The sequence below is a fragment of the Accipiter gentilis genome, chromosome 9 (genome assembly GCF_929443795.1).
Source record: "Accipiter gentilis chromosome 9, bAccGen1.1, whole genome shotgun sequence".
NCBI lineage: Eukaryota > Metazoa > Chordata > Aves > Accipitriformes > Accipitridae > Astur > Astur gentilis.
Genome location: NC_064888.1, coordinates 22,250,621 through 22,483,764, shown reverse-complemented (window position 1 = coordinate 22,483,764; position 233,144 = coordinate 22,250,621). Strand labels below are relative to the sequence as shown.

At 52.9% G+C, this 233,144-nt stretch overlaps 2 protein-coding genes, 2 long non-coding RNA genes and 1 pseudogene across 6 annotated transcripts; all 5 read left to right on the top strand.

The window, feature by feature from the left end:
• Window positions 1–12,226: 12,226 nt before the first annotated feature.
• On the top strand, window positions 12,227–91,219 carry LOC126043094 (uncharacterized). 2 transcript variants are annotated; one of them, XR_007507337.1, is made up of 3 exons: window positions 12,227–12,529; window positions 88,601–88,701; window positions 90,010–91,219. It is a non-coding gene; the product is annotated as an uncharacterized LOC126043094 (long non-coding RNA). The 2 variants fall into 2 exon arrangements; XR_007507336.1 differs by lacking the exon at window positions 12,227–12,529 and adding an exon at window positions 86,328–86,578.
• Window positions 39,397–57,572, top strand: SCD (stearoyl-CoA desaturase). The gene is made up of 6 exons (XM_049810981.1): window positions 39,397–39,751; window positions 43,565–43,850; window positions 50,677–50,807; window positions 54,238–54,443; window positions 55,755–55,987; window positions 57,228–57,572. The coding sequence occupies exons 1-6, from the start codon at window positions 39,725–39,727 to the stop codon at window positions 57,425–57,427; spliced, it is 1,083 nt and encodes a 360-aa protein (XP_049666938.1). The 5' UTR covers window positions 39,397–39,724; the 3' UTR covers window positions 57,428–57,572.
• A 22,227-nt stretch (window positions 91,220–113,446) lies between the features above and the next one.
• Window positions 113,447–208,118, top strand: LOC126043081 (acyl-CoA desaturase-like). Of its 2 annotated transcripts, none has more exons than XM_049810979.1 (6): window positions 113,447–113,801; window positions 190,666–190,951; window positions 197,777–197,907; window positions 201,344–201,549; window positions 202,861–203,093; window positions 204,334–208,118. In XM_049810979.1, exons 1-6 carry the CDS (start codon window positions 113,775–113,777, stop codon window positions 204,531–204,533), a joined length of 1,083 nt encoding a protein of 360 aa, XP_049666936.1. In that variant the 5' UTR covers window positions 113,447–113,774; the 3' UTR covers window positions 204,534–208,118. The 2 variants fall into 2 exon arrangements, with proteins under 2 accessions (XP_049666936.1, XP_049666935.1); XM_049810978.1 differs by lacking the exon at window positions 113,447–113,801 and adding an exon at window positions 186,522–186,852.
• Window positions 114,859–131,600, top strand: LOC126042509 (acyl-CoA desaturase-like; annotated as a pseudogene).
• LOC126043093 (uncharacterized) lies at window positions 160,069–166,096 on the top strand. The gene is made up of 3 exons (XR_007507335.1): window positions 160,069–160,426; window positions 162,449–162,549; window positions 163,858–166,096. It is a non-coding gene; the product is annotated as an uncharacterized LOC126043093 (long non-coding RNA).
• Window positions 208,119–233,144: the final 25,026 nt, after the last annotated feature.

Sequence of the window (233,144 nt, the reverse complement as noted above, 5' to 3'; positions counted from 1 at the left end):
CTCAACATCTCTGTCCCCGAGCCTGCAGACATCCTAGGAGGCATGATCACAGTTTTGCCATTCTCCCCCACTTTACTGGCATGTGTTCCTGCAAAATTTTTCAACCCAAACACACACTTGACCCATCAAAGTTCCTACCCCAGCATCCCTTCCTCGAAGTACGTCAGCATTTGCTTTTGAAACACACCTCAGTGCCATTCCCTCCCTGAGGTACCTCAGCACTGACAGCTGAAACCTCTCTCAATGCCGTCCTCTCCCCGAGGTACATAAACGTCTCTTGCTGAAGTGCTTTGGTGCCATTCCCTCCCCGAGGTACCTAAACGTGTCCTGCTGAAGCCTCCCTGATGCCGTCCCCTGCCTGAGGTACCTCAGCCTTTCCCGCAGAAGCCTCCTCGATGCTGTCCCCAGCCTGAGGTACCTCAGCCTTTCCAGCTAATGCCGTCCCCTCCATGAGGTACCTCAGCCTTTCCCGCCGAAGCCTCCCTGATGCCGTCCCCCCATGAGGTACCTCAGACTTTACCGCTGATGCTGTCCCCTCCATGAGGTACCCCAGACTTTCCCACTGATGCCGTCCCCTCCATGAGGTACCTCAGCCTTTCCTGCTGAAGCCTCGCAGATGCCGTCCCCTCCATGAGGTACCTCAGCCTTTCCTGCTGAAGCCTCGCAGATGCCGTCCCCTCCATGAGGTATCTCAGCCTTTCCCACTGATGCCCTCCCCTCCATGAGGTACTCAGCCTTTCCTGCTGAAGCCTCGCAGATGCCGTCCCCTCCATGAGGTACCTCAGCCTTTCCCGCCAAAGCCTCGCCGATGCTGTCCCCTCCATGAGGTACCTTAGACTTTCCCGCTGATGCTGTCCCCTGCTGAGATACCTCAGCCTTTCCCAGTGAAGTCTCCCCGATGTCATCCACCCCATGAGGTACCTCCGCCTTTCCCGCTGATGCCGTCCCCTCCATAAGGTAACGCAGCCTTTGCCGCTGAAGCCTCCCCGATGCCGTCCCCTGCCTGAGGTACATCAGCCTTTCCCAGTGTAGCCTCCCCGATGCCGTCCCCTCCATGAGGTACCTCAGCATTACCCGCTGATGCTATGCCCTCCATGAGGTACCTCAACCTTTCCCAACGAAGCCTCCCGGATGCCGTCCCCTCCATGAGGTACCTCAGGCTTTCCTGCTGAAGACGCCCCGATGCCGTCCGCTCCATGAGGTACCTCAGCCTTTCCCGCTGATGCCGACCCCTCCCTGAGGTACGGCAGCCTTTCCTGCTGAAGCCTCTCCGAAACCGTCCCCTTCCTGAGGTACCTAAGCCTTTCCCACTGATGCCGTCCCCTCCATGAGGTACCTCAGACTTTCCCGCCGAAGCCTCCCCGATGCCATCCCCCTGTGAGGTACCTCAGCCTTTCCCGCCGAAGCCTCCCCGATGCCATCCCCCTGTGAGGTACCTCAGCCTTTCCCACTGATCCCGTCCCCTCCATGTGGTACCTCAGACTTTCCTGCTGATGCCGTCCCTTCCATTAGGTACCTCTACCTTTCCTGTTGATGCCATCCCCTCCAGGATGTACTTCAGCCTTTCTCGCTGATAGAGTCCTCTCCATGAGGTACCTCAGCCTTTCCCGCCAAACCCTCCCCGATGCCGTCCCCTCCATGAGGTACCTCAGCCTTTCCCGCTGTTGCCGTGCCCTTCATGAGGTACCTCAGCCTTTCCCGCTGAAGCATACCCGATGCCGTCCCCTGCATGAGGTACCTCAGCCTTTCGCGCTGAAGCATACCCGATGCCGTACCCTGCCTGAGGTACCTCAGCCTTTCCCGCCGAAGCCAACCCGATGCCAGCCCCTCCATGAGGTACCTCAGCCTTTCCCGTTGATCCCGTCTCCTCCATGAGGTACCTCACAATTTCCCGCCGAAGCCTACCCGATGCCGTCCCCTCTATGAGGTACCTCAGCCTTTCCCGCTGATGCCGTCCCATGAATGAGGTACCTCAGACATTTCCGCTGATGCCGTCCCCTCCATGAGGTATCTCAGCCTTTCCCGCTGAAGCCTCCCCGATGCAATCCCCTGACTGAGGTACCTCAGCCTTTCCCAGTGAAGCCTCCTCGATGCCATCCCCTGCCTGAGGTACCTCAGCCTTTCCCTCTGATGCCGTCCCCTCCATGAGGTACCTCAGAATTCCTGGTGACGCCATCCCCTCCATGAGGTACCTCATCCTTTTCCACTGATGCCATGTTCTCCATGAGGTACCACAGCCTTTCACGATGAAGCCTCCCCGTTGCCGTCCCCTGCCAGACATACATCAGCCTTTATCAGTGAAGCCTCTTCGAGGCCGTACCATGCCTAAGGTACCTCTGCCTTTCCCACAGATGCCGTCCCCTCCATGAGGTACCTCAGCTTTTCCCACTGATGCCTCCCCGATGCCGTCCCCTGCCTGAGGTACCTAAGCCATTCCCAGTGAAGCCTCCTCGATGCCATCCCCTGCCTTAGGTACCTCAGCCTTTCCTAATGATGCCGTCCCCTCCATAAGGTACCTCAGCTTTTCCCGCTGATGCCGTCCCCTCCATGAAGTACCTCAGTCTTTCCCGCCTAAACGTCCCCGATGCCATCCCCTCCATGAGGTACCTCAGCCTTTTTCGCTGATGCCGTCCCCTCCATGAGGTACCTCATCCTTTCCCACTGATGCCGACCCCTCCCTGAGGTACCGCAGCCTTTCCTGCTGAAGCCTCTCTGAAACCGTCCCCTTCCTGAGGTACCTCAGCTTTTCTCGCTGATGCCGTCCTCTCCATGAGGTACCTCAGCCTTTCCTGCTGAAGCCTCCCCGAAACAGTTATCGTCGGGTCCGTCCTGGCTCCCGATACTGGGATGCAGCGATCACCCCGGATTTGCCCGATCTACCCCCAAGATCGCTAGCGGCTGCTCTATCGGTCAGCAGATCCCTCCTACAGGGTACCCTCCTCCCATACGTGGACTACGCTGCACACCAGACATCTCTGTGTGATTTACCAGCTGCCCTGGCCTGTACTGCTACAGGCTCCCCTTGTAAAACATACCATTTGGTCCGCGGCTCCGCAGGAGGTTGTTGTCTGCTCCCGCGGTGAGCGGCTGGCAGCAGAGGCTCCTCCGAGGAAAGTGCTTGGGGCGCGCCGAGGGGCGTCCGCTCCGCAGTCGGTCCCGCAGCTGAGCAGAGTCTCCTGCCTGGCTGGCCAAACTGACGTGCGGAAAACAGACTCCACAATCAGTGAGATTGTAAAGTAGGTATGTTCATTCAGCGCTGGGCGGCACGGGGGGTAGTCCCACCAAAGTCGTGTGCGCGCGACTCGGCAGTTCACCTGAAGTTTATACAGTCAGGTATTACATATTTACAATACGCCTATACATATGCATGACCTATCCCCGCTCCATATTAAAATTAGCTCCAAGAGGTCATTTCCATAGTCCCCTCCCAACTGCGCCTGCGCAGGACCTCTTTATGGTGGTCGTCTGGTGGCCGCAGAGATGAAGATAGATGACTCCTCTTCATCACCGCTAGTAACCTTTTTCCTTGCGCAGGCTCAGTGATTTCTTGGTATTCACCCAAGCTGCAAGACCAGTCTTAGCTGGCTCTTGGGGCCTGCTCCTGCTTCTTATGAAGGACTGACTTTACCTCATTGGCTGGTTCTTGGCACCAGCTCTTCTTATCAAGGACTGTCTCTACCTCAGCTAATTTCAACAATGTAAGCACTAAACATCTTCTTTCACGCCCCTTTATTATGTCTACTAAGATTCTTTTGACTCCCCTTGTCTCACCTCCATGAGGTACCTCAGCCTTTCCCGCTGATGCCGTCCCCTCCATGAGGTTCCTCAGCCTTTCCCACTAATGCCGACTCCTCCCTAAGGCACCGCAGTCTTTCTCGCTGAAGCCTTCCCGAAACCATCCCCTTCCTGAGGTACCTCAGCCCTCCCCGCGGAAACCCACTCGGGGCCATCCCTTCCATGAGGTACCTCAGCCTTTTCCGATGATGCCGTCCCCTCCATGAGGTATCTCAGCATTTCCCGCTTATGTCGTCCCCTCCATGAGGTACCTCATCCTTTCCCGACGAAGCCTCCCTGATGCCGTCCCCTCCATGAGGTACCTCAGCCTTTCCTGCTGATGCTGTCCCCTGCCTGAGGTACCTCAGCCTATCCCGCTGATGCTGTCCCCTCCATGAGGTAACTCAGCCTTTCCCGCTGAAGCCTCCCCGTTGCCGTCCCTTTCCTGATGTAACTCAGCCTTTTTCAGTGAAGACTCCTCGATGCCGTCCCCTGCCTGAAATACCTCAGCCTTTCCCACTGATGCTGTCCCCTGCATGACGTACCTCAGCCTTTCCCGCTGATGCCGTCCCCTGTCTGAGGTACCTCAGCCTTTCCCGCTGATGCCGTCCCCTCCATGAGGTGCCTCAGCCTTTGCCGCTGCAGCCGTCCCCAACATGAGGTACCTCAGCCTTTCCCGTCGAAGCCTCCCTGATGCCGTCTCCTCCATGAGGTACCTCAGCCATTCCCGCTGAAGCCTCCCCTATGCCGTCTCCTCCATGAGGTACCTCAGACTTTCCCAGTGAAGCTGCCTCGATGCCGTCCCCTCCATGAGTTACCTCAGCCCTTCCCGCTGATGCCGTCCCCTCCATGAGGTTCCTCAGCCTTTCCCGCTGATGCCGACCCCTCCCTGATGCACCGCAGTCTTTCCCGCTGAAGCCTCTCCGAAACCGTCCCCTTCCTGAGGTACCTCAGCCCTCCCCGTGGAACCCCACTCGGGGCCATCCCTTCCATGAGGTACCTCAGCCTTTCCCGCTGATGCCGTCTCCTGCGTGGGGTACCTCAGCCTTTCCCGCCGAAGCCTCCCCGATGACGTCCCCTCCATGAGGTACCTCAGTCTTTCCCGCCCAAGTCTCCCCGATGCATTACCCTCAATGAGGTACGTCAGTTTTCCCGTTGATGCCGTCCCCTCCATGACGTACCTCAGCATTTCCGGCTGATGCCGTCCCCAACATGAGGTACCTCAGCCTTTCCCGTCGAAGCCTCCCTGATGCCATCCCCACCATGAGGTACCTCAGCCATTCCTGCTGAAGCCTCCCCTATGCCGTCTCCTCCATGAGGTACCTCAGCCTTTCCCAGTGAAGCCGTTCCCGCTGATGCCGTCCCTTCCATGAGTTACCTCAGCCCTTCCCGCTGATGCCGTCCCCTCCATGAGGTTACTCAGCCTTTCCGGATGATGCCGACCCCTCCCTGATGCACCACAGTCCTTCCCGCTGAAGCCTCCCCGAAACCGTCCCCTTCCATGAAGTACCTCAGCCTTTCCCGCTGATGCAGTCCCCTCCAAGAGGTATCTCAGCCTTTCCCCCTTATGCCGTCCACTCCATGAGGTACCTCAGCCTTTCCCGCTGAAGCCTCCCCGATGCCGTCCCCTCCATGAGGTAGCTCAGCCTTTTCCGCTGAGGCCATCCCTTCCATGAGTGGCCTGGTTTCAGCTGGGATAGAGCTCACTGTCTTCCTAGTAGCTGGTACAGTGCTATGTTTTGAGTTCAGCATGCAAAGAATGTTGATAACACTGATGTTTTCAGTTGTTGCTCAGTATTGTTTAGACTATAGTCAAGGATTTTTCAGCTTCTCATGGCCAGCCAGGGCACAAGAAGTTGGCACAGGACACAACCAAGGCACCTGACCCAAACTGGCCAATGGTGTATTCCATACCATGTGACGTCCTATCTAGTTTAGGAACTGGGAAGCGGGGGGGGGGGGGGCAGGGAATCGCTGCTCGGGGACTGGCGGGGTGTCGGTTGGCGGGTGGTGAGCTATTGCCCTGTGCATCATTTGTACATTCCAATCCTTTTATTACTACTGTTGTCATTTTATTAGTGTTATCATTATCATTATTAGTTTCTTCTCTTCTGTTCTATTAAACCGTTCTTATCTCAGCCCAGGAGTTTTACTTTTTTTTCCCGATTTCCTCCCCCATCCCACTGGATGGGGGAAGTGAGTGAGCGGCTGCGTGGTACTTAGTTGCTGGCTGGGGTTAAGCCACGACAATGAGGTACCTCAGCCCTTCCCGCCGAAGCCTCCTCGATGATGTCCCCTTCCTGAGGTACTTCAGCCTTTCCCGTGAAGCCTCCTCGATACTGTCCCCTGCATGAGGTACCTCTGCCTTTCCCGCTGATGCTGTCCCCTTCTTGAGGTACCTCAGCCTTTCCCGCTGATGCCGTGCCCTCCATGAGGTACCACAGCCCTTCCCGGCGAAGCCTCCCCGATGCCGTCCTCTCCATGAGGTAAATCAGCCTTTACCTCTGATGCCATCCCCTCCATAAGGTAGCTCAGACTTTCCCTCTGAGGCTGTCCCGTCCATGAGGTTCCTCAGCCTTTCCCGCTGCTGCTGTCCCCTCCATGAGGTACCTCAGCCTTTCCCGCCGAAGCCTCCCCGATGCCGTCCCCTCAAAGAGGTACCTCAGCCTTTCCCACTGAAGCCTCCCCGATGCCATCCCCTACCTGAGGTACCTCAGCCTTTCCCAGTAAAGGATCCTCTATGTTGTCCCCTGTCTAGGGTACCTCAGCCTTTCCCGCTGATGCTGTCCCCTGCCTGAGGAACCTCAGCGTTTCCCGCCAAAGCCTCCCCGATGCTGTCCCCTCCATGAGGTACCTCAGCCTTTCCGGCTGATGCCGTCCCCTCCATGAGGTAGCTCAGCCTTTACCGCTGATGCTATCCCCTCCATGAGGTACCTCAGCCTTTCCCGCTGATGCCTTCTGCTCCATGAGGTACCTCAGCCTTTACGGCTGATGCCGACCCCTCCCTGAGGTACCTCAGCCTTTGCCGCTGAAGCCTCCCCGAAACCGACCTCTTCCTGAAGTACCTCAGCCTTTTCCGCGGAAACCCACTCGGGTCCATCCCCTCCATGAGGTACCTCAGCCTTTCCCATTGATTCCGTCCCCTCCATGAGGTATCTCAGGCTTTCCCGCCGAAGCCTCCCCGATGCCGTGCCCTCCATGAGGTACCTCAGCCTTTCCCGATGATGCCGTCCACTGCCTGACGTACCTCAGCCTTTCCCGTTGATGCCGTCCCCTCCATGAGGTACCTCAGAATTCCTGGTGACGCCATGCCCTCCATAAGGTACCTCATCCTTTCCCAATGATGCCGTGCTCTCCATGAGGTACCACAGCCTTTCACGATGAAGCCTCCCCGTTGCCGTCCCCTGCCCGACGTACATCAGCCTTTATCAGTGAAGCCTCCTCGATGCCGTACCATGCCTGAGGTACCTCAGCCTTTCCCACAGATGCCGTCCCCTCCATGAGGTACCTCAGCCTTTCCTTCTGAAGCCTCCCCGATGCCGTCCCCACCATGAGGTACCTCAGCTTTTCCCACTGGTGCCTCCCCGATGCCGTCCCCTGCCTGAGTTACCTAAGCCATTCCCAGTGAAGCCTCCTCGATGCCGTACCCTGCCTGAGGTACCTCAGACTTTCCCGCTGATACCGTCCCCTCCATGAGGTACCTCAGCCTTTTCTGCTGATGCCATCCCTTTCATGAGGTACCTCAGCCTTTCCCAATGAAGCCTCCCCGACGCTGTCACCTCCATGAGGTACGTCAGCCTTTCCCGCTGATGCCGTCCCCTCCATGAGGTACCTCAGCCTTTTTCGCTGATGCCGTCCGCTCCATGAGGTACCTCAGCCTTTCCCGCTGATGCCGACCCCTCCCTGAGGTACCGCAGCCTTTCCTGCTGAAGCCTCTCCAAAACCGTACCCTTCCTGAGGTACCTAAGCCTTTCCCACTGATGCCGTCCCCTCCATGAGATACCTCAGCCTTTCCCGCCGAAGCCTCCCCGATGCCATCCCCCCATGAAGTACCTCAGCCTTTCCCACTGATCCTGTCCCCTCCATGTGGTACCTCAGACTTTCCCGCTGATGCCGTCCCTTCCATTAGGTACCTCTACCTTTCCTGCTGATGCCGTCCCCTCCAGGATGTACTTCAGCCTTTCCCGCTGATAGAGTCCTCTCCATGAGGTACCTCAGCCTTTCCCGCTCTTGCCGTCCCCTCCATGAGGTACCTCAGCCTTTCCCGCTGATGCTGTGCCCTCCATTAGGTACCTCAGGCTTTCCCGCCGAAGCCAACCCGATGCCGGCCCCTCCATGAGGTACCTCAGACTTTCCCGTTGACGCCGTCCCCTCCATTAGGTACCTCAGCCTTTCCAGCCGAAGCCAACCCTATGCTCGCCCCTCCATGAGGTACCTCAGCCTTTCCCGTTGATGCCGTCCCCTCCATGAGGTACCTCAGCCTTTCCCGCTGATGCCGTCCCCTCCATGAGGTATCTCAGCCTTTCCCACTTATGTCGTCCCCTCCATGAGGTACCTCATCCTTTCCCGACAAAGCCTCCCTGATGCTGTCCCCTCCATGAGGTACCTCAGCCTTTCCCGTTGATGCCGTCCCCTCCATGAGGTACCTCAGCCTTTCCTGCTGATGCCGTCCCCTGCCTGAGGTACCTCAGCCTATCCCGCTGATGCTGTCCCCTCCATGAGGTAACTCAGCCTTTCCCGCTGAAGCCTCCCCGTTGCCGTCCCTTTCCTGATGTAACTCAGCCTTTTTCAGTGAAGACTCCTCGATGCCGTCCCCTGCCTGAAATACCTCAGCCTTTCCCACTGATGCTGTCCCCTGCATGACGTACCTCAGCCTTTCCCGCTGATGCCGTCCCCTGTCTGAGGTACCTCAGCCTTTCCCGCTGATGCCGTCCCCTCCATGAGGTGCCTCAGCCTTTGCCGCTGCTGCCGTCCCCAACATGAGGTACCTCAGCCTTTCCCGTCGAAGCCTCCCTGATGCCGTCTCCTCCATGAGGTACCTCAGACTTTACCGCTGATGCCATCCCCTCCATGAGGTACCTCAGCCATTCCCGCTGAAGCCTCCCCTATGCCGTCTCCTCCATGAGTTACCTCAGACTTTCCCAGTGAAGCTGCCTCGATGCCGTCCCCTCCATGAGTTACCTCAGCCCTTCCTGCTGATGCCGTCCCCTCCATGAGGTTCCTCAGCCTTTCCCGCTGATGCCAACCCCTCCCTGATGCACCGCAGTCTTTCCCGCTGAAGCCTCTCCGAAACTGTCCCCTTCCTGAGGTACCTCAGCCCTCCCCGTGGAAACCCACTCGGGGCCATCCCTTCCATGAGGTACCTCAGCCTTTCCCGCTGATGTCGTCTCCTGCGTGGGGTACCTCAGCCTTTCCCGCTGAAGCCTCCCCGATGACGTCCCCTCCATGAGGACCTCAGCCTTTTTCGCCAAAGCCTCCCAGATGCCGTCCCCTTCATGAGGTACCTCAGTCTTTTCCGCCCAAGTCTCCCCGATGCGTTACCCTCCATGACGTACGTCAGCCTTTCCCGTTGATGCCGTCCCCTCCATGAGGTTCCTCAGCCTTTCCGGCTGATGCCGTCCCCTCCATGAGGTGCCTCAGCCTTTGCCGCTGCTGCCGTCCCCAACATGAGGTACCTCAGCTTTTCCCGCTGAAGCCTCGCCTATGCCGTCTCCTCCACGAGGTACCTCAGCCTTTCCCAGTGAAGCCGTTCCCGCTGATTCTGTCCCTTCCATGAGTTACCTCAGCTCTTCCCGCTGATGCCAACCCCTCCATGAGGTTCCTCAGCCTTTCCCGCTGATGCCGACCGCTCCCTGACGCACCACAGTCCTTCCCGCTGAAGCCTCCGCGAAACCGTCCCCTTCCTGAGGTACCTCAGCCATTTCGGCGGAAACTCACTCGGAGCCATCCCTTCCATGAAGTACCTCAGTCTTTCCCCCTTATGCCGTCCCCTCCATGACGTACCTCAGCCTTTCCTGCTGATGCCGTCTCCTCCATGAGGTACCTCAGCTTTACCGCTGATGCCATCCCCTCCATGAGGTACCTCAGTCTTTCCTGCTGATGCCTCCCTGATGCCATCCCCTGCCTGAGGTACCTCAGCCTTTCCCAGTAAAGCCTCCTCGATGCCGTCCCCTGCCTGAGGTACCTCAGCCTTTCCCGCTGATGGTGTCCCCTGCTTGAGGTACCTCAGCCTTTCCCGCCGAAGCCTCCACAATGCCGTCCCCTCCATGAGGTACCTCAGCATTTCCTTCTGAAGCCTCTCCGAAACCATCCCATTCCTGAGGTACCTCAGCCTTTCCCGCGGAAACCCACTCTGGGCCATCCCCTCCATGAGGTACCTCAGACTTTCCCGCTGATGCCATCCTCTCCATGAGGTACCTCAGCCTTTCCGGCTGGTGCCGTCCCCTCCATGAGGTACCTCAGCCTTTCCCGACGAAGCCTCCTGATGCCGTCCCCTCCATGAGGTAACTCAGCCTTTCCCGCTGATGCTGTCCCCTCCATGAGGTACCTCAGCCTTTCCCGCTGAAGCGTCCCCGTTGCCATCCCTTTCCTGAGGTACCTCAGCCTTTACCAGTGAAGACTCCTCGATGCCGTCCCCTGCCTGAGGTACCTCAGCCTTTCCCGCTGATGCTGTCCCCTCCATGAGGTTCCTCAGCCTTTCCCGCTGATGCCGTCCACTCCGTGAGGTACCTCAGCGTTTCCCACCAAAGCTTTCCAAATGCGGTCCCATCCACGATATATCTCAGCCTTTCCCGCTGATGCCGTCCCCTCCATGATGTACATCAGCCTTTCCTGCTGAAGCATTCCTGTTGCCGTCCTGTGCCTGAGGTACCTCAGCCTTTCCCCCTGATGCCCTCCACTGCCTAAGGTACCTCAGCCTTTCCCCCTGATGCCGTCCCCTGCATGTGGTACGTCAGCCTTTCCCGCTGATGCTGTCCCCTCCATGAGGTACCTCAGCCTTTCCCACTGACGCCGTCCTCTCCATGAGGTACCTCAGCCTGTCCTGCTGAAGCCTCCCCGATGCCATCCCGTGCCTGACGTACCTCAGCCTTTCACGCTGATGCTGTCCCCTGCTTGAGGTACCTCAGCCTTTCCCGCTGAAGCCTCCACGATGCCGTCGCCTCCATGAGGTACCTCAGCATTTCCCGCTGAAGCCTCCCCGATGCTGTCCCCTCCCTGAGGTATCGCAGCCGTTCCCACTGAAGCCTCTCCGAAACCGTCCCATTCCTGAGGTACCTCAGCTTTCCCCGCGGAAACCCACTCGGGGCCATCCCCTCCATGAGGTACCTCAGCCTTTTTCGCCGAAGCCTCCCCGATGCCGTCCCCTCCATGAGGTACCTCAGTCTTTCCCGCCAAAGTCTCCGTGATGCGTTACCCTCCATGAGGTACCTCAGGCTTTCCCGTTGATGCCGTCCCCTCCATGAGGTACCTCAGCCTTTCCCGCTGCTGCCTTCTCCAACATAAGGTACCTCAGGCTTTCTCGACGAAGCCTCCCCAATGCCGTCACCTCCATGAGTTACCTCAGCCTTTACTGCTGATGCCATCCCCTCCATGAGGTACCTCAGCCTTTCCCGCTGAAGCCTCCCCTATGCCGTCCCCTCCCTGAGGAACCTCAGCATTTCCCAGTGAAGCTTCCTCGATGCCGTCCCCTTCATGAGGTACCTCCACCTTTCCCGCTGATGCCGTCCCCTATATATGGTTCCTCAGCCTTTCCAGGTGATGCCGACCCCTCCCTGAGTCATCGCAGTCTTTCCCGCTGAAGCGTCCCCGAGACCGTCCCCTTCCTGAGGTACCTCAGGCTTTCCGGCGGAAACCCACTCGGGGCCATCCCTTCCATGAGGTACCTCAGCCTTTCCCGCTGATGCCATCCCCTCCATGAGGTATCTCAGCCTGTCCCGCTGATGCTGTCCCCTCCATGAGGTACCTCAGCCTTTCCTGCTGATGCCGTCCTCTCCATGAGGTACCTCAGTCTTTCCCTCTGATGCCGTCCACTCCATGAGTTATCTCAGCCTGTTGGGAATTGGCTTGATGAGAAAGGACATGGGTCTATAGAAAAGTTGTGCGAGCAGAGTTCTGTGTGAAAGAATGTCAGTTTGAGCAGCAAGACTAGGCCTTGGCCGAAAACAGCTGGCTTTACTGATATCGGGAGAAAAACGACAGCTGGTCTCGCTGTTATCAGGAGAAAGACAGGGACGGTGTGACCTTGGCATAACTTCATAAGTAATTTTTGAAGAAGTTCCCATGAGAAAGTTACGGAACACGTATAGCTGCAAATCACCAGTGGGCGTGTTTTAGTAATGAATAAACATTAGCAATGTTCCAATCATATTAGGACTAGTAGGCATAATTATCGCAAACTGTATAAATATGAGCTATCCATGCAAATAAAGTTGAATCACTTCTATCACTCATATTGGGTCGACTTACGTGCATTCCTCCGCCGCTCCAACAAATGGCGTCCGAACAGGGACCAAAGAAAGGGGAATTGGAGCGACGGACACTGAGAAGCACCGGTAGCAGCGACCGGGGGGTCAAAAGATTAACCGAACTCTGATCGTCTTGGTTGGTGTGTTAACTCTCATGCCTGGACCATCCAAAAGGGGTTCGCCATCAGTGAGGGCTACTGGAAAAAGGCTGCAAAGACTTTTTAACCGAGGTGCCTTAATCAAGGTAGCACCCAGGAGTATCAAGAAGCCGGCCGGCAATGGATCAAGAGGTAGCCCTAAAATTATTACAGCGCTTTTTAGAAAACCGGGGATAAATTGCGTTAAGCAAGTTTCAGGATTAGTTGCTTTAGGTCGTGTTAAGGGATGCGTTAAGAATCCGGATTTATTATTTGAGGAGAGTGAATGGCGTAGATTAGGAGACGTATTATGGGATATGGTAATTGACGATGATAAATCAGCTAAAAAACTAATGAAGCAAGGACAGAAACCTTTCAATTAGTGTGGGTACAGCTTTTGAGCTTAGTACCTGGAATGTTATCGGAACCTCCCTATGGGATGAAATTAGTGACGGGTCTAAAGAAGTTAAAGGTCTTGCAACTTTATGGAAATTGATTAAGACAACTCTGTAAGAAATGAAAGCAGATCGTAAAGCGTCTGCGTCTGCTTTTGCTGCTCTCTCTCTCCAACCGCAAGCGAAAGGGAAAAGCGGGGAGAAAAACATAATGCAGCGAGAGAGACTTTTTGGAGCTTGTTCGCCTGCTCCTGTGCCCTTGACTTCTGCTCCACTCCCTGGGACTGCCGATATTAATCAGCCATCTGACAGTTCCCAAGCCTCCCTATCCGTACGATTAAAGGAAACCCTACAGAATCAGGGAGTGAGTAAAAATCTGCCTACGAAAAAACAGTCCCCAGATACCACCGTTCAACGTGAACAAACTATACCTAGCATATACCCTGATTCAAATAATGCAAACAAGGACTTGGCTACTCTAATAATAGAACAAAAAGAGACAATGTTAGAATTGTTAAAGGAAATGCGGAAAAGAGACGGGGAAAACAACCGCACCCGTGATAGATGCGGAGCCGCTTGTAATAGCCGCTGCAGAAGAAAGGCAGAGACATTGGAGGGGTGTAATAAAAGATGCCATTATAGAAGGGACTATGCTCCAAGCATTCCGAGTTATTGCATCAAATGGACAGAAAAAATGGGAGGCGTTTGACTGGAAGGTCATTGAGAAATTAAGGAATGCTGTGAGACAGTACGGAATCAAATCTGCGTTAACTCACCAAATACTGCAATTCATTTTTTCTGCTGATACGCTGATACCTCAAGATATTAAACAGCTAGCACAGTTGGTTTTGACACCCGCCCAAATGTTAGTGTTTTTCCGGCAGTAGGAGAAGTTCTGTGATAGGGAGCAAGCAACATCACGACAACAAACAGATCCCCTATGGGGAGTAACCACGCAGATGCCGATGGGTACTGGACCCTTTGCATCAGGGAACGCTCAGTTACAATGTATCACTGAGGTTCATCATCTATCACAGATCTTGGCGTATCAAGCTTTTCTTACCATACCAGACAATATGTACAGCCATGCTTTCACCCAGGTGAAACAGGAGAATACAATTTATGACCACCCTGACATGAACGAGGGCATGAAAGAAAACATGTTCAAAATACTCGCTTTTGAAAATGCTACTGAAAAGACACGCAAAGCATTGTGTAATTTGCCGAAAAATGCAGACGTCGTTGATATGGTAGAATACACGGATTGATCAGTGGACTCACAGAAAGTAGCCTACGCTGCCACAGCTCTCCAAGGAGCTACAAAGAAACACAAGGCCAGTAAGACACCCTTGGTCAAGTGTTTTAACTGTGGCAAACGTGGACACATTAGGAGCAAATGTACAGTTACTGTTAACAGTAAGTGCTGCAACAAGTGTAAGAAAGATAACCATACCACCAAGAATACAGGAAGAAGGGAAACTTCACACTGACCGCGAAGGCCCCTCGCGCGACAACACGAATGCAAGGGGCTTGAGCTGCCAGCCCTCAGGCAGCCTCGCAACCACCAGATCCGCCACCGCAGAAAGCTCCGGAGTGGATGTGGAAACCGCAGTCAACATAAAGGGACCATTGGGGTTTGGACTTTGTGCATTTTTAATGGGGCAATCTTCAACAGCTCTAGAAGGAATTCTGGTGCTCCCAGGGCTTATTGATGCAGATTATTGTGGGACTGTGAAAATTATGATTTATGTTTTAATCCCTCCTGTTTCTATTCCTAAAGGTACCAGAATAGCACAATTAGTTCCATTCAGGTCGTGTGTTCCGAACCCAGGTGAAGTACAACGTGGAGATGGTGGATTCGGCTCCACAGGGAAACCGCAGGTATACTTTGCCATGGACACAACAAGAGGTCAACCAGAAAAGGTAGTGCAATTGGAAGGGCCCGATGGAGTTGTCATCAAGAAACCGATGACAATCAATACAGAGGCTGATGTTACGATTATTTCACGATGCATTTGGCCTCCATCATGGCCATCGATCAATCCAAATTTTGGTATTGCTGGGATAGGGGGCACACAAGCCACCTTAGTAAGTCAGCTACTGAGTACATTTGTGTTCCCCGATGGTGAACACATTACGACGTGTCCGTATGTCATGACTACCCCAACTGAATTGTTTGGCCTCGTAGGCTGTGATTTATTGAGCCAAATGAAGGCAATGTTAGTGACGCATCCTTTTTAGGAGCGGTCACTGATGGGTAGCCAATTCTGAAAATTAACTGGAAAACAGATGAGCCTGTTTGGATTGATCAGTAGCTGCTAAATTCTGAAAGGCTGCTAAAAATACAAGGGTTAGTTGAGGACCAATTGAGAGCGGGACATGTTGTTCCTTCTACTAGTCCATGGAATACATCAATATTTACCATTCCCAAGAAAAGTGGGAAATGGAGACTGTTACATGATCTCAGAGCTGTGAATGCGGTGATGGACAGTATGGGAGCCCTGCAGCCAGGTTTGCTGTGTCCAGTTATGCTTCCAGAAGAATGGGATTTGTTCATTATAGATCTCAATCATATGCGTTCTTGCACCAACCTGCTAGGATGTTAACAAAGCAATTTGACTTACCACTTACTGATGCCCAAGGTATCTTTAAAGCATGCCCCGATTATCAAAAGGAAGGGCTGGGCTTGGGCCGTGAGGTTAACCGACGAGGTCTTTTGCCATTGCAGTTGTGGCAAATGGACGTCACCCATGTCATGTGGTTCGGTGCAAAGCGTTCTGTGCACGTGTGTATTGATACCTATCCTGCTGCCAATGTGGGCCACGGCACAAACTGAAGAAAAGGCCTTACATATTGAATGACATCTTCACGCTTCTTTTGCAGTACTGGGTGTGCCTAAAGAAATTAAGATGGACAACGGCCCAGCCTATGGTTCTACACGATTTGCTCGATTTTGTAATTTGTGGGGAATTCACCATGGTACCGGTATTCCACATCTTCCCACAGGACAGGCTATTGTCGAATGGGCCAACCAAACCCTAAAAGAACATGCTGCAAAAACAAAAGGGGGGAACCCAGGGCTTACTCCCAGAGGAACGATTGGCCAAAGCCTTATTTGTGCTAAATTATCTTAGATTGACAGGTGATCACAAAGACCCACCAATGGTAGTGCATCATGTTCTTTTACAGGCAGAAAGGACGCGACAAAGTACAGGAATCATGGTAATGTATAAGGACCCAGAATCCGGGAAATGGTGCGGATCAGCAGAAGTAAAACTTACTGGGAGATCCCGGCTAAGTGGGTCAAGCCATGGCTTCGCACTGATGCTGGACCCGGAATTGTCCCAATGGCAACTGGCACGGTACCGGTGGGTGCTGAAGCCACTGATCCGACAGATTCTAACTAATAGAGTATTACTAGCGGACACTGAGTCCTTCAGACAGGTTTTTAGAACAGCGTGCCTTATTGTATATAGAACTTGCTTTAGGTAAAAAGTGTGTTAAGCATAATTTGATTAAACATAGTGTGATTACGGGAAGACAGTGTGGGGTAAATGTAAAAGTTAGTTAAAGCCAAAATTAGGGGTAAGGTCTATTTCCATTAATAACCTGGGAACGAGGTTGATTGTGTTTCCACAGATACAGGCCCACGGCGGACTCCTGTTCGATTTGCACGACCATCATCATCTGGACCATCATAGATGATGTGGCAATATGAATACTACCTCAGCCGAAAACTAATGTATAGGTCACCTTGGCTAACATAACAGGTCAAGATTCTCTGTGCATCGCAACTGTATCGTAAAGCCCAGGAACCAATAGACAAGATGGCTATGACTCGTGCAGCGCGCCTGGCCAGCGAGCACAGGCGTCATAGATTGCAACCAAGGCGGACTTTTGGCACCCGCTGGCCACGTGTGCTAAAACCCGTTCCTCTGCAAATGTATAAATACCGGGATTTTCCGAAGAGCATCGGGCTGGTGTACGGTGAGGCCGTCGTTGCCTCTGTGGGGACGCCCGCGGAAAGCTGGCACCTACCGATTGCTGGGCTGAGTTCGTGGAGCAAGATGGCACAAGAATGTATGGATGGTTCATTTTCCTAATAGTCCTCATGGTCTGGGTCATTAGGGGTAACAGATTGGCTCAAAGAATTATGGGCATTATTGTAGTTACTGTGATTTTAGCTATTGTAATAGTTTTACCTTGTTCAGCTTATTAAGGAAAATGGCATCCCAAGTTATTAAGCAAGCCTGGATTGCTCAAAAACAAAAAGAGGGAGAAAGATTTAAACGGAGACCTACAGTGGATTTGACCTTGTTGTGGTATTACAAATACAGACTTACAGCCGCTGCTGGATTTATTCCGGGGCAGCGATAGCTTAACTTCTACAAGACAACTAAGTGCACTGGGATGGCAAGCCTTGGCAGCAATTGGACAAAAAAAAAATCACATCATCCATGTCTGGCAGATACGTTCCTGATTTACCCATAAATTTGAAACCTTATGCTGAGATTGATATGGAACACACTGACTGTAGTAAGCAGCATGACAGTGACACCAGTGATTGATCCACATCGGTTAATGCCGTGGGACAGTAAGAATATTTGGGTGTCACTAGCTAAAGCTATTAATCAAATCTCTTTTTGTGTGTCATTGGCATTACCTGAACAGTCTTTTATTCTTATGTATTTTATTAGGTATAATGTTGTTTTTACTGTGTTTAATTAATTGTGTTCATAGATCTTTGCAAAGGGCAATAGAGCAGGTGTTAAAATTTTACCTCAAACTATATACAAACAAATAGACTGGCTGAAAAAACATACACAAAAGATCCAGCAAGAAACTAGTTGGTTTGATGGAGTGTTACAGTCAATATTTGGCGGGATAACACCATGGCTAATGTCATTGATTAAAGAAGCCTTACGGTGGTTGGGTATATTGATATTAATCTGTGTAATAGTTAAAATTGCATATGGGTGCATGATGAAAGGAGTCGCAGAGCTGACACACCAAGCTCTACTGGCACAAAAAGAAAAAGGGGGAATTGTTGGGAATTGGCTTGATGAGAAAGGACATGGGTCTATAGAAAAGTTGTGCGAGCAGAGTTCTGTGTGAAAGAATGTCAGTTTGAGCAGCAAGACTAGGCCTTGGCCGAAAACAGCTGGCTTTACTGATATCGGGAGAAAAACAACAGCTGGTCTCGCTGTTATCAGGAGAAAGACAGGGACGGTGTGACCTTGGCATAACTTCATAAGTAACTTTTGAAGAAGTTCCCATGAGAAAGTTACGGAACACGTATAGCTGCAAATCACCAGTGGGTGTGTTTTAGTAATGAATAAACATTAGCAATGTTCCAATCATATTAGGACTAGTAGGCATAATTATCGCAAACTGTATAAATATGAGCTATCCGTGCAAATAAAGTTGAATCCCTTCTATCACACATATTGGGTCGACTTATGTGCATTCCTCGAATGCTCCAACATCAGCCTTTCCTGCTGAAGCCTCTCCGATGCCGTCCCTTCCCTGAGGTACCTCAGCTTTCCCAGTAAAGCCTCCTCGATGCTGTACCCTGCCTGAGGTACCTCAGCCTTCCCCGCAGATGCTGTCCCCTCCATGAGGTACCTCAGTGTTTCCCGCCGATGCCGTCGCCTACATGAGGTACCTCAGCCTTTCCCACAGAAGCCTCCCCGATGCCGTCACCTCCATGAGGTACCTCAGCCTTTCCCGCTTATGCCGTCCACTGAATGAGGTATCACAGCCTTTCCATATGAAGACTCCTCAATGCCATTCCTTGCCTGAGGTACCTCAGCCTTTCCCGATGATGCAGTCCCCTCCATGAGGTACCTCAGCCTTTCCTGCTGATGCCATCCCCTCCATTATGTACCTCAGCCGTTCCCGCTGATGCCGTCCCCTACATGAGGTACCTCAGCATTTCCCGCTGATGCCGTCCCCTCCATGAGGTACCTCAGCCTTTCTCGCTGAAGCCTCCCCAATGCCGTCCCATGCCTCAGGTACCTCAGCCGTTCACATTGAAGCCACCTCGTTGCCGATCCCTTCCTGAAGGTACCTCAGCCTTTCCCGCAGATGCCGTCCCGTCCATGAGGTACCTCAGCCTTTCCCGCCGAAGGCTCCCCGATGCCGTCCCCTCCATGAGGTACCTCAGCCTTTCCCGGTGATGCCGTCCGCTTCCTGAGGTACCGCAGACTTTCCCGCCGAAGCCTTCCTGATTCTGTCCCCACCATGAGGTACCTCAGCCTTTCCCGCTGATGCCGTCCCCTGCCTGAGGTACCTCAGCCTTTCCCGCTGATGCCGTCCCCTCCATGAGGTACCTCAGCCTTTCCCGCCGAAGGCTCCCCGATGCCGTCCCATCCATGAGGTACCTCAGCCTTTCCCGCTGATGCCGTCCCCTCCATGAGGTACCTCAGCCTTCCCTGCAGATGCCGACCCCTCCCTGAGGTACCACTGCATTTCCCGCTGAAGCCTCCCCGAAACCGTCCCCTTCTTGAGGTACCTCAGCCTTTCCCGCGGAAACACACTTGGGGCCATCCCCTCCATGAGGTACCACATCCTTTCCCACTGATGCTGATAGCTACCTGTGGTACCGCAGCCTTTCCCGCTGAAGCCTCCCTGAAGGCGTCCCCTGCCTGAGGTACCTCAGCCTTTTCCGCGGAAACCCACTCGGGGCCATCCCCTCCATGAAGTACCTCGGCCTTTCCCACTGATGCCATCCCCTCCATGAGGTATCTCAGTCTTTCCCGCTGATGCCATCCCCTCCATGAGGTATGTCAGCCTATCCTGCTGATGACGTCCCCTGCCTAGAGGTGCCTCAGCCTTTCCCAGTGAAGCCTCCCTGATGCAGTCCCCTGCAGTACCTCAACCCTTCCCGCTAATGCTGTCCCTCCGATGAGTTACCTCAGCCTTTCCCGCTAAAGCCTCCCTGAAACCATCCCCTTCCTGTGGTACCCAGCTGTTCCCGCGGAAACACACTCGGGGCCATCCCCTCCATGAGGTACCTCAGCCTTTCCCGGTGATGCTGTCCCCTGCCTGACGTACATCAGCCTTTCCCGCTGAAGCCTCCCATAAGCCGTCCCCTGCCTGAGGTACCTCAGCCTTTCCCAGTGAAACCTCCCCGATGCCGACCCCTCCATGAGATACCTCAGCATTTCCCACTGATGCCGTCCCCTCCATGAGGTACCTCAGCCTTTCCATATGAAGCCTCCTCAATGCCATTCCCTGCCTGAGGTACCTCAGCCTTTCCCGATGATGCCGTCCCCTCCATTATGTACCTCAGCATTTCCCGCTGAAGCCTCCCCGATGCCGTCTCCTGCCTCAGGTACCTCAGCCTTTCACATTGAAGCCACCTCGATGCCGACCCCTTCCTGAGGTACCTCAGCCTTTCCCGCTGTTGCCGTCTCCTCCATGAGGTATCTCAGCCTTTCCATCTTATGCCGTCCACTGAATGAGGTACCTCAGCCTTTCCCGATAATGCCAACCCTCCCTGAGGTACCACAGCCTTTCCCGCTGAAGCCTCCCCGAAACCGTCCCCTTCCTGAGGTACCTCAGCTTTTCCCGCGGAAACACACTCGGGGCCATCCCCTCCATCAGGTACCTCAGCCTTTCCCGCTGATTCTGTCCCCTCCATGAGGTACCTCATCCTTTCCCGCTGAAGCCTCCGAGATGCCGTCCCCTGCCTAATGTACCTCAGCCTTGCCCAGTGAAGCCTCCTCGATGCCGTCCCCTGCCTGAGGTACCTCAGCCTTTCCCCCTGATGCCGTCCCCTCCGTGAAGTACCTCAGCCTTTCTCGCTGAAGCCTCTCCGATGCCGTCCCATGCCTGAAGGTATCTCGACCTTTCCCAGTGGAGCATCCGCAATGCCGTCCCCTGCCTGACGTACCACAGCCTTTCCCGCTGATGCTGTCTCCTCTATGAGGTACGTCAGCATTTCCCGCTGAGGCCGTCTCCTCCATGAGGTACCTCAGCCTTTCCCGCCGAAGCCTTCCTGATTCTGTCCCCTCCGTGAGGTACCTCAGCCTTTCCCGCTGATGCCATCCCCTGCCTGAGGTACCTCAGACTTTCCCACTGATGCCGTCCCCTCCATGAGGTGCCACAGCCTTTCCCAACGAAACCTCCCCGATGCAGTCCCCTCCATGAGGTACCTCAGCCATTCCCGCTGATGCCATCCCCTCCATGAGGTACCTCAGCCTGTCCCGCTGAAACCTACCCGAAACCGTCCCATTCCTGAGGTAGCTCAGCCTTTCTCGCGGAAACACACTCAGGGCCATCCTCTCCATGACGTACCTCTGCCTTTCCCGCTGATGCTGTCCCCTGCTTGAGGTACCTCAGCCTTTCCCAGTGAAGCCTCCCTGATGTCATCCACCCCATGAGATACCTCCGCCTTTCCCGCTGATGCCGTCCCCTCCATGACGTACCTCAGCCTTTCCCGCTGAAGCCTCCCCAATGCCCACCCCTCCATGAGATACCTCAGCCTTTCCCGCTGATACCGTCCCGTCCATAACGTACTTCAGCCTTTCCCGCCGAAGCGGTCCCCTCCATGACATACCTCAGCCTTTCCCGCTGATGTCGTCCCCTGCCTGAGGTACCTCATTCTTTCCCACTGAAGACTTCTCGATGCCGTCCCCTCCATGACGTATCTCAGCCTTTCCCACTGATGTCGTGCCCTCCATGAGGTACCTCAGCCTTTCCCGCTGAAGCCTCCCCGATGCCGTCCACTGCCACAGGTACCTCAGCCTTTCCAAGTGAAGCCTCCTCAATGCCATACCCTGCATGTGGTACCTCAGCCTTTACCAATGATGCAGTCCCCTCCATGAGGTACCTCAGCCTTTCCCGCTGGTGCCATCCCCTCGATGAGGTACCTCAGCCTTTCCCGTAGAAGCCTCCCTGTTGCCATCCCCTCCATTAGGTACCTCAGCCTTTCCCACTGATGCCGTCCCCTCCATGAGGTACCTCAGCCTTTCCCGCTGAATCCTTCTCGATGTCGTCCCCTCCATGAGGTACCTCAGCCTTTCCCTATGAAGCCTCCTCGATGCCGACGCCTTCCTGAGTTACCTCAGCCTTTCCCGCTGATGCCGTCCCCTGCATGAGGTACCTCAGCCTTTCCCGATGATGCCATCCACTGAATGAGGTACCCCAGCCTTTCCCGATGATAACAACCTCTCCCTGTGGTACTGCAGCCTTTCCCGCTGAAGCCTCCCCGAAACCGTCCCCTTCCTGAGGTACGTCAGCCTTTCCCGCGGAAACACACTCGGGGCCATCCCCTCCATGAGGTACCTCAGCCTTTCCCGCTGATGCGGTCCCCTGCCTGACGTACCTCAGCCTTTCCCGCTGAAGCCTCCCCGAACCCGTCCCCTGCCTGAGGTACCTCAACCTTTCGCAATGAAACCTCCCCGATGCTGTCCCCTCCATGAGGTACCTCTGCCTTTCACACTGATGTCGTCCGCTTCATGAGGTACCTCAGCCATTCCCGCCGAAGCCTCCTCGATGCCGTCCCATGCCTGAGGTACCTCAGCCTTTCCCAGTAAAGACTCCTCGATGCCGTCCCCTGCCTGAGGTACCTCAGCTTTTCCCGCCGAAGGCTCCCCGATGCCGTCCCCTCCATGAGGTACCTCAGGCTTTCCAGCTGGTGCCATTCCGTCCAGGAGGTACCTCAACCTTTCCTGCTGATGCCGTCCACTGAATGAGGTACCTCAGCCTTTCCTGATGATGCCAACCTCTCCCTGAGGTACCGCATCCTTTCCCGCTGAAGCCTCCCCGAAACCGTCCCCTTCCTGGGGTTCCTCAGCCTTTCCCGCAGAAACACACTCGGGACCATCCCCTCCATGAGGTACCACAGCCTTTCCCGCTGATGCCGTCCCCTCCATGAGGTACCTCAGACTTTCCTGCTGATGCTGTCCCCTGCCTGACGCACCTCAGCCTTTCCCGCTGAAGCCTCCCCGAACCCGTCCCCTGCCTGAGGTACCTCAGCCTTTCCCAGTGAAACCTCCCCGATGCCATCCCCAACATGACGTACCTCCGCCTTTCCCGCTGATGCCGTCCCCTCCATGAGGTACCTCAACCTTTCCCGCCGAAGCCTCCTCGATGCCGTTCCCTGCCTGAGGTACCTCAACCTTTCCTGCCGAAGCCTCCCAGATGCTGTCCCCTGCCTGAGGTACCTCAGCCTTTCCCACTGAAGCCTCCTCGATGCCGACCCCTCCATGAGGTACCTCAGCCTTTCCCACTGAAGCCTCCTCGATGCCGACCCCTCCATGAGGTACCTCAGCCTTTCCCGCTGAAGCCTCCCCGAAGCCGTCCACTGCCTCAGGTACCTCATCCTTTCCAAGTGAAGCCTCCTGAATGCCATTCCCTGCCTGTGGTACCGCAGCCTTTCCCGATGATGCAGTCCCCTCCATGAGGTGCCACAGCCTTTCCCACCGAAAGCGCTTCAGCGCTTGCTTACCTACCTTCCCAGCCCGGCGCTCTTCCCGCACGCTCGCTTTCCTTCCTCTGCCCCGGCGTCATCGTGGCCTTCGCCCTCAGCCCCACCGCCCGTACGCGAGCTCTGCCCAATGTTCAGCCCGGGGCTCCCTTCTCTCAAAGCCACTCTCGCATTTCCCGCCTCGCCCCGCTCCCTCCCCCGTGCGGGGGCGTGGAGTTGCGGCTGGCGAGGCACCTCGGTATCTCGCCTGCGGGCTCGCTGCCCCTCGCCTCCCTCCTCAGCCGGCATCAGGGCGGCCCCGCCAAGTCACCTCGGTGTTCGCCTGCCAACCCCTCGCTCACCCGCTGCACCCACCACCCGCCGCTGCACCTGGCAGCACGCGCTGCCGAGCCCGCGCAGCCCGCGCCTGGGGAGCGTGTCCCCGCCCGTCCCGCGTCCCAGCCAACCTCGTCCGAAGCCGGCACCGGGCCCCGCCTCCCGCCCCTGTCCCGCCTGGTGCGCGTCCCCGCTCCCCCCGGCTGGACACCGGCAGAAAGTCAGGACGGCCTCGCGCTGCCGCCTGCTCGGGCACTGCCTGAGCTCCGAGGCTCCACCAGCTGCATCACTGTGGGAGGAAAGGGGTCGCAGGACAACACGAGACGGCAGGTTTTGCGTCATTCCCACCTCCCGGTTTGGAGGACTGCGCCCTTTCTGCCGGTTTAGCTCATATCATGGAAAAAATCCCATTTACGGCTTGCGGTGCCAAGCACACGTACCTTGAGACAACGTCCCACCCTTAAATCCCCAGTGTAAGGAGAAGAGAGCACCAAAGGGTTCATAAATCCCCCCCAAACAGCAGTATTGAACACTGAGTTAGAACTACAAAGCATTTAGGTGTCATGGTTAGAAAAAAGTTCAGTCAGTTAATAAAGAGCAGGCGCTTGTTGCGATTTCACTGAAGTGAAATCTGCTTGCCAGACTCAGGAGGACAGCCTCTCCAGGAGCTCACCAGCCACTGCTGAAGCACCCCTGGGGGGAACTTACTTCATCAGCCAGAGACGATGCTGGGACACCAGTTCCAGACTAACTCTCTGCGCTGAGCAGGACTGGAAGCTCAGCTCCGAAGGTCCTCAGTTCCCCACCCCTACCCCCTTGCTGGAGGACCCGGACTGAAGTGTCCAGCTCAATAACACAACCAGTTTCTATCTGGATTTTGAACAGTCCTTTCAGTTTTCTTCCAGGAGCTTAATAATCATCACAGGGGTTTAAGGTTCCCCAGAGGTCTCATTCTTGAGAAACCTTGTACAAGAAAGCTATAGCACTACACCGTATACTGTAGTCACTCTCTGCTGCAACTAAAACAAACAAGCAAAGGCACAGCCGTGGATAAATAATTCTACACTCAAGTTCCCGTGTTATTTATGGTACTATGTCCATTCTCTTGGCAGTAATCCGTTTTCAGCAGGTTCCCCTGCAACTCACACACGAGCACTTGGTTCCCACTTCCAGGCAACGTGAGCTGAGCTAGAGCTGGTGGTTATCCCTGGGGACTCTGTCAGGGTGAGAGGATGGGAAAGTGGTGGTGGCAGTACTAATCGACTGTTAAACATCAGAAGGGGAAAAGTAGAATTCCAAGCAGAGTCCCTCGGTGCCGAGTAAGCTGCTTATGCTGCACTTTGAAAATTTCCCCGGCACAGTTTATTAACATAAATGTGTTTTCATTACTTTTCATTTGAACCAAGCCTCCTCTGGCTATCTCCATTTTTGCATCAAACAAGCGGATTTTCTCTGCATTTGACTTCCTTGATACCATTCCTGTTCTAAGAATGTGCAGAGGTTAAGGTATCCAACCGTCTCACGAGAGACTCGTTGAGGAGCAAACGCGAAAGATGAAAGCTGCTGTCTGCGGACCAAGACGCAGGAACTGCATCAGTAGGCACCCCTACGTGTCTCCAATCCATCAGGAGAAATCTATCCGAGGGGGAGGAGAAGGTGGAGAGGGAGTGAAGTGCATCTTGGACAAGCACAGCTTGAAACTGAGCTATAGAAACTTGTTGCTGTGTTGTACAACCTGGCAGTAAGTTTCCACAAACATCTGTATATGTATAAATATATATTTACTAACACATACTTCCTAACACAATGGAGAGAGCTCTTGCATTCATGTACCTGTGCAATGGCCCTCAGTGGGGATTTCACTGGCTGGCTGCAAACTCACGGGGAATGGCACGTGCAACTCCGGCTGAGCAGAAGGAAGCGGGTGTAGGAAGAAGTTACAAGGTCCTTTACAAGAAAATGGTCATTCTTCCTCCTTTCAGAATTTCGTAACTGAATATTCTTGGTCTGTTAGTATGATATTGATGATGAATAACCTTTACTATCACCCTGCAGGGTGCCGTTTTCTTAAACCTCCGTTGCAATACATGCGGATGCGCATATGGGCCTGTGTGCATTGTTACCACACACACCTGCTACAGAATTTTCTGTTGAGTTGCACATCAGCTAAAAAGCATTAAAGCCTGCACTTCCAATCACCATGTCCTCTCTGCACTTGAGGCCTTGCGGACATCCTTCCCGCTGGTTTTACCCAGGACGTTCAGCATGGCAGTCTCAGTTTGCGAATGGGGTCTAGGATGGGACTCTCCATGCCCCATGGCTCCCACTGGCTGCTCAGGGCCTTGAGCTCTCCTGCGCCAGTGACTCTCCAGCAGCCGCACAGCTCCTGTAGCCCCAATTCCAGTAGGGCCGGTCCAGCCTTGATGAGCCCTGATGTGACACGATGGCCGTGAAAGAACACCCAGAAGCTGGCTAACAGCTCCGATGCTGCATCTCCGCAGCAAGCATGCTTTGCGCTCCGAGGAGCTGCCCGAGCCAACCTTGTACTGGCGCTACCGAGAGGAAAGTCTGTCTTTGAAGCACTGTGGCCAGGGACGAACACCCAGGTGGGCATCGCACCTAAAGAAGCGCAAGTGCCCTAAGGGGCCTGGCTTGAACGCAAAACGTACTTCCTCCTGTTCAATGCAACTGGCTCTGGGGTGGCAACCAACGAGCACTTCACTCCCAGAGGTGACCCACGCTTAGAGAGTCAAGCAGCTTCCTTCAGGGTGCTCAAAGAGCCGCTTCCCGTAGGCTGGGCTGCTGCCAGTGCCAGTGGCAGGGCGTTTGGTTACGGGGTGTTCCTCTGACCCCGATTTAGCCCAGCCAGCAAGGAGGGACACCCACAGCCTGTGTCCCGTGGCGTATGACAAGTAAACACCTGTCAGTGTCCCTGCAAAGGCAAAGCAGGGCTCGGATCAAAGATTTCTTCCCCAGCCCAGCCACCTGCCAAGTGCAGGCGAGTCCCTGCATCATACCCCTGAGAATACAGCAGGTTGCAGGCTCGTGTTGAATAAGCGTGATGAGGTGAGAGGAAGGGATGCTGATCACTCTTCCTTGGTTTCTCCTGAAAGGGCATGGGCTGGTTTTTAAACACCTGTTTGGAAGGCCTGTTCCTCTGAACTCTTCACCCTAGCCACTGACTATTCAGACAGACCGCTTGCTGCTTTCCCTCGACATCTCTGTGCACAAAGTGAAGAACCAGCCAGCAAGCGGTGTGTCATACAACTAGAGAAAAGCGTTCTACCATAAAGGCCTTTCCAGTAGTCAGGAATCCTTAGCCCCTGCATAGCCTGTTCCCTTAGAGGACTCGCAGGTTACACGGATAGGAAAGAAAATAAAAGCAGGCGCAGCGGTGAGAAAACTGGCTGGATCTTCTATGGCAGGCAAAGAGAGCTGAGCAAGGAAGACCTTCAGACTCCCATCCCACCAGGTTCCTGGCAGACGCAGCCTGCCTTTCTGTAGCTCAACCCCAGCAAGAAGAGGTCCACACCCAAGAACTCACTACCTTGTCTGTTTTGTCCCAAAGAGGCCTTCTCTAACAGCGCTCAGTATGCTTCCATGATAAGGTAGTAAATCTATGGTTTAAATCTACAGAAGTAGGAAGGGCTAGCTGAAGAAGAGAAGCAGCTTACGAGACAGTACCGGCCTAAACTGGTGAACGTTATGCTCACGCGTAGGCTAGCGGATAGGAAAAAAATAACAGGAAACATCAGAAGTGAGAGGTGAGGTGGGAGTTTGCATCAGCTTTGTTAACAGAAGCAAGCACGATGGAAAACAGCATCACTACACCCAGCTTCCTGATGGAATACCATAATTCATATAATGGGAGACTTAGTCAAAGAAGGTCTCTGTTGTGGCATTGTTCCCCTCCTCCTCAACTTGTGTTCCTGCTGGTCTTCCCACCTTTAGATGCACCAGCACTTTTTTAAGCATTTAGTCTCTGAAGCGTAGGTAAGGCCTATGCTCTTTCCAGTTCATCCACAGTAAATCTTGCATTGAAATGTTGAGTGGTTTCGTTGGCTATTATTTGTACTTCAGTGCTTTTCATCTACTCACCGATTACACGCTTAAGAGTTTAGTAAAGCTCTTAAACTCACTACTGTGACCACCTAGTTTTGCTGGGCAGCTCCCAGGAACGTTATAGCACGTGGCTCTTGGCTACAAACTGGCACAGGGCTGCCCCGTTGGGGAAAGCTCACCGGAAGCATCACTGACCTTTTCTGACTTTCTGGATGCATCCCACGAGGAGGGCGTTCAAACCCCTCAGCAATCTGGGTCCGGCCTACCTCCGGCACTTGTCCCCCTGCCAGGGGTGCAATTCGGCAGCTGAGATCCGTGGGATGCTTCGAGGGCTGCAATCCTACACTTGCAGGTTTTGCCGGACTGCGGCAACCCTGCAGGAGTCAACGGGCCAGATCCATCTCCCGATTTCTTCCCTTTCCCCTGCAAACAGCCAAAGCGTGAAGCTCTCTACAAGCGGGTGAGCTGCGAGCCGCGCGGCAGCGCAGGACCGCACTGAACAGAAAAGCGGCAGCTTGATGGGAAGGAGAAGGGCAGACCACCAGCGGAGACCCACGCGAGGCGGCAGCGGGACCTGGCCCCCTCCCATCCCCGCTCCCCTGCCTGTGACCCCGCTCTGAAGGCGGGTGGGCTCCCACCTGCCCCGGGCTCCCCGTCCCGCTCCCGGCGAGGGCGAGGTGCCGCCCGGCCCCGGCCACCGCGTGGCAGCAGCGCTCCGTCCTCCCGCCGCCGCCGCCGCGGCCGCCCACGGCGGGCGGCAGAGCCCCGGCCCCGGCCCCGAGAGGCCTGGCTGGCGAGCAGTGCTGACACGCAGAATCCGCTTGCGAAACGCCGGTCAAGGGGCCAGCGTGTGCTCTTCGCCCCGGCCGGGTAACACTGTTCTCCCACCGCAGCCAGCTCTTCAGGTGGTCCCTCCATAGGAGCAGAGGCGGCCCAGAGCTCCCACGCACGCGCAGCAAAGCCCATGCAGGAGGACAAACCTGTGCTGCCATCCCAGCAGCCACCCAGTAACGTGGCTTTGGGGCAGCTGCCTTTTCCATGAGGGTCCCCCCTGTCCCAGGGAGGTTGTGGGTGGAGGGAGAGATGGCTCTTCTCGGTGACAGCAAGCCATCGCAGCTGCCGACTTCCTCAGACGCCTGCCTGTGTCGGGCCAGAGGACAGCACGGGGGGAGGCGCGGGCTGGACCACTGTCCCAGCAGGCTGAGCAAGATTTGGGAGCCAGAGTTAGGCCTGGTAACAATCTCATTTACTGCAAGGTAACCCCGTTCCCTCGCGTTCAGTGCGGAGAGGAAACGGATCGTTGTCTCCTTCCAGCCTTGTCCTTGCCTCCCTTTGTTTCTCCTGTAGCCGCCACCACCAAGCTCCTTCAGACTGAGCACACACCTCGCATTCTTTCCTATTTTCCTCACTCCCTCCTGAATTGTGCCCAAATTTGCTCCCTCCCTGAGGGCACGGTGCCCACTGCCGAGCACATTTCTCCAGCTGGTGCCTTCCCGGTGTCGGGATGGCTTCACACAGTGACCTCTGCTACTCCTGCTGCCACAGCCCAAGCTTTGTGAGCTCGTTTAGCAACCCTCTGGCACTGCCGACTCGGGCTCGGCTGTGGCTCCACAAGGCCTCCTGGGCCAGGCGGCGCACGACAGCCGCCTGGGCACTCGATGCCTTGTCCCCCTCGTGCAGCTGGTCCCACCTGCACGGCCCCTTTCTCAGCTGGCTCCTACTGCCTGGGACCACATCCCGCAGCAGCCACGAGCGCTGAGAATCCCAGTCCCACTAGCACTTACCTCCTACACCACATTGGCGTCCCCTGCCAAACCCAGTCGATTACTGCCTACTGTCACCCTGGTTAATAAAGACAATAAGGGCAAGAGCCAGCACAGCCCCAACAAGACCCATCCTGCCACTGCCAGGACAGAGCTACAGAGACACCCACCAACCAGGTGAGAGGCAGCCAGCCTTCAAGAGCAAGGCAGAGCACTCAGCTATCGATCCTGCCTGAGGACCAGTGCAGGTGTTTGGGATGAAGGGAGTGCAATTTATTCCACCTGTGAAAGCTTTTTCTGGCAGGTTGCTGCTCCCTGCACATCATCCACATGCTGCAGCATAAGGGGCAGACACGTGCCATGGAGGGCAGTACCACAGTCCCCACCAGCAGCCACCTGCTGAAAGTTGCCAGGCTCTTTGCAGTTAAATCATTGTATGTTGAGAGGGGCTGGGCGAGAGACCGAGGGAGCGCTCCCACCTTTCAGGGCCTTCCCGCAGGGGCAGACAATGCAGATAGCCCATGCAGATAATTTAGGGAAAGTCCGAGGGGTGGGGCCAGAGGGATAAAACTGGGTTAGCCGTTCAAACTTACATCCTCAGCACTGCTTACCTGTCATGTAACTCGTATATGGCCGTGAGAACTCACCCTGCCTGTTCCCAGCATGCCTGGAGCAAACTTTAGAGAGGAGATGCGATGAGATCAGGGACCTCCAGAGCAAAACCTCAAGCATCTCTGACACTTGCTGCAGGAATATTCCTCTCCTTCTCCCTCAGGTGTCAACTGCTGGCATTTTGGCGCTGGTTTTCCCCCTAGTCCCTGGCTGAGACTCACATTAGCACCCACATGCAGAAGAGGAGAGACCCTGTCCCCAAGGGTGACAGATCCCAAGGGTGTCTGTGATGGATCCAGCAGCACCAGGGCAAGAGCTGGGTCCCTGCACCTGAGGGCCTGGCACCTCCTGAGATCCAGTCGTGAGCCCCAGGGAGGACACGCAGAACGAGGAGTCCTGACACCTTTGGAAACCAAGGCAGGCACCCTCTGGGCACCAAAGAGCTGCCCTAGTCCTACCCCAACATGCCCTGGGCTCACTCCACTGATTTTCGGGGGGATGGTGCTGGCCAAGTCCTGGCTAGAGACCAGAGAGGCAGATTCCTCAGGAGCTGAAAATGATTCCCCACCTTTCCGCCTTTGTCCACCAGTTTTCTCTAACCAAACCATTGTTTAGATGAAAATCATTTGTCCACAGTGCAATATCAACTCAACCTGCCCAGTCCTATGCTGCACAGTACTTGTTTTCCTCTACTCATTCCTGGCCGTGTCATTCCAAATAATCCATGAAGGTCCCATTTTATAGGTAGGAAAACAAGATAAGAAGGGCTCAGGTGGCCATTTGAAAAGCCAGAGGCTGGCATCAGTTTGGGGATTAGACGCTACGTGTGCTCGATATTCAGGGATGAGCCAATCACCTGGTTGAGCCAGCTCTTTAAGGATAAACTTGACTGATTGAGAAAGAGGAGGAGTTGGGGCCCTACCAGTCGCCGGCAACATTGCGTGTTTGCACACCAGCTAGCTGTTACCTGCTTTCCAGCACTTTCCAGACTCCTACCCCAGCATTCAGGCATGTTAGCTGGGGTCCCCGTGGGGTGCTCCCAGCATATTACAGAAGCTGTGATCAGGTGGGGACATCCTTGGGGGGGTGACATGGCAGCCCTTTGCGAGTGGTTTGAGAGGTGCCGTCCTGACGGGCATCCATCCCCCAGAGCTGCGCAGCCCAGTGTCAACATGGAAGAGAAGCTTTGCTGGTGCAGAACAGGGTAAGTTTGCCTGGATTCTCCCTGTGTGTTACTTCTTCTGTTCAGGGAGGCTCTTCAAGTTTTAGGATTGCTAATCTTTATACCTAATTCCTTTTGCAGCGTTGTTATTCCCAAGGCACAACACAGAGCCAGCAGACTATTTAAAAAGCAGAATGGCACAATGGGCAAACCAAGCAAAACCTCAGTGCTGAGGTGTCCCCAGTGCCAAGCAGAACCAGACGGTTACTCCATGTGTCTTCCCTATGCTACTCTTTCTTCATCTACAGTTCTCTCTGCTCACAGTAGCACAACATTGTGAGCACATGCTCCACTCTTGCCCCCAGACCCTTATCTGCAGAACTGCCATCTCACCAAGTTACTCTCCCAGCATAGGTTTGGACGGTTGACTCTTCCCCGCCAGCTAGAACTTCGTACTTGCCTAGTGAATTGCATCCTATTTATTTCAGTCCGGGTATCCCATTTGCCAAGATCTTACCGGAAATCTAAGCAGGGTGACCTCCAACATATTTTCCACTCTTCCTAGTCTAGTACAGTCTGCAGAAGTAGGAAGCTTGATCTGTCTTCCATCACATATATCAGCAGGGACATTCAGAGTAGCTGCACTACAGGTATGGATCCCAGAGCCGTTCCAGCAACCCTCTGAAAGTGGGTGCCCTTAGCCCAGTTTCCCAAAACCTCCACAAGCATCCTCATCTAGGTAAAATTAGGAGGGTAAGAACACTCGTGGTAATGTCCTGTAACTCTACACCAAAAGCCATACAATTCTGCTACTTCGCCCTTACCTTACTTGCTTTTCGCAAAGACTCAGGGATAAAAATCGCCTGGCATTATCAACTAGAGAAGGTCCAGCGTGGGTTGGTCTCGAAGCTTATACCTGAATTCTCTGCAAACATGACCCCCTCAAACACAGCTCGGAGGAAGCAAAACGCATACCTTCCAGAACACACCGAATGCCTGCTGTGTGAATGAGTGAATGCGTGAATGCATGTGGTGGTCGATCCTCTGCTGCAGCTCTCCATGAGGACCAGACTTTGCAAGCGGCCTTTGCAGGTTGACTTTTTGAATGAGACTTCTGTGTTAGCACTGCCACAAGACTTCAGAGACAAAACAAGGACACTTTAAAAAGGTAACCAGAAATAGCTAAGAGGAGACATTGGACTGCAGGGTCCCTTCCGTGTTACCTGCCCAGGATTTCTTTGACGCTTGCAACAGATCTCTCCCCCTATTAACACTCCAAACGCAAACACGAGGTTAGCACGGGGCATTTTACCCACCCAAACTGACATGAACCCAGAGGTCTGCAGCCCTTTTCTTTAAGTGAGGGAGTAGATGTGGAAAGGGAAGAGTGTGTTTCCAGCTTCATTCTCTAAAGGAGACAGGGTAGACAGGTTCTTTAAAGACCTGGAAAGGCAGCTAAACCAGGCAGGCGGGTAAGGGCTTCATTCCCAGCAAGGAGACCTAAAAATGTTCCTGGCTAGAAACGTAACAGCTTGTAGCACCTCTCTCCTTCAGGACTCCAAATGTCCTTTCCTCGGCCAGCCATGCACACTGCCGCAGCCCATCACACATCACGGTGGGGAGGCACTCTGCTCGGGTGGGAATCCTGAAGGATTTTCAGTTGTGAATGGACTTGGACAAAGGACACAAGTACCACCTCCTCTTTACAGACGACAAAAATGCCGCTCGCAAGATACAGCTCTTCACTGGGATAAGCAAAGAGGGAAATGAGGAAAAGCAAGGCTGGCTTCTGGAGGAATACAAAGACAGCTCTCTGCTCTAGTCCCATTGCCCAAGAGGAGAGAAAGTGTTCACTTTAAAGGAGACTGAGGTATGGATGTAGGCAAAGTTGGGGGTGGCAGGAAGGGAGAGGCGCACCCCACCTTTGAGGTTTTCCTTTGTGTGCCACTGCTAAGCCTAGAGTAGGGAAGGTTGGGACGAGGGTCCGGCAAGTTTTCCCTTTGTCCTTCCTGCTTCTCATGCCAGCAGCATGTATGCGTTCTCGGGGCAGCCCCACCAGTTTCTCCCTGCCAGGGTATGCCTGCTTTCCCTAACAGGAGTCTATCAGAAACCTCTCCAGAAGGAGAAGAAATATCTGGGATTCAGCTGGCAGCTTGGAGGGGAGATGTCTTCCTGACCTCTAGATCCCAGGTTATTTTTAACTTTGGGGAACCGTTTTTGTTCTCTTAAGCATTGGGCAGCCCCCGAACGCCCAGGCCGCTATTGCGGCAAGGAGATAGGGTAGAAGGCAATGGTGGAAAGAGGATACGTAGCGGCATGGGACGCCGCGCTCTGCCCAACAGGAGCAGCAGCAAACTGACCTTGGATGTGCCCTCATCCTTTCCTGGTGCTGCAATTTGCCCCTGTGCTGACTATGTGGCAACCCGTCCCCAGGGCTCACGCTCACAGCCCCCCAGCATCACCTCTCTCCCCACACGGATCCACCCTCAGGTGCGGCTGGCATCTTAGGTGTGTTAGCTGCGTCTAAACCTGGGTGACACCACGGAGCAGGGGACGGTGCGGCACTGCCCACGCCACCGACGCTGCGTCGGAAGAGCTGCCACTAGGAGGTGGCATTTCCCCAGGTCCCTGCGTGGCACTTCCACGATGCTGGCAGCAGAGGATGCTTGGGCGGATGGTCTCAGCCTGAAGGGAAGAGGCAGGAGGTGTGTGGGCTGCAGGTGTGGGAAGGAAGGCACAGAAGGCCTGGAGGAGGAGAAAGGACAGCCGAGATGACCGGAGCAAATTGCAACCCGAAGGAGGGAGGCTGCAGAACCGCGGAGGGTGTCACTGCCCAGCGAACGCAGGCAGGCCGGGGAGGGTGAGCTCAGCATGCTGGCTCCTTGGCACCTGGCCTGCCGTGTCTGATGTGGGTAGAAAGACACCAGAGAGCACCAGTGCTGAAGAGAGGGTGGCAACACAAAGACGGCTGTGTTCCTCTGCTCCCCATCCCTTTCTCCCCCTCCTCTCCCAATTTATTTACCCGAGTTCAAAAGACAGCCTCACAGTCCCGAGGGGCTGGCTGAAGTGGCCAAGGGGTGGGCTGTGAGGTCATCTTTAATGAGGGCAAAAATCCAGTGTCAACAATGCTGCCCATTGTATGGCCCTGTTTAGACAATACCGGCTGGGTTCTTGCTGCTGGCAGCCCGAGGACTGGGAGCAAAGCCTGTTTGGGGTAACAGGAGGGGAGGAGGATGGGCAGGGGGTCTGGTACTGAGTCAGGCAGCAAGGGATGGGGCAAAGGGCAGAGGTAAGCACCTCATCCCAGTCATCAGCGTGTTATCAGCCTAATGCTCGCTGCTGATAAGATTACTGCACCAATGGCAGGGAATTTAGCCATCCTGGTCACAGTCGGGCGGCATGGCCTGTCACCCCAGTCATATCTGCTTTCCCTTCTGACCCTGGCAATGACACGCCAGTGGTTTCTGCTACTTTACCGCCTCTCTCTAAAGCCACATGTCCCACGCAGCAGCAACGAGGTGGCAAAGTGAGCACCAGCTTCTTCTTTCAGCCCTGGCCCTTCCCCAGGCAGTTGTGGGAAGGCAGCTGGGGGGTTGCCTGCTGCTGCTCTTTTGGGAGCTCCCAATAGCAGCTGTTAACTGAAGAGCCCAGGTAACCCACACTGAATTTAGCCATGCTTTAAGGGTGAGGATGGAGCAGGGGATCTTCAGGAGTTTGGGGGATCCACTGAATTTATGCAGCAAGAGGTGATGTTTTAAGGAGGGGAGGAAACACGTCTGAAAGTGAGCAAGCGAGCAAGATGATGCCATTTTTTGTAAACATAAACCTCACTTTTGGTAGATGCCATGATATCCGACTCCTCGAGCCGCAGGTTCTGGAGCCAGGTGACTACACAAGAGTCTTAGCTTTCCATTCCAAAAAGGAAAGCCATTTGCTACCTTTCCTGGCAGAGGAAGGGCGTGTGAAAATACAACACAGGGTTACCAGATTCCAAAAGAAAGTCCAGGGGAGAAAGCAATATTAAACAAGGGTGGCAACCCCACGAGCTGGCATCTGATCCCCTGGCATCTGAACTCCTGTGACTGACAATCCTGAAGGACCTGCAGTTGCCATCACCTTTCAGGCAGGCATTAACTCTGAGTTCCTGTAGTGTGAGCCAGGTCTCGTCCCAACTCATTCTGTAGCCGTGGACCCCCACCTCATTTCTCTGCAACACATAACTGTGCCCAGAAGTCAACCTGTCAAAACCAGGGGGACCATTAAGCTCTGAAACTGCTGCCAGCAGTGGTGAACCATGCTGGTGTTCATCTGCTCTGCAGAGAGGGCTCGATGCCTTTGAAGAGCAGATTCTTTATGAGGGGAAGGAGGAGAAAGAAAGGAGGATTGGTGAAATGACAGAAAACCACCCCTGCACCTCTCCTTGGATGAAAGGCCCATGGCATGATTCTCCTATCACTAGAAAAAGCTCTAAAGCTGAAATTGCTTCACACTTCTTCAGGAAAACAACGCAAGAGATGCAGAAAAATAATCCTAGGAGAATTTTTGCAAACCTTTATTTCTGGCAGAGGGGAAGTGGCAGGGGTCAGCTCTTTCCCCAGTTTTCAGCTTATTCCCTCTTTTATTTGAGTCCCCTCTTCTTTTTTTTCAACTTCCAGTTGTGAAATAGAAGAAAAAGAAAAAGGGGTAGACAGGGAAGGCTGGCAAAGAAGATAAACAAACAACATGAAGCAAACCTTGCAAAGCCCTTGCAGCAAGCTTTTTTGTGTATGTGGCTTTTTCAACATTTTTGGAGGGAGTAACTGAGGAAATTCACTAAAATTTCCAATATGTCGACACCAGATGAAATCTCCTTGCAAAACTTACTGCTAGATGGAAAAGCAATACCTTTGGGGGGGTTTGTTTGGTGGGGTTTTATTGAGGGGAGAGTAGGAAGGAAAATGTTTTGGTGAAATATCCTTAGCTTAGCCTTGATGCTTTTTCCCTGCATCCTGGCACTGTGGTAGCAAAACCAGGCTGGTTAGTGCATCCCAGGAGAGGAATGCAGCCGTTCTTTCTCCTAGGGACTCTGCTCACAGATAGCTTCTTGTGATGACCCCCATTGCTGGTTTGTGCCTCTTTTTTCCCCAACCTTGATAAAAAACTGAGAGACCCTCTGACAAAAAGTACTCTCCAAGAGCTTTTCACTAGCACAGTGCCTCAGCTGGGTCATGAATCTGTGGGGAGGACTTCTCGGGAAGGTGGAAACAGCCTTACGTTGGACCACGCGTTCCTAAAGAGACCCCGTGCTGAAGTTCATGGCCTGTGCTGCCTGTGGCGTGGCTCTGCTCATCGCTGCCCTGCACCATGGCCCTAGCATTGCATCAGCTCATTTACGAAAGACCACGACCTCAGGCAGCAGTCACCAGATGCAGAAGAATTGAATCAGCTTCCTGGGGGCGATGGCTGAAGCTGAATCTTTGCTAAGCAGCGTCGGTGAACTCCATCAGCAACGTACTTCTGCTGAAGGCTCAGCTGGGCAGCTCTCCCTGGCAGGAGGGAAAAGCCCATCTGGAGAGATACCAGCTAGATCAGGAGAAGTCCAGTTTAAATGGTACCGCTGTGCCTATACTAGACATTGCTGGTTTCCCACCTGGGCTGCCCAGCGATCCCCCCTCTCGTCTCAAGCCTTGAGCAGCAGAACTGAGACAGGAGTCTGCAGCAGAGACACAGATGGGCAGGGCCCCGTGGTGGAGGCCAGGGCTGCGCAGGGTGCTGCTGGCCATCGCCCAGCCGGCAGCTCTCCATGGAGGGAGGCTGGCTGGCATGGCACAGCCAAGCCGCCAGCCCGCAAATGGCCAAAATGCCTTTTGACAGGCAAGGCTGGAGCTGCCGCAATTTACACACTGGGAAAGCAAACTACCCTGCGCACCTCGCCAAGATGTCAATGCCTGAACCTCGTGGCCGCCTTCAGGAGCGTTAACCTGTTCCAGAAGTGATCAAAATGCCAGCTGGAGAAGCTGACTGTGCTGTGAAGGGCCTTCCTCAGGGCTGTCCTTAGCACGTAGGTCCGAAACCTGCCAGGTGAGCACAGCCCCAACGATGGTCAAGATCCGTCTCTCCGTCCGTACAAGAAAAAATGCGATGTTCACCTCCCAGGATAACTTGGCAGGGGAATGTTCAGAAAACTTACTCCTGGCGCGTGGGAGCAGCCAGACGTGGTGTTAATTTTAGAGGACGGCAAAGTCGAGCTGCCCTGTAAGTTCCCTCTTAGCCATGCTCCCTGTCTGAGGAAAGAAACCGGTGGGAAAGGAAAGGGCTCTGGTGGGTCTGAGTATCCGTAAAATGGCAAACCTTGAATGCCCCAAAGCCTCCTTGTCACCCACCGGTAGCATTTCCAGTTCTCCCCCTGGTTTGTGGCATTGAGATTACTTTCTCCGTGTGGCATGAGCTGCTGATTATTTTTTTTAATCAACAAGTGCTACCATTTATTTATTTATTTATTTATTCCGTTCTGTTTTTCTTTTGGAGATAGCAGGAGTCTGATTTCCTTAGGGCAGTTTTTAGCGGTTTATAGTTCTTCCAATACTCACATACAAAGTAGGCAGTATCTTTAATTGAAGCATCATTTCTCCCCAGCATTCAGTAACCCTCAGTGTTGTTAACCAAACATTTAACGGAGAGTCTTAAAAGGGACGGTTAAAAGTCCCTCTCTGACTCATGTCAGCTTTCACCGTCTAGGAACACCTTCTGATGTGGGCTCTCTGTTGTAACACTGTGCCTCAGAAAGCAGGCAAGGCTCGAGTTCCTAATGCAAAACTAAAACACAGACCGCTCGCAGGCCTCTTCATCCATCACAGTGAAATGAAAAAGGAGCGACATATTTTTCCCCCCTTTGCTGGACACCTCTAAATCCAGGGAACAACTGGGCTACTGTTGTTTTTCATCGTCACTTCTCCCTCCCAGCGATTACAATGCTGCTCACTTTTGACAGCTGCCACTGAATCAGCCCCACTATGCCTGAGCAGGATCAGCCCGGGGATGGACTCTGCAAGATCTTGGTTGTCCGTCTGCACCTCACGTGGCCAGCTCCATCGCTGCAGGATAGCCGTCCGGAGAGGATACGTGCGAGGGGATAGGGGCACACTTCAGAATGGCTTCTGACCATCCTTGTTCCACTCCCAGGACGTCTCGAGTGTCAGCGGGGAGCGGGGATTGAACACGGGAAACACCGTGAGTGGGGGAAGGTGCGGAAACAGGTCCTGGCCGGGGTGATGGCGCTGGGGCACCCCAACCTTGGTGCGAAACGGCTGAGAGTGCCTGGCACGGCGGCCACACGGTGGGGTTAGGAGAGCTGCCTCCGGGCTCTGCCACCAGCAAGGTTTTATTTGTAAGGGCACTCTTTTCCACTTTTAACGGCGAAGGCCTCCTCGGGATCGAGCCTGGATTTTCCTATTGCTGGCATTACTGGCTAGCGAGGAGGCTGTTACGGAAAATAGCCGATAGCAAACCGAGCTGCTCCTTTTTCCTGCCGCCCTCCGCCAAAAGGGACTGTTTCCTGGGGGAAAACGGCCGGGACTCTCTTTAAAGCGTTACAGCCGACATTTTCCAGACTGGTTTTGCCTATCGAGGTAAACACCTACACAGATCTACACGCCTATCCGGATACACAGTTGCGGGTGTGCTTTTCTGTACAGAGGTGTATGATTTACATATACATATATACACGTCTCTCTCGCGCTCCCCATCCAGAGCCCCCATCCAGAGCAGGCGTTTTACACTGACGCCCCTTCCTCCCCCGCCGCACTCCGCACCCAGCTGGGGAAGGGGCGCGGGGTTCCACCGCCGCTCCCCGACGCCCCCCGGGCGCCCCTTATTTCACGAGGGGCAGCCCCCATCCAGCCCCCCGTCGTTGGAAAGGGGGGGTGCGGAGGGCCGGCAGCACCCCCTCGCGCAGGCCGCCGGCCGCTCCGCGCTCCCCGCGCCCCGCGCGGAGCCCAGCGGGCGCGCAGGCAGCAGCGGGCGCGCAGGCAGCAGCGGGCGCGCAGGCAGCAGCGGGCGCGCAGGGTGCGCGCCGCGGGGAGCGAACAGCAGATTGCGGGCAGCCAATGAGCGAAGGCAGGCCGAGGTGGCACCAAATTTCCCGCAGCCAATCGGCTGGCGAGGGGGAGGGGGAAAAAAAAGAGGAAAGGAAAAAAAAAAAGAAAGAAAGAGAGGAAAAAAAAAAGGCAGCCAGGCATCATGCGAGAGCCTGGCCCTCCTCACCCTCCTCTTCCTCAGCATCCTTCCTCCCGCCCCCCCGGCCCGCCCCGCCCCGCCCCGCCTCCCCTCGCGGGCACGCCGAGAGCCGGGCCCCCGCCGCGACTCGCCGCCCGCCGCGCTGACCCCGCGCATCTCACCCGCGGGCAGGGGGTCACCGGGAGGCCGGGGCGCGGAGAGCCCAGCCCCGCCAGCCGCCGAGCAAGCAGCCCCGCTTAAATACCTCCGCGCCCGCCTCCCCGAGCCGCACAGCTCGCACGGCGAGGGGCCGACAAGAGCCAGCCGCCTCCTCCCTCCGCCGCCGCCCGCCGCCGCCGCCGGCCTGCGCGCCCGCGTACCGCCGCCGAGGAGCAGAGACAGGGCCGCCCCATGCCTGCGCACTTGCTGCAGGAGGAGGTAAGCGGGGGGCTGCCGGCAGGCCCGGGGCTGCGGGTGCTTTGGCTTCCCCTCGCCCCTTCGTCCTTCATCTCCGCAGCTCCGGCAGTGAGTGGTGCGCTGCTGCTGTCCTGGCGGGGGGGGGGTGGGGGGGTGGGCATCCACGCGTGTCCGTGCACGCGCACACACACGTGTGCACACATGTGTGTGTGCCACTTCTCCGTCGTGAGGCAAAGTCATGCGGTGCTAGCTTAAGACCTCACCCAAGCCTCGTGGGGAGCCCGTGAACGAAGCGGGGACCACCGCCGCTGGCATTATCTCCCCGTGGAGCCTGTGCCCTCCGATAGACTGAGCATTTATCTTAAAACCATCCACCCAAGCGTGCTGGTGGGGGCTGTTCAGGAAGGTCCTTTGTGCCAAGAGGCCGTGGGGTTTTTGGTAGTGCTCAGGCTGTGATTTTTTTATTTTCTTAATTTTTTAATTTTTTTTTTGTAAGAAAGGGCTTTGACTTTCAGGCAAATTTTTAAGGCAAATGTTGCAGCAGGTAGCGTCTCTAGGACAGACACGAGGTGAAAGTGGCCAGCTGCCCGGATGAAATGAATGACTGTGTCTGCATTGCCTGAGCCAAGCAAACATTCAGTGGGGAGACTGCCCATTTTTGGCATAAGAAGGTCTGAATAACAGCCCGGCACCAAGAAGATACATAGAGCTGTTGGATCTTTAGAGATTTCATTTTTTGTTTTCGCCCCTCCTGGCAGCCACCCTTTGCCTGAGGGGAAGCAGGGGCCGAGTCTAGTGTTCCTGCTCTCGCCTTCTCATCCTTCCCCCTCCTGCCTATGCTGGGGAGTGGAGGTAAACCACAGCCCCGCTGTCTTGCCTGGTGCCAGCACGCGGGGTCTCCCCCAGTCCTTTCGTGCCAGTGCTGTGACCTTCCGGGGATGCTGCGATGTAAAGAACTTTATTCCTCTCCCCACCCGCAACGGATGCCAAGGGCAGCGCGCGGAGACCGTGTTTCATGGTCTCGGCGTGTATTTTGGGGCATATCCTGGAGGCTGGGAAGAATCCTGTCCCTGGGTCATGTTGGGCATATTCAAATATACTGGACCGGAGATTCAGTGCCCTGGGGCCCCTCGGCTGAACCAGCACGGGAGCCTTCGAGCTGCAGTTGGTTGTATAAGCTGGCTGGGTGCCAGGATCACCTATGGCGTGTTCAGTGCTGGTAGGGTGTGTGGTGGGGGTTGGAGATGGGGGAACACATCTGTTGTGCAGATGCGAGCTGCAAAGTCATTCAGAAATGAGGGGAGAGCTCATGAAAGTGTTTTAGCTGGCCTCCTCCCCCTCTCAGTTCTAGACCCCACATCAATCCCCATCCCATTTTCCTCAGTAGGAGCCGCAGGAGCCAGCCACTGTGGCCATAAGGGGGTAAAAATCCTCTTTCTTTCCTCCTCGTTTCTCCGGTCTCCAGCTACATAGCTGCCCGCTCTCCCTCCCTCTCCCCCCCCCCCCCCCCGCTCCCCCCCAGCAAGCCTGTAACGGTGGAGCTGTGTTTCACGGCTGCTTTATAGCCCTTTTGATTTAAGGTTAGTTTACACGTGAGAAATGACCGGTTCGATTACCTCAGTATAATTCCAGCAGCATAGGTATGCTGGTAAAATTCCTTGTGTGTGGCTACTACGACTCTGGAAGAAAAGGTTTTTCTCTCTCTGCTGTCTTCTCTGCCCTCTCCCTCCTCCTCGTCTGCCCCCGTGTAACGCTGACAGTGGCATAAGCTGTCGCGGAGGAGAAAAATGCAACTGCAACCCCACGTTCTTACTCTGGAAGCAGCATGTCCATATGGGGAGCGTTACCCGTCTAATTATACCACCAGATCTCTGTTGGGAATTTTTCTTGCATAGACAAGTCTTGGGTCTTTTTGGTAGATTGTCTTCCAGCCAAGGAGGAAAATTGTGCCTTCCTGCCAAAATGCCAGATGAGAATATCTGACGCTTTGAAACGGGCAGGACTCTTCCTTGCCTAATCTCTGGATTAGAAGACGTTTCTCGCAGCGTTTTTTTGAGGGGCATTGCCTCTAAATTCTCCAGCAGCTCAGCGTATCATACCCTCAAAACTTTAGTTAGGAAGGTTAGGCAGTGACAGCCCATAGCCGGGATGCAGAAGGAGCCGGTCCCGAGCTCAGCAGCTGCCTGGGTTCAGAGAAAGCAGCAGGATACTTCACGTCCAGTTTTTTTCCTCTCTAACCTTTGATTGATTACAGAAGGAAAAACTTGGAGGGCTCCCACTGTAGATGTCATTTTGCTTCCCAAACTTGGGGCATCTGTCAGCTTTGTCAGCTCCTCCCCGTAGGAAGGTATGTCTGTAACCCTCTAGTTTCTACCCCTGGGAAAGGGAGGAGTTGGGGTGGCCACGTAAGCTGCCTGGCCTGATTTTAATGCCTCCCTCGGAAAACTAGGCCATGGCAGGACGGTGGTCTCTGACGAATCCCCGGCGCCTGGGTGGCAATCTGCTGTTAATTCGGGAGAGATTTCTATTGGGAAAGGAGCTCTCCCGGCTCGGCCTCTCTCCCTCCCGCGGTCCCAGCTCTCCCGTTCCTGCTGGCTGACCTTTAGTGTCCCGTCGCGCGTGGAGGCAGCGGTGCGGACAGCGGAGGGACGTGCCCTTCGGGCAGGTTCCCTGGAGGTGAGGGGATGAGGGCGGCATGCCCTCCCACCGCTGGCATCCCAGATGCTTGGCAGCCCTGGGGTCGAGCCCCGTTGGGCGCTTGGGCTCGGGCCTGACAAAGGGCTGCGAGCACCAGCAAGCACGCGGCTGTCATGATGGAGATGGAAATCGGTGATTCAGGGTTCAATGACCTGTCTCATTAGGGTCAGTCCTGCCTGCTCCTTTCGTCATGCATGCCTGATCGGGCAGGCTGTCACTCAGCCAGGGCAAACAAGCGTGTGCAGAGGGAACGTTGCCTCACGTTTGCGGGAGGGAGCCGGGAGCCAGGCTGAGCCAACTTGCTGCTTAAAACTTCCTCTCTGTGTGCTGGTGGCCTCGGCTCAGAGGTTTGTCTTCCCGTGCCTCGGTTTGCCTGCGAGTGGAAAGCGGGAGAGGGATGAAAGCCTTAGCAGCAGGCATGGGGTAGGAGCCGTAGGTCCAGCTGGAAGCACATCGCTTGACTGCTTCTGTCCGCTGATCCCCAGGCGTGTCGGTCTTGCCACGTCCCAGCCTGGAAGGTGAGGCAGGAGGAGATAAGGAGGCACCCCAGAGGAATCCCCCTGTGGATGGATCTTCCTGACGTTCTCCCGGTGATCCCTGGTGGGGTGACACAAAGAGGCAGGGTGTCACGAGCAGCCCGACGATTTAAAATAAAACCGTGTTTCAGAGCGTATTTCTCTCCCACCTCTTTGTTCATTCACGAGATTTCCTTTACTGTTGTCTGCTTATGCGCAAGCCCAGACCACAAGCCCACCTAAAAACGCCCACTAATAAAACTGAAGGAAAACGAAAATCCTTGCAGCCTGCGAATGACCTCACCAAAGCCACTAGTGGAAAAAAGACTGGCTTTCAAGTCTTTTTCTTTACTTTCTGCACCCTGCCCGCCATTCACCTCCTCTCCCCAGGAAGATCAGGCCCCCGCCCTCTCAGGCCATGGCTGTGGGGCCAGAGCAGGCTCTTCTTGGTGCCAAGGGCTCAGCCGAAAGAACAGAGCCTTCCAGGGAAACTGCAGGCTGGGAGTCTTGGTACGGCCAGCCTAGCTGCTTGTGTTTCTATGCCCTGCGTTGGTAACCGCCAACTTCTTGTTTTGTTTTCCCTTTTTCCTTTCTTGAAAACGTCCGTTGCTGCCTCTCCAAGGAGTTCTCCTCCTCTCCCAGCACCACCACTGTCGGCACCATCACCTCCCGGGTGACCAGGAATGGGAATGCTGTCATGGAGAAGAACTTACTCGATCACGAGGACTTGGCAGGAGACCGGGGCATGGTGGATGATCTCTTTGATGAGACCTACCGGGAGAAAGAGGGCCCCAAGCCCCCCTTGCGATACGTCTGGAGGAATATCATCCTCATGAGCCTGCTGCATCTAGGGGCCGTATTCGGGCTGATGCTGATACCTTCTGCAAAGATCCAGACGTTGGCATGGGGTAAGCGCGTTCCTCCATTTGTTTCTTGGCATCTGCAAACCCCGAATCTGTTGGGTAGTATTTTTCTTTCCTCCAGGCCCACAGACTCGGGGAGGAGAAAGAAGGAAGTGGAGGTCTTCTGTTAGAAGCAGCTGCTCGGCCAGCTTTGGAGCAAGCTGTGGGAGAGCTTGCTAGTATCTCTTGTAAGGTCATGCAGGAGAGGGCAGGATTTGGCAGGGAACTGCTTGGTTGCTTAAAGAATGAACTCAATTCACAGGAATTAGGCTTGGAAGTGGCCCACACCTGAATGTGCAGCCGCTTCTGGGGTGAAGCACAGAAAATGTGTGATGGAATACTGTGACAGTCCCAGAAGCTTAGGAAGAAAGATGCTAGCAAGAGCACTTGAAGGGGTGGCTGGGGAGGCAAGGTACAGGGCATGATTTGGCATGAGGCTGCTGCCCAAAGGCAAGAACCGTTCCCGTCTTTACCGAGGGAGGGTAAATCCCACAGAGCCTCCACGTGCGTGTGAGGGGAAAGAGACAAAATACAGTTGAGCTGAAGATAAAAGTCAAGAGTTAAGTCTGAAGCTCAGGTCTTTTATCATTCTTACAAAAGCACAGATTAGGCCCCATCATCCCGGAACTAAGCCTGACAACTTTCAAAAAATAAATAAGTGGCTCTCCAGGCAGCAAATTCCAGTGGAGAGCACAACCCAGCAGAAGGTAGCTAGGCGAAGCTCCCCTTTCTCAGAGACCTTGCCCTGGGTAGGAACCAAACTTCTCCTTTGACTGCTTGAAAGGCAGCTGGGCCCGGGCCCCAAGCTGCAGGGGAGCCTCGCTTTCCACGAGCCTTTGTGTGGACCCCTGGAGAAGTCAAGAAGCCAAACGGCTCCCGGTGGGGAGGCTGAGAGACTGCATCCAGCCCCTGCCTTCCTGTGAAACAGAGCATCCTGAAACGAAAAGCGACAGTCTAATTTGAGACCTGCTGGCATGGCTTTTGGTTTCAGCGGTGCTCCTGCAAAGTGCTCAGCCGGGAGCAGCAACCTGGCCAGCCCAGCTGCGGACAGGCCCTGGAGCGATCCACCTGGTCCGTCACGCTCTCAAAGTCTGTCCTCCCGATGGCTGTGAGCAACAAGCATCGCAGCTGGACCGGGAAAGAGATGGCTCCCTGGATGGCCAGACTGACTCTTTTCCTCCTGGACCATCTCTGCCTCTCACAGGCAGAGGCCTGGGGGGTGGGCATCACTGGAGGCCACAGGGCTCGGTCAGAGGCTGGCTACAGCATCTGCAGAAGCAGAGGCACCGGCACGTTCCCTGTGCAGCTAGCATGGCCTTTCGGGGTGGGGGGGCGGGGCGGGGGGGTATGATGAAAGAAGACATTGCTGGGCCTTTCCCTTGTGAAAACCTGACAGGCTGCGCTTTTTCCCGGGGTGGCAGGGTTGGGCAGAACACACGGCCTCAGCACGACCTTGGAGGAACGTTTCAGGGCTCTTGGTCCTGCTCTGTCTGTCCCATCCCCAGGTTCTCAGCTGGAGGCTAGGCAGGGGCTGCTGGCTTCTCTCACTGAGCTGAGAGCCTGGGTCCTCCAACCCCAGCCAAATATCCTCAGAGCACTGCTGGGGGGAGGAGGGAAAAGGTGAGTTGGGTTTACTGGTTTCATTTCAAGCTGCTGAGATGCGCTGCGGTTTCCACATCCATCCAACCCTTCTCCCTTGAGCGCCCCCGAGATACTTAAGTGGGCTCGAGCGTCTTGATCCGGAAGGTTCATGCTGCTTTGCAGTCTGCTAAGCCCCACCTTACCCCCAAATGGCCTCTGAGGCAGTGTCTTTGCAACCGCGTGCCTGTTCGGGATGTCTGTGTGGCATCCCATGGCATGTTGTGGGAATCTGCCTTGCTTTTTGCCTGATGCCAGTCCCTCCTGCTCTCCTCGCTCGGTCGACTCTGATGTGAAGTGCCAGCTGCTCTCCTGCCACTGTGAGGCACTGCAAGATTCCTCGGTGGCTTCTGGAGTGACAGATGCTCTGGGAATGGGAGAAGGACTTGGAGTTTGGGGGAACTGCGCTGTTCTGGACTGGCTGAAAATCCATCCTGCCTTACCAAAGCTGGAGTAGCTCCACAGAGCTCCCTGCCCTGCATCCCTGGCACTTGTTCTGGGAAAGGACCACCCTTCCCTGCACCCAGCAGCCAAGCCAGAGCTTTCCCCTGTAGTCTGTTCTCCGCCAGTACTGACCGGAGCCGGGATACTTTGATCGTCCACAGGTCTGGCTTCTCAGCAAGGCTCCTTGCTCCTTCTTGCATTGCCCTTTTCTCAGTTCGTACCCTTCTTTAGCACATACAAGCATCTGTGGCTGTCATCTCAGTGACTTGCTGTTATTTTCCCAGCACGCCCTGGTAGCAAGGAGAGGACTATGGTTCCCATTTTACACACAAGGACAGAGCAGCAGAGACTTAACGTTGCTCCTGGCAATACACCGTGGGCTCAGGGCAGAGCCGCTTTCCCAGTGGTAGTTCTGGAGCTGCTGGGGTTTTTGCTTCTTTCTTGGTTTGCTTTTTCAGATCATTCCTTCCTTAGGCTGTGTACGTGTAATATAAAACTAACATGGCCCCAGATGTTCTGTGCGGTGGTGCTCCAGGCAGCTGTGGTGCCTGGTGGCCGATCTACCTACCTTCTGTATTGTATTACAAGGAGCAATCCCCTGCTTACAGCCTCTTCATCCAGGCCACCGTCTCCTTGAAGTTCCTGTCCCTCTGAAACCAGTTATGTTGGTGACTGTGTCCTCTTGTTGTCATTTCTCTGTGTGCTAATTCCTCTTTGTCTCTCAAGCTCTCCAGCCCTGCCTTCGTCACTGTTTGCTGTTCCGCGTTGCTGTGTGCATTGTATCCCTTGATCTCTTTCTGGTGCAGAGCTTCCCAGAACAAGCTGGGGTTGTTGATCAGGTGAGAGCTCACCATAATGAGGGCTCTCTGAGCCCTTCCAGCACTGGCTTTCTAGGCAGCTCCCCTTCTATTTACTGTCTTCCCCACTGCACTTGACGAAGTCTCGCGCAGTCTTTTCAGGGGTCGCGGGCAGATCTCGCGTCATTCGCCAAACGGTACAGAGACTGAGTCTGGAAGGTCAGGATGCAAAGGTGATTGACAGTTTCTTCTCTAGCTGTTCTGAGCCTCCCTGGAAACATGATTTGCAGGTTGTCTTCCTGGCCCTCTGGTACAGCAGACTGACAGCGTTTGTGTTCACCCCCTCTTGGCCTGGCCAATAATGCCTATAAAACAGTGACAGTTTGTCTCGACATGGTGCTCTGACAACACCTCAGTTCCCTGCGCTTCCAGTGGTGCCAGAAACATGGGCTGATATTGCTGCTGCATCGTCTTTGGACCAAGGAGAATCTTGCTGGGTAATTTAGGCAATTCTGACAGCCTGGAAATCTCAGCCAGTACTAGCCGCAAGGATGTGTTCAGCAAAACGTTTACATACATTTTTTGTTACTTTCCCATCAAGGCTACTGCTGGCAACTCCTCTCCTCTTAGTGTCCTCTCCAGGCTTAACTAGGAGGGGGTGCGCTTTTCCTCCGAGCGTGGAGGGGAAGTTCTGATTTTGCCAGATGGGCAAGTTAGGTTTTAGCAACAGTAGCTCCTCTTGCTCCTCCTAAACGCTGTTCCCCTTCGGCAGCCTGCACGTGTATCCTTGCTCTTGGTATCTTTCTTCTGAGACTAGCAGAACTCACCTGCCTAGCAGGGACTGGGAGGCAAGGAGGGAACAGTCTAAAGCTGTAGTTTTCCCGTGCACTGAGCAGAAGCCCAAGGACACCTGCTGGAGCAGGGACACCTCTTCACGTAAACATCCGTGGTGTTGACTGCAGGTGACAATGCCTTTAGCACATTCCTGGCTTCCCATCATAACTTGAGGTCTGAATCTGGGCCCTGAAGAGGTAAAGGCTAGTGAGTCATATAGACGTGACTGAATCTGGAATGTTTTCGAGCACTGAGTACGTATTACTGCCAGTGGTCATAATTCTTTGTATTCCAGTTGAACGGGTCATTGGGAACATCACCTATGAGTTGACAATCTTTTGGATCTCAGATACTTCAAAGCACGGTGGAAGATGACTTTGAAACGTCAGCTGATGGAGTCCCTCAGTCCTTCAGTTTGGGGCAGCATCGCAGGCAGCCGTGCAAGTCTGTGCTACTTTATTTCACCTTCTCCGCTCTCTTTCCAATTTCATTCCTAGTGGATGATCTTGGAGGAGCTTTTCTTCTTCCGAGATGCTGATGCCCTGACTATGCAATGATCATCATTGTACCTGTTTGCAGGGATGAACCCGCTGGATTCTGTTGCTTATCATGGACTCCCTGTCCAGTGTTTTTCATGGAGTCTGTATAGGTTGGCAGTTAAATCCAGACTCCTGGATGCTGCTCTCAGCTCTGCCATAAGCTGTTTGTCACCCTCGGAAATCTACCTCAGCTACTGAGGCGTGCACCGTAGTTATAAAGTTGCCCAGAGGTTTTATGAAACGTGGTTTGCAGGGTACAGCAGCTTACATTCAAGGGAGAATAGTGGTGAGTCACACTTCTGCCGCTAGTAGGAAATGTCTGAACCATCCAGGAGCTGGTTTCTTTGTTTTTGCGGTGTCTGAGGCCAGAGAGGTTCTGTGAATCCGTTAGGTGCTTTTTCAAGGTTTGCTCTTGTGTATGAATCTGTGGGGATAGTGACTGATTTAAAATGCGTCTTAAAATCTAAACCCAACGGGGAACCAACCGCTCATGAGCTGCTTCGTAACTTTCAAGTCAGCGTTGTAGGGCTGGGTGAGACCTTCAAGGTGTCCAGCATAAGTACTTTCCTGTCAGTAAGGCCAAAGGGAGACCTGAACGAAAAGCCCTGCTCCAGCATCCCTCCCCTCTCCCTTTCCAGGCTTGGCCAGCTTTACGAGCTTTGCTTAGCTCCATTGTCTCTTGCAAAGGCCGGATCCTGCTGCATTTGCATGCATGTTCATTCCTCTTGGTGCCCTATAAATCGGCTATGACCAGTGACTGCTTGGCTCCTCCGAGAGACCGCAGAGGTGCTGGGCGACACGAGGCGGAGGTGTGCTGGTCTGAGGCTTGCACTGCATTCGGCAGCAGGCAGAGAAGCCAAGGGAGAAGATGAAGATGGGAAGTCACGGTCAGATCAGCGGACAGGGATGGTCGCTGTTATACAGCGGTATGGGAGTGAGAAGGGTTCGTGCAAGTTTAAGGGGCCAGAAGAGGGTGTTAAATCAGCCGCGACCAGCTTTTAGCGGATAAGAGATTAGGTTTGGAATGTAGAAAAACAAAAAGGAGGTGACAGAAGGAAGAGAGAGCAAGAGACGATAGGAAATAAAGCCTGGATTATTCTGAATGAAAGAACAGGGCCGTGGTGCCTTGCGCATGTCTCGGATCTCTGATTCCAGACAAGTTTCTGGCAGAGTGTCTATTTTCTGGGTTCAGGATAAGCTTGATTAGAGCCATTTGGCTGGACTGAATGGTATCGTCAAGCATACCAGTGATTCCTATCCAGGGGTTTACGTGTAAGAATAAGGAGCTGTTTTCATGATTGATCCAATTGGCTGAAATCTGCAAATTTATAACAAAGCAAGAGTTTCCCCTGGGGGACTGGTAAGAAGGCATCCCTTCCCCGAGGGGGCTGAAGGTGGATCAGTTGACCTATGCGCAGATGTGCGCCCTTCCCTCTCGGTGTCTGAACTTGCAGGGCAAACCAGCTGTTGAGTGCGCTCCGTCTTGGTGCCAAACTTCCTGACCCTTCCTTCCTAGAGAAAGAGTTGATTTTCAGATGCAATTTTCTTCTTCTCCCCAGCTTCCTAGTGTAATGCTGCTACGACCCTATGGGGGTCTTTTCTCCACTTGAGTTCTAAGACCAGATGCTGGAACCCAGGCTAAATTCCAGAGGTCCCAGGAAGACGTGTGGGAACACACAGACCAGGGCAGACATAAACACGCGATCCAGAGGGAGAGGGATGTGGGTTTTTACTAGCTGCCAGAGGGGCAAGGAATTCCTTCTGACCTGCGTGGAGAGGGACCGCATGAAGCAGCCTCGAAACTCAGCTGGGCCCAGCAACGCCTGCCTCTGCCCCGGGCACGACTTGCAGTGAGTTGTTGGCCTGGGAATTCCCTTCCGTAAATGGTGCAGGAGCTGAGCAGAGCGGGGATCAAAAAGTCCCTGGGAACAGGAGCCTCTGGGCACATTTTAAGTCGGTGGTGGAGTTGAAGGTGAAGCCCAGGCTTCAGTGGGATGGTAGGTTAGATCTTCTTCTAGCCAGCTTCTGCTTAGAAAGGGAGCAGAAGAGAAGCTTAACCCTGGGCTTGAGCTGTCCCCCTGAAGAAATATAAGACCATCTACCACTTCTAGGTGAAAAGAATGCAAAAGAGATTTAGTGAGCAGTGGTGAGATAGGAAAGCAAGACCCTTGATTTTTTGGGGTGGGAGGAAAAAGGAGAGCTGTTCCCTGGTGGACTGCAGAGCTGTTACCACAGGGCTATATGGAAGCGGTCGCTTCATACAATTTTGATAACCCTGCACCATGACAGATGGCACTATTATGCTGAAGCACCAACCCTTGTGACAACTCTTGTAAGGGGGAGCCTCCTCCCTTGTCAGAGATGAAGAGCTGAAGTGATTTGCCCCATGTTGCTTCGGAAGCCTGTGGTAGCTGGGGCACTCTCACATTGATTTTTATTGCCGCAGTCTGTGCTTTCCATGGGTTCCTCTCTTGCTTCTAGAGCTTTGGGGGAAGGCCTGCCTGCGTGTTGCTCTGCCTGAGACTTTGCTGCAGGCTGACTTGCTCTAACTGCTCCAACACTTTTGGTTTTCCTGTCCAGCCGTTCTGTGTTTCGTGGTGAGCGCTCTGGGGATCACAGCTGGATCTCACCGCCTCTGGAGCCATCGGTCCTACAAAGCCACGCTGCCCCTGCGGATCTTCTTGACTATTGCAAACTCTGTGGCCTTCCAGGTAAGCACCTCCTCAGTGTGCTGCTGGTCTCAGAAGGAAGTGCTCCCCTGAAACCCTGTCTCAGATATGGGACAGGCTGGCGGAGAGGTTCCTTTCTCCTACTACCTCTTGTTAGGAAACAACCTGCCCTTACCATGTGACACTGCGGTGCTGGAGTCCATCTCATTGTCTTCACCTTGTCCCATCAGAGGGTGACGCTGAGACAAACCGGGTGGGGAGAGGACTGTTGGCCAAGACCAGGGGCAGGAAAGCTCTCCAGAGCAGGAACGTACCCTTCCCTCGAGGTGTGGTCACCCTGTGCTTGCTCCAGGTCCTGTGAAAGAGGTGTGGAAGTACTAAGTGCTCTCCTGGTGTTGCCTCACCCTCCTCTTGCTGCATGGCCGGTAAGAGGGGAGATATCTGCACAGCCCAGGGAGCCAGGCTGTGGAATTTGCTGCTGCAGAAGGACCAAGAACTTGTTGAGATTATGCAGTTAGGGCGATGCTTCTCTGTTTCAGAAGAGTGATACTTAGGAATAACCCTGTTACAAATCACACCACTGGCTTCCAGAGAGTCATCACAGGTCAGTGATGTTTCAAGGAGAGAAGGGTTGGGCCCATTCAGAGTGGCGCAAGTGGCTGCAGGCAGCCGATGAGCACCCCATGATATTGCCTAAACGCTCAGGAGAGCACTTCACAGTCCACAAAGGAAACAAACTGGGAAGTCCTTAGGGACTGTAGAAAGTAGCAGAGATGGCCCTTTAGAAGAAGTCAGAGTGAAACCCCAGATTGGCATGGCAGAGAAAAATCCTGGGGGTCTCTTGGGTTTGCTGCTGTGAGGCAGCTCTCACGGGACTCTGTCCTCCAACTGTACTTGAAGGGGCTTCATGCAGGCTTGCTCGTGTGTAGAAGGTACTTGGGAGGGTGGCAGGGTGCAGCGCTTTCTGCTGCAAGAAGGTGAACAGAAAAGTATCAGTGCTGTGCCGCTAAGTAATTCTCTAGCTGAGGTATGGGGGAAGGGTAAAGCCCAAGTGGACCAGGTATTTCAGAGACGTCATCTTCCTTTCTCCCCTGTGTAGCCATAGAGGATAGCACTTCCTTGACATTTAATCAGAACAGGGTGGGGATGGGTTGTTTCAGCCTTGAAAAACTTTCTAAAACACCACTGACTTTCCTATTCTCTCTCAATACCAAACCACCAGAGTCTCTCGTGAGGAAGAGGAAGGACCAAGCTGCTGATTCCTGGTCCAGCACTCAGCAAGGGAATGGGATGGGTTGCTGTGTATTGGCTAGTCCCGTACAAAGACCATCTTTCACAGGGTTATAGGGCAGAGGGGGAAAGAATTTGCTGAGCTATTGCTGTAGGGGATAGGAATAGACAAAGATGAGAGACAGACAGATATTTCGGCTTCAATAGGAACTAATCCAAAGTTTTACTGAAAATTCAGTACCATTCCCCATGGATTTTCTTTTTTTAAATAGTTACTTTCAATGAGATCAAGAGAAGGTTTATTTTCAATCTATCTCATTCCTCTTAGTAGCAGCAGGTCTAAGATGAGACCGGTGACTTTGAAGGCCAGAGAAGACTATAGATTGTCTTATCTGAGGTCCTCCAGAAAAGGCCTGTTGGCTGCTCAGAGACCTGTGGCTTGTGATTTCAGAAAAGTTGGGAATTCTGCCCCTAGTCGGCTCCTCCACCTGCAAGACCAGGCAGCTGCAGCACAGCAGAAGCTCTCCTGGTTATAGCCTGTAGCTGGAAACTCCCAAGGAAGGAGGCGTTCTCCTAGGCTTTGCTTGCTGGTCTCAGAAAGCCATGATTTTCAGACGGAGTTGCAGTTAGAGGTGGTCCCAAAAGAAGATCTGTGGAAAAGAGAACGTGCTGAAGTTTGGGTCAAGTTACTGACTTTTCAGCTTTGAGACCCTTGATTTGTGTTTGTGCACAGGGTGTGGTGGATGAGGTGGTACCACGCTCCAGCTGCGGTACCTGGTCTCTTGCCAAATTTGTGCCTTCTGCCTCTAGCAGAAGGATTTCCAGGAGATGGGGAAAGCCTCCCCAGATGGGGAAGGCCAAGCTGTCTGACGGCTTTCAGGCTGGGCCTTCTCATGTTACGTGATGCTGTGTAGGGTCTGGAATGTGAAAGAGGCTTTGGGTCACAGGTGAAACATTTCCAGCATGGGTACTGGTTGTGTTTCTCTGCTTACTGGATAGGGAAGGCTGCTGGGCCACCCTCTTCTGGGGGAACTCTGAGTGACCGAGCTCTGGCTAACAACAGTGAGGGCTGGTGATACTTGGAGGTGCTCAGGATTTGGCTGGAAGGCAGGCAGCAGTTCCCAGTGTTTGGAAGCAAGTGAGAGTTGAATCCTGGCCCGTGTCTATCATTGCCTTATTGCGTGGCCTGCAGGTAAATCATTTTATCTCAATTGGAGGAGGAGTGGTTACAGCCCTTGAGATGGACTTGAGGAGTTGTGTCTCTGCTACAGGCTCCCTGCGCGGCTAAGTCACTTGGTCTTTCCAGGCAAGGAACAGGGATGATTATGCCACTTCCCTACCTTCAAAGTGTTTTGAGGAAAAGTCCTGTGTACTTAGGAGATTAAGGAGCCTCTTGCGTAATACGGGCAATAGAGGCGTGCTTGGATCTCCGTTTCATGTTTTCTAGGATGGTGTAATAAATGGCTTTTAAGCACACCGAAATCGTGGTGTAAAGGAATGAGCACAGGCTCATTAAAATCTATTCTTAAAACTGGCCAAATGTAAGCTTTGACGTTTCCCAAACTATTGATTTTGCAGCTTAAATGGAACAGCTATGGGGCTGAAGGGGCGTATTTTTTTGATGATGGAAGCGGTGCGTTTATTCTATTTCTGAAGAGGGGCCTCAATTTTAAAACTGGTTTCCAATGGGAAAAACAGAAGTTAAAAAAACCCTCGCCCCTCAAGTCAAACAGGTCTGATTTGGCAATCCCAGGAAAAGCAAGGCAGGTTGACCCACGGAAAACGTCAGGCCGAAGGGAAGGGGCAGGTTGATCGATCCCCGCTGGCACCATGTAGGGATGGGGACAAGTGACCGACAAGAGCGGAGCGCGTGAGGGAGGAGGCACTGACTGGCCAATGGGGGCTGGCTGTTGCAGGGGTGGGAGAACCGGCTGAGCAGTCAGAGCCTGTGATGCTGTAGAGGATGTGCCAACCAAAGCCTGAAGTTAGCCAATTAAAAACAAAAGAGGAAGGGCAGCCCACCAAAGAAGCAGATTTCAAAGAAAATTGGAAGTGGTTGAGCAAAGACGACCCTAACCTTTGTTTTAAAAGCCAAAAACCCCAAGCCCTAATGAAAGACAAAATGACTGATAGGAGTTCACGTCAGTGGTATTTAGATGTCTAAATGTTTTAGACCCTTTTGTTGATTTGAAGGGAATGTCTCCAGCGCTGGCCCTAAGTCTCCACTCCTGTTGCCTTGCAGAATGACATCTACGAGTGGGTCCGGGACCACCGCGTCCATCACAAGTTCTCCGAGACAGACGCGGACCCACACAATGCCATGCGGGGCTTCTTCTTCTCCCACATCGGCTGGCTACTGGTGCGCAAGCACCCCGATGTCATAGAGAAGGGCCAGAAGCTGGACCTGAGCGACATAAAGGCTGACAAAGTGGTGATGTTCCAGCGGAGGTGAGTGGTGGGGTCAGCCCCAGCACGGAGCCACGTGGGATAGAGCAGGGACTCTGCAAATGGGCTAGGGACCCCAAGCGCCTTCGATGGAGCATGAGGGGATTGAGGGCGTCATTTGAGAATGAGAGTCTTGGGTCTGCCCGAGGCTTTGCTGTGGGATGAACTGTGAGAAATGAGCTGTGCCTCTCCTATAGGAAGTGTTTAGGAGCTCTATAGGAAGTATTTAGGAGCTAGTGCTACCTCCAGCCCTCCCACACACCTTTCTTGCCTGCCTACCCTGTAGCATCTTGCCAGCCAGCAGCAGGCTGAGCTTCCCACCGCAAAGCACTTCCACGCCTGCCTGCCCACAGCCCAGCTGCTGCTTTAGCTGGCCCAGAGCCCACCCACAGGTGCCTCCGGGCCATCCTTGGCGATGTTGTGTTATACTTTGAGGCCATGCCTCTACCCCTCTCCCAAGAGCCTCCTGGGAACAGTGTGGTGAAAGAGGAGTTGAAAATGGGGATGTCGGGGAGACAGTAACTGGGAAGGACAGTCTTGATTCACTGCTGCCTCTTGCATGGGCTATCTCTCAGCTGTCTGGGGCTACACTGGGACTGATCCCCAGAGAAGGCGAGCCTGTCACCAGGGTTGCAGGGATGGGGGACTGACCCCATATAGCAACCACCCTCACTCAGGAGGTCCCTAGTTCTGTCCCACACAAACCAAGCAAGATTTATGGCTTCCCTCCTTTTTGTGCCTGGGATTTTTCTTGTGGCTCGTCAGAGTGGTTCGGCTTCCTCTACTCCCTTCGCTCTAGTGTGAGAGACCCCACATGCTCGTCTGTTTGATGGCGCAAGTGTCCCTCGCTTGCACTTGTTGATGGGGTGTATTGGTAGGCAGGGCCAAGTCTGCAAGGAAGAGTTGCAGCGCTGGGCCAGAGCCGGAGAAGGGACCTTCTGTGGGACTCTGCAAGCACGGGCTTGCCTTTATGGGAACCAGCATAGCTGAGAAGCAAATGGCAGATGAGGCTAAAAGCAGCAGCTGGTGTCTGGACTCATGGTGATGGCGACATTGCTTTGTGCACATGTGAGATTGAGACGGGGAGAGCAGGACTTCAGTTTGAGTCTCCTGCCCGGTGATAAGACTCTGGAGTCTCCAGGCATGGCTTCTGCACACCCAGGGAAAAAGATGCAGGGCTCAGGGGTGAGGTATTTCTGCACTTGATTTTTCCCTGTATAGCTGAGCGTGAATCCTCCAAAGGGAGGACTGAACCACCCAGTCCTGTCCTGCCTCTGCCACTGAGCACTTTCCTTCTGGTCCCTTCTTTTCCAGATACTACAAGCCCTCAGTGGTGTTGCTGTGCTTCACCCTGCCCACTCTAGTGCCCTGGTACTTCTGGGACGAATCCATCATCATCAGCTTCTTCATTCCAGCCATCCTGCGCTACGCCGTAGCGCTCAATGCCGCTTGGCTAGTGAACAGTGCTGCTCACATGTTTGGCAACCGGCCATACGATCAGCACATCAACCCACGGGAGAACCCCCTGGTCAGCCTGGGGGCCCTAGGTACGTTCAGCGTCCGTGTCTTTTGCTGCGGGTAGACTGTAGAGCGGGGACTGCCCCTTGGGGCTGCAGCTGCTTCTAGGAATTTCTGTGAATCCGGGTGTCCCTGTTTGCCCCTGCACTCTTCCCCTCCAGCCTTTGCACCTAGGGGTGTTTCCCAGGCTGGTCAGTGAGTACATAAGGGCAGTGGGCTTATCAGCTCCCACCAGCCTCTCTCCAGGCTGGAAAGGACTCTGCTATACTTAGCACCTCCTTATCTCAACAGCAGTATTTTATTTACCCTGCTCGAAGGTCTCTCTGCCCCGTTCACCAGACTGAAAAACGTGTGCTGTAGGCTCTGCTTCTCTGTCTTAGATTTGTCAACTTGAAAACCAGCAGATGCGCATTTGGACATGTTGTCAGGGCAGCTGGTGATTTTGGGGGTACTTGAGGATGAGACAAGCCAGATCATCTCATGTGCTTTCCTGAAATTTTGGGGACCTAGGAGAGTACATCCCAGGGTCAGCATTTGCCCTGATCTGTTGTCCCAAGCCCAAATCCTCAGCTGGTTTGCATCACTGTACATCACTGGGGCTGCACTGATTTCCACCATGGAAGGATCTGCTCCTGGATTTTTAGTAGGGAGGGATGTGAACTGCAAAGGCTCGGGGAGGGGGGGGGCGGGTAGGAGCAGGAGTCCAGGCGATGTCACTGAAGGGGTGAGCACTGAAGCCAGCATTGACAGTGTCCAGAGCAGAGGGTGGCTGGCTGACTGGGGTAGATTGCTTAGTAGAAGTCTGTCTGCATTATTCCCACATGGAAATGCCTGTTGGATTTGGCATTAGGACTGCCAGTGGTGTAGGAGTATTGATTGGCCTGGCTTGCTGGGAACTTGCTGCAGGTCTAGCTGGTAGCTCAACCAATACTAGAAGGTTTCTCGTGGTGGCAGAGGAAAAGCCGTTAGGATTCCGCCGGTGTTTCGGTGCAGTCGGTGAGCCCGGGCCTTTCTCGGTTCCTTGCCACACGCTCATTTTCCTCTAAAGCACCATAGGTCCGCTGTGACTGTCGTTGCCTCATTTGGGCCAGCCTGGGCGTGCTGGACCTGCCCAAATGAGGTGGGGTAGATTGCAGAGAGGTGAAATTGGGCTGAGAGGAGAGAGAAGCCTGGACTCAATCCAGAGCCTGTTTCAGGAATGTGGTGCTTTGGGCCAAGGTGAAGGGCCCATCACCTGGAGCTCTGCCTCACCCCAGTCGTGTTTTTCAGGAGAAGGCTTCCACAACTACCACCACACCTTCCCCTACGACTACTCCACCAGTGAGTTTGGCTGGCGCTTCAACTTAACCACAGCCTTCATCGACCTCATGTGCTTCCTGGGGCTGGCCAGCGATCGCAAGAAAGTCTCAAAGGAGGTCATCCTGGCTCGGAAAATGCGGACTGGAGATGGGAGTCACAAGAGTGGCTGAGTTCCTGCTCCCCTTCGCACACACATCCACACCTCTCCTTCCTCCTTTTTTCTCCCTTTCTCCTTTCCTCACCCCTCTGAACACGCTGGACAAAGGTTTAATGTTCTGTTTACTAACTACTGAATAATGCTACCAGTTTGCTTAAGGTAATGATAATGAGTTTTAACCCCCCTCCCACACTGTATTTTACGTGATGTATTTAAGATCTAGGACTCTGCCTTTATAACGCAAGGCCACCCCTTTCCCTCCTCTCCTTCTCCTTTCCATTCACTCTCTCCAGCCCCTCTACCACGCCTCCCACTTCACATCGTCCCGGTCTCTCCCTGGCAGAGGAGCTGGTAGGAAGCAGCCCGGGGCGGCTCATCGCAGCCGGCTACGTACCATGGGGTTAAGGGAAGCCTGTACCAGCCAGCTGAAGAGCTGAGCCAAAGTCAGTGACTCTCTCCCCGCCACCTTCCCCCCCCAGATTCCTTCCTCTGTCCCTCTTCCTTTCTCAAGGGCTGCCGACAGACGTGGCATGGCTAAACTGCTCTCCCTGCAGGGGAAAAGCAGCCCCGTTCCCTTCCCTTGCCACCGGAAAGAGTTGTCTCTTTCCAAGATGTCTCTTGGGAAGTGTTCTCCCAAGCTGGGGCAGGGGGGTGGGGGTCTGGTGGCAGCAGCGGGCACTGGAGGGGGAGCCTAGGTGACCTTATTACCTCCTCCGTCTGGTGTCACAGCCTCCCTCTCTGCACTGCCCGCTGTGCCCCACACCACCAGGGACTGAAGGCAGAGCCTGGCTCTGGGCTCCGTGGCCCCTTTGGAGAGCCACAGTGAGAAGGGGGACAGACAGAGGGGTGTGCCACTGGCTGCCGTGCGGTGGCGGTGGCACCAGCCTGGGGTGGTTTTGTTCGCTGCCGCCACTGAGATTTTTGCCGGGAAACAGGCCTTTGCCAAAATGGAGAGGGGGAGAAGGATGTAAACCAAAGCTCCATCGCTGAGCTCAGCTGCTTTGTGTGCTGGAGGAACGGGGTCCCCGCTGGGTGGCAGGCAGATGTCCTGGTGTCCGTGCCCGCCCTGCGGATCCGCATCCTGTGCTGAGCGCAGGGGTGGGGCTACAGGCATAGGGAGGGGTGAGGGTGTCCGCGGGAGCAGGTCTCTCCATCCCTGGGGGCTCCGCTCAGTCGATTAACAAGTGCCTGAGAAACACCGACGCGGGGCCAGGCGGCATGGGGGGACTCGAGGGAGCCAAGACCTCCGAGGTGAGACACTGCCACCAGTGCGAGCCACCTCTGGGCTTTCCTGCCCAGGGTCCCCCAGGGTGGTTTGTCATTCCCGGCTCCTCTGAGGGGGCGGGAAGGGGGAGGCGAAAGCAGCTCCTCGTTAGTCCCTTAGCTTGCCTCCCAGCCCCCTTGGCGAGCCATCTCGCCACCTTGCTCCTTCGCTGGCGAGGCAGGCAGCGAGGGCGGCTGAGCCTGCGGAAAGGTCAGTTATATCACCGAGCTGACGTGGGCACGCAGCTGGAGGGTGTGCTGGGGAAAAAAGTCCTTGTGGGTGTTGTTTCCTGCAAGTTGCAGAGACCGCAGCTTGAGTTCAGGTGGTGGGCTAGGTTCTGGGCATCATGGCCCTGAGCCCCTCACTGGGCTGAATGTGCTCTTTTCCCCCCTTAACTCTCCCCATTGTTATTAATTTTTAGTAGTAGTAGTAGTTGTAGCAATAGTCTTGTTTTTGTTGCTTAAATGCACCAAACGGAGCCGGAGGAACGCACAAGAGGTGGCCAGAACGAGGTGATACTGGAGCGGGGTTTGCAGCATCTGCCTTATTCAGGCAGGGCAGGGAGGGCAGAGAGAGTGGATGCCAACTTCCTCGCCTCAGCTTTGCCAGATAGCAGCCGGGCAAGCTTCACGGGAGCAAGTCTCTGCAGCTTTGCTTTTTCCTGCTGCTGTGAAACTCGCCAGGAGCCAGGACAGCTCTGTGATGTTCTCCTCAACAAGAGCACGCTCGTTACTCAGAAAAGAAGTCCTTCTCCTCTCCTTTCCCCTGCCCGCCACCACCACCGTGGCCCTGTTATTGCTCAGCAATGGGACCCTTCCAGGTTTTGAGCCACTGGGAGCGAGGTGGTCTCCAGCCGAGAGGTACAACAGGGAGGAATGGCGCAGGGAGCCCTTCAGCTCCCAGCGTCAGGAGGCGGCATCCTTGGTGCTCTGAGGCTCGTGGCTGGCTGGGGCAAAGGGAGTTGTGGCTAGAATTGTATCCTACCACTTGAAAACAGAAGAAGCCCTCCAAAAAAAAGAGAAAGGCTGTTGGCTCTGTAATTGGGGGCTGACTTTGCTCTAGTCTGAACCTCTCTGAATTCACAGAAGTCTCCAGGGAGGATGAATTTGTTCCATCCAGTAATTTGAAAGGGGTGTGGGGAGGGGAGAAGATGAGGAGAATGATTTCCTTGCTCCTGGTGCCCTTAAGGGGTCACGGGACACACCCTACCGGAGAGAAGCGTGCTGTGACATGCTGCCCTATTTCGCATCCTCTCAGCAGAGAAGCAGGATTTGACATTAAGGGTTCCTTTCACATGTCAAGTGCTGATTCGGGTCCAGAATCTGGAATTAGCGTGGGAGCTGAGGAGCAGTAACCAAACAGTCCTGGTGTTTGCCCAGTCACTTTAAAGGTAGATTGGCAAATATCTCTGGGTGCCTTAAATCTTTCTTTAATATACATAGGAGTATTGACAGCTATTTGCCGTATTTTTTTCTTTTCTTTTTTTTTTTTTTTTTTTTTCTGAATTGTGAACATTCGAGGGGTTTCTTAATTATTTAATTGCCTACATGGAACTGTGGGTGCAGGTGATTTTGAATGTACTGGAGTTAGCATTTTGGTTAGATTAAGGAACAGATGCAACAACAGCTCAAGTAGAATTTTGTGATATAGGTAGAGATATAGAGCTATAACATACACACACACACCTCTAAATATATATATATTTTTGGTGGCATGTTTGTATCCTGGGCGCGTCATCCGTATGTTCAGCTTAAACGAGCCTGTGAGAGGTGGAAGCAGAGAAGGCAGCAGCGGGACCTCGTGGCTAGAGCAGCCATTCTCCTGGGACGTGTTCCCACCGCCGCTGCTCGCGCACTGCGTCATTTGGGACAAAGTCAGTCACTTGAAAACTCTCCGTGCCTCGGTTCCCGGTCTGTGCCAGGGGGTTACGCCGTGCCTCCCTGGGGTGCGCTGAGGCTCGCTGCCGACCGGCCGAGCGCGGAGGAGGAAGGCGTACGTCCCGCACGCGCGCTGCTGCTGGCAGAAGCGCGGCCTGGTTGGTTTTCCAAAGCCGTTCCCAGCCCCGCTGGTACTGTGAGGAGCAGCTGCCCACGTGTTGGGTGTTCAGGAAGGACTGGAAAGTTGAATCTGCACAGCGTCTAAGCTCTGTCGCTGTTGAAATGTGAGTAGGATACAATTTTTCCCAGCTTAGGGGTTTCTGCATAGTAGCGTCTCCGTTTTGTGTACCGGAAAGGGAGAAGAAAAACCTTTTTGGAGTAATTTCTACTAATACGGCCGCGGTCGTGCTGATCTGAAGTTTTATTTGTTCATAATAAAAACGTTACGTGAAAACTGGCTGGGCTGGTGACGACGCCCGCGCTGCCCCGCCGGGAGGGAGAAGGCCGTGCGCCGCCGCTCCCACAGCCGCCTCTCCCGCGGCAGACCCGGGGAACGAAAGGGCCGCGGCTCGGGACGCGCCGTGAGGGAGCGGCCCGCGGCGGCTCTCGCCCCCCGCCCCGCGCAGCCCGGGCCGGCGCGCCCCGCCGAGGCTGCCTGTGCGCCGCGGGGTTACTGCAGGTTACCTCCCGCCGGGGCCCCTCGCCAGAGCCTTGCGGCCGCCGGGCACACACGCCGCGCAACACGTAATACCGGCAGCCCGGCCCCCCGGCCGCCGCCGCCTCAGGCGGGTTCGTTCACCCCGGCGAGGGGGAACTTTCCTCCCGCGGGAGCGAGCGTCCCTGCTCTCCCCACGCCGTTGGCGGCGGCTGGAGGGGAGCGAACGGAGAAGGGGGAAATCCCCGGCCCGGCTCCGACTTTAACTGATGTCCCCCACCCAGCCGCCTTTTGAACATCCGATCGTAGCGGCCAAAAAGGCCACCTCTGCGCAGCGCCAGCTCGCTCCGTGCGGGAGCGGGCAGAGGGGACTCCCGGCCTTGTTCAGCACCCGGGGACCCCCGAGGCAGCCCGTGTTTGCCGGCCCTTGCAGCCGGCGTGCTGAATGCCTCGGCAAAACTGGCCCACGCTTCGGTTCCCAGCTGTGGCCGCTGCCGCCGGAAAGCCCTTCGGGTGGCACGGCCAGAGCCGGCGTGCTGCAAACCGGAGCGCGGGGGAGAGAGAGCGCGGGAGGGGGAGAAGAGGGTTATTCGGAAATAATAAGGCCTGCGCTTTCCCAGCAGCACCATTTTCCCGCCTGGAGGTGTGTGACCAGTCATTTGGGGAAATAATAATGAATATGTATTACTTAAGCATATAAATGTGGGAATTTTTAAGACAAGGGTGTGCTGTCTTGAGACAGGCACCTATTCATACGCATCAATGAAATTAATTTGAAAATACCTTGACTCTGTGTGTTACTGGCTTGCACACTGAGTAAATGAACCCCATCTGAGGGACAACACTTATACCTGAATATTGGAGCGTGATATAAATATGTTTTATATTCGCTTCCTGTGTAACTTATACTATCACAAGTAAGCTGTGCAAGGCACAAGAGAAGCTAATCTCTAATCATAGTACTTTCTGCTTTCTTAGGAATTTACAAACTTATCTGTTGCATGTTCCAGGATTTAAAGTGTCAGACTGACAGACTTTATAAGAGTTTAGAAGCCAGAGAAGACCATTGGATGGTGCAACTGAACATCTTGGGTAACAACTTTTGTCATCAGACAAAATTTCTGAGGGAAATTTTCTTTCTCAAAACAAAGTCCGTGATCTGTATTTTGAAGTTCTGATGTGAAGCCACGAAGGTATAGAGACCACCCTATTTTCCCAAGTGGAAAGCTCCAGGTAAGTTCTCATCTACCAAGAAAACCTCAAACAGGAGCAAGCTCTAACTTCCATGAACATGTTGCTTCAACTCTCCAGTGCTCCTTCCTGCAGAAAAACACCCATCATGGTGATCACTGAGATCACCAAGGTGCCCTCTTGAAAGGGCACCATGAAAATAAAGCAGCTGACATTCAAGACCCCCCCACTTCTGGATGAGTCAGTGTGTGACCACACGTACGTCTGCGTGTGTATCTTGGTTCTTTAGGAAGAGTGACTGAAGCACTGTCTCCCTGGGCCAGTGTGATAGTAACTCAGGTTGGTATTGTCTGTCTGTCTATGCTGCCATAGGGTCCATGAAATATAATCCTCGTCACTGTCCCATGCCAGGGGTGCTCATTTGTGATAATGAATGAACCTTTGCAAAAACCAAAGAGGCCATTGTTCTACCCACACAAAGTCCATTAGCATTCAGTACAGGGAGGCACTAAATCCACCCAAGAACAACAGTGTGAGCTGCCACCTGCTTTATCACCTCAGCCACGCCTCCACTCTCAGAGGGGAAAATGTCTCTGAAACCTGTGTCTTTGATCCCAGGAAGCTTCTAGAACTGCTTTCTGGGTCTTGAACATTTGCTGTGAAACTACAAAAAGACCCTGGGCAGATTCTCCCAGGACTGTGGAGTCAATGGCTAGGACTGATAACGTGGATCAGAAAACACTGCTTAAACCTAACCAATACCAATTAGGTCTAGAGCAATAGCCAGTTTTTTTACTTCTGCGTGCAGCAGCTGTTCTGTAGGTTAATGGCACAACTGGTTGCTGCAGTGAGTGCATGTACAATAAATTCAACACCTACAACAGAGTGAGGAAGTCTAATAATAAAATCTCACATTATTCCCCTCATGCTGCACACAGAAAAAACACCTATGAGATATGACAGCTACTTACGTAGGCAGATGTCCACCAAGAACACAATATAGATTAGCAGCTCTCGCAGTGTGGTCTTCACGTAAAGCTCTCTGTTTTCAGCTGTGTTCTCGGTCAACGTAGTGCCCCACAGACCTGTTGGGTGTAAAGAAGAAATTGGAGAGTTTTGATGGCCATTCTCAAAGGCTATGTGAGGAGCTGAAGTCCCATTTCCAAAGAACACTGCTGGCAGTTGGATTTTTGTCACTTTAAGGCAAAACCACTTTTCATTTCAAAATTTGACTAAGAGCTGTAAAAATGTGTTAAATAACCCCTAAAAAGAACCATTCCAGCAGGAAGAAAAGATTTGGGGCTGACAGAACTGAAATATATTGGCTTGCTTACTTTGCTAAATCACTCTCCAGTTTTCCGTTTGAGTTCATTATGGACTGATCTTTTCCTGCCTGTTTTTCAACTTACTCTTTGCAGAAACTCAGTCTTTGTCACAAGTACTCTTGAAACCATAAAATTTCTTCTCAGTTGTCCACGTGCCAACAGCTGACCTTTTGATAGAACTTCTATACCAGACACTGCATCTGACGTTAGCTTTACAACTATTGGTCCTTTTAGTGTATATTGAACCCTCAGCCCCCAAACGTTCGTCCCTTGCTTACCTAAAAGCTCTTGCAGATTTCTTGTACGTCATAAGACTCAATCAAATTACCCTGCCTAATATTTTCAGCATAAAATTTAGAGCCAAATTATCTTCAGGATGTCTATCAATGGAGCTCTGCTGACTTCAATACAGTTACGCCAATTGCACCAGCTAGTGATCCAATTTCTTCACACAGTGAAAGCAACTCATTAAATGTCACCAGGGTTGATCAAAAAGGGAGAAACGCTTCCTTTAGAAGGAGCCTTGATATTTTGGGTTTGATGAACCGCCTGATACCATTAGTGTATTTTTTTGTTCTTTTTGTAATGGCTTTCTGTTGTGATTTCTGAAATGCTCCTGAAGTTGAAAGGCATAAGAACTTCCACTTGAAAGCCTAGTGATGGAAGCCATGTCAATAACACCCACAGTCTTGCTGCTTTCTGCAGCTCCTAGAGAGCTGAGCCCTGGTGCCTATCCCCAGTAGTATGCAACAATCATCTTCCTGCAAGCCAGGATCAAAGGCCACATATTTGAAGTCATCTCTGGCAGAGGACAAAGCGCTTTTTTCTTTGGAGCAAGCAAAACCGATATAGTGGTCTGTGAACATTTACTCCTCTCCTTCCGATAGCTCTTTGGCATCTCAACAGATTGAGAGAGCTTTTTGCACCATCAGCTACCATAGTGACTGTTGCAGTGTTCACCTTCACTCCTGGACAGACAAACCAGTAGCCTATTCTGGTCATATCTGACCAGCAACAGAAATGAGAGCCTGGAGAAGATCTGGATTAACTCATGCAGGAGAGATTATCATGTGGTCTACAGGAATCTCCACAACAGAGAAATCCAAGGAGAAACAACACACCCATGTGTTCAGGTCACTTTTAATTGACCCCCTTCATCTCTAGCTGTGACTACATCACAATCTTTTAACAGGTTTATCTGTTTTTCCATGAGGCAGGGAACACCTACTGTCCACACGTTGGGAGCAGAGGCACAGACTTGCTTTGCTTTGGGAACAGAAATATACTCAGGAACACCTAAATTCAGGGAGATTAAAATATCCTTGAAAACTCAGTTCAGAGACTTGCCCAAAATTATACCTGGAGGACCATGAGGCTGGTCCAGTACCCGTTCAGATTGCATCCAGTAATTGTAAAACTGCATCAGCTGAGGTTTGGTTTCAGCTGTTTCTCTAGGAAACACGCCATGGAAATATACCACCTCATACAGGAAGCACATCCCCATCTGTGTCTCCTTTGGCACTACCTACCCCCTTGGGGGTGCATCTGTTTTGGACATGATATTTGGAATAGAAGGATACTCAAGACTAGAAGACATCCAGGCTACCTTATGGCATCTTACATCGACTGTCCAGCACTCACAAGGCAGAGCAAAGAAAAAAACCCAGAACCTAGAAAACAGGCAATCAATGCAATTTGTTTGTAATTCTTGCCTTCCTGCTAGTAACAAGTTACTGGTAAGAATTAATGGCAACACCTACATTATCTTCCGAGGCTGCTTTTAGACCAGACTTGTGACCCAGGTGACTGACTAGCTCACGGTCTTGGATACAGCCAGAGAACCTCTTCCAAAAGCAGTTGGAAGCTGGGTGTCCCTCATTGGTCCCTGTGCCACCCAGATACCCAGCAAATTCTGCCACAAAATAGCCAAGGTGGCAGGAGGCAGGCAGGAACCAGAGGACTCAGAGTTGCTTGGACACAGTTTAGAGACAAACAGTCCTGAGCAGTGACACTAGGAGCAGCAGCTACTCACTGGTAGTCCAGCCCAGTAGATGGTGGGGACAAGAAAAGAACTCAATAAGCCAGCTATGACTAGTACCCCCGAAAAGCTATGGACACACAATCCCAAGGAATAGGTTTTAAGCACCACCACCCCCCCCCCCACCCCCCCCACCCCCCCCAAACTGTCCTTGTCTAAAAGACTTATCTTTACTAACTCCATTTTCCATGTGAGACACTAAGGTGATTAAATGAAGGGGAAGGGGAGAACAAGCAGTATTTGGAGAGGCAGTGAAAAACAATGAGCACCTAGGAAAGATGCAAAGGAAAGATGCAAATTTTTCAGGGAAAATGTCTCCATCTCTGTGAGGCTGATGGTGGCCTTTCTTCCAGCTGCACTGGCCTTTGGATCTCATCCTCCCAGCTCTGGTCTGTCCTACAACCCTATTTACCACCCTTGCTGGCAGGACACACTGCTGCAACAGTCATAGAAGAAGGAAATGCTCTAGTGTCCTGCTGGGTATTTTCATTTGCATGCTCCAGTTTCAAGCCTGGCATCTCACAAATGGAATTTTGATGTTAAAGTATGGATTTGGTTTTCCATTTTAAGTGTCAAACAATGACCAGAAGAAAGGATATCAGAATAAAACAGGTAAATGATACACTACCTCTGAGCAATCTGTAATTACCCACCAAGCCCACCCAGCACTGCTCCTGGGCCGGGAGAAACCTCTAAAGCTTCAGCTCTGGCTCCCATGTGAATTAATAGTGTTAGACTGTAACCGCAATGACAAGTAAGAAAGAATTGATCATAGAGGGGCCGTGCAATTCAGGACCAGGCTATACCGTTATTGACTCGCATGTACTGTTAGAGGGTACAGCCCTGAGAAAGAGTCTTGCCTTCCAAGTCAGGAAGAAAATACACATTGACAAGAAACTAGTACTCTCCGCAAGAAATACAGTTTCTTGCTTTGTCTTCCCTGTTTTTGCAGTATTAGGACTTTATGCCTTCTATAAGAAACCGTTCAGCAAATGCTCTTGCCTGCGGCTGTATCCTTACAGGAGACCTAACTTGTTCCCAGGTTTTTTGATTGCCTCTGAATAAGCCTACATAATATTTAATCCACCTTTATCTTTTAAACTGAAAACTAGCACCTCTTTCTTTAAGCTGTCTTCAAGCAAAGCCTTGCTTGATATATTCCTGTTATCCTCTGCATTTCAGTCCTGGCAATGCTAGATTTTTCTCTGGTGGGTATTTATATCAGTTCTTAAGTTACTGTAACACAGGGGTCAGTACCCCTCCATCTAGAAAATGCACACACAGACAGGAATAGTCTCATCACCAGAGAGATGGCTGCTGTGGATTCAGGACACCTAAGCTCTGTCCAAAGCTCTGCCAACAGATTCACTGCATGACCCTGAGCACACACACCACTGAGTCTGTCTGTGCCTCCTGCCTTACAGGAAAGGTAACAGAACAGACCCTGGAGCTACAGCAAGGCACACAGAATGAGGAAGCTCCTTCCAGGTCAGCCAAAGATTATCTCCGGGGTAATGCTGGTCTATGTTGAGCAGGTTCCTGGGCTACACGGACACTATGGGGTTTCTACCTTCTGCATCCCCACACTCCCCCCACCACCACCCCGTCTCCCGCCCTTACCATTGCTCTTCCCAAGGGCTAGTACAACCTTTCTAGTCATATGTCAGAGCTTTACCTCGGATGCCTCTGAAGACGTAGAAGCAGCACTTGAGAAAAGGACTTGTCTTCCCATCCACAGCTTTGCTCTGCTCTTCCTGGTAGGGCAGTGGATCCCCCACCTCTTCAAAATTCTCATAGGGATTCTCCGGGATGGACTTGGGGTTGTAGATGGCCTGAATCTTCAAGGAGGTAGAGGGAGAGCCATCGTAAACGGGATTGTCCCAAGCTTTCTTCCCCACTGCCTCCAGCTCATGCTCCTCTGAGGCTCTAAAGCGGCTCTCGGCTCTGTTGCTTAGGTGAGATGAGCTCATGGCTAGTCACTGCCAGCCGAAGTACTTTGTAACTGGAATTGTGAAGATTGCCTGCCCAGGCTGCAGTGGTAAGCTAGCAGAGTGAGAATCGATCAATCAATGCCAAACAGCTTGTGTGCCTCAGCAACCAGGAGAGGGCACACCAAAAGCTTCCCGCAGATCGCACACATCCTCTCTCTCTTTTATACCAGCTCGACCGGTGACACCTATCAGAGGGGTGGCAGTGCCCCTCATCGTCAGCCCTAGAATCTCAGAAGTCCTGGGAACACCGACGCTTCCAGGAGACCTTCTGTGCTTCCCAACGGACATAACAGACCTAGATGCTGTCGTGGGAAGAGGAGGCTGCTAGGAGACGGCCCCTGAGTTGGGGGCTGGGACGGGAGGAATGGGAGGAGGCGGATGGGATTTAATCGGACCCCTCAGGCTGCCTGCAGCCCAGATCACTCCAGGCGGAGCTCCGGCGGGGCGCAGCGAGGGCTGGGAGCCGTGGTGGGGCCCTGTGCAAGCACCCCTGGGGAGAGGGGCCGGACGGGGAGCCTTTGCTCCGGCGATGGGGCAAGTTCCGAATTTTCAGGGAAGCAGCCAAGAGCAGAAACGCTCTCCGGGAGCGGCGGCACCAGGTGGCGCCGGCAGCTCGCCGCGAGCAGCTGCCTGCACTCGGCTGCGAGGCTTGGCGAGTCGTGCGCCAAGCCGTGCGGGCATTTCAGGAAGAACCTGGGTTTGGCCTAGAACGTCACCCTGAGCAGCGTTTCCACAGCATCCTCTTTGCTATCCCGTTGTTAAAAGCGGGAGTGAAAAACGCGAGTAAACTTCTAGGGTTCGTTGTGGAAACCAGAGCTGGGCTTTTCTGCTTTTGCAGAATTTCCGTGAGCCCTGCAGTGCCTGTTGGCCCTGAGGCAAGCCTGAGAAAAAAACAGGCAAAACTGGAAATAATAATAATAGGTAGGTGTTGCCAACATTCACCCACCGGCCAGCAGCAAGAAGTAGTCCCAGGCCCCGCTGGTGCTGGAGGCCTGTGGCTGTACCCCCGGAGGGGAGGTCCTTAACCCTGGGATGACAGGCTTCTGTCTTGGTGACGAGGTGATATATGAATTTATAGCCTGAGCCTGGTCCTTCCTTATTGGAAGAGGTGCTTCTCCACGGGTACTGATTGTAGCTATTCTTCTGACATTACCCAGGGATGCTTCCCATGACTCTTGCACCTGTAGAATCACAGGGCTCAAAGGTACAAGCAAGGGTGTTTTCTCTGGACTACAGCGTTCACACAGGTGATGTTGCTAGGCCAGCTGGGATGTGCAAGAGACATCCCCTCCATGTCACCTACCTGATGATGGCACTGAGCAGCTGCTTGAACAACAGTGAGGCAAGACCTAATTTGTCACAGGGCACTAAGAGAGCAGCAGCTGGCTGGAAGGTCACTGGAGGTCTGGGCTGGATCCTTGGACTGAATCTGGTATTACTAGGGTCTGTTGTGTTTTACTACTCCCTAGCAAAATGAGAGTGGTGGAATGGAGTCAATGGGGTGAATGGATGGAAAGCATTTGCAGAGCTCTCCGGCAGCTGGAATGATGAGGGATGAGACCCCAGTGAAAGGCCACATGCCAGGGCCAGGCATCCAGTCACACCCCCAGGACCATACAGCAGATATCCCTGCCCATGCACAAGCAGCATGGCTTATGGTGTGGAGCTGCTGCTGCTTTGGGGAAGCACACAGGTTTTTTCACAGTGCATGTCTCGCTGCCTGTGGCAACCACACCACATCACATCACATCACATCCATCCTTCAGGGCCCAGGTATGCTGCAGGTCTGCCTTCTTGCTGGCTAGGGCACAGAGCAGGTGGTGAGAGGGTGGACCTTGACCTTCTGTGTTGAAAGACTGGGTCACCCACCTAGCCCAGAGGACAGGTCGTGTCTGCATCAGCTGATTTTGAACAGCCTAACACAAGGCAGAACAAAGAACACCCTATAATTAAGGAAGCACATACAGCACTTTGCAGGCAGGCTGGGGTGAGTCATTCGTTTATGCAGGTCTGTAAAGGTCCTTTTCAGCTGGTAAACTTGAATTGTACTGTTAGTGCATGCTTCAGTTTTGGAGGGGCATCTAGGTGGGGCTTGAGATGTCTATCTGGCTTGCAAAATGGTACAAGCACTTCCTTGCTAGGAGGCAGGATACAGCATTTGCATAGGAAGCTGCCTCGTTTTACACTAGGTAGCACAGGGAGGTGTGCCAGCTCAGGGAGAACATGACCCAAACTTTAGGACCTCATAAGTCACCATGGTATGTGTTGATGTCTGTGGTGTTTGATGTAAAACCCTGTGGAGCACCAGTATTTACTGGCTAAGGAGCGACACGTGTCTGATAGCACCTTTCAGCACTTACCTCACGTCTTTATTCCTTCCAGTGCCTTGGGCCTTATTCACCAACCTTTCATTCTTGTGAAAACCAGCCAACAGAATTTCTCTTCTCCCTTCTTTTTTTTCCCCTCTTTGTTGAGGGGTCCGTTTTTCATCAGGCCTAGAAGGAACCTTTCAGAGGTACCCAGGGAGGACTGTTCCTAAACCCAGAAACAACTATCGCAGTGGGATTCATCATGTTAGGATAAGACAAAGGAGCACAGCCCGGAAGTATTCCTGACAATAAATTCCTTAAAATACGATGTGGGTCAGAGTATTTCCTGGACTGACCACTCATTCACTGCACAGAGAGGTTCCCTAAGCAGAAGGACTGTCAGCAGAACTGCTCACACCTAGCTAGAGGCGAACAAAAAAAAAATCATATGTACTAACTGCATTTGTGGTAGAGGAACTCCAGGTTTACTGCTCCTTTTTTCACTGGCTTGTTTCTAAAAGGCAGTTCTGATACTCTGAGGGGAGCCTAGAAATTTGTCCTGGGGCAGAAGCAGGGACCAGGAAAAAACACAGTAAGTGTTCTGCAGTATAAAAAGCCTCTGTGAAGAAGACATCATTTGTTCATTGTGACTGCAGGGGTGGAGATTTAATTTAGACACCAAGGGAAGCCATTGAGCAGGTGACAGGAAGAAAGCCCTGGAAGAGTTCACCTAGGGAGGGGATACATTCCCTGCTAGTGGAGAACGTTGTTATGAATAGGTTAGGTGAAGGTCTCTTAGAGGTGGTAAGGAGAGAGAGGAGGGGGCTAGGCTATATGATCTCTAAAGGCCCTTTCCATCATGGAATTATGTGATGCTAGGATTAGGCCTCCGATCCCTGTCAACAGGCCAGCAGCTTCGTTAGGTAACCTGTGAGCTATTCATCCTGAGCACCTCAAGTCTTACAGCAGGCTACAACAGCACGCTGCTGGAACACTGTCCTGTCAGCTGGCTTGCATTCACCCGTGAATGAAACAGTACTTCCATGCTGGAGGGAATAGTGACTTTTTAAAATTAATTAAAACATGTCATCTATTGGAAATCATGTGAGAAGAGGAGAAAAGAATAAGAGTTACATTAAAAAAATCCAACAAATCATCTTAATCATGGTATATAGTTTGCACGACGTTGTCAGTGCTGACTCCATTTAAATTGCCGATTCAAATGGCTAATTGAAACAAAATGCTTAACAAAAAAAAAATAATCAAGTTATGTTGAGGTACACACACAAAGACCCCCACTACAATTTTCTGTCAAGATCCCCAGCAACTAAAAGCTGGATAAAGGAATATCTTTTATTAGACTGCCGTAGTTAGGAAACAAAAGACCTGCTTCTGAGTGCACAAACCCTCCTTCACATTCCTGCAAATCTTCTCACTAAACAAAATATACAAGGCTTGCATTTCTAAAAATATGTTTTCCTAATGATGTCTCCTGGCCTAATAAAATATACTGCCTTTCCCCATGCCCCTTGTATTGTCTATAGCAATAAGTTGGCTCTTCAGCAGCTATTAACAACTCTGCTACTGCAAGGTTAGATTCTACAGCACTTACCCATAGCTCAGCAGCAGCTGGGCAGGCATCGCAACTCTGGAGGCTTTGCATCCTTCAGAAATTGTTTGCAAGTAATCCTGTGCAACGATCTCCAGAAACAGGACAAAACGTGATGGTGGGAAAAAGGAGTATACGTGCCAGATATATGTCCAGTGCTCATGACTGTTTTAGCAATTGCACACGTAGTAGTTACAAATTTACATAGCGTTACGTGAGCCTGTAATCAGTTTCATGGCCTGATCCAAACCTGCCCTTTTTCACCAGCTTGTCACAGGGTTGTGAGCTAATCTGGCTGGGGTAATACAGAATTTCTCCCTCAGTGGCATCATACAGTTTGGCTTACTTGTGTTTGTAATTATGGGGATAGCCGCTCAAAGGCTCTCAAGAAGACTGACATCACAGCACTTAAAGGGTGAGCATGCAGGAGCCTTTGCAGTTTTTGTGTGGTTTTGTGTGGGTTTGTGTGTTGTTTTTAACTGTTTCTCTATACAGCTACTCTATGGTGCTTACATGGTATGAATAACTCTACCCTACTTCTTCACAGGAGCTGAAAATTTTGCTCTACAACAAGTGATTGAATCTGCTATAAAAAAGTTCAACCACCTTCTGTATAGCAAAGAATAAAAGAAATTACAGATTTTTGTTGCATCTAAAAAATCCAAATAACAACTTAAAAAAATATATTAGCAGTAGGTTCCTTCAAATATTCACTGTGCATTTAGTTCCTGTCATGATCATTATCTTGTTATATTTGTAACTGGTTTAGAGGAGAAACACAAGGCACAGCTAATTTTGCCATCAATGTGTAGCGCAATGACCATATGATACATGAGTGTGGTGAACTCGGGCAGAAGGCCCTTGTAAAGGAATATCAGGCTGCCTACACAGAGCCAAAATAAAAATCCTTTCCAAACAATCCCAATTAAAAAAAGCTACAAAAACTATCAAGCAGAGAAAAGAGGAGTGAATGTGTATAATGACACAATTAGATGGTTCTTCAGTCTCATGATCTGTTCTTTTCCAAAAAAAAAAAAAAAAAAAAAAAAAAGACCGATGAAGTACCTATCCTAGATAGCAAACAAGTTATGCAGCAAGTACGGTTCCTGTTATTTAAGTGTCAACATTAGATCCATCCCCTGTAATGCTAGATGTCAGGCCTTACTATACACAGTACATTGGGAGGGAACTAATCACAGTAAACCGCTCAGAGATAATCAGATGGCAGATTTGATTTAATTTTCATGTAAAAGTACACATGCCTGATGCTTCTCTTCCAGTTTAGCTAGGACAAGCTTGAATATCTCTATTAATTCTAATTACAATAACGTGGTAAGAATTAAGTAGGGAAAAAAGGCTTTCTTTTGACAATGTGCAATACAGTCCAAAATGTAATTTGGGAAATAGACAAAGTGGCATGTTTAACCCAATCTTCCTGGAGAGAGGAGAATTCACCATTCAGGTATGAGACATCATCACTCAAGACCAGATTTTTCCACCTTGGTACGCTTTCTCCGGAATGTGCGGAGGTTCAAGCTTGCCGTCCGCCACTCCAGCGGGGTCTGGTAACACTGCAGCCATGCACGGCACTCCTCAGCCCAGCCAGACAGCGGGAAAATGTCTGTAGCTGCCATCTGGATCTTGAGTTTTTGGGTCACTTGCAGAAGGCCACTTCTCATTTAGCTGTCCACACCAATCCAACTGCACCACACAGGCAAAGTCAACTTTGCCCTCTACGCTACACCTAACCTGTACCTCTCCAACTCTTCAACTGACAACTGTCCAAAACCTACCAACAAACTGTCCAAATCTCAACCTTTCACTGTAAACTGCTCTCTACCGCATCTCATAGACAAGCCTTCACAAAGCCACTCACCCTGCAATAGTACTCCAACATCAAACACCTGCATGAAAACTTCCACAGCAACACTCCAACATCAACGAGCTCCTGCATGAAAATTTTCACTTTCTCCTTAAGAGTCCACCCTACACTAACTGCTGACGAACACACACTGTCCTCACCAAAGCCAAACACTGCAACAACTAGTGCCAAGTTCAAATCGCATGTGCACTGCAATATTACAGGTGTGAGTTAATGCAGAGGTGGGCTTGGAAGTTGCAGACTGTACACCCTATGGTTTAATATGGCATTTTACTGGGGAATGAGTCTTCTCCCTGGCAGAAGCGTATGAGAGGAGGCTGTTTACAGGCAAGGCGGGAATGGTTCTCCAGGTCTCTGAGGCTGAGAGTAATAAATTTTATCTGTGTTGTGGCGCAGGATTTTCTTGTTCATTTGCTTCTCGATCCAGTCAGGTGCTGCAGAGGATTGTGAGACAGACAGAGAGAGAATGAAATACTTAGAACAGGATTAACAACCTCAACATCTCTGTCCCCGAGCCTGCAGACATCCTAGGAGGCATGATCACAGTTTTGCCATTCTCCCCCACTTTACTGGCATGTGTTCCTGCAAAATTTTTCAACCCAAACACACACTTGACCCATCAAAGTTCCTACCCCAGCATCCCTTCCTCGAAGTACGTCAGCATTTGCTTTTGAAACACACCTCAGTGCCATTCCCTCCCTGAGGTACCTCAGCACTGACAGCTGAAACCTCTCTCAATGCCGTCCTCTCCCCGAGGTACATAAACGTCTCTTGCTGAAGTGCTTTGGTGCCATTCCCTCCCCGAGGTACCTAAACGTGTCCTGCTGAAGCCTCCCTGATGCCGTCCCCTGCCTGAGGTACCTCAGCCTTTCCCGCAGAAGCCTCCTCGATGCTGTCCCCAGCCTGAGGTACCTCAGCCTTTCCAGCTAATGCCGTCCCCTCCATGAGGTACCTCAGCCTTTCCCGCCGAAGCCTCCCTGATGCCGTCCCCCCATGAGGTACCTCAGACTTTACCGCTGATGCTGTCCCCTCCATGAGGTACCCCAGACTTTCCCACTGATGCCGTCCCCTCCATGAGGTACCTCAGCCTTTCCTGCTGAAGCCTCGCAGATGCCGTCCCCTCCATGAGGTACCTCAGCCTTTCCTGCTGAAGCCTCGCAGATGCCGTCCCCTCCATGAGGTATCTCAGCCTTTCCCACTGATGCCCTCCCCTCCATGAGGTACTCAGCCTTTCCTGCTGAAGCCTCGCAGATGCCGTCCCCTCCATGAGGTACCTCAGCCTTTCCCGCCAAAGCCTCGCCGATGCTGTCCCCTCCATGAGGTACCTTAGACTTTCCCGCTGATGCTGTCCCCTGCTGAGATACCTCAGCCTTTCCCAGTGAAGTCTCCCCGATGTCATCCACCCCATGAGGTACCTCCGCCTTTCCCGCTGATGCCGTCCCCTCCATAAGGTAACGCAGCCTTTGCCGCTGAAGCCTCCCCGATGCCGTCCCCTGCCTGAGGTACATCAGCCTTTCCCAGTGTAGCCTCCCCGATGCCGTCCCCTCCATGAGGTACCTCAGCACTACCCGCTGATGCTATGCCCTCCATGAGGTACCTCAACCTTTCCCAACGAAGCCTCCCGGATGCCGTCCCCTCCATGAGGTACCTCAGGCTTTCCTGCTGAAGACGCCCCGATGCCGTCCGCTCCATGAGGTACCTCAGCCTTTCCCGCTGATGCCGACCCCTCCCTGAGGTACGGCAGCCTTTCCTGCTGAAGCCTCTCCGAAACCGTCCCCTTCCTGAGGTACCTAAGCCTTTCCCACTGATGCCGTCCCCTCCATGAGGTACCTCAGACTTTCCCGCCGAAGCCTCCCCGATGCCATCCCCCTGTGAGGTACCTCAGCCTTTCCCGCCGAAGCCTCCCCGATGCCATCCCCCTGTGAGGTACCTCAGCCTTTCCCACTGATCCCGTCCCCTCCATGTGGTACCTCAGACTTTCCTGCTGATGCCGTCCCTTCCATTAGGTACCTCTACCTTTCCTGTTGATGCCATCCCCTCCAGGATGTACTTCAGCCTTTCTCGCTGATAGAGTCCTCTCCATGAGGTACCTCAGCCTTTCCCGCCAAACCCTCCCCGATGCCGTCCCCTCCATGAGGTACCTCAGCCTTTCCCGCTGTTGCCGTGCCCTTCATGAGGTACCTCAGCCTTTCCCGCTGAAGCATACCCGATGCCGTCCCCTGCATGAGGTACCTCAGCCTTTCGCGCTGAAGCATACCCGATGCCGTACCCTGCCTGAGGTACCTCAGCCTTTCCCGCCGAAGCCAACCCGATGCCAGCCCCTCCATGAGGTACCTCAGCCTTTCCCGTTGATCCCGTCTCCTCCATGAGGTACCTCACAATTTCCCGCCGAAGCCTACCCGATGCCGTCCCCTCTATGAGGTACCTCAGCCTTTCCCGCTGATGCCGTCCCATGAATGAGGTACCTCAGACATTTCCGCTGATGCCGTCCCCTCCATGAGGTATCTCAGCCTTTCCCGCTGAAGCCTCCCCGATGCAATCCCCTGACTGAGGTACCTCAGCCTTTCCCAGTGAAGCCTCCTCGATGCCATCCCCTGCCTGAGGTACCTCAGCCTTTCCCTCTGATGCCGTCCCCTCCATGAGGTACCTCAGAATTCCTGGTGACGCCATCCCCTCCATGAGGTACCTCATCCTTTTCCACTGATGCCATGTTCTCCATGAGGTACCACAGCCTTTCACGATGAAGCCTCCCCGTTGCCGTCCCCTGCCAGACATACATCAGCCTTTATCAGTGAAGCCTCTTCGAGGCCGTACCATGCCTAAGGTACCTCTGCCTTTCCCACAGATGCCGTCCCCTCCATGAGGTACCTCAGCTTTTCCCACTGATGCCTCCCCGATGCCGTCCCCTGCCTGAGGTACCTAAGCCATTCCCAGTGAAGCCTCCTCGATGCCATCCCCTGCCTTAGGTACCTCAGCCTTTCCTAATGATGCCGTCCCCTCCATAAGGTACCTCAGCTTTTCCCGCTGATGCCGTCCCCTCCATGAAGTACCTCAGTCTTTCCCGCCTAAACGTCCCCGATGCCATCCCCTCCATGAGGTACCTCAGCCTTTTTCGCTGATGCCGTCCCCTCCATGAGGTACCTCATCCTTTCCCACTGATGCCGACCCCTCCCTGAGGTACCGCAGCCTTTCCTGCTGAAGCCTCTCTGAAACCGTCCCCTTCCTGAGGTACCTCAGCTTTTCTCGCTGATGCCGTCCTCTCCATGAGGTACCTCAGCCTTTCCTGCTGAAGCCTCCCCGAAACAGTTATCGTCGGGTCCGTCCTGGCTCCCGATACTGGGATGCAGCGATCACCCCGGATTTGCCCGATCTACCCCCAAGATCGCTAGCGGCTGCTCTATCGGTCAGCAGATCCCTCCTACAGGGTACCCTCCTCCCATACGTGGACTACGCTGCACACCAGACATCTCTGTGTGATTTACCAGCTGCCCTGGCCTGTACTGCTACAGGCTCCCCTTGTAAAACATACCATTTGGTCCGCGGCTCCGCAGGAGGTTGTTGTCTGCTCCCGCGGTGAGCGGCTGGCAGCAGAGGCTCCTCCGAGGAAAGTGCTTGGGGCGCGCCGAGGGGCGTCCGCTCCGCAGTCGGTCCCGCAGCTGAGCAGAGTCTCCTGCCTGGCTGGCCAAACTGACGTGCGGAAAACAGACTCCACAATCAGTGAGATTGTAAAGTAGGTATGTTCATTCAGCGCTGGGCGGCACGGGGGGTAGTCCCACCAAAGTCGTGTGCGCGCGACTCGGCAGTTCACCTGAAGTTTATACAGTCAGGTATTACATATTTACAATACGCCTATACATATGCATGACCTATCCCCGCTCCATATTAAAATTAGCTCCAAGAGGTCATTTCCATAGTCCCCTCCCAACTGCGCCTGCGCAGGACCTCTTTATGGTGGTCGTCTGGTGGCCGCAGAGATGAAGATAGATGACTCCTCTTCATCACCGCTAGTAACCTTTTTCCTTGCGCAGGCTCAGTGATTTCTTGGTATTCACCCAAGCTGCAAGACCAGTCTTAGCTGGCTCTTGGGGCCTGCTCCTGCTTCTTATGAAGGACTGACTTTACCTCATTGGCTGGTTCTTGGCACCAGCTCTTCTTATCAAGGACTGTCTCTACCTCAGCTAATTTCAACAATGTAAGCACTAAACATCTTCTTTCACGCCCCTTTATTATGTCTACTAAGATTCTTTTGACTCCCCTTGTCTCACCTCCATGAGGTACCTCAGCCTTTCCCGCTGATGCCGTCCCCTCCATGAGGTTCCTCAGCCTTTCCCACTAATGCCGACTCCTCCCTAAGGCACCGCAGTCTTTCTCGCTGAAGCCTTCCCGAAACCATCCCCTTCCTGAGGTACCTCAGCCCTCCCCGCGGAAACCCACTCGGGGCCATCCCTTCCATGAGGTACCTCAGCCTTTTCCGATGATGCCGTCCCCTCCATGAGGTATCTCAGCATTTCCCGCTTATGTCGTCCCCTCCATGAGGTACCTCATCCTTTCCCGACGAAGCCTCCCTGATGCCGTCCCCTCCATGAGGTACCTCAGCCTTTCCTGCTGATGCTGTCCCCTGCCTGAGGTACCTCAGCCTATCCCGCTGATGCTGTCCCCTCCATGAGGTAACTCAGCCTTTCCCGCTGAAGCCTCCCCGTTGCCGTCCCTTTCCTGATGTAACTCAGCCTTTTTCAGTGAAGACTCCTCGATGCCGTCCCCTGCCTGAAATACCTCAGCCTTTCCCACTGATGCTGTCCCCTGCATGACGTACCTCAGCCTTTCCCGCTGATGCCGTCCCCTGTCTGAGGTACCTCAGCCTTTCCCGCTGATGCCGTCCCCTCCATGAGGTGCCTCAGCCTTTGCCGCTGCAGCCGTCCCCAACATGAGGTACCTCAGCCTTTCCCGTCGAAGCCTCCCTGATGCCGTCTCCTCCATGAGGTACCTCAGCCATTCCCGCTGAAGCCTCCCCTATGCCGTCTCCTCCATGAGGTACCTCAGACTTTCCCAGTGAAGCTGCCTCGATGCCGTCCCCTCCATGAGTTACCTCAGCCCTTCCCGCTGATGCCGTCCCCTCCATGAGGTTCCTCAGCCTTTCCCGCTGATGCCGACCCCTCCCTGATGCACCGCAGTCTTTCCCGCTGAAGCCTCTCCGAAACCGTCCCCTTCCTGAGGTACCTCAGCCCTCCCCGTGGAACCCCACTCGGGGCCATCCCTTCCATGAGGTACCTCAGCCTTTCCCGCTGATGCCGTCTCCTGCGTGGGGTACCTCAGCCTTTCCCGCCGAAGCCTCCCCGATGACGTCCCCTCCATGAGGTACCTCAGTCTTTCCCGCCCAAGTCTCCCCGATGCATTACCCTCAATGAGGTACGTCAGTTTTCCCGTTGATGCCGTCCCCTCCATGACGTACCTCAGCATTTCCGGCTGATGCCGTCCCCAACATGAGGTACCTCAGCCTTTCCCGTCGAAGCCTCCCTGATGCCATCCCCACCATGAGGTACCTCAGCCATTCCTGCTGAAGCCTCCCCTATGCCGTCTCCTCCATGAGGTACCTCAGCCTTTCCCAGTGAAGCCGTTCCCGCTGATGCCGTCCCTTCCATGAGTTACCTCAGCCCTTCCCGCTGATGCCGTCCCCTCCATGAGGTTACTCAGCCTTTCCGGATGATGCCGACCCCTCCCTGATGCACCACAGTCCTTCCCGCTGAAGCCTCCCCGAAACCGTCCCCTTCCATGAAGTACCTCAGCCTTTCCCGCTGATGCAGTCCCCTCCAAGAGGTATCTCAGCCTTTCCCCCTTATGCCGTCCACTCCATGAGGTACCTCAGCCTTTCCCGCTGAAGCCTCCCCGATGCCGTCCCCTCCATGAGGTAGCTCAGCCTTTTCCGCTGAGGCCATCCCTTCCATGAGTGGCCTGGTTTCAGCTGGGATAGAGCTCACTGTCTTCCTAGTAGCTGGTACAGTGCTATGTTTTGAGTTCAGCATGCAAAGAATGTTGATAACACTGATGTTTTCAGTTGTTGCTCAGTATTGTTTAGACTATAGTCAAGGATTTTTCAGCTTCTCATGGCCAGCCAGGGCACAAGAAGTTGGCACAGGACACAACCAAGGCACCTGACCCAAACTGGCCAATGGTGTATTCCATACCATGTGACGTCCTATCTAGTTTAGGAACTGGGAAGCGGGGGGGGGGGGGGCAGGGAATCGCTGCTCGGGGACTGGCGGGGTGTCGGTTGGCGGGTGGTGAGCTATTGCCCTGTGCATCATTTGTACATTCCAATCCTTTTATTACTACTGTTGTCATTTTATTAGTGTTATCATTATCATTATTAGTTTCTTCTCTTCTGTTCTATTAAACCGTTCTTATCTCAGCCCAGGAGTTTTACTTTTTTTTCCCGATTTCCTCCCCCATCCCACTGGATGGGGGAAGTGAGTGAGCGGCTGCGTGGTACTTAGTTGCTGGCTGGGGTTAAGCCACGACAATGAGGTACCTCAGCCCTTCCCGCCGAAGCCTCCTCGATGATGTCCCCTTCCTGAGGTACTTCAGCCTTTCCCGTGAAGCCTCCTCGATACTGTCCCCTGCATGAGGTACCTCTGCCTTTCCCGCTGATGCTGTCCCCTTCTTGAGGTACCTCAGCCTTTCCCGCTGATGCCGTGCCCTCCATGAGGTACCACAGCCCTTCCCGGCGAAGCCTCCCCGATGCCGTCCTCTCCATGAGGTAAATCAGCCTTTACCTCTGATGCCATCCCCTCCATAAGGTAGCTCAGACTTTCCCTCTGAGGCTGTCCCGTCCATGAGGTTCCTCAGCCTTTCCCGCTGCTGCTGTCCCCTCCATGAGGTACCTCAGCCTTTCCCGCCGAAGCCTCCCCGATGCCGTCCCCTCAAAGAGGTACCTCAGCCTTTCCCACTGAAGCCTCCCCGATGCCATCCCCTACCTGAGGTACCTCAGCCTTTCCCAGTAAAGGATCCTCTATGTTGTCCCCTGTCTAGGGTACCTCAGCCTTTCCCGCTGATGCTGTCCCCTGCCTGAGGAACCTCAGCGTTTCCCGCCAAAGCCTCCCCGATGCTGTCCCCTCCATGAGGTACCTCAGCCTTTCCGGCTGATGCCGTCCCCTCCATGAGGTAGCTCAGCCTTTACCGCTGATGCTATCCCCTCCATGAGGTACCTCAGCCTTTCCCGCTGATGCCTTCTGCTCCATGAGGTACCTCAGCCTTTACGGCTGATGCCGACCCCTCCCTGAGGTACCTCAGCCTTTGCCGCTGAAGCCTCCCCGAAACCGACCTCTTCCTGAAGTACCTCAGCCTTTTCCGCGGAAACCCACTCGGGTCCATCCCCTCCATGAGGTACCTCAGCCTTTCCCATTGATTCCGTCCCCTCCATGAGGTATCTCAGGCTTTCCCGCCGAAGCCTCCCCGATGCCGTGCCCTCCATGAGGTACCTCAGCCTTTCCCGATGATGCCGTCCACTGCCTGACGTACCTCAGCCTTTCCCGTTGATGCCGTCCCCTCCATGAGGTACCTCAGAATTCCTGGTGACGCCATGCCCTCCATAAGGTACCTCATCCTTTCCCAATGATGCCGTGCTCTCCATGAGGTACCACAGCCTTTCACGATGAAGCCTCCCCGTTGCCGTCCCCTGCCCGACGTACATCAGCCTTTATCAGTGAAGCCTCCTCGATGCCGTACCATGCCTGAGGTACCTCAGCCTTTCCCACAGATGCCGTCCCCTCCATGAGGTACCTCAGCCTTTCCTTCTGAAGCCTCCCCGATGCCGTCCCCACCATGAGGTACCTCAGCTTTTCCCACTGGTGCCTCCCCGATGCCGTCCCCTGCCTGAGTTACCTAAGCCATTCCCAGTGAAGCCTCCTCGATGCCGTACCCTGCCTGAGGTACCTCAGACTTTCCCGCTGATACCGTCCCCTCCATGAGGTACCTCAGCCTTTTCTGCTGATGCCATCCCTTTCATGAGGTACCTCAGCCTTTCCCAATGAAGCCTCCCCGACGCTGTCACCTCCATGAGGTACGTCAGCCTTTCCCGCTGATGCCGTCCCCTCCATGAGGTACCTCAGCCTTTTTCGCTGATGCCGTCCGCTCCATGAGGTACCTCAGCCTTTCCCGCTGATGCCGACCCCTCCCTGAGGTACCGCAGCCTTTCCTGCTGAAGCCTCTCCAAAACCGTACCCTTCCTGAGGTACCTAAGCCTTTCCCACTGATGCCGTCCCCTCCATGAGATACCTCAGCCTTTCCCGCCGAAGCCTCCCCGATGCCATCCCCCCATGAAGTACCTCAGCCTTTCCCACTGATCCTGTCCCCTCCATGTGGTACCTCAGACTTTCCCGCTGATGCCGTCCCTTCCATTAGGTACCTCTACCTTTCCTGCTGATGCCGTCCCCTCCAGGATGTACTTCAGCCTTTCCCGCTGATAGAGTCCTCTCCATGAGGTACCTCAGCCTTTCCCGCTCTTGCCGTCCCCTCCATGAGGTACCTCAGCCTTTCCCGCTGATGCTGTGCCCTCCATTAGGTACCTCAGGCTTTCCCGCCGAAGCCAACCCGATGCCGGCCCCTCCATGAGGTACCTCAGACTTTCCCGTTGACGCCGTCCCCTCCATTAGGTACCTCAGCCTTTCCAGCCGAAGCCAACCCTATGCTCGCCCCTCCATGAGGTACCTCAGCCTTTCCCGTTGATGCCGTCCCCTCCATGAGGTACCTCAGCCTTTCCCGCTGATGCCGTCCCCTCCATGAGGTATCTCAGCCTTTCCCACTTATGTCGTCCCCTCCATGAGGTACCTCATCCTTTCCCGACAAAGCCTCCCTGATGCTGTCCCCTCCATGAGGTACCTCAGCCTTTCCCGTTGATGCCGTCCCCTCCATGAGGTACCTCAGCCTTTCCTGCTGATGCCGTCCCCTGCCTGAGGTACCTCAGCCTATCCCGCTGATGCTGTCCCCTCCATGAGGTAACTCAGCCTTTCCCGCTGAAGCCTCCCCGTTGCCGTCCCTTTCCTGATGTAACTCAGCCTTTTTCAGTGAAGACTCCTCGATGCCGTCCCCTGCCTGAAATACCTCAGCCTTTCCCACTGATGCTGTCCCCTGCATGACGTACCTCAGCCTTTCCCGCTGATGCCGTCCCCTGTCTGAGGTACCTCAGCCTTTCCCGCTGATGCCGTCCCCTCCATGAGGTGCCTCAGCCTTTGCCGCTGCTGCCGTCCCCAACATGAGGTACCTCAGCCTTTCCCGTCGAAGCCTCCCTGATGCCGTCTCCTCCATGAGGTACCTCAGACTTTACCGCTGATGCCATCCCCTCCATGAGGTACCTCAGCCATTCCCGCTGAAGCCTCCCCTATGCCGTCTCCTCCATGAGTTACCTCAGACTTTCCCAGTGAAGCTGCCTCGATGCCGTCCCCTCCATGAGTTACCTCAGCCCTTCCTGCTGATGCCGTCCCCTCCATGAGGTTCCTCAGCCTTTCCCGCTGATGCCAACCCCTCCCTGATGCACCGCAGTCTTTCCCGCTGAAGCCTCTCCGAAACTGTCCCCTTCCTGAGGTACCTCAGCCCTCCCCGTGGAAACCCACTCGGGGCCATCCCTTCCATGAGGTACCTCAGCCTTTCCCGCTGATGTCGTCTCCTGCGTGGGGTACCTCAGCCTTTCCCGCTGAAGCCTCCCCGATGACGTCCCCTCCATGAGGACCTCAGCCTTTTTCGCCAAAGCCTCCCAGATGCCGTCCCCTTCATGAGGTACCTCAGTCTTTTCCGCCCAAGTCTCCCCGATGCGTTACCCTCCATGACGTACGTCAGCCTTTCCCGTTGATGCCGTCCCCTCCATGAGGTTCCTCAGCCTTTCCGGCTGATGCCGTCCCCTCCATGAGGTGCCTCAGCCTTTGCCGCTGCTGCCGTCCCCAACATGAGGTACCTCAGCTTTTCCCGCTGAAGCCTCGCCTATGCCGTCTCCTCCACGAGGTACCTCAGCCTTTCCCAGTGAAGCCGTTCCCGCTGATTCTGTCCCTTCCATGAGTTACCTCAGCTCTTCCCGCTGATGCCAACCCCTCCATGAGGTTCCTCAGCCTTTCCCGCTGATGCCGACCGCTCCCTGACGCACCACAGTCCTTCCCGCTGAAGCCTCCGCGAAACCGTCCCCTTCCTGAGGTACCTCAGCCATTTCGGCGGAAACTCACTCGGAGCCATCCCTTCCATGAAGTACCTCAGTCTTTCCCCCTTATGCCGTCCCCTCCATGACGTACCTCAGCCTTTCCTGCTGATGCCGTCTCCTCCATGAGGTACCTCAGCTTTACCGCTGATGCCATCCCCTCCATGAGGTACCTCAGTCTTTCCTGCTGATGCCTCCCTGATGCCATCCCCTGCCTGAGGTACCTCAGCCTTTCCCAGTAAAGCCTCCTCGATGCCGTCCCCTGCCTGAGGTACCTCAGCCTTTCCCGCTGATGGTGTCCCCTGCTTGAGGTACCTCAGCCTTTCCCGCCGAAGCCTCCACAATGCCGTCCCCTCCATGAGGTACCTCAGCATTTCCTTCTGAAGCCTCTCCGAAACCATCCCATTCCTGAGGTACCTCAGCCTTTCCCGCGGAAACCCACTCTGGGCCATCCCCTCCATGAGGTACCTCAGACTTTCCCGCTGATGCCATCCTCTCCATGAGGTACCTCAGCCTTTCCGGCTGGTGCCGTCCCCTCCATGAGGTACCTCAGCCTTTCCCGACGAAGCCTCCTGATGCCGTCCCCTCCATGAGGTAACTCAGCCTTTCCCGCTGATGCTGTCCCCTCCATGAGGTACCTCAGCCTTTCCCGCTGAAGCGTCCCCGTTGCCATCCCTTTCCTGAGGTACCTCAGCCTTTACCAGTGAAGACTCCTCGATGCCGTCCCCTGCCTGAGGTACCTCAGCCTTTCCCGCTGATGCTGTCCCCTCCATGAGGTTCCTCAGCCTTTCCCGCTGATGCCGTCCACTCCGTGAGGTACCTCAGCGTTTCCCACCAAAGCTTTCCAAATGCGGTCCCATCCACGATATATCTCAGCCTTTCCCGCTGATGCCGTCCCCTCCATGATGTACATCAGCCTTTCCTGCTGAAGCATTCCTGTTGCCGTCCTGTGCCTGAGGTACCTCAGCCTTTCCCCCTGATGCCCTCCACTGCCTAAGGTACCTCAGCCTTTCCCCCTGATGCCGTCCCCTGCATGTGGTACGTCAGCCTTTCCCGCTGATGCTGTCCCCTCCATGAGGTACCTCAGCCTTTCCCACTGACGCCGTCCTCTCCATGAGGTACCTCAGCCTGTCCTGCTGAAGCCTCCCCGATGCCATCCCGTGCCTGACGTACCTCAGCCTTTCACGCTGATGCTGTCCCCTGCTTGAGGTACCTCAGCCTTTCCCGCTGAAGCCTCCACGATGCCGTCGCCTCCATGAGGTACCTCAGCATTTCCCGCTGAAGCCTCCCCGATGCTGTCCCCTCCCTGAGGTATCGCAGCCGTTCCCACTGAAGCCTCTCCGAAACCGTCCCATTCCTGAGGTACCTCAGCTTTCCCCGCGGAAACCCACTCGGGGCCATCCCCTCCATGAGGTACCTCAGCCTTTTTCGCCGAAGCCTCCCCGATGCCGTCCCCTCCATGAGGTACCTCAGTCTTTCCCGCCAAAGTCTCCGTGATGCGTTACCCTCCATGAGGTACCTCAGGCTTTCCCGTTGATGCCGTCCCCTCCATGAGGTACCTCAGCCTTTCCCGCTGCTGCCTTCTCCAACATAAGGTACCTCAGGCTTTCTCGACGAAGCCTCCCCAATGCCGTCACCTCCATGAGTTACCTCAGCCTTTACTGCTGATGCCATCCCCTCCATGAGGTACCTCAGCCTTTCCCGCTGAAGCCTCCCCTATGCCGTCCCCTCCCTGAGGAACCTCAGCATTTCCCAGTGAAGCTTCCTCGATGCCGTCCCCTTCATGAGGTACCTCCACCTTTCCCGCTGATGCCGTCCCCTATATATGGTTCCTCAGCCTTTCCAGGTGATGCCGACCCCTCCCTGAGTCATCGCAGTCTTTCCCGCTGAAGCGTCCCCGAGACCGTCCCCTTCCTGAGGTACCTCAGGCTTTCCGGCGGAAACCCACTCGGGGCCATCCCTTCCATGAGGTACCTCAGCCTTTCCCGCTGATGCCATCCCCTCCATGAGGTATCTCAGCCTGTCCCGCTGATGCTGTCCCCTCCATGAGGTACCTCAGCCTTTCCTGCTGATGCCGTCCTCTCCATGAGGTACCTCAGTCTTTCCCTCTGATGCCGTCCACTCCATGAGTTATCTCAGCCTGTTGGGAATTGGCTTGATGAGAAAGGACATGGGTCTATAGAAAAGTTGTGCGAGCAGAGTTCTGTGTGAAAGAATGTCAGTTTGAGCAGCAAGACTAGGCCTTGGCCGAAAACAGCTGGCTTTACTGATATCGGGAGAAAAACGACAGCTGGTCTCGCTGTTATCAGGAGAAAGACAGGGACGGTGTGACCTTGGCATAACTTCATAAGTAATTTTTGAAGAAGTTCCCATGAGAAAGTTACGGAACACGTATAGCTGCAAATCACCAGTGGGCGTGTTTTAGTAATGAATAAACATTAGCAATGTTCCAATCATATTAGGACTAGCAGGCATAATTATCGCAAACTGTATAAATATGAGCTATCCATGCAAATAAAGTTGAATCACTTCTATCACTCATATTGGGTCGACTTACGTGCATTTCTCCGCCGCTCCAACAAATGGCGTCCGAACAGGGACCAAAGAAAGGGGAATTGGAGCGACGGACACTGAGAAGCACCGGTAGCAGCGACCGGGGGGTCAAAAGATTAACCGAACTCTGATCGTCTTGGTTGGTGTGTTAACTCTCATGCCTGGACCATCCAAAAGGGGTTCGCCATCAGTGAGGGCTACTGGAAAAAGGCTGCAAAGACTTTTTAACCGAGGTGCCTTAATCAAGGTAGCACCCAGGAGTATCAAGAAGCCGGCCGGCAATGGATCAAGAGGTAGCCCTAAAATTATTACAGCGCTTTTTAGAAAACCGGGGATAAATTGCGTTAAGCAAGTTTCAGGATTAGTTGCTTTAGGTCGTGTTAAGGGATGCGTTAAGAATCCGGATTTATTATTTGAGGAGAGTGAATGGCGTAGATTAGGAGACGTATTATGGGATATGGTAATTGACGATGATAAATCAGCTAAAAAACTAATGAAGCAAGGACAGAAACCTTTCAATTAGTGTGGGTACAGCTTTTGAGCTTAGTACCTGGAATGTTATCGGAACCTCCCTATGGGATGAAATTAGTGACGGGTCTAAAGAAGTTAAAGGTCTTGCAACTTTATGGAAATTGATTAAGACAACTCTGTAAGAAATGAAAGCAGATCGTAAAGCGTCTGCGTCTGCTTTTGCTGCTCTCTCTCTCCAACCGCAAGCGAAAGGGAAAAGCGGGGAGAAAAACATAATGCAGCGAGAGAGACTTTTTGGAGCTTGTTCGCCTGCTCCTGTGCCCTTGACTTCTGCTCCACTCCCTGGGACTGCCGATATTAATCAGCCATCTGACAGTTCCCAAGCCTCCCTATCCGTACGATTAAAGGAAACCCTACAGAATCAGGGAGTGAGTAAAAATCTGCCTACGAAAAAACAGTCCCCAGATACCACCGTTCAACGTGAACAAACTATACCTAGCATATACCCTGATTCAAATAATGCAAACAAGGACTTGGCTACTCTAATAATAGAACAAAAAGAGACAATGTTAGAATTGTTAAAGGAAATGCGGAAAAGAGACGGGGAAAACAACCGCACCCGTGATAGATGCGGAGCCGCTTGTAATAGCCGCTGCAGAAGAAAGGCAGAGACATTGGAGGGGTGTAATAAAAGATGCCATTATAGAAGGGACTATGCTCCAAGCATTCCGAGTTATTGCATCAAATGGACAGAAAAAATGGGAGGCGTTTGACTGGAAGGTCATTGAGAAATTAAGGAATGCTGTGAGACAGTACGGAATCAAATCTGCGTTAACTCACCAAATACTGCAATTCATTTTTTCTGCTGATACGCTGATACCTCAAGATATTAAACAGCTAGCACAGTTGGTTTTGACACCCGCCCAAATGTTAGTGTTTTTCCGGCAGTAGGAGAAGTTCTGTGATAGGGAGCAAGCAACATCACGACAACAAACAGATCCCCTATGGGGAGTAACCACGCAGATGCCGATGGGTACTGGACCCTTTGCATCAGGGAACGCTCAGTTACAATGTATCACTGAGGTTCATCATCTATCACAGATCTTGGCGTATCAAGCTTTTCTTACCATACCAGACAATATGTACAGCCATGCTTTCACCCAGGTGAAACAGGAGAATACAATTTATGACCACCCTGACATGAACGAGGGCATGAAAGAAAACATGTTCAAAATACTCGCTTTTGAAAATGCTACTGAAAAGACACGCAAAGCATTGTGTAATTTGCCGAAAAATGCAGACGTCGTTGATATGGTAGAATACACGGATTGATCAGTGGACTCACAGAAAGTAGCCTACGCTGCCACAGCTCTCCAAGGAGCTACAAAGAAACACAAGGCCAGTAAGACACCCTTGGTCAAGTGTTTTAACTGTGGCAAACGTGGACACATTAGGAGCAAATGTACAGTTACTGTTAACAGTAAGTGCTGCAACAAGTGTAAGAAAGATAACCATACCACCAAGAATACAGGAAGAAGGGAAACTTCACACTGACCGCGAAGGCCCCTCGCGCGACAACACGAATGCAAGGGGCTTGAGCTGCCAGCCCTCAGGCAGCCTCGCAACCACCAGATCCGCCACCGCAGAAAGCTCCGGAGTGGATGTGGAAACCGCAGTCAACATAAAGGGACCATTGGGGTTTGGACTTTGTGCATTTTTAATGGGGCAATCTTCAACAGCTCTAGAAGGAATTCTGGTGCTCCCAGGGCTTATTGATGCAGATTATTGTGGGACTGTGAAAATTATGATTTATGTTTTAATCCCTCCTGTTTCTATTCCTAAAGGTACCAGAATAGCACAATTAGTTCCATTCAGGTCGTGTGTTCCGAACCCAGGTGAAGTACAACGTGGAGATGGTGGATTCGGCTCCACAGGGAAACCGCAGGTATACTTTGCCATGGACACAACAAGAGGTCAACCAGAAAAGGTAGTGCAATTGGAAGGGCCCGATGGAGTTGTCATCAAGAAACCGATGACAATCAATACAGAGGCTGATGTTACGATTATTTCACGATGCATTTGGCCTCCATCATGGCCATCGATCAATCCAAATTTTGGTATTGCTGGGATAGGGGGCACACAAGCCACCTTAGTAAGTCAGCTACTGAGTACATTTGTGTTCCCCGATGGTGAACACATTACGACGTGTCCGTATGTCATGACTACCCCAACTGAATTGTTTGGCCTCGTAGGCTGTGATTTATTGAGCCAAATGAAGGCAATGTTAGTGACGCATCCTTTTTAGGAGCGGTCACTGATGGGTAGCCAATTCTGAAAATTAACTGGAAAACAGATGAGCCTGTTTGGATTGATCAGTAGCTGCTAAATTCTGAAAGGCTGCTAAAAATACAAGGGTTAGTTGAGGACCAATTGAGAGCGGGACATGTTGTTCCTTCTACTAGTCCATGGAATACATCAATATTTACCATTCCCAAGAAAAGTGGGAAATGGAGACTGTTACATGATCTCAGAGCTGTGAATGCGGTGATGGACAGTATGGGAGCCCTGCAGCCAGGTTTGCTGTGTCCAGTTATGCTTCCAGAAGAATGGGATTTGTTCATTATAGATCTCAATCATATGCGTTCTTGCACCAACCTGCTAGGATGTTAACAAAGCAATTTGACTTACCACTTACTGATGCCCAAGGTATCTTTAAAGCATGCCCCGATTATCAAAAGGAAGGGCTGGGCTTGGGCCGTGAGGTTAACCGACGAGGTCTTTTGCCATTGCAGTTGTGGCAAATGGACGTCACCCATGTCATGTGGTTCGGTGCAAAGCGTTCTGTGCACGTGTGTATTGATACCTATCCTGCTGCCAATGTGGGCCACGGCACAAACTGAAGAAAAGGCCTTACATATTGAATGACATCTTCACGCTTCTTTTGCAGTACTGGGTGTGCCTAAAGAAATTAAGATGGACAACGGCCCAGCCTATGGTTCTACACGATTTGCTCGATTTTGTAATTTGTGGGGAATTCACCATGGTACCGGTATTCCACATCTTCCCACAGGACAGGCTATTGTCGAATGGGCCAACCAAACCCTAAAAGAACATGCTGCAAAAACAAAAGGGGGGAACCCAGGGCTTACTCCCAGAGGAACGATTGGCCAAAGCCTTATTTGTGCTAAATTATCTTAGATTGACAGGTGATCACAAAGACCCACCAATGGTAGTGCATCATGTTCTTTTACAGGCAGAAAGGACGCGACAAAGTACAGGAATCATGGTAATGTATAAGGACCCAGAATCCGGGAAATGGTGCGGATCAGCAGAAGTAAAACTTACTGGGAGATCCCGGCTAAGTGGGTCAAGCCATGGCTTCGCACTGATGCTGGACCCGGAATTGTCCCAATGGCAACTGGCACGGTACCGGTGGGTGCTGAAGCCACTGATCCGACAGATTCTAACTAATAGAGTATTACTAGCGGACACTGAGTCCTTCAGACAGGTTTTTAGAACAGCGTGCCTTATTGTATATAGAACTTGCTTTAGGTAAAAAGTGTGTTAAGCATAATTTGATTAAACATAGTGTGATTACGGGAAGACAGTGTGGGGTAAATGTAAAAGTTAGTTAAAGCCAAAATTAGGGGTAAGGTCTATTTCCATTAATAACCTGGGAACGAGGTTGATTGTGTTTCCACAGATACAGGCCCACGGCGGACTCCTGTTCGATTTGCACGACCATCATCATCTGGACCATCATAGATGATGTGGCAATATGAATACTACCTCAGCCGAAAACTAATGTATAGGTCACCTTGGCTAACATAACAGGTCAAGATTCTCTGTGCATCGCAACTGTATCGTAAAGCCCAGGAACCAATAGACAAGATGGCTATGACTCGTGCAGCGCGCCTGGCCAGCGAGCACAGGCGTCATAGATTGCAACCAAGGCGGACTTTTGGCACCCGCTGGCCACGTGTGCTAAAACCCGTTCCTCTGCAAATGTATAAATACCGGGATTTTCCGAAGAGCATCGGGCTGGTGTACGGTGAGGCCGTCGTTGCCTCTGTGGGGACGCCCGCGGAAAGCTGGCACCTACCGATTGCTGGGCTGAGTTCGTGGAGCAAGATGGCACAAGAATGTATGGATGGTTCATTTTCCTAATAGTCCTCATGGTCTGGGTCATTAGGGGTAACAGGTTGGCTCAAAGAATTATGGGCATTATTGTAGTTACTGTGATTTTAGCTATTGTAATAGTTTTACCTTGTTCAGCTTATTAAGGAAAATGGCATCCCAAGTTATTAAGCAAGCCTGGATTGCTCAAAAACAAAAAGAGGGAGAAAGATTTAAACGGAGACCTACAGTGGATTTGACCTTGTTGTGGTATTACAAATACAGACTTACAGCCGCTGCTGGATTTATTCCGGGGCAGCGATAGCTTAACTTCTACAAGACAACTAAGTGCACTGGGATGGCAAGCCTTGGCAGCAATTGGACAAAAAAAAAATCACATCATCCATGTCTGGCAGATACGTTCCTGATTTACCCATAAATTTGAAACCTTATGCTGAGATTGATATGGAACACACTGACTGTAGTAAGCAGCATGACAGTGACACCAGTGATTGATCCACATCGGTTAATGCCGTGGGACAGTAAGAATATTTGGGTGTCACTAGCTAAAGCTATTAATCAAATCTCTTTTTGTGTGTCATTGGCATTACCTGAACAGTCTTTTATTCTTATGTATTTTATTAGGTATAATGTTGTTTTTACTGTGTTTAATTAATTGTGTTCATAGATCTTTGCAAAGGGCAATAGAGCAGGTGTTAAAATTTTACCTCAAACTATATACAAACAAATAGACTGGCTGAAAAAACATACACAAAAGATCCAGCAAGAAACTAGTTGGTTTGATGGAGTGTTACAGTCAATATTTGGCGGGATAACACCATGGCTAATGTCATTGATTAAAGAAGCCTTACGGTGGTTGGGTATATTGATATTAATCTGTGTAATAGTTAAAATTGCATATGGGTGCATGATGAAAGGAGTCGCAGAGCTGACACACCAAGCTCTACTGGCACAAAAAGAAAAAGGGGGAATTGTTGGGAATTGGCTTGATGAGAAAGGACATGGGTCTATAGAAAAGTTGTGCGAGCAGAGTTCTGTGTGAAAGAATGTCAGTTTGAGCAGCAAGACTAGGCCTTGGCCGAAAACAGCTGGCTTTACTGATATCGGGAGAAAAACAACAGCTGGTCTCGCTGTTATCAGGAGAAAGACAGGGACGGTGTGACCTTGGCATAACTTCATAAGTAACTTTTGAAGAAGTTCCCATGAGAAAGTTACGGAACACGTATAGCTGCAAATCACCAGTGGGTGTGTTTTAGTAATGAATAAACATTAGCAATGTTCCAATCATATTAGGACTAGTAGGCATAATTATCGCAAACTGTATAAATATGAGCTATCCGTGCAAATAAAGTTGAATCCCTTCTATCACACATATTGGGTCGACTTATGTGCATTCCTCGAATGCTCCAACATCAGCCTTTCCTGCTGAAGCCTCTCCGATGCCGTCCCTTCCCTGAGGTACCTCAGCTTTCCCAGTAAAGCCTCCTCGATGCTGTACCCTGCCTGAGGTACCTCAGCCTTCCCCGCAGATGCTGTCCCCTCCATGAGGTACCTCAGTGTTTCCCGCCGATGCCGTCGCCTACATGAGGTACCTCAGCCTTTCCCACAGAAGCCTCCCCGATGCCGTCACCTCCATGAGGTACCTCAGCCTTTCCCGCTTATGCCGTCCACTGAATGAGGTATCACAGCCTTTCCATATGAAGACTCCTCAATGCCATTCCTTGCCTGAGGTACCTCAGCCTTTCCCGATGATGCAGTCCCCTCCATGAGGTACCTCAGCCTTTCCTGCTGATGCCATCCCCTCCATTATGTACCTCAGCCGTTCCCGCTGATGCCGTCCCCTACATGAGGTACCTCAGCATTTCCCGCTGATGCCGTCCCCTCCATGAGGTACCTCAGCCTTTCTCGCTGAAGCCTCCCCAATGCCGTCCCATGCCTCAGGTACCTCAGCCGTTCACATTGAAGCCACCTCGTTGCCGATCCCTTCCTGAAGGTACCTCAGCCTTTCCCGCAGATGCCGTCCCGTCCATGAGGTACCTCAGCCTTTCCCGCCGAAGGCTCCCCGATGCCGTCCCCTCCATGAGGTACCTCAGCCTTTCCCGGTGATGCCGTCCGCTTCCTGAGGTACCGCAGACTTTCCCGCCGAAGCCTTCCTGATTCTGTCCCCACCATGAGGTACCTCAGCCTTTCCCGCTGATGCCGTCCCCTGCCTGAGGTACCTCAGCCTTTCCCGCTGATGCCGTCCCCTCCATGAGGTACCTCAGCCTTTCCCGCCGAAGGCTCCCCGATGCCGTCCCATCCATGAGGTACCTCAGCCTTTCCCGCTGATGCCGTCCCCTCCATGAGGTACCTCAGCCTTCCCTGCAGATGCCGACCCCTCCCTGAGGTACCACTGCATTTCCCGCTGAAGCCTCCCCGAAACCGTCCCCTTCTTGAGGTACCTCAGCCTTTCCCGCGGAAACACACTTGGGGCCATCCCCTCCATGAGGTACCACATCCTTTCCCACTGATGCTGATAGCTACCTGTGGTACCGCAGCCTTTCCCGCTGAAGCCTCCCTGAAGGCGTCCCCTGCCTGAGGTACCTCAGCCTTTTCCGCGGAAACCCACTCGGGGCCATCCCCTCCATGAAGTACCTCGGCCTTTCCCACTGATGCCATCCCCTCCATGAGGTATCTCAGTCTTTCCCGCTGATGCCATCCCCTCCATGAGGTATGTCAGCCTATCCTGCTGATGACGTCCCCTGCCTAGAGGTGCCTCAGCCTTTCCCAGTGAAGCCTCCCTGATGCAGTCCCCTGCAGTACCTCAACCCTTCCCGCTAATGCTGTCCCTCCGATGAGTTACCTCAGCCTTTCCCGCTAAAGCCTCCCTGAAACCATCCCCTTCCTGTGGTACCCAGCTGTTCCCGCGGAAACACACTCGGGGCCATCCCCTCCATGAGGTACCTCAGCCTTTCCCGGTGATGCTGTCCCCTGCCTGACGTACATCAGCCTTTCCCGCTGAAGCCTCCCATAAGCCGTCCCCTGCCGGAGGTACCTCAGCCTTTCCCAGTGAAACCTCCCCGATGCCGTCCCCTCCATGAGATACCTCAGCATTTCCCACTGATGCCGTCCCCTCCATGAGGTACCTCAGCCTTTCCATATGAAGCCTCCTCAATGCCATTCCCTGCCTGAGGTACCTCAGCCTTTCCCGATGATGCCGTCCCCTCCATTATGTACCTCAGCATTTCCCGCTGAAGCCTCCCCGATGCCGTCTCCTGCCTCAGGTACCTCAGCCTTTCACATTGAAGCCACCTCGATGCCGACCCCTTCCTGAGGTACCTCAGCCTTTCCCGCTGTTGCCGTCTCCTCCATGAGGTATCTCAGCCTTTCCATCTTATGCCGTCCACTGAATGAGGTACCTCAGCCTTTCCCGATAATGCCAACCCTCCCTGAGGTACCACAGCCTTTCCCGCTGAAGCCTCCCCGAAACCGTCCCCTTCCTGAGGTACCTCAGCTTTTCCCGCGGAAACACACTCGGGGCCATCCCCTCCATCAGGTACCTCAGCCTTTCCCGCTGATTCTGTCCCCTCCATGAGGTACCTCATCCTTTCCCGCTGAAGCCTCCGAGATGCCGTCCCCTGCCTAATGTACCTCAGCCTTGCCCAGTGAAGCCTCCTCGATGCCGTCCCCTGCCTGAGGTACCTCAGCCTTTCCCCCTGATGCCGTCCCCTCCGTGAAGTACCTCAGCCTTTCTCGCTGAAGCCTCTCCGATGCCGTCCCATGCCTGAAGGTATCTCGACCTTTCCCAGTGGAGCATCCGCAATGCCGTCCCCTGCCTGACGTACCACAGCCTTTCCCGCTGATGCTGTCTCCTCTATGAGGTACGTCAGCATTTCCCGCTGAGGCCGTCTCCTCCATGAGGTACCTCAGCCTTTCCCGCCGAAGCCTTCCTGATTCTGTCCCCTCCGTGAGGTACCTCAGCCTTTCCCGCTGATGCCATCCCCTGCCTGAGGTACCTCAGACTTTCCCACTGATGCCGTCCCCTCCATGAGGTGCCACAGCCTTTCCCAACGAAACCTCCCCGATGCAGTCCCCTCCATGAGGTACCTCAGCCATTCCCGCTGATGCCATCCCCTCCATGAGGTACCTCAGCCTGTCCCGCTGAAACCTACCCGAAACCGTCCCATTCCTGAGGTAGCTCAGCCTTTCTCGCGGAAACACACTCAGGGCCATCCTCTCCATGACGTACCTCTGCCTTTCCCGCTGATGCTGTCCCCTGCTTGAGGTACCTCAGCCTTTCCCAGTGAAGCCTCCCTGATGTCATCCACCCCATGAGATACCTCCGCCTTTCCCGCTGATGCCGTCCCCTCCATGACGTACCTCAGCCTTTCCCGCTGAAGCCTCCCCAATGCCCACCCCTCCATGAGATACCTCAGCCTTTCCCGCTGATACCGTCCCGTCCATAACGTACTTCAGCCTTTCCCGCCGAAGCGGTCCCCTCCATGACATACCTCAGCCTTTCCCGCTGATGTCGTCCCCTGCCTGAGGTACCTCATTCTTTCCCACTGAAGACTTCTCGATGCCGTCCCCTCCATGACGTATCTCAGCCTTTCCCACTGATGTCGTGCCCTCCATGAGGTACCTCAGCCTTTCCCGCTGAAGCCTCCCCGATGCCGTCCACTGCCACAGGTACCTCAGCCTTTCCAAGTGAAGCCTCCTCAATGCCATACCCTGCATGTGGTACCTCAGCCTTTACCAATGATGCAGTCCCCTCCATGAGGTACCTCAGCCTTTCCCGCTGGTGCCATCCCCTCGATGAGGTACCTCAGCCTTTCCCGTAGAAGCCTCCCTGTTGCCATCCCCTCCATTAGGTACCTCAGCCTTTCCCACTGATGCCGTCCCCTCCATGAGGTACCTCAGCCTTTCCCGCTGAATCCTTCTCGATGTCGTCCCCTCCATGAGGTACCTCAGCCTTTCCCTATGAAGCCTCCTCGATGCCGACGCCTTCCTGAGTTACCTCAGCCTTTCCCGCTGATGCCGTCCCCTGCATGAGGTACCTCAGCCTTTCCCGATGATGCCATCCACTGAATGAGGTACCCCAGCCTTTCCCGATGATAACAACCTCTCCCTGTGGTACTGCAGCCTTTCCCGCTGAAGCCTCCCCGAAACCGTCCCCTTCCTGAGGTACGTCAGCCTTTCCCGCGGAAACACACTCGGGGCCATCCCCTCCATGAGGTACCTCAGCCTTTCCCGCTGATGCGGTCCCCTGCCTGACGTACCTCAGCCTTTCCCGCTGAAGCCTCCCCGAACCCGTCCCCTGCCTGAGGTACCTCAACCTTTCGCAATGAAACCTCCCCGATGCTGTCCCCTCCATGAGGTACCTCTGCCTTTCACACTGATGTCGTCCGCTTCATGAGGTACCTCAGCCATTCCCGCCGAAGCCTCCTCGATGCCGTCCCATGCCTGAGGTACCTCAGCCTTTCCCAGTAAAGACTCCTCGATGCCGTCCCCTGCCTGAGGTACCTCAGCTTTTCCCGCCGAAGGCTCCCCGATGCCGTCCCCTCCATGAGGTACCTCAGGCTTTCCAGCTGGTGCCATTCCGTCCAGGAGGTACCTCAACCTTTCCTGCTGATGCCGTCCACTGAATGAGGTACCTCAGCCTTTCCTGATGATGCCAACCTCTCCCTGAGGTACCGCATCCTTTCCCGCTGAAGCCTCCCCGAAACCGTCCCCTTCCTGGGGTTCCTCAGCCTTTCCCGCAGAAACACACTCGGGACCATCCCCTCCATGAGGTACCACAGCCTTTCCCGCTGATGCCGTCCCCTCCATGAGGTACCTCAGACTTTCCTGCTGATGCTGTCCCCTGCCTGACGCACCTCAGCCTTTCCCGCTGAAGCCTCCCCGAACCCGTCCCCTGCCTGAGGTACCTCAGCCTTTCCCAGTGAAACCTCCCCGATGCCATCCCCAACATGACGTACCTCCGCCTTTCCCGCTGATGCCGTCCCCTCCATGAGGTACCTCAACCTTTCCCGCCGAAGCCTCCTCGATGCCGTTCCCTGCCTGAGGTACCTCAACCTTTCCTGCCGAAGCCTCCCAGATGCTGTCCCCTGCCTGAGGTACCTCAGCCTTTCCCACTGAAGCCTCCTCGATGCCGACCCCTCCATGAGGTACCTCAGCCTTTCCCACTGAAGCCTCCTCGATGCCGACCCCTCCATGAGGTACCTCAGCCTTTCCCGCTGAAGCCTCCCCGAAGCCGTCCACTGCCTCAGGTACCTCATCCTTTCCAAGTGAAGCCTCCTGAATGCCATTCCCTGCCTGTGGTACCGCAGCCTTTCCCGATGATGCAGTCCCCTCCATGAGGTGCCACAGCCTTTCCCACCGAAAGCGCTTCAGCGCTTGCTTACCTACCTTCCCAGCCCGGCGCTCTTCCCGCACGCTCGCTTTCCTTCCTCTGCCCCGGCGTCATCGTGGCCTTCGCCCTCAGCCCCACCGCCCGTACGCGAGCTCTGCCCAATGTTCAGCCCGGGGCTCCCTTCTCTCAAAGCCACTCTCGCGTTTCCCGCCTCGCCCCGCTCCCTCCCCCGTGCGGGGGCGTGGAGTTGCGGCTGGCGAGGCACCTCGGTATCTCGCCTGCGGGCTCGCTGCCCCTCGCCTCCCTCCTCAGCCGGCATCAGGGCGGCCCCGCCAAGTCACCTCGGTGTTCGCCTGCCAACCCCTCGCTCACCCGCTGCACCCACCACCCGCCGCTGCACCTGGCAGCACGCGCTGCCGAGCCCGCGCAGCCCGCGCCTGGGGAGCGTGTCCCCGCCCGTCCCGCGTCCCAGCCAACCTCGTCCGAAGCCGGCACCGGGCCCCGCCTCCCGCCCCTGTCCCGCCTGGTGCGCGTCCCCGCTCCCCCCGGCTGGACACCGGCAGAAAGTCAGGACGGCCTCGCGCTGCCGCCTGCTCGGGCACTGCCTGAGCTCCGAGGCTCCACCAGCTGCATCACTGTGGGAGGAAAGGGGTCGCAGGACAACACGAGACGGCAGGTTTTGCGTCATTCCCACCTCCCGGTTTGGAGGACTGCGCCCTTTCTGCCGGTTTAGCTCATATCATGGAAAAAATCCCATTTACGGCTTGCGGTGCCAAGCACACGTACCTTGAGACAACGTCCCACCCTTAAATCCCCAGTGTAAGGAGAAGAGAGCACCAAAGGGTTCATAAATCCCCCCCAAACAGCAGTATTGAACACTGAGTTAGAACTACAAAGCATTTAGGTGTCATGGTTAGAAAAAAGTTCAGTCAGTTAATAAAGAGCAGGCGCTTGTTGCGATTTCACTGAAGTGAAATCTGCTTGCCAGACTCAGGAGGACAGCCTCTCCAGGAGCTCACCAGCCACTGCTGAAGCACCCCTGGGGGGAACTTACTTCATCAGCCAGAGACGATGCTGGGACACCAGTTCCAGACTAACTCTCTGCGCTGAGCAGGACTGGAAGCTCAGCTCCGAAGGTCCTCAGTTCCCCACCCCTACCCCCTTGCTGGAGGACCCGGACTGAAGTGTCCAGCTCAATAACACAACCAGTTTCTATCTGGATTTTGAACAGTCCTTTCAGTTTTCTTCCAGGAGCTTAATAATCATCACAGGGGTTTAAGGTTCCCCAGAGGTCTCATTCTTGAGAAACCTTGTACAAGAAAGCTATAGCACTACACCGTATACTGTAGTCACTCTCTGCTGCAACTAAAACAAACAAGCAAAGGCACAGCCGTGGATAAATAATTCTACACTCAAGTTCCCGTGTTATTTATGGTACTATGTCCATTCTCTTGGCAGTAATCCGTTTTCAGCAGGTTCCCCTGCAACTCACACACGAGCACTTGGTTCCCACTTCCAGGCAACGTGAGCTGAGCTAGAGCTGGTGGTTATCCCTGGGGACTCTGTCAGGGTGAGAGGATGGGAAAGTGGTGGTGGCAGTACTAATCGACTGTTAAACATCAGAAGGGGAAAAGTAGAATTCCAAGCAGAGTCCCTCGGTGCCGAGTAAGCTGCTTATGCTGCACTTTGAAAATTTCCCCGGCACAGTTTATTAACATAAATGTGTTTTCATTACTTTTCATTTGAACCAAGCCTCCTCTGGCTATCTCCATTTTTGCATCAAACAAGCGGATTTTCTCTGCATTTGACTTCCTTGATACCATTCCTGTTCTAAGAATGTGCAGAGGTTAAGGTATCCAACCGTCTCACGAGAGACTCGTTGAGGAGCAAACGCGAAAGATGAAAGCTGCTGTCTGCGGACCAAGACGCAGGAACTGCATCAGTAGGCACCCCTACGTGTCTCCAATCCATCAGGAGAAATCTATCCGAGGGGGAGGAGAAGGTGGAGAGGGAGTGAAGTGCATCTTGGACAAGCACAGCTTGAAACTGAGCTATAGAAACTTGTTGCTGTGTTGTACAACCTGGCAGTAAGTTTCCACAAACATCTGTATATGTATAAATATATATTTACTAACACATACTTCCTAACACAATGGAGAGAGCTCTTGCATTCATGTACCTGTGCAATGGCCCTCAGTGGGGATTTCACTGGCTGGCTGCAAACTCACGGGGAATGGCACGTGCAACTCCGGCTGAGCAGAAGGAAGCGGGTGTAGGAAGAAGTTACAAGGTCCTTTACAAGAAAATGGTCATTCTTCCTCCTTTCAGAATTTCGTAACTGAATATTCTTGGTCTGTTAGTATGATATTGATGATGAATAACCTTTACTATCACCCTGCAGGGTGCCGTTTTCTTAAACCTCCGTTGCAATACATGCGGATGCGCATATGGGCCTGTGTGCATTGTTACCACACACACCTGCTACAGAATTTTCTGTTGAGTTGCACATCAGCTAAAAAGCATTAAAGCCTGCACTTCCAATCACCATGTCCTCTCTGCACTTGAGGCCTTGCGGACATCCTTCCCGCTGGTTTTACCCAGGACGTTCAGCATGGCAGTCTCAGTTTGCGAATGGGGTCTAGGATGGGACTCTCCATGCCCCATGGCTCCCACTGGCTGCTCAGGGCCTTGAGCTCTCCTGCGCCAGTGACTCTCCAGCAGCCGCACAGCTCCTGTAGCCCCAATTCCAGTAGGGCCGGTCCAGCCTTGATGAGCCCTGATGTGACACGATGGCCGTGAAAGAACACCCAGAAGCTGGCTAACAGCTCCGATGCTGCATCTCCGCAGCAAGCATGCTTTGCGCTCCGAGGAGCTGCCCGAGCCAACCTTGTACTGGCGCTACCGAGAGGAAAGTCTGTCTTTGAAGCACTGTGGCCAGGGACGAACACCCAGGTGGGCATCGCACCTAAAGAAGCGCAAGTGCCCTAAGGGGCCTGGCTTGAACGCAAAACGTACTTCCTCCTGTTCAATGCAACTGGCTCTGGGGTGGCAACCAACGAGCACTTCACTCCCAGAGGTGACCCACGCTTAGAGAGTCAAGCAGCTTCCTTCAGGGTGCTCAAAGAGCCGCTTCCCGTAGGCTGGGCTGCTGCCAGTGCCAGTGGCAGGGCGTTTGGTTACGGGGTGTTCCTCTGACCCCGATTTAGCCCAGCCAGCAAGGAGGGACACCCACAGCCTGTGTCCCGTGGCGTATCACAAGTAAACACCTGTCAGTGTCCCTGCAAAGGCAAAGCAGGGCTCGGATCAAAGATTTCTTCCCCAGCCCAGCCACCTGCCAAGTGCAGGCGAGTCCCTGCATCATACCCCTGAGAATACAGCAGGTTGCAGGCTCGTGTTGAATAAGCGTGATGAGGTGAGAGGAAGGGATGCTGATCACTCTTCCTTGGTTTCTCCTGAAAGGGCATGGGCTGGTTTTTAAACACCTGTTTGGAAGGCCTGTTCCTCTGAACTCTTCACCCTAGCCACTGACTATTCAGACAGACCGCTTGCTGCTTTCCCTCGACATCTCTGTGCACAAAGTGAAGAACCAGCCAGCAAGCGGTGTGTCATACAACTAGAGAAAAGCGTTCTACCATAAAGGCCTTTCCAGTAGTCAGGAATCCTTAGCCCCTGCATAGCCTGTTCCCTTAGAGGACTCGCAGGTTACACGGATAGGAAAGAAAATAAAAGCAGGCGCAGCGGTGAGAAAACTGGCTGGATCTTCTATGGCAGGCAAAGAGAGCTGAGCAAGGAAGACCTTCAGACTCCCATCCCACCAGGTTCCTGGCAGACGCAGCCTGCCTTTCTGTAGCTCAACCCCAGCAAGAAGAGGTCCACACCCAAGAACTCACTACCTTGTCTGTTTTGTCCCAAAGAGGCCTTCTCTAACAGCGCTCAGTATGCTTCCATGATAAGGTAGTAAATCTATGGTTTAAATCTACAGAAGTAGGAAGGGCTAGCTGAAGAAGAGAAGCAGCTTACGAGACAGTACCGGCCTAAACTGGTGAACGTTATGCTCACGCGTAGGCTAGCGGATAGGAAAAAAATAACAGGAAACATCAGAAGTGAGAGGTGAGGTGGGAGTTTGCATCAGCTTTGTTAACAGAAGCAAGCACGATGGAAAACAGCATCACTACACCCAGCTTCCTGATGGAATACCATAATTCATATAATGGGAGACTTAGTCAAAGAAGGTCTCTGTTGTGGCATTGTTCCCCTCCTCCTCAACTTGTGTTCCTGCTGGTCTTCCCACCTTTAGATGCACCAGCACTTTTTTAAGCATTTAGTCTCTGAAGCGTAGGTAAGGCCTATGCTCTTTCCAGTTCATCCACAGTAAATCTTGCATTGAAATGTTGAGTGGTTTCGTTGGCTATTATTTGTACTTCAGTGCTTTTCATCTACTCACCGATTACACGCTTAAGAGTTTAGTAAAGCTCTTAAACTCACTACTGTGACCACCTAGTTTTGCTGGGCAGCTCCCAGGAACGTTATAGCACGTGGCTCTTGGCTACAAACTGGCACAGGGCTGCCCCGTTGGGGAAAGCTCACCGGAAGCATCACTGACCTTTTCTGACTTTCTGGATGCATCCCACGAGGAGGGCGTTCAAACCCCTCAGCAATCTGGGTCCGGCCTACCTCCGGCACTTGTCCCCCTGCCAGGGGTGCAATTCAGCAGCTGAGATCCGTGGGATGCTTCGAGGGCTGCAATCCTACACTTGCAGGTTTTGCCGGACTGCGGCAACCCTGCAGGAGTCAACGGGCCAGATCCATCTCCCGATTTCTTCCCTTTCCCCTGCAAACAGCCAAAGCGTGAAGCTCTCTACAAGCGGGTGAGCTGCGAGCCGCGCGGCAGCGCAGGACCGCACTGAACAGAAAAGCGGCAGCTTGATGGGAAGGAGAAGGGCAGACCACCAGCGGAGACCCACGCGAGGTGGCAGCGGGACCTGGCCCCCTCCCATCCCCGCTCCCCTGCCTGTGACCCCGCTCTGAAGGCGGGTGGGCTCCCACCTGCCCCGGGCTCCCCGTCCCGCTCCCGGCGAGGGCGAGGTGCCGCCCGGCCCCGGCCACCGCGTGGCAGCAGCGCTCCGTCCTCCCGCCGCCGCCGCCGCGGCCGCCCACGGCGGGCGGCAGAGCCCCGGCCCCGGCCCCGAGAGGCCTGGCTGGCGAGCAGTGCTGACACGCAGAATCCGCTTGCGAAACGCCGGTCAAGGGGCCAGCGTGTGCTCTTCGCCCCGGCCGGGTAACACTGTTCTCCCACCGCAGCCAGCTCTTCAGGTGGTCCCTCCATAGGAGCAGAGGCGGCCCAGAGCTCCCACGCACGCGCAGCAAAGCCCATGCAGGAGGACAAACCTGTGCTGCCATCCCAGCAGCCACCCAGTAACGTGGCTTTGGGGCAGCTGCCTTTTCCATGAGGGTCCCCCCTGTCCCAGGGAGGTTGTGGGTGGAGGGAGAGATGGCTCTTCTCGGTGACAGCAAGCCATCGCAGCTGCCGACTTCCTCAGACGCCTGCCTGTGTCGGGCCAGAGGACAGCACGGGGGGAGGCGCGGGCTGGACCACTGTCCCAGCAGGCTGAGCAAGATTTGGGAGCCAGAGTTAGGCCTGGTAACAATCTCATTTACTGCAAGGTAACCCCGTTCCCTCGCGTTCAGTGCGGAGAGGAAACGGATCGTTGTCTCCTTCCAGCCTTGTCCTTGCCTCCCTTTGTTTCTCCTGTAGCCGCCACCACCAAGCTCCTTCAGACTGAGCACACACCTCGCATTCTTTCCTATTTTCCTCACTCCCTCCTGAATTGTGCCCAAATTTGCTCCCTCCCTGAGGGCACGGTGCCCACTGCCGAGCACATTTCTCCAGCTGGTGCCTTCCCGGTGTCGGGATGGCTTCACACAGTGACCTCTGCTACTCCTGCTGCCACAGCCCAAGCTTTGTGAGCTCGTTTAGCAACCCTCTGGCACTGCCGACTCGGGCTCGGCTGTGGCTCCACAAGGCCTCCTGGGCCAGGCGGCGCACGACAGCCGCCTGGGCACTCGATGCCTTGTCCCCCTCGTGCAGCTGGTCCCACCTGCACGGCCCCTTTCTCAGCTGGCTCCTACTGCCTGGGACCACATCCCGCAGCAGCCACGAGCGCTGAGAATCCCAGTCCCACTAGCACTTACCTCCTACACCACATTGGCGTCCCCTGCCAAACCCAGTCGATTACTGCCTACTGTCACCCTGGTTAATAAAGACAATAAGGGCAAGAGCCAGCACAGCCCCAACAAGACCCATCCTGCCACTGCCAGGACAGAGCTACAGAGACACCCACCAACCAGGTGAGAGGCAGCCAGCCTTCAAGAGCAAGGCAGAGCACTCAGCTATCGATCCTGCCTGAGGACCAGTGCAGGTGTTTGGGATGAAGGGAGTGCAATTTATTCCACCTGTGAAAGCTTTTTCTGGCAGGTTGCTGCTCCCTGCACATCATCCACATGCTGCAGCATAAGGGGCAGACACGTGCCATGGAGGGCAGTACCACAGTCCCCACCAGCAGCCACCTGCTGAAAGTTGCCAGGCTCTTTGCAGTTAAATCATTGTATGTTGAGAGGGGCTGGGCGAGAGACCGAGGGAGCGCTCCCACCTTTCAGGGCCTTCCCGCAGGGGCAGACAATGCAGATAGCCCATGCAGATAATTTAGGGAAAGTCCGAGGGGTGGGGCCAGAGGGATAAAACTGGGTTAGCCGTTCAAACTTACATCCTCAGCACTGCTTACCTGTCATGTAACTCGTATATGGCCGTGAGAACTCACCCTGCCTGTTCCCAGCATGCCTGGAGCAAACTTTAGAGAGGAGATGCGATGAGATCAGGGACCTCCAGAGCAAAACCTCAAGCATCTCTGACACTTGCTGCAGGAATATTCCTCTCCTTCTCCCTCAGGTGTCAACTGCTGGCATTTTGGCGCTGGTTTTCCCCCTAGTCCCTGGCTGAGACTCACATTAGCACCCACATGCAGAAGAGGAGAGACCCTGTCCCCAAGGGTGACAGATCCCAAGGGTGTCTGTGATGGATCCAGCAGCACCAGGGCAAGAGCTGGGTCCCTGCACCTGAGGGCCTGGCACCTCCTGAGATCCAGTCGTGAGCCCCAGGGAGGACACGCAGAACGAGGAGTCCTGACACCTTTGGAAACCAAGGCAGGCACCCTCTGGGCACCAAAGAGCTGCCCTAGTCCTACCCCAACATGCCCTGGGCTCACTCCACTGATTTTCGGGGGGATGGTGCTGGCCAAGTCCTGGCTAGAGACCAGAGAGGCAGATTCCTCAGGAGCTGAAAATGATTCCCCACCTTTCCGCCTTTGTCCACCAGTTTTCTCTAACCAAACCATTGTTTAGATGAAAATCATTTGTCCACAGTGCAATATCAACTCAACCTGCCCAGTCCTATGCTGCACAGTACTTGTTTTCCTCTACTCATTCCTGGCCGTGTCATTCCAAATAATCCATGAAGGTCCCATTTTATAGGTAGGAAAACAAGATAAGAAGGGCTCAGGTGGCCATTTGAAAAGCCAGAGGCTGGCATCAGTTTGGGGATTAGACGCTACGTGTGCTCGATATTCAGGGATGAGCCAATCACCTGGTTGAGCCAGCTCTTTAAGGATAAACTTGACTGATTGAGAAAGAGGAGGAGTTGGGGCCCTACCAGTCGCCGGCAACATTGCGTGTTTGCACACCAGCTAGCTGTTACCTGCTTTCCAGCACTTTCCAGACTCCTACCCCAGCATTCAGGCATGTTAGCTGGGGTCCCCGTGGGGTGCTCCCAGCATATTACAGAAGCTGTGATCAGGTGGGGACATCCTTGGGGGGGGTGACATGGCAGCCCTTTGCGAGTGGTTTGAGAGGTGCCGTCCTGACGGGCATCCATCCCCCAGAGCTGCGCAGCCCAGTGTCAACATGGAAGAGAAGCTTTGCTGGTGCAGAACAGGGTAAGTTTGCCTGGATTCTCCCTGTGTGTTACTTCTTCTGTTCAGGGAGGCTCTTCAAGTTTTAGGATTGCTAATCTTTATACCTAATTCCTTTTGCAGCGTTGTTATTCCCAAGGCACAACACAGAGCCAGCAGACTATTTAAAAAGCAGAATGGCACAATGGGCAAACCAAGCAAAACCTCAGTGCTGAGGTGTCCCCAGTGCCAAGCAGAACCAGACGGTTACTCCATGTGTCTTCCCTATGCTACTCTTTCTTCATCTACAGTTCTCTCTGCTCACAGTAGCACAACATTGTGAGCACATGCTCCACTCTTGCCCCCAGACCCTTATCTGCAGAACTGCCATCTCACCAAGTTACTCTCCCAGCATAGGTTTGGACGGTTGACTCTTCCCCGCCAGCTAGAACTTCGTACTTGCCTAGTGAATTGCATCCTATTTATTTCAGTCCGGGTATCCCATTTGCCAAGATCTTACCGGAAATCTAAGCAGGGTGACCTCCAACATATTTTCCACTCTTCCTAGTCTAGTACAGTCTGCAGAAGTAGGAAGCTTGATCTGTCTTCCATCACATATATCAGCAGGGACATTCAGAGTAGCTGCACTACAGGTATGGATCCCAGAGCCGTTCCAGCAACCCTCTGAAAGTGGGTGCCCTTAGCCCAGTTTCCCAAAACCTCCACAAGCATCCTCATCTAGGTAAAATTAGGAGGGTAAGAACACTCGTGGTAATGTCCTGTAACTCTACACCAAAAGCCATACAATTCTGCTACTTCGCCCTTACCTTACTTGCTTTTCGCAAAGACTCAGGGATAAAAATCGCCTGGCATTATCAACTAGAGAAGGTCCAGCGTGGGTTGGTCTCGAAGCTTATACCTGAATTCTCTGCAAACATGACCCCCTCAAACACAGCTCGGAGGAAGCAAAACGCATACCTTCCAGAACACACCGAATGCCTGCTGTGTGAATGAGTGAATGCGTGAATGCATGTGGTGGTCGATCCTCTGCTGCAGCTCTCCATGAGGACCAGACTTTGCAAGCGGCCTTTGCAGGTTGACTTTTTGAATGAGACTTCTGTGTTAGCACTGCCACAAGACTTCAGAGACAAAACAAGGACACTTTAAAAAGGTAACCAGAAATAGCTAAGAGGAGACATTGGACTGCAGGGTCCCTTCCGTGTTACCTGCCCAGGATTTCTTTGACGCTTGCAACAGATCTCTCCCCCTATTAACACTCCAAACGCAAACACGAGGTTAGCACGGGGCATTTTACCCACCCAAACTGACATGAACCCAGAGGTCTGCAGCCCTTTTCTTTAAGTGAGGGAGTAGATGTGGAAAGGGAAGAGTGTGTTTCCAGCTTCATTCTCTAAAGGAGACAGGGTAGACAGGTTCTTTAAAGACCTGGAAAGGCAGCTAAACCAGGCAGGCGGGTAAGGGCTTCATTCCCAGCAAGGAGACCTAAAAATGTTCCTGGCTAGAAACGTAACAGCTTGTAGCACCTCTCTCCTTCAGGACTCCAAATGTCCTTTCCTCGGCCAGCCATGCACACTGCCGCAGCCCATCACACATCACGGTGGGGAGGCACTCTGCTCGGGTGGGAATCCTGAAGGATTTTCAGTTGTGAATGGACTTGGACAAAGGACACAAGTACCACCTCCTCTTTACAGACGACAAAAATGCCGCTCGCAAGATACAGCTCTTCACTGGGATAAGCAAAGAGGGAAATGAGGAAAAGCAAGGCTGGCTTCTGGAGGAATACAAAGACAGCTCTCTGCTCTAGTCCCATTGCCCAAGAGGAGAGAAAGTGTTCACTTTAAAGGAGACTGAGGTATGGATGTAGGCAAAGTTGGGGGTGGCAGGAAGGGAGAGGCGCACCCCACCTTTGAGGTTTTCCTTTGTGTGCCACTGCTAAGCCTAGAGTAGGGAAGGTTGGGACGAGGGTCCGGCAAGTTTTCCCTTTGTCCTTCCTGCTTCTCATGCCAGCAGCATGTATGCGTTCTCGGGGCAGCCCCACCAGTTTCTCCCTGCCAGGGTATGCCTGCTTTCCCTAACAGGAGTCTATCAGAAACCTCTCCAGAAGGAGAAGAAATATCTGGGATTCAGCTGGCAGCTTGGAGGGGAGATGTCTTCCTGACCTCTAGATCCCAGGTTATTTTTAACTTTGGGGAACCGTTTTTGTTCTCTTAAGCATTGGGCAGCCCCCGAACGCCCAGGCCGCTATTGCGGCAAGGAGATAGGGTAGAAGGCAATGGTGGAAAGAGGATACGTAGCGGCATGGGACGCCGCGCTCTGCCCAACAGGAGCAGCAGCAAACTGACCTTGGATGTGCCCTCATCCTTTCCTGGTGCTGCAATTTGCCCCTGTGCTGACTATGTGGCAACCCGTCCCCAGGGCTCACGCTCACAGCCCCCCAGCATCACCTCTCTCCCCACACGGATCCACCCTCAGGTGCGGCTGGCATCTTAGGTGTGTTAGCTGCGTCTAAACCTGGGTGACACCACGGAGCAGGGGACGGTGCGGCACTGCCCACGCCACCGACGCTGCGTCGGAAGAGCTGCCACTAGGAGGTGGCATTTCCCCAGGTCCCTGCGTGGCACTTCCACGATGCTGGCAGCAGAGGATGCTTGGGCGGATGGTCTCAGCCTGAAGGGAAGAGGCAGGAGGTGTGTGGGCTGCAGGTGTGGGAAGGAAGGCACAGAAGGCCTGGAGGAGGAGAAAGGACAGCCGAGATGACCGGAGCAAATTGCAACCCGAAGGAGGGAGGCTGCAGAACCGCGGAGGGTGTCACTGCCCAGCGAACGCAGGCAGGCCGGGGAGGGTGAGCTCAGCATGCTGGCTCCTTGGCACCTGGCCTGCCGTGTCTGATGTGGGTAGAAAGACACCAGAGAGCACCAGTGCTGAAGAGAGGGTGGCAACACAAAGACGGCTGTGTTCCTCTGCTCCCCATCCCTTTCTCCCCCTCCTCTCCCAATTTATTTACCCGAGTTCAAAAGACAGCCTCACAGTCCCGAGGGGCTGGCTGAAGTGGCCAAGGGGTGGGCTGTGAGGTCATCTTTAATGAGGGCAAAAATCCAGTGTCAACAATGCTGCCCATTGTATGGCCCTGTTTAGACAATACCGGCTGGGTTCTTGCTGCTGGCAGCCCGAGGACTGGGAGCAAAGCCTGTTTGGGGTAACAGGAGGGGAGGAGGATGGGCAGGGGGTCTGGTACTGAGTCAGGCAGCAAGGGATGGGGCAAAGGGCAGAGGTAAGCACCTCATCCCAGTCATCAGCGTGTTATCAGCCTAATGCTCGCTGCTGATAAGATTACTGCACCAATGGCAGGGAATTTAGCCATCCTGGTCACAGTCGGGCGGCATGGCCTGTCACCCCAGTCATATCTGCTTTCCCTTCTGACCCTGGCAATGACACGCCAGTGGTTTCTGCTACTTTACCGCCTCTCTCTAAAGCCACATGTCCCACGCAGCAGCAACGAGGTGGCAAAGTGAGCACCAGCTTCTTCTTTCAGCCCTGGCCCTTCCCCAGGCAGTTGTGGGAAGGCAGCTGGGGGGTTGCCTGCTGCTGCTCTTTTGGGAGCTCCCAATAGCAGCTGTTAACTGAAGAGCCCAGGTAACCCACACTGAATTTAGCCATGCTTTAAGGGTGAGGATGGAGCAGGGGATCTTCAGGAGTTTGGGGGATCCACTGAATTTATGCAGCAAGAGGTGATGTTTTAAGGAGGGGAGGAAACACGTCTGAAAGTGAGCAAGCGAGCAAGATGATGCCATTTTTTGTAAACATAAACCTCACTTTTGGTAGATGCCATGATATCCGACTCCTCGAGCCGCAGGTTCTGGAGCCAGGTGACTACACAAGAGTCTTAGCTTTCCATTCCAAAAAGGAAAGCCATTTGCTACCTTTCCTGGCAGAGGAAGGGCGTGTGAAAATACAACACAGGGTTACCAGATTCCAAAAGAAAGTCCAGGGGAGAAAGCAATATTAAACAAGGGTGGCAACCCCACGAGCTGGCATCTGATCCCCTGGCATCTGAACTCCTGTGACTGACAATCCTGAAGGACCTGCAGTTGCCATCACCTTTCAGGCAGGCATTAACTCTGAGTTCCTGTAGTGTGAGCCAGGTCTCGTCCCAACTCATTCTGTAGCCGTGGACCCCCACCTCATTTCTCTGCAACACATAACTGTGCCCAGAAGTCAACCTGTCAAAACCAGGGGGACCATTAAGCTCTGAAACTGCTGCCAGCAGTGGTGAACCATGCTGGTGTTCATCTGCTCTGCAGAGAGGGCTCGATGCCTTTGAAGAGCAGATTCTTTATGAGGGGAAGGAGGAGAAAGAAAGGAGGATTGGTGAAATGACAGAAAACCACCCCTGCACCTCTCCTTGGATGAAAGGCCCATGGCATGATTCTCCTATCACTAGAAAAAGCTCTAAAGCTGAAATTGCTTCACACTTCTTCAGGAAAACAACGCAAGAGATGCAGAAAAATAATCCTAGGAGAATTTTTGCAAACCTTTATTTCTGGCAGAGGGGAAGTGGCAGGGGTCAGCTCTTTCCCCAGTTTTCAGCTTATTCCCTCTTTTATTTGAGTCCCCTCTTCTTTTTTTTCAACTTCCAGTTGTGAAATAGAAGAAAAAGAAAAAGGGGTAGACAGGGAAGGCTGGCAAAGAAGATAAACAAACAACATGAAGCAAACCTTGCAAAGCCCTTGCAGCAAGCTTTTTTGTGTATGTGGCTTTTTCAACATTTTTGGAGGGAGTAACTGAGGAAATTCACTAAAATTTCCAATATGTCGACACCAGATGAAATCTCCTTGCAAAACTTACTGCTAGATGGAAAAGCAATACCTTTGGGGGGGTTTGTTTGGTGGGGTTTTATTGAGGGGAGAGTAGGAAGGAAAATGTTTTGGTGAAATATCCTTAGCTTAGCCTTGATGCTTTTTCCCTGCATCCTGGCACTGTGGTAGCAAAACCAGGCTGGTTAGTGCATCCCAGGAGAGGAATGCAGCCGTTCTTTCTCCTAGGGACTCTGCTCACAGATAGCTTCTTGTGATGACCCCCATTGCTGGTTTGTGCCTCTTTTTTCCCCAACCTTGATAAAAAACTGAGAGACCCTCTGACAAAAAGTACTCTCCAAGAGCTTTTCACTAGCACAGTGCCTCAGCTGGGTCATGAATCTGTGGGGAGGACTTCTCGGGAAGGTGGAAACAGCCTTACGTTGGACCACGCGTTCCTAAAGAGACCCCGTGCTGAAGTTCATGGCCTGTGCTGCCTGTGGCGTGGCTCTGCTCATCGCTGCCCTGCACCATGGCCCTAGCATTGCATCAGCTCATTTACGAAAGACCACGACCTCAGGCAGCAGTCACCAGATGCAGAAGAATTGAATCAGCTTCCTGGGGGCGATGGCTGAAGCTGAATCTTTGCTAAGCAGCGTCGGTGAACTCCATCAGCAACGTACTTCTGCTGAAGGCTCAGCTGGGCAGCTCTCCCTGGCAGGAGGGAAAAGCCCATCTGGAGAGATACCAGCTAGATCAGGAGAAGTCCAGTTTAAATGGTACCGCTGTGCCTATACTAGACATTGCTGGTTTCCCACCTGGGCTGCCCAGCGATCCCCCCTCTCGTCTCAAGCCTTGAGCAGCAGAACTGAGACAGGAGTCTGCAGCAGAGACACAGATGGGCAGGGCCCCGTGGTGGAGGCCAGGGCTGCGCAGGGTGCTGCTGGCCATCGCCCAGCCGGCAGCTCTCCATGGAGGGAGGCTGGCTGGCATGGCACAGCCAAGCCGCCAGCCCGCAAATGGCCAAAATGCCTTTTGACAGGCAAGGCTGGAGCTGCCGCAATTTACACACTGGGAAAGCAAACTACCCTGCGCACCTCGCCAAGATGTCAATGCCTGAACCTCGTGGCCGCCTTCAGGAGCGTTAACCTGTTCCAGAAGTGATCAAAATGCCAGCTGGAGAAGCTGACTGTGCTGTGAAGGGCCTTCCTCAGGGCTGTCCTTAGCACGTAGGTCCGAAACCTGCCAGGTGAGCACAGCCCCAACGATGGTCAAGATCCGTCTCTCCGTCCGTACAAGAAAAAATGCGATGTTCACCTCCCAGGATAACTTGGCAGGGGAATGTTCAGAAAACTTACTCCTGGCGCGTGGGAGCAGCCAGACGTGGTGTTAATTTTAGAGGACGGCAAAGTCGAGCTGCCCTGTAAGTTCCCTCTTAGCCATGCTCCCTGTCTGAGGAAAGAAACCGGTGGGAAAGGAAAGGGCTCTGGTGGGTCTGAGTATCCGTAAAATGGCAAACCTTGAATGCCCCAAAGCCTCCTTGTCACCCACCGGTAGCATTTCCAGTTCTCCCCCTGGTTTGTGGCATTGAGATTACTTTCTCCGTGTGGCATGAGCTGCTGATTATTTTTTTTAATCAACAAGTGCTACCATTTATTTATTTATTTATTTATTCCGTTCTGTTTTTCTTTTGGAGATAGCAGGAGTCTGATTTCCTTAGGGCAGTTTTTAGCGGTTTATAGTTCTTCCAATACTCACATACAAAGTAGGCAGTATCTTTAATTGAAGCATCATTTCTCCCCAGCGTTCAGTAACCCTCAGTGTTGTTAACCAAACATTTAACGGAGAGTCTTAAAAGGGATGGTTAAAAGTCCCTCTCTGACTCATGTCAGCTTTCACCGTCTAGGAACACCTTCTGATGTGGGCTCTCTGTTGTAACACTGTGCCTCAGAAAGCAGGCAAGGCTCGAGTTCCTAATGCAAAACTAAAACACAGACCGCTCGCAGGCCTCTTCATCCATCACAGTGAAATGAAAAAGGAGCGACATATTTTTCCCCCCTTTGCTGGACACCTCTAAATCCAGGGAACAACTGGGCTACTGTTGTTTTTCATCGTCACTTCTCCCTCCCAGCGATTACAATGCTGCTCACTTTTGACAGCTGCCACTGAATCAGCCCCACTATGCCTGAGCAGGATCAGCCCGGGGATGGACTCTGCAAGATCTTGGTTGTCCGTCTGCACCTCACGTGGCCAGCTCCATCGCTGCAGGATAGCCGTCCGGAGAGGATACGTGCGAGGGGATAGGGGCACACTTCAGAATGGCTTCTGACCATCCTTGTTCCACTCCCAGGACGTCTCGAGTGTCAGCGGGGAGCGGGGATTGAACACGGGAAACACCGTGAGTGGGGGAAGGTGCGGAAACAGGTCCTGGCCGGGGTGATGGCGCTGGGGCACCCCAACCTTGGTGCGAAACGGCTGAGAGCGCCTGGCACGGCGGCCACACGGTGGGGTTAGGAGAGCTGCCTCCGGGCTCTGCCACCAGCAAGGTTTTATTTGTAAGGGCACTCTTTTCCACTTTTAACGGCGAAGGCCTCCTCGGGATCGAGCCTGGATTTTCCTATTGCTGGCATTACTGGCTAGCGAGGAGGCTGTTACGGAAAATAGCCGATAGCAAACCGAGCTGCTCCTTTTTCCTGCCGCCCTCCGCCAAAAGGGACTGTTTCCTGGGGGAAAACGGCCGGGACTCTCTTTAAAGCGTTACAGCCGACATTTTCCAGACTGGTTTTGCCTATCGAGGTAAACACCTACACAGATCTACACGCCTATCCGGATACACAGTTGCGGGTGTGCTTTTCTGTACAGAGGTGTATGATTTACATATACATATATACACGTCTCTCTCGCGCTCCCCATCCAGAGCCCCCATCCAGAGCAGGCGTTTTACACTGACGCCCCTTCCTCCCCCGCCGCACTCCGCACCCAGCTGGGGAAGGGGCGCGGGGTTCCACCGCCGCTCCCCGACGCCCCCCGGGCGCCCCTTATTTCACGAGGGGCAGCCCCCATCCAGCCCCCCGTCGTTGGAAAGGGGGGGTGCGGAGGGCCGGCAGCACCCCCTCGCGCAGGCCGCCGGCCGCTCCGCGCTCCCCGCGCCCCGCGCGGAGCCCAGCGGGCGCGCAGGCAGCAGCGGGCGCGCAGGCAGCAGCGGGCGCGCAGGCAGCAGCGGGCGCGCAGGGTGCGCGCCGCGGGGAGCGAACAGCAGATTGCGGGCAGCCAATGAGCGAAGGCAGGCCGAGGTGGCACCAAATTTCCCGCAGCCAATCGGCTGGCGAGGGGGAGGGGGAAAAAAAAGAGGAAAGGAAAAAAAAAAAGAAAGAAAGAGAGGAAAAAAAAAAGGCAGCCAGGCATCATGCGAGAGCCTGGCCCTCCTCACCCTCCTCTTCCTCAGCATCCTTCCTCCCGCCCCCCCGGCCCGCCCCGCCCCGCCCCGCCTCCCCTCGCGGGCACGCCGAGAGCCGGGCCCCCGCCGCGACTCGCCGCCCGCCGCGCTGACCCCGCGCATCTCACCCGCGGGCAGGGGGTCACCGGGAGGCCGGGGCGCGGAGAGCCCAGCCCCGCCAGCCGCCGAGCAAGCAGCCCCGCTTAAATACCTCCGCGCCCGCCTCCCCGAGCCGCACAGCTCGCACGGCGAGGGGCCGACAAGAGCCAGCCGCCTCCTCCCTCCGCCGCCGCCCGCCGCCGCCGCCGGCCTGCGCGCCCGCGTACCGCCGCCGAGGAGCAGAGACAGGGCCGCCCCATGCCTGCGCACTTGCTGCAGGAGGAGGTAAGCGGGGGGCTGCCGGCAGGCCCGGGGCTGCGGGTGCTTTGGCTTCCCCTCGCCCCTTCGTCCTTCATCTCCGCAGCTCCGGCAGTGAGTGGTGCGCTGCTGCTGTCCTGGCGGGGGGGGGGGTGGGGGGGTGGGCATCCACGCGTGTCCGTGCACGCGCACACACACGTGTGCACACATGTGTGTGTGCCACTTCTCCGTCGTGAGGCAAAGTCATGCGGTGCTAGCTTAAGACCTCACCCAAGCCTCGTGGGGAGCCCGTGAACGAAGCGGGGACCACCGCCGCTGGCATTATCTCCCCGTGGAGCCTGTGCCCTCCGATAGACTGAGCATTTATCTTAAAACCATCCACCCAAGCGTGCTGGTGGGGGCTGTTCAGGAAGGTCCTTTGTGCCAAGAGGCCGTGGGGTTTTTGGTAGTGCTCAGGCTGTGATTTTTTTATTTTCTTAATTTTTTAATTTTTTTTTTGTAAGAAAGGGCTTTGACTTTCAGGCAAATTTTTAAGGCAAATGTTGCAGCAGGTAGCGTCTCTAGGACAGACACGAGGTGAAAGCGGCCAGCTGCCCGGATGAAATGAATGACTGTGTCTGCATTGCCTGAGCCAAGCAAACATTCAGTGGGGAGACTGCCCATTTTTGGCATAAGAAGGTCTGAATAACAGCCCGGCACCAAGAAGATACATAGAGCTGTTGGATCTTTAGAGATTTCATTTTTTGTTTTCGCCCCTCCTGGCAGCCACCCTTTGCCTGAGGGGAAGCAGGGGCCGAGTCTAGTGTTCCTGCTCTCGCCTTCTCATCCTTCCCCCTCCTGCCTATGCTGGGGAGTGGAGGTAAACCACAGCCCCGCTGTCTTGCCTGGTGCCAGCACGCGGGGTCTCCCCCAGTCCTTTCGTGCCAGTGCTGTGACCTTCCGGGGATGCTGCGATGTAAAGAACTTTATTCCTCTCCCCACCCGCAACGGATGCCAAGGGCAGCGCGCGGAGACCGTGTTTCATGGTCTCGGCGTGTATTTTGGGGCATATCCTGGAGGCTGGGAAGAATCCTGTCCCTGGGTCATGTTGGGCATATTCAAATATACTGGACCGGAGATTCAGTGCCCTGGGGCCCCTCGGCTGAACCAGCACGGGAGCCTTCGAGCTGCAGTTGGTTGTATAAGCTGGCTGGGTGCCAGGATCACCTATGGCGTGTTCAGTGCTGGTAGGGTGTGTGGTGGGGGTTGGAGATGGGGGAACACATCTGTTGTGCAGATGCGAGCTGCAAAGTCATTCAGAAATGAGGGGAGAGCTCATGAAAGTGTTTTAGCTGGCCTCCTCCCCCTCTCAGTTCTAGACCCCACATCAATCCCCATCCCATTTTCCTCAGTAGGAGCCGCAGGAGCCAGCCACTGTGGCCATAAGGGGGTAAAAATCCTCTTTCTTTCCTCCTCGTTTCTCCGGTCTCCAGCTACATAGCTGCCCGCTCTCCCTCCCTCTCCCCCCCCCCCCCCCCGCTCCCCCCCAGCAAGCCTGTAACGGTGGAGCTGTGTTTCACGGCTGCTTTATAGCCCTTTTGATTTAAGGTTAGTTTACACGTGAGAAATGACCGGTTCGATTACCTCAGTATAATTCCAGCAGCATAGGTATGCTGGTAAAATTCCTTGTGTGTGGCTACTACGACTCTGGAAGAAAAGGTTTTTCTCTCTCTGCTGTCTTCTCTGCCCTCTCCCTCCTCCTCGTCTGCCCCCGTGTAACGCTGACAGTGGCATAAGCTGTCGCGGAGGAGAAAAATGCAACTGCAACCCCACGTTCTTACTCTGGAAGCAGCATGTCCATATGGGGAGCGTTACCCGTCTAATTATACCACCAGATCTCTGTTGGGAATTTTTCTTGCATAGACAAGTCTTGGGTCTTTTTGGTAGATTGTCTTCCAGCCAAGGAGGAAAATTGTGCCTTCCTGCCAAAATGCCAGATGAGAATATCTGACGCTTTGAAACGGGCAGGACTCTTCCTTGCCTAATCTCTGGATTAGAAGACGTTTCTCGCAGCGTTTTTTTGAGGGGCATTGCCTCTAAATTCTCCAGCAGCTCAGCGTATCATACCCTCAAAACTTTAGTTAGGAAGGTTAGGCAGTGACAGCCCATAGCCGGGATGCAGAAGGAGCCGGTCCCGAGCTCAGCAGCTGCCTGGGTTCAGAGAAAGCAGCAGGATACTTCACGTCCAGTTTTTTTCCTCTCTAACCTTTGATTGATTACAGAAGGAAAAACTTGGAGGGCTCCCACTGTAGATGTCATTTTGCTTCCCAAACTTGGGGCATCTGTCAGCTTTGTCAGCTCCTCCCCGTAGGAAGGTATGTCTGTAACCCTCTAGTTTCTACCCCTGGGAAAGGGAGGAGTTGGGGTGGCCACGTAAGCTGCCTGGCCTGATTTTAATGCCTCCCTCGGAAAACTAGGCCATGGCAGGACGGTGGTCTCTGACGAATCCCCGGCGCCTGGGTGGCAATCTGCTGTTAATTCGGGAGAGATTTCTATTGGGAAAGGAGCTCTCCCGGCTCGGCCTCTCTCCCTCCCGCGGTCCCAGCTCTCCCGTTCCTGCTGGCTGACCTTTAGTGTCCCGTCGCGCGTGGAGGCAGCGGTGCGGACAGCGGAGGGACGTGCCCTTCGGGCAGGTTCCCTGGAGGTGAGGGGATGAGGGCGGCATGCCCTCCCACCGCTGGCATCCCAGATGCTTGGCAGCCCTGGGGTCGAGCCCCGTTGGGCGCTTGGGCTCGGGCCTGACAAAGGGCTGCGAGCACCAGCAAGCACGCGGCTGTCATGATGGAGATGGAAATCGGTGATTCAGGGTTCAATGACCTGTCTCATTAGGGTCAGTCCTGCCTGCTCCTTTCGTCATGCATGCCTGATCGGGCAGGCTGTCACTCAGCCAGGGCAAACAAGCGTGTGCAGAGGGAACGTTGCCTCACGTTTGCGGGAGGGAGCCGGGAGCCAGGCTGAGCCAACTTGCTGCTTAAAACTTCCTCTCTGTGTGCTGGTGGCCTCGGCTCAGAGGTTTGTCTTCCCGTGCCTCGGTTTGCCTGCGAGTGGAAAGCGGGAGAGGGATGAAAGCCTTAGCAGCAGGCATGGGGTAGGAGCCGTAGGTCCAGCTGGAAGCACATCGCTTGACTGCTTCTGTCCGCTGATCCCCAGGCGTGTCGGTCTTGCCACGTCCCAGCCTGGAAGGTGAGGCAGGAGGAGATAAGGAGGCACCCCAGAGGAATCCCCCTGTGGATGGATCTTCCTGACGTTCTCCCGGTGATCCCTGGTGGGGTGACACAAAGAGGCAGGGTGTCACGAGCAGCCCGACGATTTAAAATAAAACCGTGTTTCAGAGCGTATTTCTCTCCCACCTCTTTGTTCATTCACGAGATTTCCTTTACTGTTGTCTGCTTATGCGCAAGCCCAGACCACAAGCCCACCTAAAAACGCCCACTAATAAAACTGAAGGAAAACGAAAATCCTTGCAGCCTGCGAATGACCTCACCAAAGCCACTAGTGGAAAAAAGACTGGCTTTCAAGTCTTTTTCTTTACTTTCTGCACCCTGCCCGCCATTCACCTCCTCTCCCCAGGAAGATCAGGCCCCCGCCCTCTCAGGCCATGGCTGTGGGGCCAGAGCAGGCTCTTCTTGGTGCCAAGGGCTCAGCCGAAAGAACAGAGCCTTCCAGGGAAACTGCAGGCTGGGAGTCTTGGTACGGCCAGCCTAGCTGCTTGTGTTTCTATGCCCTGCGTTGGTAACCGCCAACTTCTTGTTTTGTTTTCCCTTTTTCCTTTCTTGAAAACGTCCGTTGCTGCCTCTCCAAGGAGTTCTCCTCCTCTCCCAGCACCACCACTGTCGGCACCATCACCTCCCGGGTGACCAGGAATGGGAATGCTGTCATGGAGAAGAACTTACTCGATCACGAGGACTTGGCAGGAGACCGGGGCATGGTGGATGATCTCTTTGATGAGACCTACCGGGAGAAAGAGGGCCCCAAGCCCCCCTTGCGATACGTCTGGAGGAATATTATCCTCATGAGCCTGCTGCATCTAGGGGCCGTATTCGGGCTGATGCTGATACCTTCTGCAAAGATCCAGACGTTGGCATGGGGTAAGCGCGTTCCTCCATTTGTTTCTTGGCATCTGCAAACCCCGAATCTGTTGGGTAGTATTTTTCTTTCCTCCAGGCCCACAGACTCGGGGAGGAGAAAGAAGGAAGTGGAGGTCTTCTGTTAGAAGCAGCTGCTCGGCCAGCTTTGGAGCAAGCTGTGGGAGAGCTTGCTAGTATCTCTTGTAAGGTCATGCAGGAGAGGGCAGGATTTGGCAGGGAACTGCTTGGTTGCTTAAAGAATGAACTCAATTCACAGGAATTAGGCTTGGAAGTGGCCCACACCTGAATGTGCAGCCGCTTCTGGGGTGAAGCACAGAAAATGTGTGATGGAATACTGTGACAGTCCCAGAAGCTTAGGAAGAAAGATGCTAGCAAGAGCACTTGAAGGGGTGGCTGGGGAGGCAAGGTACAGGGCATGATTTGGCATGAGGCTGCTGCCCAAAGGCAAGAACCGTTCCCGTCTTTACCGAGGGAGGGTAAATCCCACAGAGCCTCCACGTGCGTGTGAGGGGAAAGAGACAAAATACAGTTGAGCTGAAGATAAAAGTCAAGAGTTAAGTCTGAAGCTCAGGTCTTTTATCATTCTTACAAAAGCACAGATTAGGCCCCATCATCCCGGAACTAAGCCTGACAACTTTCAAAAAATAAATAAGTGGCTCTCCAGGCAGCAAATTCCAGTGGAGAGCACAACCCAGCAGAAGGTAGCTAGGCGAAGCTCCCCTTTCTCAGAGACCTTGCCCTGGGTAGGAACCAAACTTCTCCTTTGACTGCTTGAAAGGCAGCTGGGCCCGGGCCCCAAGCTGCAGGGGAGCCTCGCTTTCCACGAGCCTTTGTGTGGACCCCTGGAGAAGTCAAGAAGCCAAACGGCTCCCGGTGGGGAGGCTGAGAGACTGCATCCAGCCCCTGCCTTCCTGTGAAACAGAGCATCCTGAAACGAAAAGCGACAGTCTAATTTGAGACCTGCTGGCATGGCTTTTGGTTTCAGCGGTGCTCCTGCAAAGTGCTCAGCCGGGAGCAGCAACCTGGCCAGCCCAGCTGCGGACAGGCCCTGGAGCGATCCACCTGGTCCGTCACGCTCTCAAAGTCTGTCCTCCCGATGGCTGTGAGCAACAAGCATCGCAGCTGGACCGGGAAAGAGATGGCTCCCTGGATGGCCAGACTGACTCTTTTCCTCCTGGACCATCTCTGCCTCTCACAGGCAGAGGCCTGGGGGGTGGGCATCACTGGAGGCCACAGGGCTCGGTCAGAGGCTGGCTACAGCATCTGCAGAAGCAGAGGCACCGGCACGTTCCCTGTGCAGCTAGCATGGCCTTTCGGGGTGGGGGGCGGGGCGGGGGGGTATGATGAAAGAAGACATTGCTGGGCCTTTCCCTTGTGAAAACCTGACAGGCTGCGCTTTTTCCCGGGGTGGCAGGGTTGGGCAGAACACACGGCCTCAGCACGACCTTGGAGGAACGTTTCAGGGCTCTTGGTCCTGCTCTGTCTGTCCCATCCCCAGGTTCTCAGCTGGAGGCTAGGCAGGGGCTGCTGGCTTCTCTCACTGAGCTGAGAGCCTGGGTCCTCCAACCCCAGCCAAATATCCTCAGAGCACTGCTGGGGGGAGGAGGGAAAAGGTGAGTTGGGTTTACTGGTTTCATTTCAAGCTGCTGAGATGCGCTGCGGTTTCCACATCCATCCAACCCTTCTCCCTTGAGCGCCCCCGAGATACTTAAGTGGGCTCGAGCGTCTTGATCCGGAAGGTTCATGCTGCTTTGCAGTCTGCTAAGCCCCACCTTACCCCCAAATGGCCTCTGAGGCAGTGTCTTTGCAACCGCGTGCCTGTTCGGGATGTCTGTGTGGCATCCCATGGCATGTTGTGGGAATCTGCCTTGCTTTTTGCCTGATGCCAGTCCCTCCTGCTCTCCTCGCTCGGTCGACTCTGATGTGAAGTGCCAGCTGCTCTCCTGCCACTGTGAGGCACTGCAAGATTCCTCGGTGGCTTCTGGAGTGACAGATGCTCTGGGAATGGGAGAAGGACTTGGAGTTTGGGGGAACTGCGCTGTTCTGGACTGGCTGAAAATCCATCCTGCCTTACCAAAGCTGGAGTAGCTCCACAGAGCTCCCTGCCCTGCATCCCTGGCACTTGTTCTGGGAAAGGACCACCCTTCCCTGCACCCAGCAGCCAAGCCAGAGCTTTCCCCTGTAGTCTGTTCTCCGCCAGTACTGACCGGAGCCGGGATACTTTGATCGTCCACAGGTCTGGCTTCTCAGCAAGGCTCCTTGCTCCTTCTTGCATTGCCCTTTTCTCAGTTCGTACCCTTCTTTAGCACATACAAGCATCTGTGGCTGTCATCTCAGTGACTTGCTGTTATTTTCCCAGCACGCCCTGGTAGCAAGGAGAGGACTATGGTTCCCATTTTACACACAAGGACAGAGCAGCAGAGACTTAACGTTGCTCCTGGCAATACACCGTGGGCTCAGGGCAGAGCCGCTTTCCCAGTGGTAGTTCTGGAGCTGCTGGGGTTTTTGCTTCTTTCTTGGTTTGCTTTTTCAGATCATTCCTTCCTTAGGCTGTGTACGTGTAATATAAAACTAACATGGCCCCAGATGTTCTGTGCGGTGGTGCTCCAGGCAGCTGTGGTGCCTGGTGGCCGATCTACCTACCTTCTGTATTGTATTACAAGGAGCAATCCCCTGCTTACAGCCTCTTCATCCAGGCCACCGTCTCCTTGAAGTTCCTGTCCCTCTGAAACCAGTTATGTTGGTGACTGTGTCCTCTTGTTGTCATTTCTCTGTGTGCTAATTCCTCTTTGTCTCTCAAGCTCTCCAGCCCTGCCTTCGTCACTGTTTGCTGTTCCGCGTTGCTGTGTGCATTGTATCCCTTGATCTCTTTCTGGTGCAGAGCTTCCCAGAACAAGCTGGGGTTGTTGATCAGGTGAGAGCTCACCATAATGAGGGCTCTCTGAGCCCTTCCAGCACTGGCTTTCTAGGCAGCTCCCCTTCTATTTACTGTCTTCCCCACTGCACTTGACGAAGTCTCGCGCAGTCTTTTCAGGGGTCGCGGGCAGATCTCGCGTCATTCGCCAAACGGTACAGAGACTGAGTCTGGAAGGTCAGGATGCAAAGGTGATTGACAGTTTCTTCTCTAGCTGTTCTGAGCCTCCCTGGAAACATGATTTGCAGGTTGTCTTCCTGGCCCTCTGGTACAGCAGACTGACAGCGTTTGTGTTCACCCCCTCTTGGCCTGGCCAATAATGCCTATAAAACAGTGACAGTTTGTCTCGACATGGTGCTCTGACAACACCTCAGTTCCCTGCGCTTCCAGTGGTGCCAGAAACATGGGCTGATATTGCTGCTGCATCGTCTTTGGACCAAGGAGAATCTTGCTGGGTAATTTAGGCAATTCTGACAGCCTGGAAATCTCAGCCAGTACTAGCCGCAAGGATGTGTTCAGCAAAACGTTTACATACATTTTTTGTTACTTTCCCATCAAGGCTACTGCTGGCAACTCCTCTCCTCTTAGTGTCCTCTCCAGGCTTAACTAGGAGGGGGTGCGCTTTTCCTCCGAGCGTGGAGGGGAAGTTCTGATTTTGCCAGATGGGCAAGTTAGGTTTTAGCAACAGTAGCTCCTCTTGCTCCTCCTAAACGCTGTTCCCCTTCGGCAGCCTGCACGTGTATCCTTGCTCTTGGTATCTTTCTTCTGAGACTAGCAGAACTCACCTGCCTAGCAGGGACTGGGAGGCAAGGAGGGAACAGTCTAAAGCTGTAGTTTTCCCGTGCACTGAGCAGAAGCCCAAGGACACCTGCTGGAGCAGGGACACCTCTTCACGTAAACATCCGTGGTGTTGACTGCAGGTGACAATGCCTTTAGCACATTCCTGGCTTCCCATCATAACTTGAGGTCTGAATCTGGGCCCTGAAGAGGTAAAGGCTAGTGAGTCATATAGACGTGACTGAATCTGGAATGTTTTCGAGCACTGAGTACGTATTACTGCCAGTGGTCATAATTCTTTGTATTCCAGTTGAACGGGTCATTGGGAACATCACCTATGAGTTGACAATCTTTTGGATCTCAGATACTTCAAAGCACGGTGGAAGATGACTTTGAAACGTCAGCTGATGGAGTCCCTCAGTCCTTCAGTTTGGGGCAGCATCGCAGGCAGCCGTGCAAGTCTGTGCTACTTTATTTCACCTTCTCCGCTCTCTTTCCAATTTCATTCCTAGTGGATGATCTTGGAGGAGCTTTTCTTCTTCCGAGATGCTGATGCCCTGACTATGCAATGATCATCATTGTACCTGTTTGCAGGGATGAACCCGCTGGATTCTGTTGCTTATCATGGACTCCCTGTCCAGTGTTTTTCATGGAGTCTGTATAGGTTGGCAGTTAAATCCAGACTCCTGGATGCTGCTCTCAGCTCTGCCATAAGCTGTTTGTCACCCTCGGAAATCTACCTCAGCTACTGAGGCGTGCACCGTAGTTATAAAGTTGCCCAGAGGTTTTATGAAACGTGGTTTGCAGGGTACAGCAGCTTACATTCAAGGGAGAATAGTGGTGAGTCACACTTCTGCCGCTAGTAGGAAATGTCTGAACCATCCAGGAGCTGGTTTCTTTGTTTTTGCGGTGTCTGAGGCCAGAGAGGTTCTGTGAATCCGTTAGGTGCTTTTTCAAGGTTTGCTCTTGTGTATGAATCTGTGGGGATAGTGACTGATTTAAAATGCGTCTTAAAATCTAAACCCAACGGGGAACCAACCGCTCATGAGCTGCTTCGTAACTTTCAAGTCAGCGTTGTAGGGCTGGGTGAGACCTTCAAGGTGTCCAGCATAAGTACTTTCCTGTCAGTAAGGCCAAAGGGAGACCTGAACGAAAAGCCCTGCTCCAGCATCCCTCCCCTCTCCCTTTCCAGGCTTGGCCAGCTTTACGAGCTTTGCTTAGCTCCATTGTCTCTTGCAAAGGCCGGATCCTGCTGCATTTGCATGCATGTTCATTCCTCTTGGTGCCCTATAAATCGGCTATGACCAGTGACTGCTTGGCTCCTCCGAGAGACCGCAGAGGTGCTGGGCGACACGAGGCGGAGGTGTGCTGGTCTGAGGCTTGCACTGCATTCGGCAGCAGGCAGAGAAGCCAAGGGAGAAGATGAAGATGGGAAGTCACGGTCAGATCAGCGGACAGGGATGGTCGCTGTTATACAGCGGTATGGGAGTGAGAAGGGTTCGTGCAAGTTTAAGGGGCCAGAAGAGGGTGTTAAATCAGCCGCGACCAGCTTTTAGCGGATAAGAGATTAGGTTTGGAATGTAGAAAAACAAAAAGGAGGTGACAGAAGGAAGAGAGAGCAAGAGACGATAGGAAATAAAGCCTGGATTATTCTGAATGAAAGAACAGGGCCGTGGTGCCTTGCGCATGTCTCGGATCTCTGATTCCAGACAAGTTTCTGGCAGAGTGTCTATTTTCTGGGTTCAGGATAAGCTTGATTAGAGCCATTTGGCTGGACTGAATGGTATCGTCAAGCATACCAGTGATTCCTATCCAGGGGTTTACGTGTAAGAATAAGGAGCTGTTTTCATGATTGATCCAATTGGCTGAAATCTGCAAATTTATAACAAAGCAAGAGTTTCCCCTGGGGGACTGGTAAGAAGGCATCCCTTCCCCGAGGGGGCTGAAGGTGGATCAGTTGACCTATGCGCAGATGTGCGCCCTTCCCTCTCGGTGTCTGAACTTGCAGGGCAAACCAGCTGTTGAGTGCGCTCCGTCTTGGTGCCAAACTTCCTGACCCTTCCTTCCTAGAGAAAGAGTTGATTTTCAGATGCAATTTTCTTCTTCTCCCCAGCTTCCTAGTGTAATGCTGCTACGACCCTATGGGGGTCTTTTCTCCACTTGAGTTCTAAGACCAGATGCTGGAACCCAGGCTAAATTCCAGAGGTCCCAGGAAGACGTGTGGGAACACACAGACCAGGGCAGACATAAACACGCGATCCAGAGGGAGAGGGATGTGGGTTTTTACTAGCTGCCAGAGGGGCAAGGAATTCCTTCTGACCTGCGTGGAGAGGGACCGCATGAAGCAGCCTCGAAACTCAGCTGGGCCCAGCAACGCCTGCCTCTGCCCCGGGCACGACTTGCAGTGAGTTGTTGGCCTGGGAATTCCCTTCCGTAAATGGTGCAGGAGCTGAGCAGAGCGGGGATCAAAAAGTCCCTGGGAACAGGAGCCTCTGGGCACATTTTAAGTCGGTGGTGGAGTTGAAGGTGAAGCCCAGGCTTCAGTGGGATGGTAGGTTAGATCTTCTTCTAGCCAGCTTCTGCTTAGAAAGGGAGCAGAAGAGAAGCTTAACCCTGGGCTTGAGCTGTCCCCCTGAAGAAATATAAGACCATCTACCACTTCTAGGTGAAAAGAATGCAAAAGAGATTTAGTGAGCAGTGGTGAGATAGGAAAGCAAGACCCTTGATTTTTTGGGGTGGGAGGAAAAAGGAGAGCTGTTCCCTGGTGGACTGCAGAGCTGTTACCACAGGGCTATATGGAAGCGGTCGCTTCATACAATTTTGATAACCCTGCACCATGACAGATGGCACTATTATGCTGAAGCACCAACCCTTGTGACAACTCTTGTAAGGGGGAGCCTCCTCCCTTGTCAGAGATGAAGAGCTGAAGTGATTTGCCCCATGTTGCTTCGGAAGCCTGTGGTAGCTGGGGCACTCTCACATTGATTTTTATTGCCGCAGTCTGTGCTTTCCATGGGTTCCTCTCTTGCTTCTAGAGCTTTGGGGGAAGGCCTGCCTGCGTGTTGCTCTGCCTGAGACTTTGCTGCAGGCTGACTTGCTCTAACTGCTCCAACACTTTTGGTTTTCCTGTCCAGCCGTTCTGTGTTTCGTGGTGAGCGCTCTGGGGATCACAGCTGGATCTCACCGCCTCTGGAGCCATCGGTCCTACAAAGCCACGCTGCCCCTGCGGATCTTCTTGACTATTGCAAACTCTGTGGCCTTCCAGGTAAGCACCTCCTCAGTGTGCTGCTGGTCTCAGAAGGAAGTGCTCCCCTGAAACCCTGTCTCAGATATGGGACAGGCTGGCGGAGAGGTTCCTTTCTCCTACTACCTCTTGTTAGGAAACAACCTGCCCTTACCATGTGACACTGCGGTGCTGGAGTCCATCTCATTGTCTTCACCTTGTCCCATCAGAGGGTGACGCTGAGACAAACCGGGTGGGGAGAGGACTGTTGGCCAAGACCAGGGGCAGGAAAGCTCTCCAGAGCAGGAACGTACCCTTCCCTCGAGGTGTGGTCACCCTGTGCTTGCTCCAGGTCCTGTGAAAGAGGTGTGGAAGTACTAAGTGCTCTCCTGGTGTTGCCTCACCCTCCTCTTGCTGCATGGCCGGTAAGAGGGGAGATATCTGCACAGCCCAGGGAGCCAGGCTGTGGAATTTGCTGCTGCAGAAGGACCAAGAACTTGTTGAGATTATGCAGTTAGGGCGATGCTTCTCTGTTTCAGAAGAGTGATACTTAGGAATAACCCTGTTACAAATCACACCACTGGCTTCCAGAGAGTCATCACAGGTCAGTGATGTTTCAAGGAGAGAAGGGTTGGGCCCATTCAGAGTGGCGCAAGTGGCTGCAGGCAGCCGATGAGCACCCCATGATATTGCCTAAACGCTCAGGAGAGCACTTCACAGTCCACAAAGGAAACAAACTGGGAAGTCCTTAGGGACTGTAGAAAGTAGCAGAGATGGCCCTTTAGAAGAAGTCAGAGTGAAACCCCAGATTGGCATGGCAGAGAAAAATCCTGGGGGTCTCTTGGGTTTGCTGCTGTGAGGCAGCTCTCACGGGACTCTGTCCTCCAACTGTACTTGAAGGGGCTTCATGCAGGCTTGCTCGTGTGTAGAAGGTACTTGGGAGGGTGGCAGGGTGCAGCGCTTTCTGCTGCAAGAAGGTGAACAGAAAAGTATCAGTGCTGTGCCGCTAAGTAATTCTCTAGCTGAGGTATGGGGGAAGGGTAAAGCCCAAGTGGACCAGGTATTTCAGAGACGTCATCTTCCTTTCTCCCCTGTGTAGCCATAGAGGATAGCACTTCCTTGACATTTAATCAGAACAGGGTGGGGATGGGTTGTTTCAGCCTTGAAAAACTTTCTAAAACACCACTGACTTTCCTATTCTCTCTCAATACCAAACCACCAGAGTCTCTCGTGAGGAAGAGGAAGGACCAAGCTGCTGATTCCTGGTCCAGCACTCAGCAAGGGAATGGGATGGGTTGCTGTGTATTGGCTAGTCCCGTACAAAGACCATCTTTCACAGGGTTATAGGGCAGAGGGGGAAAGAATTTGCTGAGCTATTGCTGTAAGGGATAGGAATAGACAAAGATGAGAGACAGACAGATATTTCGGCTTCAATAGGAACTAATCCAAAGTTTTACTGAAAATTCAGTACCATTCCCCATGGATTTTCTTTTTTTAAATAGTTACTTTCAATGAGATCAAGAGAAGGTTTATTTTCAATCTATCTCATTCCTCTTAGTAGCAGCAGGTCTAAGATGAGACCGGTGACTTTGAAGGCCAGAGAAGACTATAGATTGTCTTATCTGAGGTCCTCCAGAAAAGGCCTGTTGGCTGCTCAGAGACCTGTGGCTTGTGATTTCAGAAAAGTTGGGAATTCTGCCCCTAGTCGGCTCCTCCACCTGCAAGACCAGGCAGCTGCAGCACAGCAGAAGCTCTCCTGGTTATAGCCTGTAGCTGGAAACTCCCAAGGAAGGAGGCGTTCTCCTAGGCTTTGCTTGCTGGTCTCAGAAAGCCATGATTTTCAGACGGAGTTGCAGTTAGAGGTGGTCCCAAAAGAAGATCTGTGGAAAAGAGAACGTGCTGAAGTTTGGGTCAAGTTACTGACTTTTCAGCTTTGAGACCCTTGATTTGTGTTTGTGCACAGGGTGTGGTGGATGAGGTGGTACCACGCTCCAGCTGCGGTACCTGGTCTCTTGCCAAATTTGTGCCTTCTGCCTCTAGCAGAAGGATTTCCAGGAGATGGGGAAAGCCTCCCCAGATGGGGAAGGCCAAGCTGTCTGACGGCTTTCAGGCTGGGCCTTCTCATGTTACGTGATGCTGTGTAGGGTCTGGAATGTGAAAGAGGCTTTGGGTCACAGGTGAAACATTTCCAGCATGGGTACTGGTTGTGTTTCTCTGCTTACTGGATAGGGAAGGCTGCTGGGCCACCCTCTTCTGGGGGAACTCTGAGTGACCGAGCTCTGGCTAACAACAGTGAGGGCTGGTGATACTTGGAGGTGCTCAGGATTTGGCTGGAAGGCAGGCAGCAGTTCCCAGTGTTTGGAAGCAAGTGAGAGTTGAATCCTGGCCCGTGTCTATCATTGCCTTATTGCGTGGCCTGCAGGTAAATCATTTTATCTCAATTGGAGGAGGAGTGGTTACAGCCCTTGAGATGGACTTGAGGAGTTGTGTCTCTGCTACAGGCTCCCTGCGCGGCTAAGTCACTTGGTCTTTCCAGGCAAGGAACAGGGATGATTATGCCACTTCCCTACCTTCAAAGTGTTTTGAGGAAAAGTCCTGTGTACTTAGGAGATTAAGGAGCCTCTTGCGTAATACGGGCAATAGAGGCGTGCTTGGATCTCCGTTTCATGTTTTCTAGGATGGTGTAATAAATGGCTTTTAAGCACACCGAAATCGTGGTGTAAAGGAATGAGCACAGGCTCATTAAAATCTATTCTTAAAACTGGCCAAATGTAAGCTTTGACGTTTCCCAAACTATTGATTTTGCAGCTTAAATGGAACAGCTATGGGGCTGAAGGGGCGTATTTTTTTGATGATGGAAGCGGTGCGTTTATTCTATTTCTGAAGAGGGGCCTCAATTTTAAAACTGGTTTCCAATGGGAAAAACAGAAGTTAAAAAAACCCTCGCCCCTCAAGTCAAACAGGTCTGATTTGGCAATCCCAGGAAAAGCAAGGCAGGTTGACCCACGGAAAACGTCAGGCCGAAGGGAAGGGGCAGGTTGATCGATCCCCGCTGGCACCATGTAGGGATGGGGACAAGTGACCGACAAGAGCGGAGCGCGTGAGGGAGGAGGCACTGACTGGCCAATGGGGGCTGGCTGTTGCAGGGGTGGGAGAACCGGCTGAGCAGTCAGAGCCTGTGATGCTGTAGAGGATGTGCCAACCAAAGCCTGAAGTTAGCCAATTAAAAACAAAAGAGGAAGGGCAGCCCACCAAAGAAGCAGATTTCAAAGAAAATTGGAAGTGGTTGAGCAAAGACGACCCTAACCTTTGTTTTAAAAGCCAAAAACCCCAAGCCCTAATGAAAGACAAAATGACTGATAGGAGTTCACGTCAGTGGTATTTAGGTGTCTAAATGTTTTAGACCCTTTTGTTGATTTGAAGGGAATGTCTCCAGCGCTGGCCCTAAGTCTCCACTCCTGTTGCCTTGCAGAATGACATCTACGAGTGGGTCCGGGACCACCGCGTCCATCACAAGTTCTCCGAGACAGACGCGGACCCACACAATGCCATGCGGGGCTTCTTCTTCTCCCACATCGGCTGGCTACTGGTGCGCAAGCACCCCGATGTCATAGAGAAGGGCCAGAAGCTGGACCTGAGCGACATAAAGGCTGACAAAGTGGTGATGTTCCAGCGGAGGTGAGTGGTGGGGTCAGCCCCAGCACGGAGCCACGTGGGATAGAGCAGGGACTCTGCAAATGGGCTAGGGACCCCAAGCGCCTTCGATGGAGCATGAGGGGATTGAGGGCGTCATTTGAGAATGAGAGTCTTGGGTCTGCCCGAGGCTTTGCTGTGGGATGAACTGTGAGAAATGAGCTGTGCCTCTCCTATAGGAAGTGTTTAGGAGCTCTATAGGAAGTATTTAGGAGCTAGTGCTACCTCCAGCCCTCCCACACACCTTTCTTGCCTGCCTACCCTGTAGCATCTTGCCAGCCAGCAGCAGGCTGAGCTTCCCACCGCAAAGCACTTCCACGCCTGCTTTAGCTGGCCCAGAGCCCACCCACAGGTGCCTCCGGGCCATCCTTGGCGATGTTGTGTTATACTTTGAGGCCATGCCTCTACCCCTCTCCCAAGAGCCTCCTGGGAACAGTGTGGTGAAAGAGGAGTTGAAAATGGGGATGTCGGGGAGACAGTAACTGGGAAGGACAGTCTTGATTCACTGCTGCCTCTTGCATGGGCTATCTCTCAGCTGTCTGGGGCTACACTGGGACTGATCCCCAGAGAAGGCGAGCCTGTCACCAGGGTTGCAGGGATGGGGGACTGACCCCATATAGCAACCACCCTCACTCAGGAGGTCCCTAGTTCTGTCCCACACAAACCAAGCAAGATTTATGGCTTCCCTCCTTTTTGTGCCTGGGATTTTTCTTGTGGCTCGTCAGAGTGGTTCGGCTTCCTCTACTCCCTTCGCTCTAGTGTGAGAGACCCCACATGCTCGTCTGTTTGATGGCGCAAGTGTCCCTCGCTTGCACTTGTTGATGGGGTGTATTGGTAGGCAGGGCCAAGTCTGCAAGGAAGAGTTGCAGCGCTGGGCCAGAGCCGGAGAAGGGACCTTCTGTGGGACTCTGCAAGCACGGGCTTGCCTTTATGGGAACCAGCATAGCTGAGAAGCAAATGGCAGATGAGGCTAAAAGCAGCAGCTGGTGTCTGGACTCATGGTGATGGCGACATTGCTTTGTGCACATGTGAGATTGAGACGGGGAGAGCAGGACTTCAGTTTGAGTCTCCTGCCCGGTGATAAGACTCTGGAGTCTCCAGGCATGGCTTCTGCACACCCAGGGAAAAAGATGCAGGGCTCAGGGGTGAGGTATTTCTGCACTTGATTTTTCCCTGTATAGCTGAGCGTGAATCCTCCAAAGGGAGGACTGAACCACCCAGTCCTGTCCTGCCTCTGCCACTGAGCACTTTCCTTCTGGTCCCTTCTTTTCCAGATACTACAAGCCCTCAGTGGTGTTGCTGTGCTTCACCCTGCCCACTCTAGTGCCCTGGTACTTCTGGGACGAATCCATCATCATCAGCTTCTTCATTCCAGCCATCCTGCGCTACGCCGTAGCGCTCAATGCCGCTTGGCTAGTGAACAGTGCTGCTCACATGTTTGGCAACCGGCCATACGATCAGCACATCAACCCACGGGAGAACCCCCTGGTCAGCCTGGGGGCCCTAGGTACGTTCAGCGTCCGTGTCTTTTGCTGTGGGTAGACTGTAGAGCGGGGACTGCCCCTTGGAGCTGCAGCTGCTTCTAGGAATTTCTGTGAATCCGGGTGTCCCTGTTTGCCCCTGCACTCTTCCCCTCCAGCCTTTGCACCTAGGGGTGTTTCCCAGGCTGGTCAGTGAGTACATAAGGGCAGTGGGCTTATCAGCTCCCACCAGCCTCTCTCCAGGCTGGAAAGGACTCTGCTATACTTAGCACCTCCTTATCTCAACAGCAGTATTTTATTTACCCTGCTCGAAGGTCTCTCTGCCCCGTTCACCAGACTGAAAAACGTGTGCTGTAGGCTCTGCTTCTCTGTCTTAGATTTGTCAACTTGAAAACCAGCAGATGCGCATTTGGACATGTTGTCAGGGCAGCTGGTGATTTTGGGGGTACTTGAGGATGAGACAAGCCAGATCATCTCATGTGCTTTCCTGAAATTTTGGGGACCTAGGAGAGTACATCCCAGGGTCAGCATTTGCCCTGATCTGTTGTCCCAAGCCCAAATCCTCAGCTGGTTTGCATCACTGTACATCACTGGGGCTGCACTGATTTCCACCACGGAAGGATCTGCTCCTGGATTTTTAGTAGGGAGGGATGTGAACTGCAAAGGCTCGGGGAGGGGGGGGGCGGGTAGGAGCAGGAGTCCAGGCGATGTCACTGAAGGGGTGAGCACTGAAGCCAGCATTGACAGTGTCCAGAGCAGAGGGTGGCTGGCTGACTGGGGTAGATTGCTTAGTAGAAGTCTGTCTGCATTATTCCCACATGGAAATGCCTGTTGGATTTGGCATTAGGACTGCCAGTGGTGTAGGAGTATTGATTGGCCTGGCTTGCTGGGAACTTGCTGCAGGTCTAGCTGGTAGCTCAACCAATACTAGAAGGTTTCTCGTGGTGGCAGAGGAAAAGCCGTTAGGATTCCGCCGGTGTTTCGGTGCAGTCGGTGAGCCCGGGCCTTTCTCGGTTCCTTGCCACACGCTCATTTTCCTCTAAAGCACCATAGGTCCGCTGTGACTGTCGTTGCCTCATTTGGGCCAGCCTGGGCGTGCTGGACCTGCCCAAATGAGGTGGGGTAGATTGCAGAGAGGTGAAATTGGGCTGAGAGGAGAGAGAAGCCTGGACTCAATCCAGAGCCTGTTTCAGGAATGTGGTGCTTTGGGCCAAGGTGAAGGGCCCATCACCTGGAGCTCTGCCTCACCCCAGTCGTGTTTTTCAGGAGAAGGCTTCCACAACTACCACCACACCTTCCCCTACGACTACTCCACCAGTGAGTTTGGCTGGCGCTTCAACTTAACCACAGCCTTCATCGACCTCATGTGCTTCCTGGGGCTGGCCAGCGATCGCAAGAAAGTCTCAAAGGAGGTCATCCTGGCTCGGAAAATGCGGACTGGAGATGGGAGTCACAAGAGTGGCTGAGTTCCTGCTCCCCTTCGCACACACATCCACACCTCTCCTTCCTCCTTTTTTCTCCCTTTCTCCTTTCCTCACCCCTCTGAACACGCTGGACAAAGGTTTAATGTTCTGTTTACTAACTACTGAATAATGCTACCAGTTTGCTTAAGGTAATGATAATGAGTTTTAACCCCCCTCCCACACTGTATTTTACGTGATGTATTTAAGATCTAGGACTCTGCCTTTATAACGCAAGGCCACCCCTTTCCCTCCTCTCCTTCTCCTTTCCATTCACTCTCTCCAGCCCCTCTACCACGCCTCCCACTTCACATCGTCCCGGTCTCTCCCTGGCAGAGGAGCTGGTAGGAAGCAGCCCGGGGCGGCTCATCGCAGCCGGCTACGTACCATGGGGTTAAGGGAAGCCTGTACCAGCCAGCTGAAGAGCTGAGCCAAAGTCAGTGACTCTCTCCCCGCCACCTTCCCCCCCCAGATTCCTTCCTCTGTCCCTCTTCCTTTCTCAAGGGCTGCCGACAGACGTGGCATGGCTAAACTGCTCTCCCTGCAGGGGAAAAGCAGCCCCGTTCCCTTCCCTTGCCACCGGAAAGAGTTGTCTCTTTCCAAGATGTCTCTTGGTATGTGTTCTCCCAAGCTGGGGCAGGGGGGTGGGGGTCTGGTGGCAGCAGCGGGCACTGGAGGGGGAGCCTAGGTGACCTTATTACCTCCTCCGTCTGGTGTCACAGCCTCCCTCTCTGCACTGCCCGCTGTGCCCCACACCACCAGGGACTGAAGGCAGAGCCTGGCTCTGGGCTCCGTGGCCCCTTTGGAGAGCCACAGTGAGAAGGGGGACAGACAGAGGGGTGTGCCACTGGCTGCCGTGCGGTGGCGGTGGCACCAGCCTGGGGTGGTTTTGTTCGCTGCCGCCACTGAGATTTTTGCCGGGAAACAGGCCTTTGCCAAAATGGAGAGGGGGAGAGGATGTAAACCAAAGCTCCATCGCTGAGCTCAGCTGCTTTGTGTGCTGGAGGAACGGGGTCCCCGCTGGGTGGCAGGCAGATGTCCTGGTGTCCGTGCCCGCCCTGCGGATCCGCATCCTGTGCTGAGCGCAGGGGTGGGGCTACAGGCATAGGGAGGGGTGAGGGTGTCCGCGGGAGCAGGTCTCTCCATCCCTGGGGGCTCCGCTCAGTCGATTAACAAGTGCCTGAGAAACACCGACGCGGGGCCAGGCGGCATGGGGGGACTCGAGGGAGCCAAGACCTCCGAGGTGAGACACTGCCACCAGTGCGAGCCACCTCTGGGCTTTCCTGCCCAGGGTCCCCCAGGGTGGTTTGTCATTCCCGGCTCCTCTGAGGGGGCGGGAAGGGGGAGGCGAAAGCAGCTCCTCGTTAGTCCCTTAGCTTGCCTCCCAGCCCCCTTGGCGAGCCATCTCGCCACCTTGCTCCTTCGCTGGCGAGGCAGGCAGCGAGGGCGGCTGAGCCTGCGGAAAGGTCAGTTATATCACCGAGCTGACGTGGGCACGCAGCTGGAGGGTGTGCTGGGGAAAAAAGTCCTTGTGGGTGTTGTTTCCTGCAAGTTGCAGAGACCGCAGCTTGAGTTCAGGTGGTGGGCTAGGTTCTGGGCATCATGGCCCTGAGCCCCTCACTGGGCTGAATGTGCTCTTTTCCCCCCTTAACTCTCCCCATTATTATTAATTTTTAGTAGTAGTAGTAGTTGTAGCAATAGTCTTGTTTTTGTTGCTTAAATGCACCAAACGGAGCCGGAGGAACGCACAAGAGGTGGCCGGAACGAGGTGATACTGGAGCGGGGTTTGCAGCATCTGCCTTATTCAGGCAGGGCAGGGAGGGCAGAGAGAGTGGATGCCAACTTCCTCGCCTCAGCTTTGCCAGATAGCAGCCGGGCAAGCTTCACGGGAGCAAGTCTCTGCAGCTTTGCTTTTTCCTGCTGCTGTGAAACTCGCCAGGAGCCAGGACAGCTCTGTGATGTTCTCCTCAACAAGAGCACGCTCGTTACTCAGAAAAGAAGTCCTTCTCCTCTCCTTTCCCCTGCCCGCCACCACCACCGTGGCCCTGTTATTGCTCAGCAATGGGACCCTTCCAGGTTTTGAGCCACTGGGAGCGAGGTGGTCTCCAGCCGAGAGGTACAACAGGGAGGAATGGCGCAGGGAGCCCTTCAGCTCCCAGCGTCAGGAGGCGGCATCCTTGGTGCTCTGAGGCTCGTGGCTGGCTGGGGCAAAGGGAGTTGTGGCTAGAATTGTATCCTACCACTTGAAAACAGAAGAAGCTCTCCAAAAAAAAGAGAAAGGCTGTTGGCTCTGTAATTGGGGGCTGACTTTGCTCTAGTCTGAACCTCTCTGAATTCACAGAAGTCTCCAGGGAGGATGAATTTGTTCCATCCAGTAATTTGAAAGGGGTGTGGGGAGGGGAGAAGATGAGGAGAATGATTTCCTTGCTCCTGGTGCCCTTAAGGGGTCACGGGACACACCCTACCGGAGAGAAGCGTGCTGTGACATGCTGCCCTATTTCGCATCCTCTCAGCAGAGAAGCAGGATTTGACATTAAGGGTTCCTTTCACATGTCAAGTGCTGATTCGGGTCCAGAATCTGGAATTAGCGTGGGAGCTGAGGAGCAGTAACCAAACAGTCCTGGTGTTTGCCCAGTCACTTTAAAGGTAGATTGGCAAATATCTCTGGGTGCCTTAAATCTTTCTTTAATATACATAGGAGTATTGACAGCTATTTGCCGTATTTTTTTCTTTTCTTTTTTTTTTTTTTTTTTTTTTTTCTGAATTGTGAACATTCGAGGGGTTTCTTAATTATTTAATTGCCTACATGGAACTGTGGGTGCAGGTGATTTTGAATGTACTGGAGTTAGCATTTTGGTTAGATTAAGGAACAGATGCAACAACAGCTCAAGTAGAATTTTGTGATATAGGTAGAGATATAGAGCTATAACATACACACACACACCTCTAAATATATATATATTTTTGGTGGCATGTTTGTATCCTGGGCGCGTCATCCGTATGTTCAGCTTAAACGAGCCTGTGAGAGGTGGAAGCAGAGAAGGCAGCAGCGGGACCTCGTGGCTAGAGCAGCCATTCTCCTGGGACGTGTTCCCACCGCCGCTGCTCGCGCACTGCGTCATTTGGGACAAAGTCAGTCACTTGAAAACTCTCCGTGCCTCGGTTCCCGGTCTGTGCCAGGGGGTTACGCCGTGCCTCCCTGGGGTGCGCTGAGGCTCGCTGCCGACCGGCCGAGCGCGGAGGAGGAAGGCGTACGTCCCGCACGCGCGCTGCTGCTGGCAGAAGCGCGGCCTGGTTGGTTTTCCAAAGCCGTTCCCAGCCCCGCTGGTACTGTGAGGAGCAGCTGCCCACGTGTTGGGTGTTCAGGAAGGACTGGAAAGTTGAATCTGCACAGCGTCTAAGCTCTGTCGCTGTTGAAATGTGAGTAGGATACAATTTTTCCCAGCTTAGGGGTTTCTGCATAGTAGCGTCTCCGTTTTGTGTACCGGAAAGGGAGAAGAAAAACCTTTTTGGAGTAATTTCTACTAATACGGCCGCGGTCGTGCTGATCTGAAGTTTTATTTGTTCATAATAAAAACGTTACGTGAAAACTGGCTGGGCTGGTGACGACGCCCGCGCTGCCCCGCCGGGAGGGAGAAGGCCGTGCGCCGCCGCTCCCACAGCCGCCTCTCCCGCGGCAGACCCGGGGAACGAAAGGGCCGCGGCTCGGGACGCGCCGTGAGGGAGCGGCCCGCGGCGGCTCTCGCCCCCCGCCCCGCGCAGCCCGGGCCGGCGCGCCCCGCCGAGGCTGCCTGTGCGCCGCGGGGTTACTGCAGGTTACCTCCCGCCGGGGCCCCTCGCCAGAGCCTTGCGGCCGCCGGGCACACACGCCGCGCAACACGTAATACCGGCAGCCCGGCCCCCCGGCCGCCGCCGCCTCAGGCGGGTTCGTTCACCCCGGCGAGGGGGAACTTTCCTCCCGCGGGAGCGAGCGTCCCTGCTCTCCCCACGCCGTTGGCGGCGGCTGGAGGGGAGCGAACGGAGAAGGGGGAAATCCCCGGCCCGGCTCCGACTTTAACTGATGTCCCCCACCCAGCCGCCTTTTGAACATCCGATCGTAGCGGCCAAAAAGGCCACCTCTGCGCAGCGCCAGCTCGCTCCGTGCGGGAGCGGGCAGAGGGGACCCCCGAGGCAGCCCGTGTTTGCCGGCCCTTGCAGCCGGCGTGCTGAATGCCTCGGCAAAACTGGCCCACGCTTCGGTTCCCAGCTGTGGCCGCTGCCGCCGGAAAGCCCTTCGGGTGGCACGGCCAGAGCCGGCGTGCTGCAAACCGGAGCGCGGGGGAGAGAGAGCGCGGGAGGGGGAGAAGAGGGTTATTCGGAAATAATAAGGCCTGCGCTTTCCCAGCAGCACCATTTTCCCGCCTGGAGGTGTGTGACCAGTCATTTGGGGAAATAATAATGAATATGTATTACTTAAGCATATAAATGTGGGAATTTTTAAGACAAGGGTGTGCTGTCTTGAGACAGGCACCTATTCATACGCATCAATGAAATTAATTTGAAAATACCTTGACTCTGTGTGTTACTGGCTTGCACACTGAGTAAATGAACCCCATCTGAGGGACAACACTTATACCTGAATATTGGAGCGTGATATAAATATGTTTTATATTCGCTTCCTGTGTAACTTATACTATCACAAGTAAGCTGTGCAAGGCACAAGAGAAGCTAATCTCTAATCATAGTACTTTCTGCTTTCTTAGGAATTTACAAACTTATCTGTTGCATGTTCCAGGATTTAAAGTGTCAGACTGACAGACTTTATAAGAGTTTAGAAGCCAGAGAAGACCATTGGATGGTGCAACTGAACATCTTGGGTAACAACTTTTGTCATCAGACAAAATTTCTGAGGGAAATTTTCTTTCTCAAAACAAAGTCCGTGATCTGTATTTTGAAGTTCTGATGTGAAGCCACGAAGGTATAGAGACCACCCTATTTTCCCAAGTGGAAAGCTCCAGGTAAGTTCTCATCTACCAAGAAAACCTCAAACAGGAGCAAGCTCTAACTTCCATGAACATGTTGCTTCAACTCTCCAGTGCTCCTTCCTGCAGAAAAACACCCATCATGGTGATCACTGAGATCACCAAGGTGCCCTCTTGAAAGGGCACCATGAAAATAAAGCAGCTGACATTCAAGACCCCCCCACTTCTGGATGAGTCAGTGTGTGACCACACGTACGTCTGCGTGTGTATCTTGGTTCTTTAGGAAGAGTGACTGAAGCACTGTCTCCCTGGGCCAGTGTGATAGTAACTCAGGTTGGTATTGTCTGTCTGTCTATGCTGCCATAGGGTCCATGAAATATAATCCTCGTCACTGTCCCATGCCAGGGGTGCTCATTTGTGATAATGAATGAACCTTTGCAAAAACCAAAGAGGCCATTGTTCTACCCACACAAAGTCCATTAGCATTCAGTACAGGGAGGCACTAAATCCACCCAAGAACAACAGTGTGAGCTGCCACCTGCTTTATCACCTCAGCCACGCCTCCACTCTCAGAGGGGAAAATGTCTCTGAAACCTGTGTCTTTGATCCCAGGAAGCTTCTAGAACTGCTTTCTGGGTCTTGAACATTTGCTGTGAAACTACAAAAAGACCCTGGGCAGATTCTCCCAGGACTGTGGAGTCAATGGCTAGGACTGATAACGTGGATCAGAAAACACTGCTTAAACCTAACCAATACCAATTAGGTCTAGAGCAATAGCCAGTTTTTTTACTTCTGCGTGCAGCAGCTGTTCTGTAGGTTAATGGCACAACTGGTTGCTGCAGTGAGTGCATGTACAATAAATTCAACACCTACAACAGAGTGAGGAAGTCTAATAATAAAATCTCACATTATTCCCCTCATGCTGCACACAGAAAAAACACCTATGAGATATGACAGCTACTTACGTAGGCAGATGTCCACCAAGAACACAATATAGATTAGCAGCTCTCGCAGTGTGGTCTTCACGTAAAGCTCTCTGTTTTCAGCTGTGTTCTCGGTCAACGTAGTGCCCCACAGACCTGTTGGGTGTAAAGAAGAAATTGGAGAGTTTTGATGGCCATTCTCAAAGGCTATGTGAGGAGCTGAAGTCCCATTTCCAAAGAACACTGCTGGCAGTTGGATTTTTGTCACTTTAAGGCAAAACCACTTTTCATTTCAAAATTTGACTAAGAGCTGTAAAAATGTGTTAAATAACCCCTAAAAAGAACCATTCCAGCAGGAAGAAAAGATTTGGGGCTGACAGAACTGAAATATATTGGCTTGCTTACTTTGCTAAATCACTCTCCAGTTTTCCGTTTGAGTTCATTATGGACTGATCTTTTCCTGCCTGTTTTTCAACTTACTCTTTGCAGAAACTCAGTCTTTGTCACAAGTACTCTTGAAACCATAAAATTTCTTCTCAGTTGTCCACGTGCCAACAGCTGACCTTTTGATAGAACTTCTATACCAGACACTGCATCTGACGTTAGCTTTACAACTATTGGTCCTTTTAGTGTATATTGAACCCTCAGCCCCCAAACGTTCGTCCCTTGCTTACCTAAAAGCTCTTGCAGATTTCTTGTACGTCATAAGACTCAATCAAATTACCCTGCCTAATATTTTCAGCATAAAATTTAGAGCCAAATTATCTTCAGGATGTCTATCAATGGAGCTCTGCTGACTTCAATACAGTTACGCCAATTGCACCAGCTAGTGATCCAATTTCTTCACACAGTGAAAGCAACTCATTAAATGTCACCAGGGTTGATCAAAAAGGGAGAAACGCTTCCTTTAGAAGGAGCCTTGATATTTTGGGTTTGATGAACCGCCTGATACCATTAGTGTATTTTTTTGTTCTTTTTGTAATGGCTTTCTGTTGTGATTTCTGAAATGCTCCTGAAGTTGAAAGGCATAAGAACTTCCACTTGAAAGCCTAGTGATGGAAGCCATGTCAATAACACCCACAGTCTTGCTGCTTTCTGCAGCTCCTAGAGAGCTGAGCCCTGGTGCCTATCCCCAGTAGTATGCAACAATCATCTTCCTGCAAGCCAGGATCAAAGGCCACATATTTGAAGTCATCTCTGGCAGAGGACAAAGCGCTTTTTTCTTTGGAGCAAGCAAAACCGATATAGTGGTCTGTGAACATTTACTCCTCTCCTTCCGATAGCTCTTTGGCATCTCAACAGATTGAGAGAGCTTTTTGCACCATCAGCTACCATAGTGACTGTTGCAGTGTTCACCTTCACTCCTGGACAGACAAACCAGTAGCCTATTCTGGTCATATCTGACCAGCAACAGAAATGAGAGCCTGGAGAAGATCTGGATTAACTCATGCAGGAGAGATTATCATGTGGTCTACAGGAATCTCCACAACAGAGAAATCCAAGGAGAAACAACACACCCATGTGTTCAGGTCACTTTTAATTGACCCCCTTCATCTCTAGCTGTGACTACATCACAATCTTTTAACAGGTTTATCTGTTTTTCCATGAGGCAGGGAACACCTACTGTCCACACGTTGGGAGCAGAGGCACAGACTTGCTTTGCTTTGGGAACAGAAATATACTCAGGAACACCTAAATTCAGGGAGATTAAAATATCCTTGAAAACTCAGTTCAGAGACTTGCCCAAAATTATACCTGGAGGACCATGAGGCTGGTCCAGTACCCGTTCAGATTGCATCCAGTAATTGTAAAACTGCATCAGCTGAGGTTTGGTTTCAGCTGTTTCTCTAGGAAACACGCCATGGAAATATACCACCTCATACAGGAAGCACATCCCCATCTGTGTCTCCTTTGGCACTACCTACCCCCTTGGGGGTGCATCTGTTTTGGACATGATATTTGGAATAGAAGGATACTCAAGACTAGAAGACATCCAGGCTACCTTATGGCATCTTACATCGACTGTCCAGCACTCACAAGGCAGAGCAAAGAAAAAAACCCAGAACCTAGAAAACAGGCAATCAATGCAATTTGTTTGTAATTCTTGCCTTCCTGCTAGTAACAAGTTACTGGTAAGAATTAATGGCAACACCTACATTATCTTCCGAGGCTGCTTTTAGACCAGACTTGTGACCCAGGTGACTGACTAGCTCACGGTCTTGGATACAGCCAGAGAACCTCTTCCAAAAGCAGTTGGAAGCTGGGTGTCCCTCATTGGTCCCTGTGCCACCCAGATACCCAGCAAATTCTGCCACAAAATAGCCAAGGTGGCAGGAGGCAGGCAGGAACCAGAGGACTCAGAGTTGCTTGGACACAGTTTAGAGACAAACAGTCCTGAGCAGTGACACTAGGAGCAGCAGCTACTCACTGGTAGTCCAGCCCAGTAGATGGTGGGGACAAGAAAAGAACTCAATAAGCCAGCTATGACTAGTACCCCCGAAAAGCTATGGACACACAATCCCAAGGAATAGGTTTTAAGCACCACCACCCCCCCCCACCCCCCCACCCCCCCCAAACTGTCCTTGTCTAAAAGACTTATCTTTACTAACTCCATTTTCCATGTGAGACACTAAGGTGATTAAATGAAGGGGAAGGGGAGAACAAGCAGTATTTGGAGAGGCAGTGAAAAACAATGAGCACCTAGGAAAGATGCAAAGGAAAGATGCAAATTTTTCAGGGAAAATGTCTCCATCTCTGTGAGGCTGATGGTGGCCTTTCTTCCAGCTGCACTGGCCTTTGGATCTCATCCTCCCAGCTCTGGTCTGTCCTACAACCCTATTTACCACCCTTGCTGGCAGGACACACTGCTGCAACAGTCATAGAAGAAGGAAATGCTCTAGTGTCCTGCTGGGTATTTTCATTTGCATGCTCCAGTTTCAAGCCTGGCATCTCACAAATGGAATTTTGATGTTAAAGTATGGATTTGGTTTTCCATTTTAAGTGTCAAACAATGACCAGAAGAAAGGATATCAGAATAAAACAGGTAAATGATACACTACCTCTGAGCAATCTGTAATTACCCACCAAGCCCACCCAGCACTGCTCCTGGGCCGGGAGAAACCTCTAAAGCTTCAGCTCTGGCTCCCATGTGAATTAATAGTGTTAGACTGTAACCGCAATGACAAGTAAGAAAGAATTGATCATAGAGGGGCCGTGCAATTCAGGACCAGGCTATACCGTTATTGACTCGCATGTACTGTTAGAGGGTACAGCCCTGAGAAAGAGTCTTGCCTTCCAAGTCAGGAAGAAAATACACATTGACAAGAAACTAGTACTCTCCGCAAGAAATACAGTTTCTTGCTTTGTCTTCCCTGTTTTTGCAGTATTAGGACTTTATGCCTTCTATAAGAAACCGTTCAGCAAATGCTCTTGCCTGCGGCTGTATCCTTACAGGAGACCTAACTTGTTCCCAGGTTTTTTGATTGCCTCTGAATAAGCCTACATAATATTTAATCCACCTTTATCTTTTAAACTGAAAACTAGCACCTCTTTCTTTAAGCTGTCTTCAAGCAAAGCCTTGCTTGATATATTCCTGTTATCCTCTGCATTTCAGTCCTGGCAATGCTAGATTTTTCTCTGGTGGGTATTTATATCAGTTCTTAAGTTACTGTAACACAGGGGTCAGTACCCCTCCATCTAGAAAATGCACACACAGACAGGAATAGTCTCATCACCAGAGAGATGGCTGCTGTGGATTCAGGACACCTAAGCTCTGTCCAAAGCTCTGCCAACAGATTCACTGCATGACCCTGAGCACACACACCACTGAGTCTGTCTGTGCCTCCTGCCTTACAGGAAAGGTAACAGAACAGACCCTGGAGCTACAGCAAGGCACACAGAATGAGGAAGCTCCTTCCAGGTCAGCCAAAGATTATCTCTGGGGTAATGCTGGTCTATGTTGAGCAGGTTCCTGGGCTACACGGACACTATGGGGTTTCTACCTTCTGCATCCCCACACTCCCCCCACCACCACCCCGTCTCCCGCCCTTACCATTGCTCTTCCCAAGGGCTAGTACAACCTTTCTAGTCATATGTCAGAGCTTTACCTCGGATGCCTCTGAAGACGTAGAAGCAGCACTTGAGAAAAGGACTTGTCTTCCCATCCACAGCTTTGCTCTGCTCTTCCTGGTAGGGCAGTGGATCCCCCACCTCTTCAAAATTCTCATAGGGATTCTCCGGGATGGACTTGGGGTTGTAGATGGCCTGAATCTTCAAGGAGGTAGAGGGAGAGCCATCGTAAACGGGATTGTCCCAAGCTTTCTTCCCCACTGCCTCCAGCTCATGCTCCTCTGAGGCTCTAAAGCGGCTCTCGGCTCTGTTGCTTAGGTGAGATGAGCTCATGGCTAGTCACTGCCAGCCGAAGTACTTTGTAACTGGAATTGTGAAGATTGCCTGCCCAGGCTGCAGTGGTAAGCTAGCAGAGTGAGAATCGATCAATCAATGCCAAACAGCTTGTGTGCCTCAGCAACCAGGAGAGGGCACACCAAAAGCTTCCCGCAGATCGCACACATCCTCTCTCTCTTTTATACCAGCTCGACCGGTGACACCTATCAGAGGGGTGGCAGTGCCCCTCATCGTCAGCCCTAGAATCTCAGAAGTCCTGGGAACACCGACGCTTCCAGGAGACCTTCTGTGCTTCCCAACGGACATAACAGACCTAGATGCTGTCGTGGGAAGAGGAGGCTGCTAGGAGACGGCCCCTGAGTTGGGGGCTGGGACGGGAGGAATGGGAGGAGGCGGATGGGATTTAATCGGACCCCTCAGGCTGCCTGCAGCCCAGATCACTCCAGGCGGAGCTCCGGCGGGGCGCAGCGAGGGCTGGGAGCCGTGGTGGGGCCCTGTGCAAGCACCCCTGGGGAGAGGGGCCGGACGGGGAGCCTTTGCTCCGGCGATGGGGCAAGTTCCGAATTTTCAGGGAAGCAGCCAAGAGCAGAAACGCTCTCCGGGAGCGGCGGCACCAGGTGGCGCCGGCAGCTCGCCGCGAGCAGCTGCCTGCACTCGGCTGCGAGGCTTGGCGAGTCGTGCGCCAAGCCGTGCGGGCATTTCAGGAAGAACCTGGGTTTGGCCTAGAACGTCACCCTGAGCAGCGTTTCCACAGCATCCTCTTTGCTATCCCGTTGTTAAAAGCGGGAGTGAAAAACGCGAGTAAACTTCTAGGGTTCGTTGTGGAAACCAGAGCTGGGCTTTTCTGCTTTTGCAGAATTTCCGTGAGCCCTGCAGTGCCTGTTGGCCCTGAGGCAAGCCTGAGAAAAAAACAGGCAAAACTGGAAATAATAATAATAGGTAGGTGTTGCCAACATTCACCCACCGGCCAGCAGCAAGAAGTAGTCCCAGGCCCCGCTGGTGCTGGAGGCCTGTGGCTGTACCCCCGGAGGGGAGGTCCTTAACCCTGGGATGACAGGCTTCTGTCTTGGTGACGAGGTGATATATGAATTTATAGCCTGAGCCTGGTCCTTCCTTATTGGAAGAGGTGCTTCTCCACGGGTACTGATTGTAGCTATTCTTCTGACATTACCCAGGGATGCTTCCCATGACTCTTGCACCTGTAGAATCACAGGGCTCAAAGGTACAAGCAAGGGTGTTTTCTCTGGACTACAGCGTTCACACAGGTGATGTTGCTAGGCCAGCTGGGATGTGCAAGAGACATCCCCTCCATGTCACCTACCTGATGATGGCACTGAGCAGCTGCTTGAACAACAGTGAGGCAAGACCTAATTTGTCACAGGGCACTAAGAGAGCAGCAGCTGGCTGGAAGGTCACTGGAGGTCTGGGCTGGATCCTTGGACTGAATCTGGTATTACTAGGGTCTGTTGTGTTTTACTACTCCCTAGCAAAATGAGAGTGGTGGAATGGAGTCAATGGGGTGAATGGATGGAAAGCATTTGCAGAGCTCTCCGGCAGCTGGAATGATGAGGGATGAGACCCCAGTGAAAGGCCACATGCCAGGGCCAGGCATCCAGTCACACCCCCAGGACCATACAGCAGATATCCCTGCCCATGCACAAGCAGCATGGCTTATGGTGTGGAGCTGCTGCTGCTTTGGGGAAGCACACAGGTTTTTTCACAGTGCATGTCTCGCTGCCTGTGGCAACCACACCACATCACATCACATCACATCCATCCTTCAGGGCCCAGGTATGCTGCAGGTCTGCCTTCTTGCTGGCTAGGGCACAGAGCAGGTGGTGAGAGGGTGGACCTTGACCTTCTGTGTTGAAAGACTGGGTCACCCACCTAGCCCAGAGGACAGGTCGTGTCTGCATCAGCTGATTTTGAACAGCCTAACACAAGGCAGAACAAAGAACACCCTATAATTAAGGAAGCACATACAGCACTTTGCAGGCAGGCTGGGGTGAGTCATTCGTTTATGCAGGTCTGTAAAGGTCCTTTTCAGCTGGTAAACTTGAATTGTACTGTTAGTGCATGCTTCAGTTTTGGAGGGGCATCTAGGTGGGGCTTGAGATGTCTATCTGGCTTGCAAAATGGTACAAGCACTTCCTTGCTAGGAGGCAGGATACAGCATTTGCATAGGAAGCTGCCTCGTTTTACACTAGGTAGCACAGGGAGGTGTGCCAGCTCAGGGAGAACATGACCCAAACTTTAGGACCTCATAAGTCACCATGGTATGTGTTGATGTCTGTGGTGTTTGATGTAAAACCCTGTGGAGCACCAGTATTTACTGGCTAAGGAGCGACACGTGTCTGATAGCACCTTTCAGCACTTACCTCACGTCTTTATTCCTTCCAGTGCCTTGGGCCTTATTCACCAACCTTTCATTCTTGTGAAAACCAGCCAACAGAATTTCTCTTCTCCCTTCTTTTTTTTCCCCTCTTTGTTGAGGGGTCCGTTTTTCATCAGGCCTAGAAGGAACCTTTCAGAGGTACCCAGGGAGGACTGTTCCTAAACCCAGAAACAACTATCGCAGTGGGATTCATCATGTTAGGATAAGACAAAGGAGCACAGCCCGGAAGTATTCCTGACAATAAATTCCTTAAAATACGATGTGGGTCAGAGTATTTCCTGGACTGACCACTCATTCACTGCACAGAGAGGTTCCCTAAGCAGAAGGACTGTCAGCAGAACTGCTCACACCTAGCTAGAGGCGAACAAAAAAAAAATCATATGTACTAACTGCATTTGTGGTAGAGGAACTCCAGGTTTACTGCTCCTTTTTTCACTGGCTTGTTTCTAAAAGGCAGTTCTGATACTCTGAGGGGAGCCTAGAAATTTGTCCTGGGGCAGAAGCAGGGACCAGGAAAAAACACAGTAAGTGTTCTGCAGTATAAAAAGCCTCTGTGAAGAAGACATCATTTGTTCATTGTGACTGCAGGGGTGGAGATTTAATTTAGACACCAAGGGAAGCCATTGAGCAGGTGACAGGAAGAAAGCCCTGGAAGAGTTCACCTAGGGAGGGGATACATTCCCTGCTAGTGGAGAACGTTGTTATGAATAGGTTAGGTGAAGGTCTCTTAGAGGTGGTAAGGAGAGAGAGGAGGGGGCTAGGCTATATGATCTCTAAAGGCCCTTTCCATCATGGAATTATGTGATGCTAGGATTAGGCCTCCGATCCCTGTCAACAGGCCAGCAGCTTCGTTAGGTAACCTGTGAGCTATTCATCCTGAGCACCTCAAGTCTTACAGCAGGCTACAACAGCACGCTGCTGGAACACTGTCCTGTCAGCTGGCTTGCATTCACCCGTGAATGAAACAGTACTTCCATGCTGGAGGGAATAGTGACTTTTTAAAATTAATTAAAACATGTCATCTATTGGAAATCATGTGAGAAGAGGAGAAAAGAATAAGAGTTACATTAAAAAAATCCAACAAATCATCTTAATCATGGTATATAGTTTGCACGACGTTGTCAGTGCTGACTCCATTTAAATTGCCGATTCAAATGGCTAATTGAAACAAAATGCTTAACAAAAAAAAAATAATCAAGTTATGTTGAGGTACACACACAAAGACCCCCACTACAATTTTCTGTCAAGATCCCCAGCAACTAAAAGCTGGATAAAGGAATATCTTTTATTAGACTGCCGTAGTTAGGAAACAAAAGACCTGCTTCTGAGTGCACAAACCCTCCTTCACATTCCTGCAAATCTTCTCACTAAACAAAATATACAAGGCTTGCATTTCTAAAAATATGTTTTCCTAATGATGTCTCCTGGCCTAATAAAATATACTGCCTTTCCCCATGCCCCTTGTATTGTCTATAGCAATAAGTTGGCTCTTCAGCAGCTATTAACAACTCTGCTACTGCAAGGTTAGATTCTACAGCACTTACCCATAGCTCAGCAGCAGCTGGGCAGGCATCGCAACTCTGGAGGCTTTGCATCCTTCAGAAATTGTTTGCAAGTAATCCTGTGCAACGATCTCCAGAAACAGGACAAAACGTGATGGTGGGAAAAAGGAGTATACGTGCCAGATATATGTCCAGTGCTCATGACTGTTTTAGCAATTGCACACGTAGTAGTTACAAATTTACATAGCGTTACGTGAGCCTGTAATCAGTTTCATGGCCTGATCCAAACCTGCCCTTTTTCACCAGCTTGTCACAGGGTTGTGAGCTAATCTGGCTGGGGTAATACAGAATTTCTCCCTCAGTGGCATCATACAGTTTGGCTTACTTGTGTTTGTAATTATGGGGATAGCCGCTCAAAGGCTCTCAAGAAGACTGACATCACAGCACTTAAAGGGTGAGCATGCAGGAGCCTTTGCAGTTTTTGTGTGGTTTTGTGTGGGTTTGTGTGTTGTTTTTAACTGTTTCTCTATACAGCTACTCTATGGTGCTTACATGGTATGAATAACTCTACCCTACTTCTTCACAGGAGCTGAAAATTTTGCTCTACAACAAGTGATTGAATCTGCTATAAAAAAGTTCAACCACCTTCTGTATAGCAAAGAATAAAAGAAATTACAGATTTTTGTTGCATCTAAAAAATCCAAATAACAACTTAAAAAAATATATTAGCAGTAGGTTCCTTCAAATATTCACTGTGCATTTAGTTCCTGTCATGATCATTATCTTGTTATATTTGTAACTGGTTTAGAGGAGAAACACAAGGCACAGCTAATTTTGCCATCAATGTGTAGCGCAATGACCATATGATACATGAGTGTGGTGAACTCGGGCAGAAGGCCCTTGTAAAGGAATATCAGGCTGCCTACACAGAGCCAAAATAAAAATCCTTTCCAAACAATCCCAATTAAAAAAAGCTACAAAAACTATCAAGCAGAGAAAAGAGGAGTGAATGTGTATAATGACACAATTAGATGGTTCTTCAGTCTCATGATCTGTTCTTTTCCAAAAAAAAAAAAAAAAAAAAAAAAAGACCGATGAAGTACCTATCCTAGATAGCAAACAAGTTATGCAGCAAGTACGGTTCCTGTTATTTAAGTGTCAACATTAGATCCATCCCCTGTAATGCTAGATGTCAGGCCTTACTATACACAGTACATTGGGAGGGAACTAATCACAGTAAACCGCTCAGAGATAATCAGATGGCAGATTTGATTTAATTTTCATGTAAAAGTACACATGCCTGATGCTTCTCTTCCAGTTTAGCTAGGACAAGCTTGAATATCTCTATTAATTCTAATTACAATAACGTGGTAAGAATTAAGTAGGGAAAAAAGGCTTTCTTTTGACAATGTGCAATACAGTCCAAAATGTAATTTGGGAAATAGACAAAGTGGCATGTTTAACCCAATCTTCCTGGAGAGAGGAGAATTCACCATTCAGGTATGAGACATCATCACTCAAGACCAGATTTTTCCACCTTGGTACGCTTTCTCCGGAATGTGCGGAGGTTCAAGCTTGCCGTCCGCCACTCCAGCGGGGTCTGGTAACACTGCAGCCATGCACGGCACTCCTCAGCCCAGCCAGACAGCGGGAAAATGTCTGTAGCTGCCATCTGGATCTTGAGTTTTTGGGTCACTTGCAGAAGGCCACTTCTCATTTAGCTGTCCACACCAATCCAACTGCACCACACAGGCAAAGTCAACTTTGCCCTCTACGCTACACCTAACCTGTACCTCTCCAACTCTTCAACTGACAACTGTCCAAAACCTACCAACAAACTGTCCAAATCTCAACCTTTCACTGTAAACTGCTCTCTACCGCATCTCATAGACAAGCCTTCACAAAGCCACTCACCCTGCAATAGTACTCCAACATCAAACACCTGCATGAAAACTTCCACAGCAACACTCCAACATCAACGAGCTCCTGCATGAAAATTTTCACTTTCTCCTTAAGAGTCCACCCTACACTAACTGCTGACGAACACACACTGTCCTCACCAAAGCCAAACACTGCAACAACTAGTGCCAAGTTCAAATCGCATGTGCACTGCAATATTACAGGTGTGAGTTAATGCAGAGGTGGGCTTGGAAGTTGCAGACTGTACACCCTATGGTTTAATATGGCATTTTACTGGGGAATGAGTCTTCTCCCTGGCAGAAGCGTATGAGAGGAGGCTGTTTACAGGCAAGGCGGGAATGGTTCTCCAGGTCTCTGAGGCTGAGAGTAATAAATTTTATCTGTGTTGTGGCGCAGGATTTTCTTGTTCATTTGCTTCTCTATCCAGTCAGGTGCTGCAGAGGATTGTGAGACAGACAGAGAGAGAATGAAATACTTAGAACAGGATTAACAACCTCAACATCTCTGTCCCCGAGCCTGCAGACATCCTAGGAGGCATGATCACAGTTTTGCCATTCTCCCCCACTTTACTGGCATGTGTTCCTGCAAAATTTTTCAACCCAAACACACACTTGACCCATCAAAGTTCCTACCCCAGCATCCCTTCCTCGAAGTACGTCAGCATTTGCTTTTGAAACACACCTCAGTGCCATTCCCTCCCTGAGGTACCTCAGCACTGACAGCTGAAACCTCTCTCAATGCCGTCCTCTCCCCGAGGTACATAAACGTCTCTTGCTGAAGTGCTTTGGTGCCATTCCCTCCCCGAGGTACCTAAACGTGTCCTGCTGAAGCCTCCCTGATGCCGTCCCCTGCCTGAGGTACCTCAGCCTTTCCCGCAGAAGCCTCCTCGATGCTGTCCCCAGCCTGAGGTACCTCAGCCTTTCCAGCTAATGCCGTCCCCTCCATGAGGTACCTCAGCCTTTCCCGCCGAAGCCTCCCTGATGCCGTCCCCCCATGAGGTACCTCAGACTTTACCGCTGATGCTGTCCCCTCCATGAGGTACCCCAGACTTTCCCACTGATGCCGTCCCCTCCATGAGGTACCTCAGCCTTTCCTGCTGAAGCCTCGCAGATGCCGTCCCCTCCATGAGGTATCTCAGCCTTTCCCACTGATGCCCTCCCCTCCATGAGGTACTCAGCCTTTCCTGCTGAAGCCTCGCAGATGCCGTCCCCTCCATGAGGTACCTCAGCCTTTCCCGCCAAAGCCTCGCCGATGCTGTCCCCTCCATGAGGTACCTTAGACTTTCCCGCTGATGCTGTCCCCTGCTGAGATACCTCAGCCTTTCCCAGTGAAGTCTCCCCGATGTCATCCACCCCATGAGGTACCTCCGCCTTTCCCGCTGATGCCGTCCCCTCCATAAGGTAACGCAGCCTTTGCCGCTGAAGCCTCCCCGATGCCGTCCCCTGCCTGAGGTACATCAGCCTTTCCCAGTGTAGCCTCCCCGATGCCGTCCCCTCCATGAGGTACCTCAGCATTACCCGCTGATGCTATGCCCTCCATGAGGTACCTCAACCTTTCCCAACGAAGCCTCCCGGATGCCGTCCCCTCCATGAGGTACCTCAGCCTTTCCCAATGAAGCCTCCCCCATGCCGTCCCCTCCATGAGGTACCTCAGGCTTTCCTGCTGAAGACGCCCCGATGCCGTCCGCTCCATGAGGTACCTCAGCCTTTCCCGCTGATGCCGACCCCTCCCTGAGGTACGGCAGCCTTTCCTGCTGAAGCCTCTCCGAAACCGTCCCCTTCCTGAGGTACCTAAGCCTTTCCCACTGATGCCGTCCCCTCCATGAGGTACCTCAGACTTTCCCGCCGAAGCCTCCCCGATGCCATCCCCCTGTGAGGTACCTCAGCCTTTCCCGCCGAAGCCTCCCCGATGCCATCCCCCTGTGAGGTACCTCAGCCTTTCCCACTGATCCCGTCCCCTCCATGTGGTACCTCAGACTTTCCTGCTGATGCCGTCCCTTCCATTAGGTACCTCTACCTTTCCTGTTGATGCCATCCCCTCCAGGATGTACTTCAGCCTTTCCCGCTGATAGAGTCCTCTCCATGAGGTACCTCAGCCTTTCCCGCCAAACCCTCCCCGATGCCGTCCCCTCCATGAGGTACCTCAGCCTTTCCCGCTGTTGCCGTGCCCTTCATGAGGTACCTCAGCCTTTCCCGCTGAAGCATACCCGATGCCGTCCCCTGCATGAGGTACCTCAGCCTTTCGCGCTGAAGCATACCCGATGCCGTACCCTGCCTGAGGTACCTCAGCCTTTCCCGCCGAAGCCAACCCGATGCCGGCCCCTCCATGAGGTACCTCAGCCTTTCCCGTTGATGCCGTCCCCTCCATGAGGTACCTCACAATTTCCCGCCGAAGCCTACCCGATGCCGTCCCCTCTATGAGGTACCTCAGCCTTTCCCGCTGATGCCGTCCCATGAATGAGGTACCTCAGACATTTCCGCTGATGCCGTCCCCTCCATGAGGTATCTCAGCCTTTCCCGCTGAAGCCTCCCCGATGCAATCCCCTGACTGAGGTACCTCAGCCTTTCCCAGTGAAGCCTCCTCGATGCCATCCCCTGCCTGAGGTACCTCAGCCTTTCCCTCTGATGCCGTCCCCTCCATGAGGTACCTCAGAATTCCTGGTGACGCCATCCCCTCCATGAGGTACCTCATCCTTTTCCACTGATGCCATGTTCTCCATGAGGTACCACAGCCTTTCACGATGAAGCCTCCCCGTTGCCGTCCCCTGCCAGACATACATCAGCCTTTATCAGTGAAGCCTCTTCGAGGCCGTACCATGCCTAAGGTACCTCTGCCTTTCCCACAGATGCCGTCCCCTCCATGAGGTACCTCAGCTTTTCCCACTGATGCCTCCCCGATGCCGTCCCCTGCCTGAGGTACCTAAGCCATTCCCAGTGAAGCCTCCTCGATGCCATCCCCTGCCTTAGGTACCTCAGCCTTTCCTAATGATGCCGTCCCCTCCATAAGGTACCTCAGCTTTTCCCGCTGATGCCGTCCCCTCCATGAAGTACCTCAGTCTTTCCCGCCTAAACGTCCCCGATGCCATCCCCTCCATGAGGTACCTCAGCCTTTTTCGCTGATGCCGTCCCCTCCATGAGGTACCTCATCCTTTCCCACTGATGCCGACCCCTCCCTGAGGTACCGCAGCCTTTCCTGCTGAAGCCTCTCTGAAACCGTCCCCTTCCTGAGGTACCTCAGCTTTTCTCGCTGATGCCGTCCTCTCCATGAGGTACCTCAGCCTTTCCTGCTGAAGCCTCCCCGAAACAGTTATCGTCGGGTCCGTCCTGGCTCCCGATACTGGGATGCAGCGATCACCCCGGATTTGCCCGATCTACCCCCAAGATCGCTAGCGGCTGCTCTATCGGTCAGCAGATCCCTCCTACAGGGTACCCTCCTCCCATACGTGGACTACGCTGCACACCAGACATCTCTGTGTGATTTACCAGCTGCCCTGGCCTGTACTGCTACAGGCTCCCCTTGTAAAACATACCATTTGGTCCGCGGCTCCGCAGGAGGTTGTTGTCTGCTCCCGCGGTGAGCGGCTGGCAGCAGAGGCTCCTCCGAGGAAAGTGCTTGGGGCGCGCCGAGGGGCGTCCGCTCCGCAGTCGGTCCCGCAGCTGAGCAGAGTCTCCTGCCTGGCTGGCCAAACTGACGTGCGGAAAACAGACTCCACAATCAGTGAGATTGTAAAGTAGGTATGTTCATTCAGCGCTGGGCGGCACGGGGGGTAGTCCCACCAAAGTCGTGTGCGCGCGACTCGGCAGTTCACCTGAAGTTTATACAGTCAGGTATTACATATTTACAATACGCCTATACATATGCATGACCTATCCCCGCTCCATATTAAAATTAGCTCCAAGAGGTCATTTCCATAGTCCCCTCCCAACTGCGCCTGCGCAGGACCTCTTTATGGTGGTCGTCTGGTGGCCGCAGAGATGAAGATAGATGACTCCTCTTCATCACCGCTAGTAACCTTTTTCCTTGCGCAGGCTCAGTGATTTCTTGGTATTCACCCAAGCTGCAAGACCAGTCTTAGCTGGCTCTTGGGGCCTGCTCCTGCTTCTTATGAAGGACTGACTTTACCTCATTGGCTGGTTCTTGGCACCAGCTCTTCTTATCAAGGACTGTCTCTACCTCAGCTAATTTCAACAATGTAAGCACTAAACATCTTCTTTCACGCCCCTTTATTATGTCTACTAAGATTCTTTTGACTCCCCTTGTCTCACCTCCATGAGGTACCTCAGCCTTTCCCGCTGATGCCGTCCCCTCCATGAGGTTCCTCAGCCTTTCCCACTAATGCCGACTCCTCCCTAAGGCACCGCAGTCTTTCTCGCTGAAGCCTTCCCGAAACCATCCCCTTCCTGAGGTACCTCAGCCCTCCCCGCGGAAACCCACTCGGGGCCATCCCTTCCATGAGGTACCTCAGCCTTTTCCGATGATGCCGTCCCCTCCATGAGGTATCTCAGCATTTCCCGCTTATGTCGTCCCCTCCATGAGGTACCTCATCCTTTCCCGACGAAGCCTCCCTGATGCCGTCCCCTCCATGAGGTACCTCAGCCTTTCCTGCTGATGCTGTCCCCTGCCTGAGGTACCTCAGCCTATCCCGCTGATGCTGTCCCCTCCATGAGGTAACTCAGCCTTTCCCGCTGAAGCCTCCCCGTTGCCGTCCCTTTCCTGATGTAACTCAGCCTTTTTCAGTGAAGACTCCTCGATGCCGTCCCCTGCCTGAAATACCTCAGCCTTTCCCACTGATGCTGTCCCCTGCATGACGTACCTCAGCCTTTCCCGCTGATGCCGTCCCCTGTCTGAGGTACCTCAGCCTTTCCCGCTGATGCCGTCCCCTCCATGAGGTGCCTCAGCCTTTGCCGCTGCAGCCGTCCCCAACATGAGGTACCTCAGCCTTTCCCGTCGAAGCCTCCCTGATGCCGTCTCCTCCATGAGGTACCTCAGCCATTCCCGCTGAAGCCTCCCCTATGCCGTCTCCTCCATGAGGTACCTCAGACTTTCCCAGTGAAGCTGCCTCGATGCCGTCCCCTCCATGAGTTACCTCAGCCCTTCCCGCTGATGCCGTCCCCTCCATGAGGTTTCTCAGCCTTTCCCGCTGATGCCGACCCCTCCCTGATGCACCGCAGTCTTTCCCGCTGAAGCCTCTCCGAAACCGTCCCCTTCCTGAGGTACCTCAGCCCTCCCCGTGGAACCCCACTCGGGGCCATCCCTTCCATGAGGTACCTCAGCCTTTCCCGCTGATGCCGTCTCCTGCGTGGGGTACCTCAGCCTTTCCCGCCGAAGCCTCCCCGATGACGTCCCCTCCATGAGGTACCTCAGTCTTTCCCGCCCAAGTCTCCCCGATGCATTACCCTCAATGAGGTACGTCAGTTTTCCCGTTGATGCCGTCCCCTCCATGACGTACCTCAGCATTTCCGGCTGATGCCGTCCCCAACATGAGGTACCTCAGCCTTTCCCGTCGAAGCCTCCCTGATGCCATCCCCACCATGAGGTACCTCAGCCATTCCTGCTGAAGCCTCCCCTATGCCGTCTCCTCCATGAGGTACCTCAGCCTTTCCCAGTGAAGCCGTTCCCGCTGATGCCGTCCCTTCCATGAGTTACCTCAGCCCTTCCCGCTGATGCCGTCCCCTCCATGAGGTTACTCAGCCTTTCCGGATGATGCCGACCCCTCCCTGATGCACCACAGTCCTTCCCGCTGAAGCTTCCCCGAAACCGTCCCCTTCCTGAGGTACCTCAGCCTTTTCGGCGGAAACTCACTCGGAGCCATCCCTTCCATGAAGTACCTCAGCCTTTCCCGCTGATGCAGTCCCCTCCAAGAGGTATCTCAGCCTTTCCCCCTTATGCCGTCCACTCCATGAGGTACCTCAGCCTTTCCCGCTGAAGCCTCCCCGATGCCGTCCCCTCCATGAGGTAGCTCAGCCTTTTCCGCTGATGCCATCCCTTCCATGAGTGGCCTGGTTTCAGCTGGGATAGAGCTCACTGTCTTCCTAGTAGCTGGTACAGTGCTATGTTTTGAGTTCAGCATGCAAAGAATGTTGATAACACTGATGTTTTCAGTTGTTGCTCAGTATTGTTTAGACTATAGTCAAGGATTTTTCAGCTTCTCATGGCCAGCCAGGGCACAAGAAGTTGGCACAGGACACAACCAAGGCACCTGACCCAAACTGGCCAATGGTGTATTCCATACCATGTGACGTCCTATCTAGTTTAGGAACTGGGAAGCGGGGGGGGGGGGGCAGGGAATCGCTGCTCGGGGACTGGCGGGGTGTCGGTTGGCGGGTGGTGAGCTATTGCCCTGTGCATCATTTGTACATTCCAATCCTTTTATTACTACTGTTGTCATTTTATTAGTGTTATCATTATCATTATTAGTTTCTTCTCTTCTGTTCTATTAAACCGTTCTTATCTCAGCCCAGGAGTTTTACTTTTTTTTCCCGATTTCCTCCCCCATCCCACTGGATGGGGGAAGTGAGTGAGCAGCTGCGTGGTACTTAGTTGCTGGCTGGGGTTAAGCCACGACAATGAGGTACCTCAGCCCTTCCCGCCGAAGCCTCCTCGATGATGTCCCCTTCCTGAGGTACTTCAGCCTTTCCCGTGAAGCCTCCTCGATACTGTCCCCTGCATGAGGTACCTCTGCCTTTCCCGCTGATGCCGTCCCCTTCTTGAGGTACCTCAGCCTTTCCCGCTGATGCCGTGCCCTCCATGAGGTACCACAGCCCTTCCCGGCGAAGCCTCCCCGATGCCGTCCTCTCCATGAGGTAAATCAGCCTTTACCTCTGATGCCATCCCCTCCATAAGGTAGCTCAGACTTTCCCTCTGAGGCTCTCCCGTCCATGAGGTTCCTCAGCCTTTCCCGCTGCTGCCGTCCGCTCCATGAGGTACCTCAGCCTTTCCCGCCGAAGCCTCCCCGATGCCGTCCCCTCAAAGAGGTACCTCAGCCTTTCCCACTGAAGCCTCCCCGATGCCATCCCCTACCTGAGGTACCTCAGCCTTTCCCAGTAAAGGATCCTCTATGTTGTTCCCTGTCTAGGGTACCTCAGCCTTTCCCGCTGATGCTGTCCCCTGCCTGAGGAACCTCAGCGTTTCCCGCCAAAGCCTCCCCGATGCTGTCCCCTCCATGAGGTACCTCAGCCTTTCCGGCTGATGCCGTCCCCTCCATGAGGTAGCTCAGCCTTTACCGCTGATGCTATCCCCTCCATGAGGTACCTCAGCCTTTCCCGCTGATGCCTTCTGCTCCATGAGGTACCTCAGCCTTTACGGCTGATGCCGACCCCTCCCTGAGGTACCTCAGCCTTTGCCGCTGAAGCCTCCCCGAAACCGACCTCTTCCTGAAGTACCTCAGCCTTTTCCGCGGAAACCCACTCGGGTCCATCCCCTCCATGAGGTACCTCAGCCTTTCCCATTGATTCCGCCCCCTCCATGAGGTATCTCAGGCTTTCCCGCCGAAGCCTCCCCGATGCCGTGCCCTCCATGAGGTACCTCAGCCTTTCCCGATGATGCCGTGCTCTCCATGAGGTACCACAGCCTTTCACGATGAAGCCTCCCCGTTGCCGTCCCCTGCCCGACGTACATCAGCCTTTATCAGTGAAGCCTCCTCGATGCCGTACCATGCCTGAGGTACCTCAGCCTTTCCCACAGATGCCGTCCCCTCCATGAGGTACCTCAGCCTTTCCTTCTGAAGCCTCCCCGATGCCGTCCCCACCATGAGGTACCTCAGCTTTTCCCACTGGTGCCTCCCCGATGCCGTCCCCTGCCTGAGTTACCTAAGCCATTCCCAGTGAAGCCTCCTCGATGCCGTACCCTGCCTGAGGTACCTCAGACTTTCCCGCTGATACCGTCCCCTCCATGAGGTACCTCAGCCTTTTCTGCTGATGCCATCCCTTTCATGAGGTACCTCAGCCTTTCCCAATGAAGCCTCCCCGACGCTGTCACCTCCATGAGGTACGTCAGCCTTTCCCGCTGATGCCGTCCCCTCCATGAGGTACCTCAGCCTTTTTCGCTGATGCCGTCCGCTCCATGAGGTACCTCAGCCTTTCCCGCTGATGCCGACCCCTCCCTGAGGTACCGCAGCCTTTCCTGCTGAAGCCTCTCCAAAACCGTACCCTTCCTGAGGTACCTAAGCCTTTCCCACTGATGCCGTCCCCTCCATGAGATACCTCAGCCTTTCCCGCCGAAGCCTCCCCGATGCCATCCCCCCATGAAGTACCTCAGCCTTTCCCACTGATCCTGTCCCCTCCATGTGGTACCTCAGACTTTCCCGCTGATGCCGTCCCTTCCATTAGGTACCTCTACCTTTCCTGATGATGCCGTCCCCTCCAGGATGTACTTCAGCCTTTCCCGCTGATAGAGTCCTCTCCATGAGGTACCTCAGCCTTTCCCGCTCTTGCCGTCCCCTCCATGAGGTACCTCAGCCTTTCCCGCTGATGCTGTGCCCTCCATTAGGTACCTCAGGCTTTCCCGCCGAAGCCAACCCGATGCCGGCCCCTCCATGAGGTACCTCAGACTTTCCCGTTGATGCCGTCCCCTCCATTAGGTACCTCAGCCTTTCCAGCCGAAGCCAACCCTATGCTCGCCCCTCCATGAGGTACCTCAGCCTTTCCCGTTGATGCCGTCCCCTCCATGAGGTACCTCAGCCTTTCCCGCTGATGCCGTCCCCTCCATGAGGTATCTCAGCCTTTCCCACTTATGTCGTCCCCTCCATGAGGTACCTCATCCTTTCCCGACAAAGCCTCCCTGATGCTGTCCCCTCCATGAGGTACCTCAGCCTTTCCCGTTGATGCCGTCCCCTCCATGAGGTACCTCAGCCTTTCCTGCTGATGCCGTCCCCTGCCTGAGGTACCTCAGCCTATCCCGCTGATGCTGTCCCCTCCATGAGGTAACTCAGCCTTTCCCGCTGAAGCCTCCCCGTTGCCGTCCCTTTCCTGATGTAACTCAGCCTTTTTCAGTGAAGACTCCTCGATGCCGTCCCCTGCCTGAAATACCTCAGCCTTTCCCACTGATGCTGTCCCCTCCATGAGGTGCCTCAGCCTTTGCCGCTGCTGCCGTCCCCAACATGAGGTACCTCAGCCTTTCCCGTCGAAGCCTCCCTGATGCCGTCTCCTCCATGAGGTACCTCAGACTTTACCGCTGATGCCATCCCCTCCATGAGGTACCTCAGCCATTCCCGCTGAAGCCTCCCCTATGCCGTCTCCTCCATGAGTTACCTCAGACTTTCCCAGTGAAGCTGCCTCGATGCCGTCCCCTCCATGAGTTACCTCAGCCCTTCCTGCTGATGCCGTCCCCTCCATGAGGTTCCTCAGCCTTTCCCGCTGATGCCAACCCCTCCCTGATGCACCGCAGTCTTTCCCGCTGAAGCCTCTCCGAAACTGTCCCCTTCCTGAGGTACCTCAGCCCTCCCCGTGGAAACCCACTCGGGGCCATCCCTTCCATGAGGTACCTCAGCCTTTCCCGCTGATGTCGTCTCCTGCGTGGGGTACCTCAGCCTTTCCCGCTGAAGCCTCCCCGATGACGTCCCCTCCATGAGGACCTCAGCCTTTTTCGCCAAAGCCTCCCAGATGCCGTCCCCTTCATGAGGTACCTCAGTCTTTTCCGCCCAAGTCTCCCCGATGCGTTACCCTCCATGAGGTACGTCAGCCTTTCCCGTTGATGCCGTCCCCTCCATGAGGTTCCTCAGCCTTTCCGGCTGATGCCGTCCCCTCCATGAGGTGCCTCAGCCTTTGCCGCTGCTGCCGTCCCCAACATGAGGTACCTCAGCTTTTCCCGCTGAAGCCTCGCCTATGCCGTCTCCTCCACGAGGTACCTCAGCCTTTCCCAGTGAAGCCGTTCCCGCTGATTCTGTCCCTTCCATGAGTTACCTCAGCTCTTCCCGCTGATGCCAACCCCTCCATGAGGTTCCTCAGCCTTTCCCGCTGATGCCGACCGCTCCCTGACGCACCACAGTCCTTCCCGCTGAAGCCTCCGCGAAACCGTCCCCTTCCTGAGGTACCTCAGCCATTTCGGCGGAAACTCACTCGGAGCCATCCCTTCCATGAAGTACTTCAGTCTTTCCCCCTTATGCCGTCCCCTCCATGACGTACCTCAGCCTTTCCTGCTGATGCCGTCTCCTCCATGAGGTACCTCAGCTTTACCGCTGATGCCATCCCCTCCATGAGGTACCTCAGTCTTTCCTGCTGATGCCTCCCTGATGCCATCCCCTGCCTGAGGTACCTCAGCCTTTCCCAGTAAAGCCTCCTCGATGCCGTCCCCTGCCTGAGGTACCTCAGCCTTTCCCGCTGATGGTGTCCCCTGCTTGAGGTACCTCAGCCTTTCCCGCCGAAGCCTCCACAATGCCGTCCCCTCCATGAGGTACCTCAGCATTTCCTTCTGAAGCCTCTCCGAAACCATCCCATTCCTGAGGTACCTCAGCCTTTCCCGCGGAAACCCACTCTGGGCCATCCCCTCCATGAGGTACCTCAGACTTTCCCGCTGATGCCATCCTCTCCATGAGGTACCTCAGCCTTTCCGGCTGGTGCCGTCCCCTCCATGAGGTACCTCAGCCTTTCCCGACGAAGCCTCCTGATGCCGTCCCCTCCATGAGGTAACTCAGCCTTTCCCGCTGATGCTGTCCCCTCCATGAGGTACCTCAGCCTTTCCCGCTGAAGCGTCCCCGTTGCCATCCCTTTCCTGAGGTACCTCAGCCTTTACCAGTGAAGACTCCTCGATGCCGTCCCCTGCCTGAGGTACCTCAGCCTTTCCCGCTGATGCTGTCCCCTCCATGAGGTTCCTCAGCCTTTCCCGCTGATGCCGTCCACTCCGTGAGGTACCTCAGCGTTTCCCGCCAAAGCTTTCCAAATGCCGTCCCATCCACGATATATCTCAGCCTTTCCCGCTGATGCCGTCCCCTCCATGATGTACATCAGCCTTTCCTGCTGAAGCATTCCTGTTGCCGTCCTGTGCCTGAGGTACCTCAGCCTTTCCCGCTGATGCCCTCCACTGCCTAAGGTACCTCAGCCTTTCCCCCTGATGCCGTCCCCTGCATGTGGTACGTCAGCCTTTCCCGCTGATGCTGTCCCCTCCATGAGGTACCTCAGCCTTTCCCACTGACGCCGTCCTCTCCATGAGGTACCTCAGCCTGTCCTGCTGAAGCCTCCCCGATGCCATCCCGTGCCTGACGTACCTCAGCCTTTCACGCTGATGCTGTCCCCTGCTTGAGGTACCTCAGCCTTTCCCGCTGAAGCCTCCACGATGCCGTCGCCTCCATGAGGTACCTCAGCATTTCCCGCTGAAGCCTCCCCGATGCTGTCCCCTCCCTGAGGTATCGCAGCCGTTCCCACTGAAGCCTCTCCGAAACCGTCCCATTCCTGAGGTACCTCAGCTTTCCCCGCGGAAACCCACTCGGGGCCATCCCCTCCATGAGATACCTCAGCCTTTTTCGCCGAAGCCTCCCCGATGCCGTCCCCTCCATGAGGTACCTCAGTCTTTCCCGCCAAAGTCTCCGTGATGCGTTACCCTCCATGAGGTACCTCAGGCTTTCCCGTTGATGCCGTCCCCTCCATGAGGTACCTCAGCCTTTCCCGCTGCTGCCTTCTCCAACATAAGGTACCTCAGGCTTTCTCGACGAAGCCTCCCCAATGCCGTCACCTCCATGAGTTACCTCAGCCTTTACTGCTGATGCCATCCCCTCCATGAGGTACCTCAGCCTTTCCCGCTGAAGCCTCCCCTATGCCGTCCCCTCCCTGAGGAACCTCAGCATTTCCCAGTGAAGCTTCCTCGATGCCGTCCCCTTCATGAGGTACCTCCACCTTTCCCGCTGATGCCGTCCCCTATATATGGTTCCTCAGCCTTTCCAGGTGATGCCGACCCCTCCCTGAGTCATCGCAGTCTTTCCCGCTGAAGCGTCCCCGAGACCGTCCCCTTCCTGAGGTACCTCAGGCTTTCCGGCGGAAACCCACTCGGGGCCATCCCTTCCATGAGGTACCTCAGCCTTTCCCGCTGATGCCATCCCCTCCATGAGGTATCTCAGCCTGTCCCGCTGATGCTGTCCCCTCCATGAGGTACCTCAGCCTTTCCTGCTGATGCCGTCCTCTCCATGAGGTACCTCAGCTTTACCGCTGATGCCGTCCCCTCCATGAGTTATCTCAGCCTGTTGGGAATTGGCTTGATGAGAAAGGACATGGGTCTATAGAAAAGTTGTGCGAGCAGAGTTCTGTGTGAAAGAATGTCAGTTTGAGCAGCAAGACTAGGCCTTGGCCGAAAACAGCTGGCTTTACTGATATCGGGAGAAAAACGACAGCTGGTCTCGCTGTTATCAGGAGAAAGACAGGGACGGTGTGACCTTGGCATAACTTCATAAGTAATTTTTGAAGAAGTTCCCATGAGAAAGTTACGGAACACGTATAGCTGCAAATCACCAGTGGGCGTGTTTTAGTAATGAATAAACATTAGCAATGTTCCAATCATATTAGGACTAGTAGGCATAATTATCGCAAACTGTATAAATATGAGCTATCCATGCAAATAAAGTTGAATCACTTCTATCACTCATATTGGGTCGACTTACGTGCATTCCTCCGCCGCTCCAACAAATGGCGTCCGAACAGGGACCAAAGAAAGGGGAATTGGAGCGACGGACACTGAGAAGCACCGGTAGCAGCGACCGGGGGGTCAAAAGATTAACCGAACTCTGATCGTCTTGGTTGGTGTGTTAACTCTCATGCCTGGACCATCCAAAAGGGGTTCGCCATCAGTGAGGGCTACTGGAAAAAGGCTGCAAAGACTTTTTAACCGAGGTGCCTTAATCAAGGTAGCACCCAGGAGTATCAAGAAGCCGGCCGGCAATGGATCAAGAGGTAGCCCTAAAATTATTACAGCGCTTTTTAGAAAACCGGGGATAAATTGCGTTAAGCAAGTTTCAGGATTAGTTGCTTTAGGTCGTGTTAAGGGATGCGTTAAGAATCCGGATTTATTATTTGAGGAGAGTGAATGGCGTAGATTAGGAGACGTATTATGGGATATGGTAATTGACGATGATAAATCAGCTAAAAAACTAATGAAGCAAGGACAGAAACCTTTCAATTAGTGTGGGTACAGCTTTTGAGCTTAGTACCTGGAATGTTATCGGAACCTCCCTATGGGATGAAATTAGTGACGGGTCTAAAGAAGTTAAAGGTCTTGCAACTTTATGGAAATTGATTAAGACAACTCTGTAAGAAATGAAAGCAGATCGTAAAGCGTCTGCGTCTGCTTTTGCTGCTCTCTCTCTCCAACCGCAAGCGAAAGGGAAAAGCGGGGAGAAAAACATAATGCAGCGAGAGAGACTTTTTGGAGCTTGTTCGCCTGCTCCTGTGCCCTTGACTTCTGCTCCACTCCCTGGGACTGCCGATATTAATCAGCCATCTGACAGTTCCCAAGCCTCCCTATCCGTACGATTAAAGGAAACCCTACAGAATCAGGGAGTGAGTAAAAATCTGCCTACGAAAAAACAGTCCCCAGATACCACCGTTCAACGTGAACAAACTATACCTAGCATATACCCTGATTCAAATAATGCAAACAAGGACTTGGCTACTCTAATAATAGAACAAAAAGAGACAATGTTAGAATTGTTAAAGGAAATGCGGAAAAGAGACGGGGAAAACAACCGCACCCGTGATAGATGCGGAGCCGCTTGTAATAGCCGCTGCAGAAGAAAGGCAGAGACATTGGAGGGGTGTAATAAAAGATGCCATTATAGAAGGGACTATGCTCCAAGCATTCCGAGTTATTGCATCAAATGGACAGAAAAAATGGGAGGCGTTTGACTGGAAGGTCATTGAGAAATTAAGGAATGCTGTGAGTCAGTACGGAATCAAATCTGCGTTAACTCACCAAATACTGCAATTCATTTTTTCTGCTGATACGCTGATACCTCAAGATATTAAACAGCTAGCACAGTTGGTTTTGACACCCGCCCAAATGTTAGTGTTTTTCCGGCAGTAGGAGAAGTTCTGTGATAGGGAGCAAGCAACATCACGACAACAAACAGATCCCCTATGGGGAGTAACCACGCAGATGCCGATGGGTACTGGACCCTTTGCATCAGGGAACGCTCAGTTACAATGTATCACTGAGGTTCATCATCTATCACAGATCTTGGCGTATCAAGCTTTTCTTACCATACCAGACAATATGTACAGCCATGCTTTCACCCAGGTGAAACAGGAGAATACAATTTATGACCACCCTGACATGAACGAGGGCATGAAAGAAAACATGTTCAAAATACTCGCTTTTGAAAATGCTACTGAAAAGACACGCAAAGCATTGTGTAATTTGCCGAAAAATGCAGACGTCGTTGATATGGTAGAATACACGGATTGATCAGTGGACTCACAGAAAGTAGCCTACGCTGCCACAGCTCTCCAAGGAGCTACAAAGAAACACAAGGCCAGTAAGACACCCTTGGTCAAGTGTTTTAACTGTGGCAAACGTGGACACATTAGGAGCAAATGTACAGTTACTGTTAACAGTAAGTGCTGCAACAAGTGTAAGAAAGATAACCATACCACCAAGAATACAGGAAGAAGGGAAACTTCACACTGACCGCGAAGGCCCCTCGCGCGACAACACGAATGCAAGGGGCTTGAGCTGCCAGCCCTCAGGCAGCCTCGCAACCACCAGATCCGCCACCGCAGAAAGCTCCGGAGTGGATGTGGAAACCGCAGTCAACATAAAGGGACCATTGGGGTTTGGACTTTGTGCATTTTTAATGGGGCAATCTTCAACAGCTCTAGAAGGAATTCTGGTGCTCCCAGGGCTTATTGATGCAGATTATTGTGGGACTGTGAAAATTATGATTTATGTTTTAATCCCTCCTGTTTCTATTCCTAAAGGTACCAGAATAGCACAATTAGTTCCATTCAGGTCGTGTGTTCCGAACCCAGGTGAAGTACAACGTGGAGATGGTGGATTCGGCTCCACAGGGAAACCGCAGGTATACTTTGCCATGGACACAACAAGAGGTCAACCAGAAAAGGTAGTGCAATTGGAAGGGCCCGATGGAGTTGTCATCAAGAAACCGATGACAATCAATACAGAGGCTGATGTTACGATTATTTCACGATGCATTTGGCCTCCATCATGGCCATCGATCAATCCAAATTTTGGTATTGCTGGGATAGGGGGCACACAAGCCACCTTAGTAAGTCAGCTACTGAGTACATTTGTGTTCCCCGATGGTGAACACATTACGACGTGTCCGTATGTCATGACTACCCCAACTGAATTGTTTGGCCTCGTAGGCTGTGATTTATTGAGCCAAATGAAGGCAATGTTAGTGACGCATCCTTTTTAGGAGCGGTCACTGATGGGTAGCCAATTCTGAAAATTAACTGGAAAACAGATGAGCCTGTTTGGATTGATCAGTAGCTGCTAAATTCTGAAAGGCTGCTAAAAATACAAGGGTTAGTTGAGGACCAATTGAGAGCGGGACATGTTGTTCCTTCTACTAGTCCATGGAATACATCAATATTTACCATTCCCAAGAAAAGTGGGAAATGGAGACTGTTACATGATCTCAGAGCTGTGAATGCGGTGATGGACAGTATGGGAGCCCTGCAGCCAGGTTTGCTGTGTCCAGTTATGCTTCCAGAAGAATGGGATTTGTTCATTATAGATCTCAATCATATGCGTTCTTGCACCAACCTGCTAGGATGTTAACAAAGCAATTTGACTTACCACTTACTGATGCCCAAGGTATCTTTAAAGCATGCCCCGATTATCAAAAGGAAGGGCTGGGCTTGGGCCGTGAGGTTAACCGACGAGGTCTTTTGCCATTGCAGTTGTGGCAAATGGACGTCACCCATGTCATGTGGTTCGGTGCAAAGCGTTCTGTGCACGTGTGTATTGATACCTATCCTGCTGCCAATGTGGGCCACGGCACAAACTGAAGAAAAGGCCTTACATATTGAATGACATCTTCACGCTTCTTTTGCAGTACTGGGTGTGCCTAAAGAAATTAAGATGGACAACGGCCCAGCCTATGGTTCTACACGATTTGCTCGATTTTGTAATTTGTGGGGAATTCACCATGGTACCGGTATTCCACATCTTCCCACAGGACAGGCTATTGTCGAATGGGCCAACCAAACCCTAAAAGAACATGCTGCAAAAACAAAAGGGGGGAACCCAGGGCTTACTCCCAGAGGAACGATTGGCCAAAGCCTTATTTGTGCTAAATTATCTTAGATTGACAGGTGATCACAAAGACCCACCAATGGTAGTGCATCATGTTCTTTTACAGGCAGAAAGGACGCGACAAAGTACAGGAATCATGGTAATGTATAAGGACCCAGAATCCGGGAAATGGTGCGGATCAGCAGAAGTAAAACTTACTGGGAGATCCCGGCTAAGTGGGTCAAGCCATGGCTTCGCACTGATGCTGGACCCGGAATTGTCCCAATGGCAACTGGCACGGTACCGGTGGGTGCTGAAGCCACTGATCCGACAGATTCTAACTAATAGAGTATTACTAGCGGACACTGAGTCCTTCAGACAGGTTTTTAGAACAGCGTGCCTTATTGTATATAGAACTTGCTTTAGGTAAAAAGTGTGTTAAGCATAATTTGATTAAACATAGTGTGATTACGGGAAGACAGTGTGGGGTAAATGTAAAAGTTAGTTAAAGCCAAAATTAGGGGTAAGGTCTATTTCCATTAATAACCTGGGAACGAGGTTGATTGTGTTTCCACAGATACAGGCCCACGGCGGACTCCTGTTCGATTTGCACGACCATCATCATCTGGACCATCATAGATGATGTGGCAATATGAATACTACCTCAGCCGAAAACTAATGTATAGGTCACCTTGGCTAACATAACAGGTCAAGATTCTCTGTGCATCGCAACTGTATCGTAAAGCCCAGGAACCAATAGACAAGATGGCTATGACTCGTGCAGCGCGCCTGGCCAGCGAGCACAGGCGTCATAGATTGCAACCAAGGCGGACTTTTGGCACCCGCTGGCCACGTGTGCTAAAACCCGTTCCTCTGCAAATGTATTAATACCGGGATTTTCCGAAGAGCACCGGGCTGGTGTACGGTGAGGCCGTCGTTGCCTCTGTGGGGACGCCCGCGGAAAGCTGGCACCTACCGATTGCTGGGCTGAGTTCGTGGAGCAAGATGGCACAAGAATGTATGGATGGTTCATTTTCCTAATAGTCCTCATGGTCTGGGTCATTAGGGGTAACAGGTTGGCTCAAAGAATTATGGGCATTATTGTAGTTACTGTGATTTTAGCTATTGTAATAGTTTTACCTTGTTCAGCTTATTAAGGAAAATGGCATCCCAAGTTATTAAGCAAGCCTGGATTGCTCAAAAACAAAAAGAGGGAGAAAGATTTAAACGGAGACCTACAGTGGATTTGACCTTGTTGTGGTATTACAAATACAGACTTACAGCCGCTGCTGGATTTATTCCGGGGCAGCGATAGCTTAACTTCTACAAGACAACTAAGTGCACCGGGATGGCAAGCCTTGGCAGCAATTGGACAAAAAAAAAATCACATCATCCATGTCTGGCAGATACGTTCCTGATTTACCCATAAATTTGAAACCTTATGCTGAGATTGATATGGAACACACTGACTGTAGTAAGCAGCATGACAGTGACACCAGTGATTGATCCACATCGGTTAATGCCGTGGGACAGTAAGAATATTTGGGTGTCACTAGCTAAAGCTATTAATCAAATCTCTTTTTGTGTGTCATTGGCATTACCTGAACAGTCTTTTATTCTTATGTATTTTATTAGGTATAATGTTGTTTTTACTGTGTTTAATTAATTGTGTTCATAGATCTTTGCAAAGGGCAATAGAGCAGGTGTTAAAATTTTACCTCAAACTATATACAAACAAATAGACTGGCTGAAAAAACATACACAAAAGATCCAGCAAGAAACTAGTTGGTTTGATGGAGTGTTACAGTCAATATTTGGCGGGATAACACCATGGCTAATGTCATTGATTAAAGAAGCCTTACGGTGGTTGGGTATATTGATATTAATCTGTGTAATAGTTAAAATTGCATATGGGTGCATGATGAAAGGAGTCGCAGAGCTGACACACCAAGCTCTACTGGCAAAAAAGAAAAAGGGGGAATTGTTGGGAATTGGCTTGATGAGAAAGGACATGGGTCTATAGAAAAGTTGTGCGAGCAGAGTTCTGTGTGAAAGAATGTCAGTTTGAGCAGCAAGACTAGGCCTTGGCCGAAAACAGCTGGCTTTACTGATATCGGGAGAAAAACAACAGCTGGTCTCGCTGTTATCAGGAGAAAGACAGGGACGGTGTGACCTTGGCATAACTTCATAAGTAACTTTTGAAGAAGTTCCCATGAGAAAGTTACGGAACACGTATAGCTGCAAATCACCAGTGGGTGTGTTTTAGTAATGAATAAACATTAGCAATGTTCCAATCATATTAGGACTAGTAGGCATAATTATCGCAAACTGTATAAATATGAGCTATCCGTGCAAATAAAGTTGAATCCCTTCTATCACACATATTGGGTCGACTTATGTGCATTCCTCGAATGCTCCAACATCAGCCTTTCCTGCTGAAGCCTCTCTGATGCCGTCCCTTCCCTGAGGTACCTCAGCTTTCCCAGTAAAGCCTCCTCGATGCTGTACCCTGCCTGAGGTACCTCAGCCTTCCCCGCAGATGCTGTCCCCTCCATGAGGTACCTCAGTGTTTCCCGCCGATGCCGTCGCCTACATGAGGTACCTCAGCCTTTCCCACTTATGCCGTCCACTGAATGAGGTATCACAGCCTTTCCATATGAAGACTCCTCAATGCCATTCCTTGCCTGAGGTACCTCAGACTTTCCCGATGATGCAGTCCCCTCCATGAGGTACCTCAGCCTTTCCTGCTGATGCCATCCCCTCCATTATGTACCTCAGCCGTTCCCGCTGATGCCGTCCCCTACATGAGGTACCTCAGCATTTCCCGCTGATGCCGTCCCCTCCATGAGGTACCTCAGCCTTTCTCGCTGAAGCCTCCCCAATGCCGTCCCATGCCTCAGGTACCTCAGCCGTTCACATTGAAGCCACCTCGTTGCCAATCCCTTCCTGAAGGTACCTCAGCCTTTCCCGCAGATGCCGTCCCGTCCATGAGGTACCTCAGCCTTTCCCGCCGAAGGCTCCCCGATGCCGTCCCCTCCATGAGGTACCTCAGCCTTTCCCGGTGATGCCGTCCGCTTCCTGAGGTACCGCAGACTTTCCCGCCGAAGCCTTCCTGATTCTGTCCCCACCATGAGGTACCTCAGCCTTTCCCGCTGATGCCGTCCCCTGCCTGAGGTACCTCAGCCTTTCCCGCTGATGCCGTCCCCTCCATGAGGTACCTCAGCCTTTCCCGCCGAAGGCTCCCCGATGCCGTCCCATCCATGAGGTACCTCAGCCTTTCCCGCTGATGCCGTCCCCTCCATGAGGTACCTCAGCCTTCCCTGCAGATGCCGACCCCTCCCTGAGGTACCACTGCATTTCCCGCTGAAGCCTCCCCGAAACCGTCCCCTTCTTGAGGTACCTCAGCCTTTCCCGCGGAAACACACTTGGGGCCATCCCCTCCATGAGGTACCACATCCTTTCCCACTGATGCTGATAGCTACCTGTGGTACCGCAGCCTTTCCCGCTGAAGCCTCCCTGAAGGCGTCCCCTGCCTGAGGTACCTCAGCCTTTTCCGCGGAAACCCACTCGGGGCCATCCCCTCCATGAAGTACCTCGGCCTTTCCCACTGATGCCATCCCCTCCATGAGGTATCTCAGTCTTTCCCGCTGATGCCATCCCCTCCATGAGGTATGTCAGCCTATCCTGCTGATGACGTCCCCTGCCTAGAGGTGCCTCAGCCTTTCCCAGTGAAGCCTCCCTGATGCAGTCCCCTGCAGTACCTCAACCCTTCCCGCTAATGCTGTCCCTCCGATGAGTTACCTCAGCCTTTCCCGCTAAAGCCTCCCTGAAACCATCCCCTTCCTGTGGTACCCAGCTGTTCCCGCGGAAACACACTCGGGGCCATCCCCTCCATGAGGTACCTCAGCCTTTCCCGGTGATGCTGTCCCCTGCCTGACGTACATCAGCCTTTCCCGCTGAAGCCTCCCATAAGCCGTCCCCTGCCGGAGGTACCTCAGCCTTTCCCAGTGAAACCTCCCCGATGCCGTCCCCTCCATGAGATACCTCAGCATTTCCCACTGATGCCGTCCCCTCCATGAGGTACCTCAGCCTTTCCATATGAAGCCTCCTCAATGCCATTCCCTGCCTGAGGTACCTCAGCCTTTCCCGATGATGCCGTCCCCTCCATTATGTACCTCAGCATTTCCCGCTGAAGCCTCCCCGATGCCGTCTCCTGCCTCAGGTACCTCAGCCTTTCACATTGAAGCCACCTCGATGCCGACCCCTTCCTGAGGTACCTCAGCCTTTCCCGCTGTTGCCGTCTCCTCCATGAGGTATCTCAGCCTTTCCATCTTATGCCGTCCACTGAATGAGGTACCTCAGCCTTTCCCGATAATGCCAACCCTCCCTGAGGTACCACAGCCTTTCCCGCTGAAGCCTCCCCGAAACCGTCCCCTTCCTGAGGTACCTCAGCTTTTCCCGCGGAAACACACTCGGGGCCATCCCCTCCATCAGGTACCTCAGCCTTTCCCGCTGATTCTGTCCCCTCCATGAGGTACCTCATCCTTTCCCGCTGAAGCCTCCGAGATGCCGTCCCCTGCCTAATGTACCTCAGCCTTGCCCAGTGAAGCCTCCTCGATGCCGTCCCCTGCCTGAGGTACCTCAGCCTTTCCCACTGATGCCGTCCCCTTCATGAGGTACCTCAGCCTTTCCCCCTGATGCCGTCCCCTCCGTGAAGTACCTCAGCCTTTCTCGCTGAAGCCTCTCCGATGCCGTCCCATGCCTGAAGGTATCTCGACCTTTCCCAGTGGAGCATCCGCAATGCCGTCCCCTGCCTGACGTACCACAGCCTTTCCCGCTGATGCTGTCTCCTCTATGAGGTACGTCAGCATTTCCCGCTGAGGCCGTCTCCTCCATGAGGTACCTCAGCCTTTCCCGCCGAAGCCTTCCTGATTCTGTCCCCTCCGTGAGGTACCTCAGCCTTTCCCGCTGATGCCATCCCCTGCCTGAGGTACCTCAGACTTTCCCACTGATGCCGTCCCCTCCATGAGGTGCCACAGCCTTTCCCAACGAAACCTCCCCGATGCAGTCCCCTCCATGAGGTACCTCAGCCATTCCCGCTGATGCCATCCCCTCCATGAGGTACCTCAGCCTGTCCCGCTGAAACCTACCCGAAACCGTCCCATTCCTGAGGTAGCTCAGCCTTTCTCGCGGAAACACACTCAGGGCCATCCTCTCCATGACGTACCTCTGCCTTTCCCGCTGATGCTGTCCCCTGCATGAGGTACCTCAGCCTTTCCCAGTGAAGCCTCCCTGATGTCATCCACCCCATGAGATACCTCCGCCTTTCCCGCTGATGCCGTCCCCTCCATGACGTACCTCAGCCTTTCCCGCTGAAGCCTCCCCAATGCCCACCCCTCCATGAGATACCTCAGCCTTTCCCGCTGATACCGTCCCGTCCATAACGTACTTCAGCCTTTCCCGCCGAAGCGGTCCCCTCCATGACATACCTCAGCCTTTCCCGCTGATGTCGTCCCCTGCCTGAGGTACCTCATTCTTTCCCACTGAAGACTTCTCGATGCCGTCCCCTCCATGACGTATCTCAGCCTTTCCCACTGATGTCGTGCCCTCCATGAGGTACCTCAGCCTTTCCCGCTGAAGCCTCCCCGATGCCGTCCACTGCCACAGGTACCTCAGCCTTTCCAAGTGAAGCCTCCTCAATGCCATACCCTGCATGTGGTACCTCAGCCTTTACCAATGATGCAGTCCCCTCCATGAGGTACCTCAGCCTTTCCCGCTGGTGCCATCCCCTCGATGAGGTACCTCAGCCTTTCCCGTAGAAGCCTCCCTGTTGCCATCCCCTCCATTAGGTACCTCAGCCTTTCCCACTGATGCCGTCCCCTCCATGAGGTACCTCAGCCTTTCCCGCTGAATCCTCCTCGATGTCGTCCCCTCCATGAGGTACCTCAGCCTTTCCCTATGAAGCTTCCTCGATGCCGACGCCTTCCTGAGTTACCTCAGCCTTTCCCGCTGATGCCGTCCCCTCCATGAGGTACCTCAGACTTTCCTGCTGATGCTGTCCCCTGCCTGACGCACCTCAGCCTTTCCCGCTGAAGCCTCCCCGAACCCGTCCCCTGCCTGAGGTACCTCAGCCTTTCCCAGTGAAACCTCCCCGATGCCATCCCCAACATGACGTACCTCCGCCTTTCCCGCTGATGCCGTCCCCTCCATGAGGTACCTCAACCTTTCCCGCCGAAGCCTCCTCGATGCCGTTCCCTGCCTGAGGTACCTCAACCTTTCCTGCCGAAGCCTCCCAGATGCTGTCCCCTGCCTGAGGTACCTCAGCCTTTCCCACTGAAGCCTCCTCGATGCCGACCCCTCCATGAGGTACCTCAGCCTTTCCCACTGAAGCCTCCTCGATGCCGACCCCTCCATGAGGTACCTCAGCCTTTCCCGCTGAAGCCTCCCCGAAGCCGTCCACTGCCTCAGGTACCTCAGCCTTTCCAAGTGAAGCCTCCTGAATGCCATTCCCTGCCTGTGGTACCGCAGCCTTTCCCGATGATGCAGTCCCCTCCATGAGGTGCCACAGCCTTTCCCACCGAAAGCGCTTCAGCGCTTGCTTACCTACCTTCCCAGCCCGGCGCTCTTCCCGCACGCTCGCTTTCCTTCCTCTGCCCCGGCGTCATCGTGGCCTTCGCCCTCAGCCCCACCGCCCGTACGCGAGCTCTGCCCAATGTTCAGCCCGGGGCTCCCTTCTCTCAAAGCCACTCTCGCGTTTCCCGCCTCGCCCCGCTCCCTCCCCCGTGCGGGGGCGTGGAGTTGCGGCTGGCGAGGCACCTCGGTATCTCGCCTGCGGGCTCGCTGCCCCTCGCCTCCCTCCTCAGCCGGCATCAGGGCGGCCCCGCCAAGTCACCTCGGTGTTCGCCTGCCAACCCCTCGCTCACCCGCTGCACCCACCACCCGCCGCTGCACCTGGCAGCACGCGCTGCCGAGCCCACGCAGCCCGCGCCTGGGGAGCGTGTCCCCGCCCGTCCCGCGTCCCAGCCAACCTCGTCCGAAGCCGGCACCGGGCCCCGCCTCCCGCCCCTGTCCCGCCTGGTGCGCGTCCCCGCTCCCCCCGGCTGGACACCGGCAGAAAGTCAGGACGGCCTCGCGCTGCCGCCTGCTCGGGCACTGCCTGAGCTCCGAGGCTCCACCAGCTGCATCACTGTGGGAGGAAAGGGGTCGCAGGACAACACGAGACGGCAGGTTTTGCGTCATTCCCACCTCCCGGTTTGGAGGACTGCGCCCTTTCTGCCGGTTTAGCTCATATCATGGAAAAAATCCCATTTACGGCTTGCGGTGCCAAGCACACGTACCTTGAGACAACGTCCCACCCTTAAATCCCCAGTGTAAGGAGAAGAGAGCACCAAAGGGTTCATAAATCCCCCCCAAACAGCAGTATCGAACACTGAGTTAGAACTACAAAGCATTTAGGTGTCATGGTTAGAAAAAAGTTCAGTCAGTTAATAAAGAGCAGGCGCTTGTTGCGATTTCACTGAAGTGAAATCTGCTTGCCAGACTCAGGAGGACAGCCTCTCCAGGAGCTCACCAGCCACTGCTGAAGCACCCCTGGGGGGAACTTACTTCATCAGCCAGAGACGATGCTGGGACACCAGTTCCAGACTAACTCTCTGCGCTGAGCAGGACTGGAAGCTCAGCTCCGAAGGTCCTCAGTTCCCCACCCCTACCCCCTTGCTGGAGGACCCGGACTGAAGTGTCCAGCTCAATAACACAACCAGTTTCTATCTGGATTTTGAACAGTCCTTTCAGTTTTCTTCCAGGAGCTTAATAATCATCACAGGGGTTTAAGGTTCCCCAGAGGTCTCATTCTTGAGAAACCTTGTACAAGAAAGCTATAGCACTACACCGTATACTGTAGTCACTCTCTGCTGCAACTAAAACAAACAAGCAAAGGCACAGCCGTGGATAAATAATTCTACACTCAAGTTCCCGTGTTATTTATGGTACTATGTCCATTCTCTTGGCAGTAATCCGTTTTCAGCAGGTTCCCCTGCAACTCACACACGAGCACTTGGTTCCCACTTCCAGGCAACGTGAGCTGAGCTAGAGCTGGTGGTTATCCCTGGGGACTCTGTCAGGGTGAGAGGATGGGAAAGTGGTGGTGGCAGTACTAATCGACTGTTAAACATCAGAAGGGGAAAAGTAGAATTCCAAGCAGAGTCCCTCGGTGCCGAGTAAGCTGCTTATGCTGCACTTTGAAAATTTCCCCGGCACAGTTTATTAACATAAATGTGTTTTCATTACTTTTCATTTGAACCAAGCCTCCTCTGGCTATCTCCATTTTTGCATCAAACAAGCGGATTTTCTCTGCATTTGACTTCCTTGATACCATTCCTGTTCTAAGAATGTGCAGAGGTTAAGGTATCCAACCGTCTCACGAGAGACTCGTTGAGGAGCAAACGCGAAAGATGAAAGCTGCTGTCTGCGGACCAAGACGCAGGAACTGCATCAGTAGGCACCCCTACGTGTCTCCAATCCATCAGGAGAAATCTATCCGAGGGGGAGGAGAAGGTGGAGAGGGAGTGAAGCGCATCTTGGACAAGCACAGCTTGAAACTGAGCTATAGAAACTTGTTGCTGTGTTGTACAACCTGGCAGTAAGTTTCCACAAACATCTGTATATGTATAAATATATATTTACTAACACATACTTCCTAACACAATGGAGAGAGCTCTTGCATTCATGTACCTGTGCAATGGCCCTCAGTGGGGATTTCACTGGCTGGCTGCAAACTCACGGGGAATGGCACGTGCAACTCCGGCTGAGCAGAAGGAAGCGGGTGTAGGAAGAAGTTACAAGGTCCTTTACAAGAAAATGGTCATTCTTCCTCCTTTCAGAATTTCGTAACTGAATATTCTTGGTCTGTTAGTATGATATTGATGATGAATAACCTTTACTATCACCCTGCAGGGTGCCGTTTTCTTAAACCTCCGTTGCAATACATGCGGATGCGCATATGGGCCTGTGTGCATTGTTACCACACACACCTGCTACAGAATTTTCTGTTGAGTTGCACATCAGCTAAAAAGCATTAAAGCCTGCACTTCCAATCACCATGTCCTCTCTGCACTTGAGGCCTTGCGGACATCCTTCCCGCTGGTTTTACCCAGGACGTTCAGCATGGCAGTCTCAGTTTGCGAATGGGGTCTAGGATGGGACTCTCCATGCCCCATGGCTCCCACTGGCTGCTCAGGGCCTTGAGCTCTCCTGCGCCAGTGACTCTCCAGCAGCCGCACAGCTCCTGTAGCCCCAATTCCAGTAGGGCCGGTCCAGCCTTGATGAGCCCTGATGTGACACGATGGCCGTGAAAGAACACCCAGAAGCTGGCTAACAGCTCCGATGCTGCATCTCCGCAGCAAGCATGCTTTGCGCTCCGAGGAGCTGCCCGAGCCAACCTTGTACTGGCGCTACCGAGAGGAAAGTCTGTCTTTGAAGCACTGTGGCCAGGGACGAACACCCAGGTGGGCATCGCACCTAAAGAAGCGCAAGTGCCCTAAGGGGCCTGGCTTGAACGCAAAACGTACTTCCTCCTGTTCAATGCAACTGGCTCTGGGGTGGCAACCAACGAGCACTTCACTCCCAGAGGTGACCCACGCTTAGAGAGTCAAGCAGCTTCCTTCAGGGTGCTCAAAGAGCCGCTTCCCGTAGGCTGGGCTGCTGCCAGTGCCAGTGGCAGGGCGTTTGGTTACGGGGTGTTCCTCTGACCCCGATTTAGCCCAGCCAGCAAGGAGGGACACCCACAGCCTGTGTCCCGTGGCGTATGACAAGTAAACACCTGTCAGTGTCCCTGCAAAGGCAAAGCAGGGCTCGGATCAAAGATTTCTTCCCCAGCCCAGCCACCTGCCAAGTGCAGGCGAGTCCCTGCATCATACCCCTGAGAATACAGCAGGTTGCAGGCTCGTGTTGAATAAGCGTGATGAGGTGAGAGGAAGGGATGCTGATCACTCTTCCTTGGTTTCTCCTGAAAGGGCATGGGCTGGTTTTTAAACACCTGTTTGGAAGGCCTGTTCCTCTGAACTCTTCACCCTAGCCACTGACTATTCAGACAGACCGCTTGCTGCTTTCCCTCGACATCTCTGTGCACAAAGTGAAGAACCAGCCAGCAAGCGGTGTGTCATACAACTAGAGAAAAGCGTTCTACCATAAAGGCCTTTCCAGTAGTCAGGAATCCTTAGCCCCTGCATAGCCTGTTCCCTTAGAGGACTCGCAGGTTACACGGATAGGAAAGAAAATAAAAGCAGGCGCAGCGGTGAGAAAACTGGCTGGATCTTCTATGGCAGGCAAAGAGAGCTGAGCAAGGAAGACCTTCAGACTCCCATCCCACCAGGTTCCTGGCAGACGCAGCCTGCCTTTCTGTAGCTCAACCCCAGCAAGAAGAGGTCCACACCCAAGAACTCACTACCTTGTCTGTTTTGTCCCAAAGAGGCCTTCTCTAACAGCGCTCAGTATGCTTCCATGATAAGGTAGTAAATCTATGGTTTAAATCTACAGAAGTAGGAAGGGCTAGCTGAAGAAGAGAAGCAGCTTACGAGACAGTACCGGCCTAAACTGGTGAACGTTATGCTCACGCGTAGGCTAGCGGATAGGAAAAAAATAACAGGAAACATCAGAAGTGAGAGGTGAGGTGGGAGTTTGCATCAGCTTTGTTAACAGAAGCAAGCACGATGGAAAACAGCATCACTACACCCAGCTTCCTGATGGAATACCATAATTCATATAATGGGAGACTTAGTCAAAGAAGGTCTCTGTTGTGGCATTGTTCCCCTCCTCCTCAACTTGTGTTCCTGCTGGTCTTCCCACCTTTAGATGCACCAGCACTTTTTTAAGCATTTAGTCTCTGAAGCGTAGGTAAGGCCTATGCTCTTTCCAGTTCATCCACAGTAAATCTTGCATTGAAATGTTGAGTGGTTTCGTTGGCTATTATTTGTACTTCAGTGCTTTTCATCTACTCACCGATTACACGCTTAAGAGTTTAGTAAAGCTCTTAAACTCACTACTGTGACCACCTAGTTTTGCTGGGCAGCTCCCAGGAACGTTATAGCACGTGGCTCTTGGCTACAAACTGGCACAGGGCTGCCCCGTTGGGGAAAGCTCACCGGAAGCATCACTGACCTTTTCTGACTTTCTGGATGCATCCCACGAGGAGGGCGTTCAAACCCCTCAGCAATCTGGGTCCGGCCTACCTCCGGCACTTGTCCCCCTGCCAGGGGTGCAATTCGGCAGCTGAGATCCGTGGGATGCTTCGAGGGCTGCAATCCTACACTTGCAGGTTTTGCCGGACTGCGGCAACCCTGCAGGAGTCAACGGGCCAGATCCATCTCCCGATTTCTTCCCTTTCCCCTGCAAACAGCCAAAGCGTGAAGCTCTCTACAAGCGGGTGAGCTGCGAGCCGCGCGGCAGCGCAGGACCGCACTGAACAGAAAAGCGGCAGCTTGATGGGAAGGAGAAGGGCAGACCACCAGCGGAGACCCACGCGAGGCGGCAGCGGGACCTGGCCCCCTCCCATCCCCGCTCCCCTGCCTGTGACCCCGCTCTGAAGGCGGGTGGGCTCCCACCTGCCCCGGGCTCCCCGTCCCGCTCCCGGCGAGGGCGAGGTGCCGCCCGGCCCCGGCCACCGCGTGGCAGCAGCGCTCCGTCCTCCCGCCGCCGCCGCCGCGGCCGCCCACGGCGGGCGGCAGAGCCCCGGCCCCGGCCCCGAGAGGCCTGGCTGGCGAGCAGTGCTGACACGCAGAATCCGCTTGCGAAACGCCGGTCAAGGGGCCAGCGTGTGCTCTTCGCCCCGGCCGGGTAACACTGTTCTCCCACCGCAGCCAGCTCTTCAGGTGGTCCCTCCATAGGAGCAGAGGCGGCCCAGAGCTCCCACGCACGCGCAGCAAAGCCCATGCAGGAGGACAAACCTGTGCTGCCATCCCAGCAGCCACCCAGTAACGTGGCTTTGGGGCAGCTGCCTTTTCCATGAGGGTCCCCCCTGTCCCAGGGAGGTTGTGGGTGGAGGGAGAGATGGCTCTTCTCGGTGACAGCAAGCCATCGCAGCTGCCGACTTCCTCAGACGCCTGCCTGTGTCGGGCCAGAGGACAGCACGGGGGGAGGCGCGGGCTGGACCACTGTCCCAGCAGGCTGAGCAAGATTTGGGAGCCAGAGTTAGGCCTGGTAACAATCTCATTTACTGCAAGGTAACCCCGTTCCCTCGCGTTCAGTGCGGAGAGGAAACGGATCGTTGTCTCCTTCCAGCCTTGTCCTTGCCTCCCTTTGTTTCTCCTGTAGCCGCCACCACCAAGCTCCTTCAGACTGAGCACACACCTCGCATTCTTTCCTATTTTCCTCACTCCCTCCTGAATTGTGCCCAAATTTGCTCCCTCCCTGAGGGCACGGTGCCCACTGCCGAGCACATTTCTCCAGCTGGTGCCTTCCCGGTGTCGGGATGGCTTCACACAGTGACCTCTGCTACTCCTGCTGCCACAGCCCAAGCTTTGTGAGCTCGTTTAGCAACCCTCTGGCACTGCCGACTCGGGCTCGGCTGTGGCTCCACAAGGCCTCCTGGGCCAGGCGGCGCACGACAGCCGCCTGGGCACTCGATGCCTTGTCCCCCTCGTGCAGCTGGTCCCACCTGCACGGCCCCTTTCTCAGCTGGCTCCTACTGCCTGGGACCACATCCCGCAGCAGCCACGAGCGCTGAGAATCCCAGTCCCACTAGCACTTACCTCCTACACCACATTGGCGTCCCCTGCCAAACCCAGTCGATTACTGCCTACTGTCACCCTGGTTAATAAAGACAATAAGGGCAAGAGCCAGCACAGCCCCAACAAGACCCATCCTGCCACTGCCAGGACAGAGCTACAGAGACACCCACCAACCAGGTGAGAGGCAGCCAGCCTTCAAGAGCAAGGCAGAGCACTCAGCTATCGATCCTGCCTGAGGACCAGTGCAGGTGTTTGGGATGAAGGGAGTGCAATTTATTCCACCTGTGAAAGCTTTTTCTGGCAGGTTGCTGCTCCCTGCACATCATCCACATGCTGCAGCATAAGGGGCAGACACGTGCCATGGAGGGCAGTACCACAGTCCCCACCAGCAGCCACCTGCTGAAAGTTGCCAGGCTCTTTGCAGTTAAATCATTGTATGTTGAGAGGGGCTGGGCGAGAGACCGAGGGAGCGCTCCCACCTTTCAGGGCCTTCCCGCAGGGGCAGACAATGCAGATAGCCCATGCAGATAATTTAGGGAAAGTCCGAGGGGTGGGGCCAGAGGGATAAAACTGGGTTAGCCGTTCAAACTTACATCCTCAGCACTGCTTACCTGTCATGTAACTCGTATATGGCCGTGAGAACTCACCCTGCCTGTTCCCAGCATGCCTGGAGCAAACTTTAGAGAGGAGATGCGATGAGATCAGGGACCTCCAGAGCAAAACCTCAAGCATCTCTGACACTTGCTGCAGGAATATTCCTCTCCTTCTCCCTCAGGTGTCAACTGCTGGCATTTTGGCGCTGGTTTTCCCCCTAGTCCCTGGCTGAGACTCACATTAGCACCCACATGCAGAAGAGGAGAGACCCTGTCCCCAAGGGTGACAGATCCCAAGGGTGTCTGTGATGGATCCAGCAGCACCAGGGCAAGAGCTGGGTCCCTGCACCTGAGGGCCTGGCACCTCCTGAGATCCAGTCGTGAGCCCCAGGGAGGACACGCAGAACGAGGAGTCCTGACACCTTTGGAAACCAAGGCAGGCACCCTCTGGGCACCAAAGAGCTGCCCTAGTCCTACCCCAACATGCCCTGGGCTCACTCCACTGATTTTCGGGGGGATGGTGCTGGCCAAGTCCTGGCTAGAGACCAGAGAGGCAGATTCCTCAGGAGCTGAAAATGATTCCCCACCTTTCCGCCTTTGTCCACCAGTTTTCTCTAACCAAACCATTGTTTAGATGAAAATCATTTGTCCACAGTGCAATATCAACTCAACCTGCCCAGTCCTATGCTGCACAGTACTTGTTTTCCTCTACTCATTCCTGGCCGTGTCATTCCAAATAATCCATGAAGGTCCCATTTTATAGGTAGGAAAACAAGATAAGAAGGGCTCAGGTGGCCATTTGAAAAGCCAGAGGCTGGCATCAGTTTGGGGATTAGACGCTACGTGTGCTCGATATTCAGGGATGAGCCAATCACCTGGTTGAGCCAGCTCTTTAAGGATAAACTTGACTGATTGAGAAAGAGGAGGAGTTGGGGCCCTACCAGTCGCCGGCAACATTGCGTGTTTGCACACCAGCTAGCTGTTACCTGCTTTCCAGCACTTTCCAGACTCCTACCCCAGCATTCAGGCATGTTAGCTGGGGTCCCCGTGGGGTGCTCCCAGCATATTACAGAAGCTGTGATCAGGTGGGGACATCCTTGGGGGGGTGACATGGCAGCCCTTTGCGAGTGGTTTGAGAGGTGCCGTCCTGACGGGCATCCATCCCCCAGAGCTGCGCAGCCCAGTGTCAACATGGAAGAGAAGCTTTGCTGGTGCAGAACAGGGTAAGTTTGCCTGGATTCTCCCTGTGTGTTACTTCTTCTGTTCAGGGAGGCTCTTCAAGTTTTAGGATTGCTAATCTTTATACCTAATTCCTTTTGCAGCGTTGTTATTCCCAAGGCACAACACAGAGCCAGCAGACTATTTAAAAAGCAGAATGGCACAATGGGCAAACCAAGCAAAACCTCAGTGCTGAGGTGTCCCCAGTGCCAAGCAGAACCAGACGGTTACTCCATGTGTCTTCCCTATGCTACTCTTTCTTCATCTACAGTTCTCTCTGCTCACAGTAGCACAACATTGTGAGCACATGCTCCACTCTTGCCCCCAGACCCTTATCTGCAGAACTGCCATCTCACCAAGTTACTCTCCCAGCATAGGTTTGGACGGTTGACTCTTCCCCGCCAGCTAGAACTTCGTACTTGCCTAGTGAATTGCATCCTATTTATTTCAGTCCGGGTATCCCATTTGCCAAGATCTTACCGGAAATCTAAGCAGGGTGACCTCCAACATATTTTCCACTCTTCCTAGTCTAGTACAGTCTGCAGAAGTAGGAAGCTTGATCTGTCTTCCATCACATATATCAGCAGGGACATTCAGAGTAGCTGCACTACAGGTATGGATCCCAGAGCCGTTCCAGCAACCCTCTGAAAGTGGGTGCCCTTAGCCCAGTTTCCCAAAACCTCCACAAGCATCCTCATCTAGGTAAAATTAGGAGGGTAAGAACACTCGTGGTAATGTCCTGTAACTCTACACCAAAAGCCATACAATTCTGCTACTTCGCCCTTACCTTACTTGCTTTTCGCAAAGACTCAGGGATAAAAATCGCCTGGCATTATCAACTAGAGAAGGTCCAGCGTGGGTTGGTCTCGAAGCTTATACCTGAATTCTCTGCAAACATGACCCCCTCAAACACAGCTCGGAGGAAGCAAAACGCATACCTTCCAGAACACACCGAATGCCTGCTGTGTGAATGAGTGAATGCGTGAATGCATGTGGTGGTCGATCCTCTGCTGCAGCTCTCCATGAGGACCAGACTTTGCAAGCGGCCTTTGCAGGTTGACTTTTTGAATGAGACTTCTGTGTTAGCACTGCCACAAGACTTCAGAGACAAAACAAGGACACTTTAAAAAGGTAACCAGAAATAGCTAAGAGGAGACATTGGACTGCAGGGTCCCTTCCGTGTTACCTGCCCAGGATTTCTTTGACGCTTGCAACAGATCTCTCCCCCTATTAACACTCCAAACGCAAACACGAGGTTAGCACGGGGCATTTTACCCACCCAAACTGACATGAACCCAGAGGTCTGCAGCCCTTTTCTTTAAGTGAGGGAGTAGATGTGGAAAGGGAAGAGTGTGTTTCCAGCTTCATTCTCTAAAGGAGACAGGGTAGACAGGTTCTTTAAAGACCTGGAAAGGCAGCTAAACCAGGCAGGCGGGTAAGGGCTTCATTCCCAGCAAGGAGACCTAAAAATGTTCCTGGCTAGAAACGTAACAGCTTGTAGCACCTCTCTCCTTCAGGACTCCAAATGTCCTTTCCTCGGCCAGCCATGCACACTGCCGCAGCCCATCACACATCACGGTGGGGAGGCACTCTGCTCGGGTGGGAATCCTGAAGGATTTTCAGTTGTGAATGGACTTGGACAAAGGACACAAGTACCACCTCCTCTTTACAGACGACAAAAATGCCGCTCGCAAGATACAGCTCTTCACTGGGATAAGCAAAGAGGGAAATGAGGAAAAGCAAGGCTGGCTTCTGGAGGAATACAAAGACAGCTCTCTGCTCTAGTCCCATTGCCCAAGAGGAGAGAAAGCGTTCACTTTAAAGGAGACTGAGGTATGGATGTAGGCAAAGTTGGGGGTGGCAGGAAGGGAGAGGCGCACCCCACCTTTGAGGTTTTCCTTTGTGTGCCACTGCTAAGCCTAGAGTAGGGAAGGTTGGGACGAGGGTCCGGCAAGTTTTCCCTTTGTCCTTCCTGCTTCTCATGCCAGCAGCATGTATGCGTTCTCGGGGCAGCCCCACCAGTTTCTCCCTGCCAGGGTATGCCTGCTTTCCCTAACAGGAGTCTATCAGAAACCTCTCCAGAAGGAGAAGAAATATCTGGGATTCAGCTGGCAGCTTGGAGGGGAGATGTCTTCCTGACCTCTAGATCCCAGGTTATTTTTAACTTTGGGGAACCGTTTTTGTTCTCTTAAGCATTGGGCAGCCCCCGAACGCCCAGGCCGCTATTGCGGCAAGGAGATAGGGTAGAAGGCAATGGTGGAAAGAGGATACGTAGCGGCATGGGACGCCGCGCTCTGCCCAACAGGAGCAGCAGCAAACTGACCTTGGATGTGCCCTCATCCTTTCCTGGTGCTGCAATTTGCCCCTGTGCTGACTATGTGGCAACCCGTCCCCAGGGCTCACGCTCACAGCCCCCCAGCATCACCTCTCTCCCCACACGGATCCACCCTCAGGTGCGGCTGGCATCTTAGGTGTGTTAGCTGCGTCTAAACCTGGGTGACACCACGGAGCAGGGGACGGTGCGGCACTGCCCACGCCACCGACGCTGCGTCGGAAGAGCTGCCACTAGGAGGTGGCATTTCCCCAGGTCCCTGCGTGGCACTTCCACGATGCTGGCAGCAGAGGATGCTTGGGCGGATGGTCTCAGCCTGAAGGGAAGAGGCAGGAGGTGTGTGGGCTGCAGGTGTGGGAAGGAAGGCACAGAAGGCCTGGAGGAGGAGAAAGGACAGCCGAGATGACCGGAGCAAATTGCAACCCGAAGGAGGGAGGCTGCAGAACCGCGGAGGGTGTCACTGCCCAGCGAACGCAGGCAGGCCGGGGAGGGTGAGCTCAGCATGCTGGCTCCTTGGCACCTGGCCTGCCGTGTCTGATGTGGGTAGAAAGACACCAGAGAGCACCAGTGCTGAAGAGAGGGTGGCAACACAAAGACGGCTGTGTTCCTCTGCTCCCCATCCCTTTCTCCCCCTCCTCTCCCAATTTATTTACCCGAGTTCAAAAGACAGCCTCACAGTCCCGAGGGGCTGGCTGAAGTGGCCAAGGGGTGGGCTGTGAGGTCATCTTTAATGAGGGCAAAAATCCAGTGTCAACAATGCTGCCCATTGTATGGCCCTGTTTAGACAATACCGGCTGGGTTCTTGCTGCTGGCAGCCCGAGGACTGGGAGCAAAGCCTGTTTGGGGTAACAGGAGGGGAGGAGGATGGGCAGGGGGTCTGGTACTGAGTCAGGCAGCAAGGGATGGGGCAAAGGGCAGAGGTAAGCACCTCATCCCAGTCATCAGCGTGTTATCAGCCTAATGCTCGCTGCTGATAAGATTACTGCACCAATGGCAGGGAATTTAGCCATCCTGGTCACAGTCGGGCGGCATGGCCTGTCACCCCAGTCATATCTGCTTTCCCTTCTGACCCTGGCAATGACACGCCAGTGGTTTCTGCTACTTTACCGCCTCTCTCTAAAGCCACATGTCCCACGCAGCAGCAACGAGGTGGCAAAGTGAGCACCAGCTTCTTCTTTCAGCCCTGGCCCTTCCCCAGGCAGTTGTGGGAAGGCAGCTGGGGGGTTGCCTGCTGCTGCTCTTTTGGGAGCTCCCAATAGCAGCTGTTAACTGAAGAGCCCAGGTAACCCACACTGAATTTAGCCATGCTTTAAGGGTGAGGATGGAGCAGGGGATCTTCAGGAGTTTGGGGGATCCACTGAATTTATGCAGCAAGAGGTGATGTTTTAAGGAGGGGAGGAAACACGTCTGAAAGTGAGCAAGCGAGCAAGATGATGCCATTTTTTGTAAACATAAACCTCACTTTTGGTAGATGCCATGATATCCGACTCCTCGAGCCGCAGGTTCTGGAGCCAGGTGACTACACAAGAGTCTTAGCTTTCCATTCCAAAAAGGAAAGCCATTTGCTACCTTTCCTGGCAGAGGAAGGGCGTGTGAAAATACAACACAGGGTTACCAGATTCCAAAAGAAAGTCCAGGGGAGAAAGCAATATTAAACAAGGGTGGCAACCCCACGAGCTGGCATCTGATCCCCTGGCATCTGAACTCCTGTGACTGACAATCCTGAAGGACCTGCAGTTGCCATCACCTTTCAGGCAGGCATTAACTCTGAGTTCCTGTAGTGTGAGCCAGGTCTCGTCCCAACTCATTCTGTAGCCGTGGACCCCCACCTCATTTCTCTGCAACACATAACTGTGCCCAGAAGTCAACCTGTCAAAACCAGGGGGACCATTAAGCTCTGAAACTGCTGCCAGCAGTGGTGAACCATGCTGGTGTTCATCTGCTCTGCAGAGAGGGCTCGATGCCTTTGAAGAGCAGATTCTTTATGAGGGGAAGGAGGAGAAAGAAAGGAGGATTGGTGAAATGACAGAAAACCACCCCTGCACCTCTCCTTGGATGAAAGGCCCATGGCATGATTCTCCTATCACTAGAAAAAGCTCTAAAGCTGAAATTGCTTCACACTTCTTCAGGAAAACAACGCAAGAGATGCAGAAAAATAATCCTAGGAGAATTTTTGCAAACCTTTATTTCTGGCAGAGGGGAAGTGGCAGGGGTCAGCTCTTTCCCCAGTTTTCAGCTTATTCCCTCTTTTATTTGAGTCCCCTCTTCTTTTTTTTCAACTTCCAGTTGTGAAATAGAAGAAAAAGAAAAAGGGGTAGACAGGGAAGGCTGGCAAAGAAGATAAACAAACAACATGAAGCAAACCTTGCAAAGCCCTTGCAGCAAGCTTTTTTGTGTATGTGGCTTTTTCAACATTTTTGGAGGGAGTAACTGAGGAAATTCACTAAAATTTCCAATATGTCGACACCAGATGAAATCTCCTTGCAAAACTTACTGCTAGATGGAAAAGCAATACCTTTGGGGGGGTTTGTTTGGTGGGGTTTTATTGAGGGGAGAGTAGGAAGGAAAATGTTTTGGTGAAATATCCTTAGCTTAGCCTTGATGCTTTTTCCCTGCATCCTGGCACTGTGGTAGCAAAACCAGGCTGGTTAGTGCATCCCAGGAGAGGAATGCAGCCGTTCTTTCTCCTAGGGACTCTGCTCACAGATAGCTTCTTGTGATGACCCCCATTGCTGGTTTGTGCCTCTTTTTTCCCCAACCTTGATAAAAAACTGAGAGACCCTCTGACAAAAAGTACTCTCCAAGAGCTTTTCACTAGCACAGTGCCTCAGCTGGGTCATGAATCTGTGGGGAGGACTTCTCGGGAAGGTGGAAACAGCCTTACGTTGGACCACGCGTTCCTAAAGAGACCCCGTGCTGAAGTTCATGGCCTGTGCTGCCTGTGGCGTGGCTCTGCTCATCGCTGCCCTGCACCATGGCCCTAGCATTGCATCAGCTCATTTACGAAAGACCACGACCTCAGGCAGCAGTCACCAGATGCAGAAGAATTGAATCAGCTTCCTGGGGGCGATGGCTGAAGCTGAATCTTTGCTAAGCAGCGTCGGTGAACTCCATCAGCAACGTACTTCTGCTGAAGGCTCAGCTGGGCAGCTCTCCCTGGCAGGAGGGAAAAGCCCATCTGGAGAGATACCAGCTAGATCAGGAGAAGTCCAGTTTAAATGGTACCGCTGTGCCTATACTAGACATTGCTGGTTTCCCACCTGGGCTGCCCAGCGATCCCCCCTCTCGTCTCAAGCCTTGAGCAGCAGAACTGAGACAGGAGTCTGCAGCAGAGACACAGATGGGCAGGGCCCCGTGGTGGAGGCCAGGGCTGCGCAGGGTGCTGCTGGCCATCGCCCAGCCGGCAGCTCTCCATGGAGGGAGGCTGGCTGGCATGGCACAGCCAAGCCGCCAGCCCGCAAATGGCCAAAATGCCTTTTGACAGGCAAGGCTGGAGCTGCCGCAATTTACACACTGGGAAAGCAAACTACCCTGCGCACCTCGCCAAGATGTCAATGCCTGAACCTCGTGGCCGCCTTCAGGAGCGTTAACCTGTTCCAGAAGTGATCAAAATGCCAGCTGGAGAAGCTGACTGTGCTGTGAAGGGCCTTCCTCAGGGCTGTCCTTAGCACGTAGGTCCGAAACCTGCCAGGTGAGCACAGCCCCAACGATGGTCAAGATCCGTCTCTCCGTCCGTACAAGAAAAAATGCGATGTTCACCTCCCAGGATAACTTGGCAGGGGAATGTTCAGAAAACTTACTCCTGGCGCGTGGGAGCAGCCAGACGTGGTGTTAATTTTAGAGGACGGCAAAGTCGAGCTGCCCTGTAAGTTCCCTCTTAGCCATGCTCCCTGTCTGAGGAAAGAAACCGGTGGGAAAGGAAAGGGCTCTGGTGGGTCTGAGTATCCGTAAAATGGCAAACCTTGAATGCCCCAAAGCCTCCTTGTCACCCACCGGTAGCATTTCCAGTTCTCCCCCTGGTTTGTGGCATTGAGATTACTTTCTCCGTGTGGCATGAGCTGCTGATTATTTTTTTTAATCAACAAGTGCTACCATTTATTTATTTATTTATTTATTCCGTTCTGTTTTTCTTTTGGAGATAGCAGGAGTCTGATTTCCTTAGGGCTGTTTTTAGCGGTTTATAGTTCTTCCAATACTCACATACAAAGTAGGCAGTATCTTTAATTGAAGCATCATTTCTCCCCAGCGTTCAGTAACCCTCAGTGTTGTTAACCAAACATTTAACGGAGAGTCTTAAAAGGGATGGTTAAAAGTCCCTCTCTGACTCATGTCAGCTTTCACCGTCTAGGAACACCTTCTGATGTGGGCTCTCTGTTGTAACACTGTGCCTCAGAAAGCAGGCAAGGCTCGAGTTCCTAATGCAAAACTAAAACACAGACCGCTCGCAGGCCTCTTCATCCATCACAGTGAAATGAAAAAGGAGCGACATATTTTTCCCCCCTTTGCTGGACACCTCTAAATCCAGGGAACAACTGGGCTACTGTTGTTTTTCATCGTCACTTCTCCCTCCCAGCGATTACAATGCTGCTCACTTTTGACAGCTGCCACTGAATCAGCCCCACTATGCCTGAGCAGGATCAGCCCGGGGATGGACTCTGCAAGATCTTGGTTGTCCGTCTGCACCTCACGTGGCCAGCTCCATCGCTGCAGGATAGCCGTCCGGAGAGGATACGTGCGAGGGGATAGGGGCACACTTCAGAATGGCTTCTGACCATCCTTGTTCCACTCCCAGGACGTCTCGAGTGTCAGCGGGGAGCGGGGATTGAACACGGGAAACACCGTGAGTGGGGGAAGGTGCGGAAACAGGTCCTGGCCGGGGTGATGGCGCTGGGGCACCCCAACCTTGGTGCGAAACGGCTGAGAGTGCCTGGCACGGCGGCCACACGGTGGGGTTAGGAGAGCTGCCTCCGGGCTCTGCCACCAGCAAGGTTTTATTTGTAAGGGCACTCTTTTCCACTTTTAACGGCGAAGGCCTCCTCGGGATCGAGCCTGGATTTTCCTATTGCTGGCATTACTGGCTAGCGAGGAGGCTGTTACGGAAAATAGCCGATAGCAAACCGAGCTGCTCCTTTTTCCTGCCGCCCTCCGCCAAAAGGGACTGTTTCCTGGGGGAAAACGGCCGGGACTCTCTTTAAAGCGTTACAGCCGACATTTTCCAGACTGGTTTTGCCTATCGAGGTAAACACCTACACAGATCTACACGCCTATCCGGATACACAGTTGCGGGTGTGCTTTTCTGTACAGAGGTGTATGATTTACATATACATATATACACGTCTCTCTCGCGCTCCCCATCCAGAGCCCCCATCCAGAGCAGGCGTTTTACACTGACGCCCCTTCCTCCCCCGCCGCACTCCGCACCCAGCTGGGGAAGGGGCGCGGGGTTCCACCGCCGCTCCCCGACGCCCCCCGGGCGCCCCTTATTTCACGAGGGGCAGCCCCCATCCAGCCCCCCGTCGTTGGAAAGGGGGGGTGCGGAGGGCCGGCAGCACCCCCTCGCGCAGGCCGCCGGCCGCTCCGCGCTCCCCGCGCCCCGCGCGGAGCCCAGCGGGCGCGCAGGCAGCAGCGGGCGCGCAGGCAGCAGCGGGCGCGCAGGCAGCAGCGGGCGCGCAGGGTGCGCGCCGCGGGGAGCGAACAGCAGATTGCGGGCAGCCAATGAGCGAAGGCAGGCCGAGGTGGCACCAAATTTCCCGCAGCCAATCGGCTGGCGAGGGGGAGGGGGAAAAAAAAGAGGAAAGGAAAAAAAAAAAGAAAGAAAGAGAGGAAAAAAAAAAGGCAGCCAGGCATCATGCGAGAGCCTGGCCCTCCTCACCCTCCTCTTCCTCAGCATCCTTCCTCCCGCCCCCCCGGCCCGCCCCGCCCCGCCTCCCCTCGCGGGCACGCCGAGAGCCGGGCCCCCGCCGCGACTCGCCGCCCGCCGCGCTGACCCCGCGCATCTCACCCGCGGGCAGGGGGTCACCGGGAGGCCGGGGCGCGGAGAGCCCAGCCCCGCCAGCCGCCGAGCAAGCAGCCCCGCTTAAATACCTCCGCGCCCGCCTCCCCGAGCCGCACAGCTCGCACGGCGAGGGGCCGACAAGAGCCAGCCGCCTCCTCCCTCCGCCGCCGCCCGCCGCCGCCGCCGGCCTGCGCGCCCGCGTACCGCCGCCGAGGAGCAGAGACAGGGCCGCCCCATGCCTGCGCACTTGCTGCAGGAGGAGGTAAGCGGGGGGCTGCCGGCAGGCCCGGGGCTGCGGGTGCTTTGGCTTCCCCTCGCCCCTTCGTCCTTCATCTCCGCAGCTCCGGCAGTGAGTGGTGCGCTGCTGCTGTCCTGGCGGGGGGGGGGGTGGGGGGGTGGGCATCCACGCGTGTCCGTGCACGCGCACACACACGTGTGCACACATGTGTGTGTGCCACTTCTCCGTCGTGAGGCAAAGTCATGCGGTGCTAGCTTAAGACCTCACCCAAGCCTCGTGGGGAGCCCGTGAACGAAGCGGGGACCACCGCCGCTGGCATTATCTCCCCGTGGAGCCTGTGCCCTCCGATAGACTGAGCATTTATCTTAAAACCATCCACCCAAGCGTGCTGGTGGGGGCTGTTCAGGAAGGTCCTTTGTGCCAAGAGGCCGTGGGGTTTTTGGTAGTGCTCAGGCTGTGATTTTTTTATTTTCTTAATTTTTTAATTTTTTTTTTGTAAGAAAGGGCTTTGACTTTCAGGCAAATTTTTAAGGCAAATGTTGCAGCAGGTAGCGTCTCTAGGACAGACACGAGGTGAAAGCGGCCAGCTGCCCGGATGAAATGAATGACTGTGTCTGCATTGCCTGAGCCAAGCAAACATTCAGTGGGGAGACTGCCCATTTTTGGCATAAGAAGGTCTGAATAACAGCCCGGCACCAAGAAGATACATAGAGCTGTTGGATCTTTAGAGATTTCATTTTTTGTTTTCGCCCCTCCTGGCAGCCACCCTTTGCCTGAGGGGAAGCAGGGGCCGAGTCTAGTGTTCCTGCTCTCGCCTTCTCATCCTTCCCCCTCCTGCCTATGCTGGGGAGTGGAGGTAAACCACAGCCCCGCTGTCTTGCCTGGTGCCAGCACGCGGGGTCTCCCCCAGTCCTTTCGTGCCAGTGCTGTGACCTTCCGGGGATGCTGCGATGTAAAGAACTTTATTCCTCTCCCCACCCGCAACGGATGCCAAGGGCAGCGCGCGGAGACCGTGTTTCATGGTCTCGGCGTGTATTTTGGGGCATATCCTGGAGGCTGGGAAGAATCCTGTCCCTGGGTCATGTTGGGCATATTCAAATATACTGGACCGGAGATTCAGTGCCCTGGGGCCCCTCGGCTGAACCAGCACGGGAGCCTTCGAGCTGCAGTTGGTTGTATAAGCTGGCTGGGTGCCAGGATCACCTATGGCGTGTTCAGTGCTGGTAGGGTGTGTGGTGGGGGTTGGAGATGGGGGAACACATCTGTTGTGCAGATGCGAGCTGCAAAGTCATTCAGAAATGAGGGGAGAGCTCATGAAAGTGTTTTAGCTGGCCTCCTCCCCCTCTCAGTTCTAGACCCCACATCAATCCCCATCCCATTTTCCTCAGTAGGAGCCGCAGGAGCCAGCCACTGTGGCCATAAGGGGGTAAAAATCCTCTTTCTTTCCTCCTCGTTTCTCCGGTCTCCAGCTACATAGCTGCCCGCTCTCCCTCCCACTCCCCCCCCCCCCCCCGCTCCCCCCCAGCAAGCCTGTAACGGTGGAGCTGTGTTTCACGGCTGCTTTATAGCCCTTTTGATTTAAGGTTAGTTTACACGTGAGAAATGACCGGTTCGATTACCTCAGTATAATTCCAGCAGCATAGGTATGCTGGTAAAATTCCTTGTGTGTGGCTACTACGACTCTGGAAGAAAAGGTTTTTCTCTCTCTGCTGTCTTCTCTGCCCTCTCCCTCCTCCTCGTCTGCCCCCGTGTAACGCTGACAGTGGCATAAGCTGTCGCGGAGGAGAAAAATGCAACTGCAACCCCACGTTCTTACTCTGGAAGCAGCATGTCCATATGGGGAGCGTTACCCGTCTAATTATACCACCAGATCTCTGTTGGGAATTTTTCTTGCATAGACAAGTCTTGGGTCTTTTTGGTAGATTGTCTTCCAGCCAAGGAGGAAAATTGTGCCTTCCTGCCAAAATGCCAGATGAGAATATCTGACGCTTTGAAACGGGCAGGACTCTTCCTTGCCTAATCTCTGGATTAGAAGACGTTTCTCGCAGCGTTTTTTTGAGGGGCATTGCCTCTAAATTCTCCAGCAGCTCAGCGTATCATACCCTCAAAACTTTAGTTAGGAAGGTTAGGCAGTGACAGCCCATAGCCGGGATGCAGAAGGAGCCAGTCCCGAGCTCAGCAGCTGCCTGGGTTCAGAGAAAGCAGCAGGATACTTCACGTCCAGTTTTTTTCCTCTCTAACCTTTGATTGATTACAGAAGGAAAAACTTGGAGGGCTCCCACTGTAGATGTCATTTTGCTTCCCAAACTTGGGGCATCTGTCAGCTTTGTCAGCTCCTCCCCGTAGGAAGGTATGTCTGTAACCCTCTAGTTTCTACCCCTGGGAAAGGGAGGAGTTGGGGTGGCCACGTAAGCTGCCTGGCCTGATTTTAATGCCTCCCTCGGAAAACTAGGCCATGGCAGGACGGTGGTCTCTGACGAATCCCCGGCGCCTGGGTGGCAATCTGCTGTTAATTCGGGAGAGATTTCTATTGGGAAAGGAGCTCTCCCGGCTCGGCCTCTCTCCCTCCCGCGGTCCCAGCTCTCCCGTTCCTGCTGGCTGACCTTTAGTGTCCCGTCGCGCGTGGAGGCAGCGGTGCGGACAGCGGAGGGACGTGCCCTTCGGGCAGGTTCCCTGGAGGTGAGGGGATGAGGGCGGCATGCCCTCCCACCGCTGGCATCCCAGATGCTTGGCAGCCCTGGGGTCGAGCCCCGTTGGGCGCTTGGGCTCGGGCCTGACAAAGGGCTGCGAGCACCAGCAAGCACGCGGCTGTCATGATGGAGATGGAAATCGGTGATTCAGGGTTCAATGACCTGTCTCATTAGGGTCAGTCCTGCCTGCTCCTTTCGTCATGCATGCCTGATCGGGCAGGCTGTCACTCAGCCAGGGCAAACAAGCGTGTGCAGAGGGAACGTTGCCTCACGTTTGCGGGAGGGAGCCGGGAGCCAGGCTGAGCCAACTTGCTGCTTAAAACTTCCTCTCTGTGTGCTGGTGGCCTCGGCTCAGAGGTTTGTCTTCCCGTGCCTCGGTTTGCCTGCGAGTGGAAAGCGGGAGAGGGATGAAAGCCTTAGCAGCAGGCATGGGGTAGGAGCCGTAGGTCCAGCTGGAAGCACATCGCTTGACTGCTTCTGTCCGCTGATCCCCAGGCGTGTCGGTCTTGCCACGTCCCAGCCTGGAAGGTGAGGCAGGAGGAGATAAGGAGGCACCCCAGAGGAATCCCCCTGTGGATGGATCTTCCTGACGTTCTCCCGGTGATCCCTGGTGGGGTGACACAAAGAGGCAGGGTGTCACGAGCAGCCCGACGATTTAAAATAAAACCGTGTTTCAGAGCGCATTTCTCTCCCACCTCTTTGTTCATTCACGAGATTTCCTTTACTGTTGTCTGCTTATGCGCAAGCCCAGACCACAAGCCCACCTAAAAACGCCCACTAATAAAACTGAAGGAAAACGAAAATCCTTGCAGCCTGCGAATGACCTCACCAAAGCCACTAGTGGAAAAAAGACTGGCTTTCAAGTCTTTTTCTTTACTTTCTGCACCCTGCCCGCCATTCACCTCCTCTCCCCAGGAAGATCAGGCCCCCGCCCTCTCAGGCCATGGCTGTGGGGCCAGAGCAGGCTCTTCTTGGTGCCAAGGGCTCAGCCGAAAGAACAGAGCCTTCCAGGGAAACTGCAGGCTGGGAGTCTTGGTACGGCCAGCCTAGCTGCTTGTGTTTCTATGCCCTGCGTTGGTAACCGCCAACTTCTTGTTTTGTTTTCCCTTTTTCCTTTCTTGAAAACGTCCGTTGCTGCCTCTCCAAGGAGTTCTCCTCCTCTCCCAGCACCACCACTGTCGGCACCATCACCTCCCGGGTGACCAGGAATGGGAATGCTGTCATGGAGAAGAACTTACTCGATCACGAGGACTTGGCAGGAGACCGGGGCATGGTGGATGATCTCTTTGATGAGACCTACCGGGAGAAAGAGGGCCCCAAGCCCCCCTTGCGATACGTCTGGAGGAATATCATCCTCATGAGCCTGCTGCATCTAGGGGCCGTATTCGGGCTGATGCTGATACCTTCTGCAAAGATCCAGACGTTGGCATGGGGTAAGCGCGTTCCTCCATTTGTTTCTTGGCATCTGCAAACCCCGAATCTGTTGGGTAGTATTTTTCTTTCCTCCAGGCCCACAGACTCGGGGAGGAGAAAGAAGGAAGTGGAGGTCTTCTGTTAGAAGCAGCTGCTCGGCCAGCTTTGGAGCAAGCTGTGGGAGAGCTTGCTAGTATCTCTTGTAAGGTCATGCAGGAGAGGGCAGGATTTGGCAGGGAACTGCTTGGTTGCTTAAAGAATGAACTCAATTCACAGGAATTAGGCTTGGAAGTGGCCCACACCTGAATGTGCAGCCGCTTCTGGGGTGAAGCACAGAAAATGTGTGATGGAATACTGTGACAGTCCCAGAAGCTTAGGAAGAAAGATGCTAGCAAGAGCACTTGAAGGGGTGGCTGGGGAGGCAAGGTACAGGGCATGATTTGGCATGAGGCTGCTGCCCAAAGGCAAGAACCGTTCCCGTCTTTACCGAGGGAGGGTAAATCCCACAGAGCCTCCACGTGCGTGTGAGGGGAAAGAGACAAAATACAGTTGAGCTGAAGATAAAAGTCAAGAGTTAAGTCTGAAGCTCAGGTCTTTTATCATTCTTACAAAAGCACAGATTAGCCCCCATCATCCCGGAACTAAGCCTGACAACTTTCAAAAAATAAATAAGTGGCTCTCCAGGCAGCAAATTCCAGTGGAGAGCACAACCCAGCAGAAGGTAGCTAGGCGAAGCTCCCCTTTCTCAGAGACCTTGCCCTGGGTAGGAACCAAACTTCTCCTTTGACTGCTTGAAAGGCAGCTGGGCCCGGGCCCCAAGCTGCAGGGGAGCCTCGCTTTCCACGAGCCTTTGTGTGGACCCCTGGAGAAGTCAAGAAGCCAAACGGCTCCCGGTGGGGAGGCTGAGAGACTGCATCCAGCCCCTGCCTTCCTGTGAAACAGAGCATCCTGAAACGAAAAGCGACAGTCTAATTTGAGACCTGCTGGCATGGCTTTTGGTTTCAGCGGTGCTCCTGCAAAGTGCTCAGCCGGGAGCAGCAACCTGGCCAGCCCAGCTGCGGACAGGCCCTGGAGCGATCCACCTGGTCCGTCACGCTCTCAAAGTCTGTCCTCCCGATGGCTGTGAGCAACAAGCATCACAGCTGGACCGGGAAAGAGATGGCTCCCTGGATGGCCAGACTGACTCTTTTCCTCCTGGACCATCTCTGCCTCTCACAGGCAGAGGCCTGGGGGGTGGGCATCACTGGAGGCCACAGGGCTCGGTCAGAGGCTGGCTACAGCATCTGCAGAAGCAGAGGCACCGGCACGTTCCCTGTGCAGCTAGCATGGCCTTTCGGGGTGGGGGGCGGGGCGGGGGGGCATGATGAAAGAAGACATTGCTGGGCCTTTCCCTTGTGAAAACCTGACAGGCTGCGCTTTTTCCCGGGGTGGCAGGGTTGGGCAGAACACGCGGCCTCAGCACGACCTTGGAGGAACGTTTCAGGGCTCTTGGTCCTGCTCTGTCTGTCCCATCCCCAGGTTCTCAGCTGGAGGCTAGGCAGGGGCTGCTGGCTTCTCTCACTGAGCTGAGAGCCTGGGTCCTCCAACCCCAGCCAAATATCCTCAGAGCACTGCTGGGGGGAGGAGGGAAAAGGTGAGTTGGGTTTACTGGTTTCATTTCAAGCTGCTGAGATGCGCTGCGGTTTCCACATCCATCCAACCCTTCTCCCTTGAGCGCCCCCGAGATACTTAAGTGGGCTCGAGCGTCTTGATCCGGAAGGTTCATGCTGCTTTGCAGTCTGCTAAGCCCCACCTTACCCCCAAATGGCCTCTGAGGCAGTGTCTTTGCAACCGCGTGCCTGTTTGGGATGTCTGTGTGGCATCCCATGGCACGTTGTGGGAATCTGCCTTGCTTTTTGCCTGATGCCAGTCCCTCCTGCTCTCCTCGCTCGGTCGACTCTGATGTGAAGTGCCAGCTGCTCTCCTGCCACTGTGAGGCACTGCAAGATTCCTCGGTGGCTTCTGGAGTGACAGATGCTCTGGGAATGGGAGAAGGACTTGGAGTTTGGGGGAACTGCGCTGTTCTGGACTGGCTGAAAATCCATCCTGCCTTACCAAAGCTGGAGTAGCTCCACAGAGCTCCCTGCCCTGCATCCCTGGCACTTGTTCTGGGAAAGGACCACCCTTCCCTGCACCCAGCAGCCAAGCCAGAGCTTTCCCCTGTAGTCTGTTCTCCGCCAGTACTGACCGGAGCCGGGATACTTTGATCGTCCACAGGTCTGGCTTCTCAGCAAGGCTCCTTGCTCCTTCTTGCATTGCCCTTTTCTCAGTTCGTACCCTTCTTTAGCACATACAAGCATCTGTGGCTGTCATCTCAGTGACTTGCTGTTATTTTCCCAGCACGCCCTGGTAGCAAGGAGAGGACTATGGTTCCCATTTTACACACAAGGACAGAGCAGCAGAGACTTAACGTTGCTCCTGGCAATACACCGTGGGCTCAGGGCAGAGCCGCTTTCCCAGTGGTAGTTCTGGAGCTGCTGGGGTTTTTGCTTCTTTCTTGGTTTGCTTTTTCAGATCATTCCTTCCTTAGGCTGTGTACGTGTAATATAAAACTAACATGGCCCCAGATGTTCTGTGCGGTGGTGCTCCAGGCAGCTGTGGTGCCTGGTGGCCGATCTACCTACCTTCTGTATTGTATTACAAGGAGCAATCCCCTGCTTACAGCCTCTTCATCCAGGCCACCGTCTCCTTGAAGTTCCTGTCCCTCTGAAACCAGTTATGTTGGTGACTGTGTCCTCTTGTTGTCATTTCTCTGTGTGCTAATTCCTCTTTGTCTCTCAAGCTCTCCAGCCCTGCCTTCGTCACTGTTTGCTGTTCCGCGTTGCTGTGTGCATTGTATCCCTTGATCTCTTTCTGGTGCAGAGCTTCCCAGAACAAGCTGGGGTTGTTGATCAGGTGAGAGCTCACCATAATGAGGGCTCTCTGAGCCCTTCCAGCACTGGCTTTCTAGGCAGCTCCCCTTCTATTTACTGTCTTCCCCACTGCACTTGACGAAGTCTCGCGCAGTCTTTTCAGGGGTCGCGGGCAGATCTCGCGTCATTCGCCAAACGGTACAGAGACTGAGTCTGGAAGGTCAGGATGCAAAGGTGATTGACAGTTTCTTCTCTAGCTGTTCTGAGCCTCCCTGGAAACATGATTTGCAGGTTGTCTTCCTGGCCCTCTGGTACAGCAGACTGACAGCGTTTGTGTTCACCCCCTCTTGGCCTGGCCAATAATGCCTATAAAACAGTGACAGTTTGTCTCGACATGGTGCTCTGACAACACCTCAGTTCCCTGCGCTTCCAGTGGTGCCAGAAACATGGGCTGATATTGCTGCTGCATCGTCTTTGGACCAAGGAGAATCTTGCTGGGTAATTTAGGCAATTCTGACAGCCTGGAAATCTCAGCCAGTACTAGCCGCAAGGATGTGTTCAGCAAAACGTTTACATACATTTTTTGTTACTTTCCCATCAAGGCTACTGCTGGCAACTCCTCTCCTCTTAGTGTCCTCTCCAGGCTTAACTAGGAGGGGGTGCGCTTTTCCTCCGAGCGTGGAGGGGAAGTTCTGATTTTGCCAGATGGGCAAGTTAGGTTTTAGCAACAGTAGCTCCTCTTGCTCCTCCTAAACGCTGTTCCCCTTCGGCAGCCTGCACGTGTATCCTTGCTCTTGGTATCTTTCTTCTGAGACTAGCAGAACTCACCTGCCTAGCAGGGACTGGGAGGCAAGGAGGGAACAGTCTAAAGCTGTAGTTTTCCCGTGCACTGAGCAGAAGCCCAAGGACACCTGCTGGAGCAGGGACACCTCTTCACGTAAACATCCGTGGTGTTGACTGCAGGTGACAATGCCTTTAGCACATTCCTGGCTTCCCATCATAACTTGAGGTCTGAATCTGGGCCCTGAAGAGGTAAAGGCTAGTGAGTCATATAGACGTGACTGAATCTGGAATGTTTTCGAGCACTGAGTACGTATTACTGCCAGTGGTCATAATTCTTTGTATTCCAGTTGAACGGGTCATTGGGAACATCACCTATGAGTTGACAATCTTTTGGATCTCAGATACTTCAAAGCACGGTGGAAGATGACTTTGAAACGTCAGCTGATGGAGTCCCTCAGTCCTTCAGTTTGGGGCAGCATCGCAGGCAGCCGTGCAAGTCTGTGCTACTTTATTTCACCTTCTCCGCTCTCTTTCCAATTTCATTCCTAGTGGATGATCTTGGAGGAGCTTTTCTTCTTCCGAGATGCTGATGCCCTGACTATGCAATGATCATCATTGTACCTGTTTGCAGGGATGAACCCGCTGGATTCTGTTGCTTATCATGGACTCCCTGTCCAGTGTTTTTCATGGAGTCTGTATAGGTTGGCAGTTAAATCCAGACTCCTGGATGCTGCTCTCAGCTCTGCCATAAGCTGTTTGTCACCCTCGGAAATCTACCTCAGCTACTGAGGCGTGCACCGTAGTTATAAAGTTGCCCAGAGGTTTTATGAAACGTGGTTTGCAGGGTACAGCAGCTTACATTCAAGGGAGAATAGTGGTGAGTCACACTTCTGCCGCTAGTAGGAAATGTCTGAACCATCCAGGAGCTGGTTTCTTTGTTTTTGCGGTGTCTGAGGCCAGAGAGGTTCTGTGAATCCGTTAGGTGCTTTTTCAAGGTTTGCTCTTGTGTATGAATCTGTGGGGATAGTGACTGATTTAAAATGCGTCTTAAAATCTAAACCCAACGGGGAACCAACCGCTCATGAGCTGCTTCGTAACTTTCAAGTCAGCGTTGTAGGGCTGGGTGAGACCTTCAAGGTGTCCAGCATAAGTACTTTCCTGTCAGTAAGGCCAAAGGGAGACCTGAACGAAAAGCCCTGCTCCAGCATCCCTCCCCTCTCCCTTTCCAGGCTTGGCCAGCTTTACGAGCTTTGCTTAGCTCCATTGTCTCTTGCAAAGGCCGGATCCTGCTGCATTTGCATGCATGTTCATTCCTCTTGGTGCCCTATAAATCGGCTATGACCAGTGACTGCTTGGCTCCTCCGAGAGACCGCAGAGGTGCTGGGCGACACGAGGCGGAGGTGTGCTGGTCTGAGGCTTGCACTGCATTCGGCAGCAGGCAGAGAAGCCAAGGGAGAAGATGAAGATGGGAAGTCACGGTCAGATCAGCGGACAGGGATGGTCGCTGTTATACAGCGGTATGGGAGTGAGAAGGGTTCGTGCAAGTTTAAGGGGCCAGAAGAGGGTGTTAAATCAGCCGCAACCAGCTTTTAGCGGATAAGAGATTAGGTTTGGAATGTAGAAAAACAAAAAGGAGGTGACAGAAGGAAGAGAGAGCAAGAGACGATAGGAAATAAAGCCTGGATTATTCTGAATGAAAGAACAGGGCCGTGGTGCCTTGCGCATGTCTCGGATCTCTGATTCCAGACAAGTTTCTGGCAGAGTGTCTATTTTCTGGGTTCAGGATAAGCTTGATTAGAGCCATTTGGCTGGACTGAATGGTATCGTCAAGCATACCAGTGATTCCTATCCAGGGGTTTACGTGTAAGAATAAGGAGCTGTTTTCATGATTGATCCAATTGGCTGAAATCTGCAAATTTATAACAAAGCAAGAGTTTCCCCTGGGGGACTGGTAAGAAGGCATCCCTTCCCCGAGGGGGCTGAAGGTGGATCAGTTGACCTATGCGCAGATGTGCGCCCTTCCCTCTCGGTGTCTGAACTTGCAGGGCAAACCAGCTGTTGAGTGCGCTCCGTCTTGGTGCCAAACTTCCTGACCCTTCCTTCCTAGAGAAAGAGTTGATTTTCAGATGCAATTTTCTTCTTCTCCCCAGCTTCCTAGTGTAATGCTGCTACGACCCTATGGGGGTCTTTTCTCCACTTGAGTTCTAAGACCAGATGCTGGAACCCAGGCTAAATTCCAGAGGTCCCAGGAAGACGTGTGGGAACACACAGACCAGGGCAGACATAAACACGCGATCCAGAGGGAGAGGGATGTGGGTTTTTACTAGCTGCCAGAGGGGCAAGGAATTCCTTCTGACCTGCGTGGAGAGGGACCGCATGAAGCAGCCTCGAAACTCAGCTGGGCCCAGCAACGCCTGCCTCTGCCCCGGGCACGACTTGCAGTGAGTTGTTGGCCTGGGAATTCCCTTCCGTAAATGGTGCAGGAGCTGAGCAGAGCGGGGATCAAAAAGCCCCTGGGAACAGGAGCCTCTGGGCACATTTTAAGTCGGTGGTGGAGTTGAAGGTGAAGCCCAGGCTTCAGTGGGATGGTAGGTTAGATCTTCTTCTAGCCAGCTTCTGCTTAGAAAGGGAGCAGAAGAGAAGCTTAACCCTGGGCTTGAGCTGTCCCCCTGAAGAAATATAAGACCATCTACCACTTCTAGGTGAAAAGAATGCAAAAGAGATTTAGTGAGCAGTGGTGAGATAGGAAAGCAAGACCCTTGATTTTTTGGGGTGGGAGGAAAAAGGAGAGCTGTTCCCTGGTGGACTGCAGAGCTGTTACCACAGGGCTATATGGAAGCGGTCGCTTCATACAATTTTGATAACCCTGCACCATGACAGATGGCACTATTATGCTGAAGCACCAACCCTTGTGACAACTCTTGTAAGGGGGAGCCTCCTCCCTTGTCAGAGATGAAGAGCTGAAGTGATTTGCCCCATGTTGCTTCGGAAGCCTGTGGTAGCTGGGGCACTCTCACATTGATTTTTATTGCCGCAGTCTGTGCTTTCCATGGGTTCCTCTCTTGCTTCTAGAGCTTTGGGGGAAGGCCTGCCTGCGTGTTGCTCTGCCTGAGACTTTGCTGCAGGCTGACTTGCTCTAACTGCTCCAACACTTTTGGTTTTCCTGTCCAGCCGTTCTGTGTTTCGTGGTGAGCGCTCTGGGGATCACAGCTGGATCTCACCGCCTCTGGAGCCATCGGTCCTACAAAGCCACGCTGCCCCTGCGGATCTTCTTGACTATTGCAAACTCTGTGGCCTTCCAGGTAAGCACCTCCTCAGTGTGCTGCTGGTCTCAGAAGGAAGTGCTCCCCTGAAACCCTGTCTCAGATATGGGACAGGCTGGCGGAGAGGTTCCTTTCTCCTACTACCTCTTGTTAGGAAACAACCTGCCCTTACCATGTGACACTGCGGTGCTGGAGTCCATCTCATTGTCTTCACCTTGTCCCATCAGAGGGTGACGCTGAGACAAACCGGGTGGGGAGAGGACTGTTGGCCAAGACCAGGGGCAGGAAAGCTCTCCAGAGCAGGAACGTACCCTTCCCTCGAGGTGTGGTCACCCTGTGCTTGCTCCAGGTCCTGTGAAAGAGGTGTGGAAGTACTAAGTGCTCTCCTGGTGTTGCCTCACCCTCCTCTTGCTGCATGGCCGGTAAGAGGGGAGATATCTGCACAGCCCAGGGAGCCAGGCTGTGGAATTTGCTGCTGCAGAAGGACCAAGAACTTGTTGAGATTATGCAGTTAGGGCGATGCTTCTCTGTTTCAGAAGAGTGATACTTAGGAATAACCCTGTTACAAATCACACCACTGGCTTCCAGAGAGTCATCACAGGTCAGTGATGTTTCAAGGAGAGAAGGGTTGGGCCCATTCAGAGTGGCGCAAGTGGCTGCAGGCAGCCGATGAGCACCCCATGATATTGCCTAAACGCTCAGGAGAGCACTTCACAGTCCACAAAGGAAACAAACTGGGAAGTCCTTAGGGACTGTAGAAAGTAGCAGAGATGGCCCTTTAGAAGAAGTCAGAGTGAAACCCCAGATTGGCATGGCAGAGAAAAATCCTGGGGGTCTCTTGGGTTTGCTGCTGTGAGGCAGCTCTCACGGGACTCTGTCCTCCAACTGTACTTGAAGGGGCTTCATGCAGGCTTGCTCGTGTGTAGAAGGTACTTGGGAGGGTGGCAGGGTGCAGCGCTTTCTGCTGCAAGAAGGTGAACAGAAAAGTATCAGTGCTGTGCCGCTAAGTAATTCTCTAGCTGAGGTATGGGGGAAGGGTAAAGCCCAAGTGGACCAGGTATTTCAGAGACGTCATCTTCCTTTCTCCCCTGTGTAGCCATAGAGGATAGCACTTCCTTGACATTTAATCAGAACAGGGTGGGGATGGGTTGTTTCAGCCTTGAAAAACTTTCTAAAACACCACTGACTTTCCTATTCTCTCTCAATACCAAACCACCAGAGTCTCTCGTGAGGAAGAGGAAGGACCAAGCTGCTGATTCCTGGTCCAGCACTCAGCAAGGGAATGGGATGGGTTGCTGTGTATTGGCTAGTCCCGTACAAAGACCATCTTTCACAGGGTTATAGGGCAGAGGGGGAAAGAATTTGCTGAGCTATTGCTGTAGGGGATAGGAATAGACAAAGATGAGAGACAGACAGATATTTCGGCTTCAATAGGAACTAATCCAAAGTTTTACTGAAAATTCAGTACCATTTCCCATGGATTTTCTTTTTTTAAATAGTTACTTTCAATGAGATCAAGAGAAGGTTTATTTTCAATCTATCTCATTCCTCTTAGTAGCAGCAGGTCTAAGATGAGACCGGTGACTTTGAAGGCCAGAGAAGACTATAGATTGTCTTATCTGAGGTCCTCCAGAAAAGGCCTGTTGGCTGCTCAGAGACCTGTGGCTTGTGATTTCAGAAAAGTTGGGAATTCTGCCCCTAGTCGGCTCCTCCACCTGCAAGACCAGGCAGCTGCAGCACAGCAGAAGCTCTCCTGGTTATAGCCTGTAGCTGGAAACTCCCAAGGAAGGAGGCGTTCTCCTAGGCTTTGCTTGCTGGTCTCAGAAAGCCATGATTTTCAGACGGAGTTGCAGTTAGAGGTGGTCCCAAAAGAAGATCTGTGGAAAAGAGAACGTGCTGAAGTTTGGGTCAAGTTACTGACTTTTCAGCTTTGAGACCCTTGATTTGTGTTTGTGCACAGGGTGTGGTGGATGAGGTGGTACCACGCTCCAGCTGCGGTACCTGGTCTCTTGCCAAATTTGTGCCTTCTGCCTCTAGCAGAAGGATTTCCAGGAGATGGGGAAAGCCTCCCCAGATGGGGAAGGCCAAGCTGTCTGACGGCTTTCAGGCTGGGCCTTCTCATGTTACGTGATGCTGTGTAGGGTCTGGAATGTGAAAGAGGCTTTGGGTCACAGGTGAAACATTTCCAGCATGGGTACTGGTTGTGTTTCTCTGCTTACTGGATAGGGAAGGCTGCTGGGCCACCCTCTTCTGGGGGAACTCTGAGTGACCGAGCTCTGGCTAACAACAGTGAGGGCTGGTGATACTTGGAGGTGCTCAGGATTTGGCTGGAAGGCAGGCAGCAGTTCCCAGTGTTTGGAAGCAAGTGAGAGTTGAATCCTGGCCCGTGTCTATCATTGCCTTATTGCGTGGCCTGCAGGTAAATCATTTTATCTCAATTGGAGGAGGAGTGGTTACAGCCCTTGAGATGGACTTGAGGAGTTGTGTCTCTGCTACAGGCTCCCTGCGCGGCTAAGTCACTTGGTCTTTCCAGGCAAGGAACAGGGATGATTATGCCACTTCCCTACCTTCAAAGTGTTTTGAGGAAAAGTCCTGTGTACTTAGGAGATTAAGGAGCCTCTTGCGTAATACGGGCAATAGAGGCGTGCTTGGATCTCCGTTTCATGTTTTCTAGGATGGTGTAATAAATGGCTTTTAAGCACACCGAAATCGTGGTGTAAAGGAATGAGCACAGGCTCATTAAAATCTATTCTTAAAACTGGCCAAATGTAAGCTTTGACGTTTCCCAAACTATTGATTTTGCAGCTTAAATGGAACAGCTATGGGGCTGAAGGGGCGTATTTTTTTGATAACTGTCATGGAAGCGGTGCGTTTATTCTATTTCTGAAGAGGGGCCTCAATTTTAAAACTGGTTTCCAATGGGAAAAACAGAAGTTAAAAAAACCCTCGCCCCTCAAGTCAAACAGGTCTGATTTGGCAATCCCAGGAAAAGCAAGGCAGGTTGACCCACGGAAAACGTCAGGCCGAAGGGAAGGGGCAGGTTGATCGATCCCCGCTGGCACCATGTAGGGATGGGGACAAGTGACCGACAAGAGCGGAGCGCGTGAGGGAGGAGGCACTGACTGGCCAATGGGGGCTGGCTGTTGCAGGGGTGGGAGAACCGGCTGAGCAGTCAGAGCCTGTGATGCTGTAGAGGATGTGCCAACCAAAGCCTGAAGTTAGCCAATTAAAAACAAAAGAGGAAGGGCAGCCCACCAAAGAAGCAGATTTCAAAGAAAATTGGAAGTGGTTGAGCAAAGACGACCCTAACCTTTGTTTTAAAAGCCAAAAACCCCAAGCCCTAATGAAAGACAAAATGACTGATAGGAGTTCACGTCAGTGGTATTTAGGTGTCTAAATGTTTTAGACCCTTTTGTTGATTTGAAGGGAATGTCTCCAGCGCTGGCCCTAAGTCTCCACTCCTGTTGCCTTGCAGAATGACATCTACGAGTGGGTCCGGGACCACCGCGTCCATCACAAGTTCTCCGAGACAGACGCGGACCCACACAATGCCATGCGGGGCTTCTTCTTCTCCCACATCGGCTGGCTACTGGTGCGCAAGCACCCCGATGTCATAGAGAAGGGCCAGAAGCTGGACCTGAGCGACATAAAGGCTGACAAAGTGGTGATGTTCCAGCGGAGGTGAGTGGTGGGGTCAGCCCCAGCACGGAGCCACGTGGGATAGAGCAGGGACTCTGCAAATGGGCTAGGGACCCCAAGCGCCTTCGATGGAGCATGAGGGGATTGAGGGCGTCATTTGAGAATGAGAGTCTTGGGTCTGCCCGAGGCTTTGCTGTGGGATGAACTGTGAGAAATGAGCTGTGCCTCTCCTATAGGAAGTGTTTAGGAGCTCTATAGGAAGTATTTAGGAGCTAGTGCTACCTCCAGCCCTCCCACACACCTTTCTTGCCTGCCTACCCTGTAGCATCTTGCCAGCCAGCAGCAGGCTGAGCTTCCCACCGCAAAGCACTTCCACGCCTGCCTGCCCACAGCCCAGCTGCTGCTTTAGCTGGCCCAGAGCCCACCCACAGGTGCCTCCGGGCCATCCTTGGCGATGTTGTGTTATACTTTGAGGCCATGCCTCTACCCCTCTCCCAAGAGCCTCCTGGGAACAGTGTGGTGAAAGAGGAGTTGAAAATGGGGATGTCGGGGAGACAGTAACTGGGAAGGACAGTCTTGATTCACTGCTGCCTCTTGCATGGGCTATCTCTCAGCTGTCTGGGGCTACACTGGGACTGATCCCCAGAGAAGGCGAGCCTGTCACCAGGGTTGCAGGGATGGGGGACTGACCCCATATAGCAACCACCCTCACTCAGGAGGTCCCTAGTTCTGTCCCACACAAACCAAGCAAGATTTATGGCTTCCCTCCTTTTTGTGCCTGGGATTTTTCTTGTGGCTCGTCAGAGTGGTTCGGCTTCCTCTACTCCCTTCGCTCTAGTGTGAGAGACCCCACATGCTCGTCTGTTTGATGGCGCAAGTGTCCCTCGCTTGCACTTGTTGATGGGGTGTATTGGTAGGCAGGGCCAAGTCTGCAAGGAAGAGTTGCAGCGCTGGGCCAGAGCCGGAGAAGGGACCTTCTGTGGGACTCTGCAAGCACGGGCTTGCCTTTATGGGAACCAGCATAGCTGAGAAGCAAATGGCAGATGAGGCTAAAAGCAGCAGCTGGTGTCTGGACTCATGGTGATGGCGACATTGCTTTGTGCACATGTGAGATTGAGACGGGGAGAGCAGGACTTCAGTTTGAGTCTCCTGCCCGGTGATAAGACTCTGGAGTCTCCAGGCATGGCTTCTGCACACCCAGGGAAAAAGATGCAGGGCTCAGGGGTGAGGTATTTCTGCACTTGATTTTTCCCTGTATAGCTGAGCGTGAATCCTCCAAAGGGAGGACTGAACCACCCAGTCCTGTCCTGCCTCTGCCACTGAGCACTTTCCTTCTGGTCCCTTCTTTTCCAGATACTACAAGCCCTCAGTGGTGTTGCTGTGCTTCACCCTGCCCACTCTAGTGCCCTGGTACTTCTGGGACGAATCCATCATCATCAGCTTCTTCATTCCAGCCATCCTGCGCTACGCCGTAGCGCTCAATGCCGCTTGGCTAGTGAACAGTGCTGCTCACATGTTTGGCAACCGGCCATACGATCAGCACATCAACCCACGGGAGAACCCCCTGGTCAGCCTGGGGGCCCTAGGTACGTTCAGCGTCCGTGTCTTTTGCTGCGGGTAGACTGTAGAGCGGGGACTGCCCCTTGGGGCTGCAGCTGCTTCTAGGAATTTCTGTGAATCCGGGTGTCCCTGTTTGCCCCTGCACTCTTCCCCTCCAGCCTTTGCACCTAGGGGTGTTTCCCAGGCTGGTCAGTGAGTACATAAGGGCAGTGGGCTTATCAGCTCCCACCAGCCTCTCTCCAGGCTGGAAAGGACTCTGCTATACTTAGCACCTCCTTATCTCAACAGCAGTATTTTATTTACCCTGCTCGAAGGTCTCTCTGCCCCGTTCACCAGACTGAAAAACGTGTGCTGTAGGCTCTGCTTCTCTGTCTTAGATTTGTCAACTTGAAAACCAGCAGATGCGCATTTGGACATGTTGTCAGGGCAGCTGGTGATTTTGGGGGTACTTGAGGATGAGACAAGCCAGATCATCTCATGTGCTTTCCTGAAATTTTGGGGACCTAGGAGAGTACATCCCAGGGTCAGCATTTGCCCTGATCTGTTGTCCCAAGCCCAAATCCTCAGCTGGTTTGCATCACTGTACATCACTGGGGCTGCACTGATTTCCACCACGGAAGGATCTGCTCCTGGATTTTTAGTAGGGAGGGATGTGAACTGCAAAGGCTCGGGGAGGGGGGGGGCGGGTAGGAGCAGGAGTCCAGGCGATGTCACTGAAGGGGTGAGCACTGAAGCCAGCATTGACAGTGTCCAGAGCAGAGGGTGGCTGGCTGACTGGGGTAGATTGCTTAGTAGAAGTCTGTCTGCATTATTCCCACATGGAAATGCCTGTTGGATTTGGCATTAGGACTGCCAGTGGTGTAGGAGTATTGATTGGCCTGGCTTGCTGGGAACTTGCTGCAGGTCTAGCTGGTAGCTCAACCAATACTAGAAGGTTTCTCGTGGTGGCAGAGGAAAAGCCGTTAGGATTCCGCCGGTGTTTCGGTGCAGTCGGTGAGCCCGGGCCTTTCTCGGTTCCTTGCCACACGCTCATTTTCCTCTAAAGCACCATAGGTCCGCTGTGACTGTCGTTGCCTCATTTGGGCCAGCCTGGGCGTGCTGGACCTGCCCAAATGAGGTGGGGTAGATTGCAGAGAGGTGAAATTGGGCTGAGAGGAGAGAGAAGCCTGGACTCAATCCAGAGCCTGTTTCAGGAATGTGGTGCTTTGGGCCAAGGTGAAGGGCCCATCACCTGGAGCTCTGCCTCACCCCAGTCGTGTTTTTCAGGAGAAGGCTTCCACAACTACCACCACACCTTCCCCTACGACTACTCCACCAGTGAGTTTGGCTGGCGCTTCAACTTAACCACAGCCTTCATCGACCTCATGTGCTTCCTGGGGCTGGCCAGCGATCGCAAGAAAGTCTCAAAGGAGGTCATCCTGGCTCGGAAAATGCGGACTGGAGATGGGAGTCACAAGAGTGGCTGAGTTCCTGCTCCCCTTCGCACACACATCCACACCTCTCCTTCCTCCTTTTTTCTCCCTTTCTCCTTTCCTCACCCCTCTGAACACGCTGGACAAAGGTTTAATGTTCTGTTTACTAACTACTGAATAATGCTACCAGTTTGCTTAAGGTAAGGATAATGAGTTTTAACCCCCCTCCCACACTGTATTTTACGTGATGTATTTAAGATCTAGGACTCTGCCTTTATAACGCAAGGCCACCCCTTTCCCTCCTCTCCTTCTCCTTTCCATTCACTCTCTCCAGCCCCTCTACCACGCCTCCCACTTCACATCGTCCCGGTCTCTCCCTGGCAGAGGAGCTGGTAGGAAGCAGCCCGGGGCGGCTCATCGCAGCCGGCTACGTACCATGGGGTTAAGGGAAGCCTGTACCAGCCAGCTGAAGAGCTGAGCCAAAGTCAGTGACTCTCTCCCCGCCACCTTCCCCCCCCAGATTCCTTCCTCTGTCCCTCTTCCTTTCTCAAGGGCTGCCGACAGACGTGGCATGGCTAAACTGCTCTCCCTGCAGGGGAAAAGCAGCCCCGTTCCCTTCCCTTGCCACCGGAAAGAGTTGTCTCTTTCCAAGATGTCTCTTGGGAAGTGTTCTCCCAAGCTGGGGCAGGGGGGTGGGGGTCTGGTGGCAGCAGCGGGCACTGGAGGGGGAGCCTAGGTGACCTTATTACCTCCTCCGTCTGGTGTCACAGCCTCCCTCTCTGCACTGCCCGCTGTGCCCCACACCACCAGGGACTGAAGGCAGAGCCTGGCTCTGGGCTCCGTGGCCCCTTTGGAGAGCCACAGTGAGAAGGGGGACAGACAGAGGGGTGTGCCACTGGCTGCCGTGCGGTGGCGGTGGCACCAGCCTGGGGTGGTTTTGTTCGCTGCCGCCACTGAGATTTTTGCCGGGAAACAGGCCTTTGCCAAAATGGAGAGGGGGAGAAGGATGTAAACCAAAGCTCCATCGCTGAGCTCAGCTGCTTTGTGTGCTGGAGGAACGGGGTCCCCGCTGGGTGGCAGGCAGATGTCCTGGTGTCCGTGCCCGCCCTGCGGATCCGCATCCTGTGCTGAGCGCAGGGGTGGGGCTACAGGCATAGGGAGGGGTGAGGGTGTCCGCGGGAGCAGGTCTCTCCATCCCTGGGGGCTCCGCTCAGTCGATTAACAAGTGCCTGAGAAACACCGACGCGGGGCCAGGCGGCATGGGGGGACTCGAGGGAGCCAAGACCTCCGAGGTGAGACACTGCCACCAGTGCGAGCCACCTCTGGGCTTTCCTGCCCAGGGTCCCCCAGGGTGGTTTGTCATTCCCGGCTCCTCTGAGGGGGCGGGAAGGGGGAGGCGAAAGCAGCTCCTCGTTAGTCCCTTAGCTTGCCTCCCAGCCCCCTTGGCGAGCCATCTCGCCACCTTGCTCCTTCGCTGGCGAGGCAGGCAGCGAGGGCGGCTGAGCCTGCGGAAAGGTCAGTTATATCACCGAGCTGACGTGGGCACGCAGCTGGAGGGTGTGCTGGGGAAAAAAGTCCTTGTGGGTGTTGTTTCCTGCAAGTTGCAGAGACCGCAGCTTGAGTTCAGGTGGTGGGCTAGGTTCTGGGCATCATGGCCCTGAGCCCCTCACTGGGCTGAATGTGCTCTTTTCCCCCCTTAACTCTCCCCATTGTTATTAATTTTTAGTAGTAGTAGTAGTTGTAGCAATAGTCTTGTTTTTGTTGCTTAAATGCACCAAACGGAGCCGGAGGAACGCACAAGAGGTGGCCGGAACGAGGTGATACTGGAGCGGGGTTTGCAGCATCTGCCTTATTCAGGCAGGGCAGGGAGGGCAGAGAGAGTGGATGCCAACTTCCTCGCCTCAGCTTTGCCAGATAGCAGCCGGGCAAGCTTCACGGGAGCAAGTCTCTGCAGCTTTGCTTTTTCCTGCTGCTGTGAAACTCGCCAGGAGCCAGGACAGCTCTGTGATGTTCTCCTCAACAAGAGCACGCTCGTTACTCAGAAAAGAAGTCCTTCTCCTCTCCTTTCCCCTGCCCGCCACCACCACCGTGGCCCTGTTATTGCTCAGCAATGGGACCCTTCCAGGTTTTGAGCCACTGGGAGCGAGGTGGTCTCCAGCCGAGAGGTACAACAGGGAGGAATGGCGCAGGGAGCCCTTCAGCTCCCAGCGTCAGGAGGCGGCATCCTTGGTGCTCTGAGGCTCGTGGCTGGCTGGGGCAAAGGGAGTTGTGGCTAGAATTGTATCCTACCACTTGAAAACAGAAGAAGCCCTCCAAAAAAAAGAGAAAGGCTGTTGGCTCTGTAATTGGGGGCTGACTTTGCTCTAGTCTGAACCTCTCTGAATTCACAGAAGTCTCCAGGGAGGATGAATTTGTTCCATCCAGTAATTTGAAAGGGGTGTGGGGAGGGGAGAAGATGAGGAGAATGATTTCCTTGCTCCTGGTGCCCTTAAGGGGTCACGGGACACACCCTACCGGAGAGAAGCGTGCTGTGACATGCTGCCCTATTTCGCATCCTCTCAGCAGAGAAGCAGGATTTGACATTAAGGGTTCCTTTCACATGTCAAGTGCTGATTCGGGTCCAGAATCTGGAATTAGCGTGGGAGCTGAGGAGCAGTAACCAAACAGTCCTGGTGTTTGCCCAGTCACTTTAAAGGTAGATTGGCAAATATCTCTGGGTGCCTTAAATCTTTCTTTAATATACATAGGAGTATTGACAGCTATTTGCCGTATTTTTTTCTTTTCTTTTTTTTTTTTTTTTTTTTTTTTCTGAATTGTGAACATTCGAGGGGTTTCTTAATTATTTAATTGCCTACATGGAACTGTGGGTGCAGGTGATTTTGAATGTACTGGAGTTAGCATTTTGGTTAGATTAAGGAACAGATGCAACAACAGCTCAAGTAGAATTTTGTGATATAGGTAGAGATATAGAGCTATAACATACACACACACACCTCTAAATATATATATATTTTTGGTGGCATGTTTGTATCCTGGGCGCGTCATCCGTATGTTCAGCTTAAACGAGCCTGTGAGAGGTGGAAGCAGAGAAGGCAGCAGCGGGACCTCGTGGCTAGAGCAGCCATTCTCCTGGGACGTGTTCCCACCGCCGCTGCTCGCGCACTGCGTCATTTGGGACAAAGTCAGTCACTTGAAAACTCTCCGTGCCTCGGTTCCCGGTCTGTGCCAGGGGGTTACGCCGTGCCTCCCTGGGGTGCGCTGAGGCTCGCTGCCGACCGGCCGAGCGCGGAGGAGGAAGGCGTACGTCCCGCACGCGCGCTGCTGCTGGCAGAAGCGCGGCCTGGTTGGTTTTCCAAAGCCGTTCCCAGCCCCGCTGGTACTGTGAGGAGCAGCTGCCCACGTGTTGGGTGTTCAGGAAGGACTGGAAAGTTGAATCTGCACAGCGTCTAAGCTCTGTCGCTGTTGAAATGTGAGTAGGATACAATTTTTCCCAGCTTAGGGGTTTCTGCATAGTAGCGTCTCCGTTTTGTGTACCGGAAAGGGAGAAGAAAAACCTTTTTGGAGTAATTTCTACTAATACGGCCGCGGTCGTGCTGATCTGAAGTTTTATTTGTTCATAATAAAAACGTTACGTGAAAACTGGCTGGGCTGGTGACGACGCCCGCGCTGCCCCGCCGGGAGGGAGAAGGCCGTGCGCCGCCGCTCCCACAGCCGCCTCTCCCGCGGCAGACCCGGGGAACGAAAGGGCCGCGGCTCGGGACGCGCCGTGAGGGAGCGGCCCGCGGCGGCTCTCGCCCCCCGCCCCGCGCAGCCCGGGCCGGCGCGCCCCGCCGAGGCTGCCTGTGCGCCGCGGGGTTACTGCAGGTTACCTCCCGCCGGGGCCCCTCGCCAGAGCCTTGCGGCCGCCGGGCACACACGCCGCGCAACACGTAATACCGGCAGCCCGGCCCCCCGGCCGCCGCCGCCTCAGGCGGGTTCGTTCACCCCGGCGAGGGGGAACTTTCCTCCCGCGGGAGCGAGCGTCCCTGCTCTCCCCACGCCGTTGGCGGCGGCTGGAGGGGAGCGAACGGAGAAGGGGGAAATCCCCGGCCCGGCTCCGACTTTAACTGATGTCCCCCACCCAGCCGCCTTTTGAACATCCGATCGTAGCGGCCAAAAAGGCCACCTCTGCGCAGCGCCAGCTCGCTCCGTGCGGGAGCGGGCAGAGGGGACTCCCGGCCTTGTTCAGCACCCGGGGACCCCCGAGGCAGCCCGTGTTTGCCGGCCCTTGCAGCCGGCGTGCTGAATGCCTCGGCAAAACTGGCCCACGCTTCGGTTCCCAGCTGTGGCCGCTGCCGCCGGAAAGCCCTTCGGGTGGCACGGCCAGAGCCGGCGTGCTGCAAACCGGAGCGCGGGGGAGAGAGAGCGCGGGAGGGGGAGAAGAGGGTTATTCGGAAATAATAAGGCCTGCGCTTTCCCAGCAGCACCATTTTCCCGCCTGGAGGTGTGTGACCAGCCCAGGCACTGGGATGTGTGGCTGCCCCGAGCTGTGGAAAAGAGCAAATTAAATGTTCCAGCTCATCAGCTGGTCACAGAAGTACGTCCCTGGAGTGACGGAGAGGTCCTGCTTCTGATGATCTGGCGCGCTTTTGATCCCAGCACAGCCCCTCCTAAAACAAGTGAAACGGGCAAGGCAAATCTTCAAACCTCCCGATTATTCAGCCAAGCCTAAAAATAAAGTTAATGATCCCTCTAGTCTGGATTTCGTGAGAGTGGAACTCACATCTTGGCCTCTCCCTCTTTGTTAAAGGCTGTTATTAAAACCCCTGCCCAAAATATGTTTTCCTATACTATGAAGCCCTTCAGCGGCGCCAGCTCAGCATTTTGAGCTGTTGCCTGGAAGGGTTTCACGCATGAGTAGTATTCCTACTTTTCCTATGTGATCCATGAATTTGGGCTGCAATTCCAGTGCACCCTGACTTTGCTTCTCGAAAGATCTCCCACCCGCCAGGGAAGGAGAGGGAAGCGAAGGGTTAACGCGCCAGCCAGCTCTGCTGGGTGGGCGCGGACAGGCAAACAAGTGCCTGCTTGTTCAGACCCGGCCGAGGGAGTGCGGGGAGGGCTGCGGGCTGGCGCTGGTGGCTGCCAGCAGCCAAGGTGGAGGCTGTGCTGTATCTTCTCGCTGTGGGCACAACGCGCAGGAGGTGCTACTATGGTCGGGGGGGGGGGGGGGGGGGGCAGGTTCCAGCTGCGACCCCCTCCCCAGAGCTGGGATGCAGTGACCGCAGCTGTGAGGAGCCCAGTGTACCCAGCCCCGGACCCTGGGAGCAGGACCAGGGCGGCTGCCCTAGGGAGGGCAGCGGTCCCAGCAGCAGGGCTGGGTGCCAGCTCTGCACCGAGCCCCGGGCTCCCACCACAGCGAGAAACCCGCAGCTGCTGCTTACCCTCCAAGAAAGGGAGCAGGGCCGGGGGTGGGCACCTCCTGGGGAGCAGGGCCCGGGGGGGGGAGTGAACGAAGTCCCAGGGGAGCAGGTGGAGGAGATGGCACCACAGCAGCCCTGCGCGCCATATGGACGGAGTGGGCGGCATTTGCTTAATGCCCAGCCAAATAGCCTCGGCCCTGCCCCAGAGGCACCTCTTCTCCTGGGGAGCCCGGCAGCCACCCTGCCCCGATGGGCAGCGCTCCGGCACGTGGCCGCCACGGCCAGCAGCAGGACCGTGGGTGCCGGCACGCACCCCGGGAGAGCGGGGCGCCCGCAGGCCGCACCCCACGCTAGCGACGGCCGACCCGCCGCAAACTCCCACCTCCCGCGGTGCCGGCTTACATAAGGGAGCTGAGCCCCATCTGCTCGGGCTCGAAAGAGCCGCTGGCACAAAAGCGGCTTTGGCCCGAGAGGCCGCGTCTTGCGGTGCCCCTGGCTGGGCCGCCGAGGGCGAGCAGGGACCTGCCACGCACAGCCCCCCCGGGCCATTGGCTGGGCCGCCCGCCACGGCAGAGCCGCAGCCGGCTGACGGTGCACAAAAAGGAAAGGGGAGGGGAAAAAAAAAAAAAAAAAGAAAAAAAAAAAAAAAAAAAAAAAAAGAAGTAGGCTGAGCTTCCCTGAGGGTTACTGCCGGTCATCCCACGGGCTCCGGGATCGCGTCGGCCGTGTGTTTACAACAGCCTACAGCTCCTGACCCAGGCAGGACCAATCGCCGCCGCGCCGCCCTTGTCTGATCCGGCCCGGCCCAATCCGCGCCCCGGCGCCTGCGCCGCACCTCCGGGGGTGGGCGCGGGGGCGCCCGCTCGGCCTCGCTCGGCAGGGCCGCGGCCCACGCCGGGGCTCGCCGTGACGCCCCCCCCCGCCCGGGAAAGCCCGGCCTGAAGTGGTCTCCGAGCCTCCGCAGCGTCCCCGTGCCAGCCCGCTGAGCCCCGCGGCGGTCGGAGGGGTTTCACCCAGCCACCCACCCAGCGGCGCCTGCGGGCAGCGCTGCCAGCGGCCGCTTCGCCTGCCTCTCGGGGGCTGCCGGAGAGAGACGGAGCAGGGCGCCAGGAGAGCAGCAGATACCCTTCCTTTCCGACGGAGCAGCCCTTTGCCTGCTCGCCTGCTGCCCCTCGTGAGCATCACCCCCTCCACTTCGGCACGATCGCCCCCAGCTGCTGCCCGCGTTAGTGCTTTCTCGTGAAGCATCAGAGGCTGGAGTCAGGGGAAGCGCGAGCACCTCGGCTTTCGCGTGGAAATGAGCTCTGTTTTTAGCTTTGAAAAGACAGCGTACGAACTCCAGGGGACGAGAAATGGTAATCCAGTATGCGTGTGGACACACGTGGTCGCGCTCCAATACACATACGTACATAAACGCACAAGTATCAATCATAAAGCAGGACACTTAGATTTGGGAGAGAAGCGTAAAAAAATACAGCTTTCATACACATAAATACTGGTGGTGGTGTCACCTGCTCATTCGGTGACTGTATATTGAAAGTTGGCATTACATGAAAACAACCAAATCCTCGCTTACCTGGAATTCTTAACTGAAAAAGCAACCTGTGAAACTATGTCTTCTATCTCTTTTTAAACTGCATGGAAAGATACAGCACTTCGCAGAACAAACGGTATTTCATAATGGAGACCGTAGTGACGACAGCCGTTCCATGCCAATTTGGCTTTGTAACAAACACATCCGCTTGGGTTAGGTTTTTTTCAGTTCTCCTAAAATAGCTTTTTACAAAACCCTGGTCTTTAACACTCAAACAGAAGAAATGCGTATCCCTTTTGAAAATGCCGGTGACCTTCAGTCACCTCATCAGCCGACAAAGCGAAATTGTCATTTTGACAACATGATCGTAAATACTTGTCCCTTCATCTTACAGAGAGGTTTCACGTTCTGTCGCTTTTACACAGATATATAAAACTAACGGTTCCTAAGCTAATCGCCCAAGTCTGGGTGATTTTTAACATTCCGAAACAGGAGGAGACTTATGCAATCATAATACTGCTCTTCTTCCTCGCCTTTTTTAGCTGCCTAGTTAAATACTGCTGATCCAAATATGCATATAACTGCCATTTTATCACCTAAAATAGATTTGGCCTGACCCCAAATCCCAAAGAAACTACGCTTAGGTACACTGTTCTTGGGTGACCACTGGGAAGTGCATCATTAGAAAGCCAAGACAATTAATTCAGAAGCCCTGAAAAACTACCGCCGTGACTGAGGGCGGGGTGGTTTCCAACCTCAGGCAGGTGTCGGAGCATCAGGCTACCCTGCACTCACCCCCGTGCACTATCCCCCTTCAGCCAAAATTCTTCCAAGATGACTTAGAGGTCAGGTGTCTCTTTTCACAGGGCAAAGATGGTGGGGGCAGGTTTCAACGAACTTCAGCAATTTTAAACCTCTGTATGAAATCCACTCTGGTTAAATAAGCACCCTCTGGAGTGAAGAGAGACAGGGAGGCGGTTCCTGCAGTGACTCACAGCAACAATCCAAGATACCTGTTTTAGAAACGGGTGAATCATCTGCTGGTGGTGCATCTGTAACTTCTATATACGGATACCTGGGCTAGTTGTTGGATGCCCGCCTTTTAGATGATGAGTTTGGTGCAATGAGTTCCACACCTGGATTTTAATGAGGAGAGCCATCAACTCTCCAGCAGCGACCCACAAAAGCACAGGCTCTGAGCGCTCAGAGCGAGAAACATTGTAATCTGAGGCATCTTGGTGGCTTTGGTCTGTGACTCAGCTTCCTTGTTCGGAGCTAAGGCGGTTCAAAATGTCTCAAGAATTACTGGAAACTTGAAACTGGAAAATTTTAGATGCGCTTCACAGATAAGAGTACGTTTGGGTTTTTAGACAGGAGGCGATAAACTTCTGGAAATTGTTGCCGTAGGATGTCGTGGCAGCAGACAGCATCAACAGGTTCACAAAGGGTTTAGAGAGACTCACAGTAAACAAGGTCCACAACCAGATGGTAAAAGCAGAGATGTGCCCTCTAACACACACAAACACAAAACACTTGTGGACAAAGCGGACCTCCAACAGCCCCCCGGCTTGCGGGCTCTCCCTAAACAGCCTTTCCCGTTGCCACTGATGGAGAACATGACATGGGGGCAGGATGGACCATTGGTATGAATGGTCACACCACTGTCAGGCAGGTACAGAGGGATGAGGAATAGTTTCCAGGAGTTACCCTGCTCTAAATTCCACTCTTATGATGGCCCCTGCTGCAGCATGGAGACACAGAGGGCTGGAATCACAGCCCCAGGATCCCACCCAGCTTTGGAGGCAGCGCTCCTATGCCTCCGTGTCATTCCTTCCAGATCTTCCAGTTCACTTCCCCCAGGCCTTGTTTTTAATACTCCAAGCTTCTGAAGTCCGGCCATCAAATTATCAAGATGTCTGATGGCACACAATAAATATTGAATCTTTGGGGATGAAGCTCATAACTCAGTTTGCCACTCCTGACTAACGAGCCCATCTCAGACTCGTAAATGAAGGAGTATGTTCTTTGGACTAATGACCACATAACTTGCTGGGATTGATGTTGTGGAAGACATTGCAGACACATGGGAGTTTTCAGGAAATATCAAGGCTCTTTAGAACCACTACTAACAATGCACCAGCTTTGTTTTAATATCTGTGCAGGATTTATTTTCTGTGTTTATGAGATTTTTCTTTGTCTCTAGTCTCTCCAATTCCAATTAAGCTGAGTCATGTGCAGGCAGAGCATAAGGGGTTGTATTAGAGGAGCATCAAAAATGGAAATTTTTGTTTCACAGAAATTATCTATATCACTACTAGCTTTCATTTGGATTCAGAAAGGTGAAAAATTGAAGGAAAAACTTCCCAGTCTTTTCAAATTTATCTGAAGACAGACAAAAAACTGTGATCTCCCAGCTGTCTTGTCTGGTCGATTGTTTGTGAGGCAGTTCTCTCTTTCAGCCTCAACAGAGTTTTCTTTCCTTTCTTTTTCATTTGACTCCTTCCATCGTAATATACATAATCAGCACCTTTGCACACAAATACAGCTGAAAAGTCTTTTCCAGGCAAAAGCCAGAAGCATTTCATTTTGAAAATACCCAAACCAGAACATTTCAAAATGGCCAAAACATTTTTTTTCCTCCTCCAAGATGATGTTTCTGGTTTCAGGCAGTGTTTCAATTATGATGACCACGTTTTCTGCTGGCAAGAGGTCCCCTCAGTGGAATTTAGCTGGTCAAAAGCATGATGTAGTTTTATACCCCTTGGGCTGGGCCAGCCTGGAGTCTGAGTCACTACTAATGCATTTGTTTGGTTCCCACTCTGCTATCGGCTGCTTACATGATACCGGGCGGGTCTCCTAATCCTCCAGGAACTGGCACAGGTGCTGCTTTCCTTCTTCCCAGATTTTCTGCAGTGCTCTATGGAGGAGAGACTTCACGTTCCACATCTAGCACAGGGAAGCCAGAGTGTGGTTAGGGATGTTATAATCCAAGTGGCCGTGGTAGAAACCTTCTGTCTTATCCGCTCGGTTTAAAGTTCAGCCATTCCGGTTTCTGTGAGGTTCACAAGGCAGGACCTCGGGCCATCCCTCAGCCTCTGAGGAAAACCAGAGCAGAATAGTATCCCGTCCTTTGCTGCTGTAGAAACCCATGCCAGAACCCAACTCCTGTGCAGTGAGAGACACTGAAGCACTGAAACTAAAGCACCCTCTCCCAGGAGGTGCATGCACAGGTTTTTCTCTCAAGAGACTCAAATCGGTTCTAACTGCACATTTAAATACTTCATGCTTTTGAATGATTGATGGGTTGAGGTACAGCTCTCCTAATATGTGGTTTGTTCTATGCCTGCATCCTCATCTGGATGTCTTGAGCTAACAGAACAGCACAGACTGATAATAAAGGCTTCTGCCATGGGAACTGGACACATTTCATTCCTTAGCAGCATGTTTACTGTCAGCTCCTTCTTCTACCCGAGCAGGTACAGGACATACTGCAAGGATCACTAATTGCCCGACACATCTTTGTCAGTAACAAGCTCAGCTGAATTTTCCCTGACCCACTGAGTTACTTTTGTTCAGCCCCAGTATAGTGTTGTCCTGTAACAGATTTCTGGCTGGCTGGAGAAACTCTTCTCTGTCTCCTGCTCAGCCCTGCTCTGCCGCCCAGCAGCACAGTCGCTGAGCTGGGGCACCGGCGAACTCTAAGCTCACTGAATGCTGAAGACAGTCTCTTTGCCCTTTAGTTACACCATAAAGATACACATCCCTTCTGCATGGCCAGCACATACAGATATTTCTGACCCAAATGTTTGCCTGGGCATAGCGTATGGTGTCAGTAGCAATGGCCTCTGACCTTCTCTGGTCTCTAGGAGGCAGGGCAGATAGCTTTCCTTGCCTCGTGGCATCAGCCATAGCACAAAGGGTAGTACCGCACACATACTTAGAAATGTGCTTGCTGTTCACTGCCATGCTTAAGTGCATAGGGCTGCTCAAGGCACATCAAACAGTAAATATTTATAACGTCAGGCTGGGATCGGGCATTGCATCTTCCATGCAAACCCCAATTCAGAGCACATTAGCCTATTAAGTGCACTCGCTTCCCTTCTGTAAAAGGCTACTGGGGAGAAAATAATCCATTCCTGGTCATGAGGGGGTCCCAGTGCAGCAGTTAAGAGAGAGCAGTGCTCACTTAGAAAGTGAGTTAGCTTAAAGATAATCCACCCCCTTAAAGATAATTCCCCCCATCCTCAGTGAAAAATATTGAGACGCTGTAGATTAGCTGGCACAGGTAGAGCACCTCCTGGTAAAAGCCCAGATTTATAACTACTGAAAAAGTGCCTCCTTCCTCCTGTATTTGGCAATAGTTTTTCCATGGCTGAGAGGACAGGGTTAGGCAGCTCTTCCTGTTGGGGGAGATGGGGACACCGATACAAAAATGTTCTTACTGCAAGATAGCGATTACGAGAGTACCATCTCCGAGAATCAGGCCACAGAGGCTGAGAAATAATCTGGCTGCTGAAGAGCTGTTTGACTGAGCCAGCAGGGAAATGGGGGTGGGAACTAATTCCAGTTAAGGGCATGACAGGTAACAAATGGCACAGTTGCCATGGCTGGCAGGGTGACATAAGCAAAACCAAGAGAAGGCACTTGGCACTGCAAACCCCCAGCAAAGTCCATGCACAGCACGGTCTGTCAATAAGGGCTGCACGTGCCTCTGATTTCCCAAATGACAGCTCTGTAATAAGCTGGGTAAGAAACTTGGCTTTGTGAAACAACCTGTAGCACTTCACTTAGCACTCAAGTCCACCGCTAGTGACTCTTCTTTACTGACACGTCAGCATGGGCTTTTCACACTTTCCTGCTGGTTTATACTTTTTATCATATGACCCACAAACCACCACCTGTTTTAAATTTATAATTCTGTGTGGGACTTCTGAACGCTTTTGAAACCTAACAGAAAATGCCAGCAATGTAAAGACGTGCGACATATGCTAGCCTACACGCCTGCCGACCTCACCTCCACTGTCACACGTAATAGCTACACAGCTAGCTGTCAAGCACAGCAGCACAACACTCCCAATTTTCCCCACCATGCTATGTGGTGAATGAAGTTACTCATTCAGAGTGTTTCCCCATGCTGGTTCCTTCTAGAAAGCGGACTCCTCCTGTTTTCTTGGTCACGCTAGTCAGATCCCCCCCGTGCCTCCTTGTTCCCCGGCAGCTGACCGTGACATGGGTCAGAGCATCAGGCTGCTGGCAGATCAGACCGACGGGGTCCTCTCTCCCTGCTGGCTGCTCCAGCTGCACTGAAAGCCAGCCCTCCTGGTAAGACGGGGAACAAGACCTGAGGGATCCTGCAGTAGGGAAGGGCCCACGTAATGGTGATCAGGAGCCCACAGACTTCTCTGTTACAGTGTCCCTTTACCCAACCCTTATTCCCAGCCACTTTGGCTGCTCAGGGCAGGAGCCTCTTTGGAGGGTCAGACTCCATGGGGGGGGAGGAAGACAGGGCTGGAATTAGGAAGAGTTTCAGAGCACTCACCACTTTCCTCCACTGTGGACACCCAAGATGATGGACAATCCTTTCTCCAGGCTTGCTGGCTGGTGTTAATTTCAGGCTTGCCAGGTACACACCAACTACAGCCCAGGCTTCTTTGGAGACCCTTGCTGTGCAGCCAGCAAAGGTGTTTCCTCTTTCAGCAGCAGGAGACCAAGACTCGTCTGGGCGAAACCAGGGAAAGCCAACCAACACCATTGGTGAAGCTGCCAGACTGAGCCAGTGCTGCTCACAAAGGAGCCAGACTAATTGGGACCTGCTGAAGGAGCAGACTATTTCATTAACCACATGTATAGGAAAGCCCCAAGCGAACCTATTCACGAGTAACCAGCGCAGCATGCCATATGGCTAAGATCCCAAAGAGCTCTCTCCTAGCTTGAAAGCTTGGGCCATCCCACACTGCTCTGTTCCAGTATACGGCACAGACATAATTTGCTAGCTGCTGGGCACCACACAGTTACAGTGCTCCTCTTAACCCTTCCAGAGCCTGCAAGGAACTCTATTCTTCCCCGGCAATCAGGCTGGGCATTACAACACAGCTACCGGAGGAGGTCATCGCTCCATGTATGAGACAGCAGGACCACCAGGAAAAACCTCTGCACGTCCAGATTCAATTCCATAAAGTGTTAGAAGGAGTGGCCTGAGACCCAAATGCTGAGACAGGACAAATGCCACAGACACTATTAAAAATCAGGAACCAGCATTGGTCTACCTGATCTTGTTATGTGTTTGTACATCTCTAAAGCGTATAGCTGAATAGTTTTGGTCAAAAGGGGAGACAGGAAGATTGGTCATACAGTTGGTCACAAGCCCAAGCACACGCTTTAAAATGGGAAGGGAATTGCATCTCCATGGAGGGAGAGATCCAAGGAACAGCAAAGGAGGGGGGGACCCCAAACAGTCTGCAAAACACAAAGGAGAGGTGTAGCAGGGAGCCTTTCTTTGTGTCACATATAGGCTCTTAGACCGGTTGGAGTAGATACATCCATGTAAGGATGATGGTGTCAGCGTGCCCAAGGACTGATCCATCCAGCTTATTCCCTGTGAATTGGAGCCCACCTCATGCCCCAACATCACGTACTCTGCCAAGGACATATACCTTCCACCACTCCAGTAAGGCACTAGCTCCTGGTATCATAAAAGCCCCCTTTGTACAAGTTTGTGTGTTTAAGTTCTGTACGTTTCTATAGATTCGGATGGAGAAATAGTTACCAGAAAACATCACAGGCCAAAGACAAGAAAAATATGCTAAGAAGATACTGTGTGAAAGTTTCCCAAGGACTGATGACCTTTGGAGACAAGTAATCCTGATGAATTTGCAAGAACTGATAAACTTAGACCACTAGAGTCTAATGCAGCACAAGGCTGCCAGCACACATTAGCATCTACAACAGGTTGTATAACTTGGATGGCACCCAGGAGGGCAGTGGCTGCTATATGCAGATGAAGAATAGAGAGTTGTGTATACAGGTGGTGAAACAAAGAGCCTTCTGAAGGAGTTTCTGCAGACCTACCTAGAAGCCAGTGGTGCGTCAGGATGACCTTCTGCTTCTGAGTGTGCACGTTGGGGTTGGCCTCCCAACGGTTGCTCCAGCTAATAAGTGAACGTGAATGAGTGGCGTGTTACGTGAATAGTTACCTGCTATTACTAATAACACCTTGATTCTCTTAACAACAGCAGCTAATGAATAAAAGACATTTTAAGAAATAGCATTTGTAATCTGTGTTTTCCCCTAACACTATCCTCTATTTAAGGACAAAGGAATTTACACCACCTGTTCGGGAGAAACATGCTAAAGACAGTGTGGCACTCATACCTCTTCATGGTGGGACCTTCAGACCCAGCTAGGACAGACAATGTTAGCACAGGACAGCTTCTTTGACCAAACAAGCCACTAGCCATGAAACGGTTTGTTGAAAACCTTGCCGCTGCTTGCCAGAGAGAATTGGTGGCTGTGGGGAATATGTTCCTCCTCCTGAAACATGCTATAGGAAATACAGTCAAGTCCAGCCCTGTGGAGGTACTGGACAGGAACCACGTGCACGTTTGTAAGGGCAAGATCTGTTCAAAGGGAGAAGGTCCCACGTAAGAGCCAGCTAACTGCTGTCTGCTCCATCTCCCGCACATTGTCTTCTTTGCATGCTTCAATGCATGGCTGGGGACCATGTACTGGCAGACCCAACTCTGTCACTTAGTCACTCTACAGACGTGGCTTGTCGCTTGAGTCTGCTATTTTTCTAAAGCATCTCCATAGGTGATGCCTTGTGGCTGCCACTGATGTCCAGAGAAACTATGCAGACTCAGCACTCCTGATGCAGAAAACCAACAAGTGTTGCAAGTCACACTGCCGCAAAAAAGAGAGACCCACAACGTTTTATCTTGTAAGCCTTCCCCTCAATCTGCCTTCGGGTGACCTGCATTCCCATGTCTCCAGTGCTGTCAAGTCTAGTGCCTCCACTTAAGGAACAGGCAGATTTCTCCATCTATAAAAAGAACGCGGGGCTGTTTGAATAACTATTGCAACAAAACTGGCTTGATTGAGTCAGACCAAAAGTATCCTCTGACTAACCACAGCCAGCAGCAGATGCTTAGAGGCCTGTAGAAGAACAGTCAGATTATATCTGGACTTTTATTTTTAATAAGTACCAACAGCCTCATCCTCTGTGAAGCACTCCTTCCATTTAAGCGTTGAAAGGCTTGAGCCAGATCACAGGGTCTTGCAGCTCCTACCCTAGAGAGAGTTTATAACCCAAGAGGCAAAACCCCCATATATACATGCAGGCACAGAACTGCCTTGCAAGAGGCAGCCCAAAGCATTCATGGCAAAGCTGAGAATCAAATGCAGTCTCTTGGCACTGGGTTATATTTTCAAAACCATCTGTCCAAAACATGATGGAAGTTATTAAACTAAAGAAACAAAGGCTTTGACAGGTGAAACTTCCTTCCAGATTTTCTGGCGGCGTTCCAGCCTTGATCACTGAAATTTCGCATGCACACATGACCTCTGCGAGCGCAGGAGTGTGGTGCTCACACACGCCTAGCTGAAATGCCATTCAAGCAAAACTTTCTGCTTGGTGAGCATATTTCCTGTTATCTCCAGTAACCCCTTCAATCCCAGCACACTGGTATCAGCAACATCGTGATTTATTAAGACATGGAGTGGAGTTTTTCCAGTGGGTTTTTTCCTCCCTCGCCATTGTTATCACTGATGAAGTCCTGGCTTTGAGAGCTTTCTGGGTTCAGGCAGCCGGAGCTGGCACCCCTGGTGAGCTGCGGTCAGCAAACATTTGCAATCAGCAGCTGACTTCCCACTGCCATCTGCCTGCTCGGGCAGACAACGAAAGCACTTTGCTTTTGTGCCCAGCACCTTACTCCAACGGCAAAAGAACGTCCCCCAGCCTGTGGGACCTCCTGAGCCCACGCATTGCCTACAGCCATTGGATTTGTTTCATGCCCAAATGAAAGAAGCCAGATTGGGTGTGATTGAAGAACAGAGGCAAAGTGACTGGCTCAGCTCTGCTTTAATGGCATTAGTCACGAATTTTTACTCACTCAATGTTCTCAAAGCTTGCTTTCCTTTTTTCCCCTCTTCTCTTTTTCATCTGTGTGAAACACAGGTGATGTCAATCCTGCTGAGACAGTCCTGAAAACTTTGCTTAGCTTTGACACTTCCACCTCTACCTCAGACTTCAAGGAAAGCCTGCGGGATGTCAGCAGCTGTAAAGCTAAAGGGACTCCTTTCCAATCCTCTCCACCAGTGCCAAAACATTTTCAAATCCCCACACTTCCAGCAGAAGCCTTCCTACTTCAGAAAGCAACATGCCTTTCCCTCTACCTGAGCGTCACCTCCTGTGCATCAGCAAGCAGGGTAGCTTGATGGCACGGCTCCAGTGCCCTCTAAAGCTTCCAAACCATTGCTGCCAGCAACCCAAGCAGATGCCACCTCTGTCTTGCAGGGTGGCATTTAGAAAGCCATAGGCTATCAAGTGAGATTTCTCCTAAGCTGTTATCACCAGACTTGCCAGAGAGGAGCCAGCAAGAACCTTAAGACTAAATCCCATCACTTCAGGAGTTAAATTAATTATAGTGCAGATAGAGTGGGTGAGGGAACCTGTATGAACTAATTAAGCAGTACACCTACACAAGTTAAGCCCCAGTGACATCCACTCCCTCCCCTCAGAGAACTGTCTCCAGTCTGGGCCTATATGTAACAAGACAAACATACCAGCTCCTCCACCAACAGGGTAGAAATTCCCAACTCCCCTTTCCCTCCATCAGTCTCATGAGGATAAAAATGGGGGATTTTTCACCTGATGCATGAAACGTGAACTGGACTGGGCTCAAGAAGTTTGGATGCTCATTCCCACTCTGCCACTGACTGGCTGAGCAACCTCAGCCATGCCCTCTTGTTCCTTCTTCACAGGAAGGACTAATCCCCACCTCACTGAGCCTTATGCAACACACCCCTGCTGCAGCTGATGTGATACTGCTGCACCTATTAAAAGAGTAATTGGGCCTGTCCTAGATGCACAGAGGCTTGGCAAATCAGTTGGTTTTGAACCATCACACGCCCTATTTGATTCTGCATTCTTGCCCAAGATCATTTTGCAGATGGGGGGGGGGGGGGGGGAATCAATTTCAGGTCAAAATGCTCTTAAAAATTTGACATTATTAAGTAATGTAAAGGTTTGCAACTGGTTTATTTGCTTAGTGATGAAACAGCAGAGGATATAGCCACTGGAAGCCTTCCAGCTAGGACATCTGCTTTTCAGGTATCAGAGGAGATATGATAGCTGTTCAGATCTAGTAAGATTCCCTACACACACTGTTTGAAGATCAAACATCTGTAATTTTCCCTCAACCAGGAACATGTCCTGCCAACCACCACAGGGACATGGTCACAGTAACAAAAGCACCAGATTTTCTGCTTGCCTGCAAGCACCAGAGCGTTGCTGAATCTTTGGCTGACCACAGAAACCCAAGAACAGTAAACTTCATGGGTGATAAGACCGATGCCAGGCGGTGAGGAAACCAGCTGATTGATGCACACCCCGCACTCTCTGACATGGGAGGAGCAAGGGGTTACTTGGGTGAAATGACCTGATCAGGCACTGCCAACACACAGACACCCGCTAAGGCTGAAATCACCCAACCAAGATAGCAGCTCAGGGACAGACCTCATCGAAGGGTGGCCTCAGCCTCTAGCTGCTCAGATGACATTTCCAGAGCTCTGCCCCTCCACCCCAGGATCTGCAAGGTCATCAGCTGAGAAATACTCCTGACTTGGCCAAAGAGACCCCGTGGCAGACCTGCTCCAGCACAGGGAAGAGCCTACTAAGTTTTTCGGAGACCTGAGAAACAAAGCTCTCCTATGCCTCTGGAAGAGGGCACAAAGGCACTTAAAACAGCAGCTATGTCCCCAGAACTAATTCATAAGCTTCTAGACCCTAATGATATCCCAGCAGCAAGCAGAGAAATGCCACATAGGAGGCCAGACTGCCACATCATCATCAGAAGAGAGACAAGCCTTCATTGCATGTAAGGCCAGGGACAAAGGCACTGCTTTCCTCAAAGGCAGGAGACTCAAACTGTCAGAAACACAGGCTCTGGAGCCTCAGGAGTGCTTCAGGTTCCCAATATCAGACCCTAAAAGCTTCTTATTCACACTACCCAGAGCATACCTAATCCCAGAAAAGAGATGGAAACAGGAGAATTGCAAAAGATACCTCCCTACTCAACAAAGTATGCTTTCTTTCCTGAGAGCAGACCATGCATTGCTTTGCTCCCCTTCCCCTACAAAGTACCAGTTGTAATAGGTGGTTTAAAAATACATCTGCTTCCCCTTTTCTCCAGCAGCTGCTTTACTAGCCTTAAACAACTCCCTATACCACAAGCAAAGCTTCTGAGGCTTAGTCTCTAAACCTGCACCAGAGTTTTGCTGCAGCCCATCATTTCCCTAGCAGACAGCAACACCCCCAAACCTCCTGTCCCAGCAGGCTCCTTTTATCAAAAAGCCTACTGCTCAGCTGCCCCCTATCCCCCACCAATCCCCCCACCTGGAAGGGGGAGCAAGCACAGCTGAGGTTCCCCATAAGGGGTCAGTCTACCTTTCCTCAGCAGAGAAGTTATAAGCTCATGCTAAGTTCAGTACAAACCTTTCAAAAGGCACAGGCTGAGCCCCTACCTATGCCTGAAAGAAATTTATTAACATACTTGAGTGAGCATAAGAGAATGATCCACCATCTTAGCTTTGCATAGAGGACGTCCAGCCCAAGGTTTACGTATCTGGAAGGTGATTTTGGAAATCCTGCTAAAGATACTGTGAAGCACCCAGATTTCAGAGGGCAGGGGCTCTGGTTTTTTTTCTGGAAATCAGGACTAGAGAGGGTTTTATGACTGGGGGTTTTTTTCCTTAGATTTTTCTGAGTTCTGCTAGTAGTCGCTAGTTCCTTGGGAATTCTGGCTTTTGTCCTCTCAAGATAACCCAGCAAAGGGGGAGGGAGAACAGCTCCAAATTACCATTTAGCTGATGCTACAAACAATGTATTTGGGGCCACCTTCTTATTATTATAGGGCTTAGCACGTTTTGGATGTGCGTGCTTTGTCTCAGCTCAGATGAAGCCCCAACAGCGTCTGCTGGTGGTCCAAACCAGAAGAGTCACTCAGCTCTCCATGAGGGGTATCACATGTAGGACACGCTGGGGCTGAGGTCATGAGAGATCGTGGTAGTGGGCACTGTTCCTGTTTGTTGGAACACTGAGGGCAGAAATCTCAGAGGACTGAGTGATTTTACTGGAGGTCCTTCCTTGTGAAGGGTGCTTGCTCCTTTGGTGCATGGGGAAGATGGTGGACATGACAGGACGCTGCTGAATTCTCCTCTGCTACATCATTAATGCAGTTGCTTTCAGAGGGAAGGGGGAGAGACCCTGGAAACGCTGAAGGCGTCCTGATATCTAGATTCTTCCTCTGAGAGGACACTTTGCTATTGGAGTCAACTTTGCAAACACGATGCCATTTGATTAGTCAGTTGTTTCCTGGGCTGGTATGGCCAGAAATGATTGCAAACTGCTCTGCCTTTGGCCCGACATTTGATAGAGTGCCACGTTATATATTTATTAAGGGAGTGAAGAAATCCTAACTGGATAAAAATAGCAAGGCTTGGATTAGAAACTGGCTGGCAGATGAGGAACAGAGGTTCATTGTTGCTTCAGGATGCCTAGTGTTGCCAGGAAGATCCTGCACAGTGTTGATGTGGGTCTGCCAAGCTGGGGCAGAGAAGACACAGAAGACACAAGACTGGCCTGAGGAAGCACAGTGAAAAACACCACCAAGTCTTTTGGACGACTGACCGATGTCTCGACCAAGAGAGTAGTAAGCCAATGAAATAGGCTCTCTCTGGTAGAGACTGCACACAGATCTGCTCCTTGCAGCCCAACAAAGCTGGAAGACATACCATTGGAGGTGAGGTGCACAGTGGGTTCTGCTCTTCTGCCATGCAAGACAGGAAGTTCACTCTCTCAATGACAGGTGGAGCAGTAATAGTGGTCCTCACATTATTTATGGGAAAAGGACAAAACCTCGTGTTTAAAATGTCCTTTGTCAGGCTTCTTTTAGTCAAAAGGGAGTTTCCCTTATGAACTGATACCTCCTACCTCCCATGGTGTTTCTAGTGGGTCATTAAAAATGGAAAAGGGTCTGGAGGGTCCAGCCTCCTCAAACCTTCGGTTTTTGCTCCCTCTTCAGACTGGTCAAGAACATCCCTTTGTAACAAAGGTACCAGTTCATTCTCTGGTGCCAGTGTGCTATTAGCCCTGCTCTCTAAGAAGTTGCTCTCTGCAGAGAAACACCACAATTGCTACAAAATCGCACTTTGGGATCCAAGACCAGGAGTTGACTTCTTTTTCCCCACACAGAAGAAAGCTTCTAGCAGGCAGTGGAGATGGCACACACATCATGCACTCACAACCCAGATGTTACACCTTCCGTCACTCCAAACCCAGAAAGTGGTTTTATATACACACACTTTCCTCTGTCACTTCTTATCGCACACGTGATCTGGAGTCAATATGGCCAAAGGAATGTTCAGGTAAATTAATTCATATAAAGACTTTGATGCTTCTGTTAAGATAATGAGTGAAGGCTACCATCAAGATCAAGGTCTCCATTGTGCTGGGTGCTGTACAAACCCACACTGGGAGACACCCACTGACTCCAAAAGCTTACTGTCTAAGTAGACACTTGAATGAGGAGGGAGACTGAGACATGTGAAAGAGGAATAATTTAACCATGGTAACAGGCTCAGCTGGAATTAGAAGCGGGATCTGCTATCTCCTCTTAGCATCAGCACCTACCAATGACAGATACAGTCTGTAAATACTCATAATAAAAAGCCTCCCAGAAACAAGCCGCACTTAATTCCTGAGGACATTTTGTTCTTTCTCTGATTACAAACCATGGGTGGGTGAGGACTGTTCCAGCAGCTGTATGTACGGCTTTGGACGTAGCAACAGCAGGCAGACCATGGCTGTAAGAGTGACTCCTGTCATGTGCAATCATCTATCAGCACACCCTGTGGTGCTAATAAAAAAAGTCCTTCACTGAGTGCACAGCATACACTATTAGCTGAAGTAAGAGCTAAGGCAGCCATCCTGAGTGGGAGAGGGAAATGCAGGGGGAAATGTGTCCAAAGCTGGTGCCTTCCGTACCACTATGCATTACATATTCCTCTTTGCTCACCATAATGGCATGAGGTCTGAATCACGTTGCCATATTTCTGAAAACTGAGGAGAGGAAGGGTGGGACTCTGGCTCCAAACAGGTACTGCGATGAAATTTGACAGCACAAAGTCTGGGAGTTAGCACATCTTTCACAGTGGCAACGGGTAAGGACAAAACTACCTAAAATACATCATTCCAGAAAATACCACCCAGTGATGGATTAATATGAACATTAGTTTCTTCTAATGTGGTGACAGTTGGGGTTTTTTGCTGCCTTCTCTCTTGGTGTGGCAATGAATGCTTTGTCCTCTAAATACGGAGCTCATTCCTACTTCGCACATGTTAATGTAAAACCAGTGTAAACTTCGCTGTTGATTTTCACTCTGAGACCAGATGCAGGTCCCCATATAAACTCTGATGTTTGGGAAGCTGACTTTATACAGGATCCTCTTTTGCTCCTGAGGCGGTGCCATCCCAGTGTACTGGGGTCCCAGCCCCCAGCAACCTCTGGCCAGAAGCCAGGATGTTGTTGCATCTTCTTTGGTAGGGTACCCCCCTTCTCAGCACTGACATGTTGTAGGACTACCCTCAGCCCCCTCTTCCTCTCTCTAGTAGCAGGCTATGCTCTGGTCTGTTTTCAGCTCAGATGTATCATACGATACACCATCTTGCTGCCTGAGTCCGGGCAAATCATTACCTGTGCCATGCCTCAGTTACCAGCATCTAGTCAATGGTTGACACTTCATAAGTGTACTGAGAGGTTGCACTAGACCGTGTCCTGAGTTGCTGCAGTGATGGAGGTCAGATAAGAATAACTTTGTAAAACATTCATACACAGCAAGCTTGACTGCTATCAGTTGTGACAAATGAACGTAACTGGCCAGAACAAAGTTTGCCGTCATGCATTGACTCCCTCAGCAGCACCTGACCAGCCCAAAGCCCTGTTTCCTAACTGTGCTCCAACAGTGGCACTCAGAAAAGGGTTATTATTTCTAGCCCCATTTCTCTTTCCTTCACTCTCTATGTCTCTTTTTTAGGGCTCAGTGGAAAATCTTGATCAGGCCACAGACCATGCTCTTAGCCTGTAACCAAAATGCCTGGTCCCTTTAGACAGGAGACGAAACACCTCCTTTGGAGAGTGTTATGCTTCAATAAACACCTCTTTGTGGTGGCCCTCATCAGTGGTGAAACCTTGTCCAGGCTGACAGTATGAAAGCCAAGGGGCTTGTCCCCAACAGGCCAACAAAAGTGCTGCTTTATTATTTACGCAGCTGCCTGTTTCTTGGGACACTTAAAAAAGAGGTCAGGGTTGCCCAACCATAGTGTGTCTGCAACATTTTTCCAACAACCATCAAGAAAAGAGCCTCATGCTTAAGACTTTGACAGGAAGCTGGATTCTGGCTCTGTCAGCAATGGCATTTGCAAAGGATTGGTGATAAATTTTGTGGTGCCAGTTTATCCTGACCATCTTGGAGCTGTTTCTTCATCTTAGCTGTCTGATTCAGCCTCCAAGCTCCTCCTCCTCCTCATTTATTGGGCCTGACTGACTATTTTGGCAGAAGAGATGGTCCCAGTCAGTGCAGATGACACTGGGGAACACTGGAGCCAAATCCTGAGCCCTGGGTTTTATTGGGAAACGATTCTCAGCCTTGCTACCTCCTGTGATTTATGGCAAGCCTTTTGACATTCGGTGTTCATCAGAAAGCCTGATTGCCTGCAGCCCAAGACTCTCAGCTTGCTTTTCATGTGCGGGAACGGCATGTTCCCAGCCATGCCGATTCCAGAGGAAACAAGCCCCAAGAGTACCTTAAAGGCTTGGACGCAAATAGCTCCCACTGTGTATTATTTTCAAGCCAGTCTCATGATTTTGCAGGCCTGACTCATTCTGGGTAAATGTGGAGGGTTAGTCATGTTAGTCATCCATAGGCAAAGAGGAAGGACTTCACTGGACTTACGCCAGCACAGTTTTTACTGCTGTTTTAGGGCAAAGAGCTGAGCCAGATTTGCAGGTCCCTGACCTTGGGATTTGTCCTAGGACCTGTTAGGGGGCACACCAGTGAAAAAGTGTGGATCCAGATCTTCTGTGCATACCGCTGATGGCTTTACATCCATCTCCCTGCTGAGGGCTGATGAGCACCTGATCCTTCCTGAGCTAAGGCCAGGTGTCAGTAGAAGACTCATCGGCTGCCACGACGGCTGGCCCACAGGGAAGCTTGCCGCAGCACACGAGTGGTGGCTGTACCACGGTATGCTGTGGCAGAGAGCTCACATCAGGGCGCTGCTGGCCCTCTATCCGCGGGCACGGCCGCCAGCCGCTCTGCACCACTGCTGCAGACGCCTGAACCGTTCATGATCATCTCTGGTCTTAGCCCGTGCTGAGGCTTCAAGCTGCGTGGTGTGGAGAAGGAGGGAGGAGGAGAAGAGGTTTTTTTAAGCCCGATTCCCCTGCAGAGCCTGTTGTCTGCGCTGGACGTGGCATGGCCAGCACAGGAGCATTTCCCTGCGCCCCTGTGGTCCACGGATCCGCGGATGCTCTTCAGCAGCAGGAGCAGCAGTGCTCAGCGCCAGCCCGGCTGCAGGCTGAGCCGGGAGCACCATCTGCCGGCTGCGGAACGGCCAGCTGGCTCACCCGAGGGACAAATTACAAGGTGCTTCACAGCGCTACGTATGCCGCTGCACGGTCGTTAGGCCGCGTAGCAGATTAGAGATGAAAAAGATCACAGGATTGTGTAAAACCCTCAGCCAAACCTCCTCCTGTCTGTGTTACAAAAGGCACTCTCCAACCCAGTCAGTCTCTGTGCTAGAGCCGAGCAAAACTGCTTGGGTGAAGGATATCCAGTTGTAAGTCAGTTGGAGCTATTTTACAGCTCCCGCAGAGCTTATGGATGGTTTCAGCTAAAAAAAGATCAAAGCATGTCACCGGGTAGTTTTCTTAATAAGAGGGGTCGATTTTGTTCAGTTTGAAATATGGGTTTGTTTCCAAATATTCCTGATGATAATAATAATATTGAGGGGAGCACAGGGAGCCTGAAAGGGAAACAAAATGTATGTCTCCAGTGCAACAGTAGACCCATTTAAGCAGCTCCCATGTAGAGTTTTGTTGGGTTCCTCAGGTCTGCCAAAGATCCAAGCCAGCAATTATTTACACTGTGCTGCTGAGCCATCTTCCTGCTTTACCCACCTCACCCTCTGGTCCACTGAGATCTACACACCTCTCAAACCCATAGCCCTTTCCCCCTCCAGCTACTAATCCTTCTGGCCAGTACAGAAGGGTATCTCTGCCTTTTTTTTATTTTTTTATTTTTTTTTTTGCCATGCTCCAGTTCTTCATGTGCAGGGGCGAAGCACATTTCCCACTTGAGAGGCTGAGCCTTCATGGGTGCTGAAGAGAGGCTCCTTTTGCGGAGAGCCGCCTGCATTGATGCCTGTGACGTTTACTCCCTGTGACACTGAGTTTGTCTGTGGTGGCCCAAGCAAGGCTCTCTGAAGGATGGTGACCGCGTCCAGGATGAGCAGTGGCATGTGGCCTGGGCTCCTGGTCCCCAAAGAGCCATGCTGGGGAGCACTGTAGCTGCCACTCCGCATGGGAGTCTAGCTTTCCTCTGAGGTGCACAGGGACAGGAGTGAGGTGTGGCTGGCAAATGGCCAGGGTATGTTGCTAGACCTGGGAGCTCAGTATGGTCCCTCTCACCTCCAGGGTTATCTCACCTCCTGCCAGCCAGCCAGGAATGCACTTCGACTCGCTCAGTCCTGCCTGTCCTAATTACACCTTCCCTGAGTGCTATACATAATTTCACTCCCACCCTCACAGTCCTTTTTCTCCAAGCTGATCCTGCTTGTCCTTTAATGGCACATCACCTCCTCACTTTCCTTTGATTTTCATCCCCAGATACCCCACCTCTCAGCACTTCTGTCCCTTTCCTTCTCACAGCTCTCAGCCACCTGGTCAGCGGGTGCTGGAAAAAGATGCCCTGGACCCGTACTTGCTTTCTGGACTCTCAAGAGAAATACTTTTTTGGCTGACACAGCGTGAGCCTGTGCAAGTCATGACCATTGAGAAGGAATAGGCTCTAGTACTGTAACTGAGAATATGTGAAAAATGAATCATTGTAGCCCAGGCTAAGGATGAGCCAGAACTTTTGAAGTGCTCTAAGCTCACTTGCTCCAGGCACAGCCATATTCTACACACCATGGCTCAAGAGGATATTTCCTAGAGACTTTTGCCTTTCCCTTGAAACTGGCTGCCTTGAATGTCGGACTAGTCAGATGGAGGCTGGATCTATCCCCAAACTGCTGCCTGGTTCCAGGCCTCAGTTTTGCATCCTGAAAATGGGAAAAGTGGGGGAGCTGTCTCACTAAGGCACTTTGAGAGCTGCAGGTGGAAAATACTTTGTGGGTGTCCATGCCTTGAACCGACCCTGTATAGCCATTGCAACATTTCTGCCCCTTCTGACATGAAATAATTTTCTTGGTTTCTTGTGCACACCTTAAGCTTTTCTCCAGCAACTAAAGAACAGCCTACACATCTGACCCGCCTGCCTTTCCCCACAGTTTGGCAGAAGTCATTTCCTATGAGATGTGTGATGGATATGTCCAGTCACTACAGTAGGCAAGGATCCGCTGAGCTGTCCCTGCATGAACCTTCAGGAGAACCTGCATATGGGAGGATACATTCAATACTGGTAAAGCGCAAGCAGACCTTATGGGAGGCTGCTCAGCATGTGTCACCCATGCAGAGAGTGGCATTAGGGAACATAAAGGTTACAAAGTCAAGCTTACAGCAAAGAGGTCATGCAGGCGTTTGCATGTCCTGGTGTGTCAACACCATCTTTAATGGCACAATCTCAGACTGATACAGCGAAAAAACCCAAACAAACCAGACAGGCTTCTGGGCACACCAGCACCTCTCCTGCCTTTTCAGAACCAAAATGCTCAAAAAAAGATGCTTTCGTCTTTCATTGTGTATCAGTCGATCTAATAAAAGCTATTAAATTTCCACAGCCTTTGCCTAGCTTCGTTTCTGGAACCACTTGGCTGTAGGAGCAGAATAGCACAGAGCATGTTCAGTACAGGATTGCAAGCAACACTTACACATTCTTGGGGTGCTAGGGGATGTTTTGACAGGCATTAGACACAATTGAAGCTGTATTTAGCTGGTGCAAAAGGCAAAGCTGCAGTCAAGTCAGTTGAAATCTGCTTACTGCACTGCACAGCTGGACCTTCCTGAGACTTTTTGAGCTCTTTCAGGGTTGGATTCTCTGTGCTCTCTAGACAAGATTAATTTATTTTTGTTTTGATCTCATACCTTTTGCATATATTTTAAAATAAGAGACTTCAGATTCCTTCTTGATCTTTTTAATGGCCATTTTGTTTTTAAAAGTCTGTCCTTTGGGCACTTTGCGTTGACACCAAGAAACTTTTGAGATATCTGTGAGCTAGACTTGGAATTTTTACCCCCACTTCTTAACCTCATTTTTCATATCCATTAGTTGCATTGGTACCAGGGTGAAAGGCAGCAAGAGCATTAGAGGCTTTGTTTTTCACCGTGATTACTTGCATAAGCTCTTTAAGGACACGTCAGATCTTCTCTGTACTCTGGAAATTAAACCTAGACATCTTACATTAATGTTTTGGTTTGTTTTTTTAACAAACTGGAACAAATTACCACAGATCGTGGTAGTTCTCTATCTCCTGTTGTCTTCAGACCCTGTCTGCCATTCCGGGAGAAGAACAAATAGTCAAACACATATGACAGCGCTCAATGCAAGGGTCAGTAGTGATCCATATTGGTCAACAGGTCAGATGGGATAATACACCAGTCATTCTGGCCATAAAATGTATTTTAATGCTCTCTGGGCCCATTTTAGAAAATTTACAGAGCTTTTGTTGGTAACAATAAAAAAATTTGAGGAACATTATAAAACAATTTTGTATCCCATTTCTTTAGACAGTACTTCATAGAGCTTTTGAGAGCTGTGATTAAGTGCTTTGAAACACATTTGGGACAGTTTTGTTTCAGGCTTTGCCTCCAGCCTCTTTGGTTTGAAAAACATGCTTATTTCCAGGAAAGTGACTATTGCATTTAACTGAAATTAGAAGTTGACTGGGAAGGCTGCTGGCTCTGAAGCACCCAGGTGCTGCTGGTGCTTCTGTGAGCTTGGAGGAAGGCCTAGCTGCCTCTTGTAACAGCTAATAAAAAAAAAAAGTCCTCCTCCTTACTTTGTATCCAGCTACAATTATTTTTTTCCTCATTTTTGCAATCCCTTTAATTTGTCTTGGAGTAAACAAAAATAGCTCACCCCAGTGAACCCAATGGTGTCCTTCCTTTCCAGTTGGTCAAAACATGTCTGAAGGGTTGCATGATTTCAAAATGCTGTTGCTGCCGGACCCAAGGAATGAGAAAACTCTGGTTCAAGAGTCCTGAAACAGACATCTGGAGACTTACAAGAAACAACTGGAAAGTCTTCTTCCTCCTATCAGAAATAAAGGCCAAGTGCAAGGTGGCAGCATCCCCTGCATCCCAGCAGTGCTGACCCAGTGGGGCTGAGACCCCACAGGGTGGGCAGCCTCTTGGCAGCCCCTCAGCTCCCCCAGGGCAGCATCAGCCTCTGCAGCTGCTCCTTACACTGGATCCGGGACAGCCTCTTCTGGCAGGGAGAGCACAGCCACCCCCAGTACTTGAATTAGACCACCAAAACCATTAAACTGTGCTAAATATCACAGCATTGAAATTCTATTTCAATACAATAATAATAATAAAATTTTTAAAAGTCTTATTTCCCTCACCTTTCAGTTTCTGGGGTTTTATCTTCTACTAGATAAATTTTCAAGCTTTTTCTCGGTGTACATAACACCTTAGTTTTTAAAATGCTCATGGCTCCAGGAGCTAGGGCTTTAATTAGTGCAAATACTGTCAGCCTTGCTGTAATAGGATGCAGCTGGGAGGCTCAGCTGGCCCTGAGATCAGTTGCTGTCGGCGGCATTTTCTCCTCACCTAGGTGCTTGCACACTGCCTAGCCACCCCCCAGGGTGAGGGGCACCGCTGGCTGGGTGAGCAGGACTCCGTGCAAAGGTAGCATTTTGCCAGTGGTGCCCTGCTCGGGCAGAACCTGTCTTGTCATGGGATGGCCAAAGTCCGGCTGAGAGCAAATCTTTGCTGGGCAGGTTTCCCTCCCTGAGCCTGCGTGACCTGGGAGGGACTTTCATCCGCCTGAGGTGGCCCTGAGCAAAGCTCAGGCTCCAGCCAGCCCTGCCTGATGGCTCAGCCGTGGGGACTTGCTCCCCTTCAAATCCTGCCCTGGTCCAGCCCTTCTGCCTGGCAGCTGCACCCCGGGTGAAATGAGTTTGACTGGTCTCAGCCCATGTTTTAGCTGAATAATGTCCACAGCACAAAAATCAGCTGTGCAGTGTGGAGAAGATGCTCGTACAGCTCTGGGGCAGGGTGGTGCAGCTGGTCC

Coding starts and splice junctions, on each gene's coding strand:
- SCD (XM_049810981.1), top strand. CDS start 39,725: ATGCCTGCGCACTTGCTGCAGGAGGAG. Junction 39,752..43,564: donor CGCACTTGCTGCAGGAGGAG/GTAAGCGGGGGG, acceptor TGCCTCTCCAAG/GAGTTCTCCTCCTCTCCCAG. Junction 43,851..50,676: donor GATCCAGACGTTGGCATGGG/GTAAGCGCGTTC, acceptor TTTCCTGTCCAG/CCGTTCTGTGTTTCGTGGTG.
- LOC126043081 (XM_049810979.1), top strand. CDS start 113,775: ATGCCTGCGCACTTGCTGCAGGAGGAG. Junction 113,802..190,665: donor CGCACTTGCTGCAGGAGGAG/GTAAGCGGGGGG, acceptor TGCCTCTCCAAG/GAGTTCTCCTCCTCTCCCAG. Junction 203,094..204,333: donor GGTCAGCCTGGGGGCCCTAG/GTACGTTCAGCG, acceptor CGTGTTTTTCAG/GAGAAGGCTTCCACAACTAC.